The sequence below is a fragment of the Lutra lutra genome, chromosome 13, assembly GCF_902655055.1.
Source record: "Lutra lutra chromosome 13, mLutLut1.2, whole genome shotgun sequence".
NCBI classification, from domain to species: Eukaryota; Metazoa; Chordata; class Mammalia; order Carnivora; family Mustelidae; genus Lutra; species Lutra lutra.
In genome coordinates, this window is record NC_062290.1 from 41,866,441 (window position 1) to 42,108,710 (window position 242,270).

At 40.6% G+C, this 242,270-nt stretch overlaps 1 protein-coding gene, 1 long non-coding RNA gene and 1 pseudogene across 2 annotated transcripts; 1 reads left to right on the forward strand and 2 right to left on the reverse strand.

The window, feature by feature from the left end:
- Positions 1-23,355: 23,355 nt before the first annotated feature.
- Positions 23,356-151,065, reverse strand: TTC39B (tetratricopeptide repeat domain 39B). The gene is made up of 20 exons (XM_047699404.1): positions 150,808-151,065; positions 112,589-112,623; positions 78,676-78,771; positions 74,569-74,679; positions 71,269-71,400; positions 70,169-70,245; positions 66,026-66,093; positions 63,015-63,079; positions 55,361-55,466; positions 53,895-53,960; positions 52,335-52,443; positions 51,424-51,491; positions 51,274-51,333; positions 49,463-49,624; positions 48,755-48,846; positions 43,485-43,611; positions 39,153-39,261; positions 30,233-30,350; positions 28,598-28,714; positions 23,356-25,692 (listed from the first exon to the last, which is right to left on the reverse strand). Exons 1-20 carry the CDS (start codon positions 151,045-151,047, stop codon positions 25,602-25,604), a joined length of 2,049 nt encoding a protein of 682 aa, XP_047555360.1. The 5' UTR covers positions 151,048-151,065; the 3' UTR covers positions 23,356-25,601.
- Positions 149,744-150,369, reverse strand: LOC125083249 (uncharacterized). The gene is made up of 2 exons (XR_007122221.1): positions 150,119-150,369; positions 149,744-150,025 (listed from the first exon to the last, which is right to left on the reverse strand). It is a non-coding gene; the product is annotated as an uncharacterized LOC125083249 (long non-coding RNA).
- A 51,921-nt stretch (positions 151,066-202,986) lies between the features above and the next one.
- On the forward strand, positions 202,987-203,659 carry LOC125082968 (60S ribosomal protein L30-like; annotated as a pseudogene).
- Positions 203,660-242,270: the final 38,611 nt, after the last annotated feature.

Here is a 242,270-nt window from a genome sequence, read left to right on the forward strand (position 1 = left end):
AGTCCTCCCAATGGATGCCTGAAACCATACAGTACCAAAACCTACCTACATGATGTTTTCTTCCTATATGTACATACCGGTAAAATTTTATTCATAATTAGGTACAACAAGAAATTAACAATAATATCTCATATTAAAGTAGAACAACCATAATAAAATACTGTAATTAAAGTTATACGAATGTGTTCTCTCTTTTGAAATATCTCATCAAACTGTACTCCGCCTTCTAGTGACTCAGTGAGATGGTAAGATGCGGGGGGTGGGGGCCTGAGATGAGGGGAGGGGCAGGACAGAAGTGCTGTGACCCAGCACCCCGCTGGCTGCCACGGACCTTCTGACGATATTATCGGGAGGAGGATCGTCTGCTTCCAGAGCATGGCCGGCTGTGGGTAACTAAACATGCAGAAAGTGAAACCATGCAAGACGGAGTACAAGTGTATTACATTTCATGAAACACGAATAACACAAAAGTGAGGATTCTTAAAAGTAAATCTCAAGTTTCTCGCAAGTTAAATTATAATAATTAGGGACACCTGGGTGGCTCAGTCAGTTAAGTGTCTGCCTTCGGCTCAGGTTATGATCCCGGGGTCATGAGATCAAACCCTGCATTGGGCTCCCTGCTCAGCGGTGAGCCTGCTTCTCCCTCTGCCTGCCACTCCCCCTGCTCATGCTCTCTCTCTCTCTCTCTCTTTCTGACAAACCAGTAAATTAAATCTTTAAAAATTTGTATAACTTACATCTAAAAGGTAGGAAACATGCACATTGGATTTTTTTTTTTTTTTTACAGGTAGCCTGGTGCACACCCACAGAGCACCCACACAGGTGTATCTCCTGTTTCATGCCTTCGTTGTAAATTTGACTGATATTTTGCTTCTGATGCTGGGGATGAGAGAAGCATCACTTTAGCTGAGAAAGAGAGTCACTGTTAATGCGGCAAAAGGAAAGAGTGCCTCGGAGTGTAAGTGTTGCCTTGCACTCACTTTTCACATGTCATCGGTGACTTGCACTCCTTCCTCTGTGTATTGCCTCTGTGCATTTATTCTTCTGCGAGGGTCTTGGAAGTTTTCTTGTAACTATTTATCACTTTAAAATTCACCATGTTAGGGGCACCTGGGTGGCTCAGTGGGTTAAGCCGCTGCCTTCGGCTCAGGTCATGATCCCAGGTCCTGGGTTCGAGCCCCACATCGGGCTTTCTGCTCAGCGGGGAGCCTGCTTCCTCCTCTCTCTCTGCCTGCCTCTCTGCCTACTTGTGATTTCTCTCTGTCAAATAAATAAATAAAATCTTTAAAAAAAAATAAAATTCACCATGTTAAAGTGTACAATTTGGTGGGTTTTAGTATATTCACAAAGTTGTGCAACTATCACCACTATCTAATTCCAAAACATTTTCATGCCCAAAAAGACACTCTATTCACCCTCTTGGGGAGACACTCCCCAGTCCGCCTTTCCTCCGCCCATCCAACCAAGCTACTTTCTGTCTGTTCTGGACACTTTGTCATATAAGAATCACGTCTTGTGTGGCTTTTGTGTTGGGCTTCTTTCACTTAGTATAATCTTTTTAAGATTTGTCTATGTCTCAGTACCTCATTCCTTTTTTGAGTAATATTTCAATTTTATCCATTTTAGCCATTCATCACTTGATGGACATTTGTGTTGTTCCTACTTTATGACTATATAGTGCTGCTATAAACATTCAGGTACAGATTTCTGCAGGGACACATGTTTTCAGTTCTCTTGGACATACACCTAAGAGTGAAACTCCAATATTTTGTTTCATAATAACTTTCCCACCAACTTTTTATTTTTGCTCTTACAGTTAAATTCCTATTTATTTAAGGATTAGTTTCAGCACTAATCTCTTCTACTGTCCTGTCACTTCTTTTGCAAAGATGCACATTTTCTGTTTCAGTAGCCTTATGTTTCATTACCTCATAGAGCAAATCACCTTTAATTTTTCTTTTCTTAATTTCTCAACGACTATTGCCTGTTTACTCTTCACTACCAACTGTACCATCATTACGCCGTGCTACTGGTCTCTTGATTGGGAGTGGGGAATTAATTTGGGAAAACTGAGTGATATCCTTTGCAATATCTCATCTTTCCATCCACCAACCATGTTACCCCCTTCCTTTATTTAAATCTTCTACTATTTCTCCAATTTCCCTCACACAGGATGCACCCACTTCTTGTTAATGGAATAAATGGATAACTCTAAACTCTGAGAAGGCGACAGTGGGACTCCGGTGCTGAGAGGAAGTTAACCAAGCAAAGACCTGAGGAAGACTACTGTGGGCACAGCCGATGATAAAGCCAAAGGCTCTCGGGTACGCACAAGTTAGCACGCGGAAGGAACGAGAGAAGGTGGGTATAGCTGGGACAATGCGAGCAAGAAGAGTAGAAGGAATGAAGTCAGACTCCTCAGGTCCCAGATCTAATAAGGCCTTCGTGGTCATATAAGGAACTTGGACTTACACCTCACACAAATAGGGAGCCCTGGGAGATTTTAAAGCAGGCATTGACATGATCTCCAATAAAGGCAGTTTGCCTCCAGTCCAGCTGGGAAGTGACTCTCTTGATGGGACTAGGGCCAAGACTGAAGAGCCACAGAGACTCCATGTGCTGGGAGAAGCTGGTCCATAAACACTCACCTTTTCTGAGTGGGCTCCTCTCAGGACTGCTAATCCCCCTCCCCAGACGCAGGCCACCAAGCCCTGCTCATACACTGACTATGCTGGAGGCTGAACCTGAAGCCACCAGCACCCACCAGAGGGAACTGGGGGTTCCAGGAGTACCCATTCCCCATCTGCCCACTCAAACTCCTATGAAAAAGCCCACACAGGGGTGCCTGGGTAGCTCAGTCAGTTGAGCACCTTTGGCTCAGGTCGAGATCCTGGGGGTTCTCGGATCAAGTCCCGCAGCAGGGGGCTCTTTGCTCGTCAGGGGTCTGCTTCTCTTTCTGCCTGCTGCTCCCCCTGCTTCTGCTCTCTCTCTCTCTCTCTTTCTCTGACAAATAAATAAATAAAATCTTTTTTAAAAAAAGAAAAAGAAAAAGCCCACACAACGACAGACACCGCCAGCACATCTGGAAAGATGCTAGTCAGCAAACACCAGCCCCTCAACTACTTCTCCATGCTTCTCCCTCAGAGCTGCTACCAGAAAGAGCCTTGCAGGTTTCCAATACAGAGAAATGACCCAGAGTCACTGAAATCACCCACAAGCCCTAAGGGGTTCATCACAGCCTTTTATTTAGCTGGAAGTCGCCATCTTCATAGCAGTTACAGCCTTGACCTCCAACCTTCCTGTTTCCCCAGCAGGCAACCAGGCGTAGAAACACCGCGGAGCTCACATCCTCTCCCCTGGCAAGGAAGCTGAAGCTGCTGCCAGGCTGAGCAGGCCTATCCACGGTTGGGCAGGTTTCAAATTCTAGAGAACCTTTGCTCAGATCCATCCCAACCACCTTCCAGGGGGCCTTCCAGAACTGAAGACAGGTAGAAGTTAAAAACTACATTTCCCAGATACCCTTGCTGCTCTAGCTAAGCGGGAATTCCGTGAGATGCCTGAAGGCAGAGATGAGGCTGATCCATCCTCCTGCAACTTGGGGCTGTTTCCCCTGGCAAGCAAGGTCATAGAGAGAAGGCTTCTGTGTACATATCTAAAGAGCAGGTACTTCCTGATACCAGAATTATAGCCACATGGCAGGACTTTCAACTCAAGGTTAAATGTGGTAGCCTCTTAATTCTCCACCTTCCTGATTGTGTCCCCTGGTGAGGATCTGCTCCTTTTCATATTCTGGAGTCATTCCTGGAGTGCCATCCTAGAACCTTCTTGTCCAACCATTCTAGTGATTTTGTAAACATATAGTTTCCTGGACAACCAAGAAATAGACTCCTAATTATAGAGAACAAGCTGATGGTTCCCAGTGGGGAGAGGGGTGCGGGGTTGGGTGAAATACGCGATAGGGATGAAGGAGGGCACTTGTGATGAGCACCAGGTATTGCACAGAAGAGTTGAATGACTATACTGTACACCTGAAACTAACATAACACTGGATGTTAATAGGGATTGAAATAAAAACTTTAAAATAATAAATAAAAACACTTATATGTTAAAAAAAAAAAAGTACCTAGAATGTTTTCTGTCAAACCCCAACTGATATTCAAACAGACAAGCAACCAGGAGAGAACCAGCAAGGGGTTTCTGTCCTTAGCAATCCCCTTAGCAGTCCGTGCAGCGTTTTCACTGGACCAGCTCATCGATTTTGCAAGGACTACTGTCCTAGAGAGGAAAGTGCCCACTCGTCCCGCCTCTCCTCTACACTCATACTTAGCTGTGGATCAAGTCTGAAGGAGCCTCCAAGCTTCTCTTGTCTGGCTACATAAGGAATGCCCTTACTTTGTCAAGGCTGCTTGCAAGAGACTGCAAAAGTTCTTGAAGTCCCCAAAGTAAAGGTACAATCATGCCAAAGACCAGAAGGGAGCCACCAAATTGTCCCTGCTGATCAAATCTATGTTAACACTGAAAGAAGAAACGAGCACATCAGAAGTGGGCTTCCGTGCCTGCCTGATCCTGCTGCCTTTCCTACAGCTCTAAAACCCAAAGGAGACTTTCAGCAAGGCAGCCTCCTCCCAAGAGAGGAACATCAGGCAGCCTTAAGGCAGGTGGAACGTGGGAACAGGGGAAAGCCATAGGGCAGCCCATTTAATCTTGAAATAAAATGTTTCTGCACAAGGCAGACTCTCCACATGTGTGTGTGCATGTATATCCATGTACACACAAGAACACATGCATGTATACACACTATTTTGGTAGGGATCTTAAAAGGGGAGAGAAAGGGGGACACCCTGGCAGCTTGGTTGGTTAAACATCTGCCTTTAGTTCAGGTCGTGATCTCAGGGTCCTGGGATCGAGCCCTGCGTTGGGCTCTCTGCTCTCTTTCTCTCTCTTACTCTTCACTCTCTCTCAAATAAATACAAAGTTAAAAAAAAAAAAAAAAAGGCAGGGGGGGCGGATCTCTTCTGGAGCACAGGAATTCTAAGCAAATGCTACCTGGCAATGGAGATTTTTCCCTTTGGCCAACAGGCTGTCTTCTGAATTGGTTTAAGTCTACAGGCTTTAATATACAAAATAAACAAACAAGCAAATAAATAAATAAAATATATTAGTAATTATATTAGGAATCTTTTATATATGTGTGTATGTGTGTGTGTGTGTGTGTATTAGAGTATTAGAGATACCTCAAGTTTGTTAAATTAGGACTGAACCTGGGTTTTTGAGAGGCTTGGCTGGGTATATCCCTATGGTCTAACCCTATGAAAACTCAGCCACTCTATAGAAGTGCCATGATGACCCCTAGTCTGTCCCACTCAGAAGGAGCCCCTCAGCCTTCCCCTGGGGCATTCTGAAGTAGCAGACTCTCACTCTGGTCTGGGCTGTTATGCGACCTGCCCAAAGTCCCACTAGCAGGAGTCCTCACGGAGTCAGGGAGTAGAGGTCCATGATGGTAAAATTTGTTTTATTTAATGTATATCTGATGATCTGGGTTCTCTGAGTCCAGCCCACTCAGAAAAGAAGGCTTGGAACTAAAAAACAAACAGCTATGTCTAAAGGCAACAGCCAGGAAATGTTCCATGATGGCCTTTCCCCAAACCAAACTAGGAATATCCTAGTTGTAGACTGTCTATTCTTTTCTTAACATTTCAGTTTTGGTGTCTGTGTTTTCTTTTGTAAATAACAGTTTTCAGTCTTTTGATGATGCATCATTACCTACAGTTTGAAACCCTCCTGTGTCAGTCGATGTCTGTCGTTCATACTCAGCATTATCTGAAGGATTTGGGAGAACAAAATATATTGTCGAGAAGAAAGTGTACATGTGCTTAACGACACAATGATAACAGCCACTGGGTATGAGTTAGAGTCTAACCAAACCCAGGGACTTGAGGAAGGGATGAGAGGCCCTAAAAAGTTCCCAGTTTTGCCTCTATTCACCATTCACAGCCTGTAAGGACTGGATGCCTGACTTCATGAACATGAGTACCAGGCCAAGATCTAGCAGAATCTCCTTCAGTCCTACAGACATCCTGTTTTCAGGGCTCTTACTAAATAAATGTTTGAGCTATAACCCAGAACAAGGAAGCCCAGGAGACAGTGTGGAAGTCTGGCATGAGTACCATCACCAGCCCTACCCATGAACTATCTGTGCATTCTGTAGCTATGGCCCACAAAGACAGGAAAGGAAACAGCCTCAGCTTCTTCTCCAGGTCCTCCCCCAGGAAGGCCACTGCCAGAAGAGCGAAGAGCAGCTGGAGAGTCTGAGATTGCTCACCATATTCGTGGGAGAGCCAACAAAAGGCAGCAATGAGAGGACAGTTGGAAGCTGGCTGTCTGCTAGAGGCCATCTGGAGAAAGAAATTGCTGCTCTTGGAACAGAAGGCTTTTCCCATTGAATTAAGCTTTATGAACTACCATTCCTCAGAGGGCTGAAGATTGCTCAACTAAATCAAGAAGCCAACTTTATGATGAAACAGGTGAGAAAGGAAGAGGTGAAATCACAAGGCTAGGGACACAAATCACATATCCGATGCTTCCTAAGATTCTGGAAGACTTCCAGGAATCACTTTCGGGGAAATGAATATTGAGCATTAACTATTAATGGAAAAATCAGTATAAAGAATATGAAAAAAGAGTTTATCTAGAAGGAAAGAAGACACAGTCATTGAACGTGTACTTTCCTGTAGCTTGATGTTTATTAAGTGAGAGCCATGAAGATGACTTCTCTCTATAAGACTCTGTGGACCTGACATTGACTTGTTGCTTGATAACCAATGGCAGACACAGGGCTTTAACATCAATTACTGGGAATCTGTGCTCCTTTGGTCTGAAAATTCTGATGATTTGGGTTCTCTTATACTTAGTATTTCTTACAAGTACTAAGAAATCTACCTTCATTTAGTATCTGTCCGCTTCTCCCACTGTTTCTGTATCCCCATTAGATCCATCAGCACACCATGTAAATATTTATAGTGCTCACTAATCTAGTAAGAAATACATACATTCTGACCTTCCAGTGACTGAAATGAGTGCCATCACTAGCTGTACCCAACAATGACATGGATTTTGTTAAAATCTCAGATGCTTATTGTTCTTTGATGTGTTTGAATAAACTAAGGCTAGGGATGCAAAATTCATCTGAAAAGATGAGGAAGGTGGGGCGCCTGGGTGGCTCAGTGGGGTAAAGCCTCTGCCTTCAGCTCAGGTCATGATCCCAGGGTCCTGGGACCGAGCCCCGCATCGGACTTTCTGCTCAGTGGGGAGCCTGCTTCCCCCTCTCTCTCTGCCTGCCTCTCTGCCTACTTGTGATCTCTGTCTGGCAAATAAATAAATAAACTCTTTAAAAAAAAAAAAAGATGAGGAAGGTATCTTGGAGGCACAGAAAGGTACACTGATCTGAAATACCACCCCTCCCACAAACCCCGCCATCTCACTTTCTGCTTATTGGTACCTCCTCTCCACTGCACAACCAAAACAAAACAAAACAAAACAAAACACACAGTCAATTTAAGATGTGGAAAGCTCAGAACTACTATCCTAAACCATACCGTGGGCAGTTCTCCACACATGGATTAGCTGAGGGACAACTTCTGGTCCTGAACAATGAATGAAATCTGGTGGCAGAACAGTCCTTGTTCTACAGGTAAGCTGAAACTTTCCAGACAGCTCCAACAGAAGATTCCTTTCTAACAGCCAGTTTCATTGACAGGGAATAGCATGCAGCTATTTTTAAAAGGATTCAACAAAATAAAATAAAAAATCAAAGAATAAAAAGAAGCATTCATCTTTCTGACAGTCAGTAAGTCCGCTGGGCGGGAGTCGGGTGGGGGGGGCACTTTGCCCAGTTTGGCCTTAGGAAGATGGCCTGATGGAGAAGCAATGGAGGAGGAACAGGTCCTAGTCTTACTGGATGAAAGTCATACATAAATCCCTGACGGAGATTAGGAAAAAAGATTCTCCCAAGGCACTGTAATTGTCAGAATATACATATTTCCTACTAGACTAATGAGCACTATAAATATTTCTATGGTCTGCTGACGGATCTAATGGGGAGTACAGAAACAGTGGGAGAAGTGGACAGATACTAAGTAAATGTAGATTTCTTAGTACTTGTAAGAGATACTAAGTACATTGTTTTAAGTTTAACAGTATACCTATTGGGCACCTGGGTGACTCAGTCAGTTAAGTGTCTGCCTTCGGCTCAGGTCATGATCTCTGAGTCCTGGGATCAAGCCCCACATTGGGCTCCCTGCTCAGTGGGAGTCTGTTTCTCCCTCTCCCTCTGCCTCTCTGCTCGTGCTCTCTCTCTCTCAAATAAATAAATAAAATCTTAAAAAAAAAGTATACCTATTTTAAGTATACCTGTTATACTTATATATACTAAATGTATTACATTACCATACTATTATTATTAAAATAATTATGCTCAGATCATTTCCTAAAAAACTATTTTCCTGGAATAAAGGAGTCTATCTCTTTTCAGAGAAGCCATCTTAAGGACTAAAGACAAAGGGTTTAGCTCTGTCCTTACATCGGTTCTATTTTTGCCACTCTCGATGTTTACCTACAGTTTGCCAAACACATATTTTGCCAAATGAAGATTTATTTGATAATGGAGGGAAATAAGATAATACCTGGTGCCTGAAGACTTCAAAAGATCATACTTAAAATCTCGCTTTTAAGAAGCTTTAGTGTTATAAATAGCTCCAGACACAAATACAAAATGAAAAGAAAAAACGTTTCCTCTTTTAATGAAGAAAAACATAAAGTCTGCAAAATATTAAAATGACTCTACTTTTAGTCTCAGCATAGAAGGGCTTTGTTTAAAGCTATTAATAGTTTACTAACATGAACCATTAAGGGAAGAAAAGGAGGAAAATAAAATGGAAACTTCCCGGGCTAGAATGAGCTCTTCTTAATTTCCATTTAATATTTGGGTAGGAACAATTCTTAGAAATGATCACAAACCCAATAATTACTGGCTTAATCCTAAATAGATTTGCAGTCATTTCTCTGCATGTTATTTTTGGCATGCTGGCTGTGGTGGCAGGCCATAATGTTGATATAACTGGTTTCTCAGAAAACAAGATTTGTGACAATTTGCTCCATTCTGCTCCAGAGACAATCTGAGGCTTTCAAAAGAGGCTAAAAATGCACACAAATCTTCCCCCTCACAGCTGCTTCTTGTTTAACATTGTCAAATTTTCTTAATTAAAATTTCAGATTTATGCTTGGCTCTTTTTTTTCTCCCCTTTGAAGCTCAAATGTCACTCTGCCCCCTTTAAGAGGCTACAGAAAAGCCAGATAACAGCCCTGTTTTACTGCAAGAGCTCATTTTTATGTCTGTCCTTAATATTATTCATCTGGATTAAATTCTATTCGATCCAAACCCCAACAGGCTCAATTTAGCTTTGACGGTGAGCAGAGCATATAATTCACCCCAAATCATAATTGTTGATGAAATATCAGAGTCACTCCCTGAACCCTCATTATAAAAGTCTCTGGTCCTATGGCTTTCGATGCCAGCTGTGTGCTGAGAACTCCCAATTTATTATCTCAACCCAAACCCCTCCCCTAAATTCCAGAGTCCCTTATCCTACTGCCCCCTCGATATCAAGATGCCTAATAGATATCTCAAAATCATTCTATCCAAAATTGATTTCTGAGTATCCCCCCAAATCTGTCAATTTCCCCATCTTGTTTGAGGCAACTACATCCTTCCAGTCGACCAAGCCCAAACCCCACACTCTGTCTGAGCCACCATCACTACTTTTTTTTAATTTAAATTTAATTAACATATACTGTATTAGGAGTTTCATTGGGTGCATATAACACCCAGTGCTCATTACATCATTACATCAGGTGCTCTCCTTAATCTCCATCACCTAGTTATCACATCCCCCCACTCCCCTCCCCTCCAGCAACCCTCAGTTTCTTTCCTACTTAAAAATCTCTCATGGTTGGCCTCCCTCTCTGTTTTCATCTTGTTATTTTTCCTTCCCTCCCCCTACGTTCATCAGTTTTGTTTCTTAAATTCCCCATGAGTGAAATCATATGGTGTTTGTCTTTCTGACTTATTTTGCTTAGCATAATACCCTCTAATTCCATCCATGCCGTTGCAAGTGAAAAGATTTCATTCTTATTGATGACTGAGTAACATTCCTGTGTGTGTGTGTGTGTGTGTGTGTGTGTGTGTGTGTGTGTGTGTGTATACACACACACACAACATTTTCTTTATCCATCATCTGTCAATGGACATTTGGGCTCTTTCCATAGTTTGGCTATTGTGGACATTGCTGCTATAAACATTGGGGTGCAGGAGCCCCTTTGAAACACTATGTTTGTATCCTTTGGATAAACATCCAGTAGTGCAATTGCTGGGTCTTAGAGCAGTTCTTTTTTTAACTTTTTGAGAAGCCTCCATATTTTTTCCCAGAGTGGCTGCACCAGTTTGCATTCCCACCAACAGCGCAAGAGGGTTCCCATTTCTCCGTATCCTTGCCAACATCTGTTGTTTCCTGAGTTGTTAATTTTAGCCATTCTGACTGGTCTGGGGAGGTTTTGATTTGTGGCAAATCTCCCTAATGCTGGGTAATCGTGAGCATATTTTCATGTGTCTGTTGGCCATTTGTATGTCTCCTTTGGCAAAATGTCTGCTTATGTCTTCTGCCCATTTCTTGACTGGGCCTTTTGGTTTTGGGGTGTTGAGTTTGATAAGTTCTTTATAGATTTCAGAGTCATTTGCTAATATTTTCTCCCATTCTGTAGGTTTTCTCTTTGTTTTGTTTCCTTTGCTGTACAAAAGTTTTTTATCCTGATGAAGTCCCAATAGTTCATTTTTGCTTTTCTTTCCCTTGCCTTTGCAAGAAGTTGCTGTCATGGAGCCACCATTACCTCTTGTCTGCATCACTGCAATGGCCCCCCATCTCTCTGCTTCTGCCCTTACCCACCTCGCCCTATTCTCAAAATGGCAGCCAGAGTAATCTTTTCAAATCATAAGTCAGCTCACAGTACTCCTTTGCCAAAAACTCTACAATGGCCCCTCATTTCAGTCAGGATAAAAGCCAAGGTTCTTTAAATGGCCCCATTACCTCATGAAGGTACCTTATAAACCTACCAGTGGGAGAAAATTCCCCATGAGTCTCTTGCTTTTCTGCACATCTTGCAAGAAGAAACACTTCATTCCAGGCAATCTTTTCAGAAATGTTTGGATGGCAAGCAGCATCTCCTTCCAGAGCTGAGCGCAGTTTGCTTGCTATCCAGTGTGACAAAGATCATGTCTCCTCCATGCAAAGGCTAGGTAGTTTTGCTTGCAACCATTATAAGAGACTCTGCTATATCGCGTCCACCTGGGGGCCTTGCATTGCCTCCCTGGGACTTGGAGGAAAGGGGAACTGATGGAAATACACTGCTGTCATGCTCCTGGTTGTGCCATGAATAATAAGTGTTTTGGTCTTTGACTCAGGAGCCTCGTGCCTTCTGACAGAATCCACAAAACTGTGCAGGCTGAATCTATTAGCTTGCAAACAGAAGAAAATCTCAGCCCCCACACAGTCCTGGACACCCATCTACCTATCTCCTACTGTAATCTCCTTACTCACTGGCTCAGCCACACTGTCTGCTCACTGTTCTTTGACTGCATTTGGCACACTCCTTTCTTAAGGCCTTTCCACTGCTTTTGTTTCTGCCTGAAATACCCTTCCCCCAGATATCTAGTTAACTCCTTCCTCTTCGCCAAGGCTTTGTTCTAATTTCACCTTCTCAATGGGGCCAGCTCTAACCATCTCAAGTTGCAACTGACCCTCCTCCCTTCTTCAACACTCCCGGTTCCCCTTACTTGGCTCTATTTTCTCTTTTCTTCACTGCACATATCACGTTCTACATATTATATAGAGGGTCAGCGAATGTTTTCTTGAAGGCCAGATAATAAGTATTTTAAGTCTGTGGGCCTAAAGATCTCTCTTGCCACTACAGATGGTCCCCAACTTAACAAAAGTTCAATTTACAATCTTTTTTGTTTACAGTGATGCGAAAGCAATGAGCCTTCAGTACAAACTGTACTTAGAATTCTGAATTTTGATCTCTCCCAGACTAGCAGTAATGCAGCATGATACTTTCTTGCGATGCTGGGAAGCGAGCCACAGCTCCCAGTTAGCCACATGATCGTGTGGGTCAACAACCGATAGCTCACAGCCATTTGGTACCCATACAGCCATTGTTTTCCTCTCTCAGTATGCATTACGTGAACTGTTCGATACTTTATTAGAAAATGGGCTCTCTGTGAGATGACTTTGTCCAACTGTAGGCTAATGCAAGTGCTCCTAGAGTGTTTAAGGTGGGCTAGACTAAGCTAGGATGTTTGGCAGGTTTGGTGTATTGTATGCAGTTTTGACTTAGGGTATTTTCCACTTATAATGGGTTTATTGAGTGTAACCCCATTTTAAGTCAAGGGAGCGCTCTCTGAAGTCTGCCATTGTGGTGGCAAAGCAGCCATAGTAATACATACATGAACGGGCATGGCTATGTTCTGGTAACACTTTATTTACAAAAACAGACAGCAGGGGCATCTGGGTGACTCACTGGGTTAAGGCCTCTGCCTTCGGCTCAGGTCATGATACCAAGGTCCTGGGATCAAGCCCCGAATCGGGATCTCTGTTCAGCAGGGAGCCTGCTTCCCTTCTCTCTCTGTCTGTCTCTCTGCCTACTTGTGGCCTCTGTCTGTCAAATAAAGAAATAAAATCTCAAAAAAAAAAAAATTTAGGGGCGCCTGGGTGGCTCAGTGGGTTAAGCCTCTGCCTTCGGCTCAGGTCATGATCTCAGGGTCCTGGGATCGAGCCCCGCATCGGGCTCTCTGCTCAGCAGGGAGCCTGCTTCCTCCTCTCTCTGCCTGCCTCTCTGCCTGCTTGTGATCTCTCTCTGTCAAATAAATAAATAAAATCTTTAAAAAAAAATTTAAAAAATTAAAAAAAAACAGACAGCTGGCCTGTAGGCTTTAAATTGTCAACCCCCATATTATATAACTTAGTTATCACATTTACTGTTTGTTTGCCTCATTGCACTAGAATATAATCTTCATGAAGGCAGAAATCTGTTTTATTCACTAATATTTCCCAAGTGCCTGGAGCAGTGACTAAAGGGAATAGCAGGGACTCAGTAAATTATTTGCCAAACAAAAGTAAAATTGGGGAACACATACTTATAGATCAATTTTCAAATAACCTAAATCGGAATTAGATTCAAACTTGCAAACCATATTTGAGATAGACAAAGTCAAGTAAGTCTAACTTCATAATGATGCCTTCCCCTTAACTATCCCTCTCATTAGTCAAGAGGGATAAACTTTCAGCAGCCCCATTTGTTCCAAATGAGCCTGTTCCCCTGGTCAGTTATGTGAAGGGAGGGTCAGAACCTCTCCCAAGGTAGAAAAATAAACCCTCCTTCCCCTCACAAGGACTTACACTGAAAAACCCAGTCATCTCATGTAGATGGAAATGTAACACAGAAATTTAAAACTATGGACACATGTGGTAGAAATGTACTTCCCTGTCCCCTTGAAGCTGGGTGTATCTACGTGATGTATTTAGAAAAATGAAAGAGGAATAGAAATGATGCAGGTGAAAGATCTGGGTGAAAGCTACAAAAGCCAGTGTGCTTTTGAGCAAATGGTGATGGGATCATTGGACGCTCATGTGCAGAAGAATGAAGGAGAACCTCAACTTCACATCATACACAAGAAATTAACTCAAAATGGATCCAAGATCCAAATATAAGAGCTCCAATTATAAAATGACTAGAAGAAAACATAGGAGTAAGTCTGTGTGACCTTGAATTAGGCAGTGGTTTCTTAGGATACCAAAATCATAAGCAGCCAAAAAAAAAAAAAAAAAAAAAGAGAGAGAGAGAGAGAAAAGAGAAAAGAAATGCGTGTCAAAGGACACTATCAAAAAAAGAAAAGAAAAGAAAAAGCTCCTGGAATGGGAGAAAATAGTTGCAAATCATATACAGGCAGACCTTGCAGATCCAGTTCCAAACCAATAGATGTCAATAGGGCAAGTTAAATGAATTTTTTGGTTTCCAGGGGATATAAAAGTTATGTTTACACTGTACTGTAGTCTATTATGTGTACAACAGTATTATGTCTAAGAAAAGCAATGTACACACCTTAGTTAAAGTATACTTGATTGCTGAAAAATGCTAACCCTCCTCTGAGCTTTCAGAGTTGTAATCTTGCTGATGGAGGGTCTTGCCTCTATGTTGACAGGGTGGTGGCTGCTGATGGCTGGGGTGGCTGTGGCAGTTTCTTCAGATAAGACAACAATGAAGTTTGCCTCATGGGTTGACTCTTCCTCTCATGAATAATTTCTCTGTAGCATGCAGTGCTGTTTGATAGCATTTTAGTCAGGTAAAACTTTTCAAAAGTGGAGATAATCCTTGAAACTTGCTGTTGCCTTCCCAACTAAGTTTATGCAATATTCTCAATACTTTCTTGTCATTTTAACAATCTTCACAGACTCTTCACCAGGAGTAGGTTCCATCTTAAGGAACCACTTTCTTTGGTCCTCCATAAGAAAAAATCCTCAGCCATTATAATTTTATCATGGGGGCGGGGAGAGCCTGGATGGCTGTTTGTTAAGCCTCCGATTCTTTTTTTTTTTTTTTTTAAGATTTTATTTATTTGTCAGAGAGAGAGAGAGAGAGCACAAGCAGGCAGAGTGGCAGGCAGAGGCAGAAAGAGAAGCAGGATCCACGCTGAGCAAGGAGCCCAATATGGGACTTGATCCCAGGACCCTGGGATCATGACCTGAACCAAAGGCAGGAGCTTAACCAACTGAGCCACCCAGGTGTCCCAAGCCTCCAACTCTTAATTGCAACTCAGGTCCTGATCTCGGGGTGGTGAGAAGGAACCCTGCATCAGGCTTATCTGCTGGGCGTGGAACCTGCTTGAGATTCTCTCTCCCTCTGCCACTTCACTGCCCCCTCCATCTCTCTCTCTCTCTTTTTATTTGAGAGAGAGAGAAAGAGAAAGCATGTGCACGTGCATACATGAGGGGAGGGGTAGAGGGAGAAGCAGACTCCTTGCTGAGCAGGGAGCCTGACTGGGGCTCGATCCTAGGACCCCGGGATCCAACTGAGCCACCCAGGCACTCCTCCATCTCTCTCTCTTAAAAAAATTATCATGAAATTGCATCAATTCTGTCACATCTTCAGGCCCCATTTCTAATTATTCAAGTCCCCTTGTTATTTCTACCATATCTGTGGTTAACTTCCTTTTCTGAAATCGTGGGCCTCTCAAAGTCATCCATGAAAGTTGGAATCCACTTCTTCCAAACTCTTGTTCACATTGATATTTTTATGTCTTTCCATGAGTCATAAATGCTCTTAATGGCATTTAGAATGGTGACTCCCTCCTAAGTTTTCAATTTACTCTCCTAGATCCATCAGCAGAATCACTGTCTGTGGCACCTATAGCCTTTTTACAAAATGTCTGTTTTAAATAGTAAGATTTGAAAGTCAAAACGATTCCTTCATCTATAGGCTACAGAGAGGATGCTGTATTAGTAGACAGGAAAACAATATTAAACTCATTGCTCCTCTCCATCAGAGTTCTTGGGTGACCAGGTCGACTGTTAATAAGCAGTAATATCTTGAAAGGAATCTTTTTTTTCCTGAGCAGCAGGTCTCAACAGCGGGCTGACGATATTCAGTAAAATCATGTTGTGAACAGATGTGCTGCCACCCAGACTTTGTTGTTCCATTTACAGAGCGCAGGCACAGTCGATTTAGCATAATTCTTAAGGGCCCTAGGGTTTTCAGAATGGTAAACGAGCATCGACTTCAATGTAAAGTCATCAGCTGCATTAGCCCCAAAAAGAGAGTCAGTCTGTCCTCTGAAACTTTGAAGCCAGGCATTGACTTCTCCTCGCCAGCTATGAAAATCTTAGATGGCATCTTCTTCCAACAGGGCTGTTTGGTCTACACTGAAAATCTATGGTTTAGTGGCGCCACCTTTATGAATGATCTTAGCCAGACCTTCTGGAGAATTTGCGGCAGTTTCTACATCAGCACTTTCTGCTTCATTTTGCACTTTTCTGTCATGGAGACAGCCTCTTTCCTTCCACCTCATGACCTCATGAATCAGCCTCTGCCAGCTTCCAACTTTACTTCTGCAGCTCCCTCACCTCTCTCAGCTTCACAGAATTGAAGAGAGTTAAGGCCTTGCTCTGTATTAGGCTTTGGCAGAAGGGAACATTGAGGCTGGCTTGATCTTCAATCCAGACCACTGAAAGCTTCTCCATCTCAGCAGCAGGGCTGTTTCGTTTTGTCACTCGTGTGTTCGCTGGAGAAGCACTTTTAATTTCCTTCAAGAACGTCTCCTCTGCCTTCACAACTTGGCTGTTTGGCACAAGAGGCCTAGCTTCCAGCCTATCTCAGCTTTCAACATGCCTTCCTCACTAAGCTTAATCATTTCTAGCTTTTCACTTCAAGTAAGAGATGTGTGAACTCTCCCTTTTATCTGAACACTTAGAGGCCATTGTAGGGTTATTAATTGGCCTCATTTCAACATTATTGTGAACAGGTGATAGGGAGGCCTGAGGAGAGGGAAAGAGATGGGGAATGGCTGGTAGGTGGAGCAGTCAGAGTATACACAGCATTTATTAAGTCTGTTATCTTATAGGGGTGGGATTGTGGTACCCCTAAACAATTACAATAGTAACATTAAAGATTACTGATTATAGATCACCATGACAAACAATAAGAATGAAAAAGTTTGAAATACTGAGGCACCAAAATGTGACACAAAGACACAAAGTGAGCAAATAGTGTCAGAAAAATGGCATCGATAGATTTATTCAATGCAGTGTTGCTCAAACCTTCAATTAGTAAAAAAAACATAGTATCTGTGAAGTACAATAAAGTGAAGCCCAACAAAACAAGGTCTAACATCCAGGATAAAGAACTCTTACCGCTAAATAAAGAGGCAATGAAATTTAAAAATGAGTAAAGAATTGGGGCACCTGAGCCCACAGACTACATCTCTCTGCCTCCCTCATCATTAGGTGAAGTGAGATACCTGAGCTCTAGCCAGTTAAATGTGAACACATGATACACACTATCTCCTTCACACAACCCTCTGTGCCTCTGGCAGCTTGATGCTAAGTGACCTCAGCACCCATGCACTGAAGACACCAGAGCCACAAGACAAAGAACTTGGGTTGCTGAATCACAACATGAAAAGTCACCCACTGGCAGGAATACCTGCTTTATGACAGAGGTTAGCTTACCCTAACCCATCTAAGGGAGTAGAAGAAAGCGTTTATGCTAGGTTACCTGTTGGTGGTTCTTACATCCTCCTCATTTGATCCTCCCTGCAGCTGAACGAGGTAGTGAAATTGTCCCCATTCTACAGAGGGATTAGGCAAATTTCAGAGGAGTGAAGTTGTGGGGAAGAGGATCCCATGCCACTACCTAGCCAAGTCCAGCCTCACATACAGACTTCCTGATTCCCAGAGGCCAATCTTTTCCCACTGTATTACACTGAATGCTAAAGAGTCTTCCTTAAACTGAACATATTAGCACCTAATCTAAACCTCTAAACTAAGAAATAGAGTATAAAAAGATGAAAGAGATGGTAATCCTACCTCAAGACAACTGGGCCATCCCATTTATCTCTTTGTGCATTGTGCTCAGTCAAGAACATGGCATAAAGAGAGACCTTTTAAACCTGCAAAGGGTTTAAAAAATCTTACCAAGAAACAAAAAGTTAAGTGTATACCATACTACAATTAGGGACCGGCAAAACAGATGTTGTGTTGGTGTAGACCAACCACAATAAGACTAACTTCATCAAGTGGAATTTACTTCAGTAACATCAAACAATTCAATTGCACATTGTAGGTAAACGAGTTATGGCAATATGAGAATATAAAATTCTGAGACTACCTGGAAACTTAAACATGCATCTAATAACACAGAGTATTCTGTAATACTGAAGAATGAAAAAGCAAGCATGTTGACTTCAAGTTGGGATGATTTATTTGCACTTAAAAATACAACTTCTAAGATGACATCTGTTTTCAAAAATGTCTTAATGTTAAAAATATGCTATAGGAACTGTTGTCTTCATGTTGAGAATGTGGATGTCATATCAGCATTAGCTTACAAATCATAGGTGGTAACATTAACACAAAATCAGAGAGCAAATACTCATTGGGAACACAGTTTTTATATTAAAAATATCAGAAGTTCACAGTTTTCTTCTTTCTTCCCGACTTATATTGATAAAATGGTTCTGTAGCTACAATCTATTTCACTTTCTGGTGGCAGATCCAATGCCTATTTGATCAGCAGATGGATGCTACTAACACATTCTTCTTACATAGAACTCACACATCTTTAATTTCTAAAAATGTCTTGCTCTGTAAAACTGTGACCATTGGGAATGGGAAAGATAGGAAACTAAGTTCAAGTGTAAGGAGATGAGAAAGAGGGAGCGAAAATGTTGGCAATTTTTTACTAATGAAACATTGAATTATAAAGTACATACAGGTAGCTTTGATGATTCAACAAGAAATCATGCACTGATTTACAAACTCTGTGACCTCTAATTATTTTTGTTTAATCCAATTGAAAGCGAAAAATACACATTTTCAAAGAATTTCAAAATCCACCTACATGGCAAGGTAACGTTGAGGGTTTTTAGGCAAGCAGATCACAAGACAGGTTTATTTTGTTTGTGTTTTAAGGCAAAGCAAAATTTCCCAAGTGAAATACCTACAAAATAAATTTGCTTTAGAAATAAATTTCAGTAATAAAATAATACTTCTCACTTATGAAATATATATTTTACCTTTACATCTGATTTAGCAACTTGCATCAAAAAATTCAAGAGTTCTATGAATATTTGCAAATAAATACTAAAAACACTAGCATATAAATGCCTCAGCTGGTATTCAGGTGTTTGGATGTCAACAGTTAGCAAAGGGAAGAAAAGAATAAATAATAAACTACCTACTTATAAAATTTTCCCCTAAGACAACATGAGAATGTGACATACTGGTTCAGAATGAAGTTATTCTTCTAGACAGCACATATCAGTGGAACCCATGTCTTCTCCTTTTCCAAATCAAAGTACCCAACAGTACTGTTTTCTTCAACCATTAAATCAATAGCCTAAGATTTACATTTACTATAATCTCTATTTTCATGTAAAGTATTTTCTTAAAAAACAAGTCACTGTATAGAAAGCAACTGTCTACTATGAAGAATCAAATCATTTCAGATAAAAGGCGAAGTAATAAATGAATATTGTTTAAACTCATTTACTAACCTGGACACTTGGTGTCAATAAAGACAAGAAGGAATTAAAATGTCTGTATGATTTCCCAAGCAGGGAGTGTCATCCCTTCAAATTGAGGAAGACTTTCCAGCATTTCAAAAAAAAAACAGAATTCCTTTAAAACTGAAATGATAAGCAATATTCTTAAACATTTCATTGTATCCAATTTCTCCGCCTATCAGTTTGGTTACACCGAGACCAACTTTTTTTTTCCTAAATAGTATCCAACAGACTACCAATAATTAAAACAAGTTTCCTAGAAAATATTAAGTAGCAATAAAACCAAAGCTCCCACTGGGATATGCCAGCATCCCTGACATTCATCACTTTAGCTGTGTGTTTCTAAGAGCTACTGGATTAACATAGAAGGTGTATTGTGTATTAACATACAAGTTTTACTTTATAAAGCTTAGCATTATACTTCAAGGTACCTTGAGATTTCCTATTAAACAGCTGAGCTGTAGGCATCTGTAGTCATTCTTTATTAAATACAGTGAGGCGGCTGCTTGGATTTTTCCATGCATGGTCAGGTTACAGTACTACTGCCTGATACATTTATACACTGGACAGAATGGGGGTTAGACTTCCACCGAAGCCAGATCTACCCAGCCCTTTGGGATGAGTCAGGCCAAGAACCTGCTCAGCCTTCTGAATCCACTAACTGGTCCTTGCGTCACTTCTTTCTGCAGTTTTCAAGTCATCAACAGATTGAAATGGACTTCCACGCCATCAAAATCAGATAACAACTGCTCAACAGAGAAGGTGTTCACCCTCATGATAAATTCAACAATCTGAAATAACTAAATATGACAGCAGATACAAAAAAAGACAAAGCCATCAACAATGGCAAGTGGGAACAGGGTTTCAAACAAGCACTTTAATATGTAAAGAAAAACATATGAATAACTGGTCTGCAGGAGGGGAGACAATCTGGAGAAAATTCAGCACTCTTTCTGGAAGAACAGGATAAAACATTGTCTGTTTCATATTTATAAGCTATTTTCTATCTACCTACCTATCTGATCTAGACATGTCTATGGAGATTAAAAATATGTCAATTACATGAATACATATCACTCAAATATATCATACATACTAAAAATATTAATAATAGGCAGCAAAAGGCTTAAAGTATGTAACTTTAAATAAACTATCTGCCAAATTATAAGTGGGTAACTAGTGCCTAATATTCCTTAAATAGTCATATTGGCATAGCTGAGTCAATGTTGAAACACTGCACACCAAATTCTTCAGAATAATGTTAACCTTGAAAATATTATTTTAGGGGTGCCTGGGTAGCTCTGTCAGATAAGCATCCGGCTCTTAATTTCAGCTCAGGTCTTAATCTCAGGATCATGAGTTCAAACCCCAAGTCAGGCCTCATGCTGGGTATGGAGCTTACTTAAAAAAAAAAAAAAAAAAAAAAAAAAAATATATATATATATATATATATATATATATATAATTTTAATCATAAAACCTACTAACATCTCAAAGGTGAGTTACTCTACAACTCTAGTAGTTTGTGCTGCTGCTTCTGAAAAAGCAAGGAACATTTGTAAAATCAGATTAAAATAATAATGTTAAAAATAAAGTCTCAGTCTAGTATTTAAGGAGCTCTGGGAGAGTGGATAAAGACCAAAGATGACCTTGATCATCTGCAGAATAAAATGATGAAATGAGGGTGCCTGGGTGGCTCAGTGGGTTAAGCCGCTGCCTTCGGCTCAGGTCATGATCTCAGGGTCCTGGGATCGAGTCCTGCATCGGGCTCTCTGCTCAGCAGGGAGCCTGCTTCCCTCTCTCTCTCTGCCTGCCTCTCTGTCTACTTGTGATCTCTCTCTGTCAAATAAATAAATAAAATCTTTAAAAAAAATGATGAAATGAAAGTTTATGGGCACTTGAACAGAAAAAGCAAACCTCACAGACACATATTTGAACCAGAAGTGAAAATAGTTGTATTAGAAATGTATTAGAAACATATTATATTTTGTATATAGTTGTATATACAACAACATCAAGTAAAAGCCCAAACTCTAGGAAACATGCTTTTGGGAGGTTTTTTCCTTTGAATAAAACTGCAGCACATATAAAAGAGCACTCCCTCACACTCGGCACCATTCCAACACATGCCACTAGCCATGTTTCAAGTGCTAGTCCCAAGTGGCCAGTGGTCACCACACCAGACAGAACAGGACTGAGGGGAAACAAAACCATCCAGAGGTTGGGGGCGGGGCGGGGGGAGGAGATACTTTCCCAAGACCCTTTCTAGGCCCTATGAATCACAAAATCTTAGGGCATCTAAACAATCACTAGAGTCTTCATTAACTCATTTTAACTAAGTGCTTTTGAATTTATGATTTATAAGGATGGAGAGAATAGGAGAAAAATAGAAATATGTAAAAAGAAAAGTCAATGAAGAATTAATCAGAGTAATACCAAACTTTTTTTCCAGTTAGTCACAAAGACCTTTCCAATTATTATTTTCAGTCACTTTAAAGGAAGGATGAGGGGCACCTGGGGGGTTGAGTGGGTTAAGATGCTGCCTTCTGGCTGAGGTCATGATCCCAGGGTCCTGGGGTTGAGCCCCTCATGGGGCTCCCTTCTCAGCAGAAAGCCTGCTTCTCCCTCTCCCTCTGTCGCCCAGATTGTGCTCTCACTCTCACTCTGTCAAATAAATAAATAAGATCTCTTTAAAAAATGTAAAATAAAGAAAGGATGAGAAATAGAAGCATAATGATCATAGAAACTATTAGGAACTACCACAATGTAACTACATTTACAGTAGCTTCAAAAGAAACACTCAACTTGTCTTCAAAAGGGGGGAACCTTTATACACATGCCACTGATTTGAAGCCCTTATCAAAGACTCAGAAAGTGACCTCAAAGTTCAACTCTAAGTTCCCAGGCCAGGTAGGAATGACAGTCACATAGCTCTGCTAACCTCCCTACTTTGCCAAAGAGATAGCTATACTCTTAGACGGCTTCAATGATTAAAAATCTTCCTTGACGCTAATTTGAAATTCACCTCCCTATAGCTTCTACCCACTTGCTGAGGAAACAGAATCAGTGCTCTTCCTTTTCCTATGTGACTTGAGACCTTCTTGTATCCAGGAGAAGCACAGAAACATTAAAATATATGTCCATATAAGAGGTGATGTAGTCAACCTTCCATTAATTATCAAGCAGAAGTCATGCCTTCCTTGTCACTGATCCTACAAAGCAGAACCTCTGCTTGAGTCTTAAAATTTATACAGCACTAATCAGAACCCCAGCTCTCCATTTAAAAAAAAAGAAAGAAAGAAAAGAAAATTCTACCAAAAATGACACAAATTGCACAAACTGTCAGACACATTGGCAGCCCAAACCCATCACATATGCCCCTCAAAACATTAGATAAAATATTGTCACTTCAGTACTCATTCTTCACAAAGCACCCTGAATCCAAAGGAACTCCAAAAAAGCAGTATTAGATGATGCCACATAAACTTGTGCCACCAGGGTATCATGAACAGGGCTGGAAACAGAGAACTATTTGTAGTGTTAATGATCTTACAACAATTAAACACTGAAAGTCAATGGATGATTATCCATATTATCAGGTAATTACAAAGAGAATAGGACAATCAGAGAAAGATGATTATCATATGGTTTCACTCACATGAGGAAGGTAAGAAACAGTGTAGAGGATCAAAGGGGAAGGGAGGGAAAACTGAATGGGAAGAAATGAGAGACGGAGACAAACCATGCGAGATTCTTAACTACAGGAATGAAACTGAGGGTTGCTGGAGGGGAGGTGGATGAGGGGGTGGGGTAACTGGGTGATGGGCAGTGGGTGTTACATGCAACTGATAAATTATTGAACCACATATAAACTAATGATGTTCTCTATGTTGGTTAACTGAATTTAAATACAAAGAATAGGAAATAAAAAGAAAAACAAAATAAGAAAAATAAAGGAAAAAGTTTAACGAGACATAGGAATTTCTTTTATATTTGTTTGTTAACACAGAGTTAAAATAAAATAAAAAAAAAATAACCACTATACCTCATATTGTTTTCAAATTATACCAGAAAGAGAAGTTTTGACTGACTTTCGCTCTGACCTGCAGCCTCTCACAAAAACAATATGGGTCTTTATATTTTGAAAAAGTAATGCTACCAAAGCTCTTCTAAGGCATTTAAAAACTATTTTTCAAGTTGTATACAAAATAATTATCAAACATATTTCCACTGGTGATTTAATAACAGTTCATTTTATTTCCTCTTGTCTGAACCTAAAGTAAAGCTATGTAATTCATATGATTAGCACATAGTGAGAGCTCCCCCATGCTGTCTGAAGGGCTAGTTCTCTGACTCAAGTTGTATTAATCATCTCCCACTGGAAACATATCCTCAGTATTGGTCAAGAATTAGTACCTTAAAGAAAACAAGACCAAAATATCTTCTGCCAGGTACAGACTCGCAAAGCAGGGAATGAACAGTAAGGAGCAAATTCATAATCTGGGTTATTGTCAGTGCCAAACACAAGAATAAGTTTAGAAGTGTTGGAATTTCTGCACTTCTGTCATTTTACATCAGAGACCACAACTCAGCCAATAATTTTGTATTGGTATTGTAATCAGCACATAAAAACCATAATTATTACAGCACTCATATATTCACATAGCCTTTTACAGTTTACCAAAAGCTATCACAGGGATTATTTAACTGATCTGTCACGAGCACCAAGTGGTGTGTTGTCTCCTCCCCTACCCCCCACCCTGGGGGGCAGTTGGAGGGGAATGGAGTCACAGAAATAATGAAGGAACTTACACCACATCAAGGAACTGCTGACTAGCAGAGGTGGGCTCCAGACTCCCAATCTGGGGCTGTTCTGTTAAACTGCATAAGTTTCCATGATAAGTTACTCTTCAAAATGGAATGAAATAGGACCACACCCTGATTTATAGATCCATGAATTATTTTTCCTCACCCTGGATGCAATCCTGTCATTAACTCCAACACACGGGAGGACTGGGAGTAGACAAGATTGTAGAATAAGACATGCACTTTGTGGTACCAGTTTGGGTTAAACAGTTTGACACTTTTGCTGAAAATGCCTAATACACAGACTCACAGTTACAAAACTGAAAGAGACCTTGAAAAGTCTCTGTTCTTTTTCCATTTCACAGATGAGGACAATATGCTGTTGCAAAGAGCAGGGGGCTCTCTAAAGGTCACCCCAGTAACTGCTATGAAGTAGCAGAGCCAGGCTCTCCCCACATTCTTCCCTGATTGGGTTTCCCAGATAAAGGACGAAGCATGGTCCAGATATCTACAAGGAACCATCACAGTGCTAGATAGAGAGATTAGAAAATTAGATCTTACTCATCAACATCAAGAGCATAAAAATCATTGATATTTTACATATTTAAAGCAGCAGGAATTTTGCTTCCTATAAAAAAAATAATCAACGTAGGTATTTTAGACTCTCATGGCTAAGGTTGAGGATAATTTCTAAAATAGGACTTTTTCTTCCCTTTAGACAGTTTTTTGAGTTTTGTTTTTATAATAGACTTCAGTACATTCAAAAAAAGTCTAGTTGCTCAAAAATGTCACCACCTTTAACTTACATGAAGAATTAAAAAAAAACCCAAAACCTAAAATTTCACCATCTTTGTAGATACGATTCTCTTCAACCTGTTAAGGACATCATCCTGTCCCTATTCACACCCACTGCCTGTCTCTTTCAGGAGACTTCAAGTTATTGTTAATCTATTTTGAATGTACGTGATTTTTATTCCCCCTCTTAAATTTAAATAGTAGACAACAAAATATCTCTAACCAACAAATCTAAAAGTGGCTCAATTTATCAGCCATTTGTTACTTAAACATTAATTTCCACATTAAAAAAATAAATAATCTAATCAGACTTTGTTGTACCTGTGAGTCCTTTAAAAGACTTCTTCACTCTCCAATTCAAATCTAATATGAAATTCTTTTTGGAGAGGCAAAATATAAGAATTTTCTAGATAGTACTGAACATTGAACATTGTTTCACAAGAAAAAAAAAACATTTACACAGACCAACAATAAACCACACAGAGATAAAAAACATTGACAATAAAATTAGTTTTTTGTCTCTCATTCACAAGACCAGTTTCCACTTTAATACAAGGTCTAATCTATAGCAAATGTTGTTGCTAATTTAGGGAAAATTCCATCCTTCATGTTCTGATCAATCAGAGGAAGTTTTTTTCCAGAGGTGAAGCGCTGCCTGAATTCGGAAGTGTAGCCTGGACTCCATGGAGTAATCTTTGTAGTTGTTTCTAAAGAAAATAACAGTGAAATTGTAATGTCAAAAATCTCTTTGTATCCAAGGGCAACACCATCACCTCCCCTTCTTCTTGTCTTCATTCCTTATTTGCTTCCAAACGTGGATATGCATTAACAGCAGATCTTGTTAAAATGTAGATTCTGATCCTGTGAGCGAAGGAGGATGACAATATTCTATACTTCTAGAAGCTCCCTAGCAGGGATTTGAAAGTCATACTTTGAGTAGCAAGTTCCTATTTAATGACCAAGCCATTCACAAACACAGCCACAAGCTTATGAAGAGGGTTTCAACAAATTTTGGGAACTCTTCCTAAATAGCTGACTTCCTTTCCTAAACCAGGAATTTTAAAGCAGCTTCACATGAACATGATCAATCACCGCCCCCTCCACACAAAGAAATCATGCTGAAACCTCATGAAACAACTACAACAAAGAAAGCAGGATTACATGGTGACACCTAAATTACTTACTCCGATTCCAACAAGCAAATATCAATGGTTTGGCCAACAGTTGTGGGACAATGTCAGAAGGGGCCATAGAAATCACAGATCAAAAATTTTACTTAGATCATCCATGTTCACTTCTGTCTGCTAGAATTGTTAAGAATCAGCAGAATGGAATGGCTTTGACTTTGGGCTCCTGCGTTCACATGCTGCCTTGGCCCGTGGGTGAACTGTAACTCCTTTCTTTGCAAGGGCAATGCTTTCCTTCTACAGCTCTTCATCTTACAGAGATCTAAGAGCTACTCACTGGTAACATTGACGAGGGTTATTATACACCATATGGGTTACCAAAGGATGTAACTGAGTATTTTCCTAAATGCCTGGCCACTAGTTTTCATGATTTTGTGAAGCTCCAACTGCATAAAGGAAGGTACAGACAACTGAACATCTTAAAATTATGGGAAGTCTGTTTCTGGTGGCTTCATTAGCACTGGCTTGAGTTAGTGGTGACTTTTGACCACTGATGGTCTTCCATTTTTGTAGTGAATTACCAGTCTTTTATTTTCATCATTATAAATTTGTTTTATTGTACATTGCTGAGATAACATCAAGCAGGTCCAAACAATGAATACTGCAAACAACAGTAATGAGAATCCCTAATTTTCCAATAGCTAGATCTGAAGGTACATACATGTCAGTTCAAATATGAGTCATTCTCACTCTGAACAGAATTAGCTTTAAAAGTGACTCACTCTGATATCACCCTTTAAAATACTCAGCAGCAGCAGCCTCTCTCTACTCCATGATACCCTGAAGCTTCTTGCCCATTACTAGGCTTTATTCACAGCAAAACATCCTGAAAAGTTGCCAGAAGTAGCTGACTCCATTTTCCCCCCTCATGGATCAAAGTCACTGAGGATCTTCATGCTGCCAAGTTCAGCAGCATTTCTCTGGACACACCTTGCTTGACCTCTCCGTAGCTATCCTCACAAATGGTCACTCTCTTCTCTTTGAAACACTTTGTTCACTTTGCTTTCCTGGATGTCTTCCTAACTCGCTGGCCATTTCTTCTTAATCTTATTGTTTCATTCTAAAAGGATGGCATATCCCAAGGCTCTGGGCTGGACCTCTTTCTCTCGTTGTATTATTTTCCCAGAATCACTTCAAGTGTCATGACTTTAAATACCACTGTCTCTGTGCAGGTGACTTCGAAATGTCTACATTCAGCCTTGATGTTTCCACTGAACTCCATGCTTATATATTTGACTGCCAAGTCCCCATCTCCACATGGACATCCAACAAGCACCTCAAAATCCCATGGTCCTAAACAGAGTATGTTTTCTCCTTTCCTGGAACCTGCTCTTCTAAGCAAAACCCATTTCAGTGACGAGCATCACGTACTATCTAGTGTCTCAACAGCCCAGTTTAGAGGTTTCCTAGCTGTGACTTCAGCCAGGAATGCTCCCCACCCAGTCTTTTGGTGACTGATCATCTCAAGACTGGCTTTAAATATGTAAATTTCAGCTAAAATATCATCTCCTCATGGAAACCTTCCAGACTCAACCCAATCTAAGGTAATACCCAAGGACTCTGTATCATATTAGAAATTTCAGCAAAGCATATACCATTGCTGGTTCTCCTACTTGTCAGCTTATTCAACACCTCTCCCTAACTAAGCAAGAGGAAACGCTGCCTGTTTATGTATAGATGTCTGTCTAGAGCCTTAACAATTGTCTGGCACACAATAAGTGCTCAGTGAATACTTGCTGATTTTGAGTAAATGAACAAACCAATGAATCACTAAGCTATTTGTGGCTTAAAGCTATTATCTCATTCTTTCTCTACTGTAACAAGTATTCAGTGCAAACAGACCACAGTGAGCCATGATCACAAGTCTGAGAGCCATTGTCTAGCAGAAATAAAAATGCTTCAGAATTACTACACTAGACCGAAAGAAAAGAGAGCTAGAGAAATATACAGAGGGCTTCTTCCAATCAGCGGCTCTTGAAGGAAATGAGAGATGTGGTTGAAGACACCAAGGATCAGCAAATTATGACCCAAATAATGGCCAAGTCCAAAGACAACCATTTATTGTCTTCTGTGGCTGCTTTCAGTACAATCTGAAGTTGCAATGAGACCTTGTGCTTGTAAAACTAGAAATACTTACTATCTGGCCCTTTATAGAAAACATCCGCCAACCCCAATGCAGAAAAGAACAGGTTAAAAATCTGGCATAGCGATGCCAGCAATCACAACACCTGTAAACAGTCACAGGGTGTCAGCCATTGAAAAGGTTAGAAATAGCACAACTAGAGCAAAATTTATGAGCGTAACATTATTATTCATTTTTCATTCATGTTTTAACTTCTAAGTATATAAAATTACTGCTGTGGTTATACCAGTGTCGATGTTCCTGACTTCAGAGCAAGCAGGAAAAGCTGCCATTATCACTTACCTTGCAGTTTCTAGGGTCTTTATGGCCTTGTCAATTTCCCCTTGGCTTTTGTACAAAAAGGCCAACTCAAACAGAGTAAATGGCACTAGGTAGTGGTCATACTTCAGTAGCTTTTCACTAAAAGAGTAAACGGAAAGCAATTAAGTCTTAACAGAACAAGAAACATTCATTCTTTTTCAAAGTATGTACTTTCCCCATTCTGCAGAAAACAGGTGCACCACTAAGCCTATCACCAGAGAGAACTGTCATTATACAGCTGAGGGATCTAATAAACGATGGCAATAAATAGTTTGTTTTGAATATATTCCTCTTTTATTTTATTCTTTAATCTAAGTCCAGTCCTGAGCATTATTTACACCCCTTAGGAAGATGAATACATGCAAGATCTTCAAAGATTAACCCTGGAAAGGACAAGGTCATCCCCGTAAAAAAAATGAGTATGTTCAGAAAATGACTCCATTTAGAAATTAGAACACTGTATTACTTTATATGTTAAGTCTTACAAGGCTAAAATAAAAGTCCACTTATTAGTGGTCGACACTTCTGTTTTCAGCAAAATGAAATCTGACCATAAAACATCAAGAAGCAATAAAAAATATATATAAGTAACACACTTCCAAATGCATAATTCAGCTCACAAGAACGTAAGATAAACTCTCAAACTGAAAACAAAGGCAGAACTCTAAGGGTGTGGATGACATCAAAGCAGCCCTGGGATCTGCTACGACCTGAGTCAACCAGGACTTTCTCAGTGTCCGTGCAGTGGAGGCCTTGAGTCCACAGAAGAGCAGAGCCTGAGACCTCCATATAAACCTGGGGCCATTCTCCAACAGGGGGAGGACGGATTGGAAAAACCCACTCCCTGGCATAGGAGGAAGACAAGGGCAGTTGGCTCCTCAATCTGGGTCCAGGTTGGAAGGAAAAAAACACATTCTTTGGGAAATTAATAATCAACAGACCTGACCTCATGAATTTGCAATTCAAATTTACGAATTTACATGGCCCAAAAGATCCAAGGACCTCTCAGCAATGCCATTAACACGAACCTGGCAGAAATAAAAGCAAAATCACTTTAGAGACTCTTCTTCCAGCCTAACCTCACAGATGTCTCAAGATAAGTCCCCAAGGAAGGGGAGCTCACAGTCCAAAATCACAAAACACATGAGCAAACAATTCACTGTAGATTCGATAAATGTTAACAAGTAGCACAAATGGGTAATCCTTTCGATCCTTCCAGAAACACCAGTAAAACCAAACTCCATGGCTACTTCTTTTTTTTTAATCAATGGCTACTTCTTTAACATGTTTACTAATAACAGTAGATTACCTATTTGGGAAATAGGTCCCTTTCCTCTTTATAAGGACACCAGTCCTCACCCGTCCTCTACATTCTCATCTAAGCTAGTGTCTAGATTTTGTGGAACTTAGCATTCCCCTTAAACACTATGTAGAAATGTATAAAGCCATATTCTACTTGGGCTTTGAGTCTGCTCTCGAAGGACAATGAGAGAACTACTGGATTCTCTTCCCAGTAACCCTGGAACACTCGCTGCGGGAGAGAACATGTCGCTTTCTCACAGCAGTTCCCTGGGAACCGCAGTTTGCACTCAGCTCGGCCTCCTCGTTTGTCTGTACCTTTGGATGACATGATTGAAGCACAGCTCGGCTTGCAAGGGCCGCTGCAGGTTCTTCAGGCAACACCCTTTCAGCAGCTTTACCAGACACTCGTCATCCACAGAGTAGTCGCTCATGTCTAAAGCCAGGCAAACAGAAAGCACACACACAAGGAAAATCGCTTTAAAACATCCCAAGGAAGAGGGACAAAGAATAGCTATGAGGTTTCAGAGGGATCGCTGAGAAATAAGGAAAATATTTCTAACATTTATTAGGCTTCCCTTAAGAAAACACAATGAAAATATTTTAAATCAAAAGAAGAGTCAGCTTACTACCTCAATACACCATTTGACTAAGGGCTGCCACTCTATCCACTTGAAAATTGTTCTTCAGGTGCTCAGGGCTCAGTCTCCGAGTTAGGTGGTCTTAGGTGTGAGAGTAGGAAATCTGAACTCTAAATAAAATAAGAGCTGTAGGGGCGCCTGGGTGGCTCAGTGGGTTAAGCCGCTGCCTTCGGCTCGGGTCGTGGTCTCAGGGTCCTGGGATCGAGCCCCGCATCGGGCTCTCTGCTCGGCGGGGAGCCTGCTTCCTCCTCTCTCTCTGCCTGCCTCTCTGCCTGCTTGTGATCTCTCTCTGTCAAATAAATAAATAAAAATCTTTAAATAAAAAAAAAATAAGAGCTGTATTAATTCTATAAGAGGTAAAGCAGTGAGGAGCAAGAAGGCAGCCTCCCCCTGTGGTTCTGGCGTCTAACTCTGCTGGCTTCGCACCGGAGAGGATAACACATCCATATGGAGAAGCAGATGGCTTCCTACCCATTAAAAATTCAGGAAGTAAGAATACCCTCTTCAGACCATTCTGTTTTACAACTTATCAAGTCTCCCAGGTTTTGTTCTTTTGGGGGGAAAAATTCTGTCATAAAATTAGACAAAATGGTTCCCCAAGTACATGCAAGGTACCTAAAATCCTCACAAACTTGCAAGTGCTTAAGCCTAACGGAAAGGGTTTTCTTTCAGCACGTTTTCCCTTTCGAAAATGACTCTGCCTTCTACAGCCCAAGGCTATGGACTATTTAAGCAAAAGCAACCATACCCTGTGTGACAGCAACCTAAAAAAGGTAGACATTTCCCATCTACCACTTTTGAATCTGGGTGCTTTCACAAGTGACTGAAACTAAGTCATTCCCAAGACAGACGGATAATTCATACATTTCAGGCTGTGACAATACAGGGTGTTGGGGTGAGGGGGTTAGTAAACCAGACCACTGAGGCCTGGGAGTCCTCATATTCCATCAGATTCCCCTGCTTTCAGTACAAACCTCAGAAATCACTATTAACACATGCCGGTGTTTGCATTAGTAAACTGCTTGTTTATGGGAGGTTAATGATACCACTTAACCAACGGAAGGGGATCACTTTGCTCCTAAGGGGCTAAAAACAGCTGATATTCACCTCTCACTTCCAAGCTCCAATAGCTCGTTCACCAGGAAAAATCATGGACATCAATATCACGTTACCATTTTTCAGCCCTGCTGCCCCTCCCCCCCCAAAGATATCTATGTTTCTAATCATGGATGTTCACTGAAATATCTTTCCAGGCCTAGAACCAAACCCTTAGGGTCCGTACTGGATGCTAGTTTTTAATATCATTTTTGTGCATTCTATTGATTTCTATATCAGCATTTTATGACAATTTGTCTTACCATAAACTTCTGGTGCTCAGTGAATGATGGTTTTGCTAAGGAACAGACATAAACTATGGAAAATTAAAGTACCAGTAAATCTGCACTTAGCTTTTTTTTTTTTTTTAAAGATTTTATTTATTTATTTGACAGAGAGATCACAAGTAGATGGAGAGGCAGGCAGAGAGAGAGAGAGAGAGAGAGAGAGGGAAGCAGGCTCCCTGCTGAGCAGAGAGCCTGATGCGGGACTCGATCCCAGGACCCTGAGATCATGACCTGAGCCGAAGGCAGCGGCTTAACCCACTGAGCCACCCAGGCGCCCTGCACTTAGCTTTTATTTAGATCATGAGTTAAGGATATGAAAATGGGTCTGAAGACACCACCTTCCTCCAAAGCTTAGCCAAACCATCATTTCCTCAGACCACAGAGTATTCTCTGTCAGATGATTACTTTCCCTTAAAATCTGAATTCTTTAACATGATTCTCAACCTCCTGGGTGAGTTCACAGATGAACATTTCAACACACAATTTCCACTTTACATTCCAAGAAAATTATACAACAATGCTGCCAAAGCACATTTTCATCACAAAAGATCTGCTTAACTTAATAAAACAGAGGGTAGGCTGAGGAAAAAGAAAGTTTGAAGCTCAAACTACAAAAATATCCACAGTGAAATTCTTAGAAACTAGCTGCAATGCAACAAAGGAAAAATTAAAAAACAGATTTAGAAAGTGAAAAGCTATAAAGTAGCATTTTCCCTTTTATGTAACTCTGATTGCGTTTGCTATAGAATTTCACAAAGCAAATTAACTGCAACGAAGAGTCAGAGAAGATCTATTGTACCAACTTCTGGCTACATGTTCAGTTTAGTTAGATTTCAAATGAAACACTAACGGAATTAGTGGCAGACACTGACTCCAGGCATATCACACCAAGTGTTCTTCTCTTATTAAACTGTATCCTTCCCTTTGTATCCCTAAAGGCCCTTTCATAATCGCATTGTCAGAGCAGAACACCAACTATATCTTCTACCTTCTTTTACTTAAGAGACACTTGCCAAGGGGAGAAGAAGGGAAAATACATTCAATTCCCAATACTAGGGGAAAGGGGAGTCACCTCGGGGTTACAACTTCATTTCATTTTTTCAGTTTTGGATTTTTCCCCCTTGCTCTGAAAGATAAGAGCTTAATTACTAAAAGGTCATTACTGAGGGGAGGGAGGGAACAGAGATGGGGATCTGGTCATTTTTCTGCATAGAGCAATGGACCTGGTAGAGATTATCATAAATTTTGTGTACAAAATCTTCAGAAAACTTTTATTATTAATATTTTTTTAACCCGGAGGGAACACAGACAAAAGTAGAATTGTATGAAGTACAGTGCATCTGTCTGAGCTTTCCCCAGCCCCTCCCTTAGATATCTCTAAGCTGATCATCTCGATAGATCATTAAAAGAAGAAGGAAGCAGATGGCTTCCTACCCATTAAAAATTCAGGAAGTAAGAATACCCTCTCCAGACCACTGGAGAGAGCAGTCTGTTTTTTAAGCCTCTATTGCACTGTATATCCATAGTCTGATACATATATTACAACTTTACATTCTCCCCCCCAACCAATAATGGGACAAAATAAACTTCGAGGTAAAGGCTGAAGAGCCTGTTCAAATAGAGAACAATTCAGTGGTCCCCCAGGACTTCTTAATATACAAAGGCCCCACTCTCTGGTGATGGTAAACATTAGTCTATACTACAAAGGATAGACATCCAAATGTCAGAATTCATTCAACTGAACCAAAGCCCTTAGAGCTGTAGAAAAACACAAGGAACAAGATTATCCAGGGTTTTTTTTTGGGGGGCGGGGGGGTACTCTACCAATGTTTTCATTTAATAAAAAGAGGTTTTCCTTCACCTCTCAGTTTTTATTATCTACTTATTAAAAAACATATCCATTTTCCCATCTGGTTTTTGGATATGTGGGTTTTAATCATAGATAATTCCCCTACTGGCAGGAACAATGTTTTCTCAGCCTATCACAATTCTATCTCTAGTACGGAAAATCTACGAGTTTTCAAATGAGCAAGTTAATGAAACGTAGCCAAAGTAGTTGAACAAAAATGAATACTAAAATTTGTTTAAAAGCCCAGATAAATTTTATAAAGGTGCATTTTGTGAAATCTCATTTTTTTAAAGATTTTTATTTATTTATTTGACAGAGAGAGATCACAAGTAGACGGAGAGGCAGGCAGAGAGAGAGAGAGAGGGAAGCAGGCTCCCTGCTGAGCAGAGAGCCCGATGCAGGACTTGATCCCAGGACCCTGAGATCATGACCTGAGCCGAAGGCAGCGGCTTAACCCACTGAGCCACCCAGGCGCCCCGAAATCTCATTTTTTAAAGTAAACTTTTGTGGAGTTTCATTTCATCTAAATTTCAAAATGATGTAACTTTATGTCAACTTTACAATCAAATCAAATCATTTTTCTTTTTGAAGGAGCTTCACACTGAAAATAGTAAAGATCATCTCACATCCATCAGAATGGCTACTACAAAAACAAACAAACAAGTCACAATAACCAAAAAAACCCTAGGATATTACAAATACTGATGGAGATATAGAGAAATTAGAACCTTGTGCACTGCTGGAGGGAATATAAAATGGTGTAGCCACTACAGAAAACAGTATGGCAGTTCCTCAAAAAAACTTAAAAGAGAAACGCCACATGACCCAGCAGTTCTACTTCTGGGAACAGATCTCAAAGAACCGAAAGCATGGCGCCTGGCTGGCCCAGTCAGTTAAGCATCTGCTTTCGGCTCGGGTCATGTTCCCGGGGTCCTAGGATGGAGTCCGGTATTGTCAGGTTCCCTGCTCAGCGGGTAGTCTGCTTCTCCCTCTACCCCTCCCCCTGCTTGTACTCTCTGTCTTTCAAATAAATAAATAAAACCTTTAAAAATAAACAAAAGAACTGAGAACAATCTCAAAAAAAAAATTTACATACCCATGTTCATAGAAGTATTATTTGCAATAGCCAAAAAGTGGAAGCAACTCAAATATGCAAGTGGATAAATGGAAAAGAAAAACATGATCTATACATTCAATGAAATATTATACAGCCTTAAAAAGGGAAATTCTCATATATGCTACAACATGGATATACCCTGAGGCCATTTTTTTTTTTTTTAAGATTTTATTTATTTGACAGAGAGAAGGAAAGCACAAGCAGGGGGAGCAGCAGAGGGAGAGGGAGAAGTAAACTCCCCACTGAGCAGGGAACGCAGTGGACTCGATCCCAGGACCCCAGGATCATGGCCTAAGCTGAAGGCAGACACTTAACCCACTGAGTCACCCAGGGGCCCCATACCCTGAGGCGCCATTATGCAAAGCAAAATAAGCAGTCCCAAAAGGACAAATCATGTAGGATTCCACTCATATGAGCAACCTAATGTAGTCATGTTCATAGTAACAAAAAAATAGAACTATGGCTGCCAGAGGCAGTGGGGAGAGGGAAATGGAGAGCTATTTTGAATGAGTATGGCAAAGTTCTGGAGACTGGTTGCACAGTTATGTGAATATAGCTAACATTACCAAACTGTAGAGTTAAGAATGGATCATGTGGTAAATTTTGTATTATATATAATTTTAACTACAATTAAAATTAAGAAGAGGGGCCCCTGGGTGGCTCAGTCAGTTAAGCGTCCGACTTTTGATCTCAGCTCAGGTCCTGGTTTCACGGTCATGAGTTCAAGCCCCACTCAGGGCTCCACAAAAAAAATAAATAAGTAAATAAAATAAAATAACTTTTAAAAATTAAAAATATTTAATTGTAAAAAGAATCATAAAGAAGCTTAATGCAACTTTGTATGTAGAAACTATGTAGATAATACATCAATAATGGACCGTCTAGAACATACAAAGAAAGTCTAAACTGTTCATATAGTGAGCCTGTAAGTCTGTACTCATACATACACTCCTTTGTTCTCTGTTAAATAGTACAAACTTTGGATTTCTCTTTCATTTCAGTTTCTTGAGACTTTTCATCCACTTCTTTCCCTGGTGCCCATAAATCACAGAGAATTATCAGTCCATGAAGATAAATACCTCAATATTTTAGCTACTCTACCTAAGCCCCAGTTCATAGGGTCTGAGGTTTAATACTTTTCTGGAAGGGGGAGGGAAAAGGAGAGAAAGGGAACCATGGTTCTTTTATAAAAATGCTGCCTTTAATATAGGAGATGGACATTGCTCACCCTCCATCAATAGATGACCTTTGCAGGTGACATTTTTTTAATAATAAAGTAGAATATTCCATTTACCTGTTCTCCCTGTGATTACCAGTTTATATTCACAGAATGGTTATTTAGGAGATCTGGAGGTGGGGGTGTTGATCTGTGGCCTCAGAACATCATTGCTTTTTGTTCTATTGACTTCTTCAGGTATCCTGCCTGAAACCTTGACTTTATTAGCAACTAAGGCCACTGATTCAGCTTTCATTTTTTTATATTTCTTCTCCTTATTGATGGTAATCTAAAACCAGAATTATTTTAAATATGGAAAGCAGCCTAAATGCCCAACAACACTGAATGTGTTGATTAAATTATGATACATTAGCTCCATGGAGTGCTATGAAGCTTTCAAAATTATTATGAGCCATTTAGCAACAATTTAAAAGTCTATGATAAAAATTGGGGCGCCTGGGTGGCTCAGTGGGTTAAGCCTCTGCCTTCGGCTCAGATCATGATCTCAGGGTCCTGGGATGGAGCCCCGCATCGGGCTCTCTGCTCAGCGGGGAGCCTGCTTCCTCCTCTCTCTCTGCCTGCCTCTCTGCCTGCTTGTGATCTCTCTCTGTCAAATAAATAAATAAAATCTTTAAAAAAAAAAAGTCTATGATAAAAATAGAACTACCATGTGATCTAGAAATTCCACCTCTAGGTATTTATCCAAAGAAAATGAAAACACCAACTCGAAAAGATATACGCACCCCCATGTTCATCACAGCATTATTTACAATAGCCCAGATATGGAAGCCGTAAGCGGATGAATGGATAAAGAAAATATATACTACATTTTCTGTATGTAATAGATACATACCATGGAATATTATTCAGCCATTAAAAATAAAATCTTGCAGCTGTGCAACAACATGGATTGACCTTGAGGGCATTATGCTAAGTAATGAAATAAGTCAGACAGCAAAAGAGAAATACCATACTTTCACTTATGGGAAATCTAAAACGGAACAAAACAAAAAAATCAAGCTCATAAATCGGTGGTTTCTGGGGATGGGGCATGGGAGGTAGAAGAAATGGGTAAAGAGAGTCAAAAGTATAAACTTCCCATTATAAAATAAATCATGGGGATATAATGTACAGCATGGTGATTATAGTTAATAATACTGTGCTTCAGGGGCACCTGGGTGGCTCAGTGGGTTAAGCCTCTGCCTTCATCTCAGGTCCTGATCTCAGGATCCTGGGATCGAGCCCTGCATCGGGCTCTCTGCTCAGTGGTGAGCCTACTTCCCCCTCTCTCTCTGCCTGCCTCTCTGCCTTCTTGTGATCTCTCTCTCTCTGTCAAATAAATAAGTTAATTAATTAATCTTTAATTAAAAAATAATACTGTACTTTATATTTGAAAGTTGCTAAAAGGGCAGATCTTAAAAGTTCGAACACATGAAAAAAACTTTATAACATGTATGGTCATGTATGTTAACTAGATTTATTGTGCTGATCATTAGAGAGTCCACAAATACTGAATCTTTATTGTATACACATGAAATTGACATAATGTTATATGTCAATTATACTTCAATAAAAAAAGTTTATGATATATCAAGTGAAAAAAAAAAGTAGTCCAGTGTATGTCCAGGTACACTATGATTATAACTGTAAAAATAAGGCTAGGATGGAGCAAACAAATATTCTAAATTAATTGTATTATAACAGCAAAAACATGGGTAATTTCTTTCACCTACATGTATCAATTATATGCTTAATTTTTTAACAATAATTATAAAGAAAAATGTTATTTAACATTTCAGCCTCATTCTATAGCTCCAAATACAAATTAGGTCCCTCATCCCTGGAGCTATGTTCAGTATTTAATTTCCCATGTGGAGAATATATTGAATATGGGGCTAGCCACTCCATCAATGCCCATCTTTTTCCAGTTAAAAAACGTGAGTTAACTGTTACAATTTTCTTTGCCTTTACCTGAACTTCTATGCCCTTTACCATGTTTGTCGCCATAGAAGTTTTCATTTTACTTCTGTGCTTAGAACATTCCAAAGGATAAGACTTAAATGATTGGGAAGTTGAAAAGGAATACTACAAAGGCTAGCATCTATAGCATCATTTGTCAAAGATAAATCCTCTATTTAAGCTAGAGAATTAGACAATGTCAGATCAAGAAAACTTTGGATACTATCTGTGTATTTTTGGATATCATCATCTCATGATATCCAGAAATGATGAGGTATGTTTCCCAGAGTCTCACAGCTGCAAAGCTGGGACTGTAAACCCAGACGGCCTGATTTTTCCTTCTACTATGCCAGCTGCTTCCAGGAAATGGAGCTTCCAGTAAACTAGAGAGGGGCCTCTAGGACAACCAACAGTAATGAGTAAAAAAATTAAATCGTGATAAAATTTCAACTTGAAAACAATCTTCTGTGTCTACAAAAGCATAATAGTCATTACAGAACAAAAGAGGGGATGGAACGAATCACAAATAAAAAACCAGAAATGCACTCTAAAACTCGACTGATTGTTCATCTTTCTCAGCGACAGACTTATTCAGATATAATTCACCTACCATACAATTCACCCACTTGAAGTACACTTCACTGGTTTTGAGTATGCTATAGAGTTGTACAACCAATACTACGGTCTTAGAACATTCTCAACACTCCAAAAGGAAATACCACACACCCTTTAAAAGCTATCACACGCAGACTCCAGTTCTTCCATCCCTCGTTATAAAACCACTAGTCTACTTTCTGTCTTTATGGATTTACCTATTCTCAGTATCTCATTTAAATGGAACCATGCGATATGCTGTCTTCTGCAACGAGCATCTTTCACAAAGCCTCGTGTCCCCAAACTTGTCCATATGGCAGCACGTGTCATTCCTCCCTTCTTCTGATCACAATCACCCAGATCCTTGCAGCCCAAGAGCTTTGTCCTTGTGATACACACAAATGAACATGGGCAGATAGACACAGGGAAAGGGCAGGAGGTAATAAAAAAAATTTTCAGGATTTTACTTTTCATACTTACTTTCATTTTGTAAAGTAGCCTCAGCCTTTTCGACAGTGACCAACAGATTTTCGGAAAGGTCTTTTCTTTTGCTCACTATTGGAAAACCGTTCCAGACATACATCATTTCCTAACAAGGAAGAATGAAAAGCCATTTGCAATTGTGTGAGGTTATTCATGTCCTTTACAATAATGAAACCAATCTCTTGGTTGCTACAGATCTCAAGGTAACATCCAGACATCACTTTCCTTAGCTTTCCTCATTTGGAGTGTGGTAATTATAATTTCCCCTTTTCTCATTTTATTTTATTTCTCATTTTATTATATGCCTTTTGCCTTTTATACCATGAAGTAATTCAATATATACAGTATATTATGTTTTTACTGAAAAATTTACTCATTCATTTAAGCATCTACTAGTATTCAATCCTTTTGGAAGATAACGGGTTACAAATACAGAAATAAATATTTTTAACTGATACTATGAACAGTTGTATATGATATAAATTTTTGTCATTACTTTTAAGTAAAGGGAAACATTTTTAAAATATCTGCCAGTTATGTACATAAAATGTTCCCAAGGACTTCACTGGAAATGAATATAAAAAGTATTTTAATGGTTCTTTTATCCCATTAAAAACATGTGACAGGGGGTGCCTGGGTGGCTCAGTTGTTAAGCGTCTGCTTTCAGCTCAGGTCATGGTCCCAGCGTCCTGGATCAAGCCCCACATTGAGCTGCTTGCTCTGCAGGAAGCCTGCTTCTCCCTTTCTCACTCCCCCTGCTTATGCTCCCTCTCTCGCTATGCCTGTCTCTCTGACAAATGAATAAATAAAATCTTTAAAAAAAAAACCACAAACATGTGACAGTCCAGCGATACAATCCAACATGCAGGAAGCACAATCATTTAAAGGCCATATGGCTGAATGACAGCCCCTGAAAATGTAAACTAATGATTTCTCATTGAAAATTACATCTCATAGGCTAACAGATGAGAAATTTTTTGGACCAAAAGTAAACATGCTTTTGCTTGAAAATATTTTTCTAACTTCCTGGTAGCACAGTTCATATTTTTAAGTGTATGAAATAGGCAGGGTAATCAGTATCTTCTTGGACATAAACAAATTTTAAAATATGATAAAGCTACTGTTTGAATAGCTTCTTACAGGGAAGAAGTAGAAATAAGGAAAATATATTCAAGTGGCAGAAAGTCGTCTCTACTCTATGACACTAAAAACTAAGATCACAACACTCTAAAAAAATTTTTTTTACATCTAACAGTTTCTTATTGCTAATGTGTAAGAGCTTGATTCAATAATTAATAGAATAATTAACTGATGATCTTTTAAATTTTATTTTTATTGATAGACTGTTTTATCAGAAGAAGGCAAGCTCATATGTGAGATTCTATAAAAATGACATTTTGGTGAAATTCCTAGTTACCACAAATTCAGACCGATTCTACACTTTTAAACCTGTAGAAAGAAGTATAGTGAGTTGTCCTTCCTTAAGACCCTTACTGAGCAAAATTGGATGTAGTTATGTACACATCAGCATCTAAGTTCTAGGGCACAGAAGGGGCTATTGTGCTTTAAAATCTTTTCACAAAAGTTCTGTGACACTGGGACGCCTGGGTGGCTCAGTTGGTTAGGCAGCTGCCTTCGGCTCAGGTCATGATCCCAGCGTCCTGGGATCGAGTCCCACATCGGGCTCCTTGCTCGTCGGGGAGCCTGCTTCTCCCTCTGCCTCTGCCTGCCTGTGCTTGCTCTCTCTCCCTCTCTCTCTCTGACAAATAAATAAATAAAATCTAAAAAGAAAAAAAAAAAAAGTTCTGTGACACAAAGAAGAAATTTCCCAATGCAAATCACCTGACAGAAATCAACAGGAATGGATCTAAAAGCTGTAATTGGTGAAACAGCAAGAGGCTCCCACATTAGCTGGGGAAGGGGGATGTTTGGTCACCTTTGTGATTTGCATGGTGTTCCTGTTTTTGTCTGTGCTCGGATTTGATGACAGAGTGCTATTTTTGTCTCATTCCATCACAGGCACAGAATAACCTGGTCTGACGGTGGTGCTCTCTGAGACTGCTGATCTTTAGTACAGAACACCTGGACCTAGGTATAGGCTAGCTCCTATCGGATACCTGATAGAGGCTGCAGTCTTCTTTCTCACAAAATATATAAAGAGCTCCTATGAGTCAATGAAAAAATAATAAACGACCTAATGAAAAATTACATTAGTATATGACCAACTCACAAGAGAAGAAATAAAAATAATAAGCATATGAAAAGATACTCAACCATACCAACAGGGGGATATAAATTAAAATAGTGAAATGCTGTTGGTAAAAATTTAAACCAGTAGAGCCTTTCTGGAGGGCAATTTGGCAATGTCAAAATAATAAGTGCATATACCCTCCAACCAGGAATTCCATTTCTAGAAATCTTTTCAGAGAATTATATGACTATGTACCCAAAAAAAGCAATATAAAAGAAGATTCAGGGTGCCTGGTGGTTCAGTCATTAAGCAGCTGCCTTCAGCTCAGGTCACAACCCCAGGGTCTTGGGATCAAGCCCCACACTGGGCTCCCTGCTCAGTGCAGAGCCTGTTTCTCCCTCTGCCTACTTCCCTTACTTGTGCTCTCTCTCTCTCACTGTCAAATAAATAAATAAAATCTTAAAAAAAAAAAAAGAACATTCATTGCAACATATTTGTAACTGTAAAAACTGGAAACTAAACTGTCAAAGGGGAATCACTGAATAACTCTGGAACACAAAAAATAATAATAAATAAATAAATAAATAAATAATCAAGAAACCCCAAAGGAAGACAGCAGACATTCAGTTTGCATTTAATGGTTTTCCTGTGCTGACTACCTACAAAATGGAAGCCCCAAAGAACCAGAATAATATAATACACTCAGTAATTTTAAATATTTTTTAAAAGATTTCATTTATTTGTCAGAGAAAGAGAGAGAGCCCAAGCAAGGGGAGTAGGCAGAGCAGGCAGAACAGGCAGAAGGAGAAAGGCTCCCCGCTGAGCAAGGAGCCCGATTCAGGGCTTGATCCCAGGACCCTGGGATCATGACATGAGACAAAGGCAGTTGCTTAACCAACTGAGCCACCCAGGCACCCCTATTCAGTACTCTGAAGGAAATATTCATGAAAAAAAATTCCTGTGGAAATTATGCTTTTCATGAAGTCTAGTCTTACCAGCATAACGATCAAGAATGTGAGCTCCAGGGGCACCTGAGTGGCGCAGTCAGGTAAGCACCCACTCTGGGTTTTGGCTCAGGTGAGAGTTCAGGGTCATGAGATGGAGTCCTACCTTGGGCTCTATGCTGAGCGTGGAATCTGCTTGAGATTCTCTCTCCCTCTCCCTCTGCCCCCTTCTCACATGCTCTCTCTAATAAATAAATAAATCTTTAAAAAAAAGAAGAATGTGAGCTCCAGCACCACTGTGTCCCATGCAGCAACCACCAGGCACTGAGGGCACATGAGCACTGGAAATGTGGCTACTCCAAATGGAGATGTGCTCTAAGAGTAAAATACACACTGGACTTCAAATAATCAGTACAATAGAAAGGAATGTGAGATATCTCACTAAGTTCTTACTGGTTACATGTCAAACAAACATTTTACATATATCTGGTTAAACAAAATATATTCCTAAAATTATTTTCATGTTTCCTTTGATTTCTTACATTTTGTGACCTTTTAATTTTTAATGTGGCTACTAGAAAAGGTAAAATCATGTAAGTGGCTTGCATGAGAATTCAAGTCAACTCTAATTAAGCCAACTCACCTCTCTCCCTAAATTTCCTTATCTGTAAAATGGGGCTACAGAGAGAAAGTACTCACAGAAAGTAACTGTAAGAATGAAATGATACACATTTTTAAATAGTTTTTCAAAAAATATTAAATGATATATTCTTAAATATCATAATGCCTAGAACATACCAACTAGTCAAAAAAATTAGCTATAATTTTTATGATTATTTATTTGATTATTAATAATTCATACATGTTCACCTTACAAACACCCTTGCAATGGCGTTAAATTGAGCTGAACTTCACAGGTGTGCTTTCCACTGCTGTGACTAGATGTTTCTTTCTAAAATACAAATATAGGGGCACCTGGGTGACTCAGTGGGTTAAGCCCCTGCCTTCAGCTCAGGTCATGATCTCAGGTCCTGGGATCTAGCCCCGCGTTGGGCTCTCTGCTCAGCAGAGAGACTGCTTCCCTCTCTCTCTCTGCCTGCCTCTCTGCCTACTTGTGATCTCTCTCTCTGTCAAATAAATAAATAAAATCTTAAAAAAAAAAATACAAACAGTAAATAAAATAAAGACAAATACCAGGGCAGGCACGATGAGCTTCACAGGTGCAGGCAACGAGGCAGAGTAACGACGAGACTTTCTGACAGCAAACTTCTCAGTAGGGATAGATTTCCCTGCAATTCTCTGCTTCAAGCTATCCACCTGTCTGCGAAGAATCCAATCCCAACAAAAGGTCATTAGAACACATACGTTATTGATACCAGCAGATTTCATGGGGCGCTCCCCACACCAGCAGCATCAGTGTCATATGGAGGTGTGTTCTAAAAGCAAATTTTCAGGACGCCTGGGTGGCTTAGTAAGTTAGGCGTCTGACTTTGGCTCAAGTCATGATCCAAGGATCCCAAGATCAAGCCCCATGTTGGGCTCCCTGCTCAGTGGGGAGTCTGTTTCTGCCTCTCCCTCTGCCTCTTCCCTGGCTTATGTGCTCGCGCATTCTCTCTTTCTCTCTCTCTCTCTAAAATAAATAAATAAAATATTTTTAAAATGTAAAAAACAACCACAAATTTTCAGACTCCACCCCAGTGGTGGAGTGACCTAATATTAGTGACTCTAGAGCTGGGCCCAGCAATCTGGAGTCTAGTGAGTCCTCTAGGTGATTTAGATGTGTGCTCAAATGTGAGAACCACAGACTGACACATACTTCTCTCTAGTTAACTTGGCTAACCTCTGACTTTATCAAATATGATGAAGGAAATCTAAGTAGAAAATTGACAATGAACCCCAATGTTTACAGCAGCAATGTCCACAATAGCCAAAATATGGAAAGAGCCCAGATGTCCATTGACAGATGAATGGAAAAAGAAGATGGGGTGTGTGTGTGTGTGTGTGTGTGTGATGGAATATTAGTCAGCCAACAAAAAGAATGAAAATCTTGCCATTTGCAACAATGTGATGGAACTAGAGGGTATTATGCTAAGCAAAGTAAGTCAAAGGAAGATAAATACCACATGATTTCACTCATATGTGGAATATAAGAAACAAAACATGAACACAGGGGAAGGGAAGAAAAGTAAAATAATATGGCAACAGGGAGGTAAACCATAAGAGACTGATCTATAGGAAACAAACAGGGTCACTGGAGAAGTGGTGGGGGGATGTGATAATTGGGTGATGGGCATTAAGGAGGGCACTTGAAGTAATGAGACTGGGTGCTACCTCTGAAACTAATAATATAGTATATGTTAATTAAATTGAATTTAAATTAAAAATTTTTAAATAAAGATAAAAATCGGCAATTTCCATAAGAAAGCAGGAAAAGAATCCAAAGTATTTACTTACACTGTGGGTACTCAGAGAGAAGGAAAGAGGTATATGATACATTTCATATTCTTATCTATTCCTACTTATTCCTGTCTATTTCCTAGGACACAGATCTATAAGATTATGTGTTTCAAAACATAGCTGTCAATTAATGTATACTTAGAGAAAAGGTGTCCCAAACATAGGTTATTTTGAAAATAATCAGCTAAAGACATGCACCGTATTTACAAACTCCTTCTTAAAAGCTAAGAAATCCCAATTATGAAATCCACAATCACACAAAAATGAGAGTAGGACAAAGAGACTATGTTCCCATAGCCCTTTCTTACACACAAATTTGTAACTGCACCAAACCAGTTGCTGAGACAATATTCAGGAAAATAAATAGCCAATTACATCACTGAAAGAAAAAGTAAGACAAAACAACAGAAAAAATATTCCAGTAAGAGGACAAAATTGTGTTCAGTTCTTTCTGGGCACAATCTGGGGGTATGAATTTTAAAGCAGAACACCCATGATTTGATGATCAGTAACACCAGTGGAAGAAGCAGTGGACATGTGAAGTGGGGGTGGAGGATGTGGGACAGAAGCAGGCTTTATTACAGGATTTATTTTACAGGAAATCGTGTGGTTAAAAGACTGCAGAGTCTGTATGAAGAAACATTCACTGGGCAACTCTTCTCTCATTATCCCAACAAATTCATGCTATCACATAGCAGACCTCAAGCTTTCTCCTGGAAATAGGACTGGTTACGTGTTTCACCGAAATTGTGTTTTGGGGTTTTTTTTTTTTTAAGATTTTATTTATTTACTTGAGAGAAAGAGAACGAGTGGGGTGAGGGACAGAAAGAGAGGGAGAAGCAGACCTCCTGCTGAGCAGGGGGCCAATGTAGGACCCTTGGGATCATGACCTGAGCTGAAGGCAGACACTTAACCAACTGAGCCACTTAGGCACCCCAGAAATTGTTCTGATATGGAGAAAACTTACTCTAATGTGGAAGAAACAGAGGGAGATTTAAAAGATTTCAACGTATCTTAACAATTTTATTCCATTCCATTCCACCTGTTGTTTGTGTGAAGCGAGGACAGTAAGAGGTGACATGAATCCTACTATGGCTTCCGCTGATGTTGATTCTATCTATAGTTAGTACACATGGTATTTTTATCAAAAAGAGATTTTAGAAAAGAAGATGAAAAGTGGTCTTGGTCGTATCTTCAGATTTGCCCTGACGAGTCTTGAGGGCTCAGCTAAGATATTATCTCTCATAACATGGGCACAGAATGCAGGATTCCATGTGAAAGATTTTGTCATTAGTTATGTTTGAAGAATGTAGCAGAGTTTTTCTGTTCCTGAACTTCCTCATCTCCAGTGGTCAGGTCCCCTCTACCACCGCCTCCGGCCCCTGCAGTCCTCTCAGACCACACTTTGGCACTTGTATTTCTTCTACCTTGAAGCACAAATTCCAGCACAGCACTCTGAATACCATTCTCTTCGTTCTAATGCGGCTGTTCTAGTAAGACTGTGTCAGTCTATTTGCCCTTCAACCTTCTCCCTATGCACAGTCTTCCTCTCTCTCCCTGTCCCTCCATACTCTTGCTTCGATGGCCTGTCCTTTACCATGGCAAGCACTGGCTTCAGTCCTAAACTCCCTCGTCCACTGCCTGGTCACCACACTGGTCCGGCAAAAGCCCAACCCTGGATGAGGTTCAGTGACCATCTCCCCTGCACCTGCACTGCGAGCAGACTGCTATCCCTGTAAATTCATCAGCACCCACCACAAACGGGCCCTCGCACTACCAGCCAGAGGCAGATGCCTCTGCCTCCAGTTTTGTAAAGAAAAACACAAGCTAGGAGATGGAGTGCCCTCCTTCTCATACTCCAGCACAGAAGCTTGCCTGCCTCTGCACCTATATTCTAGACTTCTTCCCTTCAGATACAACAGAAGACCGGGTCCTCCTCCTACATAAAACCATCCATGCCATCAGGGCTTTGGATTCTAACTCCTCCTGCCCTTTCAGGACACTTACAAATCAGTTATCCCATTTCTCACTTCTGTGTGTAACTTTTCATCTGGATCCTTTCCAGTGGTTCTTGAGAATGCTCACAACTCTCCCGTTAAAACAGGTGCTGACATGCCATCTCCCTCCAACCACCATTCTCTCGCCTCCCCCCGCTTCATAGTCAGGATTATCCAGGGACGCACTGATGCTCAACTCTGCATTTCTCTTCCTCAGCTACCTCAGTCTGACTCCCTCATCTACTTGAGGACCTTATCAGCCCCTGTTCAGGTTACCAATGATCCCTGCCGCTCTGGCTTATTTTTAAATGAAGACTACGTTCTGTGACACATGTTTTGAGTCACCCTTAGCCTTTCTTTTCTTTTGACCTATAAACAGCCGACCCTTGAACAACATGGATATTAAAGGCACCAACACCTCCCCCACACATAGAAATCCACATATGGGGTGCCTGGGTGGCTCACACTTAAGCGGCTGCCTTCGGCTCAAGTCATCATCCTGGGGTCCTGGGATCAAGCCCCACATTGGGCTCCCTGCTCAGCGAGGAGCCTGCTTCTTTTTTCTTGTGTTCCCTCTCTTGCTATGTCTCTCTCTGTCAAGTAAATAAATAAAATCTAAAAAAAAAAAAATCCACATATAGTTTTTGACTCCCCAAATTAACTGCTAACTCCCCACTGCTGTCCAGAAGCCTTACAGATAACATAAACTGTTGATTAACACATATATTGTGTGTCGTATGTGTTAAATACCGTACTTTTACAATAAAGTAGCTAAAGAAAAGAAAATGCTATTAAGAAAATCATAAGGATGAGATAATACATTTTCAGTACTGTACTGATCCAAAAAAAAAACAAAAGAAGTCCACATGTAAGTGGATCCACATAGTCAAACTCATGTTGTTCAAGGGTCAACTGTACCTCAAATGTAGCATGATGTCTTACCAAATTATCACCTTCTGATTCTTTAATGCATAGTGCTCCTTCCTGCAACAGGGTCCTCTCTTGTGCTATTCTCTTGGTCTGAAACTGCACCACCACAGCTCCCTGCTGCCTTGGCAGCTCCTAGTCCACCTTTAGACACCATCTCAACCATTACTGCCTCCACGTGCATATCCATATTTCTCTTCCCAGTGGGGAATTGGGGACACTGTGGGTAGCATTGTTGATGCAAGTATTATCAGCTTCTGGCTTGAGAACTGTCGTCCCAGTCACCAAAAGAGGAAAGAATACTAAGTTTGTCCAGGAAGACTGAACACGGTAAGTTTAAAATGCTTTCAGGGTGCCTGGGTAGCAACAGTTGGTAGAGCATCACACTCTTGGTTTTGGCTCATGTCATAATCTCGCAGTCCTAGGATGGAGCCCCACATCGGCTTGGGACTCTCTTCTTCTCTGTCTGCTCCTCCCCACCCCTCTCTAAAATAAATCAATAAAATATTTAAAAAATAAGTAAATAAATAATTTTTTAAAATGCTCTCACATATCCAAGGAAAGGTGACAAATGGGAGCTGGCTGTATGGGTCAGGAGCTCAGTCAGAAAGTCTGAACTAGGATTTAAACCTGGCCTGGCTAAGATTTCCTAAGGTTGTGGCTCTAAGATATCAACCTTCAATAGCTGGATAAAACAGGATGAGCCTACAAAAATACTGAGAAGGAATGGCAACAAAGACAGTAAGGAAAAAAATTAGTCATGTACTACAATTTTGCCATTATTTGTGTGATAATTTCACTGACGCCTGATTCCACGACAAGGTTATACATGCCACAAGGATAGGAGCCCTGCCTACTTATTCAACACAGCAGGTGCTCAAAAACAAGGTTCCAGAGGATACTGATCTAAACACAGTTAAACAGAGCAGTTCATAGCAGACCTTCTCTGAGTGTGGTTTTGAAGGGTTCCTGCATCGAATGAGTAGACATTAAAGAAGATATGAAGGTCAAGTATGGGAGAACACTCAGGGGAAAAGAAAGATATATTCAGGATCTTCATTCTAGCAAGAGTTCCTGGCTCACCTGAATAAAGTCACTATATCCTCTTTCGTTGCTATGACAGCCTCCTCTGGAAGCATACTCAAAATTGCAGCTTTCAAGAACACATACGTTGCCTGGAGGAAAAGAAGAGAAGCAACTAGTTATAGGGCATCTCTAGGTACGTGACATTTCTCTCTTGCAAGTCGGGAATGACCTACAAACCGTCTAGATTTAACATTTAAAAGGCACCAAAGAAATAAAAGGAAATGAAGTCTTACATTGCTGGTTCCTATTGAGAATAACACTTTTCAGTTAATTTTGGCCATTTTCCTATTATACAATGGTAGCATTTATGAGCAAGAAAGTACATAGAATGAACAAGAAATCATCTCATTTCTCCCAACTTCTCACAAATAGTTCAGAATTCATTTTAATTCTTGTGAAAAGCCTCCACACCAGGGCATCATAAAATCTACAAAAAAATTATCAAGACTGCTTGATAATTTTTTAAATGTAAATGCATTTCATCCTCAGAGATAAAACCTTTTTGTTGACGAGGACTGTTTGGAGGGCTGTTAGAGCATGTTGTGCTAAGGACCGTGCCTATAAGAAATAGGTACCTAATGCCTATTGACAAATCCCTAAATTGAGAAAGTAGGTTGAAGTCATACTTCTGAACAGTCCCAAAGAAAAAGCATCCTGGACACTTACTAGCAAACAGATAACAGCAACAAAAGCACAGCATTTTACCTTGGACCATTTACTTTCTTTGCAAAGCAGATCAGAATAATAATATGCCTCCATCCAGTTTTGTTGGAATACATATATCCACATCAGCTCCCAGTAACAGAGATGGTGAAATTGTTTCCATTCTTCTTGAACTGAAATGCACTTTCGAAATATCTCTTGTGCCTATAAGTCAATTGCATAAAGCTGATCATCCAGATATTAGACAAGGAGATAATAACCTAATGGAAAAATACATAAATCACTTTGTACAAAAAGAACAAAAGCATCTCTCATTAAACCACTCAATGTGATGAGATATGTTCCTTTCCCTGCATGAAATGATACAATTAAGTTCTGCCTCTTGACTTAGCTTTGTGAGGGGCCTGTGGCACTTTACCATGTGGGAATAGTGAAGTTCCTTCCCAAGGAAGATATAAAATGCAGAATTCCTTTACCAAAGAACTGAACATAAAGCCAGAACTCCCAGAACTTAAAATATACCTTAAACAAAGTTAAAGGCAGACTGGGAGAAGATATTACTACATCCACAACTCTCTAAAATTAATCCTTATCAACAACTATTTAATAAAATCCATATAAAAAGGACAAACAACTCAATGGGAAAATTGTCAAAGATATGAACAGGTAATCAGAGAAAAAGATAAACACGTGATAAACATACACATGAAGAAATTTGTAAACTGAAAAACATAAATTTAAAAATTGGATTCTTGGGGCACCTGGCTCAGTCAGTTGAGCGTCTGACTTTTGGTTTTGGCTCAGATCATGATCTTAGGATCCTGAGATCAAGCCCCATGTCGGGCTCCAAGCTCAGCACAGAGTCTGCTTGACCCTCTCCCTCCCACTCTGCCCCTCCTCCATCCTGCTCTTGCACAAGTATGTACATGCTCTCTCTCTCCTTCTGCCTGAAATAAATAAATAAAATCTTTTTAAAACTTAGATTATGTTTTGGTTATAACATGGGCAAAAATACAACAGATAATGTGCAGAGTTGGCAAAGTGCATTGGAAACAAGTATTCTCACATCTTTATAGGCATTTAGATGGAATAAATTTAGTTATTAACCTTAGTTAGAAGGTCAGCTTGGCTAGATTTATCAAGATGCAAACATCTTTGACCTACAAATCCTGATTATCAGAATCTGTGCATGGAAACATACACATAAGGATGTTTACAACAGCACAGTTATAGTAGAAAAATGTCTATCAATAGTGGACTGCTTCACTAAGTACCACATATCCTCCTCATGGAATGAAATCCAGCCATCAAAATGAATGAGGGAGATTTAGATATACTGACCTGGAAAGAAATCTAAGATGTAAGTAGGGAAAAAAAAAAATCAAAGAAAAATATATATGTTTGATTTCATTTGTGTAGAAGAAAATTATTTGTGAGTATACTTATATGAAAAGCCCCACAGTTGTCTTCTTCAAGAGAATTAGTGAATAATTTCCTCTGATGAGGAGTATGTGCAGTACAGTGAAGCTGTATCTTACGCAGGGGAGAGATTTCAAAGTCAATATGCAATACAGAAACGGATAAACTTTCTGAAATTCCTTTAAAGGTGCCCACTTGTATTCTGTATATTCTACTCCGAGCTGCCTCACATACTTAATGTGTAAGTAATAGACTGTATTCAGTAATCTACGTAGAGTAGGATACACACATAAAATTAAATTGGGGCGTTTTGATAACATATTTTGTCTACATTTCTGTCTAGTGCATATAGCTGAATTTACTTATATTGAATGAGTATGACACAACTCCACCTGATAACAGCTCCCCAAGTTACTCCCCCCACGATAAATTACCTCCTCCACATTCCCTTTCAGCAGCTCTATCCGGGCATGATAAAACAACATGAGGGAGCCCTGGGGAGAAAGGAAGCAGACAGACTGATCAGTGGTCAGCCCTGCCTGACTGCTTATGGCTGAAACATGCACTTGAAATTCTAAGCATACATTTGGAAACTGCTGGAGGAAGGGCGCGAGGAGATTCTCTGCTTCCACAACATTCACTTCTCCTGTACCTAGAAATTCAATAGGAAAAGCCTCAGTCTTCACGAAATAGGGGAGACACATAAAAGCAATTCTCTACATATTAGTAAATTATAGCAAACTCCTATTCGTGGAAAAGATAAGAACTGTTAATTTGGCAAGATAGGGCCCTCCCATAACTTTAGTTTAAGAAAAGCTTTAGGACCAACTAATTCTTAAAAATGGAGGGAGCTGGGGCCCCTGGGGGGCCCAGTCGTTAGGGTCTACCTTCGGCTTGGGTCATGATCCTGCGGTCCTGGGATCAAGCCCTGCATCGGGCTCCCCGCTTGGTAGGAAGCCTGCTTCTCCCTATCCCACTCCCCCTGCTTGTGTTCCCTCTCTTGCTGTCTTTCTCTGTGTCAAATAAATAAATAAAATCTTAAAAAAAAAAAAAATGGAGGGAGTTATTGTTGAGTCCTAACTGGGTTTTCCGGTTTTAACACCAATATTAACTTAGCCAAAAATTTAATTTTCTACTCAAAAAGATATCTAATATGAATATGCTAAAACAGGTCACCTTAAATTTTGCAGAATGTTTTTAGTGGAGAACAGATACAAAATAGTCAGGGAAAGCAACCCTCCATACCCTCTGCCAAATGTTACTATGACAAATGTCACTATTTTTCACCTTGACTCAAAAAAAAAAGAGAAAAAAAGAGAAAAAAGTAAACAGATACAGACTACTGGCTCTTGGTGATTTTCTTCCTAATTGTTTTAGTGGAAAAATAATTAACATACAATGTTCTATTGGTTTTGAGGTTACAATCTAAATTCTTTACTTACTCAGATGAAAGGTAGTCAACTTTCTATGACATAAAACATAATCTAGTCCTTACCAAGTATGAGGGAGATGTAAGTATGAAAAGCTAGTATAGTTAGGCAGCATAGTGGAGATCTCATGCTTCTTCCTGATGCACCTTCCTGTAGCTGCAGGAGGCCCAACTCCTGTGGGAAGCAAATGCCTTTTAGAAGGAGAAAACATGATTGACTCAAAAGTCACATTCAGACACTACAGAGGCCAAGTTCTTGTATCTCCACCCACCAAGAAGGTGGAGTTTACTTTTCAAGAGCTTAGAACAGGGACAATGCCTGACCAGAAACAAACTTTACATTTTAAACTGGCATGAGATAAATCTCACAAATTCTTTCTTATTATGTGATTCTAGGGAAAGGATAAAGGCACTGCTCATTCCATAGAAATGTTGAATTTCTCTTATAAAAATATTAATTTATTAAAACAGGTTGAGAATCTAAGTGCAATGCATTATGGTGGGTATGAAAAAATAGAGGTTTTTTTTTAAAAACTTTTAAAATTTAAATTCAATTAATTAACATATAATGTGTTACTGGTTTCAGAGATAGAGGTCAGTGGTTCATCAGTCTTATATAATACCCAGTGCTCATTACATCACATGCCCTCCTTAATGTCATGAGCAAATACAGGTTTGTCTTCAAAGATCTTTCTATCAAATAGAGAAGACACTACATGAGCACATGGTTGTCCTAGAATATGGTGAATGTCGTAAGAAAGATGTATGGTTCTGAGTTAGGAGTACATAAGCCTCACTGGGAGAGAATAAGGGACAGATGGAAGAAGAGCTGACATTTATCTCAAACCTAATGTATGGAGAGGCTCTCACAAGAACATTATTTGGGAGGCTGCCGGCTAGGGAGGATATCCAAGATAAGAGGGCAGGAGAAGCACAGAAAACAGAAAAGCACAGGACCCGTGGGGCAGGTGGGGGTGGGGTGGGGAGCAACAGCTTCAAATACTTGTTCTCATACAGTTCTCCAAACCTGCCCTCTTCACTAATAGGGACGGCTATTTCAATAAGGCAATCCTGGTAATAGCATATTGAGTGTTAGGTTTAATAAATGTTATACACTACAAAAACAGCCATACAGAAATATAATGAATGAAACAGGGAAAACAAAATTTCCTTGCTTAGTTTTATCATGAAACTTAAAAAAGTGCAAGGAAACCCAAAACACCATGACTATTTTTGACCCACGTGAATCATAAAATGGGAGACATGGAAAACTAGCCTAATTTCCTGGTTTTACAGAACACTCTGTGATTGCTAAAAGGTTAAGGAAGCATATTTTAAACAGACAAGAGTACCAAAGTCCAGCAAGTAGCCATGTTAGTAAAACATAATTTTTAATCCCAGAACTTAGGTAACAAAGATTAAAAAAAAAAAAAAAATTAGCTTTCAATAGAAAAACCATCGCATCTCCTGAAAAGCATGATCAAGACCCCCATGACTTTTTACTGTCCTGCAAACAAATTGTCAATAACTGTCATGCTAGTTATGAAGATGTGCTGCACTGTCCTCATATTCAGTAAATAATGTTTTATCTTTCCCTTCAATATTAAGATAAAATTAAATGAGTACCCTGTTTCCCGAAAATCCTATAAATTCTAGCAGTCTGATAATCCGGGCTGGTAAAAGGGAGAGCATCTGCAAGAAGAAAAAAAAAAGTCTATTTGTTAGTGTATCTATCTACAGATAAATATTAACCTCCAAACAACATAAAGGTTTCATGATTCGATAATAGGAAGTATTAGAACCAAGTCTGAACCACTATACATACATATCTCAATCATCACATATTGCACATACGGTTAATCATCACTTGTGAATTAATTTCACTTACCTAAGACAACGAACCTAAAAAATTAAAAAACCAACCAACCAACCAACCAAACAACAACAAGAACAGCAAAATCCCTGCCCTTTTCAGGACACTGGAGAGAATACTTGCTCCTCTTATGTGCAGTGATGAAGTGCTAAGAAGGGAATCTCTCAGTGCCCACTTGCAAACAAGACCTCTTTTTAACATCCTTTTCCAGAAAGTGAGGCTGTTGAATTCTGCATAATATGTAGGCACCACCTAAAAGTGAACAGCATGGCCCTCCAGTTGCTTTCTAGAACATCCCTGGGGAACAGTGGGGAGGGGAAATCCAGGGAGGGCAAAAGCAGGTCACCTGCTTGTTCACTTTGCCTAGAAGGAGAAATGGCCATGTGTGTGATTCTATATGGGTTCATCGGCTGGAGCCAATGGTTTGGCTGTTTGGCTGGATGGTCAGGGATTTGAAAGGAATATCATTAGAATATTAATGACAAGGAAGTCTAAGGAAGAGTATAAACCTCCCCAGATGGGAAAAAAACATGAAGATATTTGTGTTGCAAGTGAATGTTCACCAAAGCCCGACCTCAGCAGAGGAGGATCTGAATAATCAAGGGAATAGGATGACCCGAGGTGACAGCCAGCCGGCCTCTTTCCCCAGACACCCCTACCGATGACTAACTGGGCTCATGAACAAAGTGGCCACGGTGATGTACACATTCATGTGTATTGTTCCCTTTTCCAATGCATTTTCTGATTAATTACAGTCAAACCTTAATAAATTTCAAAATCTCTAAATAACATATTATAATTTGACAAATATCTATTCAAACTTCCACCTCTCCCACAGCATCAAAATCATGCCTCAAGATACATGATTACTGCTCACCTATTTTCAATTCCAGAGCTACCATTGCTAAAGCCACAATATTTCTGATGTGGAAATGGAACCAGATTCCTGGCTCCTTGTTACCAAAAATGTTGCCAGTCCATTTAGCGTGCTGCCTGCTTCCCCTCCTGTACAATCCAAACCTACTCTAAGCATGTGCAGAACTTTACAACACATACTGGCCAAAGTTACCACTGGGTCACAACACAAAAAAATTCAATCCCACTCTAGCCATTTGTCAACCAAACCCAGGCAGATGTTCACACACCGTAGAGAAGGCTCTGGAAACCTTAGGTTCTGTTAAAAAAGCTTCTGGCACCTATTTTATAATTATTTACTTACCAAATTAAAGGCACCTATTCCAAGCTTGACACCCCCTTCAAATTCATAGAAGAACTGTTGTTCATCTTTATTCTTCTGAATTACATGCAGGATAGAAAGACATTCTCTGGATTGAAGAAAAAAGTTATCGCATAAGTTTTATTATGACTCTGAAAATTAATGTGAAGTCAAAATTCACACGGACATGCTATAAGATAAATGTCATTAGCCAAAATGCTAGGTGATTTTTCAACAGAGGCAACTGTGCTGAGTTTATCCTTAAAGGCTACTTGGGTAAATAGTCATGAAGGAAAAACTAACACACCCATTTCTGCCCTGTTTATCAGGAGCAATCTTCCAGGGTTCAAACATCAGCACGCAGGACTCCAGAGCCCCAGGACCACAGAGCTGTGACCTCACAACTTTCCAGCAATGTCTCACAGAAGACTTCCCAGGGGTGCTCCATTCCTCGGTTCCTGTGCACGCTTAAGCAACCCTACTTTCTACCGAGTATCCGAGAAGCTACTGCCAAAAAGATGTGAATTTCAGTGTGATCACCGTGATCTCAAATAGACCTGATAAATTAGAGCTTGCAAGTAGGAAAGACTGAAAAAGGACAGAAAATTCTATCACTGCACAATTTGTCTTTCTTTTTCCTATTCCATCCAAGCAATTCTTTCCTTTTTCTCATTTTAATTTTTCTGTGCCTTTCCCCCCTTCCCTTCATGTCTTCAAAAGGCAAATACTTATTCAGAGAAATGCAAATTAAAACAATGACAAAGATATAAAACTTGGTAATGAACAGGAATTGCTTACCAAATTGACAAATATATATTTAAAGGTAATAAGAAATAACCAGATATTAGGTATCACCTTGTGTAATATAATTATAAAGCATACAACTTCATTTATGATGTATTCTAGCCAAATTTATTTAACCTGAATCCAGAAAGCCTACAGATCTAATTTCCAGTTACAGGGAATATAAGGCTCTAGAAGAACACTATGGAATAAAAGTAATTATGCCCCCTCCAAGCTCATATGTTGAAGCTCTAAGCCCCAGTGTGAGGATATATGAAGGTAGGGATTTTTAGGAGGTAATAAAAGGTGGGGTCCTACTCTGATAAGACTGGTGACCTCAGAAGAAGAGAAAGAGAGATTATCTCTCTCTTGGCACTTTTAGGGCTGAGCGAGAAGGCAGCTAGCTCTCTGTCTATAAGCCTGAGTTCTCTCCAGAAGCTGACCACGCTGGCACCCTGATCTTGGACTCGCAACCTCCAGAACTCGGAGAAAATAAAATTCTGTTCTTTAGCAGAAACTCCAGAAAGCCATCAAGCAAATCCATGGGATATTCTGCAGGACAACGGCTTGGGCTTTTCAACAACAATCATGAATAGACAGATGGTTCTAGAATAAAAGATACTAAATGGGGGTGCCTGGGTGGCTCAGTGGGTTAAGGCCTCTGCCTTCGGCTCAGGTCATGATCCCAGGGTCCTGGGATCGAGCCCCGCATCGGGCTCTCTGCTCAGCGGGGAGCCTGCTTCTCCCTCTCTCTCTCTGCCTGCCTCTCTGCCTACTGTGGTCTCTGTCAAATAAATAAAATCTTAAAAAAAAAAAAAAGATACTAAATGGAAATAAACATAGGATGCAGGAGACAGTCCTGTGCTATGTCCTGGTACAGACATACCAGCAGTAAAAGAAACCAGGAAAACGTGAAGATAGACTCGAGTATTACATGAAATGAAGATTTATTCACATGGAAAAGCAAAGATCATTAACTAAAAAAAGCAGGTTACAAAAGAGTATGCACATTAAAAAGTACACCTATCTTTAGATTTGGATAGAAAATATTCTGAAATAATATATACTCAGTTTCGCAGACATCATCATTGTGTGAAAAGAATATGGATTCTGTATGTTAATAGCTGCTCATCTACCTTCTCTTATTTTCCTAAATATATGTGCCATTTTCACAATAATAAGCATTATTTTAATTTTTTTAATGGAAAATCAGTGCTGGCAAAGGAAAGAACAAATAGACATATTCATCTACTTTGGTAAGAGGTGGTTATAGTATGGAAATTGGCAAACTATGGGAACATAAGCATGTTCATTCTTTCTATTATACCACACATAGAGTTGAGTAGCTACAACAGAGATCTTATGACCCACTAAGCCAAACATATTTACTATCTAGCCCTTTAAGAAAAAGTTTGCCAAGCCAATTATTTTTGAGAATGATTTTGCAATATATATCAAGTCTTTTTTTTTTTTTTTAAAGATTTTATTTATTTATTTGTCAGAGAGAGAGAGAGAGAGCGAGCACAGGCAGACAGAGTGGCAGGCAGAGGCAGAGGGAGAAGCAGGCTCCCCACAGAACAAGGAGCCCGATGTGGGACTCGATCCCAGGACGCTGGGATCACGACCTGAGCCGAAGGCAGCGGCTTAACCAACTGAGCCACCCAGGCGTCCCAATATATATCAAGTCTTAAACACAGGCGTACCTTTAACCCAATAAATCTAATTTTATTCTAAGGAACTAGCACGGATAAACACAAAACTTACTTATAAGGAGAGATACTGTATTACTATTTATAATGAAAATGTATAAACAAGCTAAACTGGCAACAACAGGAAATTAATTAAGAAGAGAGCCACAGGATTGCATATATTTATACATACACATGGGTGGTATACCCACATAACGGAATGCTACATAGTCATTAAAATCCATGAACTAAAAATATTTATGAATATTTGACCTAAATTTGTGACATGAAGTGAGAAAGGAAATTTCAAAATGACATGAAGAATATGATTTCATTACATAAAGAGATAATTATATACGCTCATATGCATGCATTAAGAATGCAAACATGAAATATATCAATAAGATGGCAGGAGGTAGAAATGATTTTCAGAATTCTTTTCGTTTTTAATCAAAATATAAATGTTCTATGTTCTGGTCATAGATGATTGTTGTAAGATCTTCAAATAACATGGAGAAAGTGTAAGTGCCTTGCATGATTATCCCACAGAGAGATGGTCACTGCTAACAGCCTGGTACATAACCTTCTAGGGGGTTTTATGCTTTAGTAAGAATGCAAACTTTAAAAACCACAAATAGGACCATATAGTATATACTATCCTATGGGTTGTATTGACGATTTTCTATGAAAATGCATGAGAGCTACCTTATTTTTTAACAAGTGCATATTTTTCTATTTTATAAAAGGAATAATTTCTTTAACCAAATTCCATTATGAAATATTTACATTGTTTCCAAATTTTCCATATTATAAACAATGTTGCTAAAAGTATGCTTGTACATTCATCAAGTACTTTTCCTACATCAAGTACTGTAACTATAGTTAATCTATCACAACTATCCTTAGGATAAATTCCTAGAAAAGGGACTTCTGAGATCAAAGGTGATATACTTTCTTAATTTTGATACATATTATTAAAACATCCTTCAGAAAACTCTATCAGTTTAGATTCCCACCAACTTATGAGCTCCTCACACTGGCATTTGCCCTAAATCATTTTTCACATTTCCATTTGTATTTTTTATTATGGTGTATTTCACCCGATGAAAACTGAAATGTTTATTTGGCCAAGTCAGTCTTTTTGGTTCCTGATTTTATGTCACACTCAAAAAGGCTTCTGAAATTGACATCATGTATCTACTGATACGATACACTACTAAAAACACAATATCACTTGTATGGTATTCTTGCCATAGATGCAAAATCTGGATGGAATCATGAAGAAACATTAGATTAGTTCCCATTGAGAGATATTCTACAAAATAACTGCCCAGTATACTTCAAGAATGTCAAGGTCATAAAAATAAAGAAGGACTGAGGGACTCTTCCAGATTAAAAAAGACAGACCGAAGAAACGTAACAACTAAATGCAACATCCCCAATCCTGGATTCAATCCTGGACCAGAAAAAGGATATTAGTGGTACAATTAGAGAAATCAGAGTAAAATCAGTGGAGTAATTGATACTTCTGTGTCAATGTTAGTTTCTTGGTATTAATAATTATTACTGTGAAAAAATAATTATTACTGTGGTTCTAGAAGATGTTAACATTTGTGACTCTGAAGAATACTTAAAAATTCGTTGTTAAAATTCTGAAGTTATTTCAAAGTGAAAAATTTTAAATAAAAGTGTAAAGGCTTTTGTGTTTTAGGACTATAAAAATATTTTCCTTATGTTTTCAATAGTACCATTTTTAAAATATTTTAATATTAGAGGAGCTGGGTGGCTCCGTTAAGCATCTGACTGTTGGTTTCAGCTCAGGTCGCGATCTCAGCATTGTGAGACCGACCCTTGCGTTGGGCTCTGCTCAGCACAGTCTGAACTCCTCCTGAACATGCACGCTCTCTCTTTTTCTCTCAAATAAATAAATAAAATCTTTTTTAAAATTTTAATATTAAATCTACATGTAATTTATCTTTATGCTCTTTTTCCAGAATGAAGAACCAATTTTCCCAAAAAGTATCTATTTTTCCCACTATTCTGAAAGAGACCTATGCATACATAGGAATTTCACTATTTTTAATTCCCAAGTAAATGTCTGTGTGTATGTACAAAAGTACATGAGTGCACACACTGATACGTTTGTGCCATTTTAAGACTACTTGAATTCATCCTGGTTTTTAAGTTCTGATGACTAGAAAAGCAATTAGCTCTTTAACATCCTTTTATTATCATCTAAAAAGTATTTCTTTGTTTTCTCAAAGATTTTATTTATTCATGAGAGACAGAGAGAGAGAAAGAGAGAGGGAAACAGAGGCAGAGGGAGAAGCAGGCTTGCCACAGAGCAGGGAGCCCAATGCGGAACTCGATTCCAGGACCCTGGGATCACCACCAGAGATGAAGGCAGATGCTTAACTGACTAAGCTACCCAGGAGTCCATAGCATCTAAAAAGTATTTCAAGAGGGGTGCTTGGGTGGCTCAGTCAGTTAAATATCTGCCTTCAGCTCAGGTCATGAACCCAGGATCCTGGGATCAAGTCCTGCAACAGGCTCCTTGCTCAGCAGGGAACCTGCCTTTCCCCCTCTCCCACCCTCTGCTTGTGCATGTGCGCTCTCTCTCTGTCAAACAAAAGAAAAAAAAATTTTTTTAAGAAAAATGATTTCAAGAAGAAAACTAGAAACAATAGTCAATTTCCCAAAACTCTCCCCTACCTCCACGATTTTGAATGAAATATAATTTTATGAAATCACTTAGGGTAAAATTATCTCCTAAGATACTAAATCTTGGTTCTGCTCTCACTAATGGGGATCTGCTTTTTTTTTTTAAGATTTTATTTATTTATTTGATATATAGAGAGAGATCACAAGTAGGCAGGGCAGCAGGCAGAGAAAGAAGGGGGAAGCAGGCTCCCCGCTGAGCAGAGATTGCTCCCCGCTGAGCAGAGAGCCCCATGTGGGGCTCGATCCCAGAACCCTGAGCCAAAGGCAGAGGCTGAACCCACTGAGCCATCAGGCACCCCCCTGCCTTTTTTTTAAGGTTTTATTTATTTATTTGACAGACAAATCTCAGGACCCAGAGATCGTGACCTGAGCCAAAGGCAGAGGCTTAACCCACTGAGCCACCCAGGCGCCCCTGGGGATCTGCTAATAATGATACACATACTAGCTTATATTAGATTAACTCCCCCCCAGATAACAACTATAAACTTTGGAATTTAAATATACATTTAAAATGCATTTTCAGGCACTGGAAAGTGAAATCAAAAAGTAGTAAAAAACTGGAGAAGAGCTGAACTTTGAAAGGTGGGAACATCTCTCACACCAACTTTATATTTACATGGCTAGTCAGTTGAAGGTATTCTTGAATCCACTCAACGTGGGGTGCCTAGAACTGATACAGAAAGCCACAGTCCTATTATTGGGCCATCTGGGTGGCTCAGCTGGTCAAATGTCCGACTCTTGGTTTCGGCTCTGGTCGTGATCTCATGGGTCATAAGACTGAGCCCCAGGTCAGACTAGGTGCTCAGTGCGGGAGTCTGCTTGAAGATTCTCTCCCTCTGCCCCTCCCCCCATGCTTGGGCACACCTGACATGCTCTCGCTCTCTCGCTCTCTCAAATAAATTAATAAATACATCTTTATGAAAAAATAATTTGACACAGCATTGTGGGGCTTCTAATATATTTAAGTGTGGTATCAAAGAATAGTATAAAAGACAAATGGTCAGTGAAACTATATTTTCACAAAGTTCTTATATTTTATAAGAACTTATGGGCAGGAGTATAGTAACTCTAAGTTGACTGTGATAAGTTAAGAAGGATATTATAATCACTAGAATGATCTTTAAAAAAATTAAAGAGGGCTACAGCTAAGAAAACAATAGAGTGATTACACTGGAATATATATATTTAAAATTTTAGTAATGCAAAAAAGGCAAAAAAAGAAGTGAGAAAACCAAACGGGGCAAGAGCACAAGAAAAATGGTAGCCACAAGTACAAACATATCATTTGTTATACTGAATAAAAAAGCAAGACCCAACTATAAGCATCTTTAAGAACTGCAATTTACATATAAAAACAAAGATAGGTTTAAAGAACATGTCATGCTACACTTAACACTAGTTATAAAAAAGCATGAGTAGCTATATTAATGTCAGACAAAACAGACTTCTAGACAAATATTTATTATAAGGAGTTCAGTAGAGACATTTCATAATGATAAAAAGGTTAAGTCATGGGGTGCCTGAGTGACTCAGTGGGTTAAAGCCTCTGCCTTCAGCTAAGGTCATGATCCCAGGGTCCTGGGATCGAGACCTGCAACGGGCTCCTTGCTGAGCAGGGAGCCTGCTTCTCCCCCACCCTCCCCCCCACCCACGTGCTTGTGATCTCACTCTCTCTGTCAAATAAGTAAATAAAATCTTTGAAAAAAAAAAAGGTTAAGTCATTAGGAAGATAAAATAAAATATATATAAACCTAATAACAGAGGCTCTAAATATACAATGCAAAAACTGACAGAACTAAAGAAAGAAATGGGTGATCCTGAATCAAAGCTGGAGGTTTTTCACTCTGTGAGCAAATGATAGAGCAGCTAGATAAAAATCAGTGAGGACAACAGTATGGTCCATCCTAACTGAGCACTTAAATCACTACAGAAAATTCTATCAAGCAGTGCTACTCTAGAGTCTGGACCAAAGACATACCTGTAACTTTAAATATACAAATTGATTTTAGAAGAGAAAAATGAAGATTATATAATTAGAAATTCTGTCAGTACCTTTTTACCAGCTATTTTTCTCCAGTTTGCATTTAAACTTAAATTCCATTGTCCTATAGCACTGAATACATACACAGTAAGCCAAAAAATCGTGCATTTTTACCAACACCAAATAAAACCTAGTCATATGTTATGAGAATTCTGAAGTACAAATTTGACAGAATACAAGAATCATTTAAAAATGACATCTTAGGGGCACCTGGGTCACTCAGTGGGTTAATCTTCTGTTAGGCTTGGGTCATGATATCAGGGTCCCGGGACTGAGCCCGCATCGGGCTCTCTGCTCAGTGGAGAGCCTGCTTCCCCTTCTCTCTCCGTCTGCCTCTCTGCCTACTTGTGATATCTCTCTCTGTGTCAAATAAATAAGTTAAGAAAAAAAACTTTAAGAAAAGACATCTTAATATTTAACTTACTTGTATATTTGGTAGCTTGTCCTAATTTTGAGTCCACCTTTGATGAAGTTGATCATATTTTCATCCTGAAAACAATTCAGTTAAATAATCAGATCATTTAGCAAAAGATTCTTACACGTTACCATTATATATTTGTGTGATTAGAACAAAACACTGTCTTTTGAGGACATAATTTTTAAATTAAAACATTCTTCTTGTTTTACATTTGCAATGTTCTTTTGCAATTTTCCTTCCAACTTAGATGGCAATAAAAAGAACACATTTTAAGCATTACTTCAAGCAAGTAATTAAGGAAGTAATCCTTACCACTTAGTGGCCAAATATGTTAGTCCAAATCTACTGTGATAAACATCATCTAATGCAGAATTTTCTTCTGGGTTCAACAGAATCCAAAATGGGTGATTTAAGGATATTCTCTAAGGACAAACTTTCCAGTCCATCACACTTCAGGACATGGGCTGATGGTTCTTCTTTTGCACAGTACTTTAGCATTCAGTCTATTTAACACCGTAAATGTCACTTACATAACATTTCTAGAACAAAAATTATTGATCTGGATTCTAAACTGATTGTCACCAATACACAGTTTTGTTTTGGAGAAAAAAAAGTCATTTCACTTTTCTTTGCCTATGGTCATCAACCATAAAGTGGAGGCAGAGGGCCTAAATGAATATCATTTTCAGGGTCAGCATTCTAGGATTCCAAGAGAATTGTTTAATAAATTATATCAAAACCTGCTTAAAAGAAGTTAATCTAACAGTGCTAATGGAGACAGCCCCATATTTCACACTTCTGAGGAGAGTATTTTTCTAGTCTATTGATAATGGAGAGAAACTCGTATTTATTTCCTGTGGCATCCTTCTAAAGAAGAGGAAAATTTGCTTTAGCTTACAATTTTCATTAATTATTAAATCTTTAACATTTAAATTATTCTAAGAATCAATAAATGCAAAATTCACTATGCAACTTAAATGTTTATCTTCTTATTTTAAGGAATCTTATGATTACACAAGTTCCAAGATAGGCCAGGAAAGAACCTCCTAAGTCACATTAAAATCTGCCTCAAATAATAATATTTCATTTCATGATTCACCGAATATTTACTGAATGCCTATTTTATACCAGGCATCTGAATGAAACATCAGACAAAAGCAGTACAAGGTGCTAAGGGCTGGAATCATGCACACAGATGGAGATATGCACAGGATGTCAGGAGAGCGCAGAGCAGGGGCGGAGGTGGCATGGAGAGGACCATAGAAGCTTCCTGGGAGCATTGAGGCTTAAGGCACAGAAAATAACTAGGAAGTGGCCAGATTAAGGAAGGCAAAGCAGATGCGTACCTTGGGAGCCAGGGAAAACTCAAGCAGCAGGAAAGGCAAGGAAGCATTAACGATCATGGCGTGCTTGGCCATCTGGGCTTACAGAAGTCAACGCTGCCACAGAAGCTTCTACAGAGACAGAACGAAGGAAGAAAGCTACCGCTACCCATGCCACTCAGGTACGCAACACACCTGTTAGTAGCATCTGAGGACATGGGTAAGAGGGGAGGAGGGAGTGTGGGCAAAGACATCAGTTTAGTTTGAAAAAGCCTCCCCCCGCCTCCTTGCTGATATTCTGATATGGAACCACTGCCATAGTCCCTGAGAGCAACTCAATGCTATAGCACAGCAATGACATGGTGACAGTCTCATCTCTGAGAAGGCACTCAGCAGCACAACGGACAACGAGCAGGAGGTTAAGAGAAATCAGAGCCAGAGTGTCACTAGGCTGCTGCGCCATGTAGAGAAGAGCTGATGAACACCCCACTAGAACACCCGAGAAGGAAGAGGAAGAGATGACCCCGCTAAATCTTCACAAGGTCAAAGAAACAGGAGCATTAAACTGGATATGGAGGCATGAGGAAGAGGGAGGAGTCTTGGCTATCTCCCAGATGTTTAATTGCAAGTCCCCACAATAAAAAATATGCCTTCAAATCCCAGATTTGATTGTCATAGCCCCATTTGGAAAACACGTCAGAAAAACTGGGGGGGCCTCTGTGACTAGCATTATGTTTACCGAGGCATTAAGAATGTGGTTTTCAACCAGACTTCATAATACATAGGGTTTAAGGAAACAGGGTCATAGACCAGATTGGTTCAATTTTACCAAACCAGAATCCAACCTAAGAAGTCCATTTCTAGGAAAAAAAAAAAAAGAAAAGAAAAGAAAAGAAAAAAGAACAGCAACTCTCAATACAATGTAAAACATTGCAATTGAGGAAGAGCTCCAATTTTACAATTGCATTTCTGCCCCCTTACAATCTTGACCCCACCTCTACCCCCAGTGTATCCATCACCGCCACCCATGGGGCCTTGATGTTAAAATCCATGTTTCTTAGAGGTGCTGGAAGATTCAATGTTAGACAAGGCACTGGTTGTAACAGCTAGAGGTCAAATTAAAATGTCCCTTAAAGAAAGGTACTCATGGTTTGGTTTAGTGACTTTTTAAAACTGCTCTTCCAAAGGAAGAAATAAAAGCAAGAAAGGGGCATGAGAGTAGAAGGAGGGGAGAAAATAAAATCGGAAGTATGGATGAAAAGCCTGGTGCTCCAAGCATGCATGCCTGAGCTTTGCTGAAGCATCTGGTGAAAGAAGGGAAGGGGCAAGGATGAAGACGCCTCTTTTGCCCAGGGCCTATAGCCCTCTACCATTAGCAAATGCAAAGAGGGATAATCTCACACCTCTCATACAGAGAAGCATCCAGAAATTCCGTGCAGTAGTTGCAAAACAGTCCCTTTACAAGGCAGTGGTTCCCAATAGACTGAAACTCGAAACAGACTCCAAGTGCATTTGAGTAGGAACAAAGCTCCCTGGGGTCATTTTTCAGTCCAAGTTTATCAGAACAACAAGTATCTTCCATTACAAGTCGAAGTCAAAAGAACTGAAGCACGGACATCGAATGAGCCCCATTTTTCCTATGTAGTACTGGCAGGCTTCCCCGGCGTTACTGATTCTAAGCCAAACATTTATTACCTGCACAAACGTGAGTGCTGCTTTCTGTAGGAGACACTCGGCATAACAGATTTCGGCATGCATTTCCTCTATTAAAAACAAATAAAATGACATTAAGGAAAATCCTATGTCCACAGTAATTGCTCTGAGATGTTCAGGAAAGACTTGCAGCTCCATGAACCCAAGAGAGAAATCTAGGTTGCTTTGGTACTTCCATAAAAGCAGAACGATGACCTCGGTTCTCAGTCCCTCGGCAAGATTTTCCTAGAATGTGTAAAAGGATTTAAGGAAGTCATCTTTGGTCCCACTCAAATATAACTGCAAAAAGTCAGGGGCTTGGAGCCAGAGACCCAAACTCAGCTCACAAGAAGAAACCAAAATTTAAAAGCACTTAAAAAAAAATCACTCTTTAACTTAATAGTAACACAGAAGTTTAACCCAGTTAGAGAGATTGATAAAAACTATCTTAAATTTATGAATTCTAGCTTCAAAATATGCAGGTATGATAATCATGGCAATGACTAGACACACCATTAACTTAAAGAGAAAGAGGCAGTACTCTGGAGTTCTGTGAACAAGTATGGACCAGCGCCCCCAAGTCATGACTCCTCAAACACCGAAGACATGATCTAAAAAGAGCTCACACTAGCACAATTCCAGGCTATTTTGATCGCTGAGCTATCTAGTGCAGGAACGAGGCACTCACAAAAGGGACTCTGTAAAGCTATGTATATCCCAGGGACATATGGAATGCCCCAAAACACATGGCCGGGCTTCCCAAACAATACCTTACACTTGCAGAGACTGGGGTGGGAGGGAAATCTTTGCATTTTTGCATAAACAAAATCAGCAGATTCCTGTTTTATCCATGGGATGCAAACTGGCATTTTATTTAAGTAAATGAGCTTGGGGGATTTAACAGCCCGGGTTGGGGGAAAGGTTCTGCCGTGTCATGGGTATCCACCTCTCTGCAGCCGGCCACCTCGTTCATAAAGTCTAGCTGGTAACGTCTTCACTTCACAGCTAAAGAATCAAACGAGGATCTGGGCAGAGCTCACTATGGAGAGTAAGCCCTCAGTTTTTGTAACTACTTTCTCAGAGACTACTGCCCTTGGTCCACGTTGGGCTTTTTCATAAAAGCTCAGAAAGCAGGACATTTTTTTTTTTAAAGATTTTATTTATTTATTTGACAGAGATCACAAATAGGCAGAGAGGCAGGCAGAGAGAGGGGGGGAAACAGGCTCCTTGCCGAGCAGAGAACCCCATGCGGGGCTCGATCCCAGGACCCCGAGATCATGACCTGAGCTGAAGGCAGAGGCTTTAAACCACTGAGCCACCCAGGCGCCCCAAGCAGGACATTTTTATGTGATGTTAAATAGCTGAAAAGTAGGGTACTTCCGTGTTTGTGTGATGCTGTTGGGTCAAAGTGGAGAAGTACTAGCACTCTGTTTCTTTCACTTACACACAGACCCCATCCCCTGACCCTGCCACCCGACACATGACAGGCTGGTTCTCGCAAACTGGGTGCAATCCCTACCATGCTCACAGGCCAAAGGTTGGACTGACAAAGAAGCAACCAGGCGGCAGAGATCCTTCAATAGCCCGCCTACCACTGGGGCCAACCTCACAGATGTAGGGCCTGTGCACGTTCTGGTGGCCATCACCAGCCAGGGGCTCCATCCTTCAGAATGCCTCACCTCTACATGTGCCCCCACCGCCCAGTTTTCTCAGTGTTCGGGGGAATGAAAAGTGGAGGCTTCGATTTTTACAGAGCCACCTGAATTTGCTCTTCTTAGGTTCGTTTGCAACAGAGTGGAAAGAGTTTTGGCATTGCTCACTTTGAAAGTCTGCTCAGTGACACAGATTGTGTGTGGGGGGGAAGGTCGGGGGGCTCGTGTGATGAAGCACAGGTGTGTAAAGGGAGGACTGTAAAATAAGTCTGGAAAGGTACGTCGAGGCTCAACCATGTCAGAGACCGGTAACAACAGGTAACACTGAGTCCGTGCAGAGGTCTGAGCAGAACGACTGGCTGCGTCAGGGTGAAGTTAAAAATGGACAAACCGGGGCACCTGGGTGGCTCAGTGGGTTAAGCCTCTGCCTTTGGCTCAGGTCATGATCCCAGGGTCCTGGGATCGAGCCCCGCATCGGGCTCTCTCTGCTCAGCAGGGAGCCTGCTTCCCCCTCTCTCTCTGCCTGCCTCTCTGCCTACTTGTGATCTCTGTCAAATCAATAAATAAAATCTTAAAAAAAAAAAAATGGACAAACCTCAGAGCAGCCAAACCATGGGCCAAGAAGGCAGAGATAAAACGCAAGGAAATTTGAACTCTGTCTACCATATGTAAGTGTCCTTCCCGTTAAATCCCTTTCACATCCTAAGTACTGCATTTACATATCTGTTTTTAAAGGAAATTTGAAAACCATTCAGGGCAATATGCCAGCCCTGAGAGAAGAAAGGGTATGTTCATGTTAAACCCACGAAAAGTTTAATTAAATATACTGACTCCTGCAGACAACCAGCCACTCAAGGATGTAAATGAAAATTACCAAGAGGAAAAACAAATCACATACTAAAGCTACAATGTTGTGACATGCTCCCTTGAACACAAAGTCTGTTCGGGTTGTAGTGACAGCCAAACTCATTAGGAATAAAATGCAACTTAATTTATAAAAGTCAAATTCCTTCACTCTGCTTGATTTATATTGGGCAGTTCCCCCATTCTCAAAATTAACCATTTGGCATTTATGAATAGGTACCTTACCAGAACATTTCTTAATTATATTTCCTTAGTCTACGGAAGGAAATAGCTTCACCCTGTGCTAAAATGTTAGCTAAACAAGCCTTTGGGTGTAAAAGTCTAAATAAACCTGTTTCTCAGACTATGCTATAGTCACAAGCTAATTTACGTTTATTATTTTCTAATTAAGACTATTTTTTAAAGCAGTTTTAGGTCTGCAGCAAAATTGAGGGGAAGGTACAGAAATTCCCCATGTATCCCTTGCCCCATGTGTGCTTAACCACCCCTGATGAATTGATGAACCTCCGTGGACACATCATGATCACCCAACATCTACAATTCACATTACAGTTCCTTCTTGGTGACGTACATTCTATGGTTTGGACAAATGTATAAAGACATGTATCCATCATTATGATATCTTACAAAGTTTTTTCATTATCCTAAAAATCCCCCGTGCTCCACATACTCATCTGTACACCCCAACCATGGGCAACCACTGATCTTGTCACAGTTTGACCCTTTCCAGAATGTCATACGCTTGGAATCCTATAGCCTGATGCCTTTTCAGATTGGTGTCTTTCACTTAGTAATATGCACTTAAGGTCACTCTGGGTCTTTTCATGGCTTGATGGTTCATTTCTTTTCAGTGCTGAATAATACTCCATTTGTCTGGATGGACCATAGTTCATTTATCCACTCACCTACTGAAGGAAATCTTGGTTGCTTACATGTTTTGGCAATTATAAATAAAGCTGCTGTAAACATCCACATGCAGATATAAGTTTTCTGCTCCTTTGGGTAAATATTAAGGAGACTGATTGCTGGATTGTATAGTTTTGTAAGAAATTGCCAAACTGTCTCCCAACGTAGCTGTACCATTTTGCATTCCCACAAGCCATGGATAAGGGTTCCTTTCACTCTACATCTCTGCCAGCATTTGGTGGTTGTGTTTCAGATTATGGAAGTTCTAATAGGTATATAGTAGTATCTCATTGTTTGTTTTCTTTTTAATAAGTAGTAATAAGTAAATAAGTCCAGATTTTCTAAAGTGCCATGTAAAAAAAATTTATAAAAAGATAGTAACACAGCACCATCTACTTTCAGGATGTCTCACATAGGAATGATTCAACATTTCCCTCATCCATATGTGAACATTTTGTTCCCTTTTCTACAAGCCTACCCGAGAAAGTGTGGGGTACAGTGGAAAGAACTGTGGCTGGCAGAAAGGCAGATCAGCTTTGAACCCCACTCTGTTACGCGGGGAATCCTAATCCATTAACCCATTACCAGTGGGTGAGTATGATGGGAAAAGGAAAAAGATATTCCATGTCCTTTATATCCTACACTTGCATACTGAATTTTATAAGTATGATCATGTTTTAACTTTTCAAAGACAGGAAAAACTTAATCTTTAAACAGGTCTTACCTTCAGTCAGCTGCTCCAATGATCCTCTAGAAAGAAGACTTGAGAAAGATTCTACAACTGTGCATTTTTTCCTGTATCTGTGGAGAATAAGTAGAAGGGGAGATGGGAAAGAGAAAGAAAAAATGACAATAAATCAGGTCAGGCTCATTTTCCTTTGACATTCATTTTTGTCACAGTCACACCAAAGAGTTAGCAAGGAGAAACACTAAACCCTCAAGTCTATAGCACAGGGACCACTCTTTTCCACACTGCACACCCAGCACCCAGCACTGGGCAGGCATCCTGTGGGCACTCCACCCAGGTTTACTGGACACATGAGTGGACAAACCCACACAAAACAATGAATGCTAACCCTGCCAAGCACCTTCCCTGATCTGTTGGCCGAAATCAATATTTCTGGGGGAAGAGGCATCTGCAGGTTAAGAATAACTTAGAGGGCAGTATTTGGAAACTCTCTTCATTTGTAGTGCGGCAACATAATGACACAAGGACATAGTTTCATGTTAAACTTCACCAATGCCAGTTAACAGCTGCTAGTGGGGTCTTGCTATACACACAGAGCAAAGATTAAAATAAAACTGAAAATCCGTCTCATTTTCACCAACTGGAAGTGTCCAAATATGTCCTTTTAGACAAATAAAGCTCTCCCTTCTGAATAGGCAGCATCTCCTGCATAAAAGGACACACTGGCTTGGCAGGCAGTAGCTGAACTCATCCACTCCAGAGAGACCCCTTGAGAGATGTGTGCTGCTGACCCCACACATGTCTCCCTCAGTTTTTCTCTGTGGTTCAAGCTACCAGAGGAAGGAAGGGAGGAAAGAAGGAAAGAAAAGAACAGAAAGAAAGAAGGAAGGGGGGGAAAGGTGGAGGTATAGATGCCAAGTGGTTGGCCAAACAAGAATCTACTATAATTCTTAATAGGAAATGTTAACTCTATTACATGGAACTACATGAGGCCAGGAAGCTTTGGAGTACAAGTCCCTTACTACAATTGGGGAGAACTTCAAACAGAGGTCTCCATCAGCAAACCATAATCGCTTTGTCACACAGACATAAAGGTTTGTAGTTGTATCTCAAGTAGTTAATTACTCAGTTCGTACTTTTGGCAGGTTTGTAATGCGTCCTTCATGGCAGAGATGCCGTTCTGGATGTCCTGTTGCTCAAAGGTCATGACCGCCTGCAGCACCACAATAGTACTGTAGCCCAAAGCATGGTACATACTCTCCTTAGCCCTGGGGGCAAAACACAGGGAATTAATACATTCCAATTAGACTTAAAAGCATGCAGGTCTTGTCTGATACTAATCAGAAGAAATCCTAATAAATGCATATTGTGACTTTGATAGTGGTAACTTTTACTCCTACACCATAATCACTGAAATAATACAGACTGAGAAAGGCATGTCCTAAAAAACTCAAATATCAAGGACTTTCCAAATTGAGCCTCCACAGGCTGCACAGAATGTTCCAGGTTGAAGCAGAAGCCGACAATTGTTTTTTCTCTGTTTCAGCACAAGGGGGCAGCCTGTGGACTCTTTTCCTTGAAAACATTTCAAAGCAAACCAATTTTTCCCAGTTGAACACCAGGCAATATACTTACTATCTTCAGCTCGGATATAAGTACTAAAATAAAGGCCACTAGAAATGCATTTTGTGACAGGGAGATTCTGATACAGAATCCGGAGGCCAAAGGAAAGCAAGATTTTTGCAATAAATTAGGTCAGCCCCAATGGGTCCATGCAAAAGTATGTTTTAGACCTCATATCTAATCTAATCCCATTATCTACAATTCATGATTAAAGTTCTTGACAATTCCAATTACTAAATTATATGTGAGAATTGCTTGGACTCTTAAGGGCATTGATCAGTCCTAATGGACCGCACATCCCAGACTTTCAGGCTGTGAAAACCTCACCATCTCTTTCTCAAAACTTCTCATTAGGTCAATTTGTTGTAAGATTTAAAATGGTAATGCACGATTCTGTTTTTAATTCAAATATAATGCACAATAGCCCACAACTACGAAAAACAAATGCAAGACACATTTTTCTTTTCCCCTATGGAAATAGTCTAAACATCCTTTGGTAATTTGCAGTCTGTCCTGACTAGTGAGGTCACTGGCTGTCTGGGAAAAATCGCAAGGAGTTAGGAACAGCGCAAAATTAATCATGTATTGTGGTTTTAAACCTCACATTTTATAACTTTTTAAAATCATTTTATTTTTTTTAAGATTTTACTTATTTATTTGAGAAGGAGGGAATGAGAGAGAGAGAGAGCACAAGAAGGGAAGGTCAGAGGGAGAGACCGACTCCACGTGGAGCAGGGAGCCTGATGTGGGACTCAATCCTGGGACTCCAGGATCGTGACCTGAGCCGAAGGCAGTCGCTTAACCAAATGAGCCACCCAGGTGCCCTTAAACCTCAAATTTTAAACCCAAAGTTCCAAGAGAAAAACAGGAACTCACATGGGAAAAACATATGTTTAACAACAAAATTTGCATAAAGATCAGAGAATATAAAACTTGACCAAATAAAATAATCACTTCTTTTCATTCTGTGTTATGACCAGCTGGGTGTCTGAAATGGAAAAAAGGAATCTTGTGTGAATAAAAAACAAAGGAGATAGGCAGGTAAGCTCAGAGAGGAGAGATAAAAAGAAAAAGGTAGGCAGGCCGAGAGAAGAAAACAGGGAAGTAGAGAGAAGAAAGAGAAGTCTGAGGACTGGGAAGGACAGAGGGAAACAAGGCAGAAGACAAGCAGGACAGACATGTGTTGAAGACAACACTGTGGGGCGCCTGGGTGGCTCAGTGGGTTAAGCCTCTGCCTTCAGCTCAGGTCATGATCTCAGCGTCCTGGGATCGAGCTCAGCAGTGAGCCTGCTTCTCCCTCTCTCTGCCTGCCTCTCTGCCTACTTGTGATCTCTCTCTCTGTCAAATAAATAAATAAAATCTTAAAAAAAAAAAACAAAAAACAGACAACACTGGACAATGTCCTTCAGCTGTGGGCGATACCATCTATTTTATCATCTGTTTCTAAGGTCTGAAATACTCACAGCTCTTCTACATTGTAATAGAATTACCACAGCAGCATCTGAGGAGGTAATGTAATTTTTTTAATTGAAATGTGTAGCTGACATAGGATGGTATGCTAGTTTCGGGTGTACGACATAGAGATTAGGCAATTCTATCATTATGCAGTGCTCACCACAAGTTTAGTAAGATTGAAAGTCTGTGATCAGAGTCACATTACCCTACTGACCAGAGAAATGAGATTCCCACTATTGTGCTCAAGTAACCCTCTAAAAAATTGTTAGGGTGCATGGAAGACTCAGTCAGTTAAGCGTCTGCCTTCAAATCAGGTCATAATCTCAGGGTCGTGGGATCGAGCCCCACATCTGGCTCCCTGCTCAGTGGAGAGTCTGCTTTTCCCTCTCCCTCTGCCTCTCCCCACCAACTCCTGCCCATGCTCTCTCTCTCTCTCAAATAAATAGAATCTTTAAAAAAGAATAATAAAAGAAAAATGAATAAAAAATTGTGACACAAGATCTAAGCTCATCCAAGCAAGTGACTATGTCTGAAGGCACAATGTAAGACTATTCCTGTCAAGCTCCGGGCACACTGCAGACATAGTCACATATGTCCACATGGGCTGTGGTCAAGGTGACACCTAGTATCAGGGCTGAGCATGGGTGTTGCTGCCACAATTGAAAAACGAACAGGTATTATTAACTGAAATTAAATCACTTAACTTATTTATCACATAAATAGGGAGTCCCAAGAACTTTTTTTAATTATCTTAAATTTCTTCTTGAACATTTGAGATTAGCATATTCTAGTTCTTTCCATTCTATTTCAAAGGAAACTTTTTTTAATATATAAGCTTTAAAGGCATATCCATAAAAACATTTCACTGAGGAAAGCAAAATGAAGCTCTACGAAACTATATACAGTGACAATATTTCAACACATAAAGAAAGAAAAATATGAGAGTCAGAAACATTCTACTGATTAAATTTGAAAAGACAGATTTTTTTTTTTTTAATTTGACAGAGAGAGATCACAAGTAGATGGAGAGGCAGGCAGAGAGAGAGAGAGAGAGAGAGAGAGGGAAGCAGGCTCCCTGCTGAGCAGAGAGCCCAATGCGGGACTCGATCCCAGGACTCTGAGATCATGACCTGAGCTGAAGGCAGCGGCCCAACCCACTGAGCAACCCAGGCGCCCCCGAAAAGACAGATTTCTTAACTGGATATTAAAACTGACCAATGGTAGAGGGTCTCCACCAAATTAGCTTAGAAATGTGCAGGTGGAAATGCAGATAAATTAACTGACAAACATGACATGAAAGAAAGAATCATCAGAAACATTTGAAAAAAATATATTTTATCTGAAAGAAAGTTAATTACCATGGTCGAAGCAATTCTAAGGCATCTGTAAATTTGTTACTTAGAAATAAGTTCAATGCCACTTCACATTCTTCTAGGCCACACTTGAGATCCACCTTGTTTGATGTTGACCTAAAGACCAAGGAAAAATACACAGAATGTCTACAGCTTTTACTATAAGCACATTGTCACATGTGTGTGTGCGTGGACACTTTGAAGACGGAAGGCTGGAATTCTAACTCTACCACTGAGTAGCTATGTCTTTAACGTTCTGAAACCTGACTCGCTCATCTGTAAAAATAGGAACACCACCACCACCTACTTTATGAAGCGGTTATGAGGGTGGAAGAAATTGACAAATAAGGCTCATAGCAGGCACAAAGACCACAAGCAGGGGAACTACCTTTACTCATAGGAGAGGGGAAAGTTATTGGGGTTTAGTTTGATCATGTAGGGGGAAAAAACACACTTTGGCAGAAAACTATGCATTATTGTCTAGACTGCAGAAGAGACCCCTTCGGATTGCTTTTTGATTCTAGGGAACTATCTTGCAACTCTGTAAACTGTATTTTCTTTTTTACTTAGAGTATAGTGGACACACAATGCTTCCTTAGCTTCAGGTGTATGACTCATCTTCTCTTGCTATTCTTGCCACAAATGTAGCTACCATCTGTCATGGTACAATGTTAGTCTAATATCATGGACTGTTTCCCTATGCTGTGCCTTTTATTCCCACAACTTATTTATTCCCTAAGTGGAAGCCTGTATGTCCCACTCTCCTTCACCCATTTTGCCGACCCACCCACCCACCCCATCCCTCTAGCAACCATCAGTTTGTTTTCTACATTTATAGGTCTGATTCTGCATTTTGTTTATCCATTTGTTTTGTTTTTTAGATTCAACACGTAAGTGTTGAATGTATTTGTCTTTCTCAGTCTGACTTATTTCACTTAACATTATATCCTCTAGGTCCATCTATGCTGTTGCAAATGGCAAGATCTCATCGTTTTTTATGGCTGAGCGATATTCCATTGTACACATACACCATATCTTCTTTATCCATTTATCTATGGTTGGACACTTGGGTGTCCAGATCTTCTGTATCTTGGCTTCCATATCTTGGTTATTGTAAAGAATGTGAATAACCATGGGGTGCACCATCTTTTTGAATCCTTTTCTTTTGGTAAATACCTAGCAATGAAAATGGATCGTATGGCATTTCAATGTTTCCTTTTTTGAGGAACTTCCGTGCTGTTTTCACAGTGGCTGTGCCAGTTTACATGCCCACCAAGAATGCATGAGGGTTCCCTTTTCTCCAATTCCTGGGCAACATTTGTTATGTCTTGTCTTTTTTTTTTTTTTTTTTTTTTTTGTAATTTTAGGCATTCTGACAGATATAATTGATATCTCACTGTGGTTTTGATTTGCATTTCTCCAATAGTTAGTGATGTTGAGCATCTTTCCATGTGTCTGTTAGCCATCTGTATGTCTTTTGGGAAAAATATCTATTCAGGTCCTCCACCCCTTTTTTAATAGATTCGGTTTTTTAGTGTTGAATTGCAACTCTGTAAATTGTAACTGAGAGCAATGGAAAATAATTGTCTATTAACATGTCCATAGACATGTAAATTCTATCCTGACTAGTAGAGGTTCAATTACCTCTTCTCCTTCAGCATACAAAAAGCTAGTTTTGCTGACTTTGGACATTAATTTCAATATTCTTTTACTCCATATAAATTTGTGCTGTTTCAATTTCTCCTTTGAAACTGTTATAACATCTGCCTCGTTCCCTCACTGATTAACGAGTTAAGTAAAATCTTTAACGTGTTTATTTCTACATCTGTATAATCATTATGATTTTACCGTTTATTAAAAGTTATCTGTTATTTGATAGAAATTTTGCTCTTTAAAATTAAGGTCCTTAGAGTGCCTGGGTGGCTCAATCAGTTAAGTGTCCAACTTGATTTCGGTTTGGGTCGTGATCTCGGATTTGTGAGATGGAGCCCTGTGTCAGGCACGGAGCCTGCTTAAGATTCTCTCTCTCCCCCTGCCTGTGCCCTTCCCCTCAACCAAGATAGACAGACAAATAAACAAATAATAAATAATAAAATCAGAGCCTTCTCCAAAATGTTTTGTGTAACTTTTTTTTTTAAGTAGGTTCCCTGCCCAGCATGGAGCCCAACACAGGGTATGAATTCAGGACCCTGAGATCAACAACAGAGCTGAGATCAAGAGTCGGAGCTTAACTGACAAAGCCACCCAGGCACCCCTGCGTAACAACTTCTAATAGGAAAATATTTCAGTAAGTAAATGAACAGTATGATAATTTAAAAGAACTTAAAATCACATTTCCATGCCACCAACCTCTTCAAATCCCTTCCTTCAAGCATGAAAACAAAATCCCACTTCAGTTACTCTTCTACCAGAAATGGGTTCTGATGCTTTTGCCCAACTGCAGGCTAACGTTAAGTGCTCTGAGCACATTCAAGGTAGGCAAGGCGAAGCTGTGATGTTCAGTAGGTTAGAAACACTGAATGCATTTTCAACTTATGATGGGCTCATTTGGGATGTAAGCCCACCGCAAATCAAGGAAGATCTAGAAAGGTTGATGCAGTAGTTACTTAGGAAACGATCAGACGAGTTAGAGGTTAACCCTGAGGGAGAGACTCATATTTCTACAGAAAGCTCAGATTTCCACAAGCAGAGACGTATGGAATGAAATCGTAATGTGAAAAATAAATGACTTTAAGATCCTTAGGAGTTAGTTCCAGCTTCATCTCCACTCATCAGTCTTCAAATCATCACACCCCTTCGTTGTACTGTGAGAGCTGAGCCCTAAGGCAAACTGCCAAAGCCACGAGTATTAGGAACACACTCACAAGTAGCTGAAATTTCAAATGCAAAATCTCAAATGCTAAAGATCTGGTGTATAACTTAAAGTTTAATAAGCCTGTAAGGATAGATAAAAAGCCCTTTCTCATAGTATAAAACATAACTTTCACAGAGTCACCTTTAATATCTGATAAAGAAACATACATGTTCGAAAAGAAAGAACTCATTATATTAATTCTAGAATGGGCAAGAAAGGAATATTACTTAGCAACTGTGATATTACAAAGATATTAATGGAAAGGAAAAAAGTAATGATACATTAACTTTGAAAAAGCAGGTACAAAAAAAGGAGGAGGGACAGGGTAAAAAATAATAACAAAATTTTTAAAAAGCAGGTTACTAAATAGTATATAGAACATGATGCCAAGTAATTAGAAAAAAAAAAGCACTCTATATATAAAGAGAAAAAAAAAAGGATACACATACACACACACAAAGTTAGAGTGATGGTAATATACATTTTTCTCTTTACTTTGTAGTTTTCTATATTTCCTGAATTTTCTACAATCAACATTTCTTTTTTTTTTTTTTTTTAAAGATTTTATTTATTTGACAGACAGAGAACACAAGTAGGCAGAGAGACAGGCAGAGAGAGGAAGGGAAGCAGGTTCCCTGCCGAGCAGAGAGCCCGATGCGGGGCTCGATCCCAGGACCCTGAGATCATGACCTGAGCCGAAGGCAGAGGCTTAACCCACTGAGCCACCCAGGTGCCCCTACAATCAACATTTCTTAAAATGCTCTTTAAGCCAAGGATACAAGAAGAATGTAAGTAGAGAAATAATCATACTGCAACATTCAGTGAAAACGCTATGGCTGCATCCATATCAGACAGAAGCATATGCCCAGGAAAAGACGAGAATACAGTTTAAGAGGTCATATTTATGGTAGATGTTTCTCCTTCCTTCCATTTTCTCCAATGCTTGGCAATGTGGTTATAATATTTTATAAAGGAAATTGATGATTTAAAAAATTTTAAGATACAAAAGCCTCAAAAGGGAATGTGTGTCCCAAATGTTGAATTTAACTTGGTTTCTTTTTAGGTAACAGTGCCATCCATTCACGAGTCCTTTAGCAGCTCTGCCTCTCCTTCCCTAATTTATAAAATAGGGAATACAGCTGCTTATTTTGCCAGTCAGTAAAATACAAAGCCCTACTGTCACATCAACACTGCAATTCACCAAAGGGTTGTACTGCTCTCCCCTGTCGTCCCGAAAACACCTGCACCCTCTTCCTGACCTGCTCACATTAGATGATCCGAGCCGTCCAGAGGCCAGTTTTGTATCAAGTGATGCAAAGGGACGGCTGCTTGTTGCCATATCTGTGCGAGAAAACCTATTAATAAAAAAGCAAAACAAAACAAAACAGAATGAGGTTTTTATTTCTTTGTCCTACAGGAAAAGTCCCCATAAATTCAAGTATACAACATAAGACCTTCAATTATTTAATACATCTCACCTCTATGTCTAATCAATTTTAAAAATCCAGTAACAAAAATCTATGTACTGTTACATGGTGAACATTTCTGAAATATAGCAGCAATAAAATAAACTTATTTTGTTTATTCTAGCACACAAAAAAGAAAAAAAATCACCCCCACAGCTCTCCACCCAAAGATAACACTGTATCCTGTATATAAATATCCTCCCAGATCTTTTCCCAAGTAAATCTATACATGTGTTTTTATACTTTATTGAAATGGAATACTATTGTAAGGATGGAAGAAGTTTTCCTTGACCCTCTTAGAGTCCCTGGCTGGGCCTGGCAATAAAATGGAGAAAGACAGATTAACAGGAGAAAAGCATATATATTTTACTTGACTCATCCTGAACATGGGAGCCTTCACAAGAGAACGAAGACCCCAAAGAAGAAAGCAGCTTTCACATTTGTGAAGAATTGGCGAGACAAAGGTTGGGGCTCAGAATAGTATATGATGAAGAAGTAACTAAGAAGACAACGGTTACTTTAAAAAAGTTTCCAGAGTCGCTAAACTGATACAAATGTCTTTCTCCAGTGAAAGGAGAATTTATTTCCTGCGTTTAGGCAGGAAAAGGGGAGCTTTTCCAGTGTTTACTGCTTCTTGATTGCCTTCAGCTCAAAATGATTTTTAGGTCAAATCATGGGGTGACAGGTTCTAGTTTCCTTCATCATATGTTTAACTTATCCTGAATCTTTTCTTCTCGACAGAATTGCTTTATAATAGTTACTGTAACATAATTTGTTATTTGTCCCTTATTTGGGGGGATGTAAGTTGCTCCCAATGTTTTGTAATTACAAACACTATTGTAAAAGCTCTTTAGTCACTAGCCTGATTATTTCCCGAGTATAAATTCTTGAGTTAAAGGACATATATTTTGCAAGGTATATTCTTTTAATAAATGGCTCCATTTCCCATTACATATACACCACAGAGTGCTAAGGAAACAAAAGAGGAGGTGGGGACTGATGTGGTTTACAGACTTGGGCCATTTTATTGACCCAGAGCTCCCTCCACAGACACATGGAGGCAGGTCCAAGCAAGAGAAGGAAACCCAGTTTAAGAGTAAGCCCCGCCCTGTGTTATAACAGAAGCCCCAACCTCCCCCTTCCATTCACCTTAACTATACACAAGCCATACAGAGAAAAGGGTTATTGACTTTCCCTAGGGAAACTTTTTTTTTTTTTTTAATTTTAAGTGTGCAATGCCCTCAATTAAGTGGAGTTTGATTCTAGCCCACCTTTCAGATTTCCCAATACCCTGTAATATTTTAGATTCAACATTCAATCTATCTTGAATATATCAAGTTCCCTAAATTTTATACATCAGGTTGAGGGAAAATCAAGGTTCTTCTCACAAAGGTGGTTGGGAGAAAAGAAAACACCAACCATACATAGAAAGAAATGTAGGTTAAGACAGGTTGTTTTCCATCACAATGCCATTTTTACCAGAATAGGGGAAGCACCCAGTACTTACACAAACCAGACTCGAGGACACTGACGGTTACCTCTGCTTAGAAGCAAAGAGAAAGATTTTCACAAAGCCGTCATCTACCTATCTGGACCATTCTTGCCCATCTGTTCTATTACAGATTCATTTATAAGGGCTAGAAAAACATGGTCGCCGAAATTACTGTAGAAATGACCCCATTTCTCATTTGTCTTCAGCTTCAATTACAAAATTCTCCCCAATATTGAAATTTTTATTTAATCAAAACTAATCACCTTCCTTTAACATTTCTGACTTTGAGGACATAATACTTAGAAAAACCTTCCCTCCACAAAGATTATATAGCATAATTTTACCAGTGCTGTCATTTTTTAATATTCAATTTGTTGATCTATTTATAATTTAAATATATGGTACAAGAAAGTGCTGTGTATTTTTTCTTAATCTTTTGCCATTTTCCCCAGGATGACTTCTTATTATTTTTTAAAAGATTTTTATTTATTTATTTGACAGAGAGAGATCACAAATAAGCAGAGGAGCAGGCAGAGAAAGCGGGGGAAGCGGCTCCCTGCTGAGCAGAAAGCCCTATGGCGATGGCAGGGCTCGATCCCAAGACCCTGAGATCATGACCTGAGCCGAAGGCAGAGACTTGACCCACTGAGCCACCCAGGCACTCCCCAAGATAATTTTTTAAAGACCATGTATTTTCCCCAGTGATGTGACATACCATCTATATAAAATACTAAAATTTATTAAGTTCCACTAAAATCAAGTCTGCTATGCCAGGTAAATGTTGCATGTTTCAAAGCTACAATTACACTATCCTTACCAGACAATAACAGATTTGAATTCAGCAAACTTAATAATTATTAATAAAATAATGTTAGATTTTATTCACATTTTCAGAGGTATAAAAGTTCTAGTCCTTTATGCCTTCTAGTCCTTTATGCCTTTGTATACATGTACACGAAGTCCCTGAAATTCTATAGTATTTTAAAATTTATATTAATATCACAGTCAGTACATCAGGCTACATATGGATTTTTTTATTCAACCGTATTTTTTGATATAGACCTAATTCACTCACTTAGACTACTATATAGTATTTCATCAACTACCTATTTTCTTCTTTTTTTATGATAAATGTTTCAAATACAGAGAGAAAATGACAGGCATATACCTGGAATCCATTTTTGTATAGTGTGAGAGTTAAATTTAATTGTTTCCCACATGAATAGGCAATTATCCCCGCGCCAGTGAATAAGTCATCTTTCAGCTACTCCTTGGCTTAGAAGAAACACAAAGAAAAAAGAGCATGTCCTCTCAACGTCATCTTGGAACATTAACAGACCCACCAAGCAATATTTCATTCTGTAAGGAATATCAGTTTCTTTGATTTACTATTTACTACCAATTAAGGTTCATATTATGTAAAATAATACATAAACTTAGATTTTTTTGGTCTAGTATTTGTACAAATACTGTCTTACAGGAGATTAAAAAGTTTCTCCTATAAAAATCTTATTCCAACATTCATCAGTTGCCCAAATGCTCCTGGAACCAGTTTTACCATCTTGCTGATTTCCTCGATCAGTAAGTCTTTGACGTTGTTAAAAGGAAAAACCACAAGCCCAAAATGGTGTCTCTTTGTCTCTTAGAGTTCCAAACTGGGGTTTAATAACTAATCTAATTCTAGTTTCAACCTCCCCCAGAAAAATAGTCCTAACCAATCAGTCAGGAATTTTCCCCATCTGGGGTCAATAAGTCCTCCATGAGTCTGCCACAGGGGCGCTCTCCATTCCCCAGAGGAAGATGAGATAACCTGCAAGGTAAGACCTGCTACTTTCCCTCCTATAGGAAAGCGACCCTGCCTGGAATAATCCTTTCCTTTTGCTAACAACTTTCCGGCCCCGCCCTTCTTCCTATAAAATCCTGCCGTTTTGTACAACTCCTCAGACTGCCCCTGTACTTGCTAGATGGGATGCTGCCCAATTAATGAATTGTTAAGTAAAGCCAGTTAGATCTTCAAATTTACTAGGCTGAACTTTGTTTTTTAACACTACCTCTACAATACTATATTTTCTCTTCTATACACATATTTATTCAGGCCTTTTTTCCTTCAATGTTTCTAATACATGGAACACTGCCCTGAGGTTCAGATGTCCTCTAGCTAAATGCTCCTTAGACTGCTTCGGTCTTAGGATCTGTACCACCAAAGTAAGCACAATTATTAAAAATTTAACTGAACAGAATGACTTGACTGTTCTACTCCTAAGCATAACCTAGATTTTATATCCATAAGTTAAAAGAAATGTATTTTTGGAGAGTGGAAAATACTGTTATTGGGTTGATAAAAGATAAGAAAAATAATACATCATATCTCAATGTTTTCAATTCTGTTGGAAAATTTGTCCTTCTTTTGCCCTGATTTTATGCCTTTTTTAAAAAAGTTTTTAAACAGCTTTATTGAGATATAATTCACAGACCATACAATTCACCCATGTAAAGTACACAGTCAAGGGCTTTTAGTACATTCTTAGAGGTGTTGAGCTTTCACCACAATCTAAGATTTTATTTATTCATGAGAGAGAGAGTTGGGGGAGGGTCATGGAGGAGGGAGAGGGAGAGACTCTCAAGCAGATTCCCCGCTGAGTGCAGAGACTCCATCCAACAACCTTGAGATCATGAGCGATAACCAAGAATCAGATGCCTAACTGACTAAGTCACGCTGGTGTCCCTATCATCACAATCTAATTTTACAACATTTTGTCACCCAAAAGAAACCTTGCATCCATCCATTAGCACTCACGCTGCACTTCTCCCCTCCACCTCTAGTCTTAGGCAACCACGAATCTGCTTTCAGTATCCACAGGTTTTTTCTAGTCTGGACATTTCATATTAATGGACTGATAGAATATGCAGTCTTCCGTGACTTGCTTTTTCACTTAGCATAAAGTCTTCAAGGTACATGTTGATGATGTATCAGTACTTCATTCCTTTCTATTGCCATTCCAGTGTATGGATAGAACACATTTTGTTTATCATTTTATCAGTTGATGGATATATATGTTATTTCCACTTTTGGGGTAATTTTTTTAAAGATTTATTTACTTATTTTAGAGAGAGAGGGAGAGAGAGCACTTGTGCTCAAGAGTGGGGGGAAGGGGCAGTAGGAGAGAGAAAGAATATCAAGCAGACTCCTGTCAAGCACAGAGCCAGATGTGGGGCTTGATCCCATGACCTGAGATCATAACCTGAGCCAAAATCAAAAGTTGGATATATAACCAACTAAGCCACCTAGGTGTCCCCCACTTTTTAGCTATTTTGAATAATGCTGCTATTAATATTCATGTACAAGTTCTTGTATAGAAATGTAATTCATTTTTCTTGGCTATATACCTAGGAAGATAATTGCTGAGTCATATGGTAAGTTTATACTTGACATTTCAAAAAACTGCCAGAGTGTTTTTCCAAGTGGCTATGTGATTTTACATTCTTACCAGCAATGTAGGAGTGCTCCAACTTCTCCGTACCTTAGCCAATGCTTATTATTATTCATCTTAGTGGGTGTGATGGTATCTCATTGTGGTTTTGACTTGCATTTGTCTAATGACTAGTGATTGAGCATTTGTTTAGGTACTTAATGGCTATTTGTATATCTTCTTTGGAGAAATGTCTATCCAGGTTCTTTGGCCATTTTTTAAATGGGCTATTTGTCTTTTTACTATTGAGATTCATATTGCTCTAATTTTTAATCAGTAGGTAAAACTATTTCAAATGAAAAGCTTACAGCTATTTTTAATACTTTTTCCTCTCATTCAAATCATAATTAGTAGAATCAATTCAAATTTAATTTCCCCAATAAATCCAACAGAATGTGCTACGGTCCTGAACAATGAAATAAAAGCTAACCCATTTTTTTTTTAAGATTTTATTTATTTATTTATTTATTTAAGAGAGAGTACATGAGTACATGAGTGAGGGAGGGGCAGAGGGAAAGGGAGAAACAGATCCTGTGCTGAGCAGAAAGCCTGACATGGGGCTTGATCCTAGGACTCTGGGATCATGACCTGAGCCAAAGGTAGACACTTAACTGACTGAGCCACCCAGGCGCCCAAAGCTAGCTCCACTTTTTTTTTTAAGATTTTATTTATTTATTTAAGAGAGAGAGAGAGAGAGCACAGAAGGAGAGTGAGAGGGAGAAGTAGACTCCCCCATGGAGCAGGGATCCCCATGCAGGGCTTGATCCCGGGACCCTCAGATTGTGACCTGAGCTAAAGGCAGACACTTAACCAAAGAGCCACCCAGGTGCCCTGCTAGCCCTTTTCAAAAAGAAGAAAAAATGAAATGAAATTTCAAAAATTAATAAAAAGACACAGTATCCTTTAAGCTTTTTCATCAAAGTTAAAATCTCTCTTTTGGGGAGAAAAGGAATGAAAGTAAACAGACCAACTTATTTTACTTATTTACATTCTGGGAGGCATCATTTATATACAATCTACAGTCTGGATGGGTGTCCACTGGAGTTATAAACACAAGACTCGTGGACACCACAACCAGGTTCCCGGGAAATCCACTGCTTATAAATTTCGACCACATGATCAGCTATGTTTCACTAAAGAAAACTCACAAGAACAAATTCTGCCCAATGGCTGATTCCTTCAAATAGCCATTCTCACAGCCTATAATCAAGGAAGAGGGGAGATGTGGCTGCTGCAGCTGACTGAGCAAGAACAGCCCAAAAATCAACAGGTATCCCCAAATGCACTGCCAACCTCAACCCCAGCTCTCACTGGTGCTTCAAATCAAAGCAAAGGAATGCCACCATTTTATCTCCACTCAAGTCCTGTTCTGTTATAGGGAGGATCTACAGGCTAAAAAAAAAAAAAAAAAACAAAGACAAGCACCAACAAAAGATATAATTATTCCATTAAGTCAGATACTAATGAATTTATAAACTAATTAACCTGCCCCTAAATAGTCCATGCTTAGGCTTAGGACAATCAAAACTGCAAACTTTCTTTCATATTATCTGTGGAGCTTGGGAGATTTTTATATTCTTTGTGCTTTTTGATTTTTTTCCCAAAGTTTCAAAAATGATTATGCAGTATTTTTAATAATTGGGAAAAAACTATATATTTTGAGCAATTTAAGTTCAAATTCATGAAGGGAACATTTGAATATTAATTTAAGGAAACACCCTCTGTTCACCCCCCCCCCCTACTGTCACACACAGCTTACAATAGTTCTCTGGAAAAAAAATGCAAGAACAGTATATTATTTTTAGTCCTTCCATGTAAGGAAGATAGAATACATCATTACCCAATGTGTCTCTAATGTTATTTTAGACCTTATTGAACTCTTCCAAATTTTCACTACTTTGAGAAAATCAGTACTTACATGTTGCAGTTTTTCTAATTTTATCTTTTCTGTTTCCTACACTGACAACACATTTCCATGCTATTTTAAGTTTCCAACTTAAAATACCTGTAATAATATACTCCTGAATTGCTTTCACTTGATCTTAGCCAAAAGGCCGAGAAGCGATTCTCCTGAATTGCTTTCAAATGTGTTATTTTATATATACATTTATGATCTCAACCTGATTTTTAATGTATCTACCTATTTGCTGAAAATTGGTTTATTCCTTTATTGAAAGGAACTGGCTCTCCCAGGTGGAAATCAGTAGACACTCTAATGAGTTCTTGATACTAGCCCCATTCCCATCTTCAGCAGATCTGAAAAATGCAGTACACCATGCCCATGAGCATGTCAACAAGCCATATGCTTATATGAAAGATGGAAAATGAAAGTCCTTCACAAAAGATGGAGTTACTGGAAAGGTACTTCCTTTTACCCTCCTTTTACATTTTTATTAGAAACTGGGTTAGAAGATATAAAACATGGTAACCAACTCTGCAAAAATAAAGCTGGAAAAGGTAGCAGGGAATGGACCACCATCTAAAAAAGTAATGCACTAAATGAAAGGGTTAAATTTAGTAAATTAAAGTTTAGTTTTCCCTCACAAACGTCTAGGAGCACCACACTGCAGGCACTATATCATGTGTCAGATACGTAAAGTCATACAGTTCATGATCTCCAAGATGATACTGGAGAATAAATTATAGATTTTAAATTACTTACAACTTTTTACCACCATGTTGCTAAGTCACATTTTTAAAAATATTTTATTTATTTGAGAGAAAGAAAGCATGATCTAGAGAGAGGGGCAGGGAAAGAGGGAGACACAGACTCCCCTCTGAGCAGGGAACCCAATGTGGAGCTCGATCCCAGGACCCTAGGATCATGACTGAGCCACAAGTCACATTTTTTTTAATCCTGCTTATATAAGTTCCTAACTTTGGATCAAAAGTCCATCTAGAAGGGGCGCCTAGTGTCTCAGTCAGTTAAACGTCTGCCTTCAGCTCAGGTCAAGATCCTAGGGTCCTAGGATCGAGTCCTGCACTGGGCTTCCCTGCTCAGCGAGGAAGCCTGTTTCTCCCTCTCCCTCTGCCTGCTGTTTTTCCTGCTTGTTCTCGCTATCCTTGTCAAATAAATAAACAAAAATCTTACAAAAAAAAAAAAAAAAAAGAAGAAGAAGAAGAAAAGTCCAGCTAGGGGCACATGTATGGCTCAGTTGGTTGAGCATCGAACTTCTGATTTTGGCTCGGGTCATCATCTCAGGTCCTGGGATCAAGGCTCTGTAGGGGCTCTGTGCTCAGCAGGGAATCCGCTTAAGGATTCTCTCTTCTTCTCCCTCTGCCCCTCCCCTGCTACCCAGTGTGCCTGTGTTTTCTCTCTCTCTCTCTCTCTCTCAAATAATTAATTAAAAAAAAAAAGTTAAACCAAAAGCTTGCATACATGTTAGCAAGCTGTCTGCCAACTGTCCCCAGGCAGACCTGCCATGCAAGTAGAGAGCCTGACTTCCTGAATAAACAGACACAGGAGCACATGGAAGTCAGCAGTACGCCCATCTGCTCCCAACAACACACCTGTCAACACACCTCCCAAGAACACACTGTTCCAAGAGCACCAACAACTGGAAATGCAACTAGGAGCCAAGAGCCAGGGACAGAAAGGCCTCAAAGCCAGTTCAATAGAAGGAAGAGTTCAAGAGAGTGGAGAACTTAACTCAGGAAAAAGGAGAGTTGGAAGAAAGCAGAGAAAAGGAAAGAACAAACATTCCCTCCCTTGCTCACTTGAGGAAGATCTCAATGCCCCCTCCCAGACTACTTTCTCTGGACTGGATCTTATTCCCAAATGACTCAGAAAGACATAAAATGATGTGCTTACAGAGAAAGAACAATAAAACAAATGTGGCAAAGTATTAAAAATGGACTAGGGAGGGGCACCTGGGTGGCTCAGTGGATTAAGCCTCTGCCTTTGGCTCAGGTCATGATCCCAGAGTCTTGGGATCAAGCCCCGCATTGGGCTCTCTGCTCCGCGGGGAGCCTGCCTCCACCTCTCTCTCTGCCTGTCTCTCTGCCTACTTGTGATCTCTGTCTGTCAAACAAATAAATAAAATCTAAAAAAAAAAAAAAAAAAAAGGACTAGGGATATACAAATACTCTTATTCTCATACTCTTGTGCTCAGATTGAAAGTATTGCAAAATAAGGTGTTTTTAAAAAGACAACTTGGATGACCCTGGAGCAAAGGGCAAATGAGAGTGGCCATGGACTTCAGGCCCCCATGGACCAGCCAAAGCCAGTGTGGAATGGCAAGTCCTTGGGGTCATGAGCATACCAATAGATCCAGCCATCACAGATGCTTTGGTGGCAGAGACAGTGACAACACAGGTTAATCAAAAACAAGTGGATGGGGCTGTCAATCTGAGAGCAATTCCCAGGGCAAGGCTCTATCTCCATGGAACTTCTTCCCACACCCAGGTACTTTTGGGAAAGAGGGCCAGGGGGAGCCTTTGAGAAAGAAGATGATAGGCCTGATACAGAGTTTAAATTTTTACCTGACTGGGCACTTACCTCTCCCATTCCCCCCAAGAAAATCTGAGTCACTCTAAAAGAGACTATTTGAAATGTGAACAGATGATGGGATCTTTTATTGACAACTTAATGTTTTCTTCTGCCTTCATGGGGGATGTGAGTTCCAGAGCAAAGTGAGAACAGTTGCAAAAGAACAGAAGTTCATTTTCATGTAAACTAGAAAGCATGTCTCAGACCCTCCTCACTAAGAAAATGGACCCCAGGACTTATTGTTTTTTTTCAGGAAAAAAAAAAAAGAAACTGCCCGAACAGATGCTGTTTCTCTTGCCGGCACACAGAGCAAATCAGACAGAGCTGGAAACTAAAACCAGAGACTGTATCTTTTCAATTCTTTCCTGAAGCAAAGCAAGCTGTACTCCTTCACAGTATTTCAAACAAACGACAGAATGTCAGATTGGCAAGAGATGCATAGGCAGCTCCTATTTCGTTTTGCTAGTTTTTTAATTAAAAAAAAAAATCCCTTCCCTATTGGAGGGTTTTCTTATTTCTAACAGAAAGCTGTTACCTAGTCTACCAATCACCCTTTCTCACCGTCCTACCTGCGGTGTGATGTTGCCGAAAACGTGCTGGGATGCAAGGCTGAGCCCGGATCCCTGTCCCGTGTGCCACTCACTTGCAAACGGCAACACACCAGACAGTTCGCCCATGGCTAGGGATCTCAGGGTCCTCGTGTGCAAAAACAGAGGAGGGTTACAAATCATAGAAAGCAGAGAGGTGGTGGCCAGGGGCTGGGGAAGAGCAGGCAGTGGGGAGTTCTTGTCTAATGAGTATAGAGTTCTGCTTTCCCCAATGAAAGAGTTCTGGAGACAGACGGCGGTGACGGTGGCACAACAGTGGGAATGTGCTGAATGCCACTGAACTGGACACTGAGAAGTGGTGAAGACGGAAGAGTTTATGTTAGGTGTATCTTACCACAATAAAAAGAAACTGGGAGGGAAAACAAGCAAAAAAACAAACAAAAAACCATACATGGAGACAAAGAGCCAGAGGAGGGTTAACAACACCTGCCCCGTGGACATTACACAGAAGTTATAAGGAGGAAACGCACTCCATTTTGTAAAATCACTTCTTAGGCTGAATACCACATAAATGCGGAGCTGATGTTGTTAGAAGAGTTAAGTGATTAGGGTAAGAACTTCCCATTAGCCAGACCACGGCATTTCTACGGGGCGTTCCTGCTATTGGGGAGCTGGGTGGCTGAGGCTCCTTGGGCAGCACTTGGCCAGTTTCAGTTTGTCCCTCAAAGGAGAAATGCAGGTATTTTCAAGATGCAGAGTAAACACGAGATTTCTGTGGGGGGCGGGATGGGGGGACGGGAGGGATGGGGGATATCATTTCTTCTCAAACGTTACAAACTACATATAACAAAGGGTAGCCAACAGAGAAATTTTTTAAAAGCAATGCTAGAAAAAACTTTTCCTTTCATTTGGCTTCCAGCCCATAAAGGAGAGAAAAAAAATAAAGGCTACCTGAAGTCATTGCTTTTTTCAGGCTAGGTAATGTGTTTCTCCTCTGGGTTCCTTGGTCAGAATTTAAAACTCATCATAGTATGATTATTGCTTTACTTTCAGCTGTGGGAGGTAGAGGATGAGTTTTCCAAGGACAGGAATTCTCTGTCTTAGCACAGTGATGCTCAATGAATTTTGGGGGGAACAAATGACATTTGTATTAATTCTATATTAGCGCCCTTGTGCCAAATACCTTCTCAATACCTTACATTTTATATCATGTATGTAGATGGGAAATACCCATGTATGTATTATCACGGGAGTCCTCCATTTACAAACAAGTAAATTTCAGTAAATATTAGGTAAGACAAAAACAAACCAGAAGGGGAAGCATATACATACTCACGTAATTAAAGTTTAATTTTCTCTAGCTCTTTAGTGTGTGGCTGTTTTCATAGTGTGTGGTGTATAGTCAGCCTGTGATATCAAGCAGGCACACAAAATGGTTTTTGTATAGAGGGATGCTACTGCTTAAAAAAGAAAAAAAGAAGAAGAAACACCTAAACTAATATTAAGGAGGGGTGATGCCACATAAATGCTATATATTAGGACTTGGTTTGCTGGATCACAGGAAGGCTCAAATTCTGCCCCACCCAGTGCCCAAGAAGATAATGACTATATAATCCCAAAGCACAAGAGAAATTTGAGTCTTTTTCCCATACTTCCCTGCTTTCTAAAACATGGTCCTCTATAAAGATTTGAAATAAGATATTCTATAACCCACTAATACAAAACAATCATGAAAGAAATCCGTTCATACTACTTGAATGGTCACTAAAGACTTTTCACACCTGTGGACTGATGAAATAGCAAAAGAAAAGTAAACCACGCATGAAATTCCTATCAAACCCATAATCACATAATCTGCCCATATATGCAGTCTGCCCTTTCTAAAATGAGCTGGGGGTGCCCTGGCTGGCTCAGTCAGTGGAGCGTGGGATTCTTGATCTCAGGGTTGTGAGTTCAAGCCCCACACTGAATGTAGAGATTAGTTTTAAAATGAGCCAAAGAAGTAAGTGTAAATGTGGTGTTAGAAGGTGGAAAGCATGGGGGCCAGGGTGGCTCAGCCGGCTGAGCATCGGACTCCTGATTTCAGCTCAGATCATGAAATCAAGCCCCGCAGGGGGGTTTTGTGCTCTCATGGAGTCTGCTTATCCCTCACCCTCTGCTTCCTCCCTTCCCTACTCTTGCTCCCTCGCTCTCTTTTTCTAGTAAATAAGTAATTTCTTTCTTTTTTTTTTTTTTAAAGTGGAAAGCAAGTGCAAAATGTTAGGAAGATCTCTGGGTATAAGGCACCAAAAAAAAAAAAAAATCATTTTTCATGACACATGTATCCAGGAGTACACTATGTCTTTAATAAATACATAAATAAATAAAATGAGGAGAAGGCTGTCTATACCCCAATCAATCTATGGCTAAGGGACACAATACAACAGCTTTTCAAGGGGCACCTCATCTTCCTCATCTATAAAATAGGAGGGAGCAGTCAGCATAGTTCGCATTGAAAATACAAAGACAGACTCACCATGGGTATTAGGACTGAAGCAGACATTTTAAAAAGATTCTAGTTCATTTCTTCCCCACTAAGATATGAAAATCTTAAGTGGATGACAGAGCAGAAAAACCAGGGAGCCTCAAAATCCCCTACTTCATGGCAGGCCTCAAGCTTTTTACTAATCAAATGAGAAGTCTGTCTCTGTGCTGGAAATCAAACATATTTTCTATACAAATAATGATTGATATTTATTTCTTTGTGTGTATCTACATATATACATACATAGGTACATATATACACACATATGTTAAATTCTCAGCCTATGCCATAAAGTCCATTAAGCCCTAAATCATCAATAACTTTTGGCAGAGTATTAGAACCAAAAGAAAGAATCATATAGGATTGAAGCACACTCTTTCCCACCCCTCAGGCCTGTCTCCACACTGTGTCCTGGTCATCCTGTCTAAACACAAGTCCATGCAATTCAGTGGTCTGTCACCGCCCTTGCCACAGCTCCTTGGCAAGACGCCCTTGGCATCTGTCTTCCTCTGACCAGCCTATCCTCACTAGAACAGCAGGACTCCCAAGCTTCTTGATAAATCCTGAAGAGAACATGGTGAAGGGGATCAGAGTATGTCACCCTGAAATGTGTCACTCTGACATAAAGACTGTTTTGAGCTGAAGCAATTAGCTCTCACCCTCCCCATCCTGGCCAAAAAGCAGGGCATAAATTTCCTTTTGTAAAGGTGTTTCCCTTTCCCGCACCAGAAAGAGAATTACCTCAGAGATAATAAATCTTACCACCTGAGAGGACTCTTATCTACACAACAAACCTAACTCAACAACCCTTACTTACCACACATTTCCTAGTCATCTTCCTACAATTTAATGCTCATCCAGAAACCTAAAATCCCGTCCTTGCGTAGCCTCTTCTCCACACTTCATTGAACCTCGTCAAGATAGTACATAAGAGGGGCGTTTGGGTGGCTCCGTCAGTTAAGCAGACAACTCTTAATTTTGGCTCAGGTCATGATCTCAGGATTATGAGATCGAGCCCTGCGTCGGGCTCTGTGTGGGGTGTGGAGCCTGATTAAGATTCTCCCTCTGCCTCTTTAAAAAAAAAAAAAAAAGTATATAAGCCCCAAATTCTAACCACCACCTTGAGGTACATTTTTTGGTGAACTCCCGTGTGTGTATGCAATTAAACTTTCTTTTTTTCCTTCTGCTCCTCTTTTGTCCATTTAATTTGCGGGGCCCAGGAAATACATTTAAGACAGTAGAGAAGAAAGTCTGGCCTCTCCTACAATGGTCTCTCCTATCTCAGGACTTTGTACTTAATAAACCCTCCTGCTATAAACTGATCAATCATGTCCGGTGTCTGCCTCAGTTCAGACATCGCCTCTTTCAGAAAGCCTTCTCAGGTCAGCCTCTGCCCAGATTCCTGCCCATCACCCCAGGTTGGGTTAGTCACCCTTCATCTTTGCTCCCACAGAGCCCTGACCTTCTCCACACCTCTGCATTTATCCCACTACATCCCAATGACAGTGTCCTTTTTTTTTTTTCTTAAACTAACTCAGAGTTTCTTCTCTGTATCCTCCAATAAATTCTAAGTGCCTGAATGGCTATTAATAACCCAAGATATTTTCTCCTGTTTAAAAAAAAGGGGGAGGGCCTGGGTGGCTCAGTAGTTAAGCATCTGCCTTCAGCTCAGGTCATGATCCCAGGGTTCTGGGATCGAGCCCTGAATCCGGCTCCCTGCTCAGCGGGAAGCTTGATTCTCCTCTCTCATTCCCCCTGCTTGTGTTCCCTCTCTCGCTCTCTGTCAAATAAATAAATAAAATCTTAAAAAAAAAAAAAAGTTAACTGTTCACTCCAAGCAACCAACAGGCAGCACAGGAAGACCTCTGAATCTGGGCTGTGAGGGAAGGCAGGTCAGGCTGCCAGGGACTCTTCCTCAAAATCAAGGCCAGACAAACACCTTTACAAGTTCAGGCTCTTTTTTGCTTTATTTTTGCTTTGTTTTGTTTTACTTGGATGGTTGGTTTTGGTCTGTTCTTTGCTTTTCATTCTGCTTTTGGTTTCTTAGTATCTTCTAACACACTCCAATGAAATAAACAGCGGCTGCTAGGAAATCTGGTTTACTGGCCCCATTTTAACTTGTGTGACCTCTGCCCTCACTCCCTACCTGTCTATAAACCGAGGGAGTAGTAGAAGAAGGGTTCTTAAACTTAGTTGCCCACAGTCACCAGGGAAGCCTATAATAAGTGCTGATCTCCCTCTAGAACTCAGGTCCTGGTGACCACCAGAAGGGGCAGAGACTGGAAATCAAGTCACACCAGGGATCAAGTTCTAATTCCTTCACTTACTTCCTATGTGACCCAGCAATTTCACCTCTCTGTACCTTGGGGTACCTGCTTGTTACAACAGAAATAGCTATGTCTTTTGTAGGGTTGAAGGGAAGTTAATGTGTGCAGAAACCAACTAGTGGCTGGCCCACTGCAGATGCTCAGTAAATGACAGGAAAGTCCTTGACCCCTCCTGTGTATTCTTTATGGCACCCTAGCATTTCTCCACTGTGGCCCTTAAGGAGTTTCCAGCCAGCAGGGTGTCTTTGCCATATTCTCCACCCCATCCCCAGTGCCCAGCATAGTTCCCACAACCATGCCCAACATCACAGCAGATACTCAATAAATACGTATGAGATGAATGAAACAGTAAGATACTAAAATATACTAACATAACCGATTTCCCTTCCCCTCCCACTGCACTTACCTGTAAGCTCCCCCAAAGCAGGGACCATTTCTTATTTAGTGATATGAAACCAGCACTTAATACAATGCTTATCATATACTTGTTGAACTAATCAAATTATTTTCATAATCTTTTTCCAGCTCAAGTATACCAAGGCTCTGTTGCTTCAAAAGATCTGGGACAGAAGGAGTTGCAAGGATCTGTATGCCCTGTATATATGTCTGGCCACAAACCATCTAGACTTCTACAGTTGAAAAATTACCACAGTTGTAATGAAATAATGGAATACTTTTTAAATGCTCCCCTCACCTGCTAAAAATATCTGCTCCATAAGGGCACATATAATATCTTGTTCCGTATCATAACCTCAGGGCCTGGCAAGACCTTTGCAACAAATATAAACGTCTATTTAATGAATGAATGAATAATACACCTATGTTCCTTATACGTCTAGGTAAGGCAGAATTTCCTATTTTTAGGAATCCTCCCTAATTAAATTCGAAGTTGCTACATTTAGGTCAAAGAAAATGTTTAAAAATAAAAACAGCATATGTTTGATCTCTGGGGGGGTAGTTTCTTTTTTAAAATCCTTGATTTCCTTCACACTGCAGGAAATCAACCAAAATACTGATACCCACAAAGCTCATATAGTATGCCCCCCTCAGTCAAATATATTCTATACCTAGGAAGGTGAGTGTTAGCAGTTGCCATTTAAAAGTATTTTGACTACTGATCTCTGAACAAATCAACTTTTAGGAACTGCTTTAGCTAATGTGATTTTTAAGATAAAGGAATGAGATCAGTAACCCAATCATATGAATCATTGAAATCATAAGACTTTTCATTTAACAAGGACAAATCAAGAACATACGGGGGTTTTGACGGGAACCAAAACTTAACCTCTACCTTCACAAAATGTTCAAAATTGATTCCATAATATTTCAGCAAGGATACAGTTCCAGCCTCCAGTGAATTCCAAAGGGGTAAAGTAGGACACAGTGACTAAGGACAGATGTTAAGGCTAAAGAATCTACGTCATCAGAAAAAAATGGCACCAATTCAAATGCACAATTAGAAGACGGGTGGTCATGCAAAGGTCACTTTTTAGTAATTCCCACCCCCTGTCACCTGCTAGAGAGACACCGAGAGAAGCCAACGCAGGGGTTCACAGTGAGAGGTAAAGTCTAGGTCTATCAACCCCCGCTATTCTGAGAGCATGCCAAGTGTACTTAATCTTTCCTTAAGGTTTTAATCACCCTAACAAAACAACACCCTATAATGAAGCCAGCAAAGGCCATAAGATGCACACAGTGAATCCACAATGAGCCATCATCAGCCTTCCATTGTTCTGCTGTCCCATGCACACCTTGCAGCAGCTCTAAGCCAGCCATGGCATCCGGAGAAGACCACGTCCTCTGCAGCAGCAAGACGCACTGTTTTCTCCGGTCTCAGCACTCACCCTCAGGAAGCCCAAAAGGGGGGGGGGCGGAGGTGGGGGAGGATTGGGGGAGAGCCCTGACCAGCTTGACAATGTCAATTAACAAAAACTGCAGGTCTCCAGTGAGATTTAACTCCTATTTTTAAAATTTTCACGGCCATCCTTAAATTAAATCCTCACAGATAGAAACAGAACGCTGTAATCAGACCCCCAGGAACAGCTTTAAAAATGCCACATACTTACAGATTTAGAGCAGCTGTAACTTTGAGGAATGAGTCTAGCCTCACTGTGGAGATGCCTTTCCCTCTCTTCTACCAGATTTTTTAAGGCAAACAAAAAGAAGAAGACAGTCCTCAGTTTAAAGGCCAACAAAAATCCTCAGTTTCTGTTCTATGTCTTGGTCTCCAGTGAGACTCAATTAAGGGGCATAAGGAGAGAAGTTGCCGAGGCTGCAGACAGCATCCCAGAGCTTCCCAGAGCAGAATTTAAGACATGTCAGTTAAAGTGGCAGCTACACTCACTGCCGTGGCTTACGCTTCTGCGGGAAGGGATGCCGGGAGATTTTTTTCCCCCAGTCTCTGCTGCAGCCTAATTCCGATCCATCACCATTTAATTATCCTAGGGAAACAGGCAAGACAAACACAAATGGCCTGGATTAATCAATTCTTCAGGGTCTCTTAGTGATTTTTCACCTAATCCAAGGTTTCATCTCCATCTAAAGAGCGCCAATTGAGGAATAAAAGGACTCCTTTTTCATTTTAAGAAAAACATAAGAGCAGGCAAATATTTCCAGGTAAGAGTTAACTTCTATATCCCAGGACTTCTTTAAAACACTAAAATATGGGAAAATAAAGTTCTCTGAGGTTTTTAATCTAACAGGTTAAATGCACAAAATTTAAATTTAAATTAGCAAAGTGAAATATACAAATGACATGTCAGACCCATATAGCTCTAAATGGCACTTTAAAATTAACATTAGATAAACAACATTTGAGCTGGTTTTGATGAAACTTAAAAAAAAAAAAAAGTATGCCTAGAGATGGTCAGTGACTTTGCAGCTTTCTTGTCTTCCCCAAAGTGCTCTTCCTCATACTAGAATGGAACCATTTTTACAGTGGGGCTCACTGTTGTATCTGATTATAAAAGTACCAGGTAATGTAGTCTAACATTTCCTGATTAGAAAATAATAAACTCCTTGAAGGGAAATGGAAAACAAAGAAGAAAAAATCCCAGCCATAATCTTATAACCCAGAGATAATGTGTTAATATTTTACAATATTTATCTCTAGTCTTGTTCCTCCATACATATAGACAGAAAACTGTTTTCTTTACTACTATTGTTTTACATGTTGTGTACTACCTTTTTCACACGGCTTTATGTTATGATTATTTACCCACACATGTGACCCATGTCTAAAAGTGCTCTAAAGAGTTAGCATATGTAATGACAGTCATATACTTGTGCGCCTACTGTGTGCTGGGCACAGGGGACATAGCAGTGAGCAGAACACACATGGTCCCTGCTTCTTGGAGCTCTCAGTTTAGACGGAAAGCCAGATATTCAGCAAATGATAATATATATGATAGGTACTATAGGTCAAAGGAGAACTACAAGACACTTTAGATATATCAAAGAGACCAGGTCTTACGAAGGTCAAGGTTTCTTAAGGAATGGCAAGCCCAACTACAAAATTATTAGTACAGTGTATTTCACACCTACACTTTCCTATCAACATGAATATCTTCTTATCTTTTTTTAAAAAAATTGAGAGAGAGAGAGAGAGCTTGCATGTGAGTAGGAAAGAGAATCTTCAGGCTCTGTGCTGAGCGGGGAGCCAGATATAGGGCTCGATCCCACGACCATTGAGATCATGACCTGAGTTGAAACCAAAAGTTGGACATTTAACCACCTAAGTCACATAGGTACCCCCATGAATATCTTTTTAATTAATATTCTTTTTTCCTACATCAAAAAAAACTTTAAGTCCAGCTATATTTTTGTGAATAATGTGCAATATCTAAGAAAATAATTGATCTAACTTGTATTTTGAACACAATCTTTGAGATACTAGAACAGGTAACCCACCCAGGTAATTTCAGACATCCCTAAAATTGTGAGTTACATGTTTCTAAGAAATCTTCAATGTAAAATTAACTTAGCCATGCTCAGAATCTCATAAAGGCTAACAGAATCCTTTGAGAATATTGGAAGAGTTATGACAATTGGACATGAATCTGACAGAATCATAACGATGCATTCTAAGGACTCAAACAAAACACCACACATCCAAATAAGTTATGTAGTTGTTCCAGGTGAGCAAGGTCAACATCAATAGTGATAAATCATGTTGAGAGCAGGCACTCTTGAAATGATATGATAATAATGGTACTTTATCCCTGTGTTCTTTCTCTCCCCAAAACCCCTACCCCAGTCTCACCGTGAGAAAAGCACCAGACAAATTCCAATGTGGAGCATCCTATGAAGTGTCTGACGAGCACTTCTCAAAATTATCAAGATCTTTTCTTTCATAAAGAAAGAAAAGCCTGAGAATCATCACAACCAATTAGGGAGAAACTCAGTAAATCTGAATAAAGTATGCACTTTAGTTAGTGATAACATAATAACATTGGTTCATTCGTTATAATACATTATGCTACTAATGTTAGATATTAATAATGAGGGAAACTCTTGACCTTTCTGCAAATCTGAAACTGTTCAAAAAATAAAGTCTGTCTTTTAAAAACATTCTCTTTCCCAAATTGATAATAATTTTTTTTTGATCATTAGTAAAACATATCCCATAAAAATTTAGACAAGCAAAAAGGCAAAAGGGGCCTTTCTGAAACTATAAATACCCTATAATTCTACCATGTTCAGATAACCAATCCCAAACTAAACAATCGTGTGTATGTGTGTATCATTAGACCATACATGGTATTTTTAGCTGTGTTAAACTCAGTAACGGTTCCCAAAGATATCCAAGTCCTAATCCCTAAAACTTATGAATGTTACCTTATGTGAGAAAAAAGATTTTTGCAGGTGTAATAAAATTAAGGATCTTGAGACAGGGAGATTATCCTGGATTATCTGAGTGTGCTCTAAATGCAATCACAAGTATCCTTATAAGAGGAAGGCAGAGACAGATCTGACACGGAAGCTAGAAGATGTTGTGACCGGGCCACCTGGGTGGCTGTCAGTTAAGCGTCCAACTCTTGGTTTCAGCTCAAGTCATGACTTCTCGGTGGTGAGATCGAGCCCCACATCGGGCTTCACTTTGAGCATGGAGTATGTTTGGGATTTTCTTTCCTTTCCCCGTGCCCTCCCCCCATTACCTCCTGCCGCTTATGCTCTCTCTCTCTAAAAAAATTTAAAAATAAAAATAAAAGCTGTTTAAAAAAAAAAAAAGATGATGATGATGTTGTGATGGTGAAAGCAGAGAAATCTGAAAATACCATGCTGCTGGCTTTGAAGTTGGAGGAAAGGACCATGAGCCAACCAAGAAATACAAGAAATACAGCCACAGGCAATAAAATGAATTCTCCCCTAGAGTCTCTCAAGGGAGTATAGTCATGGCAACACCTTGGTTTTGATTCAGTGAAAAGCATTTCAGGGGATACCTGGGTGGCTCAATCAGTTAAGCAACTGCCTTCAGCTGAGGTCATGATTCCAGGGTCTTCAGATCGAGTCCCATATCAGGCTCCTTGCTCAGTGGGGGGGCTGCTTCTCCTCCTGCCTGCTGCTCCCCCTGCTTGTGCTTGCACGCGTGCTCTCTCTCTCTCTCTCTCTGACAAATAAATAAATAAAATCTTTTTTTTTTTTTTTAAAGGCATTTCAGACTGGCAACCTCTAGAACTCTGAGAAAATAAATTTGCATTGTTCAAACCATAAGTTTGTGGTAATTTGTTACAACAATTATAGGAAATGAATATAGTACCCTTAAAGACCTTTATTTCTTCTTTTTCAGTTACCTGCATATATCCCTTGGACAATTATTTCCATCAGTGCTCTCTTTCTTGATTTGTTTTTTGGGATTAACCCTCTTCATATATGCTCAAAATATTTTCCCAGTTAATTCTCTATTAACTTGTTTTATTGGTCAAAACTATCACTCTTTTTTCCTGTTGGTGTCATGCTTAAAATATAATTTTCAACCCAAAGAATACAGAATTCCTTATCTTCATTTGCTTTTAATATTTAAAAAAACAAAATCTCCAATTTCTTTTCTTCATTACTAAGAATCATGTAAGGTTATACATCGCCATACCCATGTCCCTCCACACTTCAGTCCCTGGACTAGCATCAACACCAAAACTTGGACAGAGAATAAATATCAAGGAGGGAGACGGGAAAATTCCTGGAGACCCCCACCTATACTCATACCCCCTATATCAAGTCTGTCCCTTCAAGCTAAATGAGTTACCTCACGTAAAGAAAAGAGTTTGGCAAACATTTGTAAAACTACACAAAACAGGCAAGCTCACTTTATCCCTGGTAAGGTGATGATGAGGTAGATCTCAGAAATGGGAAAATGGGAAAACAGTCAAAGGTAACAGTTACTCTTATTTCTCAGATATTTGTAAGATTTAACTAAAGATCTTCTTTTATTTTTACTTTTTTAAAAAGTGTTTTTGTATCTTGAGGTAGCCATTTTGAGGCAGCATGAGAATAGTTATACCAAAATTTCTCATAATTGGGAGGAACAGTAGTTTTATAAAAACAGCAGTACTCCCAATATGACATTATACATTAATTAATTGATATGTATATTCTATCTGCTTTATACTTTTCAATTTTTTAAAATGCAAATAAATTGTTTCATAACTTAAAGACATATATTACAAAATAATTTTTTTACTTACATTGAGTTGTCTGAAAAGGTATCCTTGTACTATTTTAGTGACTAAGTTCTACTGAAAATATAGGATCCACCTATGAATCTAAACAATAAAATTGTACTGAGATGTTGAGAATGTTCTTTCAAAATATATATGCTTTGAACAGTTGATCATGGAATTAATTTCCTTATAGTAAGTACACAGAACTATTTTAATCAGAGTAAAAAATTTATTATTGGTATAATTTCTTTCAGATTGAGGGTGAACTTTTTAAATGGTAAAGAATCACTTAAATCAATGGGGACCTGACACACAGAACTTTACACACACACACACACACACACACACACACACACAGAGTTTTTTTTTTAACTGCATAAAAAGTAAAGTCAGGCTACCCCTGCAGAAAACTTTCTTACTGCCAAAAATAGAAACCCAAAGCTCCTAATTATATTGCCTCTAGGGGAGATTAAAACTATGCCTATACTTCTAAAAATGTTAATTCATCAGAGTTACATGGAGCTTTAACACATTTGGACATCTAGTTATAACATTCTGCTTATAGGTAATAAAAAATTCCCCTTGCCAGCCTGAAACTTTCACTGTGGACAATAAAAATAAATAACACAGAAATTACTTTACACAATAATGAAAGTCATACACAAATCCCCAAATACCTCTTCAGGTTTTAGGTTTGTTTATTTATTTATTTATTTATTTATTTGAGAGAGAGCATGCAAGAATGCACAAGTGGGAGGGACAGAGGGAGAGGGAGAGAATCTCAAGGCAACTCGAGCTGAGTGAGGGGCTGGATGTGGGTCTCAATCTCATGACCCTGAGGTCATGACCCAGAGATCACAACCTGAGCTGAAATCAAGAATCTGAGGCTTAACCAACTGGGCCAACCAGTGCCCCAAATACCTTTTCAGTTTTAAGCAATATCAGAGTCCTTTAGATTAGACTAAGTCTTCAGACTATTTATTAAATGTGTATGACACATGATACTGAACTACACAATATACACAAATGTAGATTTTACTCCCCCTTTGAGGGGTTCTCCCCATGGTGTTCTATAAACACAATGACACAAAAGAGGGACAGTGGGAAGAAGGGGAGAAAGGGAGAACCTGAGAGAGTGATTAATTTTCCAAACATAAGCAGTGAAGATGTATGACACATTTCAAAAGGCAAAGTTCTCGAGTATCTGCTTTTGGGGGTTTATTAGTCATTTTAGGTTGCTATTTGATGAAGGTATCAAAACAAGGCAGATAAAGATGGTAGAAAGTTAACAGAAGGTGGTCTAGCTCACTATCTCCCTCAGGATTTTGACAGCTCATTTACATTCCCTCCAATGGAAAGAGTGTCAGCCCTGAGTTGAGAAATGGCAAAGGAGACACCAACAATCCTGGATAGTATCTACTATGCCCAAACAATTGGACATGACCTAATTATGCCTATACTTAGGTTGAGTAACCAACCAGCTGCAACTCAATCTTCATTAAAAAAATATAAAATAAAATAACACAACCCAAAAGCTCTTTTAACTCACTCTCCCTCTGAACAGTCATAGCCATTACCACTGTGCCCTGTACTTAGAAAGTTCTCAATAAATGATGCCTGGATTGTTTTTAATGCACTGGAAATCCTTGCAGTCCACTCTGAGGGCTCGTCTACATTTTCTGACTAGTACATTAATTCAATGAATCCATTAATTCGACACACACAAATTGAGCATTTACTACATGCCAAGCATGGTGTGTGGGTGCAGAGCACACCATGACAAATAGAACAGACCAGTCCCACCCTCCTGAAACTTAGAGAACAAAGGAACAGATGGTCAAAAGCAAGCAACAATTAACTACAAAATGACAAATGAAATGAGAAACACAAACAGGATGACAAGATAGGGAAGCGGGGGAAGGAGTAACTCATTGCGGTAGAGTCATCAAGAAAGGTAGGAAGACATTCAAGCTGACAGGTGAGGCTGCTCAGGTAGAAGACCTGGGAGGAGTGGGAGGAAGTCACTCTAGTCTGAGACACCGGCTCAAATCTAGGGCAGCAAAGATCTTGTTCAGTCAAAACCCTGAAGGAGGGTTGTGGCTAGAGAGCAGTGAATGAGAGTGGGGGGTGCCCTGGACTAGGTTTCCACCTGGATGTGGGGGCCTGAGCGCCTCAAGCTTTGTGGACCCGGTAGATTGGGGGTTTCATCCTCAGGGACATGTAAACTCATGGACAGGGGCTAAGTAGGGGAGTGTCATCATACAACTTCGTTTCTTTTTGGGTTTTTTTTTAAGATTTTATTTATTTATTTATTTGACAGACAGAGATCACAAGTAGGCAGAGAGGCAGGCAGAGAGAGAGGGGAAGGGGAGCAGGCTCCCCGCCAAGCAGGGAGCCCGATGCAGGGCTCAATCCCAGGACGACGGGATCATGACCTAAGCTGAAGGCAGAGGCTTTAACCCACTGAACCACCCAGGTGCCCCACAACTTCATTTCTAAAAGGATCACTCTGCCCTAATTCAAAAAACATGCTGTTAAACAATTAATTATGAGACAACTGGGAAAATGTGAACACTGATAGTATATTTGATAACTACTGTTAATTTTGTTAGGTGTGATAACAGTCTCACGATGCTTTTAAAAAGAGATCTAGCATTTATATTTGTGTGCTAAATGATACCATATAAGACATATAGATTAGATAATAGTTCTGTATCAATGTTAATTGCCTGACTTAATCTCTTAAAAAGGTAATTCTGTAAGAGAACATCTTCATTTTTAGGAAGTATATATTGAGATATTTAAAGGTAGAAATAAATTATGTCTAGAATACAATTCCAAATAACTAAGGGGTGGGTTATAGATGAAATAAAATTGGCCTTAGGTTCACAATTGTTGAAGGTGAGTGACGAGCACAGGCGAGTTCAGTTTCCTATCCTCTCTGCTTTCTATACATGTTTGAAATTTTTTATATTCAATTCTTTAAAAATAAGATAGCTTTGGCTGCTGATTGGAGACTGAGTGGGGTGCCATTGGGAAGGGGAGAAGTGGGTACCTTTGGGAAGGTGGGAGGACAGAGAACAAAGGAAGCAAGAAAACATGTTAGGCTGCTCTTAAAGTAATTTGGGCAAACCTGAGACTGCCTTGAGCTAATTAAACAGAAAGGAGAGAGTGAAAAGTGAAGAGATGGGAAATAAATTCTGGAGGTAGACATCATCAGGCTTGGTATCATGGAAGTTAGGGAAAAGAGAAGGAATCAAAGAGGTCTCCTGAGTATCTGGCTTGAGCAAGTGAGTGGAGATGGGGAAACCCAGGAGAGGACAAGGTTTCAGATGAAGAAGGCAGGTGAGTATCACGAGTTCAGTCTGTAACACGTGCATTAAGGTGTCTGTGAAACATCCACGTGAGTGATCACATAAGCAATGACTGGACCAATTTCCCATTACAACTATTGAAACAGCCCCAGACAGAGCAGCAAGAGCAGTTGCCATGCGCAAAAGAGCACTGACGGAGGAGGTGAGGAACTCAGCACAGGGAGCAGGGTCCCTCTGGCTTTCAGACACAACCCAGGCATTGCTAGCTGGAGCTGAGTGACAGAGAGGCTCCTGAGTCCACAGAAAGGGCAACCACAGTGGCAAAGGCCCTGTTCACAGGGGTTCACCAGCCATTCATTTTGCTACCAATAGCACCAAGTCTTCTTCCTCCACTGGGCTTCTCAGGAATATGAGGTAACTAGATCAAAGGGACACTAAGAAGCTTTCCTTCAAGCTACAAAATCCTGTCAGTCCTCCTCCATGGGTGAAAGAGAGCATTTATGGAATATTTGTACCCTAACTCAAAATGTACATATACACTCTGTCCCCCAATAACCTTACCTAAAAAACTTCTCATTTTGGAAGTTCCCAATATAGTCACAGACCATTAAAGGACACCTAAAAGTACAAAAGAAAATGCAAAGAAGAGCAATTCAAGTAGTGACAATACAGGTGAAAGACACTAGGGATACTGCTCAGTCTTGGCTTTTTTAGAGAACTTGATTTCCGTTGACTAACTCCATTAACTCTAACACACGCGTTTTCATCATGTAATATCTCTGAAACCAGGATGCTTCTTAAAACTGGCAGCAACTTTGGCCTAGATCAAAGTTCTTAAGGAGAGGATCTACATTTGCTTCTGCCAATTACCTGAGGGCACCACCAACCTGATCCACTTAACATTAAATGACCTGCTTGAAGTTGTTTGGGCCACACTGATAACTAAAATTCAGACTACAAACCAGCTTGTTATTCAAACTCTTAAGAGTGTTAAAAATGCAAACATAGGACCCATTGATTCCATTCCTAGGTATGTATGCCAGAGAAGTGCAAACACATGTCCACAAAAGACTTGTACACAGTTATTCCCAGCAGCATTATTTACAGTAGCCAAAAACCGGAGTCTGTCAACTTGTGAATGGATAAACAAAATGTGGTGTATCCATACATTTGAATATTATTCAGCCATAAAAAAGAATGAAGTACTGATACACGGTACAACATGAATGAATTTCAGAAGCCAAATACAAAAGGACACATATTGTATGATTCTACTTATATGAAACGTCTACAGAGACAAATCTAGAGACAGAAATTAGATTAGTGATTGCCTAGGGGGTGGGGAAAAGAATGGGGAATGACAGTAAAGGGGCACAAAGTGTCTATTATCTCAGGTTATATAAAGTGCTTTGGAAATAGATTATAGTGATGGCTATATAACTGTAAATATGCTACATTTAATTGAATTGTACACTTAAAATGGGCATTTTATGGGACATAAGTTAGCACTGCAAGACGGCTGTCTAAAAAGAAATTTTCAGGGCAGAGAATTTCATGAGAGGTTTTTCTTTTCCCTCCCTACTTAGTACTAGGATTGAAATACACAAGTTCTGCTACCATGTCCTCCTGCATGACAGTTTTCTTTTTCTTTCCTTTATGCAAGGTCTCCTATCAAATTCTTCTGTTTTTTTTTTTTTCCTCAGTGGCATATGACATAATGACAGAAATGCCGATGTAGGGGTGCCTGGGTGGCACGTCGGTTAAGCATCCAACTCTTGATTTCAGTTCAGGTGCTGATCTCAGGGCCCTGAGATGGAGCCCTGAGGGGGACTCCACACTGAGCATGGGGCCTACTTAAGAGTCTCTCTCTCCCTCACCCTCCACTCCTTCCCCTCTGCTCACATGCTCTCTCAAAAAAAAAAAAAAAAAATTAAATTTAAATTCCATCTTCAAACAAATAAAGTAATTGTCAACCTGGTTGCAAAAAGACAGGTAGGCTGGGGGGAGCAGTTCCTCTCCAAATTTGTATTGCCTCTCCAATAATTGTATTGCCTAAGAGGGGAGAGTTGGGCCAAACAAAATCAGAGAAAAATGAAAATAAATCCAAATCTGCCTGGAGTTACTATTTATAATTTCACCACTATGAAGAAAAACATTAACTAGATGTTTTCCAACTAGCATTCACTGTCTTTCACCTTAAATAACCTTAAACAGTGCAAACTAGTTGATCACAATTAGTTGATATAACCTAATAAGAAAAAACAAAATGATCTTAAAAACTTTATCCAGTTGTAATCTATAATTTACAGTTCAAAAGAGAAAGTGTAAAGAAGGAAAAAGGAAAAAGTCCCTAAGAAATGCTGTGCTACGGGGCCCCTGGGTAGCTTAGTGGGTTAAAGCCTCTGCCTTCAGCTCAGGTCATGATTCCAGGGTCCTGGGATCCAGCCCCGTGTCAGGCTCTCTGCTCAGTGGGGAGTCTGCTTCCCCCTTCTCTCTGTCTCTGCCTAATGCTCTGCCTACTTGTGTTCTGTCTGTCAAATAAATAAATAAGATCTTTTAAAAAAGGAAAAAAAAAGAAATGCTGTGCTACAAAATATTTTTATTTCCATCGTAAGCTTCTTATCCCTCGGTTAAAAATGTCTATTTCAATTTCTAGAGGTAAGGATAAATTCACAGTAGTTCTTGCACATGAACACATTCATCCCCACTGCATTCACATTGCCTCAGGACTCGATTCAACACATCCACATTCCTAGGTAAGGATAAATTCAAAAACTTAATAAGATACTATGGAATATAAGAGATCACTGCTGCGAACACATTACACCTGTGTCTAACAGTCTTCGAGTAAAAAAGAAAATCTTTATTCACTAGTACCCCCACCAGGGCCCTCTAGTTAATTAGATTTTTGTTCCGTGGCCCCCTATGGTTTTTATGAAAAAGAGATTAATCAAAAACACTACTAGTCATGGGGGCACGTAGGTGGCTCAGTGGGTTGAGCATCCAGCTCTTGGTTTCCGCTCAGGTCATGAACTCAGGGATCCTGGGATCAAGCCCCATGTTGGGTTCCACACTCAGTGGGGAGTCTCAGTGAAGATTCTGTCCTTCAGCCCCTCTCGTGCTCTCTCTCTCAAATAAATAAATAAAATCTTTAAAAAAAAAAAAAAAAAAACAACCACTACCAAGTCACAAAGATTCCAAGTGGTTAATCTACGCTCTCTGTGCGACAGAGGCCAAGACTCCTCGGTGACCCATCTTCACTTGGTCCACAGGTGTGTCGGGTAATTCTGGTATCCCTCAAAACCCAGAGCCAGTGCCAGGCTCCTATCCCCATCTCTCTTTTGGAACCCCTGAAACATTTTATTTATTCTTTGTGTGTCATATCACAGTCAATTTATAAACAGACTCCTTTATACCCACCACTCTACTGTCAGAGATGGTGGTTGTGCCAAGAACCAAGAAGAACACGCCAGCAGGGAATTGTTAAATCAGGAAGCAAGACCACTAATCCCTCTGGCAAATTTCTATAGATCATAACATGGGTCTAATTTACAGTCCCTCCCCAAGAGGTCATTTCCTTATGCCAAACAAGTCAGAAAGATCCCAAACAATTTTAATTTTTAAAAAGGACCCATTCAATGTGCCACTAATCGTTAAAGAAAAAGTCTCTTCTTTCCCCTTCGGTTCTAAATGGTGGAGATGTTTGTATGATCTAGCAGTTTGCAAACCTAGCAACTTCCCAAAATAGTCAGTTAAAATAACACAGTGGTTACCACAAAAATTCAGAAGTAGAAAAATCTATGCCTGCAGTGGTAAATCCATTAAGCAGAAAAAGAGAATAGGAAATAGTTTTCTTTTGTGGCAACAACTTAAGGCCTCCCTCATCTGTTAGTTTGCATCTCTTCATTAGAAATTCAGGCAAAAATATTCATAGGAATAAATTAATCATCAGGTTGGCATGGGGACCGTATCTTGCTATAGAGAAGTTGAAGGCTCACTACTGGCACTAGACACATGAAACCAAAATGTGCGGCTCAATCAGCATGAGGAAAAAGCTCTACTGAGTTTAGCAGCTAATGGGTCATGAAAGGAATGTCATGGCATCACAAATTTAAGAGGAAACAAGAGAAAAATATTGACAAACTGAAATAAGGACAAACTAAAAGTTCACACACATCAAAAAATAACTGAAGAATTGTTGACAATTAACATGTATTTATAATCACAGGAAAAACAATTTGTTAAGGGAAAAAAGACTGAATAATGGATTACTTCTGCAATATTTTTAATTTCACAAAGGGTCAGTAACACAGGAGACTTAAGTACAGAAACACCACATTCTGTGTTGAGGAAATAAAAGGAACCATCCAAGTGAGGTTTCCCCATGAATGAAGTATAGCCTATTAACTTTCAAAATGTCATTTTAAAACATTTCTGATGATTCTAAAATTCCCTTAATATATGTGACACAAGTCTCTACCTTCTTAAACAGAATATATTTGATATGATTTAACCATTTTTCAACATCTTAGAGACAGAATTATGAACATGATCTTCTCATTGGAGACTGAACATCAATCAGGATTGGGGGGCGAGGGAAATAGGAAGGTACCAATATTTACTGAGCACCTACTATGTGCTTTACTCCCATTATCACATTTAAATCAAATTTCATTTTATTTTCCCATAAATCTATGGAAGGATGAAGAAACTGAGACTCAGAGAAATTAATTCCATGCCTCCCAGCCAATAAAGGGACATTGGGACTGAAGTGCAAGTTAGCCTGTCAAATTCGAGGGCTGGTCTCTCCAGAAAGATACATGTAGTTGTGTATGCCTAAGCAAGGTAAAACCCTGAGGTTGTGCTTTGGAGTGCCATGACTGTATGACACATTTTCTTTCTTCTTTCACTGTCATTTCTTGTCACAATCAACAAGCTGACCTCTAAAGCTACCTCCTCACCATACTTTCCGGAACTCCAGCAAAATTATACCAAAAAGCAAAGTTTAATAGAACCAGGTTAAAATTAATTGTAATCAGACTTTGAATGGAGGCCATTACTACAGGTAAAGGGCAAGATTTTTAGAGCATGAACTCTAATATCTACTTTGGCCACCCATTCTGGCTTTGGACTCTATTTCAAAAAGAGGTTCTCTCTTAGGGGATGTATTACCATAATGTATCTGGCGATATGTTACTATAAGGTGTTGCTACATACCAGAACATGTACCAAGAACATTTTGGAAACATTAAAAAGGAAACACAAAACTGTTTAAGAGACTGTCTTAAGGGATGCAAGAAATAACATACACCAGAAATCTAATTTTTTTTTTTAAGATTTTATTCATTTCATTTGACAGACAGAGATCACAAGTAGGCAGAGAGGCAGGCAGAGAGAGAGAGGAGGAAGCAGGCTCCCTGCCAAGCAGAGAGCCCGATGCGGGGCTCGATCCCAGGACCCTGGGATCATGACCTGAGCCGAAAGCAGAGGCTTTAACCCACTGAGCCACCCAGGCGCCCCCATACACCAGAAATCTAAAAGAACAAGATAAATTCCAGAATGGGTAAACCTTTGGGTTTGCTAACCTATGCAGGACAGGGAAGTAAAAATTAAAAGAAGAAAGAAAATGCTTGTGGATATATATAGCCAAAGAGAGGCTGGAAGATGCAATGAATGAAAAATAAAATGCTAGATACTTCAGAAGTTGACGTGGTGTTCAAAAGCATCACCATTACAGAGGTCATTGTTGGGACACTGTTCTTTTAAAAACAAGTCATAGTAACATTGAAACACCTAAAACAGTTGAACAAAGAGTAATTTTTACGCAAACACAGACACACAGATGAAAGGAACACAACAGAAAGCTTAGAAACAGAGCACCATTATTTTAATGAATTTATCATTTGATAAAAGAAGCATCATACATAAATTTTCTTTCTTTCCCAAACAGCTAATGGTGTTGGAATAGTAGGCTAACAATTTTAGGGTTGGCATGAGATAGGGATCTAAATTAAATCCAGCTGCATTAAGTGCAAGGGTTTTTGTTTGGTTAGTTTTCGTTTGTAGTTCAACTATCCCTTTACTGATTTTCTGCCAACTGGATCTGTCCATTTCTGAGAAGGGCTTTGAAGGCATCAAGTATGATAACAGAGTCATCTATTGGTTTTTGCCTCATATACTCTGATGCTCTGTTGTAAGACACATACACACCAAGAACTGTCACGTCTTTCTGGAGAGTTGATCATTCTACCATTACGTAATGTCCTTCTTAATCTCTGATAACTTTCCTTACTTTGAAGTCTGTTCTGTCTGAAATTAATTTGGCCACTCCTGCTTTCTTTTCATTAGAGTGAGCATGGTATATTTTTCTCCATCCATTTACTTTTAATCTATATGTGTCTTTATATTTACGGTGAGTTTCTTACAGACAACATGTAGTTGGATCACGTTTTTTGACCCATGCTGATAATCTCTGTCTTTTAATTGGCCCATACAGACCACTGATACTCAAAGTGATTATTAATATGGTTGGATTAGTCTCTACCATATTTAATACTATTTTCTATTTTTTGCCCTTCTTTGTTCCTATTTTGGTCTTCTACTCTTTTTCTGCTTTCTGTGATTTTAATTGAGTATTTTATATGATCTTATTTTCTCTCCTTTCTTACATATCAGTTATATATCTTCCCTTCTCTTGGTGGTTGCCCTAGAATTTGTAATACCCATTTATGACTAATTCAAGTCCGTTTCCAAATACTCTCTGTACTACCTTCACAATAATATTATAAATCTAAAACTATTCCAAAATAAAGAGCTTATTTTTTTAATCCTAATCACAATTAACTTTTTCTTTTTAAATCACATAAACAAACTTTTATTCAACATTATAAACATTAAAACTTTTGGACAACATAAGTGTGTAACTAACATAAAGAAAAATAGCAATTAGGGAAAATATTTAAAGCAATATAACAAAAGATTGGGGTGCCTGGGTGGCTCAGTCGGTTAAGCAGCTGCCTTTGGCTCAGGTCATGATCCCAGGTTCCTGGAATCGAGCCCCACATCAGGCTCCCTGCTCTGCCTGCTCCTCCTCTCCTTCTGCCTGCTGCTCTGCCTACTTGTACTCTCTATCTCTGTGTCAAATAAATTTTAAAAACCTTTAAATAAATATATAATATATATATTAAACAAAAGATTAAACTGTATATCTGTTTTAAAGTTCATAAGTATGTAAGATGGAGAAAAAGTTAAACATGTAAAAGAAGACTAGAACATATAAAAGGAACTACAATGTGGTAAACCATGGTAATAAAGAAAAATTTTAAAAACGTAAGCATTTAGTTATTATTTGAGTAGCAAAACCATTTCAAATAGCACCCAGTGGTGATGTTACTTTTTTTTTTAAGATTTGTTCATTTATTTGAGAGAGAAAGCAAAGGTGAGCAGGGGGAGGGGCAGAGGGTGAGGGAGAGAGAGAGAATCTCAAGCAGGCTCCTTGCTGAGCATGGAGCCCAATGCAGCGCTCAATCTTGCGACCCTGAGATCACGACCTGAGCCAAAACTGAGTCAGACGTTCAATCACTGAGCCACTCACGCACCCTGTGATGCTACATTTTAAACCACTTCACTTAGACAGTATTGGTAACCACATAAATTGATAATAAAACTCTTTTGAAAGTAATAAACTGTGTCCCCCAAATTCTCGTGCTGAAGCCCTAACCTCCACTGTAATGGTGCTTGGAGATGAAACCTTTGGAAGATAATTAGGTTTAGATCAGGTCCTGAGAGTGGGACTCTCATCATGGGATTAGTGCCTTTGTAGGAAGAGGACTCTGCCTGTCTGTCTGTCATGTAAAGACCCAAGAGAAGGCAGCCATCTGCAAGCCAGGAAGAGTGTCTCACCAGAACCTAACCATACTGGCACCCTGATCTCGGACTTCTAGACTCTGGGTCTATGAGAAAGTAAATTTCTATTATTTAAGCTACCTAGTCTATGGTACTTTGTTACAATGGCCCAAGCTGACTCATTTGGAAAGGCAATTTGAAATATATTGGGGGCACCTGGATGGCACAGTTGGTTAAGCCACTGACATGGTTTCACTGACATGATCTCAGGGTCCTAGAATTGAGTCCCCCTATCGGGCTCTGTAGGCTCTGTACTTAGCGTGGGGTCTGCTTTGGGTTCTCTCTCCTTCTGCCCCTCCCGCTCATGCTATCTCTCTCCAAAATAAATAAATAAAATTTTTAAACATATTGCATATAATAATAGAGCAATAAAAATCTCCACCCTTTATAATCCAGTAATCCTACATCTGTGAAGTTAATCTTTGGAGATAATTAAAAAACACGACAAAGCTATATACATGAAAATACTCATTACTTAGTTTTAAGTTTTTAAAATGGTTAACAACCTAAATGTCTAGCAAAGGAGAAATGGCTAATTGTGGTGTTCCACTTGATCTAATAGGATATCATATAAAATCAGTACAAAAATGACGCAGACTTACAGGAAATGCTCGTAATAAAATTGCATGCACACCAAAGGAAATCCTCAATATGAGGTCACACATGTAAAAATATGTGAACAAGATGTCATAGGGTTGGGTAAAAACAAATAAAGTTAAATTTGTTGGAAAACATTTCTTCTTTTGTTTTAGTCGAATTAAGGGTACAAGAAATAATACTCAAAAATAGATTTGCTAGTAACTCTAGATAGATTGTTTCTTAAGCATTATCACATCATAATTTTTGAATTACAGAGAAGTAATCTCTTTCTGGGAGTAGTCACAACTCTCAAAAAATAATAAAGAAATATTTACACATTTTACATAAAAGGACCATCAATTTTTCTTTACTATATATTTTTATCATGTTACTACTCACATAGAGATGGTTTCCATTGCATCTTCAAAGATGTCCTAGAGGGGAACAAAAATATAGTGAGTTTCTCAGGAATTAAGAACTCCAAATATAGAGAAAATGAGTATGTACAGAACTGCAGGGGTGAGGGTTCGGGGACAGTGTGGGTGGGATGCAGTAAATTCACTCAACTTTCACTAATGGCCTGTCTTCCTAAGAAATTGAGCAAATGAATTTTAGTGAGGTTTAATTTTTTTTTTTTTTAATAATTAAGACTGAGAAAACTAGCAATCACACTGGGCTTCTTTGAAGAATGTGATTTCTTTAATGGAATTATTTTTCACTCCTCAATTTCATTCAACCAGATACAGAATAAAACAACACCTGGATTCTCTGGCTCCATGGCCAAGTTAGCATCCTCTGGGCCTTCATTTCACATCCAGCTCCACCAACCTCCGGGCTAGTCTTCCTGCCACCAACTTTACCTGGGTTAATCTGTACCAGAGAAGTCAGCCCTTTCCCTCGTGCCACTGGCCTGCCTGTTCAAAAGCTACAACAGGAAAAAACCCAAGTGCATACTAATATGCACTTATAAAGCCACACACACACCTCAAATTGATACACACCAACACACACTCAAACTCACAGTCATACACACATGTGCACACAAATTCACATCCACTCACAAACTTACATGCACATAGAGCTCCCTCATGGCTATGAAAATCAAATGCACGCTCCTCGTTCAGATATTTGGGATCCTCCACAACTTAGTCCGATCTTCAAAGCATCTTACTCCCTACATCTGTGCCACCACCACCACCATACCCAAGCACAGGACCACCTCTCCAGTGACCTGCACTCTGGCTCACCCCATTTCGTGTGCAGGTCTTTCTCTTCCTTGAACAATCCAAACTCCTCTCACACCTCTCTTCACCATGCTCTCCTTTCTAGAATGCTCTTCGCCCAACTCTCCCTGTGGCTGACTCATTCTCACCCTTATATGCCCAGCTCAGAAAGAGAATGTCTCTAATAACCTCAATTAAAATTATTGAGAATAGCAGCTTCTAGTTTCTCATCATCTGATTTATTTCATTCATAAAATTTATCAAAATCTGTAATCATCTTGTTTACTTCCTTGGTTAGAGTCTATCTCCACCAGAGCAGGTTCTTACTTCCTATGACTACAGAAAAATCACCAGGGCTGGGCACAGTAGTTGCTCAATAAATACAAGTGACCTAATGAATGAGTAAACTGAGCTCAGGCCATCAAGGCACTGATTACATCACCTCATTTACAGCTATGATGCAGAAATGAGGAAAGAGGGTTATAGAACATTTCCCTTGTGTGACAGTGGATACTAAACAATGTTTAGACTACATCAAGCTCTACATTTAGGCAGGAAAGGAAAAAAAATGTATAAACATTAAGAAGAAACAACACTGTAAGTAGTGGCAGAAATTCAGACTTTGGGATCCCTGACCCACTCATCTATTACATTGGGAATTAGGTGGAGTCAAGGGCAACTCAATCTTAATCACACTCTTCCTGTAGCAAGCAGAAGTTTATAAACCAACTAGAAGAGAAATGAGCTAGTCCTAAAGCAAAAGAACCTAAGCCAAGAGTGAAAAGATGCTTCTCTGGGCTCTATTAAAAAATGACCAATTAGTGGGGGGCACCTGGGTGGCTCAGTGGATTAAGTGTCTGCCTTTGGCTCAGGTCATAATCTCAGGGTGGTGAAATCAAGCCCTGCATCGGACTCTGTGTTCAGATTCTCTCTCCCTCTCCCTCTGCACTGCATCCCCCTGCCCTGCACACATTCATTTTCTCTTTCTCTCTAAATCAATCAATCAATCAATCAATCAATCTTTTTAAAAAATCCTAATTATAAATAGACTCCTTTCTCCAAATCAAAGTTTGGTATCACAGATTCTGTCACTTTGAATTCCAACACAATGTCTTACAAGCTGGCACACAGGTTATCATGCAAGAGGCTACGGAGGAGATAAATCTGCTCTCCAGGAACCCCAATCTGCTGTGATGACATGAGACATCAACTCACAGTCCCTCTGGCACCACCGTTACCCCAACCTGGGCTTACCTTTCCCAATTAAGGGGGAATGTAAAGATCACACTCCTGGAAGGCTACTGGGCATCCTTCCCCTCCTTATAAACCTCAACCCAAACAGGGCACACTGAAAGCACGGAAATACTTATGGAGTGACCTGCAAGAGGTATAACTCGGAAAGCCATCTCCTAATCTCAAAGGAGCTAAGGCAGGGCACCTGGGAGGCTCAGTCGGTTAAGCGTCTGCCTTCAGCTCAGGTCATGATCTCGGGGTCTTGGGATCAAGCCCTGTGTCAGGCTTCCTGCCCAGCAGGCAACCTGCTTCTCCCTCTCCCTGCTCATGCTCTCTTCCTATCTCTCTCTCTCTCTCAAATAAATAAATACATAAAATCTTTTTAAAATATAAAATAAAAAATAATAAAAGGAGACAAGGCTTTTATTCTTATGTAAGAACTACTCCCTCAGAAAAATAAAAACTAAAGTATATCAAATAAGAAATCATCTTCATTACAATAACGTCTCTACTTCTGTCATCTGCAGAGTTCTCTAAATAAAGCGTACTATACAACATGATGACCATAGTTTACAATACTGCCTTGTAGATGGGGAAGTTGCTAAGAGAGTAGATCTTGAAAGCTTTCACCACACACTTGCAAGGTGATGGATAGTGTAACTAACCTTATTACAGGGCTCATATCACAATAAGTACATGTATCAAATCATTACATTGTATACTTTAAACTGACACAATACTAAATGTTAATTACATCTCAAGATAGAAGTTGGGGAATTTTTTTTTTTAAAGAATGTGAGAAATCTATTCTTTCCATTTAGATGAATAATGAAAATTGAATAGAATACCTCCATGAGGAATGGAAAAAATCAGGACACCTGGGTGGCTCAGTGAGTTAAGCATCTGCCTTCAGCTCAGGTCATGATCTCAGGATCCTGGGATCAGTTCCACTTTGAGCTCCCTGCTCGGCAGGGAGTCTGCTTCTTCCTCTCCCTCTGCTAACTACCCCCTGCTTGTGCGCTCTCTCTCTCTCTCTCTCTATCTCTCTCTCTCTGTGTGTCTCAAATACATAAATAAATTCTGAAAAAAAAAAAAAAGAAATGGAGAAAATCCACCAGATTTCTAGGGTATTATTCTAATAAACTAGAGATGAGAAAGAGAGAGAGAAAAAGAACTTCGTCTATGAAGGACAGACAAAAGGTGAAATTTTTTTTCATTTAAAAAGAGGAAAGGTGGGGCACCTAAGTGGCTCAGCTGGTTGAGCGTCTGTCTCTTGGTTTGGGCTCAGGTCGTGATCTCAAGGTCATGAGATCAAGCCTAACCCCAGGTTCCCATCCATCTAGGAGTCTGCTTAAGATTATTACCCCCACCCCTCACGGGGCTCCTAGGTGGCTCAGTGGGTTAAAGCCTCTGCCTTCCACTCAGGTCATGATCCCAGGGTCCTGAGATCAAGCCCCCCATTGGGCTCTCTGCTCAGCAGGGAGCCTGCTTCCCTTCCTCTCTTTCTGCCTGCCTCTCTGCCTACTTGTGATCTCTGTCTGTCAAATAAATAAATAAAATCTTAAAAAAAAAACTCTTCCCTCCTCACTCCTGCGCCCCTACCCTCTGCTCGCATGTGCTCTCCCTCTCTCTCTCTCTAAAATAAATGAAATCTTTATATTTAAAAGAAGAAAGGTAAAGAGCAGAACTAAGATTGAGCAAGTGCCTATAATGTGCCAAGCATTTCACAAAAGTTATCTCACTTGCTCCTCCCAATTCACAGCAAGTAAATCCGGGTAAATCATAGGTAATTACCTGATCAATATTACAGGGAAGGAACTGGGATTCAATCTCAGATCTTTAACTGCCAGGTATTTTTTAATGTCAAAATTATCCACAACTTGCAAGTTAGGCAGTTGCACAGGGGAGGTAAGAGGATGGGAGGGGAAGGGACAGCATATCTTCTCAAAGTCATACAGCAGCATTGTTGAATAATTCCTCCCAGGGACTGTCTCATTCTCTAGGAGAATATCCTTGTGCTTGACTTGACTATTTACTATCCGATTAGAATGCAGGCACTGTGAGGTTACATATTAACTTCTAGATTTCTCAATAGCAGGAAAACCTTATAGACTATAGTTTTATTACCCTGCAGGACCTTACCCAGGTTTATATATGACCTATAGTAATCTTAATCTACCATTGTTTTTTAAGCCTATAAATACCCAGTTCCTCAAATACTCTTTGAATCAGTTTGCCATCTCACTGGTTCCCCCCACTGATGGGTCAAATAAAACTTTGACATGTTCATTTCATATCTTTGTGGGACTTATATTTGTAATTTGTGGAAATTATACATGAACAGTGACAACACCCTCTTTCCCTAGGTATGTGCAAATATGGTTTCCCAGATCTGTGGGAAAACGGATGTGGATTCTGCTGGGGGAAGAGATACCAATAGTCACAGACCTCTGTTCAGACTTCCCGTAGCACATACCCAGGAGCCAATGGGTTCCTTTTCCTTCTGTTTCTCTACATTTTGACACCCAGCTCAAATTCTACCCCTCTTCTGCTGCTGCCTTGGGAGCTCTCTTCCTCTGTGGATTCCCATCAAACCTTTTAGGCCTGGCATTAGATCCACTAGTCAACAGCCTCCCACCCAGCACTACGTACACCCACATATATTCTCCACAGAGCATAACTAGATTTCTCTACCTATGGTCTCTTTGTTTCTCCACTCACCACCAACTTCCCCGTGCTTCTCCCCTACTGATTTTTATTTCCCCAGTGATCACCACAAGCTGTTTCCCTTAAACTTTCCAGGCCTGGGTAGGCTCACCAGGTGGACTCCAGCAGAAACACATATAATCACGGAAGCATCCAGAGTCCTTCTGGTTGAAAGACAGTAAGAGAGGAGAGATCATGCTGCTGATAAATATGGCACGCTCATAGGAAAGCCCCTGTGTTTGGTTTCCTCCTGGAAGGCTGCTGCATGTGCCTTCCCTAGGCCCACGCTGGGCCAACCCTGAGGAGCGGCTACCCTTGAGCAAGCACAGTGTATCAAATGCTGATTTGAGCCACATCTGGCTCCTAATTGTGCATTGCCTCAAAATGGCACCTGACTTTTTCCAGAGCCTATCTTGTCTCCCTGGCTGGAGTCAAGGGCCATTGTACTCCTTTTGAATCTACTTTATAACCCAGAATACCACTTTGCACTTCATAGACTCAGCAAATAATCGTTGCTGACTGGCTGCTGAGCGCCCTTGTCTTAAGAGGAAAGATCCTTACCTTGAGAGGTTTTATTTTGCAATTTAGCAAATGGGCTAACCCTGTATGTGAAAGATTCCCTGGAGGACCTTCTGGATGCAAGGCCGGCACTCCAGAGCCCGCTCCTGCAGGGTGGGGAGCCTGAAACCTCCCACTGTCCCCAGACAGATGGGAAGAGACACAGAACTGAAGAAGGGGATGGGGGTGCTGCATCACCTACTAAGGCTTTTTAAGCAATTTCATCTTTTTTTTTAATTTAAGCAATTTCATCTTAATTTGTTACATTCATCATATTCTGAGTGGCAAAATGCATGCAAGTGCATTTAAGTGACAGCAGGTTTTTAACAAATGTCTATTTAAGAATCTTAAATAATGAAAATACCAGTGATGAAAAGGCTTACATTCTGTTAATCCCTAGTGGGGCATTGTAAAGAGTAAAGATGACAAATACGCTATTACCAGTAGTAATTTAAATACTCTGTATTGAGGCACCTGGGTGGCTCAGTCGGTTAAGGGTCCAACTCTTGATTGCAGCTCAGGTCATCATCTCAGTTGTGAGATCGAGCCTGACCTTGGTCTGCACTGAGTGTGCTTGGGATTCTCTCTCTCTCCCTCTCCCTCTGCCACTCCCCCACTCCCAACACATGCACAAGCACAATCTCTCATAAATAAATGAATGAAGGAATGAATGAATAAATAATAAATAAATAAATACTCTCTATTCAAACTTCCAAAGAGACCCAATGGATTTACAACTTTTCAAGCCTTTCTTTCTAAATTTTATTTCATTTTGCAATATGAGAAGGGCTATGTGCCAAATGTTACTCCAAGAAAAAGTAGGAAGAAAGTTGATGAAAATTAAAACTAGGTACCACAAATCCAAAAGGCTGAATCACTTCTCTGGGCTTCTTCTTTTCTCCCTTACCTCCTCCTCCTCTTCTTCCTCCTCCTCTACCTCTACCTCCATTTTTCCCTCTCTCATATGGATGACTTCCTGGGTCTGTTGGCCGATGCTACCATGTTCTAATTGAACTGTTGTTCTTTAGGATGACAAGGTTTGATGGGGTTCTGTAGACACCTTCCACTCAGTAAGAGACCCCCATCCCCACACCACAGCATCAGGCCCTCTTCACTAGAGCTTTCACCCAACATTCCATTCTACTGACCAATGAAGCTGTGTGTTTGGACTCAAAGAACCCTAGTGCTGCCCAGAACTCTGACAAGTCACAGATTCTACCCCTGGCTCTGGGGCACGTCTGGATCATTCCCAGGACATGAGACACAAAGAGGATGTCCAAACCTCCCCCAAGACCAGGGCAGAGATTAATAGCCATGGGTGATGGGGTCCTAAGGGCTGCAAATATTTCTCTGCATGGCATTTACCCCCCTGGTGAGCCAAGATGTTCAAAATGGTTGTTGAACCACTATATTTCACAACTATATTGTACACCTAATATAACACTGTATGTTAACTATAATGGAATTAAAATAAAATAAAATTTAATTTTTAAAAAATGCTCAAAATGGGAAACCAGACTATCTGTTGTTACAGTTTTTCACAGTGACATACCAGGAGGATTTTTCAGATATTAGATGTAAATCTTTTCACACATAAGAAGAAGAGGCACATTGCTAGTTAAAGGAATCATGTGAGAAATAAATAAACTTGAGTGACATTATTCCCCACTATAATGTCAACAAAGTATTGATTTTTCTAAATCAGATTACTTCATTTAAAAGACATCTTTATTGGGGCACCTGGGTGGCTCAGTGGGTTAAAGCCTCTGCCTTCAGCTCAGGTCATGATCCCAGGGTTCCGGGACGGAGCCCCACGTCAGGCTCTCTGCTCAGCAAGGAGCCTGCTTCCCTTCCTCTCTCTCTGCCTGCCTCTCTGCCTCCTTGTGATCTCTGTCTGTCAAATAAATAAATAAAATCTCTAAAAAATAATATAATAAATAAATAAATAAATAAAAAGACATCTTTATTGTGTGTCCATGTAGTGACTTTTAGAAGAAACACTGGGCAAAGAATTTTTTTAAAAATATATGCACCCTGAGCTCACCTCTTGGGAATAATTTTTCATTCTGCTCACACCTGCCATCCATTTCTCTGTAATCTCTGTCAAGCTCAAAAATGAGTCCATGGCTTTCTGGAGCATATAAACCCCAACAGCATCCAGAAGGCTACCACCAGCTGTGTCTTACATGCAATGCTACAATTTTTTTTTTTTTAATTTCATATTGTATGAGGGAGCAGCAAAGCCCTGAAACCCACCGAAGCCAAACACAGAGCCCAGCTTCAGCATCTCCATTACTGGGTAGGAAGGATGCAAACGCTGCTCACATTCTTATTAGAGGATTAACATCAAAGCAAGTTCTCTGTGAAAGCTTAACTGACCCACAGGGCTCTTAATCAAAGGGGAGGAAAGCAATTGGGGCCCATACACTAGACACTCACATTCTGAGTTCCCACCTGGCATTTGCAGTGAACAAAATGTGACCCTCCCAAGGTTTAAAAAGATTAGACTACAACATAATTCTCAAATGTAGCAGATTAAAAAAAAAAAAAAAAAAAGTTCATCTTCTGAATCTGCCCAGAAGGTTTGTAAAACCTGATTTGGGGGGGATACACAAAGTTAAAAATTAGAGGTTTTCAAATATTATTCAAATCAGAGTTTTTTAGGGGCACTTGGCTGGCTCAGTTGGAAGAGCATGCACTCTTGATCTCAGGGTCATGAGTTTGAGCCCCAGGCCAGGTGGAGATTACTTAAATAAATAAATAAACTTCTTTAAAAATAGAGTTTTTTTTTTTTAATTTTAATGATACAAACAGTAAATCAGCTGCCAGAAGAAAAAAATTGAGTCTTAGAAGGTGGTTTGTTAAGCAAATGCCTTTAGCTCAGGTCATGATCCCAGGATTCTGGAAGCAAGCCCCACATCAGGCTCCTTGCTTAGTGGGGAGCCTGTTTCTCTCTCTCTGCCTGCCGCTCCCCCTACTTGTGTGCTCTCTCCCTCTCACTGACAACTAAGTAAATAAAATCTTTTAAAAAAAATTTTTTAAACACTTATCACTTGAGATTGAAAATAATTTCACACACTCTCCAAGTACAGCATTAATGTAGTTCTCTAGTTCCTCTCATGCCAGAAAAGTACTCTCATTTTACCCCACAAGTTGTTTTAAGTTTCACATTTATTGAAAATCACAGATCTGATAGTGAAAATTGGGGGTACAGAATAACAGTTCAGTAGGAAGGATTACCTTGAACACAAAAATAAACTGAGCACGTATTTACTAAGCAACCATTCCACATTGGTGAGTGAGGTTTTATTCAATGATTCACTCAGCATCACACTGGTTTAGGCCTGGAAGTTCTATTTAGACCTGCCTGTGTCGGAACCTCCGCTCTACCCAACTCTGGACGGTTCTCGCCCTCATAATCCTCCACTTCCCCGTCTATAGAATGGGGATTCCAACCACCTCCTCGGATTGCTGCAAGGATGCTAGTGAGATAATGCATGTCAATGGGACTGACTCAAAACAGAATCAGTAAATACGGTGCTACAGGATACTAGATGCTCAGCTGTGGGATCAATCACTGGACTCATGAGACAGACCTGGGATCCCTCAATGAATTTCCTCAATAACGGTCACACTGAAGATTCTGCATCCTTCTTTGGAAGAGAGACAAAAAACTGGATGTGGAATATTCATAGCACATAGGTGCTCAAATATGTCAACTGCCTTTACTTCTCCCCTCTTAAAATGCCTTCACCTCATATCCTTTAATGCCCAGACCCTTCCTATTGGGTGCAGTACCCAGCAAGATAAACATAACTTATGGGCACAGAGCCCAGGACCTCAGCTCACTGGGAAGCAAAGTGACCTTGGCCAACAATGTGACTTTGGCCAATACACCGAACCTCTCAGGGCTCAAGCCTCCTCATGAGTAAAGCAGAGAGGATGGCACAGATATCATCCCTCACTCAAAATCCTAAACTCTCTGAATTAAACAGAAATCTCCCCAGAAAGGCAGCTCTTTGTCCATTATAAATGCTAAAACAAAATCCAGAAGGCTGGCATTCAGAGGGACTGCATCTAAAAGGCATGCTGGGCCTTTCAAAGTTTGAGCCAAATCAGTGGTACTAACTTGATCCTCAAAAGCTACTTGGTGTGGGGTCACCTGGGTGGCTCAGTTGGTTGAGCATCTGCCTTCAGCTCCGGTCATGATGCCAAGGGTCCTGGGATCAAGCCCCATGTCAGACTCCCTGCTCAGCCAGGGAGCCTGCTTCTCACTCTGCCTGCCGCTCCCCCTGCTTGTGCTCTCTCTCTCTGTGTGTCAAATAAGTAAATAAAATCTTTTAAAAAGAAGAAGAAGAAGAAGCAGCAGCAGCAGCAGCAGCAGCAGCAGCTACTTAGTGTGTTAAGTATCAAGCACAGCAGCTCACACAATGATTCTCAGGAAATTGGGACAACTTCTAGTCAAGCACAGAGAGACCATGAGAATTAAAAAGAAACCACCAGATGTCACTCTCACAAACAACAACTGAACTGGACAGCAGGGCTTTAGTTTCTAACACATAGAGGAGGGTGGTGGAAAAAAAAAAAAGAAAGAGAGAGAGAGAGAGAGAGAGGGAGGGAGGGAGGAAAGAAGGAAGGAAGAGAGGAAGAAAGAAACAGTTAACTTTATGAAGGGGGAAAAGAGTTTCCCTTTCTGCGTTACATTATAAATACGAAGCTGAGTTGCAGCTATGGCTGGAGGTTAAGCTCTAAGATGAGCCTTTAAAAGGAAAATTGTGTATGCTCAAAATCAACATTGAACAAATCCTGTAAATTACCATTATAAAATAGAGTACACGTGGCTTTGGATATAATCCCACAGAGGAATGGGTATATAACAAATGTAACATGTGCATAGTGATGTCTGGTGTGTAATTAAGAGTACATGCGCAGGGCCAGCCAGGTGGCTCAGTCGACTGAGCATCAACTCTTGATTTCAGCTGGGTCATGATCTCAGGGTCTTGAGATCAAGACCCGCCTTGGGCTCTGCACACAGCAGGGAGTCTGCTTGAGATTCTCTCTCTCTCCCTCTTCCTCTGACCCTTCCACCTCCCGAGCACACCCCTCACTGGATGCACAGGCATGCGTGCTCTCTCTCTAAAATAAATAAATAAACTCTTTTTTTTTTAAAGAGTACATATGCTAAATGTTTTTTTACAATTGTGTATTATTGAATTTAACATAAATAACTACATTACTTTACTCACCAACACATAGTCCTCAGCTACTATTTTTATGGTGGTAATAGGAACCTTGCCAACCACTTAACATGTCAAGCACTCCAGTCCTCTGGTGCCAACCCCACTTAATCTATTGTAAACAGAACAAAATCAAGGACATTTTTGCAAGGGGATAATTTTACACAAAATAAGTAAACAGCAACAAACAGAACCAACAGGCTGAGTTTTAACATTTTAAACTATTGAATTTTTTTTTTAAGATTTTAAGAGAGAGAATGAGTAAAAGAGAGCATGAGAGAGGTGAAGGTCAGAGGGAGAAGCAGACTCCCCAAGGAGCTGGGAGCCCGATGCAGGACTCTATCCTAGAAGTCTGGGATCATGACCTGAGCCAAAGGCAGTTGCTCAAACAACTGAGCCACCCAGGTGCCCCTAAACTATTGAATTTTGAAGCCATCACTAGTAGAAGTTTGTTTTTGTTTGTTTGTTTTTTAATGAGTGAGAGAGAGCATGAGAGAGGAGAAGGTCAGAGGGAGAAGCAGACTCCCCAAAGAGCTGGGAGCCCGATGCGGGACTCGATCCTGGAAGTCCGGGATCATGACCTGAGCGGAAGGCAGCCGCCCAACCAACTGAGCCACCCAGGCGCCCCTAGTAGAAGTATTTTAAAATTAAAAGAAACACAGCTGGGATGCCTGGGTGGCTCAGTCGGTTAAGTGTCTGCCTGGGATCAAGTCCCACATCGGACTCCCTGCTCAACGGGGAGTCTGCTTCTCCCTCTCTCTCTCTGCCCTTCCCCAAACCCCACTTGTGCTCTCTCTGTTATCTCTCTCTGACAAATAAATAAATAAAATATATAAAAGGAAAGAAACACAGCTTATAGCCTCTTTCTATCAATAAATAATTATAAAGTCCATTTAACAACATCCAGACACTACACTGGACTCTTGGAAGCTTATTTCTGATTCACAGACAATCATAAAAAGTGAGCTTTTCACCTCTACTATTACTACTACTGCTATGTTCTCATAATAATAGTAACACATAACACAACTGAGCGCCAATCCTTAACATCTATTAACTCATTTAATCTTATAATGACCTTATAATAAGACATTATGTCCAAATTAGAAACCGAGACTCAGGAATTTAATTTACATATCCAATAGCCCACAGCTGAGCCTCAGTTTCTCCATCTGTGCAACTGTTTTAGTACCACTTAATTTACAGCATTGTTGTGAGGTTTAACCAAGATAATGTATTTAATGCACCTAACACCACAATTAGCAGATATTAATGAACAATTTTTCCTAATGAACAATTTTCTTTCATTAAAGTGTTCCTGCAGGGGTGCCTGGGTGGCTCAGTCATTAAGTGGCTGCCTTTAGCTCAGCTCATGATCCCAGGGTCCTGGGATCAAGCCCCACCTCTGGTTCCCTGAATATATAAGCAGGGAGTATGTTTCTCCCTCTCCCTCTGCCTGCTGTTCCCCTGTTTATGCTCGCTCGCTCTCTCTCTCTCTCTCTCTCTGTCAAATAAATAAAATCTTTTAATAAATAAATGAATAAATAATAAGGTGTTCCTACAGCTGAAAGTCCAGTGCAGCCTAAGGATGAGTACAATGAAACCTCTTGCATCATCTTGCTGGACCCTCAAATTTTCCAGCCATTACAGAAAAATGGCAAAGTTAGCATTCCCTTTCACAGCTCTGCTCTTAAGTAAATGCTTTGAAATAGACCACAGATTCTTGTCATTTTAATATGAGTGCTCAGAAGAGGCAGTTCCTGAAGAATACAGCTTCAAAGGAGACCTCAAACTGAGAAAACCCAAAATTCAAGAGAGATAAGGAAGACTTGAACTCAAGTGGGTTCCAATCCCAGTTTCATCACTCACTAGCTCTGTAACCTTGGATGAGCTACTGTCCTTCTCTGTGCCTCAGTTTCCCATCTCATGGATTGTCCATGAATTAAATGACACAGCAAAAAGCATGTAGAACAAATGCTGAGTACCAACCACTAGTTATTACCCTATCGTTGTTGGAACTTGTGTCTCCTAAAGGCACTGGTGAGTGGTACACTGTGCTAGAGCTTGGCCAGTTGGGGAGTGGGTAGGGCACAACACTTGGCACTAAGAATCCTGGTTCTACCTCCCTCTGGTTGATAAGCCCTGGTCTCCCCAGATCAGTCCACCACAGCAAACCCTTGCACCAAATCCAGCCTACTGCCTATTTTAGTAAATAAAGTTTTATTGGAATATTAACACACTCAATCATTTACATATTGTCTGTGGCTGCTTTCCACAGTTTAGTGGTTGCAAGTGAGACCACATGTTCTACAAAGCTGAAAATACTATCTGGCCTTTTACCAAAAAAGTTTGCTTATACTTACACAAATGGATAAAACATCAAATTTCCTTCCCTATCCCATTCTATGTTTTGAGGCTAGAGTAAGAAATAGATGTGGAAAAAAAATCTATTAACTATAGGTTATTTACCAAAAGCCCACAGCCTTCAAGCTTTAAATTCAAGAGGGAAATAAGCCTAAGAACATGGCTGTAGAGTTCCCACCATCATCTCCATCATTTATTGACTATGTGTGGTCTTGCAGAAGTTACTTAGAGTCTCTAAGATTCATATTCATCATTGTAAAATGGGAACAGCAACAATACCAAGCTTGTGGGGGTTGAAGAATTACACAAGATGTATGTAAGGTTTAGCTTGGTATCTGGTCTATAAGTACTCAGTAATGTCAACTCTCATTAAATTATTACTTTTGTTGTTAATACTGCAGAGAAAAGTTATGTGTCCAAATACTAAACCACTCAGAAAGTACTTTGCCTCCCAGGGTATCTACCCTCATGAAAATTATAGGTATTAGCAAAGCAGAAATGTGGAAATTTGTGCTTTGGGGGCATTCTAAGGGAGAAAAGGCTAAGACTCCAACTTACTCATTTCTCTCAAGACTAAATTCTTCTTCAGGAATGGCTGGGTGGCTCAGCCAGTTAAGCATCTGTCTTCAGCTCAAATCATGATCCTAACATCCTAGGACCGAATCCTGAATCGGATTCCCTGCTCAGCGGTAAGCCTGCTTCTCCCTCTGTCTGCTGCTCCCCCCTGCTTACGCTCTCTCACTCCCTCTCTCTCTCTGACAAATAAATAAAATCTTTAAAAAAAAAAAAAAAAAGGAAAAGAAAGAAAGAAAATTTCAGCAACAAGCGAAATGCCTTACCTACACATTTGTATAATGTAGAGAAATAAGCTTTACATTTTAAGACATTAACTGTATCAATCCCATCATAACTGAAATGCTGACATGTTGGTTTCTAACAAGAAGCAAATAAAGGGAGCCTGGGATGCTCAGTCCCTTAATGGCCTACCTTCAGCTCAGGTCATGATCCCAAGGTCCTGGGATTGAGTCTAGCATCAGGCTCCCTGCTTGGCAGGAAATCTACTTCTCCCTCTCCCTCTACCCCTTTCCTCCTGTTCATGCTCTCTCTCTCGCATGCTCTCGCTCTCAAATAAATAAAATCTTTAAAAAAAAAAAAAAGAAGCAATTAAATACGGAAACTTACTCAAACTAGCAGGAGAGGCTGCCAGAAGGAATTAGTATAGCAGATCATATAATTAATATCTTGAATATGTTATAACCAAAAAAAATTAAGAATTTAAAATTCTAAACATGTAAAAGACAAAAAACTAAAAATCTGATAAAACTAACACACTAAAAAAGAATTTGAAATAACTGCAAAGGGGGTACCACAGAGCAGGAGCAGATGCATTTGAGGCTGATGCAAACGTTCAAGATCTCCATTATAGTGGTGGTTAAATGGGTATACACAATTATGAAATTTAACTTGTACACTTAATATGGATGCATTTTAATGCATGCAAATTATACCTCCATAAAGTTGGTCTTTAAAAGAATTTGGAAAAAAGCTAATATAAAAAATTTCCACATAAAGTGTTAAAAATTTGGGTACTGGGACGCCTGGGTGGCTCAGTGGGTTAAGCCTCTGCCTTTGGCTCGGGTTGTGGTCCTGGGATCCTGGGATCGAGCCCCGCATCGGGCTCTCTGCTTGGCCGGGAGCCTGCTTCCCTTGCTCTCTCTCTGCCTGCCTCTCTGCCTGCTTGTGATCTCTGTCTGTCAAATAAATAAATAAATCTTTAAAAAAAAAATTTGGATACTGATATCATAAGAAGGGTATTATAATAATGGTGTCAGTTCTGTAGCTCTCCTTACCTTCCAGGCACTGTTCTAAACACTTTTACATGTATTAACTCATTTGTTCTTTTTTTTTTTTCCTAAGATTGATTGATTGATTGATTGATTGATTTGACAGAGATTACATGTAGGCAGAGAGGCAGGCAGAGAGAGAGGAGGAAGCAGGCTCCCTGCTGAGCAGAGAGCCAGATGCGGCCCGATCCCAGGACCCTGGAATCATGACCTGAGCCGAAGGCAGAGGCTTTAACCCACTGAGCCACCCAGGGGCCCCTCATTTGTTCTTCTTAACAACCCTCTGAAGTGGCTTAGTAGTACCTTCACTTTACAAATATGAAACTGGACACAGAGAAGTTAAATAACTTGCCCAAGTCACAAAGTATAAGTGACAGATCCAAAGTTCAAATTCAGAATTTGTGATTTTACCCACTGTCATTAAAACCTTTAAAAGTGGGTACCCGGGTGGCTCTGCCTTCCACTCTGGTCATAATCCCAGGGTCCTGGGATCAAGTCCTGCTTCAGCTCCCTGCTCAGGAGGAAGTCTGCATCTCCCTCTGCCCCCACCCTGCTCATGTGTGCACTCCTTCTCTCTCTCAAAAATAAATAAAATCTTTAAAAAAAAAAAACACAAAACTTTAAAACTGGGGCACCTGGGTGGCTCAGTTAATTAAGCATCTGCCTTTGGCTTAGGTCATGATCCCAGGTTCCAGGGATAGAGCCCCAGGCCAAGCCTACCCCCAACCCAGCCCACCTCCCCAACCCCCACCCTATGGGCTCCCTGCTCAAGGGGAGTCTGCTTCTCCCTCTGCCTCTTCCCCCAACCTCATGCTCTCTTCTCTCACTTACTCCCGATCTTTCTAATTAAAAATGAATAAATCTGGGTGGCTCAGTCTTTAAGTGTCTGCCTTCAGCTCAGGTCGTGATCCCAGGGTGTCCCCTCTCTCACTGTATCTCTCTCTGTCAAATAAATAAATAGAATATTTTAAAAATAAAATAAAGTCTTAAAATAAAAATAAAATCTTAAATATATATATATATTTTTTAAATGAATAAATCTTGAAGAAAAAAAAAACCTTTAAACCTTCTTCTGACAAACAAATTTTGTAAATTCAACAAACTATGCCATTTGACAAAATGACCTTCATCAAACCCAACCAGAGTTATGGAGATACAAATTCTCCTCACACCATATATCTCACTTCAAACTTAGGTACATGGTTATTTTGTTTTCTGAGTTCCCTACAGGCCAAAGCCACAAGTTCCATGAGGCATACCCACAGCACCAAACTAGCACAACGCCTACACATGACACCTCACCCAAACTACTACTTGAAAGAAAAAAAGAGACAAATGAGCAGATCCAGGGATGAACGAATGCATTTTGTTACACTTCAAGCATCACTGTAGATAGAAATTTTGTTCATGTGTATGTGTATATACACACTAGTTACTTAAGTCAATGTAATAGCTATTCTTTTTTTTTTTTTTAAGATTGTATTTATTTATTTGAGAGAGAGCAAGCTAGAGAAAGAGGAAGAAGCAGTCTCCCCACAGAGCAGGGAGCCCAATGAGGGACTCTATCCTAGGACCCTGGGATCATGACCTGGGCCAACAGTAGATGCTTAACCGACTGAGCCACCCAAGTGCCCCTGGGCTATTCTGATTAATAAGCTACCAAACTGTTATGGAACACATCAAATCTCTGTCACTATGAGAATATATAAAATATTTAGCTTGTTTATACAGCAAGCATTATATGCTTTGCTTTTTAAAATATTGTCTCATATAAACCAGATAGCATTGCTCTAAAAGAAGTACAATTATCATCCCAGAGCTAATAAATGGTTTATACACAGGCCTCTCTGAAGCCATACACTGAGCTCCTATCCATCATGCCAAGAAATCTGATAAGTAGTTCTAAAGTTATCTGAAAGGAAAACAGGATTTTGCTGGACAAATTAAAGCTGTGGGATTGGTACAGGAACATAGGTATATGTTCCTGTGCCACAGATATAGATCGATAGAGAGAGATCAATAGAATATAATAAAGAATACAAACACAAATTTCTTTATATATAGGAATTTATGATTCAGTTACATTTTTCAATTGGAGAAAGAAAAATAAATTATTTAATAAATGTTACCAAGTTAATCGGTTTTCTATTGGGACAAAAATAAAATCAAACCCATATACAAATTTTGATATAAATTAAGTATACACACATGTATACACACATAAGAGATGAATGAATGTATGGAGAATATTTTTTTTATAATCTTGAAATAGGAACAATCTTTCTAAGACAAAACCCACAAAACATAAAGAATGAAAAATTTGGTTACATGAAATTTTTAAACTTCCAAGACAAGCATATGACTAGGAGAAAATATTTAAGGCTCCTTTACCAGACAAAAAATTACTATCCATAATAAGTAAAGAAATCTCACAGGGCAATAAGAAAGAGACAACCAAAAAGCTCAATAAAGGATGTGAAAATACAGTTCACTGAAGAAGAAATCCAACAGCCAATAAACTTGGAAATATGCACTGAAAAGGAGGGGCACCTGGGTGGCTCAGTGGGTTAAGCCTCTGCCTTCAGCTCAGGTCGTGGTCTCAGGGGCCTGGAATCGAGCCCCGCATTTGGCTCTCTGCTCAGCGGGGAGTTGCTTCTCCCTCTCTCTCTGCCTTGTGATCTCTGTCTGTCAAATAAATAAATAAATAAAATCTTTAAAAAAAAAAAAAAAAAAAGATGGGGAGGCACCTGGGTGGCTCAGTTGGTTAAGTGCCCAAATCTTGATCTCAGCTCAGGTCTTGAGCTCAGGGTCCTGAGTTCAAGCCCTATGTTGGACTTCACACTGGGGGGTGGAGTCCACTTAAAAAAAAAAAAATGCACCTAAAAAGTAGTAGTATTTTGTCCATATGACTGACAAAAATGTACAAGACTGATAATGTCCATACTTGGCAGAGATGCTGGAAAGTGAACATATACCTTTGTTACAGTCTATTTAGAAGTCAGCCTTACAGTATCTATTTTAAAAATTAAATGTATATACATTGACACAGTAATAGTACTTCTAGGATTCTATGCTACTATAATATCTATATACATATACATTATGGAACATATTATTTTAGAAAAAAATTAGAAACTACCTAAATGATCTTCTATACAGAAATAGTAAATAAATGATACAGTTACATTACCCAATTCCCTTCAGTCATTACATAAAGAATAAAGCAAAGAGTGGAAATATCTCTAAGATATATTAAATGAAAAGCCTCATCGTAGGAAAGGTGTATGTATATACTTATTAAAAACTCTACCACAGTTTTCTTCTGAGAAGGAGAAGGGAGGGAATGGTAAAGGAAAGACCATGTTTTGACTTCTGCATCATTTAGATCTTTCATAATAGAATGCTTTTATGTATTATTTGTATAATGTAAAAAAGAATGAACAATTAGAACAGTATAAAAAAAAGGTTAAAGTATTACTTCAAAATAAGCAGATTCAATAGGAAAAAAAAACTCCTGCACAGTAAAGTAACATGACTTTTCAGCTGAATTTATTTCATATCCCAGTTACCTCCATGTCCAGGATAACCAAATAGCACTTTCAGTCCCTAGATAAGTTTTTTTAAAAACTCTTTATTTAGGAGGGAGACAAACCATAAGTGACTCTTAATCTCACAAAACAAACTGAGGGTTGATAGGGGGAGGGGGTTGGGAGAGGGGGGTGGGGTTATGGATATTGGGGAGGGTATGTGCTATGGTGAGTGCTGTGAAGTGTGTAAACCTGGCGATTCGCAGGGGATATTTTTATCCCCTGGGGATAAAAATATATGTTTATAAAGCTGTAAAAAAAAAAAAAAAGAAAAAGAAAAAAGAAAGGATGAATACCCAAGTTTTGTAGCAACATGGACGGGACTGGAAGAGATTATGCTGAGTGAAATAAGTCAAGCAGAGAGAGTCAATTATCATATGGTTTCACTTATTTGTGGAGCATAACAAATAGCATGGAGGACAAGGGGAGATGAAGAGGAGAAGGGAGTTGAGGGAAATTGGAAGGGGAGGTGAACCATGAGAGACTATGGACTCTGAAAAACGATCTGAGAATTTTGAAGGGGTGGGGGGTGGGAGGTTGGGGGCACCAGGTGGTGGGTATTGTAGAGGGCACGGATTGCATGGAGCACTGGGTGTGGTGCAAAAATAATGAATACTGTTATGCTGAAAAAATAAAAAATTAATTAAAAAAAAAAACTCTTTATTTAGAAATAATTTTAAACTTAAAGACGTTACCAGAATACGAACAGTAAAAAGAACACCTATCTGCCATTTAACCAGATTCCTCTATTATTTACACTTTGCCCTGTTTACTTAATAATCTACTCTCCCCTCTCCTCCCACCTCCCTTCTCCTTCTTTTCTACCTAGCTACTTAGCTACCATTTCTCTGAACCATTTGAAAGTAAATTACATATATTGTGGCCCCTTGCCTGTGAATCTTTAGGGTATATTTCCTAAAAATAAGGATAATCTCTTATACAACCAGCATACAGTTATTCACTTCAATTAATTTAACTACCTAAAACTACTGTCCATATTCCAATTTTGTCAACTGACCCAACAATTTTCCTTTCTGGCATTTTTCCCCTGTAGTACACGGTCTATGTTAACAGTCATGTCTCCTTCACCCCCTTTAATCTGGAACATTCTCACAGTCTTTGTCCTTTACGACACTGCTATTTTTGGAGTACAGTGCTCCTCTCTTTTTTTTTTTTTTTGTAAATAGAATCTTCATTTAAAGTTTCTCTGAGGGGCACCTGGATGGCTCAGTCGGTTAAGTGTCTGCCTTTGGCTCAGGTCATGATCCCAGAGTCCTGGAACTGAGCCTTGCATTGGGCTCCCTGCTCCTCAGGGGAGTCTGCATCTCCCTCTGCCTCTGCCCCTCCCCCTGCTCTCTCTCTTTGTAAATGAATAAATAAAACCTTTTCAAAGATAAAAATAAAAAAGATGAAGTTTCTCTGATGTTTCCCCATGATTAGACCCAGGTTAGGCTACTAGAAAAAGGACACCGTGTCCCTTGTCAGGTCATTTGTATCTAGAGGCACAGATGTTCATCTGCCTTCACTGGTGATATTAATTTTGATCACCTGACCAACCTGTTGTCTGATATCTCCACTGCCAGTTACTATTTTGTCTTCCAGTTAAAAAGGAGTTGTGGTGAGACAGTGTCAGACCGTGTAAATAGGGGTGCTCGGGTGGCTCAGTCATCTGAACATCCCACTCTTGGTTTTTAGCTCAGGTCATGATCTCAGTATTGTGAGATCAAGCCCAGCACTGGGCTCTGTGCTCAGGGGACGAGACTGCTTAAGATTCTCTCTCTCTATCTCTCTCGCTCCCTCCCCTCAATTATGCTTGCATGCACATGCTCTCTCTGCCCCAAATGTTTAAAAAAAAAAAGGACCATGTAAATATTCTCCTTATCCAAATTTGCCCCTAGATTCAGCACCTACAGTGCTGGTTGCCTGACTCAATCTTTACTATGGTAGCTAAAGACTGATTTTCCAACTCCAGCACTCCCTCCTTCTACTGAAAGTGCAAGCCCCCCCATTTATCTACCTAGTTCGTTATTATTAATACGGGCTCAAGGAGTCCTATTACTTAAAATGGCTTGTACACATCACTGCCACTAATTATTTTTGTCCTCAAATTGTCCCAAATCTGGCCTAGGCAGCATTTAAACGTCTTACTCTTTATCTCCTCTGAGCATATTCTAATACTCGGAACTTGTTTGCTATGAGAATTCTGTTTTGCCAAGGAATCTTACAAGGTTAAGGCACATCTAAACTTTAGCTATAATATTCAGTTATTTTTCTGATTGTCCTAATGAAAACTGAGGTATGCAGCCACCGACTTACATACTAATGTACATTACAAAATGGACTTTATTACCATGAGAATATTAAAGGTCTGCCTGATTTGCCACCACTTGAAGCTGTTTCTTGCCAATTCTTAGCTGTTTACTCATTACTCTAAATACTTAAAGGGGAAGCTAGAGAACTGTCGGCATTTCTATCAGAATAATAGACCTCTAAACTATAAAACTAAGTCTCCTTAAGTCATTTCTTTTTAATTAACGGAGAGCTATCTATAGTGAAAACTGGCAAAAATGTACAGTCAATCTGAAAACAAAAAATTAAGAGGCTGAGAAACAGAGACAACGGAAGAAATCAATCATAACAGAGTTTTGCTTGGGTCATAACAGACATTCGAGAAAATTCAATACACTTCAGGGAGAGGAGCTCCTGAGAGCCTTACAGATTTGCAGCTGTAGAGGAAGTGGACTGACTCTGGGTGAACATTAAGCTATCCAAACCAAGATACACCTGTATCTGTACAAGAGCCAGAAGGCTAAGGCCATTTTCCTGTCCCCTTCTGACCTTTTCTGCTGTCAAACAAAAGTGAGGAAGCTGAGGTAATTTTTTAAGTAGGCTCCACATCTAGCATGGAGCCCACTGCAGGACTTGAACTCATGACTCTAGATCAAGACCCAAGCTGAGATCAAGAGCCAGATGCTCAACTGACTGAGCCACCCAAGCATCCTGGAAGCTGAGGTCGTTTCAAAAGCAATGCTCCAGAGTCCATTTTCCAGCTTCCTGTGTATAAAAAGCAGTGGCAAACAAAGCTTCTGGATTCTGGATTCTTGATCCCTGAATGACAGCTACTGCAAAGTGCCATGAACATTTAGCTCTAGAATCTTCAGCCAAGGAGTGTAAGCACCCCCCCTTAGTGAGTCTGGTTAGGGCTGAAGGTCATTCCTGGAGGCTCAGCCTAGAGCTCCTCCTTCGGGCCCTCTGCACAGTTTGTGAACACCTACTTCCCCTCTTAAACTCATGTTACTTAAATGACCCACAGCAGTTTCTGCTTCCTGTACTGTCAACCTGATGGGGACAGATGACACAGAGAAAATAAACAAGATGACACAGACTCTGATCATATCAAAGAGGAAATACACAGGATGCATAACAGAGAAAAGAGAGAGGCTGCTTTGAAGACAGAACCTCAGGAAAGCCGCGCTAGCAACCTCATCTTTAAAGTGAGCGTGGAAAGTTAAGAAGGAGGCGGTCCTATGAAGGGCCGGCTGAAGCTTGCCAGGCTGGGGAAACTCGCAAGAGCACGATGGGAAAGAACGGGCTCGTTCAGGAGATCTACTGGAAGACGGGCGGGCAGAACAGCAGGTGAGCCAGAGGAAGGCGAAAGCCTGACCACATAGACCACAGGAAGGAGCATGCATTGTATTCTCTCTTTTTTTTTTTTTTTTAAAGATTTTATTCATTTAGGGGCACCTGGGTGGCTCAGTGGGTTAAAGCCTCTGCCTTCAGCTCAGGTCATAATCCCAGGGTCCTGGGATCAGCCCCGCATAGCACTGGGCTCTCTGCTCGGCAAGGAGCCTGCTTCCTCCCCTCTCTCTGCCTGCCTCTCTGCCTACTTGTGATCTCTGTCTGTCAAATAAATGAATAAAATCTTTAAAAAAAAAGATTTTATTCATTTATTTGACAGAGAGAATGGGCACAAGTAGGCAGAGCAGCAGGCAGAGAGAGAGGGGGAAGCATTGTATTCTAACCATTCTAGAAAGCCACGGAAGTCTTAAGCAAGGTAGTAACATGTAATAATGTTTGTGAGTGAGTATGAGGGCTGCAGAGGGGAGCAGGCTGCAGAAGGCGGAAGGAGCAGGCAGACCAGTTAGGATGCTGTCCAAGTGGCGAAGGCATGAGAGAGTGGTGATGTGCACAGAGAGAAGGGGCCGGCCTGCAGTAAGGAGCCATGTTCTGGAGCTAGATTAGACAGGACTAGCTGACAGAAATGTGGAAATAAAAGAAGGGGAAAGTGGGGGGAACAGAGATGGGGAATCATGGATGAAGCACAGGGAGGGCTGCTTTGGCTGGACAATGGTGTTTTAAATTGTTCCCCCAAAGCCTTGTGTTTGCTCTTGAAGTAATTACAAAAAAGACGATTGTCTCCACATTGCCACAATTGAAATGGAATGCTTTGTGATCTTTAATAAAGAGACAGGAGTTCATTTAAGCATGTCACATGTCCGAGAGGAGCCTAATCTTCTGTCCTGTGAAAACTGCTCCCAGACATGCAGACCCTAAGTGTGGACTGAGACTGGGCTTGTGTGTTTCAAAAACACACTTGCTTAAATTCAAATGTAACCTCCTCCTCTGCAAACTACAAAGGGAGGTAAGAACATGTAAGCCTTTAGAAGAAGGAAATGATTCTTTTAAGCTAGTAGCTTTACTTTTTAAAATGCCAAATATAATTAGACACATTTTTATCTGTGGAGCCTCATGTCTTAGTAAAGTCTTCTCAACTATTTATGAGATTAGAGTAGACGTGCTTTATGTTTGATGGAATTCCACAAACCTCAATGTTTTCTATTTGGAAAAGCTGTAAGAAATACTCCCCCCCACCACACACACACGCTATTATTACTAAATCAGCAAATTGTTAGAAATGTGACCAGCTCCAGCTTCTAAAAGCATTAAGTGTATGAATAAATGACAGTCATCCTCATTTTGTGAGCGCTCCCTATCTTCCCCTCGCCGGACTGCATGTGATATTTCACTTGGGCTCACTGTGGGAGCAGGAAACTATGGCTCCAAGTGCTTTGCCCTTGGTTACCCAGCTTGAGCCAGTTCTCCAGAAGGATATTTACCGCTGCTGGCATTTTAAAATAAAAACAAGACAAAACCTTCTCTCCCAAAACGAAATCTTCCGGACGCCTGGGTGGCTCGGTGGGTGGGTATCTGCTTAGGGCTAGGGTCATGATCTCAGAGTCCTCAGATGGAGTCCCACATCAGGCTCCCTGCTCAGCAGGAAGCCGGCTTCTCCCTCTGCCTGCTGTGTGCGCGCACGCGCGCGCTCTCTCTCTCTCTCTGACAAATAAATAAATAAAATCTTTAAAAAAAAAAAAACCTAAATCTTCAAATTAATATCAGTAAATGAATTTTTAATTTCAAGATGTTCAATATAGCTAGTTGCTGTATTTGATACCATCTCACCATGAGTCCTTCCTGCTCTATAAAATTCGACCCATTGGCATGTAGGGCTAAAAAATGAAATCTATACATAGTTGCTATTCAAATTAATGCCTGCAACTAAGTGTGTATAGTACAGCGGACACTGGGTGTGGGGTGCCAGGGTGCACCCAGCACCCCTGTTGGGTAGGTATTAGAATCCCCCTTTGACTGAAGAGAAACTGAAGCTCACAGAGTATCAGATTAAGTAACTTGCCCAAGATCACACTGCCAGCCAGCGGCAGAACCCTCTCGGATGGGGTCTGCTAACCCACAAGCCCACCTATATTCTTTCCCCTCTCTCTCACATGCCTTCCAAGACAGATCTGAAATTCATGGACACCTAAAAAGAGCCTGATTTCATTTGATTCTTTGTCCCACTTGAGACTTCAGCTATGGAGGCTGTCCCTTTCATTCAACTGCTAAATGGCTTAGAAATGCAACTGCTTGTTCATTCCTCTAGCAGGAGCTAAATGCATTGGATAAATAGCATCTGCCTTGGGGAATGAACTAGAAAATCAGGAAAAAATACACATCTGTTTTCCTGCAAACAGGACAAATTCGTCATTTGGAAAGGGGTAATTCATGCAGCCCTCAAACCTCTCTTCTGATGATGTCACAGTGTAAAAGCCTAGTTAAGTGCTGACCAAAATGTACCCTTTTAGGGGTGCCTGAGTGGCTCAGTTGGTTAAGTGTCTGCCTTCAGCCCAGTTCATGATCCTGGAGTCCTGGGATGGAGCCCTGAGTCCCACACTGGGCTCCATGCTCAGCAGTAAATCTGCTTCTCCCTCAGCCTCTGCCCCTCCCGCTAGCTTGTTCCCTCTCTCTCTTTCTCTCTCTCTTTCTAAAATAAATAAAATCTTAAAAAAAAAAAAAAAATGCACCCGGTTCTCCAGTCCTGTTTTTTGATGCCTAGCACTTTTGCATTATCCCTATCATACATTCTGGCATCTCATTTTTATTTCTGCCTGAGAAATTTTATTTTCTTCTGGTGATTTTAAACTGTTCAATTATTTTAAGTGTTAAAAGTGTATGAATGTGAGAGCAAATGGGTACAAGGAATTTTTATGGGGTGATGGAAATGTTCTTAAACTGGATTGTGGAGGGGGGCAAAATGAATGAAGGGGGTCGAAAGGTACATACTTCCAATAAAAAAAAAAATTAGTCTTGGGGATGTGAGGTACAGCATGGTGACTATGGCTAATAATAATATATTCCATATTTGAAAGTTGCTAAGAAGATAGATCTTAAAGGTTCTCAAAGCAAGAAAAAAAATGTCACTAATAAATGGTGACATATGTTAACCATGTTGGTTGTGGCGATCATTCTGCAATATTTACACATATCAAATCATTATGCTGTATACTTAAAACGAATATAAATATTTATGTTAATTATACCTCGATTCCAAAAAAAAAAACTGGATGGTGGCGTGCACAATTCTGTAAACTTACTAACAATCACTGAATTGCGCACTTAAAAGGAGTCAGTTTTATGGTATGTATTTACACCTCAATAAGGCTATTTTGTTTTTCAAGTGCATTGAAATCAGGCCAATAGATTGTGGAGGCAAATTCTCCTTCCTGGTTAAGATAAAAATACCGCATTGTTAGAAATCCCTAAAGGGAGTTCCTTTTTTCTCTCCACTGGAAAGAAAAACCACGCTTTCCTTTTGGAACAAAGGGATGGCTCAGTCCCATCCCTGCTAGGTGTCATGGCATGTGTACCAAAACAGAGGTATTTCTCCTTCTGGCCCCCAAAAATGCTACATAGTTATTGAGCACCTGGCGGGGAGGGAAGGAGGAAATAGCTAGAAAGGCTGGAGGAGAGGTGCCCACAGGTCTTAACCAATAAAGAACTGGCCAGGTGAGGGAACAGCATCTTTAAAGCAGGGACGGACCTTTTGGGAGGTGGGGAGTGCAGGGGTAGATACAGGCACTTTCATACCATTAATCTTGTTGGGAAAGCAAACTTCTGGGAGCCACTCCAGACCTACTCAACAGGACTAGTTCGGAGGGGCCTAGGAATGTGCATCTTAATGAGTCACCCATTCCCCTAACCTGGGGATCTATGTGCACTAAAGTGTGAGAACCGTGAACTAGGTCCTAAGGAAGGCCCTATATACCATGCTAAGGGGTCTGCATAATATCTCAACGGCAATGAGAAGCTGTGAACAGATTTGAAACAGGACTTGAACCTTAGGAAGAGCAGGCTGGCATGGCACATTGCCGTGGGGTTGACCAAGCACCCTAGAACCTCCTCCAGGGCCAGGAGTGCACACACACTGTCACCTCCTATACTTTTTAACCTCTTACGCTAAGTAACTGAACACAATCACACCTTTTACAAGTCAGTCTCCTGTTAACATTGAGGTGCTACATGAAAACTGCACAGAATGTTATGACATTCACTAATATTAAAGAGGGGACTGCCCCGCACAGCAAAATGCTTGGAAAAACCAAAGGTTACGTACCATTTATGCGTTGATGGGGAAATGCCATTTTCAAAATATAACTGATACTGCCAAACGCCTTCCTGACAAATATTAACACGGTTCTGCACTGAACCCCTGCTGACCACTCTCTTCTGTGGTAAGTGGTTTCTGCTCCCACCTCAGGAAAGGAAAGTGTGAAGACTATTAACTCCAGAATTGAGCCAGCTGGAGTCTTGGGATTAGTCTGAGAGCTAACTGCATCTATCCTAAAGGGATCCACCTGCTGGACGGAAGTTGCCCTGGATCCTGGAGAGGCCGACCTTCACATAGCCAGTTCCTCATCCCGTTGGGAGAACAATGTCAAGCATCCGCCTGTGTGGTCTCAAACAGGATGGAGCCAAGAGCCAAATTTTACACCCCAAAAGCGAAGCACTTTATAGGGCTTTACTCCCCACAAGAGCCCATTGAAGTAGGTTCTGTTCTCTTCACTTTACAGATGAAACTGAAACTTAATTTATCCAAGGTTGTACATGGAGGAACAGGGGTTCAAAGCCATGTCCATCTAACTCTAGAATTTGTACCATATCACCTCGTGGGATGTGTCAAACAGATTTCTATTTTTTTTTGTAATTTTTGATGCCTATATGAGTATTAAGGAAATAAGCAATTTTTTAAAAAGATTTTATTTATTTATTTGACAGAGGGATAGAAAGCACAAGTAGGCAGAGTGGCAGGCAGAGGGAGAGGGAGAGGCAGGCTCCCCACTCAGCAGGGAGCCCGATGCGGGACTCGATCCCAGGACCCAGGGATCATGACCTGAGCCAAAGGCAGCTGCCTAACCAACTGAGCCAGCCAGGCACCCCAAGGAAATAAGCACTTTGAATTCACAAGGCTTACAACATGTTATAAACAAACTTACACATAGCCCCTAAAATCGTCCAGCACAAGGGTCAGCAACTGTTTTCCATAAAGAATTGGTAAATACTGGGAAGCCTGGGTGGCTCGGTGGGATAAGCGTCTGCCTGCTGCTCCCCTACTTGTGCTCTCTCCTCTCTCTCTGACAAATAAATAAATAATATCTTAAAAAAAAAAAAGAGTTGATAAATATTTAGGCCCTGTGGGCCATATAGTTTGTGTCCCAACTACTCAGCTCCACAGTTACAGCGTGAAAGCAGTCACAGGTAACACCTAAATAAACAGGCATGGCTGTCTGTTTATTGTCTGTCCCAATAAAAACTTTTATTTTATGCTCTGGGGCACCTGGATGGCACAATTGGTTAAGTGTCTGACTGTTTATTTTGGCTCAGGTCAGGGATATGGGATTGAGCCTTAAGTCAGGCTCCACACTCAGTGGAGAGTCTGCTTGGGATTCTCTCTCCCTCTCCCTCTGCCCCTCCACGTTCTTTGTCTCACTCTTAATCTCTCTCTGTTCCTCTAAAACAAAACAACAACAACAACAACTTTATTTACAAAAACAGGCAGGAAGGGGGCAGAATGCATTTGTCCTTCTGACAAAGTCTACCACCCCCCACCCCGACCTCTGCATCCTACTGAATGCAGAGTTAGAGCACTTGACTTCTTTTTTTTTTTCTTTTTTTTTTTTTTAAAGATTTTATTTTTATTTATTTGACAGAGAGATCACAAGCAGGCAGAGAGGCAGGCAGAGAGAGAGGAGGAAGCAGGCTCCCCGCTGAGCAGAGAGCCCGACGCGGGGCTCAATCCCAGGACTCTGAGATAATGACCTGAGCCGAAGGCAGCGGCTTAACCCACTGAGCCACCCAGGCGCCCAAGAGCACTTGACTTCTAATGCCAATTCTGTGCCCAAGGGAGTTGAGTAACCCTGGGCCAGTCACTGCCTTTTTCTCAGACGTGTGCTTACACAGAATTTCCTTCTCAATTGGCTGCAAAAATAAGGCAAAACTATAGTTGAACACACTAAAACATTTGCTGCAGATTCTTCATCAAACCCATAAATAATAAAGAGTGGCAGCAAGATCTTAAGGTAGAAGCAGATGGAAAAAAAGAACTGCCATTTTTGGAGCAATTCTGTATGCCAAGGGCTTTGTCAAGTAGACTCTTATTTTACCCTCATCAGCAGCCTTATAGGGTAGATATCATTATTCCCATTTTATAAACGAAGAGCATCAGTCAGGTTCAATAGCATGCCAGGTCACACAGCAAATGGGAAGCCAAGATCTGAACCCAAGCTGGCCCTCTTCAGAAGCTCAATACCACTCTGCACAGGGAACGGCTGCTCTTGGGCAATGAGCACCCGTCAATGATTCTGCACAGATGATGAATCATGAGTGCTTCCGGGAGAGGTTTTGGAGTCAGGCCCCACTCCCCTCTCTTCAGGAATCTCCCACTCAGTCATCTGTCCTACCCACCTCCTTTTGAATAGATCACACCCCATTTGGCCTGACAATGCGAGAATCTGAGGTTTGTTTCCTTTAGTTCTGAATATAAGGACCTGTGGCTGATGAACTGAAAAGAGACCAGGACCCCCAGAACTGGGACAGAGTGGTCTAGGGAAGCGGGGAGGGAGAAAAGGACTAAGGAGACACCCAGAGAAACCCGGACTGGTCCCGCTGACCACACCAGAGTGGTGGGTCATGTGCTTCTGCATCTCAGAACTTTTAAGAATCTATGTGATGAAACATAAGCCTAAGGAATTACTGAGGCTCGTCTGACTTGTCTGCCTCCTTAACTGCTGCATTGCAGTTGACAGACATTAGTTTAAAATTTCAGAAATGAGTTGGGAAAGGAGAAAGGGAAACTAAAACAGAATCATAGAATCATCATTACTTCCTTTACCGGAAGGGAGAGAGAGACAGACAGAGAAAGGGAAAAAGAGAGAGAAAGAGAGGGGAAGGAAGGAAGGAAGGAAGGGAAAAAAGAGAAGGAAAGACCTTCCCCAAATACAAAAGGACACATGTGTCAAAAAAGAAATTAGAAAAAAACCAAAGCCAGGCTCCTTAGCTGAGCACCGGAGGTCTATCAGAACCTGCTACCTAGGACTCCCCCACCTCAGCCACAGCTCTTGCACACCCTCTGCTTCGCCACAATGGCCTCCGTCATGCTTCGTCCGTGCCCGAGCATGTTTCCTCTGCTGCTCCCTCTGCTTGAAGGAATAAAGGTGTGATCCATTCCACTGCCTCCTGCTGAAATCCATCCCCACCATCCAGATCAAAAGCCACTGTCTAGATCACAGATGTCAAAGTTCAAAAGAACCTCAGAAACAGATGGTCAGTGCCCACTCTTTCCATTACCCATGAGGAAATCGAAGCCCAAAAGGCTTAAGGGACTTGCTCTAAGTCACACAGCTGGGTAGCGCTAAATCACACAAAAACTTGATCAGGAAGCCGAGTCAGCTGACTTGCGGGTAGGGGCATGCGGTCCCCACGTTGTCCTGATGACTGTCCTGATGACTGCTCCTTCCTAGGAACGCCAGGGTGCTTATGCTGTCTGGACTCCCCCCTCCTTCAGGTCAGAGTTGTGTGCATGTGTCTGTATTCCTAAGCATCTGGTCTGTATTGTACCCATCGAGTTATCCCACTACTTAGCTACCCTGGCATATGGTCGGCCTCCAGTGGGCTGTAACAGTCATTGGACAAACAAAACACTGGAACACACCTGCCTCCCCACCTTGGGTCCCGTGTCCCTCCCATCAGCTTGCATACACTGCCAGAGAAAGGCCCCAGCCACCGGCTGATCTCTCCACACCTCTCCTCAGCTTAAACCCTTAAGTGCACACATGGCAGACTCGGACGGCCCTTCCTCCCCTTCCAGACTCCATCCCTGACACCCAGAGCACCACCAACTCCCCCCCACCTCTATATTTTATGCCATCGTTCCCTCTCCTTGGGACACACTTCAAGAGTTCCCCTCGTTCCCAACTTCTCTCCTACACAGCCAACCCCTATTCATCCTGTAAGATCCAGATTTTCTGAGAAGTGGCCTCCTCCAGGAAACCATCCCTGACTACCAATCCCCTCCTTCAGATGCAGTGCCCCCCTCTGTGTTCCCAAAACACCCTGGTCTCCCTCCTCTACAGTTCTCAGCACCGAGTATTACGTCCATTTGTCCACACACTGGCTCCCATTCCCCACTAGATCTTCACTTAGAGCTGGAACTGTGTTTGCCCCTACAGCACCTAACACAATATCCAACACATTAAATTAGACTGAATAATTCTTATTTACTAGTTGCAATCAGACCCAACAAATACATGTATGTGGCATTATTTCATTAAAATACTTTAGGGGCAGCTGGGCGGCCCAGTCAGGTGTCTGCCTTGGGCTCAGGTCATGATCCCAGGGTCCTGGGATCAAGTCCTGCATCAGGCTCTCTGCTTGGTGGGGAGCCTGCTTCTCCCTTTCCCTCTGCCCGTCTGTCTGCTTGTGCTCTCTCGCTCTCTCCTTCTCTCTCAAATAAATAAATAAAAATCTTAATAAATAAAATATTTTAAAATATGTAGGAGATATAGATGTGTGTGTGTGTGTGTACATACACACATGTCAGCATAATATCAGCCTTACCAAGGGGACACGTCCACAGATCTCGGCAAAGAAGCACTTACTACATACTGCGTCATGAACTGCCAGGCATCCAATACCCGAAAAATACCTTTGGAGAGGTGTGATGCCCGAACCAACACAGCCAACCGGTGAGTGTGTATGACCAATATCCACTAAGCATGTGAGTGGAAGAAGAGCTCCGACACAGTCAGGCACCAGCAGAAAGCTCTCCCCAGGAAGCCTCATGAGCCCCTGCGCAGTCTCCATGTATTCATCTTCTGGAATGTGAGCACACAGTGACTCCAGGAGACCCATGTGAGAAGGCCACTGGGGCACCCAAGACTTGGGGCTGGGGAGATGTCAACAGACGGTTAGGTGGAAACCATGAGCATCACAGAATTCAGGATATCAGATTCGCACTGTGGATAATTAGTAACAGCACCCCTGGGCACGGAACTAAGATAAGAAGGCAAATAGCTAACGCCAGGAAGATCTGAGATCTGCCTCGAGAGAGAGCATACCGCTGTGACTGGACTTGAAAGGAAGGAAGAGAGTATCCAAGTACGAAGGGAAGGGGAAGAGAAACTGAAGGCAAGCTTCCCTGAGAAGGTGGCATTCCAAGGATAGATGGCATCTCAGGAGACTCAAGAACGACCATCTCAGGAAAACTGCTGTTGGTTAACCTGAGCAGGAGTGAGAGGCTGATGGTATACACTGATGCTATTTTTTTTCCTCCCACTGACCTGCGGAACCAATTTACAAACACGCTTTCTTAACCCGGCCCAAACTCATGCCTTTATAAACAGAGCGTGTTCCCCTTGGTAAGGGAAGTCACAGTGAGCCACGAAGGGGAGCATATTGCATGCAAGGTCCTCCCCCACCCTCTGCACCTACTCCTCCTGTGTTAGCACCACACCCAGCCACACAAGGAACCCAGAATTATTACTAAGCAGCTCCCCACCCCTCCCATCCACCAACCCTCCAACTGGGGAAAAGGCCCCCAAGCCCGTCCTCCTCGAAGTCCTCCCTCACATCGAGCCTCGTCTCTGGAAGGCTGCGGCCTCTGCCCCACTTCAGTCCTCACCGCCTCCCACATTAACTGTTGCAACAGCCACTTTCCCTTCCTGCTGCCACCTCCACAATCTGGCTGCATCAACTTCATCACATTTATCTTCCTAAAATTAATAACCTTACCCCACTTGCCTAGCTAAAAACCCTCCCAGATTGCCATTTTTTAGGAGATTTAACCCAAACTCCTTAGCATGATGTTCCAGACCCTGTGCCACATGATCCAAGCTGGACTTCGCAGTCTCAGCCTTCACCGGCCCTCCCTTCCTGCTGACCCCAGGTGTGCTCTCATCCTCACCCACCTCAACTTCCACCAAGCCTGAGCCGTATCCTGTGCTCTGTCCAGCACAAGCCTGTTCACCATTCAAATATCACCTCTTCCTTAAAGTCCCCGCCAGCCCCTAAACGAGGGTGACATCTTTGTGTTGCACCCCTTGTCCTAGGGTAATTACTGAAAGCATCCATTTACTCTCATATGGGCCAGCTGTGGATGATAAATTACACGGCCCTTCTACCTAAAACCTACTTTGACCCAAAGATAGAACTAGTTACTTGTATAACTGGATCTTTTGCTAGAGTGTATGTTCCTCAAGGGCAGTTATGCTGTCTTATCTTAGTGTGCACTGAGTGTGTACTTCCAGCATCTACGGACTATTAGCACCTGTCAGGCGCTCAATGAACTGTGGTGGAATGAAAGAACAAATCTGATTCTTAAAAAAATGGTAGCAATCAGGACACCTGGGTGGCTCAGTCAGTTGAGCGCCTGCCTTCAGCTCAGGTCATGATCCCAGGCTCCTGGTATCAAGTCCCGAGTTGGCTCCCTGCTCACCAGAAAGCGTGCTTCTCCCTCTCCCTCTGCCCCTCTGCCTGCTTGTGCTTGCTTGCCTGCTCGTGCTCTCTCGCACTCTCTCTCATCAAATAAATAAGTAAATATTTAAAAAATAAATTACAGCAATCAATCTTATCTAAACTTCATCTTAAATTCCAATGGATAAATTTTCTAAATTAGAATTAGATCGGGGGTGCCTGATTTCAGCTCAGGTCATGATCTCAGGGTCCTAGGATTGAGACCAAGTCGGGCTCCATGCTCAGCAGGGCAGCAGGGCATCTGCTTGTCCCTTTTGCTCTCCCTCTGCACCCCCCCGCCCCCCAGCCACCTGTTGCCCTGTCCCTGCTTGTGTGTGCTTGCACACACTTGCACTCTCTCTCTCTCAAATAAATAAAATCTTTTAAAGAAAAAATTAGATCTAGGGACACCTGGGTGGTTCAGTCATTAAGTATCTGCCTCCAGCTCAGGTCATGATCCCAGGATTCTGGGATCGAGCCCTGCATGGAGCTCCCTCCTAGGCAGAAAGTCTGCTTCTTCCTCTCCCGCTTCCTCTGCCTATGTTCCCTCTCTCGCTATCTCTCTCTATCAAATAAATAAATAAAATCTTTAAAAAAAAATAGATCTGGGACGCCTGTGTGGCTCAGTTGGTTAAGCAGCTGCCTTCGGCTCAGGTCATGATCCCGGCGTCCTGGGATCGAGTCCCACATCAGGCTCCTTGCTCGTCAGAGAGCCTGCTTCTCCCTCTGCCTCTGCCTGCCATTCTGTCTGCCTGTGCTCGCTCTCTCTCCCTCTCTCTCTCTCTGACAAATAAATAAATAAAATCTTTAAAAAAAAAAATAGATCTAAGAAGAATCCACAGCCAAAAAAATTAAATTAAAATAATAAAAATTTTTAAATCCTGGGCCAAAAAGGCAGACCATGAAAGCATCTGCCACATGAGGTATTTCTTTCTCCAACTCAGTGTTTCTCAACTTTTTTCATTATTGCCCTCTAAGGAGCCTTATTAGACATTTTTCCCTAACCACACCTACCATGAAATTTTAAAAGCACTGAGAGATATATATATATATATGTGCTTTATACATCAAAAGGGCAAGCTTAGGGGCTCCTGGGTGGCTCAGTGGGTTAAGCCTCTGCCTTCGGCTCCGGTCATGATCCCAGTGTCCTGGGATCGAGCCCCGCATCGGGCTCTCTGCTTGGTGGGGAGCCTGCTTCCCCCTCTCTCTCTGCCTGCCTCTCTGCCTACTTGTGATCTCTCTCTCTGTGTCAAGTAAATAAAATCTTTAAAAAAAATAATAAAAATAAATAAATTAATTAAAGGGCAAGCTTAAAGTTTATTCTTTTTATTCAATAATGATTTGGAATAACAATAAATATTTTAAGTTAAATTAAAAAATTTTAAACTACTACCATTTAACTTTATATTTGCTGAGTAGCTTTTAATGTAATGTATCAAATTACACAGGGAACTTTCCCATTTCTACATAACAACAGCAATGTAACCAAATTTTTAAAAGACATTCAACACTGCTATTTTTTCAGCAAAGGTGAAACAACTGAAAAATTATCTTCTTAAAAGTTATATTTTAGAGATACCTAGGTGGCTCATTTGATTAGGCATCCAACTCTTGATCTCAGCTCCCCACGTTGGGCTCAAAAAAATTCTTATTTTTTTAAAAAGTTATTTTTTGGGGTGCCTGGCTAGCTCAGTTGGGAAAGCATGCAACTCCTGATCTGGTGGTTGTGAGTTCATGCCCCACATGAGATGTAGAAATTACGTAGATAAATAAATAAAAATTTAAAAAGTTACTTTTAGTGAATTTAACTTTTGTTTCATATGAGAACACAATTTTTAACTTAAATAGCTGCTAGATATTCACATCCTATCGATATTTTCTCTTTTCCGTACTTAACTGTATGTGGACTGAATAATAGGATTAAATAATAAAATATAAACTATTCCTATTTAATTCTCAAATACCAAGTCACACACAAAAACACTCAGGGCCAAACAAAAGCAACATCCACAAGGTAGCCAACGGGCAGCCTGCACATATGAGGAGGTCACCAAGAAAGAGATGACTTCAAGATCCAGTAACTGATAGGAAGTCCTTCAGTCCTAGCCATCTATTTGCCCTAGACTTATACATTGTGCATATCTCCCAAGAACCCAATGTCAACATTGCATACATAATCCCCTAGAAAACTCAATGAGAGAAATTTTTAATGTTAATAAGATATTGTTGACCAAGCTCTGAAGGGCTACAAAATCACTGCAATATCTAAGATGTTTCTGCCTCCCTCCCTTGCCACCCTTGAGGTTGCAAGCCCTACCTTCTATGTTCCCATATGTATCCTCCTAGCAACTAAACAGGAAAAAAATAAAAACAAAACAACAACAAACACCAGTTGACCCAGGAAAGCACCCCCTCTACCAGCTACTGTGACAGCTCCTCTACGACTCTCATGTCCTTAGAAACTCTGAAGAGAAGGAACTGCCATAGTATTAGCTTTTCTCCCAAAAAGCCCCCCCCAAAAAAGCATAGACTTCTAGAACTAGAAGAACATTTAGGGCTCATCCAGCCTCTCCTTCTTCAAATGAGGAAACTTAAGAGAACCCTAAGAGAATGAGAGACTTGCTCAATTAAATCACTAGTTATAGACAGAGACATGCTCTGTCAGGTTCACTGTTCTACCTGCAGGCAGGTGTTTGCACACGCCATGAATAAATGGCTACTAGACAAACTAGTGACAGAACGCCTGGTTCATTTAATCCCTAGTCTACTACTTTTCCAGCTAACACTGCTTTGTCACTTCTACTTCCCTAGCATATAAAATAATGGCCACAAAGACTATCAAGTGTATACTAAGTGTTTATAAAGTTCCCCAGCTGAAATAAGCCATTTTAGACTCACATGCCCAGTGAAACCGACAAACTGGGTCTTATTCACTCAAGGTGCAGTGCTTCAGCCCACTGAAAGATTAAGGACTTTCTACAAATAAGTCAAGAGTACTGAGTCCACAGTGCAGTACATGGTACTTGCTTACCCTGCCTTGGGCTCTCCTCTAGAGTTCTTGGACACGTGTCATATCTCCTTACCTAGCCAGAGAATCCTAGAGAGCTAAAACCATGTCTTCTCTTTCTAAAACACCTACAAAGAGCAAATGTTTCAGTACAGAGCAAATGTTCAATAAATGTTTGTGAAATTTCTACCAATAGAAATGGCATACCACAGAGGGACAAAAGAGAATTTGGCATGAACAAAATATTCTGTTTGTACTTTGCTCATCTCCTAGGACCAATGCAGTACCTTACATGTAACAGGAACCTAACAGTTACTGAATTTAATAAATGAAAGATATAGGGGCGCCTGGGTGGCTCAGTGGGTTAAAGCCTCTGCCTTCGGCTCAGGTCATGATCCCAGGGTCCTGGGATCGAGCCCCGCATCGGGCTCTCTGGTCAGCAGGGAGCCTGCTTCCTCCTCTCTCTCTCTCTCTCTCTCTGCCTGCCTCTCTGCCTACCTGTGATCTCTGTCTGTCAAATAAATAAATAAAATCTTTAAAAAAAAAAATGAAAGATATAGTAAACACTAAGAAGTCATTAAGCAACATCACTTATGCTTCTATTCATTCACTCAGCAAATGAATATTTACCAAGAATCTGTGTGCCAAGCTCTCTGCTGTTTAAAACCTAACTTGCTCCACAGACCTAGAGTCTTTCTCCCTAGCTAATGCCTCTCAACGCTTCAGCTCATCTTGCAGACAGTGGGTATGGCTAGGGTGGCCACAGGTCTGAATATGCCCAGGACAGTCCCAGTTTACATCTATTGTCCAAGCATTAATTATTCATAGCAACCCCTTTCTCACTCAACAATGCCCTGACATTATATAGCCATAAGAGTGCCAAATCTTTTTAGACAAGCAGACTAGGGATTCAAAAATTTTAATCCACATTTACTATGTACTGCCAGTCTTGTTTCCTCCTTTGTAATACCAGCATAACACTGATTAAACTAACTTATTGTACATAGGGAAGCAGCTGGGCACGGGCTGGAACATCAAACTGAAATCATACCGTAGAGAGTCTTGCATGCCAGACATATAAATACTTAATTTAATATACAACAGACAGCCATAAAAACTTTTGAGGAAAGGAGGGTATGTACAGTCAAAGCACGATTATAGAAAAGAACTAAGAAAGGAAGAAAGAAAAACAGAAGCCTCCAGGCCATACCAAAGGACAGGCTAAAGTTATAAATAAAGAAAGGTTGCCATGGATGAAAATCAAAACAAATACGCTATTTCATCATTTGCCTTCACGTGTAGTGTAAAAGTTTCAACAATAAAAAGATGCAACTTAGCAAGCTCAAGTTCATTGGTTTGTGGTGTTGGGGTCCTCATTGCAAGGGACGGGCTGTAAGGTTTTAAACAGCCTGACTTGCCCTCTTGCCTGTCAATCGAGTAAAGGAGCTGTCATTTGGTTTTTGTTTCGCTTTTATTTTAAGGGCTACATTGAAAAGACAGTATTCGTTGTCAGGAGTTTCCCAACATTAAGGAGATGGACAGGAATCTTCACCCGCCTCCTCCAGATCTTCCACTATTGCATCATTTGAAACTAAACCACCTCCAGCAGCGACTTGTAAAATTCAAGTCAGGTAAAATGGCAGCAGCAGCAACTGTGGGCGCTGCGGCGGCTGCTCCTGGGGCCGGCCTCAACTTCCAGCGCAAGAGGGAGCGTCTCTCCCGAGCTGCCAAGTGCTGAAAGGAACAGTCAATAATCAACAGGTCCAGCGCGCATCCCCAGGGTGCTCAGACCCCGCGCGCCGGCCGCTGGAGGAAGTGACTAATTACTTAAATGCAGTTGAGAAGTCAGGAGGCCGGAGTCGATTCTCCAAGCGCCTCCCCCCACCTCCGTCCACCACCGACACTGCGGACCTGCGTGAGAAAGGCCTGTGCCCTGCGGGCGGAGGAGAAAGCACCAATTCCCGGGCTGCTGCTCCAGTCCCCCAGCTCTCCAGCCCGCTCTGCAGCCCCTGCCCCGCCCGCTCGTGCAGACACCCCGGCTAGCCCCCTCCTGTCACCAACTGTAAGCCCTTCGGTTCTACCACCTGGAAACTTCCACAGAAGTGATAGTCCACACACCGCAGAGGGCCAGTGTCGGGACCTCAGGGTCAGAGCTCAAAAAGCCCGGCGCTCCTGAAGAAGCTCAGAACAGCGCAGTGCTCCGTCCCGCGCTCCCGCGCGCTCGCACCCATCCACCCGCGGCCCCGACGTGGTGTCTTTTATCGCCACGACCCCACGGCGGCGGCGCCCCGAACCTCCGCGGCGCCTCCGCTCCGAGCGCCCTTCACACTCGCGTCGGGACAGACCTCCCAGGCCGGGTGCCCCCACCCGCAGCCCCTGCCCTAGCCCCTTCCTCCGAGGGGAGGCTGCCTGTCCCGAACTGGGGACCAAGGGGGCGGGACCTTGGCCGTCCCTGATCGGCTCGCTCATCCCTCCCGGACTCCAGAGACAGTGCCCGCACCCCCACCAGCCAGTACCTCGTCCGCCTCCAGGTCGGCTCCGTTGCCTACGAGCGCCATGTTCCTCCTCAGACTGCCGCCACCCAAAAACCAAACAGGGAGCTCAGGACCCGCTCCGTTTCTCGGCTCCCGGCTCAGCCCAGCGCCAGTGAGAGAGGAAGGGGGCGGCCCCGCGCTCAGGCCGGGGCCCGGGCGGGGCCAGCGCGCAGCGGGGCGAGTGCTTTCCCCGCCCCCGGCGCCCGCGGACCCGCAGAGCATCCATTTCCCCAGCGGGCGCGGAGCGGCCCGCCTGGCCGCAAGCTCCGCCCCCCCGCCGGCCTCGCCCCGCCCTCCCACGCGGCTCAAACTGAAGAGCCAACCAGGTTCCCGCAACGCGTCTCCGTCCGCAGCCGGCATCGGCCTCGGACCCCCATGTGGGCGGGGTCAGCTGTGGGCGGGGTCATCTCCTGGAAGGAGTCATCTCCCGGGCCGGGACTTTGGCCCCCCTTCTGAGAGAGTACTTGAGGGGACTGGTTTCGTGCGCAGTGCGAGGGCTTGTGCTACCCTGCAGCCAAGAGAACGCCGGGTTGACGAGCTCAAGGTCAGGCCACGCTACCCCTCAGGCGGGTGGAAGCACCTACCTGGTCCTTGGGCCAGTGCCAGTCCGCTTCCCTCTCCAGGTGGACACCCCGTCGCACAGAGAGTGGGACCAGAGGGCAGCCCTGGGTCCCTCAGGATCATCTGTCACCCAGAAGCCTCCGTCACGCGAACACCATGTCAGATAGAGATACGCTGTGTTTGCTTCTGTGTATGTTTGAAAAATAAAAGAAAATCCACGGGACAGATATTTATACAACTTGGAGCTCCTCTACCCCTCCCCCCACTCCCCTGTCACGGTTGTGTCCCTCCATAGCATCCCATACTGACCTCTCTTGTAACCCCAAACATACGTATCTAATTCGTGTTTGAACTGCACGCTCTGTGAAGGTAGAGAGATGCTGTCCTCTTTAAGGCTTTATCCCCAGCACCTGGAACAGTGCCTTGCACATAGTAGGTACTCAACAAGTATTTGTTGACTGACTTTAGAAATTTATTCTTTTAAAAAAAAAATTAAGTTTTTGAGAGAGAGTGAGAGGAGCAGAGGGAGAGAGAGACAGACTCTTAAGCAGACTCCACGACCGGCAGGGATGGGGGCGGGGCTCGGTGTCGACCTAAGAGGTAATCAAGAGTCCCCCGCTTATCTGACGATGCCGCTCCGGTTCCCCCAGAAATTTATTCTTGCTTCTAACATGTGAAATAATCACACTATCCAACTAGGAAATTAAGAGCTTTATTTTTTAGGGTTGAGGCATTTTTTTTGTCCACTCTATTTTACCCAAATAAAATTCACCGAGTGTAAGTGTGTAATTCCATGACAAATGTTTACAAAACACCATCCCAGTCATAATATAGAGGACCCTCAAAAGTTCCCTGTGCCCATTTGCTATCAATTACCTACCACCAGTCCCTTGCCTCTGTCAAACGTTGATCTACTTTTTTTTTTAAGATTTTATTTATTTATTTGACAGATAGAGATCACAAGTAGGCAGAGAGGCAGGCAGAGAGAGAGGAGGAAGCAGGCTCCCTGCTGAGCAGAGAGCCGATGTGGGGCTCGATCCCAGGACCCTGGGACCATGACCTGAGCCGAAGGCAGAGGCTTTAACCCACTGAGCCACCCAGGCGCCCCTGATCTACTTTCTATCACCATCGTTTTGCCTTTTCTAGAATTTCACATAAATTGAATCAGAGAGCATGTGGTCTTTTGTGTCTGGCTCATGAAAATCTATTTAATGGCCATCCAGTGGTAATTATAAACATAGTTAAGATTTATTGAGTACTTACTATGTGTCAGGACTATGTTGAGTACCACATACATATTATCTCATTTATCCTTCATAAACCCCTGAAGTAGTTACTATTATCAGTAAACTGGGGCTCAGAGAGTTCAAGTAACTTGTTTGAGGTTAGACAGCTTAAAGTAAATAAGGATGCCTGAATCTGAACTCCAGCAGTCTGACTATAAGGGGTGGCTGGCAGCCCTTGTTCTGTCCTGCTTCCCAGCAACTCTGCCTCTCTTTCTCCTTATTTGATTCAGTAGACCAACCACCTACACAGGTCTATTACACACATTGTCAATGAATCCCCTTTGCATCCTTGAAACTTGCTTTAAGATTTTAACAAATCAGGGACGCCTGGGTGGCTCAGTTGGTTAAGCAGCTGCCTTTGGCTCAGGTCATGATCCCAGCGTCCTGGGATCGAGTCCCACATCAGGCTCCTTGCTTGGCGGGGAGCCTGCTTCTCCCTCTGCCTCTGCCTGCCATTCTGTCCGCCTGTGCTCGCTCTCTCTCCCTCTCTCTCTGACAAATAAATAAAATCTTAAAAAAAAAAAAAGATTTTAACAAATCACTATGTAACTTTATAGAAGAAAAATAAAGCAGTTTTTATCCCATAAACAACATGAAAAAATGTTAGATTGTTGTGATGGTTGCAAAACTCTGTGAATTTTCTACAAATCATTGAATTGTATGCTTATGGGTGCATTTTATGGTTATCTATATAATATCTCAATAAGGCCGTTTTTTTCATCGGTTAACACATTCTTTGGATGCTCTGAGAATCAAGTATATGGGGCTAGAAGGGAACTAAAGTTCTTTTAATTCCAATACCCCCGAAAATTTCCCTTCCTCCTCCCTTCCACCTCTTTTTCTGTTTATGCTTCATTTTCTGAGGCTAGATTTCCTGCCTGGTCCAGATTCAACTCTGTATTACTCACACATGATTCCACTTTTTAAATTCATTGATTTCTAAGTTAATATCACATCTTTTTGTCGTGAAACCATCTTATTGGCGGCTTCTCCCTCTCCTGTATGCTTTTTGTCTTACAAATTTCATCTCAAATTTTTTTTTAAAGATTTTTTATTTATTTATTTGACAGAGAGAGATCACAAGCAGGCAGAGAGAGAGGAGGAAGCAGGTTCTCCGCTGAGCAGAGAGCCCGATGCGGGGCTCGATCCCAGGACCCTGAGATCATGACCTGAGCCGAAGGCAGTGGCTCAACCCGCTGAGCCACCCAGGCGCCCCTCATCTCAAATTTTGAAGAGATACAAAAGAAGTTGGCTCTAATTAGTGGCAAGATGATGTTTCAGGAATTTTTCAGGAATCTATTCTATAGATAAAGTCTGATGAAGTTTTTTTTTTATTTTTTTGTTTTAAGATTTTATTTATTTATTTGTCAGAGAAAGAGTACAAGGAATGGGAGAGGCTGTCAGAGGGAGAAGCAGACTCCCACCTGAGCAAGGAGCCTGATGTGGGACCCTGGGATCACAACCTAAGCTGAAAGCAGCCCCTTAACCAACTGAGCCACTAAGCTGAAGGCAGCCCCTTAACCAACTGAGTCCCACCAGTGGAATTTTTTTAATATCAGAGATCAAATCCGAAGGTCTGTATGTCTTAAATTCATGTCACTAGGTAAACAACATTTGTATTTCTAAGGAAGTTAATTATAAACACTAAATGTGTATATTCTAGCCACTGGAATATCTAATCAAATTTGCTTTGCTCCTGGCAGATGCCAGCTTTCTCTGCACACATATGATTTTGCAAGATCATGAATCACAAATATAAAATAGCTTTTTTCAAAAACAATTAGAATGGATTCATTTTTGCAACCGAATTCATTGCCAGTTTGCTGATAACATTGTATACTTAACAGTCAAGTGAGATCACTCAAATATTTAATTTCCCAAAATTAACTAACATAGGGATTAAGCAAGAGAAAGTGCCTCACTTTTATTTTTCTTTCTTTTTTTTTTTTTTAATTTTGAAGGCACACTTACTGGGGTCTGTTTGGATTTCAAAATAATTCTAATACTGCTCACAATCTTATCTTCAGTATTCCTTAACCTGTTATCCTTAGCTGACGTAGGGTTTTTTGTTGATACATGATTTAAATAAAAATTGCATCTTCATCATTTGTGTAGTGGGAGAGAGAATGGATTTCCATTTAGAAACGAAAATTTTTAGATGCTTGTATCCATGAAATAAGGGCTCATTGTAAATTATGCATTTGTCAATGGCTTTGTCTCACATTCATATCTTAGCTCCTCAAGAAGAACTTTCCCCTCTAACACAGCCTTTCCCTCCCAATTACATGCTTCCATGTCCTCCTCCTGCCTTCACAGGACTTTTTCGTTTTTGAAATATCTTGTTCATTTGTTTTCATGTTCGTAGTCTGTGTCTCTCAACACCCATACCCCTCACATGCACTATAACGTGAACTCCATCAGGGAAAGAACCCTGTGTTTTGTGTTTTGAATAAAATCCCAATGCCCAAAACTTAACATATACCTAATAAAAGGTTATTGAGTGAACAAACGAAAGTATCAAAAGTTCACAGTACTCAAAGAATTTTGTTTAGACCTTGTAATGCCAATGCTATGGCATAATACCCTTTGCAAAAAGGAGCGAGCCAATAATAATGAGGGAGATTACAGATGTCAATTTACATGAAGCCCAAAGAGTAAATACTGTTTTTCTTAGGATAATGTGCAAGGCATGATAACTGTTTTTAATGCCAACTCATTTTTTCCCCCAAATTATACAAGACCTAAGCACTTAGAGTTCCTTCAGTGACCTTAAAGGAATTAATTCATGTCTCCGGGAGGTTTAAATGCTAGGGGGAAAACCTCATCATTTGATGGAGACTGAAATCCTCCCTTAAGAATATCCCTATTCTAGGCATTTGGAGCTGCGTCAACATTCATTTTGCCCTGTTTATCAGTTCTTTGTTATAAATATATATTTACATACAAATATATATTTATAAATTATATATGTATATGTGTGTGAGTATACACACACACATATATATGTATAAAATCTTTCCAATCACTTTCCTATTTATTTTCCAGAATCCACAGCAGAGACTGCTCATTGCCACCTGCTGTTCAATCTCCCTTATTTCCATCAGTAAGACAGCCCGATATTTTTTTTAAAGATCTTATTTATTTATTTGACAGAGAGAGAGAAAGAGAGAGTGGCAGAGGGAGAAGCAGGCCCCCCACTGAGCAGGGAGACCGGAGTGGGCTCATTGTGGGGCTGGATCCCAGGACCCTGGGATTATGACCTGTGCTGAAGGCAGACTCTGAACCCACCAAGTCACCCAGGCGCCCCAGAACTTGATTTTATATAAGGCAGCCCAGTACCCAGCTAAAAGACTACATTTTTAAGGACTTCTTTACAACTAGGAATGGCTGATATAGTTAATTTCCAGCCAATGAAATACATTATATTCAACTTCCAGGAAAGCTGTCTAAAGGGAAATGACTCAACAGAGGCATGTGCCCTTCCTCCTTCTGCCTTTCCTCTTTCCCACAGCCTAGAAGAGATGTGGTGGCTGGAGCTCCAGCCATCATATTGGGTCATGAATTAATACCTTGAGAATGAAAGCCATGAACTACTATGGTGGATCAAAGAGACAAAAGGAATCTGGATTCCTGATAACAGGAGAGCTGCCTCACAATTACTCGACTACCAAGCCTACATTTATATCACATGAACGATAAATCAATTATTATCTTGTTTAGCCCACCATTACACTGAGTTTTCTGTGATATGCAAACAAACATAAATCTAAAAGTACGTGTATCTCCCATCCAAGAACTAACCAGGCCCGACCCTGCTTAGCTTCCGAGATCAGACGAGATCGGGCACGTTCAGGGTGGTATGGCGGTAGACTAAAAGTACACATATCTAAATCAAAGTATTATTAGATGTTCTGGGTTCCTACACACTTTCCCACTTAGCCAGCTAAAGTACTTATGGCTTCTTGTTGGTGATGGATTGCAGTAGGTGACCTGGAGCAGTTTAGCAGCCTGTGTATACCTTGTCTACTGAAGATACCTCCCACAAGTCCTCTTTCTCTGGGCAATGGTGGGCCTTCTTTTCTGGCATTTTTTTTAAAGATTTTATTTATTTATTTGACAGACAGAGATCACAAGTAGGCAGAGAGACAGGCAGAGAGAGAGATGAGGAAGCAGACTCCCTGCTGAGCAGAGAGCCCGACGTGGGGCTCGATCCCAGGGCCCTAGATTCACGACCCGAGCCGAAGGCAGAGGCCTTAACCCACTGAGCCACCCAGGCTCCCCTCTGGCATTTTTTTTTTTAAGATTTTATTTATTTATTTGAGAGAGAGAGGGAGAGAGAGCAGAAGCAGGGGAATGGCAGAGGGAGAGGGAGAAGCAGATGCCACGCTGAGCAGGGAGCCTGATGCGGGGCTTGATCCCAGGACCCCAGGATCATGTCCTGAGCCAAAGGCAGATGCTTAACCGACTGAGCCACCCAGGTACCCCTGGCAAGTTAACCTTCACATTGCTGGAGTCTTTTATTGTCTTACAAGTCCAGATGTTTTCTGCATTCTGAAGGATACTAGCATCTTTTTTCAGCAATCTTCCCATTATATTTCATGCATAGGTTTGGCAAATCCATAATTATCTTTGACCATTTTCAGTTCTATTCTCATAGCCTCTTTGAGGCCCAGTATCTGCAACACTTCTGACTGGGGACTTTGGGTTTATTACAAAGCAGTTCCTATGCTCACCTAGAAGAGGAATCACGGATAAAGCCTTCTCGGTCAGACTTACAGGAAGTAACATATATGTTTTGAAATCAGTTTTTGACTCAGCACTGTAATAATTAGCTCTAAGTATCTCAAAAGCACTGATTCTCAAACTTGAGCATGCATCAGAATCATCTAGAAGTCTTCTGTCTTCAGCATGATCCCAGGGTCCTGGGATTGAGCCCCGCATTGGGCTCCTTACTCAACGGGAAGCTTGCTTTTCTCTCTCTCACTCCCCATGCTGATGTTCCCTCTCTCGCTGTGTGTGTGTCTCTCTCTCTGTCAAATAAATAAATAGATAAAATATTAAATACAAACACAGTTACTGGCCTAACCCCCAGTTTCTGACTAGGTAGGCATGGGGTGGGGCCCACTTGTTGCTACAGCTATTGGCTGCTGCTGGGGCTGCTAATTCAAGAACCATGCCTTGAGAACCACTGCTCTAAATTACGCAAGCACCTTGAGTCCTCTGGGCACAAGCAGCCAATCTGCCAGATACAGCCCACTGAAAGTTCAGGATGAGAAACAAGAAAAGGACTTTTGCATTGCTACTTAGCATACAAGATCTAACATGAACATTCTATCTCAGTGAAAGGCTGTGGCAGTTTTCTCCTTGATATTCTTCCAACAACAACAATAAAATCTAAGTGATAAGAATATATCTTTATTTTTCTATGTGATTCAATAAAACTACTTTAATTTCATTTTCTTTTTTTTTTTAAGATTATTTATTTATTTATTTGACAGAGAGAAATCACAAGTAGGCAGAGAGCAGGCAGAGAGAGAGGAGGAAGCAGGCTCCCTGCTGAGCAGAAAGCCCGATGCGGGGCTCGAACCCAGGACCCGGGATCATGACCTGAGCCGAAGGCAGCGGCTTAACCCACTGAACCACCCAGGCGCCCCTAATTTCATTTTCATACATTTTTATTTTTGTCTGTTAACCGATGTGAAAACAGGGTTGATCCTCGCTGCTCCAAGTGAGCCTGACTTCCAAGCAGATAGGAGTAAAGTCTCATCTCCTAGCTCCTTGGGACCTGGATTTGTGACCTTTGAACAATCCACTTCAATTCTTTCATGTCATTGGGGGCATGTCAAATATAGAATAAGGGGTTAAAGTACATAAATGCTGGAATTCTAATTGTTGGACTGAAAGAAGACTTTCTGGGGGTCCCTGTATGTCTCAGTTGGTTAAGCATCCAACTCTTGATTTCAGCTCGAGTCATGATCTCAGGTCGTGAGATCGTGGCATTGGGTTCGGCACTTAGCAGGGAGTCTGCTTAGGATTCTTCTCTCTCTCCCTCTGTCCCTCCCCCTACCTCCCCCCACCACCCACCCCCATCACATGCACGCTCTCTCTCTTTCTAAAAAAAATAAATAAAAGAAAGAAGCACGAGGGTCACCTGGGTGGCTCAGTTGGTTAAGCATCTGCCTTTGGCTTGGGTCTTGATCCTGGAGTTCTGGGATTGAGCCCTAAATCAGTTTCCCCACTTAGCGGGGAGTCTGCTTCTCCATCTGCCCTTCCCCTTGCTTGTGTTCTCTCAGTCTCTCTCTCTTTCTGTCAAATAAATAAAATCTTTCAAAAGAAAGGAAGGAAGGAAGAGAGAGAGAGAGAGAGAGATGAAAGAAAGAAGAAGAAGGGGGCACCTGGGTGGCTCAGTGGGTTAAAGCCTCTGCCTTTCTGCTCAGGTCATGATCTCAGGGTCCTGGAATCAAGCCCCGCATTGGGCTCTCTGCTCAGCGGGGAGCCTGCTTCCCCCCTCTCTCTGCCTGCCTCTCTGCCTACTTGTGATCTCTGTCTGCCAAATAAATAAATAAAATCTTAAAAATAAAAGAAAGAATGAAAGAAAAAGAAGGAAGGAAGGAAGGAAAGAAGCACTTAGAGTTATAACAGTGTGTGGGTGGTGAGTGGAAGTAGCCAAGTAGATAATTTTCCATGTTCCCAAATTCCCAGGTATCTCAAGTAATTTCTCCCACAATATCATACTAGCTAATGTGTTTGAGAGGACAAAAAAAAAACCTTGTAAAATGAAATCATTTGTGCTATTTGATATACTTTGTCCTACCTATATATTGTCTCTTACTTTTGACGTTTCCAGCTGACTTGGAATCCCCACTGTTTTCCCAATGGACAGCTTTATCTGGAAACGTATTTAAATATAGACAATTAGGCTCATATAGTCAATAATATTGTAGTAACTTTGCATGGAGACATATGGTAACTAGGCTTACAGTGGGGATCACTTCATCAAGTCTAAAAAATATTGAATCAATATGATGTACACCTGAAATTAATGGGATATTGTATGTCAATTATACTTCAAGTAGATGAATAAATAAATAAAAAGAAAGAGAGAGAAGAAAGAAGGAAGGAAAGAAGAAGGAAAAAAGAAAGAAATTATAAGAAAATAAAATGGGCTCCAGGGCCAGCCCTCAGGTGCAACCAAGGAGCCTCTGACCCACTCAGCATTGCATCTAGGGTGAGAGTCAACACAGTATTATTCTGCATGTCCGGATTGTTCTCTTGTCTCCTAATCACTTTCATAACAGCCCTGTGAGGTAGGCAGGGCTCACATTACACGTAAGAATGCTGAGGCTCTCAGATGACTTGCCCAAAGTCACTACTGAGTGACTCAATGTCCTTTATTAAAAGGTATTTTTTTTAAGATTTTATTTATTTCAGAGAGAGAAGGAGAGTGCAAGCACTAATGGGGAACGGGCAGAGGGAGAAGCAGACACCCCGCTGAGGAGGGAGCATGATGTGGGGCTCGATCCCAGGGTCCTGAGATGATGACCTGAGCTGAAGGCAGATGCTTAACCAACTGAGTCACCCAGATGCCCCTGTAGCTAACAACACTTGACCCCAAAAAACCTGCCCAAAGGCACAAAAAAAAAAACCCCAAAGAAGGTAAATTCTGCAGATAGTGAGGGTCTCACACTTGAGAAAGAATTTACTAACTTACTACATGACTTCCTTGTTTCTTATGGCATTTGCCAATGGACAGTCTGTGCAGTTGAGCTGATTCAAAGAACAGAAGGACAGAGTACAAGGCAACCAGAGCAGCTGGAAGTTGAGAAGACATACCCAAGAAAGGGAAGATATAATGGGGAAAGCTCCAAATTCTGGTGACATAAACTCTCACCTGGGGAAAGCTCCAAGTTCTGGGGGCATAAAACTCTCACCAGAATCTCTGGCTGACCCCCCACCCATGCGTATGTGAGGCCAATTCCAAGCAACCCAGCAAAGCTTTAAAAAAAAAAGGAAATTTCAGCAGCCACTCACCAAAGGGGAAACAGTGTTTATGTTTGTGTTCAACCAATGTCTACAAATGTCAAATCACTGGGTTGTATACCTGAAACAAGTATAATACTGGGTATCAACTATACTTCGTTAAATAATCATAATTTAATCCTCTTCAGAGGATTCTAAAGGAATCCAATTCAAATTCTAGTATGCTGGATTCTAAAAACTATCTTCCTGGCTGCTGCACTTTCTCTCTGTACACTCTGTTTAAGGGATCTCTTTTCAACCATTGTAGGTGGCAAATGACAAAATTAGCACAGCTTCCATAATAAATTTGGCCACAAAGATCAAGAGTTTAAAATTTTGCATAACATTGGATTCAGTAATTCCTCCCTAAGATCTTATCTTTTAGAGACAAGCAGACAAAAGCATAAAATATATGAAAAAAATTAATTGTAACACTGCTTTTATTTTTTTTTTAATTTATTTGACAGACAGATCACAAGTAGGCAGAGAGGCAGGCAGAGAGAGAGACAGGAGGAGGAGGCAGGCTCCCTGCTGAGCAGAGAGCCCGATGTGGGACTCGATCCCAGGACCCTGAGATCATGACCTGAGCCGAAGGCAGAGGCTTCAACCACTGAGCCACCCAGGCGCCCCTGCTTTTATTTATTTTTTTAAGATTTTATTTATTTATTTGACAGAGATTACAAGTAGGCAGAGAGGCAGTCAGAGAGAGAAGGAAGCAGGCTCCCTGCTGAGCAGAGAGCCCTATGTGGGGCTCGATCCCAGGACCCTGGGATCATGACCTGAGCTGAAGGCAGAGGCTTTAACCCACTGAGCCACCCAGGTGCCCCATAACACTGCTTTTAAATTTTAAAATTGCTCATTAACTATCAGATAGGCAAAGATCAAAAAGTGTGAGAAAATGCTGTGTCAGAAAGGATTATTATTGATAATAGGACTCTCATGGTTACAGCCCTAGGGAGGACAATTTGGCAACAATCTACCAAAATTACAAAATCCCAACAACTCCACATCTGGGAATTTATCTTACAGATACACTCGCATATATGCAACACTACCTATGCTCAAGGTTACTTGCTTTAACAATATCTGTAATAATGTAAGTTTGACATCTAACTACCCGTGCACAGGAGATCAGCTAAATACTTCCTGATACTTCCAAATAATGAAGTGTTATTGAGCCTTTAAAGAGAAAATACGTAAGAATAAGGAAGCGCTCTAATACAGACCTGATACAGAAGCACCTCCAAGATCTATTAGTCCAGGAAATAAACAAGGCACAAAATAGTGTTAATTGTTCTCCAATATTCTTTCATTCTTCAGCCAAAAATTTTAGCCAAATATTTAGTCATCCTGAATCCATTGTTTTTCCCAGTGTCCCTTGCAGCTGGGCATGGCCATGTGCTTGACGGCTCCTCAGTGAGGTGTGAGCAAGGGGCGCCTGAGTGTCGAAGTTGTTAAGCGTCTGCCTTTGGCTTCGGTCATGATCCCAGGGTCCTGGGTTTGAGCCCCACATTGGACTCCCTGCCCGGAGGGAAGCCTGATTCTCCTTCTCCCGCTCCCCCTGCTTGTGTTCACTCTCTCGCTGTGTCTCTCTGTCAAATAAATAAAATCTTAAAATTTAAAAAAAAAAAAATGAGGAGTGAGCAGGACAGCTCCTCTGCAGCTTTTAGGACACTTCCTTGGCATAGGTGTTCTGTGACTCCCCCTTTCTTCTTCACTGGACACATCCGTCATTGGCTACACTCCATCCTGCTGCCTGGAACATGGATTGAATCATGCTGGTTCATGATTATGCTGAAAAGAACTTATATCCTTCTTGGAACTGAGGTAAGGACCAGCTCTAGACCACATTCTCTTGGAATTTTACACAAGAGAGATACTTGTTTAAACCTGTGAGTTTGAGTGTTATGTAAAGGTGACCCTAAACCTCACTCTTACACAAATATAAACATTGCAAGTCTTCTGTTAGATATGACTAAATTGCCCTCCAGAAAGACTGTGCCAAGTTGTACTGCATGGAGTACTAGGTGAATGGATAGAGGACTGCTTGCTGCACTGTCCGGCCTCCCAAATGCCAGAGGCCAGCTGTCTTCTGGATCCAGAGACAGATAGAAAGGATCCACATGTGTGCCCCTGATGCCAGGACAGTCAGGGGCACCAATACCAGCATAAAGGAACTTCAAAGGTCCAGGCTTTCCTTCCCAACACTGGTTTCACGTAACCCTTTCTCTAACAATTTCTGCAGAAGCCAGAGCTCTTTGTCCTCTCCCATTCTTTTGTTGTTTTCTTCTATTCTGGGTCTCCTGTGTTACCTGATGCGCAGACCCATTCCCCAGTGGAAAACTAAGAAGCTGGATACTTGCCCTTAAATAGAGCAGAAAAGAACAGCAGCCTTTCCTTCACCCTCCCCAGGGCCCTCGTGTCTGCTTGGGACCCACCCTCCCCACTCTGGCACTGGCCAGCGCAGTGGGGCTCTCAGATCCTCAGTCTTGACCCATATATCAGACAACAGGAAACAATAAGATACAGACAAGTAGGAAGCAATTTAATTCCCTCTCCCATTGCTTCTTCTTTCTGGTTATGTTATTTTCTGCTCCTGCATGGAATCGGACTGGTGCCATAGCTTATAACGTCACTTAGAGATATTCTAGAGTACAGTCCAACCTAATAATCATAAACCTCCAGTGTCATTCAATTTAAAACTTCCGCCTACCCTGTATCAAGCTTTTGCAGGAAGGAAAAAGAAAACAGCCTGTTTCTTTCCTCTTTCTCACTCTTCCTCCCAATCCTCTGTCACTAGCTACAGTTTGGGGACCATCATTGGATAGATGTTGGAGGGTACAAGCTGGTAAGTCAGTCCTGGGGATCTAATGCACAGTATAGTGAATATAAACAACAATATTATATGACAATCATCCAATTCGCTGAGAGACTAGAACATAATTATTCCAACCACTAAAAAAATGATAATTATATAATGTGAATGAGGCACTAATTATCGACTGCTACAATGGCAATCATGTTATAATATATACGTGTATCAAACTAATGTGTTATACACCTTCAGTTTATACGATATTATATTTTAAATACATTTCCATTAAAAATAAGTAAAAATTTAAAATTGGGGGACACTTCAGGGTTGGAATAACAGGAATAAAGGACACAAAAGCTCTTATTTGACTAGAACGTGTGCCCTCATTATGTGAGAGAAGCAGCTGATCCTTCCTTTCACAGGGGGCCTTTGCAGTTCTGTGGAAACTTCTACAGGTATGGGTTTTAATTGTTCTCATCCCCATATTGGGGACGCAGTAGCGGTAGGGATCCTTCACCTCTTGGAAAATGTCTGAGGGTCCCATTAACGACAACCTACAATCAGTTCTATCACGAAGGCCTCATCTAATGGTGTCTGAGAAATATACACTTGTCCCTAAGGTCAGAAGATGCCCAGCTTGGGGTGCCAATCAGTTAAACGTCTGCTTTCGTTTCAAGTCATGGTCCTAGGGTCCTGGCATCAAGACCCACGTCTGGCTCCCTGGTCAGTGGGGAACCTGTTTCTCCCTCTCCCTCTCACCCTCCCCTGCTTGTGCAATCTCTCTCTCTCTCTCTCTCTCTTTTTCAAATAAATACATAAAATCTTTAAAAAGAAGAAGAAGCAGCAGCCCAGTTTTCTCCCCCAGTGAAACCTTCCAGGCTTCCTTTCTGCTCAGTCCCCAGCCAGGCTTCACTTAGACCTCTCTCAGCATATGCAGACACAAATTGCAATGCCTCCAAGCTCCAGTGGATGCCTGTCACTCCTTTGCTGGAATAAAGAGAAGACACAGTCCCCAGCTGCCTATTCTCTTCTGCAGAGCAGGGTGGAGGGAGAACGGCACAGGACACAACAACATTCTCCTCCAATCAGCTTACTCTTACTACTCCAGTGACCGCTAATGAATTCTTAGCCTTCACTTGCATCACCTTGAAGTGGGTAATAATCCAAGATCACGGGGCATATTTGGGAACTTGCTCCCTTTGCATGCGCATGCAGGGTTTGTCTAGTCTTTGCCTTGCTTGTAAGTGTGCCTTTGGCTCACAGTGTTTCATAGGACTTCGGAAAGGAAAGACAACAAGAAGTATCACATTCAGTGTCTTTTAGATACATACTAATTATCTATCCAGACAATAATCCGGAAGGATACAGAAGAAACAGGTAACACTGTTTGCCTCTGGAGGCTCCTGGGTGGCTCAGTAGATTAAGGGTCTGCCTATAGCTCAGGTCATGATTCCAGGGTCATGGGATGGAGCCTCACCTGGGGCTCCCTGCTCAGCGGTGAGTCTGCTTCTCCCTCTCACTCTGTCTCCTGCCCCTGCTCATGCTCTCTCTCTCTCTCTCTCTCTCTCTCAAATAAGTAAATAAAATCTTTAAAATAAATAAATAACCAACTTATCAGAACACACCTATTTCTCAATACATTTTCATTCAACATTCACGTAAGAAAAAAATTATATTGACATCCCCCAAGTATTTTTCAGGAAAAGTGTGGAGTGATACTCCAGATACAATTGGTAGAATATCAGAATTTCATTTGGATGCTTTTGAAAAGTCCACCTGAGTGTCAACAACAGGGTCCTGCCTCAAAGATGTTGCTGAACCAGGGACATGACCTTCTGCTAAACTATTATTGCTTACAACTAGATTGTTTCATGAGATGGAGCATTTTCCAACCTAACAAAATTGTTTAACTGTGTTTTGATTACATTTTAAGAAATTTAGGGTAGTTGGAGTTGATTTTTATTTTTTTTTAAGATTGTATTTATTTGACAGAGAGAGATCACAAGTAGAGAGAGAGAGAGAGAGGAGGAAGCAGGCTCCCTGCCTAGCAGAGAGCCCGATGTGGGACTAGATCCCAGGACCCCTAGATCATGACCTGAGCTAAAGGCAGAGGCTTAACCCACTGAGCCACCCAGGCAGCCCTGGAGTTGATTTTTAATGCATTATAATTTTTCCTCCCTTAATGTATTTACTAGAGCTTTGTCTCTTAATACTGCCAAAGAAGCATTAGGCTCTCTGTAAGTTTTATTTGACTTATTTGGCTTATTTGACTTGATTCGACTTATTTAACTAATGATTTGTCCCCAGACTCTGTAAAGTTAGATGTTAGCTTATAAACAGTTCATAAGTTGCAAACAAGTTCTGTCCAGAAAAAAAAAAGGATTTTCCCAAAGGTTAAGGTTTTACTGTCCTAGAGTACCTTAAGCGGTTTTGTATTCGACTTATCAACCTCATTTTATATTCTTTCTTTCAGTGGCTATAGAAACATATGTTTCTCTTACACTCCTCTGAACCATTGTTACTCTCCTACTGGCTCCCTTTTTAATGAATTAGATACTTCTCTCTTTTTTTAAGATTTTATTTATTTAATTGACAAAGAGAGAGATCACAAGTAGACAGAGAGGCAGGCAGAGAGAGAGAGAGGAAAGCAGGCTCCCTGCTGAGCAGAGAGCCCGATGTGGGGCTCCATGCCAGGACCCTGGGATCATGACCTGAGCCAAAGGCAGAGGCTTAACCCACTGAGCCACCCAGGCGCCCCCTAGATACTTCTTTTTTTAGCACATGCTCTCCATATGTTTGTATGAGTCTGAAAATTCTAAAATTATAATTTACATGTTGGATGATGAAATTAGAGAATCACAATCATATCATTACGTTGATATAAAATGATGGATGCAAATGTATGTGTAAAAAGAAATACTTGAAATAATTTTTATCAAAATGGTAACATTCATGGTTTCCTGTGAGTGGCAAGGGTGCAGTGTTTTTTTTTTAACTTTCTTTTTCATGCATTCCTCTATTGTTTTACATTATTTTACAATGAATTTGTATGTCTTAATATAAGAAAAAAAGATAACATATTTCATCCCCATTATTCACGATAGTTGGGTTTGATAAAGTTGACAAAGAGAAAATTAGCAAATACTGAACCATTGCTCCTGGAACAGCATTCCTATCGTGCAAGCTCTGATCACACATTTTTGTCAACTGATTCATACGTTAGTGTTTCATATGTGTTTCTGTTCAAAGACATGTATTTATTTACATTATTAACTCATTATTTTGATTATTATACATTATTAACTCATTATTTTGATTCACGACCAATAACACTATAAGGTATGCTTAAACAAAGTATATCCACAGGTGTATTTTCTCTGGAAGGCACATCACAGTCTTCTTGCACTTAGAAACTAGATAGCAGTTCAGCACCATGTTTGGGGACCGTTTTAAGCAGTAAGTTCAACAACAAAAATACAAAAAATCATGGCACTAAATGGACTACAAAAAGGCTAGTAGCTTCCAGCAGGAGAGCGAAACAAGAAAGCAAAACATTGCCTTGTTTGACGTCTCCCGGGAACGTGAGCATTGGATGACTCAAACGTTCCACTGCTCTGCACGTCATGCTTTAGAACACATACCATTAAAATTCTAATTTTAGAATGTTAGAAAGTTAAAAACTTGACTCTAATACAAACATACCATGAACACATGCTCAAAACCTATTCTGTTCATCAACAAGGGAAACAATGGAAGAGTACTGCTGGTTCAAAAGAGCATAGGAGACACCTCAAAAACTACCATGAGTATTGATTCAGGGGTTAGAAATAATCAAAATACCAAACCCACAAATAATGCAGATTGACCAAAGAGCTATTTTCACCATTTGAAACTACAATACAAACATTTTTTTTTAACTCACCTATCTATGTAAGTTTGTCTCAGGTAGTGGCCTCTGAGTTTTAGAAGACAGGGGTCATTCCTCATTCACCACTAAACCCCCAACAGCTCCCTGAGTCCCTATAGCATGTACTTAATTAATGTCCTCTTCTCACCATCACCAATCTCCTAATGACAAACTCAAGGGCATACAGAGATTGATCTTCAATCTATAATGAAGTTCTGTTGTTCGGCGATCACCAGGTGGAAACAGAAACGACTAGAGAAGACACCTGTCATTGTTTTTAGCTAGCCAGCATGTAAAACTCTGATGGGTTCAGATAGGGTTTCACCTATTAGGCAAAGTTTACCTCCTACTTAAAAAAGCTAAAATGCCAGTGACTTGCATTCCCAACCTCCTCTGGAGTGAGGATGCTATCGATTACAAGTGCCCAACACGGGCATTGCATTTGAAGCTGGTACCTGAACCAGCAGCAGCATCCTTCAGAATCCATCTTGGAGAGGGGCAGTGACCGTGGGAGCTGCTAGAAGCCATTTCCAGAACCAGCTGTAGCAACAATCCTAGTGGAGGTGGTCAGTGCCTATCCAGTGTCACTAGCATTAGCAACAGCAGGTGCAGTGTCTGTGCATGGTGGACCCTGCACCGTGGCATGAAAATGGGCATTGTTTTTGGTTGTAGACCAGGAGACTCCGTGCAGAGTGTGGATCCCGATACAGGGCTCAATCTCAGGATCGTGAGATCAAGAACTGAGCCGAAGCCCAGAGTCAGATGCTTCACTGATGGAGCCACCCAGGCGCCCCATCCACAGCTTTAGCAGGTGCAAAATTACAGCAGATTACATAATATGGAGAGTTTACTACTTTCTGACAAAAGGTCAAGGTTGGAAGGTAGTCCAGCAAGTGTGAGAGACACAGATCCTCAAGGTCACTTAGGGGTCCAGCTTCCTTCTATTTTGCTCTTCCCCACTGGTCCATTGTCAAAGCGGACTGGCACTATCAAACACATTTCAGCCTGCCAGATGGGAACAAGAGGTCAAGAGCAAAGAATAACTTCTATGTATCTGCCTTAAAATTGTGCACATCAGTTCTCACTTCTCATTAGTTACAACTGAATCACATACCAGAGAAAATGGGAGATGTAATCCCTAGCTGGGCAAGACTAAGAGGGTTGTGTAACTAGAAGGATGACGTTGGGAATTAATATGGGGTGATTATATATTTATATTCCATAAAGAATGGCTAACATTTGGTGAGGAGGAACAATGCACCAGGCACGTCCCTTAACATTGTCTGATCTACTCTACATGGTAGATTCTGTTTTGATTTCCACTTGACATAAGGAAACTGAAGCTTAAAGACATGTGATAGAGAATGTGGTTATCACCTTTATAGCTATTCTCCCCTTCCTCCTTAGCAAGAGAAAATCCAGTTTTTAGTTGTGCATAAGTACCCAAAAATAGAGATTTACATTTCTCAGACTCATTTTCTCCAACTGTGACAATGTTAATATTAAGGTATATCCAATAATATGTACACATTAGCATTGTAAGTGTACTTCTGAAAACTTTCTTAAAAGGTTGTTGGCCTTTACCTTTTGCTCCTTCCTCCTTGCAAGTTGCTGGAATATAGGTATAATTGGTGGAACTTAAGCAACTCTCCTTTACTGTGAGTTTGCACACTAACGATGTTGGACTAGCAGAATAGATACAACTTAATTCCCAGTGACCATGCCACTGTATCAGCTCTCTACTACCTATGTCTGGATTTCCTTTAAAGAAAAAAATCTCTATCTTGTTTAAAGCACTGCTTGGATTTTTCTGTTGCTTGGAGATGAATGCTAACAAATTTAAGAGGCAGCTTGCCCCAAATCACTCACCTACTGATAAGACTGGAAATGAAACAGTGCCAGAGTCCTTAACCACTACACTCTTTTTACTGGGCTATGCCTATATTATATCCAGGATCTGGGAGACTAGTGTCCACTCAGAACTTGGTAGGAGCAGTGTTTTCTCCATTTTAGGTTCTAGGGATCTTCTTATTTTTCTCAAGGCAGAAGAGAGAGGATTCATCTTTCCTCCTTCTCCTCACTTTCCCAAACTTCCACTCTTAGTGGTTTTTTTTCCCTTCTTTTTTTTAATCTAAGCTAATATAAAGAAATGTCATCAGACTCCAAATTAATAGACTGCTTTTCACTCCAAAGCCAATGAGGATTCACTTAGAGACATGATTTATCAATTAATTAAATATGGACAGTGAAAAGTTGATGAAACAATGAAGAAGATAATTATATGCTCATTTTTTCTCATCTTATTTTTATTCTGTTTTCTGTTATACAGTTTTGTCTCAAACCTAAGTATATCTAGACCTAAAATCCACTTAACCTACAATCAACTCAAATGTATGTTTCTCAGTGGTTCTCACTTTTTTTACTGATCATTTTTTAAATGTACATAAAAACAAAAAAAATTTTAAAAATCTACATAAAAACAAAGCTTAATTAGAAGATAAGAGAGAAGGTGTTCAGTTACAAAAACTGAAATTGAAGGATTATTTTGGAGCAGAAAATCAGTTATAGTAAATTTTTTTGTTTTGGGTTTTTTTATTTGTTTGTTTTAGTTTTAGTTAAATTTTATCTGTTTTTGTCTCCCATAAAATTGATAGGTACCATCTTTCAGATACCTTTAGTATAAAATAGAACTAAAAACCTCTTTATCTTGTCCTTCTGCCTTAAGTAGAAAGCTTAAAGAAAGCTCCTATCACATAAAATTCTTTTTTTAAAAAAAGATTTTATTTATTTATTTGATAGGCAGAGATCACAAGTAGGCAGAGAGGCAGGTAGAGAAAGAGAGATGGGGAAGCAGGCTCCATGCTGAGCAGACAGCCTGATGCTGGGCTTGATCCCAGGACCCTGGGATCAGGACCTGAGCAGAAGGCAGAGGCTTTAACCCACTGAGCCACCCAGGCGCCCCATCACATAAAATTCTTAAAGCAAATCTCTCTGACCTAATCTTGAATGAAGAGTGTAAAATTTTATAGTAGAGAGCCTAGCTCTACTATCACCTCCTCTTTATGAATTTTTAGTGTAGCATTCTGCAGCCAGAGGAGGGAAGGTATATATGAATTATTTTTGAAGCTTTTGCAATATCAAACAACTGATATTTCAAACAGAAGAGAAAACTAAGGTATTTACTAGGCCTGACTTCCCCAGATGAAATTGAAAGTCTTGAGAATTTTCTCCTCTTCCCCATCACAGAGCTCTTCGTGTGCTTCAAGGCCCTGTTACATTTTTACAACTCATGACCACACTGCCTCTCCTAAACTCTGGGACTTTTCTTAACTCATGATTTATTTCCCCACATTTCTTCATTCGAAAAACACCTACTGTGGCTTACCTTGAGCAAGGCACCATGCTAAACCTGTGGGTGTAAGAAGGGGCTTAAATCAGGACAATTCACTCACTATTGATTAATAATAAAAAATGATACAGGACAAAGCCACCTTCTGTGGCCCCGAAATGTATAAAGATTTAGCAAAAGAGGAATTAGGGGTACAAAACTAGAAATATGAAATTAGGTATGAATATTTAGAATGAGAAAGTAAATAATTTTAAGGGCTAGAGGCATGGAGATTCAGATCCCCATCTTCTGACATCTCTTTGGGCAATTTATCAGAAATGCTTTCACAGAAATGCTTCCTGGTTGCAGCCGGCTTTGCCTCCACATCTGGAAATACCCTGCAACTCCCAGCACCCACAGTGACCTGATCAAGCGAGGAACCCAGAAGTTTAAATCTCATTAGCTTCATGGCATTAACAGTTAATGTGCCTCTGGTTACACACACCTTGTAAATTCCCCAAAGGTAAATTCAGAATACCAAAGGAGCTTGAGGAGGACTGGCTTTACTCTAACTGGTGAAGACTTCCAAGAGCAGTTACTGCTGAAGAAAACCCAACAAAGAGAAGAGTAAAAAATGGAAGAGGAACTAGAATTTCAGCCTCGTTGACAGTTTGGGAGTTTACCATGCACCACCCCAACCCCATTTTGAAACTATCTTAATTGCTGTCTTCCTCCTGGTTTTGTCTTTCCTATGATGTTAAAGATGGCATATTGTCTTTCTTTCATGTTTTAGATTCAATGCTTCCAAGCGGTTTTTAATCTTTTCCGTTGAAGGTCCACTCTTAAATCCAAAAGATTAAAACTGAACATCATTAATATCCAGGTTGAGAAAAAAAAAAAAAGTACGTCTAATGGTAAAATTCTAGTTAGGGCATGCTCTAACCAACAGAGATGAACACTGTCTCATAAGAGGGAATTTGTTATGGATGAAGTCCATACTGCAATGGAGACAGAGGTCCAGGTAGATGCACTCTACTCCTTATGATAATTTACTCCTCATTCTCTTTCTTCTCTGGGAACTATAGGATCCCATATTTCCCCCGGCCCAAAAATTGTCAGGACACTCTTCTCATCCCATGCTGTCTTCTCTCTGGAGGATCTTATCCAATGCACATGTAAAATCTCATCTAAGTATAGAATTCCCAAGTCAGCTTCTCCAGCCTGACCTCTACCCCAGTTCCAAATCAGAGTTTTGTCAGCCAGCTTGACATCTCCTCCCACACTTCTCAGGGCATGTCAAACCCCTCCCAAACAGCTATAACATTCAAGAGTCATTGTTGACTCATTACTGCCCCACAATCCCACTTTTTTTTTTTTTTTAAAGAGGAGAGAGTGTGTGGGATGGGCAGAGGGAGAGGGAGAATCTTAAGTAGGCTCCATGCCTAGCGTGAAACCTGATGCAGGGCTTGATCTCACAACCCTGGGATCATGACCTGAGCGGAAATCAAAACTCAAATGCTTACCTGACTGAGTCACCAGGCATCCCGCCCCTCACAATCCAACACTTAATCAATCACCAAGTCCTATAATTTCATCTTTGTAATGTCTCTTCTCTCCACCCACCTGAATCTGGGTAGTCGCATCCCGTCATTTCTATCTTGAATTTTTAGCTGATCTCACTCAGTCCAGTTCCTTGGTTCATCAGTGGATCTTTTACATCAGAGGCAGTTTGGCACAGGATAAGCAGCCAGATTCCAACGTGGGTTCAAAAAGAATCTCAGCTCCCCTGCTTTGTGACTCCTAGCAAGTCACATAATACAACTAAACTTCAATGTCTTCATATAGAAAATGAAGGCAATTATAAGTCATACAGATGTTCTAAGGAGTGTAAAAATAATCTATATTACATACCTAGTACATAAATATTCTTAGTACATTTTACCTATGATTATAATAATTCTTATCAAAGTTGTGATCTAAAAATAAAAGGCTGGTCATGTGCTAGAATTACTAGAACAAATTATATCTAGGTCTTGTCTTTGGGGAGACTGCTTCTTGTTCACCTTCCAGTTAATGGGGCCATGTGACTAGCTCTAGCAAATGGGCCAAAATATAGAAAATTAGACATTTTGATGTGTCCGTCTGCAGAACCACAGAACAGAGCCCTGCACCACTTTGAAATGAACACATAGTGGGAGCAATCCAGATTTGGGGGACTCAGGGGTTGTTAATATCTACCAACAGCCTAACCCACTGTATCCTGACTAATATAAGACACCACATTTGGCACTGCTCAAACCTGAAGATGAGGGGCACCTGGGTGGCTCAGTCGCTTAAGCATCTGCCTTTGGCTCAGGTCGTGATCAGGGCATTCTGGGATGGAGGCTCCCATCAGGCTCCCTGCTCAGCAGAGAGTTTGCTTCTCTCTCTCCCTCTGCCCTTCCCCCACCCCACTTGTGCTTCTCTCTCCCTCTCCCTCTCTGTCTCCCTTTCTCTCTCCCTCTCTTAAAAAAAAGATTTTATTTATTTGAGAGAGAACGAGATAGAGATAACAAGAGAGATTTTATTTATTTGAGAGAGAGAGAGCAAGAGACAGAGATAACAAAAGGGTGCTGGGATTTTAAAAAACATCTACTGTGTATTTTGTTCTCTACAAGCAGGGGATCATAATGTGAGCCAAAGGCAGACACTTAACTGACTGAGCCACCCAGGCGGCCCATAAATAAAATCTTAACAAAAAAAAAAAAAAAAAAGAAAGAAAGAAAGAAAAGAAAAGAAAAGAAAAGAAAAGAAAAGAAAAGAAAAAAGAAAAAAAACCCACAAAACCTTATGATGGACCACCAGACAGCAAAAGTTCTAATTATTTGGGGATAAAATAATGTCTGTAGTTTCAATTTATTTTTTGAAGTTCTTATCTCTATATATATTGACTTGAAAGTGATAAAAAATGAGGCTAGCTTAAACAAAACAGGAAATTTCTTAACCTACATGAGTTGCAAATCCAAGAATGGATTAATCACAGTATGTGCTGGATACGGAGGCTCAAGCTAGTTTTGAAGACCAGTTAGTCTGACTCTTTCTAACTCATCTCTGTTTTGGTTGGTTTGGTTTGGTTTCTGGTGTGTTTGTGTGAACAACATTTCCTAGCAGTCTCCTCTTTTTTGGAAAAATCACTGCCAGCAGTTCTAGTATTAGATTAGATTGGGGACCCCTGAGCCACATGCCAGGACTCCGCCTGCCACCCAGTTCTCTCTTAGTAACTTCCCCCATAAAGAAAGATTGTCTCAATAGTTCTGTCAAATCTTAGCATTCACTGTAATTGGACCAGATTGAGTCACATACCCGACACATACCCAAAACCAGTGATGGGAACCAGCGGAATACATTATTCTGATTCGCTGCTCTACATGGTCTACTGAGCCCTCATTCTGGCAGGGGGTAGAGAAGTAGGGAAGACACTTGTGGGTGGAGACAGGGAAGTGGAGTTTCTCCAGAGAAATCGAGGAAGTGCTACCAAAAGAAGAGTGAATTGACACAGAAGGGGGGGAAAAAAAACACTATCACTATGGACATTAATATAATCCATACAGAAATTTTAGAGAAAAATGTAGCCAGTTAAAGAACTTTATGAAGAAAATAAGATGAGATTAAAAACCTATACACCAGGGACGCCTGCCGGGCTCAGTTGGTTAGGCATCCGCCTCTTGATTTTGGCTCAGGTCATGATCTTGAAGTCATGATCTCAGGGTCATGAGATCAAGCCCTGCATCTATCTCCACACTCAGCCGGGAGTCTACTTGAGGATTTTCTTTTTTCCTCTCCCTCTACCCCTCCCCCTGCTCTAAAATAAGTAAATCTTAAAAAAACAAAACAAAACAAAACAAAAAACAACCCTACATGCCTTACCATGAAAGCACCATCTTTCTTCTGAGTGCATTGTAAGTTTCAAAATAGTAGCTTTCAGATTTGTACCATTCCCATTACCCACCATGGCTGTGTGTGGTAGGCTTCTTAAATTAATCAAAACTTTGCAACTTTAGATTGCTTTTACATTATTCATGTTAGTAAATGCAAAATCCAAAAAGAAAAAGAAAGTGCAATACTGTATATAGTTTTCTTTCCTTTCCTGTTCTTGAGGGTGTGTGTATGTGTGTGTGTGTGTGTGTGCAGATAATTTACGTGCATGTTTACATTTTTTTTTTGTTTGTTTTTGCTTCATGTATCAAAGCTTTGGAGACTTGCTAACTTGAAAGATGGGATGAAATTCCCACATCAACCATTTTACCTTCCACATCTCTTCCCCCAAGTAGGCTGTTCATCTGGAAAATTTCTGGATTCAGCAATTTGAGTGAAACAGTAACAGACACAAAGTAATGTGTGAAGAGAAACAACCTTTGCAAATTGAATCTGCCTCTTCCTGGGACTGGGGCCTCAGGAGAAACTGGGGTGGGACACTGATCTTTGGCTCCTCCACAGTTTGCAGAAGGGAAACAAGGGGCTTTGCTGGTAAAACCTTCTAGGTTGTAAGCACCTCAAGGACTTGGAATGCATTTTATCCATGTGTGGTTCAACAGCTCCCAGCAGTATGAAGGATTAAAGGACGACGAACTCTGCCCCCATATTGTTTGTAGTAATCTAGTGGAAACATAAAACTGGTATATGAATAACTAAAATACGGTCCAGAGAGTAACCTACTGACAAAAGGGCACTGGGATTTCAAAGAAGGAGGCAATTCTGTCCAGCTGAACGGACAAGAAACCTACCAAGGAAGCAGCTTTACGAGAAGGAGAGGAGGGAGGGGCAGAGCTGGTTAAAGAAGGCAAAAAGGTGACATTCTTTATCTTAATCACTAGCACCAGAATAGGAGAGAACATTCTTTGTTGGGAAAAGTACTTCTGTAAGCAACTAGACTAAGGGTGAGAACTGAAGTTCGTGGATGACTGCAGGGCCCGAGCAAATATCATGATCCCTGCACTATGCTGGGTAAGACTCTGACGCATAGCCGGGTTGGGGGACTAATTCCCTGAGCCATACACCCTCCCCTATTATGCTGAAATGCCCTAAGCATTTTTGGGAAATGGCAAGGAGTTCAGAGGGGCTAAGATGCTGGGATTGCCCAAATTTGCCATGGAAGACAGTCCAAAAATGTAAGTTGGGGTCATATCCTAAAGTCCAAAGTGCTGTCATAAGAATTTTAGTTTATTCTTTTTTTATTTTATTTTATTTATTTATTTGAGAGAGAGACAGAGACAGAGACAGAGCATGAGAGGGGAGGGTCAGAGGAAGAAGCAGACTCCACACTGAGCAGGGAGCCCGATGTGGGACTCGATTCAGGGACTCCAGGATCATGACCTGAGCCGAAGGCAGGCGCTTAACAGATTGAGCCACCCAGGTGCCCAGAATTTTAGTTTATTCTGATGTACTCAGACAATTCTGATGGTCTCAGACCATGGTTCTTTTCAGTAATGCTCCCGCTATCCACTTTTTTTTTTTTTAAGATTATTTATTTATCGAGAGAGAGAGAGAGATAGCAGAGCATGTGAGAGTGAACATGAGTGTGGGGAGAGGGGCAGAAGGAGAGGGAGACGCAGACTGTCCACTGAGCAGGGCTCCATCCAAGGACCCTGGGATCATGACCTGAGCCAAAGGCAGAAGCTTAACTGAATGAGCCACCCAGGCACACACCCCCTTTTTTAGAGAGAGATTCTATGTGCACTTTACTCAGTTTCCCTCAATGGTAACATTTTACAAAACTAGAGTATAGGGATACCTGGGTGGCTCAGTTGGTTAAGCAACTGCCTTGGGCTCAGGTCATGATCCTAGAGTTCTGGGATCAAGTCCTGCATCAGGCTCCCTGCTCAGCAGGGACTCTGCTTCTCCCTCTCCTTCTGCCTGCTGCTCCCTCTGCTTGTGCTTGCTTTCACTCTCTCTCAAATAAATATATTTAAAAGCAAAAACAAAACTAGAGTATAGAACCCCATCCAGGTTATTGGCATTGGTGAAATTCACTGATCTTTTCCAGATGTTCCTAATTTCATTTGTCCTCGCATATGTCCGTGCATTTTGTTCTCTGAAGAGCTCTTGGCATAGGTAGGTTTGTGGGGCCACCACTTAGCTGAGCAGTCAATCCCAACATCACAGAGATCCCTTGTGTTGTCTTTTGATAACTACACCCTCCTCCGTTCCATCCCCCACACCCCCAACCCTCATCCTTAACCCCAAGCAACCAATAATCTGTCATCCATTTCTAAAATTATGTCATTTCGGGCACCTGGGTGGCTCCGTCGGTTAAGCATCTGTCTTCGGCTCAGGTCATGATCCTGTCTTGCATGGGGCTCCTTGCTCAGCGGGGAACCTGCTTCTACCTCTCCTCCCTGCTCATGTGCTCTCTCTCTCTCAAATAAATAAATAAATAAAATATTTTAAAAATACTAAAAAATAAATAAAATGTTGTCATTTCAAAAATGTTATATGAGTGGGATTATACAGTATGTAATTTTGGAGTATTGGCTTTTTTCATTCAACATAGTGTTCTCATGACTCACCCAAGTTGTTGCTTGTATGGATCGATTGTTCTATTGCTGCTAAGCAGTACCCCAGGGGATATGTGAACTGCAGTTTGTTTAACTACTCATCTGGTGAAGGACCTCCAGTTTGGGCAATTACAAATAAAGCTGCTATGGCCGTTCACGTACAGGTTTTTGTATGAACATCAGTTATCGTTTCTCTGGGTTACAGACCTGAGAGTGCAATTGTTGGGTCACACGGTAATGAGATGTTCAGTTTTATAAGAAACTGCAGCTGTTGCCATTTGACATCACCACGGGTAATGTGTGCGTGACCCAGTTGTTTCAAACCCTCAGCAACGTTTGAGTGGTGTCACCATGTTTTGGTTCAGCCATTCTGACCAGTACGGACCGTTAAAAAGAAAACCACAGGCCCCAAATGTTGTCACTTAGGTTAAGGCCCCACCCAGGTCAATAAACCGATTTAACATCCTCCCTAACTACAGTTTTAACCCTGCAGGAATGAAACCTTTAACCAGTCAACGTGACAATTTCCTGGTCAACATTAGGAAATATACTGAGAGGCCGTTTGGAAGGGCGACCTTGCCTCAACCAATGGCTTCTTTGCTAATAATTTCTTTTTCCCCACTCCAACTCTACCTTTAAAAAACCTGTCTTTTTCTGTAGGCGTTTGGAACTCCCTTTTATTTGCAAGAGGAGATATTGCCTGATTTGTATATCAATATAACTAATTCGATCTCTAAAATTTATTCGGTTGAATTTTTGCTCTTGAACACTAATCATACTCACTATACTGTTTACTTGCATTCTCCAAATGCTGGTGGTGTTGAACATCTTTTCATGGGTCTGTTTGCCTTCTATATATTGTATTCAGTGAAATGTCTATTCATGCGTTAGTGCCTTTCCTAATTGTATTGTTTCTATCTTTTCTTGGGTTCTAAGAGTATCCTAGATTGACTTTGTTGGGTATGTGATTTGCATATAGTTTTTCCCTTTCTATAGCCTATCTCTTCAATTTCTTCACATGGGTGCTCACAGAACAGAATTTTTCATTTTGATAAATTCGTATTGATCAGTTTTTCCTCTCATGAATCATCTAAGAAAACTGTCTAGTCTTAAGTCACAAATTTTTTTTCCTATTTTTTTTCCCCAGAGTTTTGTAGTTTTATATTTTTGCTCATGACCATTTTAATTTTTGTATTAGATCAACTTTTGTTTGGGTAGAGTTTCATTTTTTGGCTCTGGATATCCCGTAGCTTCAAACCCAGGTTTGAAAAGGCTATACTTTCTCTACTGAATTGCTTTGCATCTTTTTTTTTTTAAATTTCATTTATTTATTTGAGAGACAGAGAGAGACAGATCATGAGCAGGGGGAAGGGTAGAGAAAAAACAGACTCCCTGCTGAGCAGGGAGCCTATATCAGGACTCTGGGGTCATGACCTGAGCCAGAGAGAGACGCTTAAACCTACTGAGCCACCAAGGCACCCACTTTTGCACCTTTCAAATATCATTTGTGTGGGTCTATTTCTGGGTTCTGTGTCTTGCTGCATTGACTTGTTTGTCTATCCCCGCACCAAAACCACATTGTTGCAGATACATAGTAAGCCTTAAGAAGAGTGATTCCTCCTCCATAATCTGTTTGTCAAGAATGTTTTGGCTGGGGCGCCTGGGTGGCTCAGTGGGTTAAAGCTTCTGCCTTTGGCTCGGGTCATGATCCCAGAGTCCTGGGATCTAGCCCTACATCAGGCTCTCTGCTCAGCAGGGAGCCTGCTTCCTTCTCTCTCTCTATCTGCCTACTTGTGATCTCTGTTTGTCAAATAAATAAACAAAATCTTTAAAAAAAAAAAAAAAAGGATGTTTTGGCTATTTGGGGGACTATGATCTTCAACAAATTTGGGGATAATCTCCACTCTATTGCCAAAAGGCTTGCTAGGATTTTGACAGGAATTGCATTAACCCTATAGATAATTTGAGAAAAATTGACATCTTCACCATGTTGACACTTCCAACCCAAAACACAGTATGTCTCTCCATTTTTTTAATCAGCATTTTGTAATTTTCAGCATATAGAACTTATACATGTTTCGATAAGTGTATAAGTAAGTATTTCATTTTCTTTGGAGCAATCATAAATGGTTTTGCATTTTTAATATCCATTTCTGCATTTTCATCCTTAGTATGCAGAAATGCTCTGAGTGTTGTGTGTTGGTCACTTATTAGTTCTAGGAGTCTTTTGTAGAATCCTTGGGATTTTCTTTCTTTCTTTTTTTTTTTTTAAGATTTTATATATCCATTTGTCAGAGAGAAAGAGAGTGCACAAGAAGGAGGAGCAGGCTCCCTAATGAGCAAGGAAACCCTCACAGGATGGGATCTTAAGTCCCCAAGATCATGACCTGAGCCAAAGGCAGAAACTTAACTGACTGAGCCGCCTAGGAGTCCCTGGAATTTTCTACAAAGAGGATCACATTATATGCAAATAGAGACAGGCTTATTTCTTCTTTTCTATCCTATATGCCTTTTATTTGTTTTTCTTGCAAAAAAAAAAAAAAACAAAAAACAGTGGCTAGAACTTCCAGTACGATGTGGAATAAGAGTGGTGAGAGCTGGAATATTGCTTTGTTCCCAATCTTATCTTTTTTTTTTTTTTTAAGATTTTATTTATTTGTTAGAGAGAGAGTGCAGGAGGGGGAATGACAGACAGAGGGAGAAGCAGGCTCCCTGCTGAGCAAGGAGCCCAATGTGGGACTGGATCCTAGCACCCTAAGATCATGACCTGAGCTGAAGGCAGACACTTGACCGACTGAGCCACCGAGGTGTCCTGTTCCCAATCTTAGAAGGAAAGTGTTCAGCCTTTCACCACGAAATATGAGGTTAGCTGTAGGCTTTTTGTAGATGCTCTTTATCAGTTTGAGGTAATTCCCCTTCATGACTAACTTGCTGAGACTTTTCACCCTGCATAGATTTTCAATGTTATCAGATACTTTTCCTGTATCAGCTGATATGATCATATGATTCTTCTCTTTAGCTTGTTGATACGGTAGATTACACTGATTGATTTTGAATACAGAACCAGCTTTGCATTCCTGGAATAGATCCCATTTGGCTAGGGTGTGTAATTCTTTTTCTCCATTGTTGGCCCGCACACTTTTGAATTCCAAATGCCAAGATGTCATCCTCAGTGCTTTCCTCACCCTTTCATACATTACCGTTACCCATTACCCCATTACCCATTACCATTAGCCATGTCCCATTACCATGACTTTTACCCCCATTTCAACTACTTCCCTGCCAGCTGAAGTCCCTGCTCTCTCTTGCTTGTTCTATTTCAACAGCCTCCTAACTGGTCCCCCTGCTTTAACTTTTGCTTCCTTCCACCGTTTTCTGCAAAGCAGTCAAGGATATGCTCATAACATAAATCTAATTTTGATGCCTCTTTTCTTAAAATCCTTCAAGGGCTTCACGCCAGTGTTTTTGTTTTGTTTTGTTTTGTTTAAGATTTATTTACTTATTTGAGAGAGAGAGAGAACAGGGCAGGGGAGGAGCAGAGGAAGAGAAAGGGAGAGTCTCAAGCAGAGCTGGATGCAGGGCTCGATCTCGTGACGCTGAGATCATGACCTGAGCGGAAATCAAGTCAGTTACTTAACTCACTGAGCCACCCAAATGCCATGCTTCATACCACTTCTTAGGTTAAAAGCCCACATCTTGAATGTGGCCTCTCTACTCTGGTCTCTCTTTAATTCGTAAAGCCTATTCCAATCCACTCTCTGTGCCTCAGAACACGAGTCTTCTCTATTGCCCTGGACTCCTCTGCCTTGGGGCCTTTGCATATGTTACACCACAAGCCCCTTCCCCCATTCTTTGTCACTATGATTCTTACACTGACAAACCACTTTTCCAGGAAAACCTTCTTGGCCCCTCGAGCTTCATCAGGTCCCTGTTATACCTCCTTCGTGCCCTTTTTCATTTGGAGCATTTGTTACAGTTTCTAGATATATATTTGTTTATATAATTATTTTATTACTGTTAGTCACTCCTGAAACTGTAAACATTGCATGAGGGCAGGGACTATAATTGTTTTGTTCAACAAATATACTTTTTGAATTAATACATGAAATCAACTGCCCTACTTAATTCATTGGTCAACACATGTTTACCAAACATCATTTGTACCTTATCAGCATGGTAACTCATTTAAGAGAAGGAGGAGGAGAGAGAGAGACAGAGACAAGAGCAAATGCTTATTAGGTACATACTGCAGACAATCGATATAATCCTTGCATGCAGTGTCTTATAATTTTATCAGGGTAAGGACGTTTTCTGCTAATTTAATTAACAAAAGAATTATTAAATAGTGATAGTGGTCAACTCATCTCTGGGTGATAGGATTCCAGATCATTCTTAATTTCTCTATAGTTCTGTGTTCTTTTTCAAAAACTGTAAAGTGAGAGGTGCCTGACTGCCTCACTGGGTAGAGCATAAAACGCTCGATCTTGGAGTCGTGAGATCAAGCCACATGTTGGGTGTAGAAATCACTTAAAATGTTTAAGAAGTTTAAAAATTAAAAGTAAAAAAAGAAATTATGTAAAAATAAAATCTTTAAGAGAAAAATTATAAAATACGTACCTATTTTACTATTTTAATATATTAATAAAAAGATCTTAGTTTATCAACATATTAACTAATAGAGCACTGCCTGGAAAATGCTCTAGCTTTATTCACCTTTCCTTAAAATATATAATCCAAACAAATCTCAAAAGATAAAACTTAAAATTATACTTTAATAAACATATTAGTTCTCAAAGAAATGATAGAATATTAAAATTTTTAATTATCTCTCTTATGATCATTTGTGTCAAAAATACTATACTGTGCTTGAATTCTATTTCACAAAAACATAACATTCCACGCCCATTCAGAAACAACTTTGTAGGAATATACCAAGAAACTGTTAGCTGTGACTCATTCTGAGGCTTATTTAGGATGGAACTGAATGATAGAATTGGGAGTCAGGCAAGACACTTAACTTGTACTTCATATTATCTGTGCTATATTTACATTATTTACTTAGGCATATGTTATTTTCCTATCTTAAAAGAAAACCACTTTTCAAAAATGCATTTGGGGGCACCTGGGTGGCTCAGTGGGTTAAAGCCTCTGCCTTCGGCTCAGGTCATGATCCCGGAGTCCTAAGATCGAGCCCCACATCAGGCTCTCTGCTCAGCAGGGAGCCTGCCTCCTCCTCTCTCTCTGCCTGCCTCCTCCTCTCTCTCTGCCTGCCTCTCTGCCTACTTGTGAACTCCACCTGTTAAATAAATAAATTAAATCTTTAAAAAAAAAGCATTTGAAGATGAATTTTTAAGAAACAAATGAGAGACACCTGGGTGGCTCAGTCAGTTAAGTGTCTGCCTTCAGCTCAGATCATGATCTCAGGGTCCTGGGACAGAGTCCCGGCATCGGGCTCCCTATGTGAATGGATAGAGGACTGCTTGCTGCACTGTCCGGCCTCTCAAATGCCAGAGGCCAGCTGTCTTCTGGATCCAGAGACAGATAGAAAGGATCCACATGTGTGCCCCTGATGCCAGGACAGTCAGGGGCACCAATACCAGCATAAAGGAACTTCAAAGGTCCAGGCTTTCCTTCCCAACACTGGTTTCACGTAACCCTTTCTCTTCCAATTTCTGCAGAAGCCAGAGCTCTTTGTCCTCTCCCATTCTTTTGTTGTTTTCTTCTATTCTGGGTCTCCTGTGTTACCTGATGTGCAGACCCATTCCCCAGTGGAAAACTAAGAAGCCCTTCCTCTCTCTCTCTCTCTCTGCCTGCCTCTCTGCCTACTTGTGTTCTCTGTCTATCAAATAAATAAATAAAATCTTTTTAAAATTTAAAAAAAAAAGAAAAAAGAAAAGAAACAAATGACATTGACCCCTGTGACCTTTCCCCATCACTTCCCCTGGTCACACATATTTATCAACAAACACGAAAATACACACACACACTGCAGCTCCAATGGAGCAGTTCCATTATTTATGCCAGCCTCAAAAATAATAAGAAAGCGACTCCTGCTTCTCAACAAGATAGAGTAAGAAGGCTCAGATCTATCCATCTGCATGAGTAAAAAATAATGTGTGTAATAATCGTGCATGGAAGCTATGTTTTTCAGACACTGTATGTCAAGCCGTGCAGGATAGTCCCTGAGAGATAGGAAACAAACCAAATGAAGCCCTATCGCTGTCCAAGCGCAGTACCTGGAAGGAGTTTCCAGGCTGCCGCTTAGGGTGGTGGAAATTAGTTAAAGCCCGAGTCTCCCTGAACGGAGGAAACAAGTGAAAGCCCAAGGAGGTGAAGCTAGCAGGATTTCACGGGGCAGAGTACTGGAGAGCGGGGAGTGGCAGAGAGAGAGAGAAATCTGGAAATCTGCAGAAGATTCCCCTTACATCCTCGGGTAATTAATCATCAGCACATTGGTGGCTAGAAGAAACAATCCTGGGGGGTCATACAGTGCCAGTAATAGTTAATAGTGGTATTTTGTTGTAACAGCCCAAAGAGACTAAGACAGAAGCCCTCAATTGTCTGCGATTTTTTTTTAAGATTTTATTTGTTTACTTGAGAGCAAGAGTGAGCAAAAGACACACACACACACACACACACACACACACACACACACGAGCAGGGGGAGGGGCTGAGGGAGAAGGAGAAGCAGGCTCCAGGGGAGGCTGATGCGGGGCTCGATCCCAGGATCCCTGAGCCAAAGGCAGACACTTAACCAGATTGAGCCATCCAGGCACCCCAAATCGTCTTCGATTTTAATGTACTCCTACTGCTAAAGCATCTGCCTGCATCTGATGTATCAGCTGACCAATGAGGGTTTCAAGTTCTCACATGATGACATCACCTATAAGCTACTGTCACTGTAGAGCCTCAGTCTTGGGTAAAAAGGAGAAAGATATTTGTCTTCACATATGACATCACCATTCAGGTCAGCATAAGACATCCCTCCTCCAGGTCCTATCACGGCCACAGTGCTGTCTCTACCTGACCTCCAAGGATGACAGACCCCACAGCGCCTGCCCTCTGGAGCCCTAGAGCTTACTCCTCCCCTCAACCCCCATGTCCCCATGCTCTGGGGAGTCCGTCTAGCACTTCTCGACTGAGCCCAGCACCTTCTTGCACCTACCGTCTTCCCTCACCCTCACCCCAGGGCAAGGTGCCCATTTGCTTGCAAACACCTGACAGATTTTAGGCCCCTGGGAATGGAATGCTCTTTCTTGCATGTGAGTCTCTCACTTGACCTTCGGGTACTCAACCTACAAACGCATTTCCAAGAGCATGTTATGTACAAAAGTAGAGACTGCCTGTACTAGAAATAACAAAAACTGACCAAGAGCAACCTAATGAGGGACATGTTGTGTTTTCTTGTCAAGAGGAACACTTCCTGAAGATATGAGAAAGAAATCCACCTGGCTATAGAGGAAAAAAAATCTGAATATTATTTATAATGCTTAGTGCCACTTGAATTTATATCACTAATTAAGGTTTGGGATGAACATGGTATGCCTAGAAGAATTTTTTTAAATATTTATTTATTTATTTGAGAGAAAGAGAGCACAAGCAGTGGGGAGGGGGAGAAGGAGAGGGAGAAGCAGGCTCCCTGCTGAGCAGGGAGACCGACCCCAGGACTCTGGGATCATGACCTGAGCCAAAGGCAGCCACTTAACCGACTGAGCCACCCAGGCTCCCCAGGAAGAATATTTCCAATTAGGTGTTTTGATCATCCCTCTGACCTACACACTCAAAAAATTCCAGGGAACATAGAATGTTAGACACACATACATACGACTCACACAAGCTTACACACTCATTCCTTCATTTTGCAGTTCTCAGATTTCCATACAGCTTTGTGAGTGGAATTCAGAATGGTTGGGGAAAAACATTGCTCTGAGCAATCTCTTGTAAAGAAGAAAAAAGCACAACCATAACTCCACAGAATGAGGCATTTGGCTGCAAACTCAAATTTAGTCTCCCTCTCTTAACAGAGTTGAGGGAGGGGGCGGGGGAACAGCGATAGCTGGCTCAGTAAGTGGGGTGCACCACTCTTGGTACTGGGGTTGTGAGTTCAAGCCCCACACTGGGTGTAGAGATTACTTAAAAATAAAATTAAAAAAAAAAAAAAAGAATTCGAGCCTTATTATAAATGGCAAGGCCGTACGTTCTCTGTGTTGAATGAAACTGAATGCCCTGCGAAGCTTCCAGGGGAAGCAGTGACCCATCTCACATACACAGTCCCTGACCTCAAGGCTCTTGAACACTAATGAGACTCCAAGAGGTAAAAGGGGAGGCAGAAAACCCAGGGGGTGCTCCCCTCAATGTGTGCTTAGTGCGCCTAGAAGCTTTCTAGATAATCTGAAATAGTTGGAGTTGAAACAATACAAACTATAGTCAAAGGACGCCATGTTACAGGCAAGGACAGGGTGCCCGGGTGGCTCAGTCCGTCAACTCTTGATTTTGGCTCAGGTCATGTTCTCAGGGTCTTGAGATCAAGGCTAGTCACTGAACATGGAGCCTGCTTAAGATTCTCTCTCCTGAGGCTCCTGGGTGGCTCAGTCAGTTGAGGTCTGCCTTCAGTTTGGGTCATGATCCCAGCATTCTGGGATCGAGTCCCACATCAGGCTCCCTGCTCGCCACAGGAGCCTGCTTCTTCTTCTCCCTCTCCCACTCCCACTGCTTGTGTTCCCTCTTTTACTGTGTCTCTCTGTCAAATAAATAAATAAAGTCTTTAATAACAAAAAAAGAAAAAAATTCTCTCTCCCTCTCCCTCTGCCTTCACCCCCTAAATCCCAAAAATAAAATACAACAAAGGTAAGTCCAAGTCACAATGGTTCCCTGGTGGAACAGTGAAATTCTTCCCAGTAGCTGGCTTAAAAATAAAATAATCTACAATTGCTCAGTTATTTTTGCCCAAGGGCAGACACCCGGATCTGGCATCCATTAGAGAGTCATGGGTTCCTGTGATTCTGGGGGAACTTGGGGGTAGAACATAGGGCTTGTCAACAATATGAATACACAGAAGGAACATATGACTAGCAATTTCATCATACTCTTTAGGGGCACACACTGTGTCGGAGGGGAACACTGTGCTAAACACTTAGCTCTCTTTTCCACAGAAGAAAACAAATATGGCCGGCCTCCTGGTGTTTCCTCTTACCCCATCCTGCACATGTTCTTCAAATTGCTTTGGAAATACAAGATGTTCTTCTGAATACATGAGTTGTGGCCATAGTCAGGAAGTCAGCAAGCGAAGCATCAGCACTTCCCTCCCTAACACTAAATTTATACTTCTCCACTCAGTCTTCCAGGGGCTCTGTCATCTACCCTCACTTCTTGGTGTTCCCACATCTCAGTTGAGTCTCCTCACTCACTGCACCACTTCCAACCTGGGAACTCCTGCCCAAATTGTCCCCTTCTCCTGGAAAGTCCTTCCTCCTCACTACTCCACACTCCCTTCAGCTGTCCTTAACCAATAACATGGATACCTGTGTTCTAGAGAACACATCACACAGCCATCCAGTGTTTCTCTGAAACCATTCTAAAAACTGATGTTTGGGGGCACCCAGGTGGCTCAGTCGGTTAAGCATCTACATTTGGCTCAGGTCATGATCCCAGGATTCTGGGATTGAGTCTTGCTTTGGGCTCTCTGCTCAATGGGGAGTCTGTATCTTCCTCTTCTATTCTCCCTACTATGTTCTCCCCCTCTCTGTCAAATAAATAAATAAAATAAATAAAAAATAAAATAAAAAATAAAATGAAAACAAATAAATAAATAATTAAAAAAAATAAAAAGCATTGAGTAGGAAGAATTCACCAGGCCTTCTTGGGTGGAGATGGGTTTCCCCTGAGGGACCAGCAGATAGCAAAGCAGTGACATATGAACAGCGGCTATAGGTCAGGTCTGTAGATGGTACTATTGGTATGAACTCTGTTGCAGTAAGCATGAGAGACTGACAGAAGGTCCAGGCCTTTGTGTGGCATTTTGGAGTTTGGGTGACAGCCCGCACTGCCTACTAGAACTTTATGATGGTAGGGTGGTGTCCCGGTGGCTCAGTTGGCTGGGCTCCTACTTTCGGCTAAGGTCGTGATTTCAGGATCCTGGAATCAAGTCCCACATCTGGCTCCCTGCTCTGTGGGGAGCCTGCTTCTCTCTCTGCCTCACTTTCTCACTGTTTCTCATGAATAAATGAATAAAATCTAAAAAAATAAAAAGGTAGTAATGTGAGGAAACCATTTAAAAAAAAAGTTTAACAAAAGAAAAGAACTTTGTGATGGTTAAAATTAAGGGGATGGTTCAAGCAAGACAGTGGGTGGGAATTCCAAAGGTAGACTCAAATCTGAAGGGGAGGTCTTGGACCTCTATTACAAGTTTGGGAAATCAATGTTTTAACTTGAATAAATATTTAAAATCTGCTTGTCTTTCTTTCTTTCTTTTATTTTTTTTAATGATTCTCAATTCTGACAACCTTTTTGTGTTCATAGACCAAGCACCAGAGCAGAGCTTCTTCTAAATGCTGCAACTAAGGATACAGAGATCCTGTTTGTGCTCTTGTACCGATCAGTAATATGGCTTACCCTGACTTAAAAGGGAAGTGGAGCCCCACCCCGCCCTTGTTAAAAAATCTCACCTCTGATCCACTCTTCTCAGCCTGTTGTTCACTCCTAGACTGTCTTGGTTTCGACCCCCCCCCCCAGCCTCCAACCCCTTTCCTTGTTTATAGCTTTCATCTTTGTCTTGAGCTCAATCCTGTCTTACTAGCTGCATACTCGACTTCTCCAGACAGAATTTCTTTTTTTTTTTTTTAAGATTTTATTTATTTAGCCCCATGTGGGGCTCGATCCCAAGACCCTGGGATCATGACCTAAGCCAAAAGCAGATGCTTAATGACTGAGCCACCCAGGCGCCCCTCCAGACAGAATTTCTACCTCGCTCTATCATCCCAGGAGACCGGGCAGAAATCCATGGCCAGTCCAAAGTGCCAACCCCACACGGTGATCCCAGCAGGCTGGCTCCAGCTCCTGAAGAAGGTCAGGGAAGAGGAAGAAAGAGATCCTGGGGTGGTGCCCTGGCTTCTGTCTCAGATGATTAGATGGCAGAGGTGACAAGAGAGGGTGGTCGCCAGAGCAGAAACATAGGAAGACAGATATGGGAAAGAAGTTAATGAGTTCAGTTTTAGGGGTGCTAATTTTGAAGTGTTTCACATCTGCCTCTTGAAATCAGTATAAAAATCAGATACAAAAACCTGGTACACAGCAACCTGGTGTTCCTCTAGGACCCCTTCCCTAACATCCCTTCTTCTCAATGGACTATTCCTCCCATTTACTTCCAGTTGACATGTGTCATCACACTTGCCAAACCTGTGTGAGCTGCTGGAGCTGCCTTTGTCTTTGAACCCCACCACCAGCCAGAGCACATGATGTGTAGTTTGTGTTACATTAAGTTGGACGGATATCAGTGAAAATTCATTGAACTGGTTACCATGAAGAGACCAGAAGTACAAAAATTAGGTTTGAACAAGGACAAAAAAGGGACACTTTTTCTATAAAAGAAAGAAAGGAAAGGTACATTGTAGCTGTTCCCCAAAAGCTGACATTGTTTTACACCCTTCAACAAATGAAGTACAGGTTAATGACTCACTTTTATTAGGAAAGTCCTAAATTGGCTAGTCACACATTTGGGAAACCGAGTCAGAGTCAAATTCCTTGTGACATGCTTTAAATTTATAAACACAATGCTTGCTCAATTATTATACTCATCAGGCAGGTAATCTTGCATTTAGGGAGCTCCCAGTTAATAGCTCCTGAGTGAATGAAGAAAAAAAACAAACTTCTGGCTTGTCCAAGGGGTATGATCACTAAAGGCAGAGAATCAAAGGAAAAACATATTCTGGTTAGAAAGATTTACTTTAGCCACCACAGGCTTACTTTCCTCAGGAACACCCCTAACAGTGTTTTATTAACTTACTCAAAGTGTTGAGGTGTAATTTAAATTTTAACAAGATAAAACTCAACAAATGTTAGTTGATCATTTCTTACTTACATAAACACAGAGCAAGATGCAATAGGACCATCTCTTCTGGGAAATATTCATGATAACATTTTGTATCCCTTTGCACTTAGACAAATTTGGGGGTAGGATATATAATTATTTACAGAGTAATTTTTAAACAAACTTTTCCATATTTTTGTTTTGATTATTTTGTTCTTTGGATAATCTTTATTTGGTTCAAATTCTCTCTGTCATTTGTCCCATAAAGCCACATAGGGCAAGAACTTAATTTACAAGATCATGGGCGTATATTCAACAGAGAAAGTCAACCCACCTGTTCTCAGATGGCCTGGCTACTACTGTGGAAACAAGTAAACCCAGATTCAAACACTGTGGAGCTCTGCTCAGTGATAAGAATCTCCTTTCACAACTCCTCCCCTGGGCATGGAGCTGTCTTCATGCCTGTAAATCACGGTCAAGTGGTTAAACATTGCTCTTCTCTCATTAGGTTTTTAAAATTAAAATGACTTTATTTCTTATTATGAAAGCAATGTCTTGCATGATAGAAAAATCTGGAAATGCAGATAAGTAAAGCAAAGCAAAGAAAAATACCGTTGAGGTAATTGGACTTCTTGCTAATAGGTCAACCGGTGAGACGGGGATGGAGATACACTGCTGACTGGCGTAGACAAGAAATGTCTGCCAAAAAACACTGGGGATAAAGGTCCAGCTGTGAGTGTGCCTGAAATGTGCTAGGAATCCAGTCCTGGCTCACACGTCAGAGCAGCTCTCAGTCTCAAGACCAGTTTTGCCACATACTAGTGGTTAAGAGACATCCAAATGAGTGTCTGCCTCTTCAAGAACTTTGTAATTTGTGGCATACAGTAGACACCCAATAAATGTTCAATGAATATTAGCGAAATTGTTTTAGGAGGCAGTGAACCATTTCTCATAATGTTGTAATTACTCCACATATATTTTAATGATAATTTCTCTTCAAGGTAACTCCCTTCAGATTTTGTCTTTTATTTCATAGCTTCAAGATTATTCATTTTGGGTAAAGCCAAATAAAGTTGCTCATAGCTGATTTTAGAAAATCCTGGAAGGGCCCAAAAAGTTTTGGAGAAGCCACAGTATGAGCCCAGGTTACTATAATGCTTCCCCCCCCCCCCATTACTGGAACTGTAATGGTACATTACATTACTCACACTTGAAAACAGTGGATTGATTACACAAGATGGTCTGTTCTGATTGGTTAGTTGTGCTACCAGGATGAATTCTCAGTTGTCACAGAAGCTCTTCAACATGGGTTCTGTCTATGATTTTGACAACTCAGGGGCTTGGAACAGTGTTCTGCCACAGACTTCATTATGTTCTTTTTCCAGGTCATGGCAGAAAACCCTTTTTTTTTTTCCCCAACTTCCATCGAAATAAGAGGAGGGGCACCTAGATAGCTGAGTCTATTAAGTGTCTGCCTTCAGCTCAGGTCAGGACCGAGCCCCATGTCAAGCTCCCCACTCAGCGCGGAGTCTGCTTCTTCCTCTCTTTCTGCCCCTCCTCCTGCTCATGTGTTCTCTCTTGCAAATAAAAAATTAAATTAAATTAAATTAAATTAAATTAAATTAAATTAAAATAAGGATATTTTTGGCTACTCTGTTCATCCCTCAAATGAGTGGCCAAATCTTCACAAAAATATTTCCCAAAGCTTTTTTCCAAATTAAAAAAAAAAAGTTTCTTTAAATTTAGTTCTTATCATTCATTTTATTTATTTTTTTAAAGATTTTATTTATTTATTTGACAGACAGAGATCACAAGGAGGCAGAGAGGCAGACAGAGAGAGAGGGGGAAGCAGGCTCCCTGCTGAGCAGATAGCTTGATGTGGGGCTCGATCCCAGGACCCTGAGATCATGACCTGAGCCAAAGGCAGAGGCTTAATCCACTGAGCCACCCAGGCGCCTCTTATTGTTTGTTTTAAATTATAATTGTTTAGAGTACCTGGGTGGCTCAGTGGATTAAGCCTCTGCCTTCAGCTCAGGTCAAGATCTCAGGGTTCTGAGATGCAACCCCACATCAGGATCTCTGCTCAGCAGGGAACCTGCTTCCCCTCTCTCTCTCTCTGCCTGCCTCTCTGCCTACTTGTGATCTCTGGCTGTCTAATAAATAAATAAACAAATATTTAAAAATAAATAAATAAATTATGATTGTTTGATATTCACTCTTGTAGGGGAGGGAAAAAACTTTTCCCTCTGCTTTTTAGGTTCAATAAATGGGACCCTGCAAATTAGACTGAAAAAAAAAAATAGAATAACAGGAGAAAAAGATTACTATGTATGCATATGGGGATGGATTTTATGGAATGGAATGAAAACCCCAAAAGCCCTAGATACTTATATACCATTTTAACAAAGGGCAATAAATTTTTGAAAAAGAGAGACAGAAAAAAAATGATTCCTTCTAGGGACAGTAAATTGTGGAAAGGTAAATATACAGGGAAACTAATGGAAGATAAGGGTCATTTTAATAAGATTTGTGTGTGCAACTCCATCTAGGTGTCCACTTTCCATCTGAGGAATCTTTCCATTTGCGGAACTCTTCCGCAAAACTTCCCAGGAGAGGGGATTTATGGCAATCCTCATTTCTCAGGAGTTTCTGCTCTTAGACAAAGGACGTTCTGAGGAGGCTTCTCTCTGCATCTGTTGATTCTCAGCTGTCTTCAGTTCAAAGTAAATATGCAAAGGTGGTGTCCGTGGGGGTGGGGTACTCTGATTCCTTTCACTCTCATAATTAGTCATCTATTTGAATACCCTGAACCTCAGAGAATGGCTTTCTACAATGTAGAAATGTAGAGACATTTTCCCCATCACCCTTTTAAAAAGAAGTTCCCTAGTTCCTTTTAATCATTTATGTTGGCTACAGATCTTTGCTTTTCATCTTAATTGTCTTATTCTAAAGTGTCTAGTGTCTTGCAGTTAATATCCCACAGAACTGTGTATTCCTTCATTCAAATACCAATTACTCATAGAACTCAATTACTCATATCAATTATGCATGTCCATTCACCATAAGACCTAGAACAACCCAGAGCAACCAGGGAGTGTCCCACTCTCACTGGGACCACACCTTCTTGGCTTTTATAAACCATGTTGGAAGCTTATTTCTTGAGAAATATAACTTAAATGGGGAAACTTCATACTTTGTCAACAATTCTCAATAGACTTTCTTTACTCTTAAAATATCTGCAATCAGTTTCATTCCTACTACATAGTATTATGGGACGAAAATAGCCATGAAGGACTAAATAACAACTCTAGCCTGGGTTGACTTTGCATACAGCAAATCAGTTTGTAAGGAAATTGTAGTAGAAACAACAGGTCCTGATTACAATGATCATCTGTCTATGGACATTGCTCAAAAGAAGAAATAACTTAAGGGCTACTCTTTGTTTGGCAGCATCAATATACGTGCTTGGAAGGTGGCAAGAAGGAAAACAACTCTTGTAAATCAAAAGGTTTATAAAAATCTACTAAGTCAAAAAAGAAATCAGGACAGTGGTCACTTCTGTAGAAGCAGGGGGCCCCATCATGAACTTCAGATGCATTATTAATTTTTATTTCTTAAGCTCCATGAGAAGAAAGAGAAGAGAAAGAAGAGGAGTTTGTTATGGGGACAGAAAAATGGCCCAAACTGACTATCTCAGAGATTCTGATTCAATTGTTCTGAGTTGGAACTAGATTTGGCTTTTTTTGGTAAGTATCCAAGGGCAGCCAGAGTTGAAACGGCTCATTACAGAACAAAATAGCTGTTAACGTAATTAGGAAGGAAAAAAAAAATTTGGTCAGTGGGGCCACCATTTAAAAGTCATTTCACGGGGCGCCTGGGTGGCTCAGTAGGTTAAAGGCTCTGCCTTCGGCTCAGGTCATGATCTCAGGGTTCTGGGATCGAGCCCCACATCGGGCTGTCTGCTCAGCAGGGAGCCTGCTCCCCCCACCCCCTGCCTGCCTCTCTGCCTACTTGTGATCTCTGTCTGTGAAATAAATAAATAAAATCTTTTAAAAAATTAAAAATTAAAAAAGAAAAAGTCATTTCACTTGCCATTTGCAAAGCTGTGGATGGAACTAGAATGTACTACGCTAAGTGAAATAAGTCAGATAGAGAAAGATAAATACATTATGACTGCACTCCTGAGTGGAATGTAAGAAACAAAACAGATGAATGTATGGGAGCTTGGGAAATGAGAGAGGGAAACAAACCATAAGAGACTCTTAAAGATAGAGAACAAACGCAGGGTTGATGGAGGGATGTGGGTGGGGGATGGGCTAGGTGGGGGATGGGTATTAAGGAAGACACTTGTTAAGATGAGCACTGGGTGTTGTATGTAAGTGATGAACCGAATTCTACTCCCGAAACCAATTATATATTAGTACTGTACTGTATATTGCACTGTATATTAGTTAACTAATTCAATTAAATTGAATTAACTAGATTCAAGTAAAAATATGAAAACAAAATAAAAGTCATTTTAACCATCTGTCATTTTTGCAAAACCAAAAGCAATCAATGTCATATTTGTTTTATAAAGTGTTTTAAATAGGGCACCTGGGTGGCTAAGTGGGTTAGGCCTCTGCCTTCCGCTAGGGTCATGATCTCAAGGTCCAGGGAGCATCGGGCTCTCTGCTCAGCAGGGAGCCTGCTTCCCCCCCCCCTCTGCCTGCCTCTCTGCCTACTTGTGATCTCTCTCTCTGTCAAATAAATAAATAAAATTTTAAAAAATAAATAAATAAAGTGTTTTAAATAAAGGGGTCCTAGCAGTCTGTATCGGGGGAAAAACAGATCTAAATTGGATGCTTTATAGATTCATCAGTGTGATCTAATACAACCAAAGCAAACAGTGTATGGACCCCCTTGGACAAAAAAGAGTTCAACTGGTGAGACATTAATCAGTGGGAAGAACTGCTGTTTTAGCAGTTCTTATGCTTGGGAGGTTTCCAACTGGCTAAAAAAAAAAAGAAGAAGAAGAAGAAGAAGAAGGAAGGAAGGAAAGAAGGAAAGATGAAAGGAAGGAGGAACAATTATTTCTAGGGACAGGGGGTTAGAAAGAAGACATTTTACAAAGTTTAAAAAAAAATGTACTTACCAGGGTACCCAGGTGGCTCAGTCCTTGGGCATCTGCCTTCAGCTGAGGTCATGATCTCAGGTGTGGGATGGAGCCCCGAATCGAATTGGGCTCTCTGCTTAGCAGGGAGTCCGCTTCCTCCTGTGCCCCTCACCCTGCTCCTGCTTTCTCACTCTCTCTGTCTTTCGCTCTCAAATAAATATCTTTAAAAAAAAATTTTTAATTTACAAAAAGATTTACCCATGTTGATCTGTGTAGCTATAGGCCATTCATTTCATCACTGTTCAGTATCCTTTTATATGAACGTATTAAGATTTATCCATTCTCCCGTTAACGAGTATACAGATTGTTTCCAGGTTTTTGTGATTACAAGGAACCCTTTAATGAACTTTTAGGCACATGTCTCCTTGAGCAAGGAAAGGAGAGGTTTTTTGATGATAAATAGTTAGAAATGGATTTTTTTTTTGCATTGAAGGATATGAACATTTTCAACTCCACTAAGTATTGCCAAATTACCCTCCAAACTGGTTGCACAACTTTACATGTGCCCGAGCACTGTGAGAGTACTTAACGTTCCAGTGCAAGTTACCAACCTTTAAAAATTTTGTCTAATTTTGCCTCTTTAAAAATGTTGCTTATGAAACAATATCAGTTTGGGTGTTTGGGTTTGGTGTTTCTTGTTTTGGGGGGTTTTTTGTGTGTTTTTTTTAAATTTGCACTTTTCTGTTTATAACTGAGGCTGGTCGTCTTTGCATACATTGATTTGCTTCTCTTGCTTCCTCTTTCAGGAATCACTTATTTATGTGCTTTGACCATTTTTTTTTTTAAAGATTTTATTTATTTATTTGACAGAGAGAAATCACAAGTAGGCAGAGAGGCAGGCAGAGAGAGAGGAGGAAGCAGGCTCCCTGCCGAGCAGAGAGCCCGATGCGGGGCTCGATCCCAGGACCCTGGGATCATGACCTGAGCCGAAGGCAGTGGCTTAACCCACTGAGCCACCCAGGCGCCCCAACTTTGACCATTTTTATATAGGATTTTTTATATAGGATTTCTTTTCCTTTTTGAATTGACTTGTAGATGTTCAAGAAGTATTCTGGATACTATCACCTTCTCAATTGTGTGTGAGTTGTAAATATCTTTATCCTATTTGTGACATCATTTCATTCATATTTGAGGTCTTTTTTGTCCAGAAGTTTTCATTTTATTTTATTTTATTTGTTAAGATTTTATTTATTTATTTGATAGAGAGAGACACAGCAAGAGAGGGAACATAGGCGGGGGAGTGGGAGAGGGAGAAGCAGGCTTTCCTCCGAGGGAGGAACCCGGTATGGGGTTTGATCCCAGGATCCTGGGGTCATGACTTGAGCTGAAGGCAGACGCTTAACAACTGAGCCACCCAGGAGCCCAGAAGTTTTCATTTTAATATTCAAAATGTTTAAAACTGATGGCTACCAGAGGGAAGGGCGAGGGGTGAAGTAGGTGATAGGGATTAAGGAGTGTACTTGTCATGATGAGTACTGGGTGTTGTATGGAACTGTTGAATTACTGTATGTACAACTCAAATCATTATTACACTATATGTTAACTGACTGAAATTTAATAGAAATATTTAAAATATTCTTTCAAAAGTCTTTCCCTACATGTTTTATGCTTATTGTGTCTCATCTAAGAAGTCTTTTCCTACCCTGGACATAAATATATTCTTCTATATTAACTTCTAAATTTTCTTTTTTTTTTTTTAATTTTATTTATTCATTTAAAAGAGAGAAAAAGCACGAGTAGGGGCGACAGGGAGGGAGAAGCAGGCTCCCAACTGAGCAGGGAGTCAGATAGAGGGCTCAATCCTAGGACCTGGAGATCATGACCTGAGCCAAAGGCAGACACTTAACCATCTGAGCCACCCAGGTGCCCCTAACTTCTAAATTTCCTAAAGATTTTCACTTCACAATTAAATCTTCAATCCTTCTATAATTTACCTGCTTATGGTATGAAGTGAGGATCTGATCTTTTTCCTGCATACATAACAAATTATTCCAGCACCATTCGTGGAAGAGCTTAATGATCTATAACAGTAAATCTTGTCACATCCGGTTTTCAGCTTCCTCCCCTCCATAGGTCATTACTTTACTTAATTTCCTATGTATCTTTCCAGAATCTCTCTCTCTTTTTAAAAGATTTTATTTATTTATTTATTTATTTATTTATTTATTTATTTATTTATCACAGAGAGAGAGCACAACCAGGGGAGTGGCAGGCAGAGTGAGAGGAAGAAGCAGGCTCCCCGCCAAAGAGGGAGCCGGATGTGGGACTCGATCCCAGGATCCTGGGATCATGACCTGAGTGGAAGGCAGCCGCTGAACCTACTGAGCCACTCAGGCGTCCCTCTTTCCAGAATCTCTTTATGCATATACAAACAAATATAAATATGGATCTTCTTTTTCACTTTTTTTCCCTCAAAACTGTGTCCTCCACCTTTTTTTATATACAATATCTTTTAAGGCTCTTTGCACATCAACACATAGATAACGTCCTGATTAATTTCACATGTCATCTTATTTTATGTATGTATCTACGTATGTATGTTTAGCCAACCTGCCACTGATAGACCTCGGGTTGTTTTCTACCTTTTCCTTTAGCAAATAATCCTGCAATAATGAACCTTGTGTAAACATCTTTTTTCCCATGGGTAAGAATATCTGTAGCATAAATTTCTAGAAGTAGAAATGCTGGGTCAAAGGCTATAGGTGCTTGTATGTATTTTGTATGTATGTACAGGCTATAGGTGACTGTATGTATTTTGGTTGACGTTACCAAACCTTGCCGTAGGCATTGTATTGGTTTACACTCCCACCAGTGTGTATCACAATGCCATTTCCACACAGTTTTCCCACAGAACACGTTATCAGACTCTGGGTATTCGGCAGTCTGACAGATGTTCACATTCCTTGCTCTTTCTTCTGTTGGGTTACTAGATTTTGTCCTCTCGATTTCTAGGAGCTCTTTATATACTAGAAAGACCAGTCCATTACCTATAATATAGGTTGCAAATGTTATTCCCCAGCTGTCCATCTTTTCACTTTGTATACTTTTTTTTTTTTGCTTTTGGTTTTATTTTCATGCAAACTTTGCCTTTACGTAATCGATTTAAGAAATTTTTCTTTTATACCTTCTGGATTTTAAGTCATAGGCTGTAAGGGCTTTTTCACATTAAGATTTCAAAGGATTCCCTCCTGTTTTCTTCTAGAACTTTCATGGTTTTATTTTTCACATTTAAATATTATATCTCTGAGGGCACCCTGTGGTCAAGGGTTGCAGTCTTGGTTTCAGCTCAAGTCATGATCTCAGGGTTGTGAGATTGAACCCAGATCAGGCTCCATACTGGGTGTGGAGCCTGCTTAAGATTGTCTGGCTCAGGGTCACCTGGATGGCTCGGTTGGTTAAGTGTCTGCCTTCGGCTCAGGTCATTGGGATCAAGTCTTATATCTGGTTCCCTGCTCAGCTGGGAGTCTGCTTCTCCCTCTGCTCCTCCCTCTGCCCTCCCCCTGCTCATGCTCCCTCTCCCTCCCCATAAATAAATAAATAAATAAATAAATAAATAAATAAATAAAGTCTTTAAAATAGATCATCTTTTTAGCTCAGGTCATGATCTCAGGGTCCTGGGATTGAGTCCTGCATTGGGCGGTGGTGCACACTTCTCCCTCTCCTGCCTGCTGTTCCCCCTGCTTGTGTTCTTTCTCTCTGTCAAATAAATAAATAAAATCTTTAAAAAACTTTTTTTCTTCATATAGATCTTAGACATTTTTTATTTAGTTTATTCCTAGGTATTTTAATTTTGTTTTTGTTGTTGCTATTGTAAATGAGGCTTTTCTTCTGTTTGTCTGACTGTGGTATATATATATATATATATACATATATGTGTATATATATATGTGGTATATATATGTGGCATATATATATATATATATATATATATATATATATATATGAAGCTACTAAGCCTTTACCTAACTTATTTTACTTGGTGGTTTCTTATTCAATTATCCTGAGTTTCCCAAGTTTATAATCATAACATCCACAAACAGTAATAGTTTTACTTTTTTCCTTTCTAGTTTCTACCTCTCTAATTTACTTCTCTTGTCTAACTACATTAGCTAAATTCTTGGGCACCCTGTTACATAACGGTAGTGATAAGGCACATCCTTATATTGTTCCTGACTTTAATGGAAATGTTTCTAAGTTCCGCCATGAAGCAAGATGTTGGATTTTGAGCTGAGATCAATCCATTTTGCCATGTTAAAGAAATAACCTATTTATATCTATTTGATTCAGTATTTTTATTGAACATAGTTTTTTAATTTGGTTAAACATATTTTCAGCACCTATGAAGATAATTATATAAATTTCTCCTCATATTAATATAATGAAATATATTAAAATATTACCAATATTGAAATTTCTGGAATAAACTGTACCCCAAATTTCATTTCCTCCTGCTTTCTGGCCACATCCTCCTTTTTCTCCTCCATCTCCTTCGTAAGTTCTTATATTTCTGATTTGAGTCTTCTTTTAGAGAAGCAATTTCTTATATTTTTAAAAAATTCATAGCCAAATATTTGGCGACTATTTCCAACATTATTTTTTGTTGTTTCTTCTCTGGTTAGTTTTGCTGCTGTTTCTCACCTTTTATAATTTCAGTATCTCGGTTTGGGTGTCATGGCTTTTTTGTGACTCAGTATGGAATGAGTTGAGGTTCCCTGGCCCAACTATTTGCAGTAATTATTTTCAGAGAGTCTTTTTTTGCTAGCATTTGCTGAGGTGAGATGTCTCTGAACCATTGCATTATTTTCCACATACCTTTGTTGCACGCCATGAAAACTTGCAACCTTTCCAATTTTTTCTTTCATTGTTACACATTTAGTACTTATAAAGGCTAAACTTCCTGGATTAGCTACATTAACATGAATGAGGCTATTTTTTTCGCATTAATAAGATGCCCAAATAATTATTTTCTGGTTTTTAATTACTTGATGATGGGTGGGGAATGGTAGACGAGTCTTGTTTCCTTTGACAAAGTAGAAATAATTTTTTGCTTTAATTATAAAGTATTTTAATTTTTTAATGCAGATAATATGGAAACATGGCTCTGCAATTCTACCATGAATAATTTATTACCATTCACATTTTGTTGTTTTAGGCTTTCAAGCTTTTTTCTAAGTATACTCTGAAAGTATACATGCTCACATGCATTTTTTTTAAATGAAATAATAGCATGGATTCTACTTTGTAGCCTGCTTATCATGGCCCTCTTTCTGCTAATCAATATAAACTATAGTTTTTCAGTGAATACAGCATCATTTATATCACCAATCTGCTGATAATTACTTAGGTGATCTCCTATTTCCACTACTATAAATAATATTTCCATGAATATCTTTTGCTCTTGTCTAGTTGTTTTCTTTTGTTTTTATTGAAGTATATTTGACATAAAATAGCCTATTAGTTTCAGGTGTACATCATTATGATTTGGTATTTTTATCCACTGCAAAATGACCCCCACAATAAATCTACTCACCATCTATCAGCATACCAAGTTATTACAATAGTATTGACTATATTCCTTATGTGTACACTGTACCCCCATGACTTATGTTGTTATAACTGGAAGTTTATACCTCTTAATCCCCTCCATCTATTTTGTCCACCTCTAACTCTCTTCCCTCTGGTAACCAATAGTTCATTTCCTGAATCTATGAATCTGTTTGGGGTTTTTGTTTGCTTATTCATTTGTTTTATTTTTTAGATTCCACATGGAAGTGAAATCATATGGTATTAGTCTTTCTCTGTCTGACCTATTTCACTTAGCTTCATACCCTCTAGGCCCATCCTTGTTGTGGCAAATGGCAAGATTTTATTCTTTTTGATGGCTGTGTAATATTCCATTGTAATGTTTCACATGTCTTCTTTATCACTTCATCTATTGAGGGCACTTCGGTTGTTTCCATATCTTGGCTCTTATAAATAATGCTGCAATGAACATAGGGGTGTATGCATCTCTTCGAACTGGTGTTTTTTTTTTTTTTTCCTTTGTATAAATACCCAGAAGTAGAATTGCAGAATCTTAGGTATTTCTCTTTTTAACTTTTTGAGGAACCTCCATACTGTTTTCCATGGCAGCTGTACCAAATTACATGCCCACCAAGAGTGCATGGGGGTTTCCTTTTCTCTACATCCCCACCAAAACTTGTTATTTTTTTTGTCTTTTTGATAATAACCAATCTCGTTATTTTCCTAGAATACATTAATTATTAAGCAGAAAACCACTAGGTCAAAAGGTATAGCTATTCTATTTTTTTAAAGATTTTATTTATTTATTTGACAGAGATCACAAGTAGGCAGAGAGACTGGCAGAGAGAGAGGAGGAAGCAGGCTCCCTGCTGAGCAGAGAGCCTGATGTGGGGCTCAATCCCAGGACCCTGGGATCATGACCTGAGCCAAAGGCAGAGGCTTAAACCACTGAAGCACCCAGCACCCCATGGTATAGCTATTTTAAAAGCAAATCACTGTTTATTAAATGTAGCTTCAATTAAGCCTGAATATAACCTAACATTCATATATTGATTTTCACTACTACAGTAAATAGTTATAAAATGTTCCTACTCTAAAATAATTTATAAGCAAATCTCAAATAAATGAGAATGCCTAATTCACAGAAAGTTTTTGTCCTCCCCTCCGAGGACAAAAGTTTCTCGTCCCCCCAAAACAAAAAATTCTGTTTTATGTTATAGTCCATCTAATACTTCTGTCTTCCTAGAAAAAGAAATGATGTATTAGAATTAATTTCTTTACCATGTCTTTCAACAGGATAAAAAAGTCTAAGAGTGACCATAAAAAGGCTTATTATATTTTATTTTAAAGATTTTATTTATTTATTTGATAGAGAGAGAGACAATGAGAGAGGAAACACAGGCAGGGGGAGAGGCAGAGGCAGAAGCAGGCTTCCCACTGAGCAGGGAGCCCCAGGACCCGGGATGACAACCTGAGCTGACAGCAGACACTTAACAACTGAGCCACCCAGGTGCCCCAAGATGTTTTTTTTTTAAGTCAGGTTCATGAAGGTATAATCTGTGTACAGAAAATACTCTATTGGATGTAAAGATTTATGAGTTTTGATATATGCATTCAGTCATATAACTGCAATTGAGATATAGAACGGTTCCATCAGCCCAACAAATTTGCTCAGGCTTTCCTATTGGCAATCCCTCCCCAGTTCCAGGCCCTGGAAACAACTGAGATGATTTCTAGTCAAACAGTTTTGCTTTTCCAGAATTCCAATTAAACAGATTCATATAGACTTTTGAAACTGGCTTCTTTTACTCTACAGATGGAGATATAAGAGTTGATGTTGCAGTCCAGAATCTTCGGGGCAGGCTGGTAGGCAGGAGACTCGGGGCAGGTTTCCATGTTTCAGTCTTGAAGCAGAGTTACTTCAAGAAACTCAGCCTTTGGGGCGCCTGGGTGGCTCAGTGGGTTAAGCCTCTGCCTTCGGCTCGGGTCGTGATCTCAGGGTCCTGGGCTCTCTGCTCAGCGGGGAGCCTGCTTCCCTTCCCCTCTCTCTGTCTGCCTCTCTGCCTACTTGTGATCTCTGTCTGTCAAATAGATAAATAAAAATTAAAAAAAAAAAAAGAAAGAAAGAAACTCAGCCTTTGCTCTTAAGAATTTCAGCTGATCAGGGATGTCTGGGTGGCTCAGTCCATTAGGCACCTGCCTTTGCCTCAGGTCATGATCCCAGGGTCCGAGGATCGAGTCCCACATTGGGCTCCTTGCTCAGAGGGAGCCTGCTTCTCCCTCTGCCTACTCTGCCTGCTGCTGCCCCTGCTTGTGCCCTCTCTCTCTCTCTATCTCTCTGACAAATAAATAAATAAAAATATAAAAAACAAAATCATTAATGTAAAAAAAAAAAGAACTTCAACTGATCAGACAAGGCTACCACATTAAAGAAGGTATATGCATTACTCTAAATCTGCTGATTATAAGTGTTAATCACATTTTAAAAATATATTTGCAACAATATCTAGATTCGTGCTTGACCAAACAACTGGGCATCAGAACCTTGCCAAGCTGACACATGAAATTAAACCATCACATACATATGTGTACATTTACCTAACTATCCCCTCTGCTTTCTAAATTGGCTGTATCACCAGCAATGTATGAGTGTTCATGTGAGTGATTTTTTAAAAACCTTCATTTGTTCAATATTTATTACATACATACTATTTGCCATAAGCCCTGGAGATGTAAAGAAAGTGAATCAATGTTAACCTCAAACATCCGTAAACATCCAAATGAGTATTTTCTACTTCCAAGTATCAAGCATTGGAGGAAGTCCATATATTCTAACACAGGTTTAAAAGGTTGAGTTTGCTGTTCAGTGTTACACAGCTCATAAGCCTAGCTTACTAGTCAGTTGATCATAGCCTTCAAAATTTGGCTGGCGTTTACAAATTTAACCATATCTGTCTTGCTTCCAGACGTTTTGGCAGCTACTCCCGGTTGGTGCAGTCCTGCACCTAAAGGAAGACTGTGGCCACAAAGAAGATGAAGAAGGCACTGGAGTCAATCAACTCTAGGCTCCAACTTGTTATGGAAAGTGGAAATTACCTGCTAAGGTACAAACTACTCTGAAAATGATCAGACATAGCAGAACAAAACTGGTCCTCCTTGCCAACAACTGCCCAGTCTTGAGGAAATCTGGAATAGAAGATGGCGCCATATTGGCCAAAACTGGCATCCATCACTACAGTCACAATAATATTGAATTAAGCACAGCCTGTGGGAAATACCACAGAATACGTTCGCCGGCCACCATTGATCCAGGGGTTCTGGTATCATTAGAAGCATGCTGGAACAGATGGGTGAAAGGTAAATCATGCAAAATGTTACCTTAATAAAACTGGCCAGAGCTTGTATAAAAAGAAAAAGAAAAATGTAACCATCTTATACATGCCCTCAGCAGAGACCAATATCTTAATTAGAAGGATAAGACCAGAAAACCTAAAAGGGGTAGACCATCCTGACCATTGTTTTTACCTTTCTCCATAGGAGGAGATGTCAGCTATTAATGAAGAATGAGGGGGTTATGCATGTCAGTTATGCCTCATCAGGGAAGAGAGGAAAGAACAACTTCTTTTAGAGGATGGTGCTTAGCTCAGTGCCCAGCCAGTCATCTCATTTCCATGGTAATGCTGTCTCTCCTTCCCACTCCAGCTAGCTCTGCCTACCTCACCTGACGGACAGGCCCAGCAGCATCTGCATCAGAAATCAAATAACACTTTCCAATAAAAACCTCAATGACAACCTCATACAAAAGGACTAGAACCACAAGGATCATGGGCAGTGGCTTTGAGAGAAATGAGCAGAATGAGCCCAATGTTTATGACTTTCACTTTTAGCATCATTTCACCCTTTAGCAACATGGGAAATCGATGACTCAGAAATCAGGAAGCTCATAGATGAGCAGGGCTTAGCACCCAATGGGTAGAAGTACCAAGGAAGTAACAGAGCTGGAGCTTTCCACAGCAAACTCGCCAGGTTTTCAGGACTGCTCCCAGCAGGCCCTCCCCAGGGCCTAGCCTCACAGTGCCTCAGTGCTTGTCTGAGAACTCTCTCCCTCTCTCCTGGGATTCTACCTATTTCTCTTCTCTCACCTTCCATTCTAAGACCACCTGCTGGGGGACGCTCTCCCTGCCTATCTGCCCCCTGGGTGCTGCTCCTCACCCACCCCATTGCTGGGGGTGGGCACTTCGGGGTCTTTCCCTATTATCTGTTTTCATGTTCTATCATTTCCTCTTGTTATCATCCTATTCCCTGTTCCCACAATTCCTTTAGGCTTTCTTCCTCTTGCTTTCCCTTTGCTGCTCTTCTCCCCAGCTTAAGCCTTAAGTGCCTTCACAAAGACAGACATGCTCCTTTTTCCAAGGGAAAGGCTCTGGGCTATGGTGGATGGCCAGCCACCAAAGTCCATGCCCTATAACATAGGCCCTAATATAAAATACTGGTGAATAGATATCCACAGTGGAAAGACGTCCCTTTGGGGCACCTGGGTGGCTAGGTCGGTTAAGCATCTGCCTTTGGCTCCGGGTGGATCGGGGAGTCCTAGGATCAAGTCTCTTGTCAGGCTCCCTGCTCCCTCTCCCTCTGCCTGTCTGCACAACGCCCCCCTCCCACTTGAGCTCACTCTCTCAAAAATAAATAAATAAAATCTTTTTTAAAAAATCACACATACACACACACACACAAAAGATGTACCTTCTTCAAAGACATAAGCCATCCTACATTGTGGCTACACATAAATACACATTTACTTCAATATTCTTGTTGGGTAGTCCTTCACATGCCCATTTCCCCTTCTTTTTTTTTTTAAGATTTTATTTATTTGACACACAGAGAGAGATCACAACTAGGCAGAGCAGTAGGCAGAGAGAGAGGGGGAAGCAGGCCCCCAGCTGAGCAGAGAGCCTGATGCGGGGCTCGATCCCAGGACCCTGGGATCATGACCTGAGCTGAAGGCAGAGGCTTTAACCCACTGAGCCACCCAGGTGCCCCCCATTTCCCCTTCTTCTTCACCAACCACACCCAAGTTTAGTAAGTGCAGCAGTGAGTCAAGCTATAGAAAATGACATTTCTTCACCAAGGATGACCAATGAGAGGTGAGTGGTTGTGAGTTGGGGCTTCAGGGAAAGCCCATTAAAGAGGGCTGGTCAGCTGACACCTGACATGCCCTTTTGCCTTTTCCCCTTTGCTATGGGTCGCACTGTGCTCCCCATACCTCCTGCATTCATATGTCAAAGTCCTAATTCCTAAAACTGACTGTATTTGGACATAGGGTCTTAAAGTGGTAGTTGGGTTAAACCAAGGGTTATAAGTGTGGCCCCAATCCAATATGACTGGTGTTTTTAGAAGAAGAGGAGATTAGGACACAAACATGGATGAAAAGGGAAGACTGTGTGACGACACAGGGAGAAGCCAGTCAATTATAAGCCAAGGACAGAGGCTCCAGAAGCAGCTAACTCCGCCTACACCCTAATCTCTGACCTCTGGCCTCCAGCTGTAATGTAATAAATTGGGGGGGAGGGGTGCCTGGGTGGTAAAGTTGATTAAATGACTGACTCTTGGTTTTAGCTCAGGTCTTCACCTCAGGGTCCTGGGATGGAGACCCCCATTGGGCTCTGCGCTCATCTCAGAGTCTACTTCTGCCTCTCTCTCCTTCTCCCCCAGCTTCCCTCACTTTCAAGAAAATAAATACATCTTTGAAAAATAAATAAATAAATAAATAAATAGCTGTTTGTTGCTCCAGTCACCAAGTCTGAGGTACTTGAGGCAGCCCTAGGAAGCTAACACACCTTTCCCTATCTTCCCACCTCAAAACAGGAGTCATGGAATCAACCACAGAGCTATCTTGAAACCATGGAAATCCTCATGCTCCTTGCTCCGAATGTGGAGCCAGGAGTTAGAAGACCCCAGGACACAGATGACACCTTGAGGCCCTCTAGCCTACATCGTCAATAGCTCTGTTGGTGCAGGTCTTCATATCAGCAGCCACGTGCGATGTTCACCTCTTTACCAACTGGGCACTTTTTTCTCAGCCCCATCTCTAGCCTTCCTTACGAAATCCTCCCACTCCCTTCTCTCTGATTTTCTGGGACCCCCTCAGAAGAAAGCCGCGCATGCAGCAACCTATTGGCTCTAGGTCCTTCCTCTCTGCTGTCTTCCCATGTGAACAGTCCCTAGTGTTAGGTCACCCGAAGGACCTCCCCCATGGCCACTGCAAGTGGCAGCTCTAAGAGATCTCTGAAACCAACCCCAAATGCTTTATTTCCCAAATCTAGCTCTCGGATGGCCTCCACCCCCCACCCTGTGCCATCCTCTGCCATCAGGCCCTGAGGCACCTGAACCCTGGAGTTTCTAACAAATCACCTCCTCCAGCCTATGGCTCAGCCAGGCAGGAGCACAGCACCACACCATCTTCTGGTCTTATGCCCCTCTCTTTAACTTCCAAACGCCTCCCTTCAATTCCAAAGTAATTCCAAAGTCATCTTGGATTTGCTTTTCTCTTTCCCAGAATGTTTGCACCAGGAGAAGCATTTATGGAAATCAGTTGCACTTCAGTCAAAACCCTCTGAAATTCCAAATACCAGGACCCAAGCTATAGTATTGAGGAGAACGCCCAATTGTGAAAAGATCAGACGAAGTTGACATTGGCCTAGTATTGCTAGTTTGTGGAGTAACTCTAGTGGAAAGGTTATAGCTGTGAGAGCCCGCAAGCATTCTGGAGCAACCTCAAAGTCCACATTGTCCTCTGTTAGTTACTAAAAAATGATTCTATCAGAGCCAGGGTAGAGAGCATGAAAAAATTTCCCAGCCTGTTCGTTCACCTTTCTCCCTTGAGTTTTGGGCAATCACTTCACGATCTAATTATTTTGCAGGAGGATTTTTTACATCTGAAAAAATCCTCTTTTCTAGGTTAAAGGGAAGCACACACTAAGGTTCACAGTGGCTCTCTCACAGAGGAAGGATTGTGAATTGTTATTGCTTCCTTATACCTTCCTATAATTTCAAGTTTCCATAATGAGACCACATTTGTGCTATAAAAAGAATAGGTGCAGGGTTTTTGTTGTTGTTGTTGTTGTTGTTGTTTTAAATAGAGGAAAATCTGTCTTCCTTCCAGACTTATCTTAGAGAAACCCAATTCAAACTATTAAACATGTCTATTACTTCCTTCCTGGATGGAAAAATGGATGTGTTGGTCCCTGGCATTTATCAACACCACTAACACGATCGTTTCATTCTAACCTCCTCAAGGCCAAAGAGTTGCTTTCCCCCATTTTGCCCCCTGGATAAAACCAATGTTTTAGACACTGTGAACCTAATTGAAATAATCTAAGTCAGATGATTCAAAAGTCTAAGACCAGAAGAAACAGCTGGTGACTACAGTAAGAAAGTCAGTCTGCAAAGCAGCTCTTACACAGTATCCTGGGGAAACCGAGCATTCAGCCATGTGGAACAGTTTGTGTTTTTGTGAGACAGCCTAGGAAGGCATTTTTTTATTGCAAGAGTCTTTTTTTTTTTTTTTTTTTTTAAGATTTTATTTTTAGGAGCACCGGTTTGGCTCAACAGATTAAGCGTCTGCCTTCAGCTCAGGTCATGATTTTGGGGTCCTGGGCTGGAGCCCCATGTGGGGGAATCCCTGCTCAGCAAGGAGTCTGCTTCCCCCTCTCCCTCTGCCTCTCCCCCTGCTTGTGTGTGTTCTCTCTCTCTCAAATAAATAAATGAAATCTTTGAAAAAAATTTATTTCTAAGTAATCTCTACACCCAATGTGGGGCTCGAACTTACAACCCTGAGATCAAGATTCTCACATTCCACAGACTGAGCCCACCAGGAGACCCCACAAGATAATTTTTTAAGCCCAAAGAAGAAACGTGCTGAAAGCCAGCTGTCTCTTCACCCTGCACAGTGTTCTTAAACAGTGGTGGGAAGTCATGTTTGACTTTATTTGGGATTATTTTATTTTATTTAATAGGTTTTATGTATTTATTTGACAGAGAGATAAAGAGCACATATAGGCAGAGAGGCAGGCAGAGGGAGAGGGAGAAGCAGGCTCTCTGCTGAGCAGGAAGCCCAATGAGGGGCTGGACCCCAGGACCCTGAGATCATGACCTGAGCTGAAGGCAGATGCTTAACCCACTGAGCCACTCAGGCACTCCTATTTGGGATCATTTTAGGGAAATGTCTAGCTCTCCTCCCTTCAGCCCTCTGTAAAGCAGGGATGGTAACACCAAGAGAGGTGTTAGAAGAATGAGATGAGACGTTCACCCATGTATTCAATTAATAGTAATTTAATTTCAATGTGAATAATTGAGGAGCTGATTAAATGGGTAACTCCCCAACTTCAAACTTTTGCTTCTCATTTTTTTTCCTCCTCCTGTCGGACCTGATAACTTCAATCCCTTTCATCTCTCTGTCTATCTGTGTAGACAGTGGTATGATAATAGGAAAACCAGTCAATTTTTGCTTCTACTTCAGCAACACAGACTAGGGAGGAGGACTACTACACAAATAAGGACTTTTATCCACGAGCTCCCCATTTCATTTATCCATGCTTCCCAGTTTTCTCAAGTCTATAGGATTCTTTTTACTAAGTGTACTGAACCTGGATATTGGCTGGGGAAAATAAACACAAAAAAATTCAAGAGCACTTCTACCAACAGGACCCCAGAGCTGGAGATGCCTCTGTGCCTCCCAGTGCAGGGCAAGGGCTGAGTCAAAAGTGCCAGGGCTATCTGGCTCCTCAGCCTCCAGCCCAAGCCTAAACCTGAAGGCAGAGATGATAGCCAGCAGTGACTGATCACCTATAACTACCCATATCCTGTTCACTTCTCACTTAATATCTAATTGGTTTGGCTGAATCCTATGAAAGAGGTCGCCATTCATGTAAACCAAAAGTGGCTGAGTAGTCATAATCTCATGTGGCTCAATCTAATATTTGTCATTATATGTATGTCTGTTCTTTAGAGAATGAAATTTTTTTCCTAAAAAAGTCCTGAATCTTTCCACTCAAGCTCCTGTGCCAGTTCAAGGAAAAAGTCCAGCCTGGGGTACACCCATTTAAAAAAGGTGGCTCTGTACAGGAGTGCCTGTTCCCACCACTTTAACCCCAACCCACTGGCCCATGGTCGCACTCCCTCCTGGGCCCTGCTGGCCTCCCAGCTTCATCAAACCCTGAAAATTATGCCCTTGAATTAGCCAGTTTCAGTCTGAACAAAGAACTACTCAAAGCATTCTTGTTTGCCACCTAAAAGAAAAGGAATTAGGTGGCTATACCACATACGTTCCTGTATCTAGATTTGTCTGATTCACAAATCGGACAAATCTCTCTCTCTTTCTGGGGTTCTCATGGTTATCTGCTTGGTGAACAAAATGCGACTATTCTACTATTTGCTAAGATGGTTGTAAGTTTGGGAATCTCTGCTAAAGCCCATTGTTCTCTTTTCTGAATTTCTGGAGTTCTTATTAGGCATCTACCCATTTCTGCAAACTTTATTGAGCCCTGTGATGGTTAACTTTATGTATCAGCTTGGCAAGGTTCTGAGCCCAACGGTCAGAGGCTTTTCTAGATGTTGCTGCGAAGGTATTTATGGATATGATTAACGTTTATAATCAGTCGGCTTTGTGTAAAGCAGATTAGCTCGATAAAGCCTCATCCCATCAGATTGAGAGTCTTAAGAGCAAAGACTGAAATTCCCTGAAGAAGCAGTTTCTGGCTCAAGACCGCAACCTAGGGACACTGCCTGAGCTTCTAGCCTGGTGGATTTCAGACTCAGGACTACAGTAGCCCTGCTACCTGAATGTCCAAGACTACGAATTTCAGACCTGTCGATCCTCAGCATCATCTGAGTCAATCCTTTAAGGTCAATCAGCTATCTATCCAATTAGCTAGCAGCCATCTTACTGGTTCTCTTTTTCTGGAGCAGCCTCAGAATGTGGGCCAGGCACTGTATTAATTAATGAGGGTCTGGATAAACCTATGATGAGACATCTTAAGGTCAGGGCTATTAGAATGAGAATAAATTGGTGTGGAAACCACAAAGGAGATGACTTATTCTGCCTGGGGGTAATTAAAGAAGTTGTGCTTACAGAAGTGGCATCTGCTCTGGAGCTCAAAGGGCAAGAAGGCATTCCCAGGGTGTCCAGGCATAGAGGAGGTGTTATTTGGGGAAAGGCATTATAGGAACCATTCACTAAGCCCAGGATCCTGTGAATCCAATATGGTGCCCAAATATTGCAGGTACACATTATGAAGCACCGTGAGACCAGGACGGAGAAGACTGGGACCAACCAAGTTGTAGCGGTTGTATTGAAACTGAGATATCACTTCTTGGCCAAGGTTGGTGGTGGAGTTTAGAATTAAATGCTAGCTGAGACTGAGGGAAAAAGCAAAAGAAATATCATTTCAGCACAAGGTAAAACTCTTCATTTTGAAGATAGAAAAGAATTTAAGTCAAGAGAACGTCACTCTTCAGGCAACAAACACTTGGCGAGTATTTACCCTTGGCCAGGAAATGTTCTAGGAGCTAGAAATACAGCCATGTATCAGATAGAGGTCTTAGGCTATACAGCCTGGGGTTAGGCAGAAAGGAATTACATGTTCCCCAGCCCAGCCCAAGCTAGAACTGAATCAAATGGAGGTCACATTCACAATGTCAACCATGTCCTTGCAAAGTCTCTCAGTTATTTCAGGAACTATCATTATCAGACATCTATCATTAACCTCCTGCTCTGCTCTGGTCACTTCAAACATCTGCTGTTGAAGCCCCTGCTGTCAGGCAAGCTGCCTCAGGCCATTTCTACTGCTTCCCCCACCACCCGCCTCAGGGAAAACATCTCCAACCACAATGTTCCAGATGGTTTAAAAATATATATACTTACTTATAAATAATTATAAAATTAATTACATACATAAACAAACAATTTTTATTAGTTTTCTATGGTGGCAGTTTTCTATAGTTTTCTACAGTATTTTTTATTTTAAAAAAATTATCCCAGGGGTACCTGGGTGGCTCAGTCCGTTAAGCTTCCAACTCTTTTTCTTGGCTCAGGTCTTGATCTCAGGGTCGTGAGTACAAGCCCCACACTGGGATCTAAGCTCAGCATGAAGCCTACTTTAAAAAAAAAAAATTACCTTGTACATCAGTTTATTAAGAATTAGAATGATTGCTAGTAAGTATTGGCAAAGATGTGAAGAATGGGAACACTATTGGTAGTGATGGGTTTAGGACATGCCACCCCAAAATGTGGCACCTTGGCATATTGAATATCTTAAGCAGAAGGAATTTGAGAAAACGGCAAATGGGGAAAGGTGTCACCCACATACCCTTCTCCCTTGAAACGGGTCAATGAAATTCCCACGTGAAAGCTGCCTTCTCTGTACTAGGAGTAGGAAAATGTTCTTATCACCAGAGACAGGGAATCTGGGGCTGAGGAAAATGGACAAACAAACGTTGTTCAACTAATACTTATCTTCCAGTTATTTCTTCATGACTCACTCCTCCTAGCCCCAGCCCTTTTGTCTTGTCCATTCTTCACAAATTAATTATTTGTCTAACAGGTATAAAAGCTTCCTGCTCTAGTCACTGCTTTGGGCCTTCATTCTACTGTGAAGACTCCCATGTACATGTAAAAATCTAATAAAATGTGTATGCTTTTCTCCTGTTCACCTGTCTTTGTCAATTCGTTTTTCAGACCCAACCAGGGGTCCTGAGAGGGTGAAGGAAAACTTTTTCCTCCCCTACCCTGGTGACTCCCATGATCAGTCTGGGAGGTAATATGGTGGTACTTGATCAAATTTAATAAATATATTCCTTATGTCCCAGCAATCCCACTCCTGGTAAACTATACCAGAGACATTCTGGTATGGCCAGATTGGTATAGGCCATGTGGACAAAGATGTTCATTGCAAATGCTTACGTTTTAAACCCTAGATCTGAGGCAGAAACAACTCTGTGCAGCAGTTAAAGGCAACATGTTAGATATATAACAACACAGATTTTTAAAACTTAGGGCTGAGTTTTTAAAAAGTTAGAAAAGAAAAACGTGGGGCACCTGGATGGCTCAGTTGGTTAGAAGTCTGCCTTCAGCTCAGGTCATGATCCCAGGGTCCTGGGATTGAGCCCTGCGTCGTCAGGCTTGCTTCTCAGCAGGGAGCCTGCTTCCCTTCCTCTCTCTGCCTGCCTCTCTGCCTACCTGTGATCTCTGTCTGTCAAATAAATAAATAAAATCTTAAAAAAAAAAAAGAAGATATAATCAGGGTCGACTGCTAAGGAGCTTAACTGTGAATGGAAGGATAGAGGGGTTCCTCTGTAGAAAACAAGCAGAATGAATGAAGGGATTTGCTTTTATTTTTAAAATAAAAGAGAATTGAGCACATTTTAGGCTAAGGAGGAGAAGCTGGCAGAAAAAAGTTTGCCATGGTTAAAAAGTGAACAGATGATTTTAAAAAGCCACATCCTGATCACAGCCCAGGTGAAAAGATTAACCTCAGAATGCTGTAGGCAGAGACAACTGCTCCTCTGAGAGAGGAGGAAAAAAGTGAGGGAAGAGAAATATTTGAAGAAAAACCTTGTACATTGGATAGCATACGTGGCATCTATTAGATGGCCGTTAGATAAACAAGAATCACTGAGGGGGGCAGAACTTCGGTCTTAGCCTTAAAGCTATTTTGCCAGCAAAAATAGGTTGAGTTGGGAGGCACGGTCTTAGTTGGTAAAGTGTCTGACTCTCCATCTCAGTTCAGGTCTAGATCTCAGGGTTGTGAGTTCAAGCCCCACATTGGACTCCATACTGGGTGTTGAGCCTACTTAGAAAAATAAAATAAAATACAAAAATAATAACTACATAATAGGTTTATTTGGAATACCAGATAATTGCAATCTGGGACAAGCAAGATACAGCAAAACAACAGGCAAGTCCAGAGAGCAAAGGCAACGAATGAACTGATCTTTAATAGAGGAAAGTGGGGAGCAGGAAGAGCTGTTATAAACAAAAAGTCTGGGAGTTCAAAAGTATAGTCGCTTTTCCTTGGCTGTGGTGTGATAGTCTCCCACTGGCCAGGCTGTTACTGGGGGAGTAGGAGGAAAATGTCCTCCTCCTGCTGGGATGGTAAAGCAGTAGTAAGGTAGTAACCATTTGCAAGTTGCCCCTCTTCCTGTTGGGTCAGGGACTCAGCAGGGGCGCGAGGGCTCCCCCTGCTGGCCCCTGACTCCGATTTAAACAAGGTTTTCTTTTATTAATTTTTATAGGGGTGAGTCAGAGGCCTTGCGGAGAGTGATGAAATTTTCTAATGCTTACCAGAAGGGGAGCTGAGCGTCACCAGGTAGAAAAATATATATATTCAAATATGGGTAAAGTTATCGTTGAAGATTATAAATGGAAAGTGGTTCTGATCTGCTTCCTGATTGGTTTTTCCTTCCGGGCCAGGTGCTGAAGCAAAGAGCCTGAGCTGTTTTGGCTCCTGGGGAGGGGAGGGCAGGTACCCAAGAACAGCAGAGTGCCGGCTGGGGGCTGCCTGGTGAGAGAGTCGTTAAAGTGACAGTCCATCAGGCCACAGATTAGATCAGAAAGGAAATGTGGCCGGGACAGGTATTTCAGAATTCCTCCTCCGAGGAGGGTTAGGGATTGTAGAAGGAAAGGAGCGAGAGCTGGAAGGATGGGGTTCGTGGTCCGAGTGGGCTTTTAGAGTTTTAGGTTTTAAAGGTGGAATTAGGTCCAAGGTGTGACATTAACAAACAATAACCTCTGGGGAAAACAAAAAACACCACAATAAATTTTAACATGAGGTGCAGAGGGCAGAAATCATTTAGAGAGACGTCTCGGCCCGGAAGCCTGAAACTCAGGGGCGCCTGGCTGGCTCAGTCCGTAGAGCGTGTGATTCGTGATCTCAGGGTCGTGAGTTTGAGCTCCACACTGGGCAGACAGTTTATATAATAATAAAGAAAAGCAAAGGAGAAGAAACCTAAAATGGAGGGGGACGTGTTGCCCTCAGTAAGAATCAGTTACTAGCCTGTGGACCAAGACAACCTGTCGCAGCCGGGTTCCTGCTCTTTAATATACTTAACATGACATCAGCCATTCACGCCATCCAGCTGCTTCCCTTGCGCTAATTCTGTGCTCACTCTAGCAATCCCGGAATCGGGCTTCCCACGTAGATTTTGCAGAAATGTATTGGTTAGCAATGCAACTATTTGTTCATGGTAATTAGAGATTCACTGGTTAATTAACAAACAGGCATTTTAGATTTTTATATATGGATTTGGTCAGAGTCAGACCCCCCAGAACCAAACCCCTCTGGATGTCCTCACAATTGAATTTCAGACCCTAAAAAGCTAAGTATCATCCCCTGGAAAACAGCACAAAACACTGGTACCACTCGAAGTTAGATTTGGGTGATGCCCATCCTTTCCAAGGTCATGCTTCTGGGGTCCGTGTCCTTCCCACAAATCCATCACTGATTTCTGCATGCCACCTAAGCAGGAGTAACTCTCATCTTCTCTTTCTTTCTTTCTTTCTTTCTATCCAGAGCATACAGACCAAAATTAAACTAATAAGATTGTAGTGATCTATTCTATGGTACCATATAAATGTATAAATATTAAACACCTCCAAGTCAGTGTGGCACTTATAAAAGAGGCAAAGAAATGGAAAGGAAACGACCTTTCTGGTCATAAAATGATAAGAAAACGAACAGGTTCATTGCCATCCCAATGGGACGAGGTTAATGATTTGGGAACAAGGCCAGAGTTGAGCAGGTGTGTGGCTGAAATCTCAGGTCTCCACCTCCACAACCCATGCTATGCAAATAAGCCTTTCTAGAGTTGTGACAACTGCTGATACCACCGAGGCTAAGTAAGCATTCTATTGAATAGCCTGCCCCTGGAACAGGAGAATAAAGTCAATCTATCTTCTATTCTCCTTGTAAATATATTTACTGGGGCTATTCTCCCTCTTCCCCTTGAAGCAGGTTCTCTGGCTTTTCTAATTATTCTCAAATCATGCAAGGTCCCCTGGACAGTTTTTTAAAAAATATTTATTTATGTCATCTCTACACCCAACGTGGGGCTCGAACTCACGACCCCTGAGATGAAGAGTTGCATGCTTTTCCGGCAGAGCCAGCCAGGCACCTCTGGACAATATCTCATATGCCAATTTCGCATACTAGTTCAGGCTTTGAACTTCATGTTAAGCTGGAGCCCCTCCTTTGCTCCAGCTCTGGCTCACTGCCAGATGGTAGCAGCTTCTCTTTTTCTACCACTTCGGACTTTGACAATTCCACCTCTATCTTACTGTGTTCCTTATGTTTCCAGAAAAATTATTAGGGAGCAGGAAAATTATTCCTTGTACCGTGATGCTTAACTAGTTGGCACTCTTTGGAACCGCCTGACAGTTAAACCTTTCCTTTTTCTAGTGAGGGCTTTTACGAGTTCTGTGATGCCTCTAATAAGTCAAGGTACTCCAGAAAACAGCATTTGTCCCGGATGGGTCAAGCAGACTCTTTAAAGGGCCTGCTAAGAGAGATTTGTGTAGGGCTAATGGGCTACAGAGGGGACGAGGTCACAGTGGAAAGCTGTTACTACTCCAGGTAAGAGAGGACAAGGAAAGGGAACTGTGGGACAAGAGCCTCAAGACAGCGGAGGTTATTTTTGATTTATTTCATTTTATTTATGACAGAGAGAGAGAGATCGAGAAAGGTAACATAAGCTGGGGGAGTGGGAGAGCGGGAGGAAGGAGGCTCCCAGCTGAGCAGGGAGCCTGATGGGGGGCTCAATCCCAGGATCCCAGGATCATGACCTGAGCCAAAGGCAGATGCTTCATGATTGAGCCACTCAGGTGCTGAGAGCTGAGGTTTATGAGAGAAGAGCTGCCTGGACATAATGTAGTCCTGGAAGGAGGCAAACACTGCCAATGGCACAGTACCAATGTGGGAAGGCAGCAGGGAAGAAGTACCTAGAACTTCCCCCTCTTGGTCTCTGATTTCCTGCCAGTGCTTCACATCGGCCGAACCCAACTGGAGGCTAGCCAGCAATAGAGCTCAAGTAATAGAGCTCTCCAGGGGACAGCCTCCTGGAGACAAAAAAGGATCAAGATGAGCAAACAAAATAACCGATACACCCCCATTACGGGGATGTCTTACATCTGTGTCCCCTGATGAAGGCAAGTGCTTCTCTGTTAGTACAAGTTGCTTGTTCTTCCCTAACCCTCTAGGAATTAATCCTGCAAAGCTTCCACTCTGCTATGTAGAGAACGACAGAAAATACGTACACATCCTGTTACATATGATATTTACTATTGGTAGCCTGGGTGGCTCAGTCGTTAAGCATCTGCCTTCAGCTCAAGTCATGATCCCAGAGTCTTGGGATGGAGCCCCGTATCGGGCTCCCTGCTCAGCGGGAAGCCTGCTGCTCCCTCTCCCACTCCCCCTGCTTGTGGTCCCTCTCTTACTGTCTCTCTTTCTCTTTCTCTCTCTCTGTCAAATAAATACATTTTTAAAAAAAATCTTTATAAAAAAAATATGTGCTATTGACTGAGCTACTCGGAGCCAGGCATTGTGCTAAGATGCCCTTCATGTGTTCTCTTTACACCTCCGTAATAGCTCATGGAAGCAGATAATATCTAACCAAAGAGAACGACTGAGAAGAGAGAGAGAGACCGACCACGAGGGGTCAAGTGACTCACTCAAGCCTCAAAACGGTCTTTCTGTACCAAATTATCTCCAGGAACAGCAAACACACTTCTTTATTTGTTATCATGTGTTTTGCCCTTAACTCCTCTTTCTCATCCTTGAAGTTGGTATCGGTATATTTAGCTTGGACATTGCAAGCAGCTGACCTTGGCTCTTAGATTTGAGATTTCCGCTAGGAATTACTCTACGTCAAGCTGGTTCAAGAAACCAAATCCCAGGTGCCCTCCTTAATTAGCTGGCTCGTGTTTCAGCTCACTGGGTGTTTTATTTGGAGTTCTTTAAGGAACAATGGCTCTTCTTCTCCCCTGAGTAACGCTTCTTTCATGGATTAAGACATAATTTTTAAAGGGTATCTCCCAAGGGGTGTGAACAACATACGCTACAGTTATTTCATTCTGGAAAACTCTGAAATGGAAAATTCAGCTTTGCAAAGATACTGGTTTTCACCACAAACTGTCTTCTTTCCTGATCAGAGCATTAGGGGACCCGAATCTGGGCCTCTCCATTCAGCTAGGGGAACATTCCAGGGCCAGCCTGGACTGAACACAGTCTGTGTTCCACTTAGAATAATGCTCCCCCGGGGCTGTTCTGAGTGTGGGCTGATTCTTCACTGGCAACCCTCTTCCAATATCTTAATTTCACCAAGATGTGCTCTGCAGGAGCAAAGCAGCCTTACCTTGACTGCCAGGTGTGAATAAGTAACGCACTTACTGTGATAGTGGTTAAACCAGCTGGTTGGCCCCTAGAACCTTCTCTCTGTCTCTTTTTATGTCTGTCTCTTTAGTAAGCCTTTCAGAGTTTCACTCTGAGCATTATTAAACACAAATTGAAGCTTTCTTTCTCTTTCTTTCTTTCTTTCTTTCTTTCTTTTTAAGAAAATATGTAGTGTTTTATTTGATTTAGTAAGTAAATAGGGGCATCTGGCTGGCTCAGCCTGCAAGGCTTGATCTCAGGGTCATGGGTTCAAGCCCCAAGTTGGGCATGGAGCCTACTTTAAAAAAAAAGGAACTAGAACTACTTCTTTCTGTGAAGGCAGTATTTTTCCCCACAAATTACTTTTACGGAGATGTAATTTACATACTATAAATTCACCCATTTTAAGTGTATAGTTTGATAAGTTTTGACAAACGTAGACAGTCCTGTTATCATGACTCCAAAAAAGATACAGAACACCCTCCTGACAGTTTGCAGTCACTCCCCGACCCCAAGCCCAGGCAATCACTGATCTGTTCTCTTCAACAGTGGCTTTAGAAATAGAAATTCTTTCACTAGCATAATGCTGTTGAGATTCATTAATGTCTTTGTTTTCATTGGCAGTCTGTTGCATCTTGTTGGCAAGTAATATCCCATTACATGGAATGGAACTGGGTTTTATGATTTTTTTAAATTAAAGATTTATTTATTTATTGGAGAGGGAGAGAAGCAGATCCCCTGCTGAGCAGGGACTCTGATACAGGGCTTGATCCCAGCACCCGAAGATCATGACCTGAACCGAGATCAAGAGTAAGATGCATAACCAACTGAGCCACCCAGACACCCTGTGGAACTTTTTGTCACAATTTGTTTATCCATTCATCAGTTGGTGGACATTTGGATTATTTTCAGTTTGGGGCTATTTTGAATAAAGCTCTTGTGAACATCTGACTATAAGTCTTCCGATGGACAAATGTTTCATAGCTCCTGGGTAAATATGTAATATCAAGATTGTTGAGATGCATGCTAAGCATTATTTTAAGTTTGTTTTTTAAAAGTCCAGTTGTTTTTCAGAGTAGCAGTCACTTCATATCCGTGACAAAAATTAGTATTGTCACTCATTGAAATTCATCATTCTGGGGGTCTATAGTGTTATCATGGTCTTTTTTTTTTTAAGATTTTATTTATTTATTTGACAGAGAGATCACAAGTAGGCAGAGAGGCAGGCAGAGAGAGAGAGGGGGAAGCAGACTCCCCACTGAGCAGAGAGCCCGATTCGGGGCTCGATCTCAGAACCCTGAGATCATGACCTGAGCCAAAGGCAAAGGCTTTAACCCACTGAGCCACCCAGGTGCCCCTCTTATCATGGTTTTAATTTGTGTTTCCCTAGTAGATCATGCTGTGGAGCGTTTTTCCATGTGCATATTTGCCAGTTTTTTTTAATAGCAAAATGTCTGTTCTAATATTTCTTCCCATTTTAATTGCATATTGCTTAACTTATTGTTGAATTGTAAAATACATATACAAGTTTTTTTTTTGAAAGACATGAATTTTGTAAATATTTTCCCTGGGTGACTTGCCATTAAGTTTCTTAACAGTGTCTTTGGAAGACCAAGAACTTTTCATTTTGATGAAACCCAGCTTATTAATTTTTTTTTAGGGTTCATGCTTTTGTGTTCTGCCTAAGAAAACATTGCCCAGCAGAACATTGCAAAGATTTTCTCCCTTGTTTTCACCTAGGAATATTATAATTTTAAAGTGTTTATATTTATGATTCATTTCAGGTTAATTTTTTATGAATGGTGTGAGGTAAAATCAAGTTCTTTTTTTATATGTATATATTTTTTAAGTTCATCCAGCACCTTTAAGACTAACCTTTCCTGCACAGAAACTTGGCACTTTTCGTTAAAGATCCATGACTATATGTGTGTGGGTCTATTTCTGAACCTGGTAATCTATTCAACTGCTATCATTATACAACTACTACACTGTCTTGATTACTGCACATGTATTGTAGGGCCTTAAAATCAGGAAGCACAAGTTCTCCAACTTTGTACTTCTTTCTCAAGATTATTTTGGCTATTTTGAGCCCTTTGCATTTGCACATAAATTTGAGCACCAGCTGATTGTTTTCTACAAAAAAAGCTGCTGGAATTTTTAAAAATTATTTTCATTAACATATAATGTATTATTTGCCCCAAGGGTACAAGTTTGTGATTCATCAGGCTTATATACTTCACAGCACTCACCATATCACATACCCTCCCCGCCACCCTCTCCATAACTCCCCTTTCCCACAGCAACCCTCAGTTTGTTTTGTGAGATTAAGAGTCTCTTATGGTTTGTCTCCCTCCCGATCCTGTCTTGTTTCATTTTTTTCCTTCCCTAACCCCCAAATCCCCCATTCTGCCTCTCAAATTCCTCATATCATGGAGATCATATGATAATTGTCTTTCTCTGATTGACTTATTTCACTAAGCATAATGCTCTTTAGTTCCATCCACATCGCTGCAAGTGGCAAGATTTCATTTCTATTTTTTTTAAAGATTTTATTTATTTATTTGACAGAGATCACAAGTAGGCAGAAAGGCAGGCAGAGAGAGGAGGAAGCAGGCTCCCACTGAGCAGAGAGCCCGATGCGGGCTCGATCCCAGGAACCCGTGATCATGACCTGAGCTGAAGGCAGGGGCTTTAACCCACTGAGCCACCCAGGTGCCCCAGATTTCATTTCTTTTGATGGCTGCATAGTATTCCATTCCTCTTCTTTACCCATTCATCTGTTGATGGACATCTAGGCTCTTTCCATAGTTTGGCTATTGTCGACATTGCTGCTATAAACATTCAGGTGCACGTGCCCCTTCAGATCACTACATTTGTATCTTCAGGATAAATACGCAGTAGTTCGATTGCTGGGTCGTAGAATAGCTCTGTTTTCAATTTTTTTAGGAACCTCCATGCTGTTTTCCAGAGTGGTTGCACCAGCTTGCATTCCCACCGACATTGTAGGAGGGTTCCCCTTTCTCTGCATCCTCGCCAGCATCTGTCATTTCCTGACTTGTTAATTTCAGCCATTCTGACTGGTGTGAGGTGGTATCTCATTGTGGTTTTGATTTGTATTTCCCTGATGCCAAGTGATGTTGAGCATTGTTACATTTCTGTTGGCCATCTGGATGTCTTCTTTGCAGAAATGTTTGTTCATGTCCTCTGCCCATTTCTTGATTGGATTATATGTTCTTTGGGTGTTGAGTTTGATAAGTTCTTTATAGATTTTGCATAAAATTAACCCTTTTTCTGATACGTCACTTGCAAATATCTTCTCCCATTTGGTCAGTTGTCTTTTGGTTTTGTTAACTTTTTCCTTTGCTGTGTAAAGCTTTTGATCTGGATGAAATCCCAATAGATCATTTTTGCCTTCACTTCCCTTGCCTTTGGTGATGTTTTTAAGAAGAAGTTGCTATGGCTAAGGTTGAAAAGGTTGCTGTCTGTGTTCTCCTCAAGGATTTCGATGGATTCTTGTCTCACATTGAGGTCTTTCATCCATTTTGAGTCTATTTTTGTGTATGGTGTAAGGAAATGGTCCAGTTTCATTTTTCTGCATATGGCTGTCCAATTTTCCCAATACCATTTGTTGAAAAGACTGTCTTTTTTCCATTGGATATTCTTTACTGCTTTGTCAAAGATTAGTTGACCATAGAGTTGAGGGTGTATTTCTGGGCTCTCTATTCTGTTCCATTGATCCATGTGTCTGTTTTTGTGCCAGTACCATACTATCTTGATGATGACAGCTTTGTAATAGAGTTTGAAGTCCGGAATTCAGATGCCACCAACTTTGGCTTTCTTTCTCAACATTCCTCTGGCTATTTGGAGTCTTTTCTCATTCCATATAAATTTTAGGATGATTCGTTCCATTTCCTTGAAAAAAATTGATGGTATTTTGATAGGGATTGCATTAAATGTGTAGATTGCTTTAGGTAGCATAGACATTTTCACAATATTTGTTCTAACCAATGAACATGGAATGCTTTTCCATTTCTTTGTGTCTTCCTCAATTTCTTTCATGAGTACTTTATATTTTCTGAGTACAGATTCTTTGCCTCTTTGGTTAGGTTTATTCCTGGGTATCTTATGGTTTTGGGTGCAATTGTAAATGGGATTAAGTCCTTCATTTCTCTTTCTTCTGTCTTGTTGTTGGGTATAGTAATGCAACTGATTTCTGTGCATTGATTTTTATATCCTGACACTTTACTGAAATCCTGTACAAGTTCTAGCAGTTTTGGAGTGGAGTCTTTTGGGTTTTCCACATAACGTATCATATCATCTGCAAGGAGTGAGAGTTTGACTTCTTTGCTGATTCAGATGCCTTTAATTTCTTTTTGTTGTCTGATTGCTGAGGCTAGAATTTCTAGTACTATGTTGAATAACAGTGGTGATAATGGACATCCCTGCCGTGTTCCTGACCTTAGCAGAAAAGCTCTCAGTTTCTCCCCATTGAGAATGATATTTACGGTCGGTTTTTCCTAGATGGCTTTGATAATATTGATGAATGTACCCTCTATCCCTGCACTTTGAAGAGTTTTGATTGAGAAAAGATGCTGTACTTTGTCAAATGCTTTTTCAGCATCTATTGAGAGTATCATATGGTTCTTGTTCTTTCTTTTATTAATGTACTGTATCACATTGATTGATTTGCGGATGTTGAACCAACCTTGCAGCCCTGGAAAAAATCCCACTTGGTCATGGTGAATAATCCTTTTAATGTACTGTTGAATCCTATTGGCTAGTATTTTGGTGAGAATTTTCGCATCTGTGTTCATCAAGGATATTGGTCTGTAATACTCTTTTTTTGATGCAGTCTTTGTCTGGTTTTGGGATCAAGGTAATGCTGGCCTCATAAAATGAGTTTGGCAGTTTTCCTTCCATTTCTATTTTTTGGAACAGTTTCAGGAGAATAGGTATTAATTCTTCTTTAAATGTTTGGTAGAATTCCCCTGGGAAGCTGTCTGGCCCTGGGCTCTTGTTTGTTGGGAGATTTTTGATGACTGCTTCAATCTCCTTACTGGTTATGGGTCTGTTCAGGTTTTCTATTTCTTCCTGGTTCAGTTTTGGTGCTTTATATGTCTCTAGGAATGTCCATTTCTTCCAGATTGTCAAATTTGCTGGTGTATAGTTGCTCATAATATGTTCTTATAATTGTTTGTATTTCTTTGGTGTTGGTTATGATCTCTCCTCTATCATTCATGATTTTATTTATTTGGGTCCTTTCATTTTCTTTTTGATAAGTCTGGCCATGGGTTTATCAATCTTATTAATTCTTTCAAAGAACCAACTCCTAGTTTCATTGATTTGTTCTACTGTTCCTTTGGTATCTATTTCATTGATTTCTGCTCTGATCTTTATGATTTCTCTTCTTCTTCTGGGTTTAGGCTTTCTTTGCTATTCTTTCTCCAGCTCCTTTAGGTGTAGGGTTAGGTTGTGTACCTGAGACCTTTCTTGTTTCTTGAGAAAGGCTTTTATGGCTATATACTTTCCTCTCAGGACCACCTTTGCTGTGTCCCACAGATTTTGAATAGTTGTGCTTTCATTATCACTTGTTTCCATGAATTTTTTCAATTCCTCTTTAATTTCCTTGTTGACCCATTCATTCTTTAGTAGGATGTTCTTTAGCCTCCATGTATTTGAGTTCTTTCCAACTTTCCTCTTATGATTCAGTTCTAGCTTCAGAGCATTGTGGTCTGAAAATATACAGGGAATGATCCCAATCTTTTGGTACCGGTTGAGACCTGATTTGTGACCCAGGATGTGAACTATTCTGGAGAATGTTCCATGTGCACTAGAGAAGAATGTGTATTCTATTGCTTTGGGATGGAATGTTCTGAATATATCTGTGATGTCCATCTGGTTCAGTGTGTCATTTAAGGCCTTTATTTCCTTGTTGATCTTTTGCTTGGATGATCTGTCCATTTCAGTGAGGGGAGTGTTAAAGTCCCCTACTATTATTGTATTATTGTTGATGTGTTTCTTTGATTTTGTTATTAATTGGTTTGTATAGTTGGCTGCTCCCATGTTAGGGGCATAGATATTTAAAATTGTTAGATTTTCTTGTTGGAGAGAACTTTTGAGTATGATATAGTGTCCTTCTTCATCTCTTATTATAGTCTTTGGCTTAAAATCTAATTGATCTGATATAAATTATTTTGATGTCCATTAGCACGGTAAATTTTTTCCCACCCCATCACTTTAAATATGGAGGTGTCTTGGGGTCTAAAATGACTTTCTTGTAGACAGCATATTGATGTGTTTTTTTTTTTTTCCACCATTATGATGCCCTGTGTCTTTTGATTGGGGCATTTAGCCCATTAACATTCAGGGTAACTATTGAGAGATATGAATTTAGTGCCATTGTATTGCCTGTAAGGTGGCTGTTACAGTATATTGTCTCTGTTCCTTTCTGGTCTACTACTTTAGGCTCTCTCTTTGCTTAGAGGACCCCTTTCAATATTTCCTGTAGGGCTCGTTTGCTGTTTGCAAATTCTTTTTTGTTTGTCCTAGAAGCTTTTAATCTCTCCTTCTATTGTTCAATGATAGCCTAGCTGGATATAGTATTCTTGGCTGCATGTTTTTCTTGTTTAGTGCTCTGAATATATCATGCCAGTTCTTTCTGGCCTACCAGGTCTCTGTGGTTAAGTCTGCTGCCAATCTAATGTTTCTACCATTGTATGTTACAGACTTCTTGTCCTGAGTTCCTTTCAGGATTTTCTCTCTGTCACTAAGACTAGTAAGTTTTACTATTTGATGATGGGGTGTGGACCTATTTTTTTTATTTTGAGGGGGTTCTCTGTGCTTCCTGGATTTTGATGCTTGTTCCCTTTGCCATATTAGGGAAATTCTCTACTATAATTCACTCCAATATACTTTCTGCCTCCCTCTCTTTTTCTTCTTCTTCCCTAATCCCTATTATTCTAGTATTGTTTCATTTTATGGTATCACTTATCTCTCAAATTCTCCCCTCGTGTTCCAGTAGTTGTTTGTCTCTCTTTTGCTGAGCTTCTTTATTCTCCTTCATTTGGTCTTCTATATCACTAATTCTCTCTTCTGCCTCATTTATCCTAGCAGTAAGAGCCTCCATTCTTGATTTCACCTCATTAATACCTTCTTCAATTTCAGCTTGGTTAGATTTCAGTTCTTCTGTTTCTCCAGACAGGGTTTCTCATATCCTCCATGCCTTTTTTGAGCCCAGCTAGTACCTTAGGAATCATCATTCTGAACTCTAGATCTGACATATTACTAATGTCTGTCTTGATTAGGTCCCTAGCCTTTTGTACTGCCTCTTGTTCTTTTTTTTGTGGTAAGTTTTTTGGCCTTGTCATTTTTTCCATAAGAGTATATGAATGAGAGAATAAAATACTAAAAGCGTGGCAAAGACCCCATAAAAATGTATGCTAACCAAATCAGAAGAGATCATGTACCAGGGGGAGAAGAAAGGGAGTAAAAAGAAATTAAAGAATTATATATATATATATATATATGTGTGTGTGTGTGTGTGTGTGTGTGTGTGTGTGTGTATACACATATTGGACTATATATATATATACACTCCATATATATATATATATATGACTGGTAGATAGAACAGGGCCACCCACTTGATTTGGGGTATATTTTGGTCTCTTAGAAGAAACTACCTCTCAAAATTTTAAAGAAAGAAAAACATATATAGATACAAAAATAAGGGTACACATGAAGGGATGGAATATGACTGTAAAGATGAAAATTAAAAAACAATTCTAAGAAAGGAATTGATAAGATAAGTTGGTTAGAAAAAGAAAGAAGAAAAAAAAGGAGGGGTGGGGAGAGAATGTGCTCAGGCTGGAGACTAGAACAAAGCCCTGTACTAGGTTTAGGGTATATTTTGATCTATTAGAAGAAATTGTATCCCAAAATTTTTTAGAAAAAAAAAAAAACCCGATATGTATACAAAAAATAAGGTTAAATACAATAAAGGATAAAATATGACTATAATAATGAAGATCTTAAAAGATTTCTTTAGAAAGGTATTGTTAAGATAAACTACTTAAAAAGCATTAAGAGAGGAAAGAGAAAAAGCTTTAAAATTAGAATAAGAAAAAATAAAATTAAAAAATTTTAACTTAACTTTGCAAGACTAAAGGATCATGGGGAGAAAGCCATAAATTCCATGCATTGCTTTCCCCTAGCTCCGGAGTTCCACTGTTCTCCTTGATTGGTGAGCTTGGTCTTGTCTGGATGTTCTTGCCGATCTGGGTGAAGGGCCTGTTGCAGTGCTTCTCAAATGTCTTTGCCTGAGGTAAAATTGCACTGCCCTTGCCAGGGGCCAGGCTAAGAAAGCTGCTCAAGTTCACTCTTGGGAGTTTTTGTTTCCTAAACACTTTCTGTAGAGCTCTGGAGGATGGGAATAAAATCTATGAAGGGAATGAAAATGGCAGAGGAGCCAAGAGCTCAGGGCCCCACTCCTCAGTGCTCCCTCAGAGAAAAGTGGTCAATCACTCCCGTCTCTCTGGTCTCCGGCTGCACTCTGGGCTTACCTGACCTGTGACTGAACATTTCTGCCTCTGACACACAGCCCTGTTTGGAGTCTCCAAACCCAGCAGATTCCTGCCTCCAGAGTAGGGAGGTTAGTCTCCCTGGATCAAAGAGCAGTGGCCCAACTGTGCCTCGGATCACAGTTTAAGGTAACCCTAAGCTGAGAGCTCACTTCTCGGCTGTGTCTCTGTTGTCGGCTTCCCCACTCCAATACCTGGCAGCTCTACCACACTCAGACACCCCCAATCTTCCAGTGACCCGTGGGTCCTGAGACCACACTGTGCGCATGAGGGCTCCATCCCCACTTAGCCTCTGGAGCGATATCCCTCAGTGGAGCAGACTTCTAACTAAATGTTCTGATTTTGTGCTCCACTGCTCTGCCGCTTGCCAGGAACTGGCCCCTCCTCCCAAGGTCTATCTTCCCGTCACTTTGGATTCACTTCTCTGCAAGTCCTACCTTCCCAAAAGTGGTAGATTTTCTGTTCCTAGAAATGCTGCTCTTCTTCTCTTCAATCTTCTGTTGAGTTTGTAGGTATTTGGGATGGTTTGATAACTATCTAGCTGAACTTCTGCAACCTGATGTCATTTCAGTCCACTTCTCCTCCACCTACTTGCTGCTGGGATTTTTATAGGGATTTCATTCAATCTACAGACAATTTGAGGGAAAGTGGTATTAACATTTTAAGAATATTGAATCTGCCAATCCCTGAAGCAGTATATATCTCCTAAATGGGTCTTTCTTAATTTCTCTCAGCAATGTTTAATAGTTTTCAGAGGATAGGTCTTATTTTATGAAATCATCCCTAAGTAATTCATATTTTTGATGATACATTAAATCACTGATTTTTAAACTTCTAATTGTTCTTTTGCTATGATGTGGAAATATATATTTTTTTATTATTCATCTTTTGTCCTACAATCTTGCCAACTCATTTATTAGTTCTAGTAGCTTTATCATAGATTCCTTAAAAGTTCCCATGTAGGCATTTTTACTACTTATTTTCTGGTCTTTACACCTTGTATTCCTTTTTCTTGCTTTATTAAACTAGATAAGACATCTAATACAATACCAAATAGAAGTGGTAGGAGTGGCTGGGGTGCCTGGATGGTTCAGTCAGTTAAGCATCTGACTCTTGATCTGGGCTCAGGTTATGATCTCAGAGTCTTGAGATAGAGCTCCCTGTCAGTCTCTGTGCTCAGCAGGAGTCTGCTTGAGATTCTCTCCCTTTCCCCTTCCCATGTGCTCTCTCTCGAATAAATAAATAGGGGCACCTGGGTGGCTCAGTGGTTAAGGCCTCTGCCTTCGGCTCAGGTCATGATCCCAGGGTCCTGGGATCTAGCCCCGCATGGGGCTCTCTGCTCAGCAGGGAGCCTGCTTCATCCTCTCTCTCTGCCTGCTTCTCTGCCTGCTTGTGATCTCTGTCTGTCCAATGAATAAATAAAATATTAAAAAAAAAACGAATAAATAAATAAATCTTTTAAAAAAGTAGTAGGAATGGACATCTGCCTTATTCATTGTGGGCTGCTGTACCAAAATACCATAAACCGAATTGCTTATCAGCAATTGAAATGTATCTGTCACAATTCTGGCAGCTGGAAGCCTGAGATCATGGTTTTAGCATGGTTGAGTTCTGGTTAAGAACTTTCTCTTGGGTTGTGGATGGCTGACTTCTTGTATCTCACGTGGTGGAAAAGAGGAAGCAAGATCTCGTGATTCTTTAGAAGGACACTAGCCCCATACATGAGGGTTCTAACCTCAGGACTTCATCTAACCCTAATTACTTCCAGAGACCTCACCACTTAATACCATCACATTGGAGTGTTGAATTTCAATATAAACATTCAGTCCATAACAGCATTCTTGACTTGTTCATAACCTTAAGTGGAAAGCATTAGACCTTTTTTTTTTTAAGCATTCAGTCTTTTATCATTAACTTGAAGTTAGTGATAATGCTTTGTAGATGTTCTTTATCAGATGAAAGGAATTCCCTTCTTTTTGTAGCTTGCTGAAAACTTGTCATGAATGGATGTTGAATTCTGTGATGTGCTTTCTCTGTATGCACTGAGATGCTGTAACTTTTTCCCTTTTATTCTGTCAATGCAATGAATTCTACTGATTGATTTTTGAATGTTAAAACACCAACCTTCCATTTCTAGGTAATCATAGTAATGATGTATTTTCCTCTTATACATGTTTCTTGATTCAATTTCCCCATACTTAATAGAGGTTTTTGTGTTTCTTCATGAGAGATATTGGTCTGTAGGTTTTGCTTCATATAATGATCTTGTCAGGCTTTGTTCCCAGGGTTTTGCTGGCCTCATAAAAAAATGTTATGGAGACATATTTTGTTGCTCAGCGTAAAGTCTATCTTGGTGAACATTCCATGTATATTTTTGAATGTGTACTTTGTAGTTGTTGCATTATTGTTCTCTAAATATCAATTAGATCATTGACTAATAGGCTAATTGACTAGTTGGTTGATAGCACTGTTAAAATCATCTATGATTTTTTAAAGCTTTTATATAAATTCCAGTTAGTTAATACACAGAATAATATTAGTTTCAGGTGTACAATATAGTGATTCAACACTTCCATACAACACCTGGTCCCCATCACAGCAAGTGCCCTCCTTAATCCCCAACACCTAGTTCACCCATCCCCCAACCTACCTCCCTCTGGTAACCAACAGTTTGTTCAATTGGTCTGTTTCTTGGTTTGTCTCTCTCTCTCTCTGTCTTTTTTTTTTCCCCATTCTTTATTTGCTTTGTTTCTTATATTACACAGATGAGTAAAACCATATGTGTATGTGTGTGTCTTTATCTGACTGACTTATTTCACTTAGTATAACACTCTCTAGCTCCATTCACGTCATTGAAAACGGCAAGATTTCATTCTTTTTAATGGCTGAGTAATATTCATACACACACACACACACACACCATCTCTTTTTTATCCATTCATCTGTCAATGGACACTTGGGGCTATTTCCATAATATGGCTCTTGTAGATAATGCTATTATAAACATTAGGGTGCACTCATGTCTCTGAGTTAGTAAATTTTTGTATTTTTGGGTAAATACCTAGTAGTGCAATTGGTGGACTATAGGGTAGTATAGACTATAGGGTATAGGACTATAGGGTAGACTATAGGTGGACTATAGGGTAGTTTAACTCTTAGATGAAACTCGATACAGTTTTCCAGAATGGCTACACCAGTTTGCATTCCCATCAACAGTGCAAGATGGTTCCTCTTTCACTACATCCTTGCCAACACCTATTGATTCTTGTGTTGATTTTAGCCCTTCTGATAGGAGTGAGGTGGTATTTCTTTTTTTTTTTTTTAAAGATTTTATTTATTTGACGGAGAGAGATCACAAGCAGGCAGAGAGGCAAGCAGAGAGAGAGAGAGAGGAGGAAGCAGGCTCCCCGCTGACGGGAAAGCCCGATGCGGGACTCGATCCCCGGACCCTGAGATCATGACCTGAGCTAAAGGCAGAGGCTCAACCACTGAGCCACCCAGGTGCCCCAGTGAGGTGGTATTTCATTGTAGCATTGATTTGTATTTCCCTGATGATGAGTGATGTTGAGCATCTTTTTGTGTGTCTGTTGGCCATCTGGATGACTTCTTTGGAAGAATATCTATCTGTTCATGTCTTCTGCCCATTTTTTAATTGGATTATTTGGTGTTTGGGTGTTGAGTTTTATACATTCTTTATAAATTTCTAAATACTAACCCTTTATCAGATATGTCATTTGCAAATATCTTCTCCCATTCCGTAGGTTGCCTTTTTAGCTTTGTTGATGTTCTCCTTCACCTTATAGAAGCTTTTTATTTTGATGAAGTCCCAATAGCTAATTTTTGCTTATCTTTCCCTTGCCTCAGGAGACATATCTAGGAAGAAGTTGCTATGCCCAATATCAAAGAGGTTACAGCCTATGTTGTCTTCTAGCATTTAAAAATTTTTTTTAAATTTATTATCATTTTTTTAATAAACATAAAATGTATTTTTATCCCCAGGGGTACAGGTCTGTGAATCGCCAGGTTTACACACTTCACAGCACTCACCATAGCACATACCCTCCCCAATGTCCATAACCCCACCCATCTCTCCTGACCCTCTTCCCCCCAGCAACCCTCAGTTTGTTTTGTGAGATTAAGAGTCACTTATGGTTTCTCTCCCTCCCGATCCCATCTCGTTTCCTTTATTCTTCTCCTCCTCCCCAAACCCCCCATGTTGCATCTCCACTTCCTCATATCGGGGAGATCATATGATAGTTGTCTTTCTCCGATTGACTTATTTCGCTAAGCATGATACCCTCTAGTTCCATCCATGTCGTCGCAAATGGCAAGATTTCATTTCTTTTGATGGCTGCATAGTATTCCATTGTGTATATATACCACATCTTCTTTATCCATTCATCTGTAGATGGACATCTAGGTTCTTTCCATAGTTTGGCTATTGTAGACATTGCTGCTATAAACATTCGGGTGCACGTGCCCCTTCGGATCACTACGTTTGTATCTTTAGGGTAAATACCCAGTAGTGCGATTGCTGGGTCATAGGGTAGCTCTATTTTCAACTTTTTGAGGAACCTCATGCTGTTTTCCAGAGTGGTTGCACCAGCCGGCATTCCCACCAACAGTCTAGGAGGGTTCCCCTTTCTCCGCATCCTCGCCAGCATCTGTCATTTCCTGACTTGTTAATTTTAGCCATTCTGACAGGTGTGAGGTGATATCTCATTGTGGTTTTGATTTGTATTTCCCTGATGCCGAGTGATGTGGAGCACTTTTTCATGTGTCTGTTGGCCATCTGGATGTCTTCTTTGCAGAAATGTCTGTTCATGTCTTCTGCCCATTTCTTGATTGGATTATTTGTTCTTTGGGTGTTGAGTTTGCTAAGTTCTTTATAGATTTTGGACACTAGCCCTTTATCTGATATGTCGTTTGCAAATATCTTCTCCCGTTCTATCAGTTGTCTTTTGGTTTTGTTAACTGTTTCCTTTGCTGTGCAAAAGCTTTTGATCTTGATGAAATCCCAATAGCTCATTTTTGCCCTTGCTTCCCTTGCCTTTGGCGATGTTCCTAGGAAGACTTTGTTGCGGCTGAGGTCGAAGAGGTTGCTGCCTGTGTTCTCCTCAAGGATTTTGATGGATTCCTTTCTCACATTAAGGTCCTTCATCCATTTTGAATCTATTTTCATTTTGAGTCTCTTTCATTTCTTCTGCAAATAATGAAAGTTTGATTTCTTCCTTGCTGATTGGATGCCTTTTATTTCTTTTTATTGTCTGATTGCTGTGGCTAGGACTTCTAGTACTATGTTAAATAAAAGTGGTGATAGTGTACATCCCTGTCTTGTTCCTGACCATAGAGGAAAAACTCTTAAATTTTCCTATTTAAGATGATATTAGCTGTGGGTTTCTTAGAGATGGCCTTATTATTTTGAGGTATGTTCCCTCCAACCCTACTTTGTTGAGAGTTTTTATCATGAATGGACAGTGTACTTTGTCAAATCCTTTTTCTGCATCTATCGAAATGATCATATGGTTCTTATCCTTTCTTTTTTTAACGTGAAGAATCACCTTTTTGATTTGTGACTACTTAACCAAACTTGCAACCCAGGAATAAATCCTACTTGACCGTGGTGAATGATTTTTTAAATGTATTGTTGGATTTGGTTTACTAGTATTTTGTGGAGGATTTTTTGTTTCTATGTTCATCAGAGATATTGGCCTGTAGTTTTTTTGGTTGTTTTGTCTTGTTTGTGTGTGTGTGTGTGATGTCTTTATCTGCTTTGGGTATCAGTGTAATGTTGACCTCAGGATGAATTTGTAAGTTTTCCTTCCTTCTCTCTCTCTCTTTTTTTTAAAATAATTTGAAAATAGGGGGCACTTGGGTAGCTCAGTTGTTAAGCATCTGCCTTCAGCTCAGGTCATGATCCCAGGGGCCTGAGATCAAGCCCCACATTGGGCTCCATGCTTGTTGGGAAGCCTGTTTCTCTCTCTCCCACTCCACCTGCTTATGTTCCCTTTCTCGCTGTGTCTGTCAAATAAATAAATGAAATCTTTAAAAAAATTTTTGAGAATAGGTATTAACCCACCCTTCCTTCCTTCCTTCCATAAGCTTCATATGCAGCCTGGAGCCCAACCTGAGGCTTGAAATCAAAATCCTCGGATCAAAACCTGAGCTGAGGTCAAAAGTCAGAATCTTAACTGAGTGAACCACCTAGGAACCCCAAGATATTAACCCTTCTTTAAATGTTTGTAGAATTTTCCAGTGAAGCCATCTGGTTCTGGACTTTTATTTTGAAGGAGTTTTTTGATTACTGATTCAACTCCTTTCCTGGTTATCAGTCTGTTCAAATTTTTTATTTCTTCCTGTTTCAGTTTTGGTCATTTATATGGTTCTAGGGATTTATTTACTTCTTCTAGACTGTCCAGTTTGTTGGTATATAGTTTTTCATAATGTACTCTTGTAATTATTTATATTTCTGTGGTGTTGGTTGTTATTTCTCTTCTTTCTTTTGTGATTTTATTTGTTTGTGTCCTTTCTTTTTCCTTTTTGAAAAGTCTGGCTAAAGGTTTATCAACTTTATTAATTTTTTCAAAGAACCAGCTCTTGGTTTCATTGATCTGTTCTATTCTGTTGTTGTTTTAGTTTCTGTATCATTTATTTCTACTCTAATCTTTATTATTTCCTTCCTTTCTGTGGCTTTAGGCTTTTTTGTTGTTGTTCTTTTTTTCAGCTCCTTTAGGTGGTAGGTTAGGTTGTTTGAGATTTTTCTTGCCTTTTTTTTTTTTTAAAGATATCATTTATTTATTTGACAGACAGAGATCACAAGTAGGCAGAGAGGCAGGCAGAAAGAGAGAGAGGAGGAAGCAGACTCCCTGTGGAGCAGAGAGCCTGATGCGGGACTCTATCCCAGGACCCCGAGATCATGACCTGAGGCGAAGGCAGAGGCTTAACCCACTGAGCCACGCAGGTGCCCTTTTTCTTACTTCTTGAATGGACCTATAATGCTATATACTTCCCTCTTAGGATCACTTTTGCTACATCAAAGATTTTGGACCATTGTGTTTTCATTTCATTTGTTTCCATATATTTAAAAAATTTATTCTGTGATTTCCTGGTTGACCTGTTGTTTAGTAGTATGTTATTTAAACTCCATTTTTGTGGTGTTTCCAGGTTTTTTTTTCTAGTTTCATAGTGTTGTGGGCAGAAGTTACATGGTATAACTTTAATCTTCTTAAATTTGTTGAAGACTGCTTGGTGGCCTAATATGTGATCTATTATGGAGAATGTTCCATGTGGACTTAAAAAGAATATGTATTCTGGTATTTTAGGATGGAAAGTTCCAAATATATGTGTTAAGTCTGGCCCAGCATATCATACAAAGCCATCATTTCTTTGTTGATTTTCTTATTACATGATCTGTCCATTGCTGTTAGTGGGGCATTAAAGTCCCCTGCTCTTATTATGTTTTTATCAACTAGTCCTTCATGTTTGTCATTAATTATTCTACATATTTGGATGTTCTCATCTTGGGTGCATAAATATTTATAATTGTTATATCTTCTTTTTGGACTGTCCCCTTTCTTATGATATAGTGGCTTTCTTTGTTTCTTGTTACAGTCTTTGTTTTAAAATCTAGTTTGTCTGATGCAAGTATTGCTACTCTGACTTCCTTTTGACATCCATTTGCATGATAAATGTTTCTTCAACCCCTCACTTTCAATCTGCAAGGGTCTTTAGATCTAGAATGAGTCTCAAGTAGACAGCATATAGATGGGTCTTGTTTCTTGTTTTTAATGCATTCTGACGCCCTATGTCTTTTGACTAGAGCATTTAGTCCATTTACATTCAAAGAAATTATTGATATATAATTTTTGCCATATTATTACTTGTTTCTGGAAAATTTTTCCGATCCTTTCTTGTCTTTCTCTCTTTCATGTTTTGCTATTTTTCTTTTCTGATATATTTGGATTTCTTTTTATTCTTTGCTTGTTTATTAGTGGTTTCTGATATATGGCTACCATTAGATTTGTATACAACCACTTCTGCAAATAGCAATCTATATTAAATTGATGGCCATTTAAGTTTGAATCTATTTTCTCTCCTCCCCATGTTTTACATGTATGTTGTATTTTATAACTTTTGTGTGTGTTTGTGTGTGTGTGAGTTCCTTGACTGATTTTTATAGAAATACTCATTTATACTCCTGTGTTTTCTTCCTTTGTGTTTTTGGTCTCTGCTTTCCATTCAAAGAATCCACTTTAACATTTCTTGCAGGGGGAGGAGTCAAGATGGTGGAGAAGTAGCAGGCTGAGACTACTTCAGGTAGCAGGTTATCAGCTAGATAGCTTATTTTAAGATTGCAAACACCTACAAACTCAACAAGAGATCAAAGAGAAGAAGAACAGCAATTCTAGAAACAGAAAATCAACCACTTCTGGAAGGTAGGACTGGCGGAGAAGTGAATCCAAAGCCATGGGGAAATAGACTGTGGGGGGAGGGGCCGGCTCCCAGCAAGCAGCAGAGCAACGGAGGACAAAATCAGGACTTTTAAAAGTCTGCTCTGCTGAGGGACATCGCTCCAGAGGCTAAACCCGGGTGAAGCCCACGCGGGGCCAGTGTGGCCTCAGGTCCCGCAGGGTCACAGAAGGATCGGGGGTGTCTGAGTGTCGCAGAGCTTGCAGGTATTAGAACAGGGAAGCCGGCTACAGAGACAGAGCCGAGGAGTGAGCTCACAGCTCGGGGTTACCTTGAACCAGTTGCAGGCTCGGTGAGCTCGGAGCGCAACCAGAGGCCAGGGTGACGGGAGTGATTGGGCTCTTTTGTCTGAGGGCACACTGAGGAGGGGGGCCCCGAGCCCTCGTATCCTCTGGACCGGAGACCGGAGGCCGCCATTTTCATTCCCATCGTCCTGAACTCTACAGAAAGCGCTCAGGAAACAAAAGCTTCCAAAAGCAAACCCTAGCAGATTACTCAGCCCAGCCCCTGGTAAGGGCAGTGCAATCCCGCCTGGGGCAAAGACACTTGAGAATCACTACAACAGGCCCCTCCCCCAGAAGATCAATAAGAAATCCAGCCCGGACCAAGTTCACCTACCAAGGAGTGCAGTTTCAATACCAAGGAGAGCAGCAGAATTCCAGAGGAGGGGAAAGCAAAGCACGGAACTCATGGCTTTCTCCCCATGATTCTTTAGTCTTGCAGTTAATTTAATTTTTTTTTCTTTTTCAATATTTTTTTTCTTCTTCTGCTAAATTTTTTTGAACTTTTACCCTTTTCTTTTTTTATTAACGTTTTTTAACTAGTTTATCTAAAATATATATATATATATTCTTTTCTTTTTTATATTTTTTCTTTGTTTTCTTTTTTTAATTCTTTCTTTCTTTCTTTCTTTCTTTCTTTCTTTTTTTCTTTCTGAACTTCTTTTTATCCCCTTCCTCCCCCCTCATGATTTGGGATCTCTTTGGATTTGGTAAATTTTCCTGGGGTCTTTGCCACCCTTTTAGTATTTTACTTGCTCCTTCATATACTCTTATCTGAACAAAATGACAAGGCGGAAAAATTAACCACAAAAAAAAGAACAAGAGGCAGTACCGAAGGCTAGGGACATAATCAATACAGACATTGGTAATATGTCAGATCTAGAGTTCAGAATGACGATTCTCAAGGTTCTAGCCGGGCTCAAAAAAGGCATGGAAGATATTAGAGAAACCCTCTTCGGAGATATAAAAGCCCTTTCTGGAGAAATAAAAGAACTAAAATCTAACCAAGTTGAAATAAAAAAAGCTATTAATGAGGTGCAATCAAAAAATGGAGGCTCTGACTGCTAGGATAAATGAGGCAGAAGAAAGAATTAGCGATATAGAAGACCAAATGACAGAATAAAGATGCTCAGAAAAAGAGGGACAAACAGCTACTGGACCACGAGGGGAGAATTAGAGAGATAAGTGACACCATAAGACGAAACAACATTAGAATAATTGGGATTCCAGAAAAAGAAGAAAGAGAGAGGGGAGCAGAAGGTATATTGGAGAGAATTATTGGAGAGAATCTCCCCAATATGGCAAAGGGAACAAGAATCAAAATCCAGAATGTGCAGAGAACCCCCCTCAAAATCAATAAGATTAGGTCGACATCCCGTCACCTAATAGTAAAATTTACAAGACTTAGTGACAAAGAGAAAATCCTGAAAGCAGCCTGGGAAAAGAAGTCTGTAACATACAATGGTAAAAATATTAGATTGGCAACAGACTTATCCACAGAGACCTGGCAGGCCAGAAAGAGCTGGCATGATATATTCAGAGTACTAAACGAGAAAAACATGCAGCCAAGAATACTATATCCAGAGAGGCTATCATTGAAAATAGAAGGAGAGATTAAAAGCTTCCAGGACAAACAAAAACTGAAAGAATTTGCAAACACCAAACCAGCTCTACAGGAAATATTGAAAGGGGTCCTCTAAGCAAAGAGAGACCCTAAAAGTAGTAGATCAGAAAGAAACAGAGACAATATACTGTAACAGCCACCTTACAGGCAATACAATGGCACTAAATTCATATCTCTCAATAGTTACCCTGAATGTTAATGGGCTAAATGCCCCAATCAAAAGACACAGGGTATCAGAATGGGTAATAAAACAAAACCCATCTATATGTTGCCTACAAGAAACTCATTTTAAACCCGAAGTCACCTCCAGATTTAAAGTGAGGGGGTGGAAAACAATTTACTATGCTAATGGACATCAGAAAAAAGTAGGAGTGGCAATCCTTATATCAGATCAAATAGATTTTAAGCCAAAGACTACAATAAGAGATGAGGAAGGACACTATATCATACTCAAAGGAACTGTCCAACAAGAAGATCTAACAATTTTAAATATCTATGCCCCTAACGTGGGAGCAGCCAACCATATAAACCAATTAATAACAAAAACAAAGAAACACATCAACAATAATACAATAATAGTAGGGGACTTTAACACTCCCCTCACTGAAATGGACAGATCCTCCAAGCAAAAGATCAACAAGGAAATAAAGGCCTTGAATGACACACTGGACCAGATGGGCATCACAGATATATTCAGAACAATTCATCCCAAAGCAACAGAATACACATTATTCTCTAGTGCACATGGAACATTCTCCAGAATAGATCACATCCTGTATCCTAAATCAGGTCTCAACAGTACCAAAAGATTGGGATCATTCCCTGCATATTTTCAGACCACAATGCTCTGAAGCTCGAACTCAATCACAAGAGGAAATTTGGAAAGAACCCAAATACATGGAGACTAAACAGCATCCTTCTAAAGAATGAATGGATCAACCAGGAAATTAAAGAAGAATTGAAAAAAATTCATGGAAACAAATGATAATGAAAACACAACGATTCAAAATCTGTGGGACACAACAAAGGCAGTCCCGAGAGGAACATATATAGCGGTACAAGCCTTTCTCAAGAAACAAGAAAGGTCTCAGGTACACAACCTAACCCTACACCTAAAGGAGCTGGAGAAAGAGCAAGAAAGAAACCCTAAACCCAGCAGGAGAAGAGAAATCAGATCAGATAAAGATCAGAGCAGAAATCCATGAAATAGAACCCCCCCCCCAAAAAAAAAAAAAAAAAAACAATAGAAAAAATCAATGAAACTAGGAGCTGGTTCTTTGAAAGAATTAATAAGATTGATAAACCCCTGGCCAGATTTACCGAAAAGAAAAGAGAAAGGACTCACATAAATAAAATCATGAATGAAAGAAGAGAGATCACAACCAGCACCAAAGAAATACAGACAATTATGGAACATACTATGAGCAACTCTACACCAACAAATTTGACAATCTGGAAGAAATGGATGCATTCCTAGAGACATATAAACTACCACACCTGAACCAGGAAGAATTAGAAAACCTGAACAGACCCATAACCAGTAAGGAAATTGAAACAGTCATCAAAAATCGCCAAACAAACAAAAGCCCAGGGCCAGACGGCTTCCCGGGGGAATTCTACCAAACATTTAAGAAGAACTAATTCCTATTCTCCTGAAACTGTTCCAAAAAAATAGAAATGGAAGGAAAACCTCCAAATTCATTTTATGAGGCCAGCATCACCTTGATCCCAAAACCAGACAAGGATCACATAAAAAAAGAGAACTACAGACCAATATCCTTGATGAACACAGATGCAAAAATTCTCACCAAAATACTAGCCAATAGGATTCAACAGTACATTAAAAGGATTATTCACCATGACCAAGTGGGATTTATTCCAGGGCTGCAAGGTTGGTTCAACATCCGCAAATCAATCAATGTGATATAACACATTAATAATAGAAAGTACAAGAACCATATGATACTCTCCATAGATGCTGAAAAAGCATTTGACAAAGTACAGCATCCCTTCCTGATCAAAACTCTTCAGTGTAGGGATAGACAGCACATACCTCAATATTATCAAAGCCATCTAGGAAAAACCCACCGCAAATATCATTCTCAATGGAGAAAATCTGAAAGCTTTTCCGCTAAGATTAGGAACACGGCAGGGATGTCCGTTATCACCACTGCTATTTAACATAGTACTAGAAGTCCTAGCCTCAGCAATCAGACAACAAAAGGAAATTAAAGGCATCCAAATCGGCAAAGAAGAAGTCAAACTATCACTCTTCGCAGATGATATGATACTATATGTGGAAAACCCAAAAGACTCCACTCTAAAACTGCTAGAACTTGTACAGGAATTCAGTATAGTGTCAGGATATAAAATCAATGCACAGAAATCAGTTGCATTTCTCTACACCAACAACAAGACAGAAGAAAGACAAATTAAGGAGTCAATCCCATTTACAATTGCACCCAAAACTATAAGATACCTAGGAATAAACCTAACCAAAGAGACTAAGAATCTATACACAGAAAACTATAAAGTACTCATGAAAGAAATTGAGGAAGACACAAAGAAATGGAAAAATGTTCCATGCTCCTGGATTGGAAGAGTAAATATTGTAAAAATGTCTATGCTACCTAAAGCAATCTACACATTTAATGCAATTCCTATCAAAGTACCACCCATTTTTTTCAAAGAAATGGAACAAATAATCCTAAAATTTATATGGAACCAGAAAGACCTCGAATAGCCAAAGGAATATTGAAAAAGAAAGCCAAAGTTGGTGGCATCACAATTCCGGACTTCAAGCTCTATTACAAAGCTGTCATCATCAAGACAGCATGGTACTGGCACAAAAACAGACACATAGATCAATGGAACAGAATAGAGAGCCCAGAAATACACCCTCAACTCTATGGTCAACTAATCTTCAACAAAGCAGGAAAGAATGTCCAATGGAAAAAAGACAGCCTCTTCAATAAATGCTGTTGGGAAAATTGGACAGCCACATGCAGAAAAATGAAATTGGACCATTTCCTTACACCACACATGAAAATAGACTCAAAACGGATGAAGGACCTCAATGTGAGAAAGGAATCCATCAAAATCCTTGAGGAGAACACAGGCAGCAACCTCTTCGACCTCAGCCGCAACAAAGTCTTCCTAGGAACATCGCCAAAGGCAAGGGAAGCAAGGGCAAAAATGAGCTATTGGGATTTCATCAAGATCAAAAGCTTTTGCACAGCAAAGGAAACAGTTAACAAAACCAAAAGACAACTGATAGAACGGGAGAAGATATTTGCAAACGACATATCAGATAAAGGGCTAGTGTCCAAAATCTATAAAGAACTTAGCAAACTCAACACCCAAAGAACAAATAATCCAATCAAGAAATGGGCAGAAGACATGAACAGACATTTCTGCAAAGAAGACATCCAGATGGCCAACAGACACATGAAAAAGTGCTCCACATCACTCGGCATCAGGGAAATACAAATCAAAACCACAATGAGATATCACCTCACACCTGTCAGAATGGCTAAAATTAACAAGTCAGGAAATGACAGATGCTGGCGAGGATGCGGAGAAAGGGGAACCCTCCTAGACTGTTGGTGGGAATGCCGGCTGGTGCAACCACTCTGGAAAACAGCATGAGGTTCCTCAAAAAGTTGAAAATAGAGCTACCCTATGACCCAGCAATCGCACTACTGGGTATTTACCCTAAAGATACAAACGTAGTGATCCGAAGGGGCACGTGCACCCGAATGTTTATAGCAGCAATGTCTACAATAGCCAAACTATGGAAAGAACCTAGATGTCCATCTACAGATGAATGGATAAAGAAGATGTGGTATATATACACAATGGAATACTATGCAGCCATCAAAAGAAATGAAATCTTGCCATTTGCGACGACATGGATGGAACTAGAGGGTATCATGCTTAGCGAAATAAGTCAATCGGAGAAAGACAACTATCATATGATCTCCCCGATATGAGGAAGTGGAGATGCAACATGGGGGGTTTGGGGAGGAGGAGAAGAATAAAGGAAACGAGATGGGATCGGGAGGGAGAGAAACCATAAGTGACTCTTAATCTCACAAAACAAACTGAGGGTTGCTGGGGGGAAGAGGGTCAGGAGAGATGGGTGGGGTTATGGACATTGGGGAGGGTATGTGCTATGGTGAGTGCTGTGAAGTGTGTAAACCTGGCGATTCACAGACCTGTACCCCTGGGGATAAAAATATATGTTTATAAAAAATTAAAAAAAAAAAACATTTCTTGCAGGGTTGGTTTAGAGGTCACAAACTCCTTTAGTTTTTGTTTGTCTGGGAAACTTTTTTTTTTTTTTAAGATTTTATTTATTTATTTGACACAGAGAGATCACAAGTAGGCAGGGGACAGGCAGAGAGAGAGAGGAAGAAGCTGGCTCCATGCCGAGCAGAGAGCCCAATGTGGGACTATCCCAGGACCCTGAGATCATGACCTGAGCTGAAGGCAGAGGCTTAACCCACTGAGCCACCCAGGTGCCCTGGGAAACTCTTTTTCTTTTCTTCTATTCTGAATGACAGCCTTGCTTAATAGAGGTGGGCTTTCTTTCTTTCTTTCTTCCTTTCTTTCTTTCTTTCTTTCTTTCTTTCTTTCTTTCTTTCTTTCTTTTTTTAAGATTTTTGCTTATTTATTTGAGATAGATGGGGGAGGGGGAGTTGCAGAGGGAGAGAATCTTCAAGCAGACTCCACACTGAGTGAGGAGCCCAATGCAGGACTTGATCTCTTGACCCGTGAGATCATGACCTGAGCTGAAAACAGGAGTCAGTCCCTTGGGATGCCTGGGTGGCTCATTTGCTTAAATGGCTGCCTTTGGCTCTGGTCCCAGGGTCCTGGAATCGAGTCCTGCATCATTGGGTTCCTTGCTCAGTGGGGAGCATTCTTTTCCCTCCGTCTTCCTCTCCCACTGCTTGTGCTTTCTCTCTGTCTCAAGCCTTAACCGACTGAGGCACCCAGGTGCCCCATGGATAAAGTATTCTTGGCTGCAAATTATTCCCATTCAACACTTTAAATATACCATGCCACTCTCTTCTGGTTTGCCAGGTTTCTGTTGAAACATCTCCTGCTAGTCTTATGGGCTTTCCCTTGTAAGTTACTGACTTTTTTTGCCTTGCTGATTTTAAGATTTTTTTCTTTATCACTACATTTTGCAAATGTAATTACAATGTCCTGGTTTGGCCCTGCTTTTGTTGATTTTGATGGTAGTTCTCTGTGTCTTTGGCTCTGGATGTCTGTTTCCTTACCCAAATTAGGGGAATTTTCAGTTATTATCTCTTCAAATAAATTTTGTGCATCCTTTTCTCTTCTTCTAGGACTCCTATAATACCAATATTATTATACTTGATGGAGTCACTGAGTTTCCTAAGTCTATTCTTATTTTGCATAATTCTCTTTCTTTTGTTCACTCTAATTTCTTCCTGGTACTTTGTCTTTTAGGTCATTAATTCATTCCCCAGCTTCTTCCAGCCTGACTTTCTTTGCATCAAGTGTGTTTCTAATCTCTTTATGCAATCTGCATCTCTTATTCTTTTTTTAGCTCTTTATCTCTGTTTAGGGTATCATAATGTCTTCCATTCTTTTCTGAAGTTCAGAGAGTATCCTTATGATCATTGCTTTAAAAATTCCATCAAGCATGTACTTATATTTCTTTCACTTGGATCTCTGGCCATGGCCTTGTCTTGTTCTTTCATTTGGGATAAATTCCTCTGTCTTCTCATTTTGTCTAAGTCTCTGCTTGCCTCTCTGTGTTAGAAAAGCCAGTTATATCTCCTGCTCCTGAAAGTAATGGTCTTATGAAGAGGAGACCATGTAGCGATTAGGGTCTGGTGCTTCAGGGAGTGTCACTGTTGTATGCTGCATGCACTCTGCTGTTGTTTCC

Coding starts and splice junctions, on each gene's coding strand:
- TTC39B (XM_047699404.1), bottom strand. CDS start 151,047: ATGCTCTGCGGGTCCGCGGGCGCCGGGGGCGGGGAAAGCACTCGCCCC. Junction 52,444..53,894: donor TAGGATTTTCGGGAAACAGG/GTACTCATTTAA, acceptor TGCTTCCCACAG/GAGTTGGGCCTCCTGCAGCT. Junction 39,262..43,484: donor AGCTCATCGTGCCTGCCCTG/GTATTTGTCTTT, acceptor CTTCCTTGTTAG/GAAATGATGTATGTCTGGAA.